The sequence below is a fragment of the Poecilia reticulata genome, chromosome 8 (genome assembly GCF_904066995.2).
Source record: "Poecilia reticulata chromosome 8, P_reticulata-male-v2, whole genome shotgun sequence".
In the NCBI taxonomy this organism is placed as follows: Eukaryota; Metazoa; Chordata; class Actinopteri; order Cyprinodontiformes; family Poeciliidae; genus Poecilia; species Poecilia reticulata.
Genome location: NC_088837.1, coordinates 17671709 through 17960066, shown reverse-complemented (window position 1 = coordinate 17960066; position 288358 = coordinate 17671709). Strand labels below are relative to the sequence as shown.

The 288358-nt window shown below is 40.0% G+C and overlaps 10 protein-coding genes and 4 long non-coding RNA genes across 36 annotated transcripts; 7 read left to right on the top strand and 7 right to left on the bottom strand.

The window, feature by feature from the left end:
• Positions 1-19658: 19658 nt before the first annotated feature.
• On the top strand, positions 19659-38139 carry s1pr2 (sphingosine-1-phosphate receptor 2). Of its 3 annotated transcripts, none has more exons than XM_008416012.3 (2): positions 19659-20304; positions 35053-38139. In XM_008416012.3, the coding sequence occupies exon 2, from the start codon at positions 35179-35181 to the stop codon at positions 36292-36294; it is 1116 nt and encodes a 371-aa protein (XP_008414234.2). In that variant the 5' UTR covers positions 19659-20304; positions 35053-35178; the 3' UTR covers positions 36295-38139. The 3 variants fall into 3 exon arrangements, with proteins under 3 accessions (XP_008414234.2, XP_008414237.2, XP_008414235.2); XM_008416015.3 differs by lacking the exon at positions 19659-20304 and adding an exon at positions 26998-27944; XM_008416013.3 differs by lacking the exon at positions 19659-20304 and adding an exon at positions 32569-34680.
• LOC103468733 (uncharacterized) lies at positions 38138-43310 on the bottom strand. Its single transcript, XR_534247.3, has 3 exons — positions 43018-43310; positions 39981-40134; positions 38138-38236 (listed from the first exon to the last, which is right to left on the bottom strand). It is a non-coding gene; the product is annotated as an uncharacterized LOC103468733 (long non-coding RNA).
• dnmt1 (DNA (cytosine-5-)-methyltransferase 1) lies at positions 42669-54112 on the top strand. 2 transcript variants are annotated; one of them, XM_008416016.3, is made up of 35 exons: positions 42669-42914; positions 43322-43358; positions 43578-43685; positions 44578-44818; positions 44904-44976; positions 45071-45152; positions 45235-45275; positions 45364-45418; positions 45522-45605; positions 45692-45801; positions 45881-45999; positions 46082-46174; positions 46248-46399; positions 46479-46666; positions 46819-46833; positions 47407-47587; positions 47688-47785; positions 47896-48043; positions 48605-48720; positions 48797-48998; positions 49075-49208; positions 49365-49544; positions 50505-50729; positions 50817-51009; positions 51114-51204; positions 51303-51437; positions 51691-51973; positions 52059-52200; positions 52296-52462; positions 52551-52728; positions 52807-53002; positions 53085-53248; positions 53443-53559; positions 53683-53779; positions 53855-54112. In XM_008416016.3, the coding sequence occupies exons 1-35, from the start codon at positions 42868-42870 to the stop codon at positions 53887-53889; spliced, it is 4527 nt and encodes a 1508-aa protein (XP_008414238.2). In that variant the 5' UTR covers positions 42669-42867; the 3' UTR covers positions 53890-54112. The 2 variants fall into 2 exon arrangements, with proteins under 2 accessions (XP_008414238.2, XP_008414239.2); XM_008416017.3 differs by lacking the exon at positions 46819-46833.
• Positions 54113-55409: 1297 nt separating this feature from the next.
• On the bottom strand, positions 55410-57987 carry eif3g (eukaryotic translation initiation factor 3, subunit G). The gene is made up of 10 exons (XM_008416018.3): positions 57873-57987; positions 57741-57787; positions 57120-57208; positions 56911-56970; positions 56719-56823; positions 56244-56439; positions 56043-56153; positions 55823-55959; positions 55582-55688; positions 55410-55506 (listed from the first exon to the last, which is right to left on the bottom strand). The coding sequence occupies exons 1-10, from the start codon at positions 57893-57895 to the stop codon at positions 55491-55493; spliced, it is 891 nt and encodes a 296-aa protein (XP_008414240.1). The 5' UTR covers positions 57896-57987; the 3' UTR covers positions 55410-55490.
• A 604-nt stretch (positions 57988-58591) lies between these two features.
• Positions 58592-59880, bottom strand: p2ry11 (purinergic receptor P2Y11). The gene is made up of 2 exons (XM_081610123.1): positions 59749-59880; positions 58592-59670 (listed from the first exon to the last, which is right to left on the bottom strand). Exon 2 carries the CDS (start codon positions 59658-59660, stop codon positions 58737-58739), a length of 924 nt encoding a protein of 307 aa, XP_081466249.1. The 5' UTR covers positions 59661-59670; positions 59749-59880; the 3' UTR covers positions 58592-58736.
• A 970-nt stretch (positions 59881-60850) lies between these two features.
• On the bottom strand, positions 60851-64438 carry ppan (peter pan homolog). Its single transcript, XM_081610122.1, has 12 exons — positions 64207-64438; positions 63796-63966; positions 63604-63705; positions 63466-63516; positions 63106-63276; positions 62848-62924; positions 62528-62635; positions 62302-62425; positions 62141-62219; positions 61819-61948; positions 61576-61733; positions 60851-61490 (listed from the first exon to the last, which is right to left on the bottom strand). The coding sequence occupies exons 1-12, from the start codon at positions 64219-64221 to the stop codon at positions 61078-61080; spliced, it is 1599 nt and encodes a 532-aa protein (XP_081466248.1). The 5' UTR covers positions 64222-64438; the 3' UTR covers positions 60851-61077.
• Positions 64439-65241: 803 nt separating this feature from the next.
• On the top strand, positions 65242-71284 carry angptl6 (angiopoietin-like 6). The gene is made up of 7 exons (XM_008416019.2): positions 65242-65598; positions 66774-67222; positions 67317-67454; positions 67545-67749; positions 69484-69677; positions 69874-70144; positions 70230-71284. The coding sequence occupies exons 2-7, from the start codon at positions 66800-66802 to the stop codon at positions 70412-70414; spliced, it is 1416 nt and encodes a 471-aa protein (XP_008414241.1). The 5' UTR covers positions 65242-65598; positions 66774-66799; the 3' UTR covers positions 70415-71284.
• Positions 71285-71416: 132 nt separating this feature from the next.
• On the top strand, positions 71417-76043 carry LOC103468738 (hemicentin-1). Its single transcript, XM_081610116.1, has 10 exons — positions 71417-71707; positions 72535-72810; positions 72908-73213; positions 73337-73636; positions 73733-73984; positions 74105-74467; positions 74551-74784; positions 74877-75101; positions 75191-75454; positions 75574-76043. Exons 1-10 carry the CDS (start codon positions 71623-71625, stop codon positions 75732-75734), a joined length of 2466 nt encoding a protein of 821 aa, XP_081466242.1. The 5' UTR covers positions 71417-71622; the 3' UTR covers positions 75735-76043.
• Positions 76044-76183: 140 nt separating this feature from the next.
• On the top strand, positions 76184-96925 carry trip10a (thyroid hormone receptor interactor 10a). Of its 4 annotated transcripts, XM_081610117.1 has the most exons (16): positions 76184-76603; positions 80660-80775; positions 81316-81372; positions 81617-81764; positions 83422-83484; positions 85037-85141; positions 85247-85375; positions 85907-86053; positions 86154-86339; positions 91482-91649; positions 91913-91936; positions 92557-92666; positions 92912-93044; positions 93180-93268; positions 93366-93499; positions 95525-96925. In XM_081610117.1, exons 1-16 carry the CDS (start codon positions 76580-76582, stop codon positions 95674-95676), a joined length of 1785 nt encoding a protein of 594 aa, XP_081466243.1. In that variant the 5' UTR covers positions 76184-76579; the 3' UTR covers positions 95677-96925. The 4 variants fall into 4 exon arrangements, with proteins under 4 accessions (XP_081466243.1, XP_081466246.1, XP_081466244.1 ...); XM_081610120.1 differs by lacking the exon at positions 91482-91649; XM_081610118.1 differs by lacking the exon at positions 91913-91936.
• A 1568-nt stretch (positions 96926-98493) lies between these two features.
• On the bottom strand, positions 98494-104210 carry LOC145552586 (uncharacterized). The gene is made up of 4 exons (XR_014088687.1): positions 102407-104210; positions 101583-101887; positions 100673-100744; positions 98494-98594 (listed from the first exon to the last, which is right to left on the bottom strand). It is a non-coding gene; the product is annotated as an uncharacterized LOC145552586 (long non-coding RNA).
• Positions 104211-130425: 26215 nt separating this feature from the next.
• Positions 130426-268729, top strand: LOC103468740 (uncharacterized). Of its 9 annotated transcripts, none has more exons than XR_014088682.1 (13): positions 130426-131340; positions 153438-153533; positions 218678-218802; positions 230208-230288; positions 231279-231448; positions 233881-233920; positions 244648-244779; positions 248874-248973; positions 249273-249325; positions 251232-251380; positions 256830-256944; positions 268203-268375; positions 268643-268729. It is a non-coding gene; the product is annotated as an uncharacterized LOC103468740 (long non-coding RNA). The 9 variants fall into 9 exon arrangements; XR_014088684.1 differs by having other exon boundaries at positions 230205-230288; positions 268266-268375; XR_014088679.1 differs by having other exon boundaries at positions 230205-230288.
• LOC145552584 (uncharacterized) lies at positions 141159-141943 on the top strand. Of its 2 annotated transcripts, XR_014088678.1 has the most exons (3): positions 141162-141371; positions 141448-141786; positions 141854-141943. It is a non-coding gene; the product is annotated as an uncharacterized LOC145552584 (long non-coding RNA). The 2 variants fall into 2 exon arrangements; XR_014088677.1 differs by having other exon boundaries at positions 141159-141786.
• Positions 161595-207593, bottom strand: olfm2a (olfactomedin 2a). 3 transcript variants are annotated; one of them, XM_081610115.1, is made up of 6 exons: positions 207061-207593; positions 173086-173235; positions 168093-168248; positions 165303-165522; positions 164269-164375; positions 161595-162590 (listed from the first exon to the last, which is right to left on the bottom strand). In XM_081610115.1, the coding sequence occupies exons 1-6, from the start codon at positions 207115-207117 to the stop codon at positions 161916-161918; spliced, it is 1365 nt and encodes a 454-aa protein (XP_081466241.1). In that variant the 5' UTR covers positions 207118-207593; the 3' UTR covers positions 161595-161915. The 3 variants fall into 3 exon arrangements, with proteins under 3 accessions (XP_081466241.1, XP_081466239.1, XP_081466240.1); XM_081610113.1 differs by lacking the exon at positions 207061-207593 and adding an exon at positions 183127-183604; XM_081610114.1 differs by lacking the exon at positions 207061-207593 and adding an exon at positions 175650-175707.
• Positions 227439-280577, bottom strand: col5a3a (collagen, type V, alpha 3a). 6 transcript variants are annotated; one of them, XM_081610108.1, is made up of 67 exons: positions 280286-280577; positions 269154-269318; positions 268609-268822; positions 268182-268344; positions 262829-262951; positions 260007-260402; positions 259153-259275; positions 258942-259055; positions 258794-258847; positions 258642-258683; positions 257518-257580; positions 255903-255977; positions 255656-255739; positions 255453-255509; positions 255136-255189; positions 254961-255014; positions 254776-254829; positions 254207-254260; positions 253924-253977; positions 253366-253410; positions 251221-251274; positions 251078-251122; positions 250818-250871; positions 249250-249294; positions 248872-248925; positions 248196-248240; positions 247838-247891; positions 247237-247281; positions 247064-247117; positions 246855-246962; positions 245617-245670; positions 245221-245274; positions 245070-245114; positions 244840-244893; positions 244510-244554; positions 244362-244415; positions 244182-244235; positions 243929-243982; positions 243714-243821; positions 243334-243423; positions 243067-243120; positions 242769-242876; positions 242399-242506; positions 242240-242293; positions 242023-242076; positions 241842-241949; positions 241699-241752; positions 238275-238328; positions 236896-236949; positions 236763-236816; positions 236537-236644; positions 236389-236442; positions 236247-236300; positions 235036-235089; positions 234885-234938; positions 234676-234783; positions 234530-234583; positions 234349-234402; positions 234154-234261; positions 234020-234073; positions 233702-233737; positions 233200-233253; positions 232801-233101; positions 232580-232692; positions 232422-232490; positions 231313-231546; positions 227439-231082 (listed from the first exon to the last, which is right to left on the bottom strand). In XM_081610108.1, exons 1-67 carry the CDS (start codon positions 280359-280361, stop codon positions 230936-230938), a joined length of 5592 nt encoding a protein of 1863 aa, XP_081466234.1. In that variant the 5' UTR covers positions 280362-280577; the 3' UTR covers positions 227439-230935. The 6 variants fall into 6 exon arrangements, with proteins under 6 accessions (XP_081466234.1, XP_081466236.1, XP_081466232.1 ...); XM_081610110.1 differs by lacking the exon at positions 280286-280577 and adding an exon at positions 272444-273076; XM_081610106.1 differs by lacking the exon at positions 280286-280577 and adding an exon at positions 269787-269951.
• Between the last annotated feature and the right edge of the window lie 7781 nt (positions 280578-288358).

The window sequence follows — 288358 nt, the reverse complement described above, 5'->3', positions numbered from 1 at the left end:
AGTGGAGAGTCTCCCTGTTGTCCCACTGAGTCATGAATGGAGGTCTTTCCAAGAAAAGCCTGCCCCTTCCAGGCCCCCTATTTTTGCGAGGGAACTGATCAGAAAACAACCAGAAACCCCAGGTGGCGGAGGGAGGATTTGTTTACGGATTGGATCAGGGACACAGCAAGCTTCTCTCAACCTGTCAGGATAGGAGAAAACTTTTCTTTTTTTTTTTTTTTTTTTACAGATTCTAAGGAGAAAAATGCTGACCAGGTCACACGTTTTTGCACAGACATCAGATTTTTTACCCTCTTCTTTGTTCCAGCTAGGGATGACGGGAAGCGATATAGTCTGACATCAGATTCCAGATCCCCTTTTTCCTCTCTCTCTAACTGCATTATCTGATCCTGATGGTCTGCAGGAGAGGGTCATTAATCTGCAACATCAACCATATGGAAACGGTTAGGGAACTGGAGCATGAAAACAACTTTAAAAAAAAATCATCCACCTCCTACAAGTTATTTAGGATAAACACAAAATTCTATAAAATTCTGGTAAAAAATAATAAATATTTCTTTTTTCTTTTTTTTTTTTTAAACTCTCAGCAGCATGTTGTTGCTGTTTTCTCAGCAAAACAAATTTTGAGTTTATTCTACATGCAGAGGCTGTGTAAATGATGTAATGCAGTCTGGGAGAGATAAAGAGGAAATATTTATCAGCTGTACAGCAGTGACACTCCCACGACATTTAATTGACTTGAGATGCTCTTAACCTTCTGCGTGATATTATCTTCTGAAAACAAAAGCTCACAATGTTAGACAATTCCTCGGGGAGACAGAAAAGCATGTGAGGATGATATATATTTTTTTCTTTTCTTTTTGTTGGGGGATTTAACTGCAAAAACAGAAGCAGAAAATTTGCCAAACAATCAAGATCTCTGGCTCCTCCTAGAGACCGAACCTGCAACGTGTTCTCATAATACATTTCAACATGCAAATCACCAGTTCAGTCAATGTCCCTTCTACAATGCGTGAAACGTTTACTAAAAGGAAGATAAACAACATACAACAGCCTATCATCGTTAAATTTCCGTAGTTTTTAGCTGCTTTACTTCATTACAAAAGGTGGAGAAAAAACCCCCCATCATAATTCGCCACTAGATGGCACAATAGTGCTAAATTGTAACAACTTGAAAACAATCTTAAGCCATCAAACAATGTGCTCTGTGCCTTGCAAAAACCTGCGGGTTTTGGTTAAGATGTAGCAGGGAGCCTTTGCAAATCTCAAAGACTCATCTCTTCAGTGTTTACAGGATCCCAGCAGTAGCAAACCACAGCTACAGCATCTGCTAACTGTGGTTTCACCTGAGCTCCAAATTAATCAACATTGTTCAGGTGTAATGAGTTAAAACTGCGACACAAATCCCAGTTTTAATGAACTGCATTGCTACTGGTGCCGACTAAGAGGGGTTTTAGTAATGCAAGTAAATGTAGAAATGTATTTTTACATTTATTTACGAGAATAAATGTAAAAAAATAAAGGTGCGTATAGGTACCTCGTGCATATATTCAGCAGGAAACAGAATTCAGCATTGGTTATTTTTTTATACAGACACGTCTCAAAAGAAGGTTCCGCAATTTTTTCTTGATTTTAACTAAAATTAAAATGCACTTTACTCCCTTTATAAAATTTGTGTTGACATAAAGAAGGTATCGCTTGAAATTTGTCTCTGCTCTGCTATTCAGTTTAAACTGAGCGCGTTACGTTGTTAAACCCAGCTCAGATTAAATGTTGGGCTCATATTTCTATCAAAAGCTTTTAATGGGAGGGTTTGTGATTTCAGTAAAATAAATGTTTGAATTTCAGAAATTTCTTTCGAGGAAATTGGTTTTCCTTTTTGCATGCCGATGGATTGCGGAGGATCGACATAGTTTTATTTCCTATCTTGCCTCATTTTGTGGTGACCGGCTGCGCCCCTGCCAGCTGTGTAGCTGCTACATAGATTATTGGTTGCATTGTGGTGGGACAGACCACAAAACTGACAATTTCTTAGGCCTTTGAAATGGTAACAAGGTAATCCAGTGTTTGCTGGAACTTTAAACATACAGATTGGCTGTCTTTCTGTGGTTTAATTTTAACCTATTTGCTTTGGACTGTCTCCAGCGTGTGCTGCAGATGGACGCTTTCTCACAGGGCTCTTCAGTCTGAAACTTTTTCCCTCTCTCTCTCTCTCCTTTTTGGATTTTGTTCCCGGGCTCACTTGTGGCCTCTGTGGATCCCCCAAAGGGTAAAAATGTTTTATCGTCTGACTTTGTGGCTCTTTGTCTGACCTGGCAAACTCAAATGATTCTTAGCTGGTATCTTTCTGGATGTCAGGAAAAAACTTGTACTTACTATATAATATTTTTTTAACTTGCGTTATCTTCAGGGGAGTTTTGGTGATTCAGATGCACCAGATGATTAAAATCTGAGACTTTTGAAAATGTTCATCTTAGACTTTACCCTCTCTCACTTAGTGAGAGAGGGTAAAGTCTCTCTCACTACCCTCTCTCACTAAGTGAGAGAGGGTACCTTTACCCTCTCTCACTTAGTGAGAGAGGGTAAAGTCTCTCTCAGTAAGTGAGAGAGACTTTACCCTCTCACTTAAAGTCTCTCTAAGTCTAAGTCTCTCACTTAAAGTCTCTCTAAGTCTCTTAGAACATTATTTTGATGTTCTAAATTAAACTTTAGAATATCAAAATAAAGTAAATGGCAGATTATTTAAAATGAAACATTTACCCAAAGCAAATGGAGGCTACATACAAACGTGAAATGTTTATATTTACATGCGACTGGGAAGTCGCTCTGTCCCGACCAGAGGGTAACCCTCTCTCACTTAGTGAGAGAGGGTTACCCTCTCTCGGTAAAGAACATGAGAGGAAAAAAAGTTAAGCCTTGAGAGTTTTCTATAGATGTAGAACAAACTGAACTGAGAAAGATTGCAGAATTGTAACAGGTTTCTGATATGAGATACCCAAAAGCCCAACCCAAGGATACTAACAATGAAACCTAATAGTATTTACCCCCATTTCCCATTTGCACAGAGAACAGCTGCAGAAGATTTTGTTATTCTGTTTGTGAGCACGCCCTCCTTTCAAAGATACCAAGATGCCTCTTTAAACCCCACCCAGGTTCCTCTTGCAGCATTTTGTTTGAATCCCTGCTGATCAATGCAAAGGGAGGATGGATCAGTGATTACCCTGTGAAAGGGAAAGCATCCCCAGGTTCTTTTTGTGGGCTCTGTAGGAGCTTGAAAGGGGCCTGTGACCTCGCCTCCCTTCCCCCGTCAAAGGCCTCTTGGGCACCATTAACACCATGAGAGAGGCACTGACTTCCAAGGTCTGCTGGAGAGTACAGCATCCCAACATCTGGAAGGCATTATGTTGTTGCTGCCCTCGGGTGAAACTCAGGGACACGGTGACGGGGGACTGCGTGTGCATGTATCCGTGTGTGTGCTGACAAAGCAGCGTCAGAATTACTTAATTGCGTTGTTGTGTGAGATTATGAAACCACGACCTCTTAAGAAACTCTCAAATGATGGTGGCATCACAAACTGTAAATAAACTGATGCAAGACAAAGACATATACTGTACTCTGTTTGAGTGTGTTGGAGGAATGTACACAGTCCTGTATGGGTCTTTGTTCGTGCAATTTGTTGAACGTTGGCTATTTTGCAGGGCGGCAGGATGTGGAAGTTCTTGGCAACGGAGCAGCTCCATCTGAACCTGGTCTGAAACAAGATGGCTTTGTGTGTATGATCACCATCCTGCCCCTCCCTTCCTTCCCCCTCACTGTACCTTTAAGGTTGGAGGCGCTGCTTTCAAGGTGCACCCCCTCTTTACCCTCGCAGCGGTTCAGGTCATGCTGCGTACAGTGGTAGTTAGGGTAACCCGACCCTCATGTGCACCGAATGCAGCGTTTTCTCTAACAAGGACTGTTTCAACATCAGCTTAGAGAAAGCAACACACAGGCTAGCTGTTGGGGTCCGGAATGAGACGCCGCAAGGTTGCTGGGAGACGCTCTTGTACTAAAATTCTTCATCGTGACGCAATGAGAAATATTAAGCCCGATAGGCAGTGGTATTGCTCTCAGTTCAACCACAACGTGATGTTAACAGTGCTTATACATTATTTTCTGATCATCTGACTGAACATTTTAAAGCTCAATGAAAAGTGAAATAAATGGAAACGGACAGGTTTTCTTCTGAATTTCTGACAAAACAAAACGGTAACACTTTAGTTGAAGGGTGTAAGACTGACCTGAGACTGTCATAACACCTGCCACGAATATGAAGGAGTCTTCATGAATGCTTATGTCGTGAAGTGTCATTTGGGAAATAATGACACTTTTAATACAAAGTTGACACTTTCAGTTTATTTTTAATGGAGGATTTATTGGAACTTTCCATTAAAAGTGTCATTATTTCTGAATAATGCAAAGTTGACACTTTCAATGAACTTTTAATGCAACTTTTAGTGCACCTTTCCATTCAAAGTGTCATTATTTACCGAATGACACTTCATGACAACAGCCGTAAACATTTATGAAGAGCCATTAATGTTCATGGCATGTTTTATGTCATGTTTATGACAGTCTCATGTAAGTCTTCTGTACACCCCTTCAAATAAAGTTACCAAAAAACTTCCACTGGTATGATATGCATTTGTATTTGCCTTCTTTTAAAAACAAAAAAAAAAAACTTCTGGGGAAAATCCAGTTTGAGAAATTTGTGAATAGAGCACAGTCTCATTACGGACACAATGTTTTTGTTAAGACCTGATGGATATATAGAAAACATTAGTGAACAATCAGCTTTAAGAAGACCAAAGAACACAAAAAGGTCTGGGACTTCAGTTCTGGAGACGCTTAAAGCAGAGTGAGGTTATAAAACAACAACACTGAATCTTTCACTGAGCTTTGTTCAATCTATCATTTGAAAATAGATTATGACACCACTGCAAATGTACCGAGACAGAGTACCAATCAGACGAGCTGCTGAAAGGTTGTCCTAAAAAACAAGACGTTGGGGAGTTGAATACAAATACATGTATGAAACGCAATGCAGATGTTCTAAAAAAAAAAACAATCCATTACAATCAAATCTTGATTTTTCTGGACCCTCACCTTTACCCCATTTCTTTAAATGTAGACTTGACTTTTGTCCTAAACATGAACATATGTCATGAGCCTCAGGCTCACAGCAGATGAAGGCCGTGGACAACCTTCTCCCTTTCTCCTTTACCCTCTTCTACCCCCACGTCAACCTGTCATCTACTCCCCTGCCCATGCTTTGCATCCCAGTCCCCCTCCACCCTTCTCCTCTCTTGCCATCAGTTGGTTGTTGTTGAGCAGGCATTTCACAGACACTCCCACCGAGACCAGTGACCTCAGCAGCGGGCAGGAAGTCAAAAGGGTTCAAGTTCCCCCTTTGAGAGTAATCCCACACATTTCTGTGCATTTGATTCAGGAGAGGGGATCTTTGTGGGGGTGTGGAGTCCCGGCATGAGACAGTTTCTCACTATCAGAGCATGCCACATCATCTCTGTCATCGCAGGGCAAATAGACTTTGTCGTAAGCGCTCCTAGAGCAGGAGAACAATCTGAAAGACGAGCTAAATCCAGGTGTCCGTATTTCCTGTGAGACAACAAGGCTGCAATGTGGCACTGGAACAATGAGAAGGAAAAGACCGAAATTAGAAAAGAAAGGAGAGGAAAGGAAGTAGATTTTAACAAATGGCATTGTGTATGTTTGACTGTTAATGGTCGACAATTTGGCTTGACATTAACAGTCAAATGCAGCTCTGTCTCCTTATCAAACGTCCTTATGCGATGGAATAATCATTCATTTGAAATACCAGGGAAAACTGGTGGGCGTTTTTTTTTTTCCCCTGAAATGGGTCGATGACCTCGACTGTTTGTCAGTCTCTTCCTGCTGATACTTTGTTGCAATGAATGTCATCAGTGGGAATGTAAACCAACACAGACATGAGTCCTTGCTAGACACACCCACCTGCACTAATCGGGGGAGAACCACATGGTTTTTCTTTGCGGTTATGTTGTAAGATTTAAGTGTGTTTTACTAAGATGGTCAAAAACAAGAAATGTTGCATAACAACATTTGAACAGACACAAACAAGCAAAAAAAAAACAAAAAAAACTGTCCCCTATGATCATTTGGGAGAAACAATGGATTTGTTCTTGTCATTTTCTTTGTTAATGTTGCCGTATTGAGCCGCTTCCATTACATCCCTTTCAGCTGTGTGGCATTTGAGTACATATTTCATGCAGATCAATGGGAGCTCATTGAATATCTACCGAGGCTGTGTCATGCCGGTTCACATGTTCCCAGATTAAATCAAACAAACACAGCTGTGTGTGTGTGTTTTTTTTTTTTTGCAATACATTGTGTATCCAAAAGAAAAGTCACCACCTGGATTTAAGGAATCAAGTAGTCTGAAGTCTCTTAAGGCAATTTTCCACTGCAAGTGTCGTATTTATTGGACAATTACTGCATGGATGATTGTTGTTGATTATTGGCAACAAGTTAGCTAACACTAAGCGATGCAAGCAGTGATTTAAGCAACCTTGTCGGAGGGCAAAGTTGCTTGAAGGTCAATAATTTGAACCTTCTGTTTCTGAAATGCTTAAACAGCTTTAAGACGTAAATTCTTTTTGGCCTTATTCCCCCCCAAGATACAAGTTCAAACAAAACAGCTTTCTGTGTCTTCCCTAATCATTTCCAGAGTATTCAGGGGGAAAAAGTCTTTACTTATGGTTTCCCAATGATAGTTCTGGGAGTATTTGGCATGTTTCTATTTGTTTCTGTGTTTCGACATGCCTGGTTTAATTTGATACGTCATTAAGAGGATTCAGTAGAACGTGATCAACGTGTGCTTATGTGATTTTCTCTTTTGACTCAGATGTGTTGGAGCAGGAGAGATTGCCCCAAGAAATGGGATTTCAAAACACTGAAAATAAAAATTTTCCATACATCCATAAAAGATGTGGGAATGAACAAAAGATTTGACATTGATTGGCAACCCCGATAACGTACGTCAAAGCCTTTCATTAAATTACATTGAGCTGGAAAATTATTTACTTCCTTATTTAATTTTATTGGGATTTTATCTATGAGATCAATGCAGATTTGTGCAAATTGTTTCAAATTGAAAAAATGTGCCATATGTGTCAAGCCTTATTTAAGCGTTTGTGCTAGCAAGTTATAAGTTCATACATTTGATTGATCAATTGGAACAATGATTCAGAACCAACATTAAAACTGGTTTTGGGAAATCAGGCTAACATTTATCTCAACATTATTAAAGCTTTATGTATAATGTTTAAAAATGAAAAATGTGTCAGGAATGAGAAATTCCAATTCCGATAAGAAGAGAGGCCCATTATCGTGTCAGAGTTACAACAAAGGCACGCTGGCGGCTTCAGAAAACATGGCCTCGTACTAAATTTGGAGCCAGAATTTATACTTTTGAGCCTATCTAAATAAAAATTAATTAAAACTTCATGACTCAGTTCTGGATTGTAACAAACTAGTTTAGGTGTATATTGTATAACTATTCCAGACTGAAGAATGAATGATTCAAATTAATTAAAGGGCCATAATTGATATGCGATTATCATCCTTGATGAGTGTGTAAACGCCATATTTACACTTCTGGATTCACAAGAGTTTCAGCCACTCAACATATTGTGCAGCAATGTCTGTTCTGTATTAATCAGTGAGATAACTGTACACACTGCTGTAGGTAAATTCAACAGTTCAACTTCTACAATGTTGAAATATTGGTTGATTCAACATTCCCAATGTGAGGAAGACTGTCCAAGCTGACAAAGGAGCAAAAGGCATCATCTGATATGAGCAAGTACTAATGTCCACTGCACAGCCCATTTCTGTATGAGTGAATGTACTCTGTATGGATATTCACATGCTAGAGCTTTTGAGACTGTACCATTAAAACGTTATCTCTTTCAAAGATAAATTTTATTTCACCAGACTTCATTCGGTGTGATTTAGAGCTTACTAACGACCAGTATGTCGTCTGTGGTGAATGTTTGTTACATCACGAATAGGACAATCAGACAGTGAAATACAGACCAGACATTACTGTAAGTTATTATTCCCTCTTCCCAAACAGTTAAGCGGCGTAATTAAAGGGGAGGATGATGCAACGAGATGCTCCTCATCTAACTTTGTATTTACATGTGTTGCTGGAGTCAAAAACTGCACTGATTTAAATTCCCTAAGCACATAATACGGAAGGTTTTTGAAAATCAGTTTCTTTATTTTGCATCTTATAGAGGAGAATACGACCAAATCTCAGTTTAAAGTTATTGCTGCATGTTTTGAGAACTAAAGTTTTCTGGAAATAGGGTTTTTGTTTCACATCCTGTGCGTAACTCCTACTCATAACCTCTTTTCTGGAGCCAGTAGGGGTAAAGTTGCAACAGGTTTGTTGCTGCTTTGTGCTGACGGAGCGGAACAGCGCTCTAGTTCCATGGAGACGCTTTGCAACTCTAGGCTTGCAAAACACAAAGAGGTAAACCAGAAATCCCACAAAAAATACATACTTTTAGTCAAACCGTGCAGAAGCTCACAAGACCGGGCAAAAAAAATCTGATTTAGGGTTTTGCTTCGTATGTGCCTGAAGGAGTGTAAAATAACTGCAAAATGGGCATCAGCTCTGCTTGGTTCATCACGGATCTTCGCCCACGGGAACATTGACGGGTTTGTACCCAGATGTGTGGGAAGGACACAGAGCTGAACAGTCATATCCAGTGTCTGTGAATTCTTTCGGGCTCTTTGGACACAGTCCAGTCTCGTCAATAAATCTGCCACACACTTTCAGACACTTGCCGTCAGTGAACCCGTTACTGATTTTGCATGCACTAGCTACGTGCTTCTCCAGCCTTATAAAGGTTTAATTGCTACGATAAAGAGTAACAACACAAGGAAGTGTTAGCTTGTATTTTTTTTGTGTGTTTTGTCTTGTTTTATCCAAGGCTTATCATAGGGGAACAGGAACCTAGCGATAAAGTCATGCAATTTAAACAGCACCACATGTCCACAAGGCCCGCTGTCGCTGGGTCACGTCACAGTCAGCCCACTCTGCTTTCTTTGTGCAGTCAATGTGGAACCTCTATGTGTCTTAAGGGCCTTTTTTTCTTCTCTGGATCGGACTCGATGCCAATATTCATACTTTGGTGAAGCAGAGCATTCAGATAAAGACAACAGTGAGACTGGGAGGACATTCAGTGATAAACTTTGAAGCCTCACAATGAGAACATTCAGGCTCTGCAGACAGGGATGGGCCGCACCCACTCAGCACCCAGCAGATAGCCGTGGTGACCTGACCTTCAAGCTTCTGTCATGCAGTGAAAATATAATTATGCCATTAATAACGCACGCCGGTCTTATTCGACACGCACAGTTTGACTGGGCAAGAAACGTTTGCCTATATCGGCACGACAATCGCAGAGTTTAGGGATCTATAGACTGAGAGAAAGAGGAGGAGTGATAGAGAAACCATGTGAGTGTGCAGAGATAAGTGCAGGTCACTGGAGTCCGCTTGCCCGAGGGTCAAGAAGGTCAGCTCTGATGTAGGAACGTGGAACGCCGTGAACTGTTGCTGTGTGGGAAAACTCAGAGAGAGGAAAGGGGGGGAGAGGAATATTTTCAGGTCTGTTTGGGATAATTGAAGTGCGTCCTTCAGCTGGAGTGTGAGTCAACAGAACCCTGGTCATATGGAGAGCAGAAGAGGGGAAGGAGAACGAGGAGATTTGGTCCTCGAGCAGGTCTGGTTCCCATTAGACCAGAGGCCTGGGGTCGGTTTGTTTGTACAGGCAGAAGGTCCCAGAGGAAAGTGCAGGCAGCTTGATGTTGCTCCTCCCCGACTGGGCCGTCATTGAGGGGAAAATCAGCTGCAGCGCTTCACTCGTTTGGCCCTCTGTCTTAGTCTGCTTTCTGCCTTTCCCCACCCTTCTGGAACAAAGTCCAACAGGGTCCTCCAAACTGTTTACGGATGTTCTCTGTTTATGTCCTCGTCATGAGAGCAGAGCAAGAGTTCCTGTAATACCCTTTGGCCATGATGGCACTCATCCCAACCATACAATGGGTATGTTACTCACATGTCAGCCTAACGCTCTGGATTAATCATCCTCACCTGCATGTGACGGGCGTGCAGCGACAGGCCTGTGGCACTCTCCCGGGTTAGGCTGCAGCACCGAGCTCCCATCTGTTTTTTGGGGCCAAACACAGGCCGATCAATAAAATCTTTTTCACCCCGATTGTAAAATAAAGGTTGCATAACAGGGCTGTGTTGTGTCATGGAACATTTTCCCAGCCTGCGTTCTGCAGCTCTGTCCTCCTCCGTTATATGTGTTATTACTGCAACATGAGCCTGCAGGAGGTTTTGGTTATGTGCTTCATTGTTTGCCTCAGCGCTGCAACTATAAGAGGAAAAACTGTGGGTTTTTTTACCGTAGCACCAGCGTTGTGAAGTGAGGGGCAATAAAGTCTCCCAACAACAACATGGCCTCATGGAGGCACACGAACAGATAAAAGAGGCAGGAAGACCGATTGAAGGAGCTCGACTTTGACACCAATGTGGTGCGGCAGACGGGGGCTGTAAAGACCTGAGCGCACCACGAGTGACTCAGAAGGAAACAGAGACCCTGTGGAGGTTGCGGTAAAATGGTGAGGAAGTTCTCATCTGCTAAATTTGGCTGCATTAAAGCAGTCAGAAGAAGGTGGGCGGAGCTCTTAGAGGTCGTAGAGGAAAGGGAAAAGGATGATGTTTCTCCCTTGGAGCTCCGCAGGGAACGGTCTGGCAGTGGGTTTGTGATTTATGGAGGGGAGAACTGTACAGCAGAAGTTTTTTTTTTTTTTTGGTATTCGGGGTTGATCAACGGAGTGGAGGTGCAGCGCAGAACTGATCCAAATCTAGACTATGAGCTGTGCTTCATTATGGTTATCACAATCACTAACCTCAGCAGGAGTCAAGCAAAAGAGCTCACTAACTGTTAGTCATTTCCTTTCACAAATTGGACTGAATTATGAGTCTGTCTGATAGTTTTTTAATTAGATTGTCAAAGTAAAAGCTTGACTGAGAGTAACTTTGTTTCTACAAACCAAAAACACAGAGGTATTTTAAGAAACATCTATGTTTTTTTTTAGTTAAGTGCTTTAACTAGTTGAATTCTTAACATCACAAAATGTGGTTCATCTTATCTCAACAGTGTGAAAAGAAAGAGTCTTGGTTTTTCTAAATACACTCATGGGCTCCATTTGTATTTCCAAACTTGAGTTTTCGTTTGCCGTTTATCTTGCGTGTGTAGGCTTTTATTTACATTTAAAGTTAGCAATAAACTGTGAGCCTGCTGCTTCGCTGGCATGAGAGAAAATGTCTAATCCAGTCTGTTTTAGATTACTCAGATTACTGCCAGTTACAAAGGGATTCGTGTGAACTGTTAATTAAAGCCACAGTTTTGTTTTCTTATCCGGCGGCGATTTTCGTCAGTTTTCATGGAGCGTGTCTCTGTGGCCACTGCAGCGTTGCCAAATTCAACATTTTATGAGCGAATACATGCATGTTTGACTTTACATGTCCCATCATTCTCTCTAGAGGGGAGTGAACGCATTCGGTCTGTCACAAAGACGCTTTCCTTATCATATGTGCCTTTAGGTCAGATAGCAGTGCAGCAAGTTGTTTTTCCACTCTGCACACTTGGAAAACTCTAATGGTATGACTCACAAATCAGCAAGCAGAACCAGACCTGCTGGCAAGCAGCAGCATGAGCTCAGAGTCATCACTTTGTGAAAGTCTTGCTCACAGACGCGTCAGATCTGCTGATGCTAGACCGCCTTTAAATGTGTTTGGGGAGAAGTCAGTTTAAGGGCGTCATGCTCACGTCTCCCTGGCTCATTATGGACTTGATCTGGGAAAAAGTGACGGCACTTGTCAATGGGGCGGGTATTGTTTAGCATTGAAGTAAGGCCCTCTATTGTACGTGGGATGGATTGCCAGTACATGTGCAAAACTGTGGCATCTGGATCTGTTACTTATCCTCTAGCGTTGCTTGAAACCACTTTTAGTGCTAAAGAAGATATGCACGTGCAATTTAGTGCTTTTTCTGTGGTTTCTGATGACATTTCTTTAACTAAAGTCTTTACTACACCTGTTGTTTTGCTTGCACAAAGCTGTATCAGTGTCACCAGTGTCCTTTGGTCACAATGTGCTTTTTCTTCTTCATCCTTTCTATTACTCAAAGTATAAAGAAAGTTACCATTCTGTCGAAACAGACTATCTTTTCTTCATAACTTCAAATGCTGTCGAAAGTTGGAACCCAGTGCAACAATTCATGATGTCAACACTACACCAGAAATTCAACCCACAAATGCCAGCTCATCTGCGAGGCTCTCGTTAGTAGCAAGGTGCTTTTATTCGAAGTAAAACGATTTGAAACCAAGCCAGGTTTGCTTCTGAATTGGTGTTTGACAAGCCCTGTATTAAGCTTACCGACAGTGACATAAACATGTTGCTTTATTACATAAAATACAACAGAGTTCTGAGATGATTCATAGAAAACAAGAAGAGGAGGCTTGTGCAAACAGTCACATGCATTGGATTAGTCAAAAAAGCTGTGAAGAAATCACAACTTTGTGTTGTTGTTGTTGAAAGCGCCAACATTGTTCTAAATCATTTGTACTTAGAATATGAAATGTACCACTTTTACTAATACTTATTTTTGAGCTACTATGTCTGACTGCTGTTTGCATACAAATAGAGGATGTTCCTTTCACTTATCACTGTCATCTTACATTTAAATTTGTAGGCCAAATGTCAGGAAATGCACTGCACACTGGCTGCAGCAGAGTGTGAAGCAGAAATAAGAAACCAAAGCGGAAGGTAAGGCAAACATGGGACAAAGTATCATCTGCAGCGCAGTAAGCAACATCGTCCTTGCAAGGATGTCCGCTTGGATTACAGTGAAACAAACAGCTGAAAGAAGATATTTGCATAGACTGTATGAAAAGACTTTTCAAAACTTTTGACATTAAGTAAGACAGGAGTGACTGCATCATGTTGCCAGGTTGCGTTGCTGCAGAAGGGTCTGGTGCGCATCACAAAACCGACTGCATCATGAGCATAAAAAAACAAAAAAACATTATATTGAAGCAATGTTTCAAGACAGAAAGCAAGAAGTTAAAATGTGGGCATAAATGGACCATAATCTTGATAATACCACAAAATAGGTAACAAAGTGGGGTGTGGACTTTGTCAGTGATTTGGAGGGGTCATCACAGAGCCTTAATCACAAAAACTTGTAGGCAAACCTGAAAATTTGGCCAGATTTCCTGCAAACTATAGAGAGAACCTTGTAGAGAGATAAGAATAACATTTTTAAAAATTACGTATATTTTTACCAGACACTATGTAAGCTTCAGAATTAGAAAAAAAATCTAATGTCTTTCCTCTCTATTTTGGTATTTCACAATCATTCATTTAGTAAAGAACCATTTAGTCTCATTTGATGTCAGAACTTGGGCAAGAACGTGGTTTTTAGACGGTGTATACAAATATCTAGTTTCAACTGTAGGTGGGTGGTGTCAGCTCTGTGAAGTGGAATTTTGTCAGCCTGACCTCAGTGGAGTAAAGGCATGAGCAACTGGAGGTGCTCCAGCTGCAGCCAGTAATAAACAATTGGGGAGGAGAGTGAAATAGTGAACTGAAGAATGTGTGCTGATCAAAGCATTGTTTTCTGGCTAGCATGTGGAAGTTTGACCACAAGGGAGGCAACACTTTGCAGCCAATAATCGTAGAAAGGGGCGCAAGTCTCTCTCGCTTTGGTTTTTGCACGGCTGTCACAATGAAAGATTACTGCAAGAACGTGCCACATCTCCACCTTTTTGATTTTTGATTTACGAATGCACAGCTATTATGTTCATTTAAAAAAAAAGTTGATGAGTCACTTTCTCAAAGAAGTCTGTCTGGGATGCTGGGACAAAGGCAGTCCCTCCCACAGAGGGGAAGTCTGGTCTCCCGCCCTGTGATTTTTCTGTCCAGGTCTGGCTCATGTTCGCTGTGTGCATGTTTACGTCTGTGTCAGCGTTTAACGACAGCAGGGCTTCAGGCTGTGTCAGGAGAGTGTGACATCTACACCCCTGCTTGCCCTCCTGCCATCTTTCCTCACATCCTTTGTGCTTCTGTTTATTGTACATTTTACAGCTTCGGCAGCGCCGCGCTGTGATTGTTCACTTTCAACCACAGGCAGAGAGTTTACGTTGAGAAACAGCTGGATGGAAATAGCAGCCGGACCCTGGTCCGTCTTATCTCATGACGCCCCGACACCCAGCCCCCTTCACAACACTGACCACTATCCAGCTTCCCGTTGGGAAGTTGAAGATTACCTACTCAGGGAGAGAAATGCGCACATTTTGTCACGTTCCTTCAAACAAATATTTAGCAATCTGCCTCGAGCAAAAAACACTCAGCAAGTATCTTGCATAGCCAAGCCTTTTTGTCTCAGCTGCACACCAACCACATTCCTCAGGCAAAAATCTCAATAGGTGCATGCTTGACCTGTTTACCAAAAGCTTGTCTTACACTCTATTGATCAACTTGACTTCCTGCAGTCCTCTGCTTACAGACATCAGTCTAGTTTTCATTTCCTCTATTGCCTCCCACTCTCCGTGTTTGACTGGAGATCTGCAGAAATCTTATGCATGGACAAACACACACACACACACACACACAAAAAGACAGGTCTGTTCTTTGTTTTGACGTGCACGAGGTCTTTGAAACATCTGTGAGCACGCATTGTATCATATCTGAGCGAGCATGTAGGGTTCTTTGAAATCCCACCTTAACCACAGGGTCAAAGAAGAAACAACATCTTACGTGACAACTGCACATGTGCGATAACATTGTGTTTAAGCAAAACGATACTTTAGAATCTGGACTTGTCACTAACAAAGAACAAGCGGGGGGGAATCTATGAAGCATTTATATTATAATTTATGTGGAGGTCACGTATACAGTTCTGCTGAGGGTTCATTTTCACCTCAGTGATGTGAGATGACAGTTGGACCACAGACCAAAACGGGTTTGCATCACTTCGGGGCTTTTGCATCATATCTGCTTCTACGTTGTGGACATAGACGTAAAGTAGATGAAAGTATTCTTGTTAAAAAGACCTGAATTTGCGCTTATTTTTCAAGGGTACTTTAGTAAAACGGTGCAAACACAGTGTTAATCTGCAGGAAGCCACAGACGTCACCACCTTAACCCCCACTGCAGTCGTACGGGCCTCACGCTTTGCTATCCACTAAAATGCTTTTCTTGAGTGGAGCAGGAGAGCGGGAAACAACAGGCACCCAGTACTAATGTTTAAAGACGGAGGTCAAACAGACATTTGCAGAAGCGGGACCAAACTCTCCACGCTTTTCTGTGCAAATAAGTTCATCTTATGTTCAAGTTAGATCCCCCTTGCAAATGGGTGCAACTGTGAAATGTTGCCATACCAGAGAGGCAAGTTGTTAAAATGGTTTCCTTAAAAATATAGATTTAACATGTGCCTTGTTGAATATATTAACACATACATATTGACAGTTTTTATTTTTAGATTATTTACAGAATCACAGCTCAACTGTGTCTCTGTTTTCAGTGGGAACAGATAAAATGACCGGAACCCACACGATTATTCAGATGTGAGCGCCACACAACAAACAGATCAAGTTCTTATGCGTAAGAAGGTAGATTAAAAAGTATTAAGAAGACCGGGGAGTTTTTCGTTGGGCGGGGGGTTGAAGTCAATTTGTGGGGTGGGTGGACGGATTTCTTCTAAAGCTGTGAGAAGCACAGACATGCGGCTTAAGCTAGGCGTTTAGAGCACAGAGGAAGATAAGCCGGCCCGACTCCAGGCAGCTCTCGGGAGAATCTCCCCTCGTCTCCGTCTTCACTACTTTCTTTCAGTCTAACTTATTTCAGCAAGGCAAAATTGCACCTGGATGTGTTTTTATTAAACTATCCTGTCAAGAAACAATAAAGTATCGAAAACAACATGCCATCGTGACACGTTTCCTTCTTTGTATTTAGCAGATCTTGGTCACACAGTCCTGACTCAACTCTAATGCACATGATCTTCAAAAAACTTGAAGTGCCAAAAATATAGATCTTCTTTTTCGTGTGGCCATCTGGGCAAAGAAAGAGAATTCTGGAAGTGTGTTATGCATTTTGTTTTCATCTGGAAGAGAAAGTGCGGGTAGATGTTTCCACAACGCTTCACTCTCCGTGCGTATTGTCTGTTTGTAGCCGAAACAGCTCCGTGTGGATCAGTGGACGCACAGGCACACAAACGTATCAGTCATTTATGGGTACAGCTAAAAACAAACATTAGGTGCACACAGTGTGACATATAGGAGCCTAAAGGATTTATTTTTATTCCATAATTAACACACTTGTATATGTGCTTCTGCTTTATGTGGTGTAGATAAAATGGTAAACAAGAGATGGAAAGTCCCAACCTCACACGACTCAGAGCATGAGAACGGTTTGAATGTGCTGTTAATGACTTCCCCAGTGTAATCCTGGGTCTTAAAGGAGGAACGCTCAGAAGCTTCTCAGACCACTTTGCCGTTTTCGAGACTGTTGCTCTTTGAACACAGTCCTGCAGAGAGACGCGTGCTTCCAACGTCAAAGTACGACTGCAGCATAAAACCTGCTTAATGCCACGTTTTTGGTCGAGTTCAAACATAGGTCGGTAGACCACAATTCAGATGAAGGATCAAAATACGTAATACTGTTCTTCCTTTTCCTTGCAGATTCAAACGAGTGGCTTTGCATACAGGAACAAAACTATTTGTTCTTTTGTGAGAGATGAGGCTTGTTAACATCCATGTCAGCGTTTACTGTAATTAAACCTGCTTACCAGAAGACCTGCAGCTGATTAATGATTACAGTTTCCTGTTTCTATTTGCAAAGACACCAAGATACAGTTCTAGAAGAGAGTTAATTAGGCAACCATTTTCCCCTTTCGCCTTCATAACCTCATTTAACAGCTCCACTATATTGTCTAAACACTTAACTAAAATGCAACATCAGCGTCAGCTCAGCAGGCAAGACTCATAAAAGCAGTACCATCCCACAGTGTACAGGGCCACATGTCGGCTAGCATGTGAAGTAATGCTCATCAGGGATGAAGGGGTGGCTACAGGAGGTTGCTAATAACAGCTGCCAGATGTGCAGAGTCCCCCGAGTCCCGCGCACATTCTCACAGACAATGGAATGTTTGTGAGGAGCCCCAACAGGAAGTGAGGTCATGCCTCTTGACCCCTCCCCTGAAAGCCCAGAGAGAGCCGTAGCAGTGGGGCAGTTTTAGCTGAGCAAGCCCCTGAAAATGTGCCATAGTTAACCCATGGACAGTGAGCATGGCAGTTCATAAAAGTTTCCTGCAATTAGATCACAGGGCCTGCTTTCTTTCTGTAGAAAGAGCAACTGCTTAGAAAATGACTGCGGGGCTGGCTATAAGAACGGATGGCCAAAGTAATTAAAACTGTTTGTTAATTACAGGCAAATGTAACAACTTATGTACAAACTGTTTCTATTAGTGAGATCCTCCAACCACACACCAGGTGCCAGCTGCAGGTGAGCTGTGTGACGGATTAAGTAAAAATGTACTTTTCTTTCAAATTCACCGTGACACCACATGGCCCAACGTTACTCACAGTGGAAACCAAGATGTATAAACCAAAGGATTTTGAAGAAGTGCCATCTGCTTCCTGTCCCGTTTGTGGTCAATTCCAGAGTATGTGAAAGTCACCAGCTGTCACGCAAACCTTTCATTTTACAATTTCATTTTCGCTATTTGGAAGTATTTATAACTTGGGAATTTGGGTAATTTCCTCATTCCTGATTTGGGAAATTTCACAAATCTTAACGTGGCACAAAGTGATCCCTGATGAAAACCTGAATCTCTTGCACAGAAGTCAGGAGGGATGTTTTTGCGAGCTCAGCGATGCATGAGAACATTAAGAAGCCCCTTCCTTTCACAGACGCATGACATCAGTGCCACTAGGGATGACTTTCAGGATAATGACTGAAGACATTATTGCCCTCCACAGAGGAGGCTGGATAGTTGCTCATTCTCTGCGGGCAGCACCTGCAGTCTCAGACACAGCCCCGGTGACTAACGTGCTCTGACTTACCTTCACCTCACCCCTTTTACACATGAACTCATAAAATGGGTTAGAAATTCAATGCAAATTAGAGTTGGAAAACATTTCATCACCGAACAACATGGAATTATATTCATATCACTGCCGTGGCATTTCTGCCAAAAGAAGCCGTGCCAATGAGTTGTAATGTCTAATCTTCACGGGCGTTACAACAAGCACCGGCTCGAGCCAAATTACTACCATCTGCATAGACGTAACAGCAATATAATCTTGATAAGAACATTTTAGTTTTTTAAGGTTGTGTCAAAAAAAACAACACATAATAATAATTTGATCACCAATCTTCCACTTTTAATCCAAAATTGCTCCTTTTTATATAGATTAAGCTATAGCTGTTGTAAAAAATAGTTAAATTAAACCATTTACAATTAGTTTCTAAGTGTTTATGTGTGATAAGAGAAAAAAAAGACATTTGTGAACATACTGCTGTAGTGACAGTAGGGATGTCAAACACATTTACATTTTGGGCCATATCAAGATCATAAATATCCTCAAATGGCTGGTTGTGGGAGAATGTGTTGATAAAACCCATTAACAAAATTATAAAATATGAATGAATAGCTATTTCTGCCTTCAGTACTTCTTAAAGTTAAATCATATTGAACCACAATGATGTAATTTGGCAGCATACAAATAATAAACGGATTCAATTTGATTAAAACAGAACAATGTTTACGCAAAGAAATGTTATTTGAAAGGGTTCATTTAGGTATCTTGTTAGACTTTAGGGCCACATAAAAAGTTATGGCAGACCAGATTTGGCCCCCGGGCCTTGAATTTGACACATGTGGTTTACGGATAAAGTTGCTATTAATCATATTTAAATGAATGAATAAATAAATATATAAATAAATAAATAAATAAAAGAAGAAACAAAAATTCAACAGGTTTCCGCTAAACTGGACTATGGGTAAACATGGGTTTGATCTAACTTTCAACTTCAGAGGTAAATGATACAAGAATGGTTTCTGTAATTGATGGGCGTTCTTTTTTTTTCTTTTACCGTCAGACTTCTCTTTTAGGAAGTTTCTAATACAGCAGAGATCAAATTAACGGGACAACATGCGTCAATTGCATTTCAGTTTATCCTGGGTCACCGCAAATATCATCAGGAAGTACTTTACAAGAGCAACAGGTCTGATACATTTTAATGAACATATATGTGAAACAGACAGTAAAATTATTTTTCTTTTTTTAATCTCAGTTACATCTAGTATCAGCACAGCGGAGACAACTGTTTAATATCAAAACTTTTTTTTTCTTTCTTTCTGCAGTACAGCACCAGCAGTTGTACTTGTGCCACAGTTTGAGAAGAAGAAAAAAAGAAGTGAGGAGGTGGAACATCTGGATTTCATTCAGTACGCTACAAAGTGGTAAAAGAAAAAAAAATCCCCCAGAAATAGGTTTATTTTCCACATTTATTCCTTTCCACCAAAACTGCGCCGTTATTTTCTCAAACAGTGAATCGCGGCTTATGACGTTTCCACACACCCCACACCGTCTCTCTACCGTGTGGGTGTGTGTTGGTGTGCGAGAGCGCAGTCTATTGTGTGTGTGCCTCCCAGAAGCTCCTCAGCCCCGTAGAGCTGTTGTTCCCAGCGAGCAGCAGGACAGTCAGACGGACTGCTGGATTAGGAAGGACAAAAGAGAAAGTGTGATTATTTTTATTTTTTTCTATTTTCCCTCTTCTCGGTCTCTGTCTGAGTTATGAGTCTGGCTCGCATCAGTTCCCGTTTTTTTTAAGGAATCATCGCGCTGTCGGCTGAACTTTGCTTCTGTGGTACAACACAGACCGGTATGGATTTAGTTACCACAGACTAGACAGGACATGCTGTCTAGTCGTCCACTAAAGTTTTGATTGTCACCGTTGGTCCCCGACACCCAGAGCGGAGGAACACAGCGCAGCGTTTTCAGTTTTTAGATTGTTTCTTTTATTTATTTATTTTTGTACTTTTTTTTTTTTTTGGAACACGTGTGGGGACATTTGGACGCAGTTTTTCCCCCCCTGTTGCTCCATACTCTCTTTCTCATGGGGTAAGTTGTGCGCTCTTCTAAAATATATATGTTTTTTTGTGACAGCATGTGCTGGAGCACGCGAACAATAGGTTCCGCGCTTCCCTGTAAGTATCCTGCGTGATACACCGAATCGATTCTTGGGACTTTGCGCGTTTCACAGAAACGTTTCATGTTCAGAACCCCATCCTCCGTGTACTCTCCCCTGATTTGCAATGTTTCTGTGAGTCAAAACGCGCGCAACGATCAACCGAACATCTGAGTTTACGACGAACTCTAGAAATGTTCCAGTGACGAACTCAATGACAGCATGATCGCCCACAACAAGCGGCACCTCTGCACGCTTCAGCTCCAAACGCTGCTGTGGATCCCACGTGACAGCTGTGCTTGTTAAACGTTCTGCTTTTTCAGTGAAAACACGTTGCGGTGATAAAAGTCCACGCACAGGTCCATCCTATGCCCGCTGCATCATTTGCCGTGGAGTTGTTTAGGGGCCTCGCAGACTCACAGCTCCTTGGAGCCGTTGCGCAGCCTGCTGCGCCCCCCTCCCCCCCCCCCCCCGCCCTCCACCCTCTGACCCTGCGGTCCGATGCTGTCCAGGCTTGTTCATCCGTCACTCTAAAGAGAGCATTGTATTGAAAGGATGTATTAATAAGACAAAAGCCCCCATTATCCCCGTGTATAGGAGTTAATCTCGTGGGGCTTGAGCTGCAGCTCAGAGACTCTTGCAAGCAGTGACTTAACAGGGCACAATTTGTCAGCAGGAATTAACGTTGCACAAGTTCTTTATGCACACATTTCGTCATGTAAAGTTGACCTTTTTGGTCAAGTTTAAGTCTTCCTTTAAAGATCGTTGTGCCGATGAAGGATGCATGGGTGTCAGCGCTCCAGAAGGCGTCCTGGGAGATTCCTCAAGTCACGGTGTGATAAGATGATAAGGCAGAGGAACTGGTGTTTATTGTCCTGATAAAAAGCCCACATCCTTCAGCCTCTAGCCTGTGCTCGACCTGGTTCACACAGCACCGTGTGGAGCTCATTAACAAGCTCCCTGAATCTGCCTGGGCTTGTGAGTGCACTGTCTAAACTCTCAGCTGCAGCAATGGGACACAAAAACAAAAAAAAAACAAGATGCAAGACGTCCTGAAAAGCTTGTTTAATTCAAGCAAGCATCAGTGTGATAACATCAGTAATAAGGGGAGAAGAGGAAGCTCCTTCAGCAGAGTTTGGATAAGATTGTTGAAAGGGCTGTCGGCAGACTGAATGATGCTGCAGCTGGATGAGGGCTGCTGTCTTTGTTTCGGGCATGCATGACCACCAATGGACCGTGATCGGCTGGAGACAGGGCAGGTGCACACGGCCACATGTCCGTCGATATTGCGTTCATGCGATCACATGGCTCACTGGGCCAGCAAAGCACCCGCTCAACCCACCGAACCAGACTGCGGTCGGGTTTTTCAACACTCGCCCCTGGTCCCTCTCTGGAGGGTGCTGTGAAAAGCTTCAAGACTTTGACCACAACTTCTCACCTCATGGCAGCCTGCTGATGACGTGAAGCACTCAAATTGGGCTCTGCAGAGCTGGGTTATTGACTCACGTCAGCAGGTCATCACCTCAGAGTTCAGGATCTACGTGCTGTTGGCCCAGCTCACTCTGCTCCATGGCTCTGTGTTCCTCTAGAAGATGACTGCTGAAATTTGAGCTCTCTCAGGGGGGGGGACTGCTAAGGGGTAGCGTGAGAAATTAAGACAAATAGATGAGTTGAATCAATAAATAGATGTATGAGTGCAGGCACGGATAAATAAATTAATGGTATTTGAGTGGTGGGAACTTAGAATTGTGGGATTTTTTTTTTTTTTTTTTATTGAACCAGTTCACAAGGGGGTTGAAGGCGGGATGGATTTTGGGTGGGTGGTGTCCATCCCTGAAGGACGCTCACATTTCAGCCCGGGCCTGGGAGCGGTCCATTTATAGGAAGCAACGAGAAAGCTTTTCCTCTGGGAGCTTGACTTTTCTTTTGTTGTCTTCTGTCACCACTTTATAGAGTCGGCTCATATGAGCCTTGACTATGAAAGACGACTGCATGGAGCCACGTGCCAGAGCTGACCTGTTTTTTAACCTGATTGAATAAAACCAGTGTCGAGCCACTGCAAGAATACTCAGCTTTTAGACAGAACAGAAACCACAGAAAACACCAGCAGTCCATGCACATGTTTATAGCTAATCTGAGAGGTTTGTGCGGTGATATTAATAGGGGATTTGGACGGCCATTTGGGTTCTCTGTGTTAAGAGTTCTAACTGGTTCTCCCTTCAGAAGAAAAACACTTTCCTCGGGTGTGGCAAAAAAAAAAAAAAAAAAAACAACAAAAAAAAAAAACGCCTTCTGTTCGCAAGTTACTGAAGTGCAAGTCACAACACACAGCTGACAGCATGTAGCCTTCTGACTCACAGCAAGCAGCGAGGAGTGCCCCCAATCAGGGCTATAAATATGGCGGTCTTTGATTTTTTCTTTTTCCTCATTTCATAAACAGAACTGAAAGGAGGGGGTGCTCAGTCTTCCTTGGAGGTAGAATAATACAGATGAACACTCACTTGCCACATCTGTCTTTCCTTTTTAAAACAAACTTTCTTGGATGTAAAGGTTGAACTGATTATTACATAAACAGTTACATAAACTGATATTTGGTGTGGGGGGGAATGACCTTTGAAGGTATTCTTTTTCCAGTAAAGGAACTCGTTAGTGTAAAAGTGTCCTGTTACATTCCTTTCCCACTTAAAGCACTTGGATAAACCATAAGACCCCCCATGGCCAGCCACTGATGCTTGCAGCAGCTTGCCAGGATTTCCTAACGCTTTCTTGCATGTGGATAACACTTCCCTCCTCCTCACATTTCAGACTTGGATCAAGCCTCGGTCCCAAAAAAAGCTGCCAGTTGGACGAAAGGACAGAAACAGGCTGATCTGAGTAGCAGTTCTCCTTGTGGGACGTTGCTCAAGAGTTAGATGCACACAAGAACATTATACCTCCAGCAGGGACAATGACAAGTAGACTCAAAAGCAGGGTTTCTGGTTTGTGATGTGGCTTTGGGTGGGATCAGCAGCACTTTGCAACCACTGTTTGGGTTGTGCTGTGATTTATGACTTAGATGGGAACAACTCATCTACTCTGGCAGCAGGCTTAATCAGTGTGGTCATGTCGTGGTTTCTTGACTTTTTTTTTTGGACATTCTCGAAGTTCACTCTTAAGTGATGCTTTGCTGACCAGGTGCGCATTAAGATGATGTTGTTCTTTCTGACATCGTTGGTTCGCCGTTGGACGTCTTTGTTGTGCAGTCAGCTTGTTTGTACAGCTGCAAAACTCAACAGGATTACTCCAAAACCCCACCCTCCAGAGACCCCGAAATATGTTGGAAACAGTCTTCTAGGATGTTCAGTCTTTCTCCACTGCTAGTCAGTCTGCTAAATCCGTCTGTTTTATCTGGAACTTAAGATTTTGCGTTCTCTCATCCCCCGTAAGCTCCTCTGGTCTTTAAATTTCCTAATAACTGACAGACCTCAAAATTGCGCTAAAGTAATGACATGTTTTTTTTGGGGTTATAGCTGTTATGAGGAACGCCTTGGGTCTTTGGAAGGAGATTTACCAACAGCCACCCACAAGGAGGGTCAAAACAGAGGCCAGACAGTTCTCTTAGAAAAGAACAGCTTCAGTGGAAGTGCAGCCAGTTTGTGTAACTGACAATGGCTCAACCGCTTCCACTTTAGATGAGCCGTGTCAGGCAGTTTAGAGTAAGGGGATTGCCTTTAACTTCCTTGGAAATGCTCCACCATCGTTCCATCATATATATTAAGCAAGTTCAAGGTTGCGAGAGGCTCTGTGTAGAAATTAATCTGGGGCCCACCTTGAACCACCATTGACCTCCTGTTGTTATTGTCAATGCTTGATTTTTTTTTGTGTGCATTTTTGCCTTCTTGCATTGCTGTATTTTCATTTTCCCTCAAAAGGGTCAAGTAGCCATAGGAAAAGAGGCTATGACTTATTTATAGATCTAAAGTTTGGATGAAAAGTTTGCTCAGCTCAGACACAAGCGGCAGAAATTGTGATCTTGAGCTTTCAATTCTGACTGTCAACAAAACTGTCAAACTATGGAGGTTTTCCTTTACATGTGACAGAGGTTTGCACCGCAGACCTTCTCTGCTCAGCCCACACATGTAATGAACGGATCCAGCCTTGTTTTAAACCTACACAGATGCAGAACATTTATGTGCGTGACTAAGGTGCACGGTTCAATTTTCCGTTGTGCAACTTTAAAAGCACACTCCAAGCTATCAGTTAAGTGTGCTGTTTGGGAACATTAATGTTTCCCAAAGCTTTCGCCACAGCGACGATGGAGACAAAGAGATCAGCAGAACCAAAGCTCAATGTTAGCATTTTCTAACGGCGGCTATGTAGCTGACTTCACACTGATTTTAATTATTCACTTGAAACCACCGAAGGTTTCAAGCGATCAGATCGCACTGAGAAATCAGCAGAGGCAGACATGCAGCTGTATGTCGGCATTCTGCTGAGAGGAGTCCAAGTTTGCAAACTGTGTTGTTCTTGCATAAAAACAACTCCAAAGGGATTTACGTGTATTTTGAATTTTAAAAAAAGAAATTCCAAACAACGGCATTAACCATTTTTCTGTGATTTTATTAATTGACCAAATCAAGCAAAACATTTAATTTCCCCCCTCTTTAAATACTGAAATATATTGATAAAATCAAATTATTGCTACAAAATGTAAATGTTCCTTATGCACTCTTGAGTAGAGTAAACAATTATGTAAATATGTTTGTTTTTCTTTATTGAAACGCACTGGAAACTACCCAAATTGTGATATAAAACCAAAGTGCAGCTGTTTTGCTGACAAGAAGGAACCTAAGTTCCACATATTTTGTTTGTAAAAGCCAGTCCTTTTCCCTGGTTACAAAAAATCCCTCAACAAGCCAAAAGTTAAGTAACAAAATAATACTTGCAAAAACTTTATGCACTTGATTCTTATTTTTTGGTTATATTCCGTATAACTAATCTTTACGGAACCAGTTTTCTTTTGTTAGGTAAATGAATTCCCTTCTTTAGGGAAAACAGAAAACAACCCCTAAAGTTCTGGGTAACAACTGTAGAGTGTGTGGACATTACAATGTTCCCTCTCCAGGCAACTGTGTTTTTTTCCCACTAAAACAGGATTTTGTTTAATGGATCTGTGTTTGCCAAAGGAGTCTAAAAATGTGTTTCCTATAACAGCCAATGAAAAGGAAAGACCGAGGGCTCCATCAAGTACTGTTGGCCCTGAGGAAAATGCATTCAGGGATACACTGTGATTTCTTGTGCTAGTCTTTGTGTATTTTTTGTAATTTTCCATCAGACTGCACTCCAATATTATTTAGGATGTTTTTTTTTTATTATTATTATTATTCCTGGGTTGTCTACAGGCCTGTTAATCAGTGCAAAATCTGTTTAATGAACAACCGTAAGGACTTGCAAAATACACACTCTTCAACGTATGATGTCATCGCTCGCAATGCAACAAATAATCAGGCCTCTCACAGCTTTCCCAACAAAACAAGAGAACTTGAGAAAGGGTGGAGCTCAAGGTCGATCTACAGAGTAGAAAATGAGCAAAGAGCCAAAACAAAAGACGCCCAAGGAACTTGAAAACCTTTCATTAGGAGAGATCCAAATATAAAGAGTATAACACTGAAAGGTGTGAGAGGTTCAGGGTGCGTGAAGCTCAGATCAAGCACAATTCATGCCGTTGAGCTTCATGTACATCTGACCTACTGTCTTTCTCTGCAACTGATCTGCCCAAAAAGGAACTGTGCAAAGTGGATGTGAACTGATCTTTTGCACATCTGACACACTCGAGTCCCAACATTTAGAGTGTGGTTAACACTAGCCCCCTTTCAAGCACGCAACCCTAACTAACTCGCATCAGCACTTCTTATATGAGGTCGACCTTTGTGCCAGACGCAAACAAAAATTGTGAGTAGCTAACTAACGCATGCAGTGAAAACCCCCAGGACAGCTAAACACCTGAGATCACATCCTGTCTGTAAAGGAAATGCACAAGTGAACAACAGTATCACCGTTTTTCTGAACATGCACATGCACTTTTGAGTTGGGTTGGAAAACATTGTTTCATGAAGCAAAGCTCCTAAACTGAGAACTGACGGCCCAGTGTGAGCTGTAATGAAGATTTCTATAAAACGGCTTTAAGAACATGCCTCTTTCAAATGTGCTCTAAATAAATCTGTCTTAATGTGCGTTTAATCACTTCTCTGTGGCCCCTGTCTTTTGATCTCTGAGGCAAGTTTAAAATTTACGCAGCAAAGAGGGGGTGTTGGGCTAGAGATGATGTGGCTTTGGAAATCAGGGTTCAGCGTCAAGTAGAAATATGCAAATTAGAGCAATTTAAGAACATGAATGATTTGGAGAGCAGCCTAAAGTTGACAGAAATGGTCTAAGGGTGACTGTACTAATTCCCCATCTGGGAAGAGTGAACAGACTAGAAAAGGGGGGGAGTTTATGGTTCCTGAGGCTACATTGTGCCCTTCTATACACAGCTCTTTGTTTTTACATCCTCTCTCTGTCGCAAGTTGCAATAAATAAAGCATTGCCAATCAAGAGAGATAGCATTGCCCATAGAGCAAAAGAAAAAAAAAATAAACAAGTAACTCTGAAAGAGAGAATTAAAAAAAAAAGCAATAATATATTTATATATAGATGTTTTTACTTCAGACTGACAGATTGGATGCCTCACAAGAGCGGTTGTGCTCAAACTGTCAAGAGTTTGACGAGCGAAAGGGTAATCCCTAATTATATGATGAAACCCCACGTATTGGGGACACACACTGCCCCGATGTCTTGTAGATTATATGCAGCGTTTGTGAAGCTTGAACGTACATGGGAGAGGACAAAGAGAGAGGAAGGCATGGCGTGTGTGGCTAAAATTAAACATTTGACACAAACAAAAGGTAAAATGCACAACAGGGAACAGTTGAAATTTCGCACAAAAAGAGGAAGAGCTTCACTCTTGTCCAAAAATCTCTGATGCAGCTATGATTTGATACAGTTTTGAATTTCATACTTCTCTATTTAAAAATAGGGATGTGTTTTAGGCCTGGACCTGTCTGGTGAGGGGCAGTCTCTTCTTTGTTGTGTGTGTGCGTGTGTGTCGTGAATTAGCTGCTCTCTGAATTGAGGTTCCTCTCTAAAGACAAAATGGTGAGATGTTGCAAAACCCCATCTCATATTTTACACCTTTGAACACACACAGCCTCCTCCTATAGATTACTCTTCTCCTTCACTTTTGGCTCGTCTCTTGTGACCTTTAAAAAAAAAATTACTTCCTACCCTTTTATCCTCTTGCTTCTGTTGCATACACGCAGTGCACAGGAAATCACTGCTAAAATGTGTGAGACTCCCTGACTCTGTCTTTCCAGATTTTGCTGTCTCGACTTCTGAAGTAGAGCGGTAAGCGCTGAGAAGGTGTCCAGATGAGTGGAGCAGAGGTCACACTCAGAGCTCTGCTGCTGACAAAAGCTTTCAACCCTTCTTTTGATGACATCTAGAGATACAAACATGTTGCGATAGCTTTGAGGACTTGAATGCATTTCTTCTGCGGGTGAGGTGACATTTACTCTGTACTCTAGTGAGAACTTCTGCTTGACTTTAACGCAACAACAGAGGCGCACGATGATCATTTATGTTTTGCTACAGCTGTACTGCAGTCTTAACACCAAAACAGAGAAACGTGTAGATTCTGACTCTACTGTTTGATTTTGCTTTTGCTGATTTTATTCCCCCCAGAGATGTGTGGCGCCAGAGTCATTTGAAGGGCCAGAATAAAGTTCACTCGTGTCACGGCAGTCGCGACCCAAATCCACCTCCTCCCAACAGCAGTTGGAGGCAGGCTGGAAAAATGAATAAATTCTGGTGAACAATCAATAGTTTGACTGTGCTTATGTGAAACAGTTATCGCACACAGATGGAGGCTTGGGGTCCAGTGATTGATAACACAGCAGAGAGTTGCTGCGGGCATCGCATGTGGCCACTGTGTTTTCTGGTGGCACATTATGACTCCATAGTTCAGCTCGATAAAAAACCAAAAGCCAGCCTCGGGGGGCAAAAGGGGGGTCATTTGAGTGCCGCACAGGAGGGCCAACTTCTCTGAGGTGGAGATGGGAACGCAAACATCATCATGACACAGTTTATGAATCATGAAGTGGGGGCAGAGACAAATCACGCACGCATGTACCACTTAAGGAACTTCTTTTGAAACGTTGTGGGAGTTGTGGTGAAACTTTGTGGTGGAAGTAGCTGTGTTTTCTTCTCATCTGTGTGTGTGTGTGTGCGTGCGTGTGTGTGTGTGTGTGTGTGTGTGTGAGAGAGAGAGGGATAGACATGTCAACACTTGGCTGGGGGAACTTTGTGACTACTGTACATGTTACATGGAATTTTCCTTTCGGGAGACTTTTTCTGCCTCACTCTGTGTGCCCTGATATTTAAATATAAGTCAGGTGTTTGCATATTTGTATAAAATAAAAAAATTTTTACTGCCTTTCTCAGGTTGGCAGAATTTCTGTATTATAGATGCCAGAATAATGTGATTTTGTTGTATTACTTTTCAAATTTATGAATTTACATACGTTAAGACTATGACGTTTTTAAACAAAAAACAAAAAAAACGAGAAAGCCGTTTTTAAAATCTTCTGGGAAGTTAATTTGCAACATTTAACTTAAATTAAATCACACCTGCTTTCTTATATGTCATCATGGAAAAACTTTACGGAAATTCAACACAGCAGTAAAAAAACGGCATATTTCTTCTACTCTGCTTGGTGCTTAATTAATTATTTGACGCATAAAAGAGCCTCGGTCATTTATTTAAGCAATTTTGGGTGCTTTCAAACATAACATTCGGTCCGCTTTAAACGAACCAGAGTTCATTTCCCCCAATTAATCCGGACCTTTTGTGCATTTGAGATCACAATTAAGCAAACTCTGGTGCGGACCAAACAACTGGACCAGCGGTTTGGTTTTGGTCCGGTCTCTGCATCATTCAGGAAAAGAGACTGGTCCTCCTGTTTTAAAAATGTTTTGGTGTAAAAACCTTTTTAAATGTTTTTCACTGTGGGCCTTGCTGTTGGCTCAAGCTGGTGATACAGTGTCAGCATCCACAGTGAAACGAGTCCTTTAAGCTGAATGGCCACTCGGAGAGGAAGAGGCCGTTAGTCCAAAGGCGTCAGAAAAAGATTGGAGTTCACAAATTCACATAGGGTAAAAGATGTTTATCTTTGGGACGCGGCGTCCTTTTGTGTGATAGCTTAAATTAAACTGTTTGGGTATGATGGTCAGCAATACATTTGGAGTAAAAAGAGAGATGTGTGTAATCCTGAGTACTTTTATCTCAATTCTAAAGTAAAGTGGCAGCAATATTTTGCATAGACGCTTTTACAAAAACAAACAAAAAAACAGTTGAATCATTTAGGGGCTTTTAGCAAATGTGATCTGACCACATTTGGTCAGATCACCAATGTGATTCCCTTTAATGTCTGACAATGTCATTGTCAGACATTAAAGGGAAAATGTTTTGTGTCTATATGCAAATACCTGGATTAAATTGTACATACTTGGTTTAATTCTTGGCTGTAATTTATTAAACCATGTCAAAGAAACACTAAAAGGCTAAAGGGTCAATAGAGGAATGTAGTAAATGAAAAAAAGTGAAGGAATTAGAAAGATGTAGGTCACAGTTCTTTTACAGATAAGATGTACCTTTCTATTAAAAACTGTGATACTGAGAAGGGAAAAACCGATCGCAGTAGTTGTAGTAGAAGTAGTACGGTTCTCTGTGACCATTGTGGATTATTTAATTTCTGTTTATAAAAAATGGCTTTCAGCCTGATGTCCCCTTAGCAAAGGAAGTCATTAAACCAGTGAAGATAAATAGGCTCCAACCGTAATTAATATCCTTTTATAATAATCCTAGCATAAAAAAAACATTCCTTTTAAAGTCTAAACACACATCCTTTAGAGTAGCACCAGAAGCTGGATTGGTTGTGTTTGTTATTACTACAGTGGCTTGTGTGAAGGAGGATGAAGGGCAGATGGGAGAAGATACGTTACGTTTACGTTTCAGACCACAAACTGCTGAACTGCCACACAGGCGTTTGTGACTCATCTGACTAAACAGCCTGTGAAAACATTTGAATGCAAACAAGATAAGATGCAAATACAAACTGTCTAAATTTCAGCTTTTTTGTGTCTTATCTAAGACGGTTGCTGCAGATCGTGAGGTGGAAATGCCGTCTCAAAGGCGGGGAGCCTCGTTGATCCAAGAGCTTTTACACCAGGAGAAAGTGGAGTGAGGTTGAAGTGCGGAGCCACGGCTCGCAGGCGATGTAATGACGCGGTGTTGCTTCGTGTTTTAGAGAGGCGGCAGTCTGCTAATTGGGGCTTATCGGGTGTTTCTGGGAAAGCACCAGAGGGCTTTTGTGCGGTCTTCAGTTCCATGTTGATGGAGGGAGGCCTGTCTCCTGATAGGATTATCAGGTAGCAAGAGTCATCTTTCAAGCGCAAACCTTTTGCTTCATCTTTAGCATGGTTCTTTTTTTATTTTTTTTTTTAATTTCTGCACAAAATCCAGCCAAGTGCAGCTGTGATATGTGGTGTTGAAATGTGGGCAGAGCTGCGACAACACAAACCATTCGGTGGCATGAGTTCATGGGAATGTGCACACAAGCGCCTTTTGAATCTTTTTTTACATGTGAAATGTAGTCTTGACTTTATGTTTTTGTGTTTTTGAAAAGGATATCCTGTCTCTTCTTTGGCTTCCTTTTACTTCTGTCACTTGATATGTATCTTTGCTCTCAGGTTGTTTCTTTTTATCACCTCCTAGAAAACGTCTGTGGGCCTTGCTGTTAAATTCAGGGAGGATGTTGAATTTTGTCACCCAACTATGTCTTCAGCTGTATTTACAATGCCAGCGATGCTCTGCTTTTTACATAAATAATGTTGGACTTAAAATTCCTGTACCATTATAAACTTGTACTTCCTTCCTTTTTGAACTTTGCATCTCTAAAGTGTAACACTAGTACTGCAATATGCAGCTTAATTATACAGACTGCTAAGTAAAACGTATTTATTTTGTCACTTACATATTTTAGGATCACCAAATTGAATTCTGATAGCGTCCAAGGATTCTGTGGGTAAATATTTATTTGCATATTTATAATATGAGAGGTGGAAAAAGGCAACGCAAACAAACAAACCTGACCCTGTGTGAATAAGTAACCCCCTCTGGCACCTCATGTTTAATCATGAATAAACTGTCATGAAGCACAAAAGTCCAGTTTCAATTAGTCACACCCAGGGCTGATTGCTGCTTGACCTTTTGACTTAAAGGATCACTTAAATAAAACCTGTCTGGTGACATGGAGTAGGATAAAATATCTTTAAAAAGTATCATTTGCAAATGGAGAAAATGTGGAGCCTTCCTAAAAGTTGTCGGCCTGTCAACATCAAAAAGCCAACCCATGTGGAAGTTCTCAAAGCCCTGAGTTAAGCTAAATATTTATGATTCAACAATAAAGAAGAGACTTGGCAAAAATGTTATCTGTGAGAGTTATGAAGCAAACAAAACTAACATGTCTCGCATTTCTTAACACACATCTTGGTCATCTCCAGGACTTTCTGGAAGATGTTCTGTCGACTGAAGAAAAGAAAAGACTGGAAGGTGTGCTTCCCATTATATCAAGCAGAAACCGATAAAAGAACATCAGACCAAGAGTTAAGCATGATGGTGGTGGTGCGATAATCTGGGGACTACTTTGCTGATTTAACTGGATCAATGAATACTGCTCACTTTCAGAAAAATCCTGAAGGAGAATGTCTGGCTATGTTCTTAGGCCCAAACACACTTTGGTTTTGCTGCAGATCAGAGATTCAAGGCAGACGATTAAGTCGCCCTCTGAATGGCAAAAAAAAAAAACACACAAAATGACTATATTTTGTAATCTCATTGGCATGATCTTAAACCTTTCGTTTGTGCTTGAAGACTGTTAAGTTTGCTTAAGACAATGCTGCAAGAAGCGGGGGCCAAAGTTCTTCATTTCTAAGACTTATTGGCAATAACTGCAAACATCAGATGACAGTTTCTGCTGCCAAGGCTGGCACACCCAGTTATTAGGAGAAGGGGACAGTAATTTCTCTCACACATTCTCAAAGTGTTCAGATAGCTATTTTTTCTATGATTAAATTAAATCACAATTTGAAAACTGCTTGTTTTACTTTCTCAGCTAATCTTTGTATGCTACTGAAATGTATCTGAAAAGCTGAAAGTGTGGGGACAAAAAAGCAAAAGCGTCATCACGACTAAAAAAACAACAACTCTTGTCTTACTTAGACTGCTTCGCTGAACCACTGAAGCTAATTTTCTTTAAGTTCTTTCTGTTCTCTGCTTGTCAGGAACAGCATGACGGGATTTTTGACAAGTTTTGTCTGGATGTGTGACGCCGGGTGTCTGGGTCGAACGTGGGGCACAATTTTAACAAAGGCTTATGGGAAGGAGTGGGGCGTGGATGGGGGTTGGTTTACATTGCAGGGAGTCTGTAGAGCGGCTGACCAATCACCAAGGGAAATCCTCCAAATGGCACATGGCAGGTAGAAGGGCTGGGCCAAATACAAAACAGTGCTGCAAGCAAACCAGCCTGTCAGGTTTCCCCACACGCAGCCAAATCCCTTATTGACAGAAGGCAAAGACTCCTCGGTGACAAGAGGACCTTGAGTTGTCCACATGCAGCAGAAGGAGAGACACAGCATGTCCTGCAAAAGCCAGACCGAGATGAAACAAAGAAAACCCTGTGGCTTTCTTAGCAGACAGAGATCTGTGGAGATGCAGCATGAATAAAATCATTATCCTCCAATAATGCAACCTAATGTAATTACCCTGCTGCAGTAGGCACATGTGCCTAAGCTCAAGTCTCGCATTTATGTCTATAAATGGAACTAAAAAGGATGAGGAGAAGACAGGCCTCCTGAGATGGCAGTTCGATAACAGAGTGCTCGACCGCGAATATATTCCTGTTATGATACAGTGTCAGCAGCCAAATGCATGTGTGCTCCTCCGTTATGAAGACAGAAGGCCGCCGCCGTCCACGCTGAAGGCGCCTATTGTTCGTTGTTCTTTCTTGAGGAAGCACTGTTCTAGTTCTAGCTGGCAGCCAGAAGCAGCTGTTTGCTTAACCTACCTGTACGCAGGGGAATATTTCACCTCAGTAATATCAAGGTGTCACTATTGACTTTGTGTGGGGAGGAATATTTTTCTTCTTTTGTACAAGTTTGCACTGAGTTGGTTTTTCTCTGCGAGTGTTTACGTCACAGCGGCGACTCAGATTCTTGCCTTTGTGTCCAGATGCCGTTCCACATGCCTGATCCCCATCTGCCTTTGTCCCCGTTCTGTCTTTATTTCCCACCCTTCCAGGTTCTGACTCTAAGCCCAGCAGAAGAGTGAGGCGGTCCAGGCTTAGTTTCCATCCATTTATTTAGAAAAAAAAAAAAATAGCTGCAGCCGTCCAGGAGAACAAATGCAGGCGGTGGAAGGAATCATCAGTCTTGAATTACCCTGGGAGCTGGTCTGTAGAGGGATCGTGTTACTTTTGACAGGTTTAAGACACCGGCTTCACCTCTAATTAGATTTCCAGAGCCTCCAACTCCTCTTTGTGCTCAGTCGTGAAGCGTCCATCTGTTTAATTTTTTTTATTTTTTACATTTGCAAAGAGGCTGCCCCCTATAAACGACTAATGGAAAACCATGAAAGTGGCTGGAGAGGTCTTTTTGTCTTCAGCAGCATAATTCAACTCAAATTAAGTTGAATTGACTACATAGGTGCTTCATTTGGCAAAAAATGTAACATGGCATAATAGTGCCCAGAGCAAAATTTTTTCTTTTTTTTTTTATTTTGCACCAGTAATATGCAAAAGTGGAAGTAATACTGCAAAACACATTCAAGTCTTAACAAGCATTTTCTGTGCAAGTTGGAGAAGCCCCCGCTTCTTCCTGGCAGGTATCTGTTTGATTTGCTGCTGGCTTTTTTCAGCTGACTGAAGGTGGATGGGGAGGTGGGCGGTTGGGCAGGTCAGGGCGAGGAGTGCGAGCTGATCCACATGCTATGCTGAAGCTTCAAGAGGTAGCTCGCTAGAGTGGAATGGCTCACTCCGCACAACAATGCGGTGTGTTGACAGCTGAGTGCTCGGACAGGGTTAGAGGAATGTCCCCTTCAGACTGAGAGAGCGGCCCTTTGTGTCAACGCTCACAGAGGATTCTTTCTTTCACCTGGAGAATGACGTCTGCCTGTGCAGGTTCGCCGTTAAAAGTCAAAGTAAATGACTTATTCCGCTGGTGAAGATTTGAATTTTCCTTGGGAGTATATTGCTGTGACTTTACGCAAAGTGTGAGCAGTTTCCGTGTGCAACGTGCTCTTCGTTTGTCTTTTTTGATTGGCTGGGAAGATAAAATGCAAACTTCTTTTATTGTAGACCTCGCCGTTGTTTGCTAGAAAATGTTTGACTTTGGTCTTAGTCTTTCAACGCTTATTTTTCACAGTTCAAAATAATCTACACGTTACCTGGATGCTATTACATTAAACTTTAACTTTCTGTTTGCTTACTCTGTGTTTGTTTTCATTTCCATTGACACTAACTTTTGCATTCTCTCTTTCTGTTTATCTACAGGTGACCCACATACTGCTCCTGAGACGTGACTGTAGGACAAGCAGCCCCTCCCACAGCTGTTTTACTGTCCTTTCCAAAAAGGCAGTAATTGATTCCCTTGAGGCTCTGCTCAACTCCACAGTTTGAATGAATCTTTGCTGCAAAGCCACTGGGCTCTGCCACCGTGCCACCAAGATGAGCATATACGATCGGTACTATGAAAAGGATCTGATCATATACTACTATGCCTGTGCTAAGAACGAGACAGTGGAGAACACAACAAAACTCTATAAAGATAAAAAACAGCTCAGTGAACTTAATCTTGTCCTCGTGATCCTCTGCATCATCATCATCCTCGAGAATCTTTTGGTCTTACTTTCTGTGTTCCGCAACAAAAAGTTCCACTCAGCCATGTTCTTCTTCATCGGCAACCTGGCGTTCTCTGACTTGCTGGCTGGCTCTGCCTACATAACCAATATATTCCTGTCAGGGCCAATGACCTTAGAACTCACCCCTGTGCAGTGGTTCATCAGAGAAGGCACAGCCTTTATCGCCCTGGCTGCTTCTGTCTTCAGCTTGCTGGCGATAGCTATAGAGCGCTTTATTGCGATCACCAAAGTCAAAGTGTACGGCTCCACCAAAACATGTCGCATGTTTCTGTTGATAGGAGCTTGCTGGGTCACCTCAATTCTGCTCGGAGGGCTTCCCATCTTGGGATGGAACTGCATCAACAACTTCCCTGAGTGCTCAGTCGTGCTGCCGCTCTACTCCAAGAGATACATACTATTTGTTGTCTCCATTTTTACCCTCATACTGCTCTCCATTGTCATCCTTTATGTGAAGATCTATTTGATCGTTCGCTCCAGCCAACAGGAAGCAACTAACTCCCAAGCATATTCGCTTTTGAAAACAGTCACAATTGTGCTGGGTGTCTTCATCATGTGCTGGCTGCCAGTTTTTACCTTGCTGCTGCTGGATTCGTTCTGCAACATCCATGACTGCCCTGTGCTCCGCAAACCAGAAATGTTTTTTGGCTTTGCCACTCTGAACTCTGCGCTTAACCCAATGATCTACGTGCTGCGCAGCAAAGACATGAGGAGGGAGTTCCTGCGCGTGCTGTGCTGCTGGGGTGTGCTGCAGAGCGGCCGGCCAACGGAACGCTGCCTGGTCCAGCTGAAGAGCTCCAGCTCTCTGGAACATTGCACCAACAAATTTGAACAACAGACCACACCCATCATGCAAACATGTACCACCTGTGTCTGACTTGAGGGCTTTGTGTGTGCACGAAACAAAGGGACGCAATGATGAGGTGGACAGATGTTAGCAGAGAAGCCAGCATGTGCTGGGACTGGACCTCTGGACCGGTTGGGATCCAGCTGTCTGTTGGGAAACATTACATGACGCAGAGTGCTTTTCACATAAAACTGTGTGAACTTGTTCAATGCTCAGCTGTGAAACTGGTGTTAAAACATTTATTAGAGGCAACCAATTTAACATATGAAAAAAAAAAAGTTGAGAAATGTGAAAAAAAGCTTTGTAGCTAGGTACATTTATCAGTGGATATGGAGCAAACCATTTTTATAATTTTTTTTGTTTGTTTTTTTGTCTTTGAACTTGCAAATGTGTATCAAAAACCAAAATCAGGATGCGTAACATCCTCATTAGATTGAGCTGTGTCAATGCAAAGCTTGCAAAAGTTGTACTTTTGTCTGTTACCTTGCAGATGGACATGTGTAACCTTCGACTGCATCACTCTTCTTTGTAGAGAGACAGGTAGAAATTCACCACACCTTTCTATAAAAGAGGAAGAAATTTGCAACAATGAGCACTCCACGTAACCCAGACCACACTGAGTGATTTTTCAGCAAAAACAACTAAATATTCCCTATATAACCTTGCTTAACCAAATTGAATAACCACAACAAAAGTACATAATCTGCTTTATTTAGTGCATGATGAAAATGTAAGGCATTTGTAAGTGTAATGTTGTTATTATATACTCCAGCTTCCACCACTAACACCTCTTCTCCCATGTCCCCTCTCAAACTGTGTCTCTCTTGCTTTTTGTAGATGTCTTCTAAATCCTAATTGTTTCCACTGAGGAAGGCCAAACCAGAAAGCACATCAGGTTATTTGGCGCTGATGAATTTCACTCGTTAACGGCTCTCAGACTGATTTTTCCCTGACAGTGTTGTGGCCATATAGCAGCCGTGTGCCAATTTCTGCTTGTGCCTTCCTCTGAGAGAGAGAAAAAAGGCTGAATGTATGAATGAAGTGTCGGAGCACGCGCCCTCCGTTCTAGACAGTATTATAGATCAGGATTTTGAAATGCCAAGTCACTGATGAGCAGAGAGTGGGATGAACAGGGTAGATCACCCTCACTGTGAACTCTTCTTGCACCAAGAACAAGAAATTAATTGTGAACGTCCCGGTTTATCTTGCTAGCCATAACGCTTTGCGCTACTAAAAGCGTAAACAACCACTCGTCTTTCCAGAGACCCCACCCGACCCCTCACCGCCTCTGTACGATGGGAGAAGATCCGGTTTCAAAACGCACAGGAGGGATCTGCCCTCCTGGGAGAAATGCTTCTTCATTCTCTGACATAAAACATGCAACTTCCTCCAGATCTAGGAAGTCCTGTTTTCAACTGTTCTTTTCCTGTTGTTCAGGGTTACACTAACCTTCCTGTAGACAGAAATTGAAAACTTTTCCTCTCCGTTAGTATTTTTTTTTAAGAGTAACATTTGCATTTAGACAGCCAAGTAGAAATGGTGAAAAGCACTTTGGCAGCTTCAGTGATGTTTAAATTCGCCCTTTTTTTTTTACCCCTTTTGGATGGAACAGTGTTTTAATCTGTATGATTTTCAGTGTATGTCGATGTTTTTGTATGACAAATATTATAAATAGCAATGTGTAATTATGTTGTATCTTTGTACAGTGTGTATGATTTTCTGTGTGGTATGAAATGTCTTGTGTGCAATAGCTTTGTGTGTTCTGTAGCACGCTGCCTGTGTTAAATTGGTACAATCCTAAACACTAATGGAGGTACTTAAACCTTTTGTTAAATGCATTCCAGTTTTATAAAATAAATGACATACCGAAACAAATTCTGTGTGCTCGAGTTTCATTTCAGGCTGTGAAGAAATTCAGAGGCAGCTGGGGCCTCTCTGCAGGCCCAGAGATGTTCTGTTGTTGTGCCTAGATCTGCAAAGTATTTAAAATGCAGCATTAAATCCAAACATGCTCTGACAAGGTCAGAGGAGCACTAGCTTCAACTTGAAAGCCGGGAATCGTGCGTGCAAATGCTGCGTGGGCATTAATCACGGCTTTCTTACCTAATAAAATTATTCAGTAGCTTAAAGGCTAAAGCAAGACTGGGCAATGATGGGAAACTGGGCAGAGAGCAGGGATGATGAAGTGGGGTGTGGCGAAGAAAGCTGTCTGTTTTTGAGATAGTTTGTCTTGAGAGAAGCACAGCATAAAGTCCCCTGGAGGCTTTTTTTGGGGGCGTGGGGGAAGTATTGGGGTGAAGGGAGAGACTGACTTATAGTGGCCTTGGGAGAGTTGGGCCTGTTTCCCGTCAGACATCCAGAATTCCTGGGTGGGAACATTGGCTGAATCAATCCCAGGAGGCTGTGCTACTGGGCCGCCTGCCAAGTCTTAGTGCCTTAACAGATATTAAACCAGATTTGGAAACCTGTAGGTGAGGTTTTAATAGAAAATGTTGAAATCCTCCCTTCACATAAAACCTCTGTTAGTTATTTCTGTGCTTACTGTTCTGTGGGGTTATTTAGGAGATGATCTCACAAGACAAAATGGCACCAAGTGTAAGATTTCCCCGTTTGTGTCCAGCAATAAAAACACACTGTACACTTCCTCCTTAAACATTTTCCATTCAATCGCATGAAGACAGGATATCTGTGTTCATATTTAAAGTGTTCTTGTTCATCTGACGCCAGAATGGCTTTCTTTGGATAGTGGCTGCATGATGCCATCTTGTGGCAAAACAAGAAAATAGTTGACATCCAAGTCCAGATAAATTTAGAAAAAACACATTTAAGTATCTCAAAAGCCTGTTTGAGGAAAATGTGTTAAAACACATTTAATACTTGGAGGCATCGAGGTTGCAGCATCATACTTTAAGGCACCGTTTATTTCCATTAAACAGACAAGGGGTTATGAACAGTTTCAAGTACCAATCAGTGAAGGACAGTAAAAAGCTGATGATAACAGAAATGGCAACAAATGGTAAGTTGCCTGCATTTGCATAGCATTTTTTTTTTTTTTTGCAAGTTCACTGACTTCAAGCTGTATGAATAACTGTAGTTATTCACACCCTTATGGCGGTAAGCCACACTGTAGCCACCGCTGCCCAGAAGCTTGTCTGCCAGTGGGGTCCCAGCAGGGCACAACACAAGGGGCAAACAAACTGGGGGGTTGAATTGGAAACCTACTGGTTACAGAACGAATCCCTACCCTATGAATGACAGTCAATAACTCAATAAAGACCTTAAAAGAAGAATATTACACTTCTATGACGGCTCAACCAGAGAAAAGGCCCAAATCATATAACGATCTGTTAGCTGATCTGAAGAGGGTTATAATTCAAAACCTCAAAACCTTTTTAGGTTTTGAAAGTGACTGCAAGGACAAAGTTTAGAATCATTAACATTTATATATACACACCATTTGATTACTTATGTCACACCCAGAAGATTCCAGTTTGTTTTTGATTGAGTTGTAGAGGTTACATGATAGATTTATATATTCAATATCAAAAGTTTTAATGTTACTTATATTATCAGGGAACTTTTTTTTTAATTCAGACTGTATGACAAATAGCTAACATAATCTGGGTAGGGTCTGAATCATACATTACAGTAAAACTGTAAGCTGATCAGACGTTGCTGTTTTCCTGCACAAAACATCTCAGCTATTCAGCACTGACCTGATAAATGAAGGTCTGAAGTTGTCTCTATCTGGAAGAGAAGGAGTTCAGGTGTGATGTCTCAGAAAAGAGGGCAGTTTGGGTTTCCCATCCCGGCAAATATTGCTGGAGTTCAATCTCAGAAGAGTGAAACTTCAATGGGGAGATGAGTGAACTGAAGTGAAAGATATGAAAACCTTTTATTAGACCAGAACCACAGTTGAAAATCTAAATGACTCAAATAAATGTCCTTAGAATTCTTTAAAACTTTCTTGAACCTGATAGAAAATCAGCCATTACTTACTGGGTAGTGGCTGATTTTTCTCTGTGTAAACAGCATTTGGTACTGCAAGGTTTGGAGTGCAGATGGGGGAGTGGAGAAAGGAATTTCAGAATCTGACGTATTTAGAAACTGGACCCAATGAATGAACCAATACGCCCCTCTCCATGCAACCCAGTGATTCTTGAGAATAGGAACAAAATGGATTTAAATTTTCCCTTTTTTATTATTATTATTATTTCTCAACCTTGTGTATGCAAATATGACAAATAATGTTTTGGAAGTGTAAAGATGCTAAGGTGCAGGCTCCCAGTTGCAATTTCTTTTTTTTTTAATTACATTTTTAATCGACCTGACCTAGAACGTTGTCATCACCATCTGACAAAAATAAATATAAAATTATTTTTAAATGACCACATTAGTGATATTTTACTCAGTTTTACAGACAAATGCTTCTCAAGAAACAAAAGAAATATTTAAAACAAAAACCAACATAAAGTCCATCTGATGGAGTTGACAGTGCATGACGATGTTGACACAGAACTGAAGGTGGTGACAAACTAATGAGTAAAAAGAAATACTTGATACGTGTAATGATGCAATTTATGTAAAATACATTAAAATGAATTAATTGCACATTTAAGTGAGATTTGTCAACAATTTCACTGAAAGAGTCACAAAAACTCTGATGAAGTTGACATCTTGCCAAACTACCTCAATTTATATGATGTTATTCTGAAGGAAGACATAGTGTAGCTCATCAGGTTCATGAAATATTTACTGTATACTAGAATAAAGTTTTTATTTCACAAAATTTCATCAAAGTTTTGTAAATTGTCAGTTATGGTGTTGACACATCATGGATGTGACGAGCAACTTAGGAATAAAACAAAAGAAAAAAAAACTAAAGAATAACATAAGCTAACCAGAGATAACTAGCCCTCTTAGCAAAGGAAGAGAAAGGAAGTGGTCATGGGGTCCTCAGAAGTTCTGGTGCCCCCCAATATTGCCTGATTTTATTTTATTTTTTTTACATTCGTTTTATGTCTGACGGTGTTGACAAAAACTTGGGACAAATTTCAATGGAGTTGGAAAATCTATAAAAATTATTTTTAATTCGATTTATTGATACTTTTATAATTATTTATATGAATACTTGTACCTAATTGTCATAATATACTATCTTAGTATTCCTTTAATTGTTTTAAACTATTATAATGTATTGAGTTCTGCTCCGGGACAAGAAATTTTACAGACACCATCCACCTACTACAACGTTTAAAATAAAAAAATATTCTGCAAACACCAGGGAAATATGTATTGTTGTACATCTTTGTTTTTTTTTTTGTTTCGTTTTGTTTTTTCGTTTTAACCTAAAGCATTTCAAAATATTTTTGCCAAAGTGAAATATGGAGTTAGAAATGCGTTTGATATTTCAATTACAATAAAGGAGGGCTACAAAATAAACTAACTTTTGAATACTAAGTGTGTTACAAAAGTTCAAATCGCAAATGCCGAGATGGATATTTCTGTTATTGCCCATTAGTAAACAATATTCTTTTCACTTCCGCCTGACAGCGGACTTCAACAAGTGTGAAACATCAGGGGGAAACCGTGGCTTTTTGTTTATTTATAAACATGTATAATTTGGGCAATATTTAGCCTCCTAATATTACCTGTTCTACTTATGAGTTGTAAATTCGACACATAAAATGCGTTTGTGAGCCCAACTCAATTGTTCAATAGAATTTGTATATTTTATATATAGGGTATTTTACCCATAAGTCTTTGTAATGGTAGCGTTTGCAGTGCCGGGGTTTCCGTTACTGCTGTATCGCTCGCAACTGAGCCGACTGGATGTGCCAGCTCATTACTGGCACAGTCAGTAATGATAATAACTACCATCCGAAAAACTTTTACTGGCCATTTTATATTAACTTTGTATATCGTGTACATACAATGACATACTAGAAAGATATAATGATTCCAAACTATTTATGCTGAGATTCAATTCAAAAATAAGCCACAATTATCCAATCACACTGAAAAATAGACAGTGTTAAGACAGTTCTGCGACAAATCCGCAAACGGACAAGAGTCAAGCTCAACCAGCCAGTGAAAGCAGCTTTTCGTACCACTCCTGTCTTCACATCCTCTTACAATCTGCGATTTTCTATAAAATGTGTAAACACTTACTTTATTTAAAAAAACAAACAACATTTTCTAACATTTTTATATCAACCAAGTTAAAATTATAGTATTGAGGAAAAAAATAATCAATAAAGGATTAGGATTGTGTTTCCATGTATGAATTACATATTAAAAGTTATTTTCCAGGGTAAGAAGAAGTGAAGCTATTTGGAAAACGGAAGAGTCGGCTCTTGCTGGCGTTCTAAGCCAAAAGATTCGGCTCCCGGAAAGGACACGCAAATCCCAACGCTACATTCCGCGCGAAAACACGGCCTGCGCGCCCGAACTGCATAGCATCCACGTTAGGAAGCGTCCACAGACTGGAGGGTCACTGTGGATCCGTGCTGTGGTTAATGACAGCGGGCTCAACCTGGTGTTTAACAGTTTTTAAAGCAATTTTATCGTGCTTGTCTTTCGGCTTTTAAGTAGCATTTTACGATGCCATCCAAAACGTCCTTGTCTTTGCCCGACGACGTGAGAAAGAGGTATGGTAATATATATATAAAAAATGCTAATATTGTGATAGGTACATAGCAACCTATGTTATTTTAGGAGTTACAACAGCAGGCCTGGAAATTTGCCACTTACCCCGTTGCTTATGACTGCTGAATTTCACAGCTTTGCTTGCAGTAGCATGTGCAGCTAGCATTAGCTTGTTGCCAATTGTCAAATTCAGCTGGTAGTTTTTCTTTCTGATGTTAGCTTGCTAGCATGGTTAGCCTCACAATGGATGGGTTCGTGTGCGTGATTTGGCGCCACTCAGGAAGTTTTCTTATTTATGTTATTCCTCCTTTCCCTCTGTTAACGTGATTTCAATATTAGGCTACATAAGTGAGCGTGCTATTCCTTTGGGATAACTGTAACGTTATCTTGTCATGTCTTCTCGGTATAGGCTGCAGATGCTGGATGAAGATGGATCTCTAGAGGAGGCAAGTAAAGTTTGTAATCAGTAATACTGTATGGCTGCTTCGTGCGACCCATGCTGTAACAGTTACTCCCTCTGCTTCATTAGAATTGAATAAAATTAAGTTTGGTTTCAGATTTCTTTTTAACACGACATAACTAAGGGAATGTAATTGTGTCATGTAAGTTTGTGTTTTATTTTTTTTTAACCCAAAATGGTCATTACTGTGAACCTGTTATTTCAGGATCAGGTGAAAGAGAAGCTAAGGTTGGTGCAGGACTTCCTGCATGATGACGCTCAGGACCAGCTGACCAATCTGGAGGAGAAAATGAAGAATTCAGAAATCTCAAAGGTCAGGGATTCTACGTATTCATTTCTGTTCTTGCCTAGCTACATGACATGAATACATATCACTACATTGAAAAGTACATTTGTTTTAATGATCCAGTTGCAAAAATGAAAACTTGTGTTGTTTTTTTTCTGTTAACTTTGGCAATGGTATCTTAGAGTGTTTCTGTTGACACCGGATTAATTCCTGCATCTCATAAAGTCCCACAGAAGCCTTGAAATCACCCACTTATTAGGTCAGGTGTGTGCTTTATTAGCAGACTTCAGCTCATTTGTGTTGTTTGGATGCATTCTCCAGACAGCTTTATCAGCTGAGGGAAGCGTGCAGAGGTTTAAGGTTGCTGAGTGCATCCCTGTGTTTGAGGTGATTTTGATAAGACAGCCTGTATCACCTGCTGAAGGTGACATTGCTCGCCCAAATCATCACAAACTGTGGAAGCTTCACATTGAACCTGAAACATCGTGAATCCAGTTCTTCATCATTGTTCAGTCCTCTTTTGGCTACAGTTAATCTTGTTGCCTGTGCACCTTTTTCCTTCCACAAAACTTTCCATGAATGTGTTTAGGAATAGCTCTGAGAGAACTTGTTTAAGGATGAGCTTCTGTGGCCGGTTTGACCGTCTGCTGGACAACTGTCAAGTCAGCCGTTTTCTTCATGATTAGCCTTAACCTAACATTTCCATATTAAGAATATCTTCTTTAGTCGGATTTGTAATACTTTGGTTTGCCTAGTCAGATTTATAGGTTTTAATCGACTGTAACGTCATAATCATATTAACTAATCCTAAAAAAGTCACTGTGTATTTGACACATTTAAATTCATTTCCTCATGATTTTCTCATTCATGGAGATGCTCCTATAATCTGCCGTCTAACTGTAACTTTTTTTTTCCTCAGGAGCTTTACATCTCTAAAGTTAAGGTCTTGCTGGGCAAAGAGCTTCGTCTTGAAAACGGCTCGCATGAGGACGGCATGGAGCAGAATGGAAAGGCGAATGGGTTTGCTAATGGCTCCCATAAAGATAAAGAGGACGAAGATGTAAATATGGTGACAGAACGAGAAGAAACAGAAACCAAGTCACCAGCTGCTCTCAAAGGGAAAGGTGGACGCAGGAGCAAGGCACACTCTGAAACTAAAAGTTAGTTTAACACTTACTCCATCAAATTCTGATTTAAAAAAAAATGTTTTGAGACTTTTTTAAAATTTCCTAAACTATTTCGTAGAATCACCGACCAGTACCAGAGTCACCAGAAACAGTGGCAAACAGCCAACCATCTTGTCAATGTTCTCCAAAGTGTACGTATCGGCTTCATGTGTTCTGAAAAGACAAAGGAGAGTCAAATTATTTCTCTCAGGAAGTGGCTGACATTTAAATGGATTTGCATTACAGTCAGAAACGCAAATCCGAGGACTTGAACGGAGAAGCTGTCAACGGAATAAATGAAGCGCAGAAAGAAGACGACACTGAAGAGGTGATGATTTTATTGATCAGCCGATCTGATCAGGATTGGACTTTCAGTGTTTGTTAAAAATCTATTTTGCACTTTGTTGCAGACTCAGGAGGAGAAACGCCTCAAGGCGGATTCAGATGAAAAGTAAGTTCTTACCTACCCAAAAGATTTATTTATTTTTTTACTCCTGGAGTGAATTTATTACTTCCAACTTTTGCCTTGTGTTCTGCAGACTTGCTCCAGAGGAGTCAAAATCCAAGATTACTAAACCAGGACCTGCTGCAAAGGTACTGAGATGCTTCTTTTAAACATTGATGCTGTGGTTTGTAACAACATAAACAGCTTCAGCGTTTTTTTTTTTGGCTTATTTATTTATTTTTTTCTCTCCAGACGCCGCCTCCTAAATGCCCTGACTGTAGGCAGTATCTGGATGATCCGGATCTGAAGATGTTTCAAGGGGATCCTGATAACGCGGTGAGAGCCTCGTGTTTTCAGACGATCAGAGCCCGTCAGGGCGGCGTTTAATTCCAAACCTGACCATTTTTAACCTCCACCTTCAGCTTGAAGAGCCAGAGATGTTAACTCATGAGAGTTTGTCGCTGTTTGAGGCTAATGAGGACGGATTTGAGAGCTACGACCATCTGCCACAGCACAGGATCACAAACTTCAGGTATTGGATCCGGTCTGGATCCAAGTTGCCTGGTGCTCTGTGATGGTGCTCGTCTAAGTGGTGTGTTGTTTCTTTGCAGTGTGTATGACAAGCGTGGCCATCTTTGCCCGTTTGACTCTGGGCTGATTGAGAAGAACGTGGAGCTTTACTTCAGCTGCTATGTGAAACCGATCTATGACGACAGCCCGGGCTTAACCAGTACGACGGTTTCCTTCAAGACATAAACCTTTTGTTGGTTGCTTGTAACTCTACAGCACATGCTGTGTTTTCTTCGACTCAGGCGGTGTTTTTGCCAGAAAGCTTGGACCCATCAATGCCTGGTGGATAACTGGTTTCGATGGAGGAGAAAAGGCTTTGATTGGATTCACAACATGTAAGTTCTCCTCTTCTTACCAAACGCCTAACACCATTTAAGCGACTCGCTGACATCATCTTTGTTTGTGCAGCTTTTGCCGATTACATCCTGATGGAGCCCAGCGACGAGTACGCTCCCATTTTCGCACTGATGCAGGAGAAAATCTACATGAGCAAGATTGTTGTGGAATTCCTCCAGAAGAACCCAGACGCCACCTACGAAGATCTTCTCAACAAGATTGAGGTGAGCTCTTGCGTGAAAATTTGAGCACTTTGAAGTTTGTTTGTTTTTTGTGCTGATCGCCTCTGTCCGTTTCCTGCAGACCACCGTCCCTCCAGCAGGACTGAGCTTCAACTGCTTCACTGAAGACACCTTGCTGCGCCATGCCCAGTTCGTGGTGGAGCAGGTGGAGAGTTACGATGAGGCCGGCGACTCAGACGAGCAGCCAATCATTGTTACTCCCTGCATGAGAGATCTGATCAAACTGGCAGGAGTCACCCTGGGAAAGAGGTAAAGATCTGTGACCAGGAGCCGACAACGAAAGCTCCTATAAACAAGCTGTTGTTTTTTTTTTTTTTTTTTTTTTTACTACTTTTGTACTTGTGTATTTATACTCCTCGTCTCCCAGATGTCTAATATTCCTTTAACATTTCCTAATGCAGCATGCAGCTGTACTGGTAGGTAGGCTTTACTGTGATTGCATTTAGCTTGTATGTGGCTGTGTTCATGTGAAACATTCCAAAGCTTGATGCTCAAACATCCATACCATAATTCATGCTAACATTTTGTTTTTAACCACGGTTTTGCTTTACATACCTAATTATTTTCCTAGTTTAAATCTAGCATTTTTTTATCAGTAGGTGTGTGAATTGCTGCCAGTGAAATGTACACTTGGTTTCAGGCCGTAGCAGCAGGCTTGTAAAGCAGTCTAGTTTGTGCTACATTAATGTGTTCACTTTTGGTTTGAGTGAACACATTAATGTAGCAATGTAAAGTGGTAGATCCTAAAAAAAAAATAATTTGTCTCTAGAAGAGGAAAACTCTTTACAATCAAGAGTTCTCCACATTCAACACTTTCACTTCAAAATGCTTATTTCCATCTAGAGTGTGTGTTTTTATTTCTTTGCTTTTTGCGTTGCATGGCCTGACGCTGGGGTTTAACGGCCAGAAGCATCATAACGTCATCACTCCACATGTGATGAGGTGAAACCAAAACAACAGCTTTAAATTAAATAACCTTCCGTTGACAGGAGAGCTGCCAGAAGACAGACCATCCGCCACCCAACTAAGATAGAGAAGGACAGCAAGGGACCAACTAAGGCCACCACAACCAAGATGGTCTACCAGATTTTCGACGCCTTCTTCGCTGATCAAATAGAGCAGAATGATAAGGAGGGAGGAGTCAAACGGCAGCGCTGTGGAGTCTGTGAAGTGAGTTGGAGAAGGCCAACTGGTTTACGCCAAGCTATGGTGATCCTTCTCTCCACTTCTACATGAATAAAACATTTGATTTTGCCACCCGTCTTTCTAGGTGTGCCAGTCTCCTGACTGTGGCAAGTGCACAGCCTGCAAGGACATGATCAAATTTGGAGGAAGTGGCAAAAGCAAGCAAGCTTGTAAGCAGAGAAGGTGAGGATGTTAAAGCAGCAAAACACAAATTTATTTTATTTATTTATTTTGGTTTTCATCTCATTTGCTCTTTCTGTTTAATGCTAAACTTTGTCATTCTTTTCCCTTAGATGTCCAAACCTTGCTGTAAAGGAGGCTGAGGATGATGAGAATATTGAGGAGGAAGATGTTCCAGCAGAGAAGACCAAAAAGGTTCTTCAAACCAAGAAAAAGAGACAGACCCAGTCCAAACTTGCATGGGTTGGTGAGCTTGTTGAGGTAGGATTTAATTTTGTGACAAGAGGGTTGGATTTTCTGCCAAACACAATCTGCATAATGACAAAAAAAAAAAAAAAACGATTCACTGCTTGAGATTTTGGGAGTTTTGATGATTTCAATCAGAAAACAAAATGCTGTGATACCTGCGTTCTGCCAGCAGGTGGCAGTAGCATTAACATCAACATGCATGGCAACCAGCAGTTGTAGGCTGAAGTTTGTCGAAAAGCATGTTTCCGTTAACACGATTTACAGTTTCCTGTCAACATCTGTAGCCTGACTTTGAGGTTTCGTGGAAATAGTCACTATGAAGTGAGGCAGGTTTGTTAAAACTCAAATCAATTTCATGATTCTTGTGCTTTCTACAACAGAAAGTCAGGTTAGTTATTTGCAAAACATACATCTTGTTTTTTTTTATAATCATAAGATATCCAGTGTGGAAGTGTTTTAAAAAAAAAAAAAGTTTTATTTATTTATTTTACAGTTTTCCTTACAAAATTCCTCACGTTTTTGTCAAATAGGAGTGGTGGTGTGGGCATGGGTTTTAACTCTGATTCTCTTCAGACTGAGGGGAAGAGGCAGTACTACAAGAAGGTCTCCTTGAACGATGAAGTGCTGGAAGTGGGAGACTGCGTCTCAGTTTCATCCGAAGATCCGTCCACTCCTCTGTATCTGGCAAGGTATGACATCTCTTTATGTCCTCTAACGTCATCAAGAGTCTGACCTGGTTATACCTAATGACATATTCCTCTTCAGGATCACGTCATTGTGGGAGGACAATAATGGGAAGATGTTTCACGCCCACTGGTTCCTCCGTGGGATCCACACAGTCCTGGGAGAGTCCTCTGATCCACTGGAGCTGGTTATCGTCGATGAATGCGAAGACATGCTGCTCAATTATGTACAAGGAAAAGTGAACGTCATGTACAAAGCTCCATCAAACAACTGGTTCATGGAGGTCAGTTTTTAGTCTTGATGCACTATGTATTGCATTTTGTCCTGAACTGCTTATTTAGAGGGTCCGTTTATTTCAGGGTGGGGTGGATGTTGACCTGAAGGTGATTGACGACGATGGGAAGAGTTTCTTCTATCAGTTCTGGTATGACACAGAGTTTGCTCGGTTTGAGACTCCTCCTAAGACTGAACAATCGGAAGACTGCAAGTTCAGGTACATGGGTTTTTAAACTTTATAACCTGTTCAGTAGGATTAATAAAAAGGCATGTAAAAGAATTTGTTTGGCATTGAATAACGCCAAGGATTACTGCTTTATTTTTCTAGCTTTTTATGATGTTGTTTCATTAACTTGGTTACGTTTTCATTTAGGTTCTGTGGCAGCTGCACCCGTACTAAAGAGCGTGATGAGCAGGAAGTGCCTCGAGCGTTTGAACCCCTGGAGAACGAAGACAGTGACAACAAGGCTCTGTATGCGTTGGCCTGCTTCAAGGGAGAACAGTTCAAGGTTGGAGACAGCGTCTACATGCCTCCTGAAGCCTTCAGTTTTAGGTAACAAAAAAAAGGTTCTTGTTTAAACAGTAGAAATGATTGAATTTCAGTAGCTCTAATGGGTAGTTATAACAGGGCTGCTGGAGATGAACTTGATTTATATTTGGAAGTCCAGTGACTGAGAACAGAGATGCAAACAAACTGTTGGAAGCCAACCAATCACTGATCTTTTTTGACTTTTATGGAAAAAGCTACAGTAAATTATGCAAAAGGAACCAACACTTTCTGTGCTCCTCCTAGTTTCTGATGTGACCTTACAAGCAATTCAGTCAGGCAGTTTGGTTCATTGTTGTGTACTTTATAGAATAAAAACAAGATGTCATTCAAGCAACCTGCAAGTTATGAAATGGTCTCAGGTTTGACTTGAGTGGTAGACTGACTGATCTAATATTTGACATGTGGGTCATGGTTCATACAAACTGTTTTGTGTGGAGCACCTTTTATGCAGTAAAGTGCGAGAAAGTGATTTGTGGAATTTAAAGACATGCAAATCGCTCCAAAGAATAGTGAACAAAGCAAAAATGCTTGATGTAAAATAAGTAATGAACAGAGAGAGAATAATAGAATGTCGCATCATAAAACAGAGGAAACCCCAACAAGGTTTCTTGTATGCTTGTTGGTCTTTAGCTGTAAGGAGTTTAGTTTAGTGCTGATCTCTAACTTTACCTTCTTAAGCCAAAAACATTCGTTTTCTGCATAAAGGGAACTCTGTCCCATCCACTAACTCGGTCATAAGAAGTGTCTGTGGTCATGTCTTTAAACAGAATAAGAATTTTTTTAATATGAAGTAATCTAAATTAATGAATAGACGAGACCTGAGCACGCAGCCTTGAGGAACCCCGTATCAGTTCTATATCTAGATCTATTTGGTTTCTAGGTGATCTACAAAACAACTGAATGTCTTAGTTTAAGACTGTTGCCATCATGTGACTAATTACCTTTTTCTGTTTTTTTTTTCAGTGTGAAACCAGCCAGCCCGGTGAAGCGCTCCCACAGAAAAGAGGATGTGGATGAAGATCTGTATCCAGAGTACTACAGGAAGTCTTCAGACTACATTAAGGGGTCAAACCTGGATGCCCCAGAGCCTTTCCGTGTTGGCCGCGTCAAGGAGATTTTCTGTCATCGCCGCAGCAACGGGAAATCGGACACCTCAGAGGTCAAGCTGAGACTCTACAAGTTCTACAGGTACACGTTTCATTCATTTTCAGGATCTGTAAGGGGATTTTTGTGTAAAGGAGTGAAGAATTAACAGAGATCTGTGTAAATTATCAGGCCAGAGAACACACACAGAGGTGTCAAAGCCAGTTACCATACAGACATCAATCAGCTCTACTGGAGTGATGAGGAAGTGACAGTTAGCATGTCTGAGGTTCTCGGACGCTGTCAAGTAGAGTACGCAGAAGACCTGAATGAATCTGTCCAAGATTACTCCAGCGGTGGACCGGACCGCTTCTACTTCCTGGAGGTACGGCTGTTGCCTCTTCTGTTTTTCTGCTATCGATTCTAATTTGCCTGAACTAAGCATCTCTTCAAGTGTAGCATATGTCTGATATTTGTTCTGTCTTACAGGCTTACAACGCTAAATCCAAGAGTTTTGAAGATCCTCCTAACCATGCCCGCTCTTGTGTTCATAAAGGGAAAGGGAAGGGCAAAGGAAAAGGTTGGTTTTTGAAAAAAATAAATAAATAAAGGTTCTACATGCATATCTTGATGTTCTTGAATTTGTTGCTGACAGATATTTCACTTTACGCTTATCAGGTAAAGGCAAAGGAAAAGCATCACAAGAACCACAAGAGTCTCGCACGGAACCACAGACACTTAAAGTACCAAAATATCGCACTCTCGATGTTTTCTCTGGCTGTGGTGGACTTTCTGAAGGCTTCCACCAGGCTGGTAGGTTCACATTGCATTTCAGTTACCAGAGTATTTCACACAAATGTGTTGCCCAGAATTTCCTCTTGCTGCTGGGTGTCTGCATATTCTTAAAAGGTTTTAAATTCATGTTTCTAAAATTAAGGCCTTAAAACGTTTTGAGTTAATTTTAAGGAATGTAAGTCGGCCTTAAATATGCTGATCACAGCTCTGAAATGTTGTAGCAATACTAGTCAAACTCGTGAAACCTCCAGATTCCCCGTGTTTCCTTCAGGTTTCTCCGAGACCCTCTGGGCTATTGAGATGTGGGAGCCTGCTGCACAGGCGTTCAGACTCAACAATCCTGGCACCACGGTGTTCACAGAGGACTGTAATGTCCTCCTGAAGCTGGTCATGTCTGGAGAAAAGACCAACTCCCTTGGCCAAAAGCTGCCTCAGAAGGGAGATGTAGAAATGTTGTGCGGCGGACCTCCTTGCCAAGGTTTCAGTGGAATGAACCGCTTCAATTCTCGCACTTATTCCAAGTTCAAAAACTCACTCGTGGTCTCCTATCTGAGGTGAGTGTTTTGTTGACTAGCCATGAATAATATTACATGGAAGACGATCCGGTTTGGATTGCTGATTGAATGGCTCCTCGTGCAGTTACTGCGACTACTACCGACCGAAGTTCTTCCTGCTGGAAAACGTGAGGAACTTTGTATCCTTCAAGAACTCCATGGTCCTGAAGCTGACTCTGCGCTGTCTGGTGCGAATGGGCTACCAGTGCACCTTTGGAGTCCTTCAGGTGGGTAGCACCGTGCAGATCGCTCCATTTCTGTTGTGGATGTGTGAAACTGTCCTGTTGAGGCTAAACCAGTTCTGTTTTCTCCTGCCCGTCAGGCCGGTCAGTACGGCGTTGCTCAGACCCGCCGCAGGGCAATCATCCTGGCTGCTGCTCCGGGAGAGAAGCTTCCTCGCTACCCTGAACCTCTGCACGTGTTTGCTCCCAGAGCGTGCTCGCTTACCGTGGCGGTCGATGAGAAGAAATACGTCAGCAACGTGACGCGGTAAAAAAAAAATACAAAGAAGTTTGACCTCTGCAGGTCTGCAGATCTCTGTAAGGCTTGTGGATCTAACTGTTCTGTTGTCCATCAGAGGGAACGGTGGCATCTACAGGACCATCACAGTCAGGGACACCATGTCTGACCTGCCCGAGATTCGCAACGGTGCCGCTGCTTTGGAGATTTCCTACAACGGAGAACCTCAGTCCTGGTTCCAGAGGCAGATCAGAGGCTCGCAGTATCAGCCCATTCTCAGAGACCATATCTGCAAGGTCAGCTATATTTTAGTTTTCACATGACCTCATCACAAATTACTGCTGTTCATGTTAAATAATCGTTTCTGTTTTCAGGACATGAGTGCTCTGGTTGAGGCCAGGATGCGTCACATCCCTCTGGCTCCGGGCTCCGACTGGAGAGATCTGCCCAACATTGAAGTTCGGTTAAAAGACGGCACCACGACGAAGAAGCTACGCTACACGCATCACGACAAGAAGAACGGACGCAGCAGCACCGGTGCTCTCAGAGGCGTCTGCACCTGTGCAGGAGGTGTGCAAGGTTCATTTACTTGATTTCTAATAGAAATGATGACGCGTGCGTCTCCAGCTGATAAAATGTCTGGTTATTTTAGGGAAAACGTGCGACTCTGCCGACAGGCAGTTCAACACGCTGATCCCCTGGTGTCTGCCCCACACTGGGAACCGCCACAATCACTGGGCCGGGCTGTACGGCAGACTGGAGTGGGACGGCTTCTTCAGCACCACCGTTACCAATCCTGAACCCATGGGGAAGCAGGTACGTCTGGAGAAGAGTTTCATGGCTAATCCCCAAAAGCAATGATCCAATACCTTCCATCTAACCTGAAAGGTTTTCAGGTTAGATGGAAGTTCATTGGATGGCTCATGAGTAAGATGTGGATGCTTCTATTTCATAATAGACCTAATTCCTTTTTCTTTCCTTGTGATTTTAACCTAAACCTGTAACTACAGGGTCGGGTTCTGCATCCAGAGCAGCACAGAGTTGTCAGTGTGAGGGAGTGCGCTCGCTCTCAGGGCTTCCCCGACACATACCGCTTCTTTGGAAACATCTTGGACAAACACAGACAGGTACTTAACAGAAGCATCTCCCCCAAAAAAATTTACATTAGGAGATGAAATTATCAAGGGTCTAAAATAATAAACTTAAGTTCTTGAGCAGCATGATCAGAAATGATGCGTTTTCTCTCCCAGGTTGGAAACGCTGTCCCTCCCCCGCTCTCCAGAGCCATAGGCCTGGAGATTAAGAAATGCGTCTCAGACAGGATGAAGGAGGAACAAGCTACAGCAGGTGGGTCATTTGGTTTCTGTCTGCTTCATTTCTCCAAACCTGCATTTACCATTTAAACTTTTTTTTTTTTTTCAGACGTCAAACAGGAGAAGATGGATGTCTCTGACTAACTTCTCCGTTTCCATGTTTTAAAGGTTTTAATGCTGATGTTGGAATACTTTTTAAAGTAATTTTGACTTCCAGCTGTCACCAAGTGGCCACTATGTACTATGTAGTAATCATTCCATATTGAGTCTTAATTGTTTTTATTCATGTTGTTAAATGTTAAATGTGGAATAAATTGTATGTAGATTTTATATGTAATATTTCAAATAAAGTTCTTCTGAAATTGTATGTGATTGAATGGAGCATTGCATTAATACCAGTAGTGGGGATGCAGCTTTGTTCAGACTTGTTATCCTGTATTTGCACCAAATAGTAAAAATAAATTTGGTATTTACATCTGCATCTACTCCTTACATATTTCAACATAATTACATTTAATGAATAAGCGGATTATAAATTTCTGTTTGCGAGTTTGCTCCAGCTTCTGAGCATATTTCTGTCTTTTAAAAATCAGAAAACCTCGGGTAGTTTGCCACTTCATTTCTTGGTTTCGTAATAGATTAAGCTGTGCTGCAAGGTTTTCACCCAAATTAACTATTTCATGTATGCTTGGGTTTTCTACCATCTTTCACACACATCCAGCTCAGCAATTGGCAATAGCTGGAACAAATTTAACAAGGTACACAAAAGCTGAGATGATTTCAGTAAATCTAGAAATTCTTAGTGTATGGCTTCACTACATACTGATTTTTCAAAATTTTGGTGATAATGACTTATAGCCTGAAATCTAAAACCCCAGTATGGGAAGATGCTAAGTCGGCTTTTAGGTAGAGGGGAAACAAGAAGGGCTTTAAATGAATTCACAAAACATGGAAAATGCCACAAGATTTGACACCACCCAAATAATCTGGAAACTTCAAACTGAACCTCACTGTTCAATCTAACTTCCAAATTACTTTTGTCTTCCGTCTGTTTTCTCCTCTTAACAGAGTGTGGGCCATATTTTGGATGTCTGTCTAGCAGCTCTTGAGCATCTCTAACCACAGCCCACACCTTGATAACCTCCAGTCTCTACAGTGGGTTTACCATCCCATCAAACTGATTATCTTGCTTAGTTGTGCACATTCTTGCTCAATTTGTCTGAATACTACATTCTTAAATACCCAGAGATTAATGGCTTACACTCCCTATGTTAGTGACAGAACACTGTAGAAGTTAGTCTTCACCATGATCAGGCTGGTCATAATTTTCTGAACAGAAATTTAGGTTAAGAACCACAATCAAAAATAAACTTAAGATCTTCTAAACATTAGGCAATTTATTAAGTTTATCCTTTTATAATTACTGAAATAATCTAATTCCAAGTTATTTTATGAATGTTTATAGCCGCTCCTGTGTAACAGCTCACCTCTCGGGGAAGGTTTTATGCAGAATTTTAAGAAAAAAGAAGAATCCCCTTTCAATTTTAAGAAACTATTAAAGTATAAACAGCTAAGTTTAGGTGTATGGTTGATTTAAGTAAAACTAAACTTTATATCATAGTCTCTGCCAAAGCATATACAACAATCAGGTAGTAACAATCAGGTAGTGACAATTTATCTTTATTTAGATTATAGTCACATTTTACAGTGACAAAATCAGGCATGTTGAAAGTCTAGTGAATCCCTCAGTTGTTTGAAGGTCTGTAAAGAGAGAAAAAAAAAGTTAATAAGAAAGCATATTTTTAACTTAATATACAAAATTAAGTGTAAACTCACTTGGCCCATTCAACATTGAGAATAAGATGATCATATCCAAATCCTGACACGCCTGCGATGGCTCTGGCTGCATCCTCCCGCCGGTGGAAACTGATGAAAGCAAATCCCTGCAGGAAAGACGACATTAGATCAGAAAACCGGTGCTTGTCATTTCTGATCATAGTCTATAAAAGTCCCAATGCACAATGACGACGAACGGTAATCGACACAGCAGAGACAGAAAAACAGGGCGAGTGCCAACCTTGGACTGTCCGGTATTCTTGTCTTTCGCCAGATAAATTCTTGAGATGGAGCCAAATGGTCTGAAAAGCTCCTGCAGGTCGGTCTCACGGGTGTCCTCGGACAGGTTGGTCACGCGGATCGTGGCGTTGTCATCAGCTGTAAGGGTCGATCAGGTTAATATTTTGATGCTGTTCAAGAACTGAAAAGCAGAAAGTCCTTGCGCCTTCACTGATGCTCACCCCTGCGGTTAGGCTGCATGGACTCTCCTCTCCGCGTTCCTCCATCCCTCAGACTCGGGGGAACGTATTTTCCAGTCTTGGCTTGCGCCGGCTGCACAGGTTCTGGTTCAGCTGGTAAGACACAAGAGCAAGCCGTTTTAATTCACAACCACTTTTAAATAATAATGATAATCTGAGTATTAAATAGTGAACAAATGGTACCAGAGCCAGGAGACTTCTCTTTGTCTCCAGTAGAAAGACCCAGCTGCTCAGCCAGCTCCTTCTGCATGGGACCCAGGGTGTCCTTGTACGGACAGCGGGTTGTCCAGTGGTCGCCTTTACAAATACGACAGGACACAATCTTCTGTCCCTTAAGTTTGTTCATGGGATCTTCTTCCTGATCTTGAGCATTTAAGTCCTGCAAAAATGAGAGAAATTAGCAACTCGCGGCCAAGTTACTGATTCTGCACAAAGCATGTTAGAGATTATTACTCCATTTTTCTTGCTAATTTAATTAGCAAGGTGAGAATGTTTGTAGAATTGTTTTCAAAGTCAAATGAAGGCAAGCTCAGATTACTAAAACATTTCATCTAATCCACTGTAAAGTGTTCTCTCATCTTTTTATGGATGCCTCAAGTTATTTTTCATTACTAAGCTGTGAAAAACACTGGGTTCAATAAGTGCAACGGATCCTCACATCTTTGCTGGATATAAAGGTCATAAAGACGTCGTCGCTGACTGTAGTGGTAGCAACATTAGGACCTGGTGCATCGCGCTCGGAGTTCCCAAATTTCTTCCAGTTCTGCAATAAAAAAAGTGAAAAAATATTACATCATTTGGGACTTTGACTGTTGATCAGTCACTAGGTAAATACACCTTCAATACAAACCTTCCTTCTGGCAACAGCTTTGGATGCTTTCCGTGTCTCGATCTTGAAGGTCCGCACAATCTAGATTAAAAACAAAAAACAAAAAAAGAAAACATACTAAATATAATTTTATCAATAAGAGTACTACTGTAACAAAGCAATACATATAAAATCATGGATGCATTGCATGTTTTCACTTTAAGTCTGCCATAATGTGATCAAATAATTACCTTGGATTTTTTCCCGTCCTCATCTATTTTATATTCAGTGACAGTTTTTATGTTTCCTTTAATGGTTTCCTTTGGAGATGGCAGAGTGCCTGTTGAAAAAGAAAAGATTCTTCAATAGTTATCTTCAACCCAAACCTTTAAAAATCCCTATGAATAAGACATGAGTGACATGTCGGACAATCACTAAAAAAAAGAAAATAATCACCAGTTTAAATTATTCGTGGTCAAACTGGGAAAAGGAAAGCTGAACTTCTCCATCTGTTGTCATGTCTCCTATTTTAGCTTTGTCCAGATATCAAAACGAATGTACTGACAAATGAGTCTTGTAAAAGTAGCCTTCCTTGACAGCCTTTTAACATGCTGGAAAACACTGCCTGGGTCCCTATCATCATGTCCGCTTTCTAACTATCTGGTAACAATTGATCCATTTTGGATAGTCATAAATAAGTCACTTTAAAGCTATTTATCCCGATCAGTCAGTGGTTACATTTTAACTTGCTTTTAATGCCCTACAACCACGTGGAAGTGGAAGCCGCCTAGCCGGGCCTCACTCTCCTCCCGCGGACTGCGAACTACCGGTGCTGTGCTAGCGTTAGCTCCACAAGCTAAAATACTCCTTACCTTCATCTCCTTCCTCCTCGACCTGGTCGGCCCAGCTGGGCTTGGAGCTAGAAGACAGAGTTGGAAATGCAGCTTTATATTCGTAAAATACTGTAAATGCAGTCAGAAACAATTAAAACTAGTGAGACTTACTCGTCGTATTCAATCGACGGCATCCTCTCCGTTAGCCTAGCTTCAAGAGGATGGCCGCGAAGTTACAGCACACACTTCCCGCATTGAAACTTCGCAATAAAGGTCTAACGTGACGCCAATTCTTTCAAAATAAAAGTTTATGGACAAAATGTTGTTCCCTGTACTAATAAGTAAAAGACAATGCAAACAAGCATCGTATCTGTACTATGGATGTAGAAGGCTGATAATTTGGGCTTCTTTGGCAGACACATGTAGCTTTAGAGGTTAACTATGAACTCCTTTGTAAGAAATTCTCCTGATTCAGTGCAGCAAATCTACAATATAATGGTTGGGGAAAATAAAATAATTAAGATGTTGTATTTTAACACCATGTTTTATTTAACCAGGTAAAACCCCATTGACATTTAAATCTCATTTTCAAGAGGGACGTGGGCAGAAATCTGAATTTAACCTACAAGTTCTCATTAAGTGTTTTCTTGATTTTGCAGATTTTTTCATTAAATCTTTGAAAAACATGCTTGATCAAAGTTAACTTAATATTTACCAAGGGGAACAATAATTTTTTCACAAAGAGAATTTGGTTTGAAACATGTTTTTTGTCTTTTAATAACTGAAATAATAATTTGGAAACTGCAAATTATTATTTGCAGTTTCCAAATAAAAGTGAAAACACATTTTATCCCATTTGTATGAATTACATGTAATAAAATGAGGAAAACTTTGAAAAACAGGAAAATCTTTATTACAAACAGATGTGATTAAATGTATTTAGCACAGAGCTGCTACATTCATAAACATATCTTTACATTTTGCAAAGATACATGCAGCAAAGTTATGTTTAGTCTGAAACCAGGGCCTACTTCCTCATCCCATTGCATTGTCTTCCGAGCTCTTTCCACAGCATGCTACTCTAATACTGTCAAACACAGCCATGTAGAGTATCGGATGGATACACATGTTCAGCGTTGCCAGTCCCTTGGACACTTGGTACATTTTGTACACCGAACAGTTTATGTCATTGGGTTTATAAACCCTCAAGTACAGATGATAGACTTGGTAGACATGATAGGGCACAAAGGAAACAGCATAGAGGACAATCACTGATAAGACCAACAAGGCAACTTTGCGCTTTTCAAGTGTCGTTATGTTGACATTTTTCCACACAACCCGAAACACCACACAGTAAGAAGTAAAAGTTACTATGAAAGGAACCAGGCAGCCAAACACAGCAAGGAACACCCTGTAGATGAAGTCAGACGTCTCGTCAGACATTTGGTGACAGAAAGCCACACATAACGTGTTGTTATCGTAACTGTGTTTACAAAGAGATGCAAACTTCAGCATAGGGCTGGAGATGACTCCAACTACAATCCATAAGATGACACTGATGACTTTGACATGAAAAGGTTCCACGTACGAGCGGGCGAAGAACGGGCACGCGATGCCCACGCAGCGGTTCACGCTTATTGTCATGATGAAGAAGATGCTCACATACAAGTTGCAGGTGAAAAGGAACCTCTCGATTTTACACACCGCCTCGCCGAACACCCAGTGTTTCCCCAGTGCGTAGTAGACAATCAGCAGAGGCAGGGTGAGGATGTAGAGCAGGTCGCTGACGGCCAGGTTGCAGGACAGGACAACACCGGAGTGCCAGTTGCGTTTTTCTCTGACGAGCAGCAGCCACAAGGCAAACGTGTTTCCCGCCAAGGCCACGACAAACTCGACCCCGTACATGGCAGGGAGCAGGCCGATCTGGAACTTCTCACATTCAGAGAAGTTGACTGCCATCCTGTTTTCTCTAAAAAAGTACAAACGGAGTAAGACATTTAAGTCTATACAGATTTCAATCAAGAAGTAAAAAATAACTTCAGCTTACCAAAAAGGCAGACATGCAAACTTCCTATAGCTGTAATTCAATATTTTGTTGATGAAAAGGCGCAAGGCAGGAATTGCTCCTCAATCATCCTCTGCTGATAAGTGAGTGATGAACAGCTCAGAATAACACAAGAGTCACTTCCTTATGCTCCGGCTTGCATTGTGCAAGATGCAGAAGGAAAACTGAGTTGTGACGACACCAGCGCCATCCATTTGCCAATATTGCGATACAAAAGCCTAGTTAAAGTCAGAACTTTGTTGTGTAGAAAGTGACTTTACACTAAAAACTAAAAATGAAGACATGGCCGATTGCAAATCTGCAGATTTTGAGTGGGAATGCACAAGAAGATGGAATAAAAATACTTATTTAAATGACAAAATAATTGAAATGCACATTTAATAAATCAAAAATGACCACAGCATTGAATATAAAGATTTCCAGAACATCTGAGCACACAAGCGGATATTCAGTTCTCAGAATGCCATCTGTACCGATCATAAAAAAGGATGTAAACTCACTTCAACGCTCGTTAGGGAAGTAGTTTGAAAATTATTTTTAGAGTGTGGTTTGCCCACACATACAGACGGCAGCAAAGTGTGATGTGCAAGGGTCATTTTCATCAGTTTAGATAACGTTTAGATCTGAAAGTGTTAGAACATTTTCAACAGCATTTACAAATGATTGTCAGAACGTTCTGGCTTCATGGTTTAGTGTTCTTTAGTCGTAACATACATCTTAATCTAGATTTTAGTTTTTCTTTGCAGAGCAGTTCTTTGCTTTTATTCACAATTTTGTACTCTAATTTAGCTTCAATAGATTACTTTACTTTCAGAGAAATTTACAAAATGGCATCAGATTGATAACACTAAATATTTAACCGTCATTTTCCCATCCATATACTTTACATTCACTTTTAATTGTGTTGAAAGCTTAATTCTGTTCTTCAAATTTGATTCTCAACTGTGAGTCCTAATGTTGGGTTACAGCGAGAAGCTAAACAAATGTTCCCAGTAACATCTAAACCAAAAACACTATTTTATGTTAGAATACTTAACATTAATGAAATGAACAAGTCAATGAAAGGACAAGAACTTCAGAGCTGTAAATTTTATCACATTTTTTTTTATTTTTGTTCTGAAGTCGACAACTATAAAACAATAAAGAACATTTCTGTAGTTTTTTTTTTTTTTTACAATTCGTTCATTTGAAACTGTCCAACAACATTTCCTCAGACTGAAGCAGTAAGAGCAAATACATTCACTGCCTTCTGCTGCCTTTGGAAGGTACTACATCCGAAGTCCAAATGAAGGGGGGAAAAAAAAGCAAAGTTCAGCGCTTTCCTTTTGTCCGTGTGAAGCCTTGCTTTCCACCTGCACCTTTTTTCTTGAGGCCAGGCTTACCTTTGTGACCTTTTGTCTGAAATGTTTTGCCCTTGTTTTTCTTTCCATCAAAGTTTTTGCGTGGAAATTTTGTTTCCCTCTCTCCAGATTTCTTAGAGCCAAATGATTTTCCTGGAGGCCGCTTTTTGTTCCCAAATGTTTTCTCCTCATCTTTAGATTTCTTCCATCCTTTTCCGTGAGGAGCTTTTCCTGTTCTGTCTCTGTGCTGCCCCATTGCACCTTTTCTTTTTGGTGATTTAGAATCTGGTTGTTTTGAAGATTTACCAGGCGACAGTTTTCTCTTCTTGGCGCGGTCGTGAGATTTCTCTGGACGCCGCCTCTTCTTGGCCCCCGGAAACATGCCTGCATTGTCGAGAAATACGTTGTAAGGATTTAAAGCAACAGTAGTGCAACAAACGGTGCACGGCTGTTTGACTTGAGTACTCGCCTTCATCTGGTTCTTGCCCCACAGCCTGTCTGTAGTACTCCACATCATCATCGGATTCAACAGCAGCTGGCCGATCGTCCTGCATCCCTGGATCTTCCACCTCACTGTCCTCCTCGGCTTCAGCTCGTTTCTTCTTTATGCCTTCCAGACTCTTTTTCCTTACAAGATGAAAATATTTTACAGACTTCAAGCATTAGCGATAAAGAGAAATAAAATTGCTCAATAATTTTAGGTTCAAATTACTTGTTCTCTTCTTGTTTCTCTTTCTTTGTTGCCACATTTTGCTCCTGTGTTTTCCTGCGTTCCTCCTTTTCCTTCATCTTTGCCTCCTTCCTCTTCAGGATCTCCTGTATTTCTTCCTCTGTCTTGGAAACTGGTACAAAAATAAAAAAACCCAGACTGAGAAACGGTTTTGTGCCAAATGTGCCTGAAGCTAATAAAGAGCTCAGGATGAATCAGTAAGCGTTTACTAGTAGAGATAAATCATAGAATTCATAATGCTATTGTCATCATGTTCATCTGGACATTTGCAGCAGAAACAAGCTGGGAGAAACCATTCACTCACTCATGGAGTGGTAAAGGATGTTCCCGTCTCCCATCCCTTCCTGGATCTTCACCAGCTGCAGCGTCATTCGAGGACCGATCTAAAAGGAGCAAAATGAAACAGGTTCAGCTGACCCACACGGAGCAGAGGGGTTTGACGTATTCCAGTCGCTTCGTACGCACTTCGGTCAAACGGACAGCGCTCTGCTGGGACGGCATGTTGCCTCTTCCGGAGTACATCTGCGGCAGCTCCGTTATGTTGTGCTCGCCGTCCTGCTCGGCTTCACTTTCAGACAAGTTTGCTCCCCTGAATAGTTGTTAAAGAAGGAGTCCAGGTAAATTTTCACTTTTGTAAAATGGAAGCAATCTGCTTTTTTCAATGCGGCGAGAAGAAAACAGAGAATCTTACTTCACCAGCAGCTCAGTGATATCCTCAAACTTGCTCATATTGGGGAACTTTTCTTGCATTAGCTTCTTTATTCCTCGGCTCATCCCCACAGGGACGACCTTCAAGCTACTGCAGGACAACAACAAAAAAACTCTTAATTTGTGACTGAAAAAAAACCCAAATCAATAAATAACAGAACTCTGTCTCAAAGTGTGAAGGCGCATCAGTGCGTTTACTTTGGACATACATCATGACAGTGTCAAGTCGTAATCTGTCATCATCTGAGCCCATCACTTCAAAACACTGATATTAGATCAATACCTTTACAGATCATTACTTACTAGTGTCGAAATTGAATTTCCTGGGATGCAGGGTCAAAACTGAACAGTACACACCTCTTGATGGTGTTGAGGTTTACCTAAGAGAGAGAAAAAAAAAGTTATACCCAAGGCTTAAACTTGTATTGTGCTGAAAACCCATTTCACAACAACAAATCAGAAAGCGTTTACTTTTGAGATCTTCACAGACACTCAGAAGACTATACTGTCATCACGTCGTTCTCAATGTAAAGTGGATGATTTTTGTCTTACTAAACGCACCTTTTGGACGTTTATGGAGGGGAACATGTTCTGGAACATGGTGGCCATGAGTTTCACGTGCATGCCATCCACTCCAAAGTTGCTGAGGATGAGAAGTGGATGGTGGGTGAACTGCTGCTCATGCATCCTGTGCTTCTTCAAAGATGAAACCACGTCTTTGATAAGGGAATACTGGAAAGGGAAAAATAAAATATAATAGTACTGAATAAATGTTGATTTATAATTAAAAGGGGGTCATCAAATGGCTTTGGTAGCTTGGGTTCGTCAGTGCGTTTACTTGAAAAACATCACTTTACAATCAAGTTTCTGTGCGTCATCATGTGAACCCGGAAAATTTGACTTGGATGTTACAAAACTTACCTTGAGGACCTTAAAATAAAGCATGGGGCCTTTGGGAAGTCGAGCGAGTCTCTGGAAGGAGAAAGAAAATTAAACTGATGGTGACACAGTCTTGACTGAAAAAACTGTATGTAGGTCCTGATCAGATTCAGGTCTCACCATGTTGATGCTGTCCGAAGTTTTGCCAAAGATAACGAAGTGGGTCACCCCCAGGGGTCCTGCTACAGACACAAAATCCTTAAGGAGATTTTTTTTCCGTACCTGAATTTTAAAAAGAAGACAAAGGCACAAACATGATGAGTGGATGAATGGGTTGTTAAAGCTTAAACTGGCTTTCAGAGGAAGACAGACCTTCAGAGAGACTGCGGTGTAAGGTTGCATGACTGTCCTCATGTCCTGGACGAGCTGACCCACGTTTTTTCCAACCTGACCCCGATGAAAAACGAAGGAGTGGGGCACAGACCTGTAGGCATCCTCGGCCACGTGGACGGCTTGGGCTCGGGATTTCTTCTGGTTTTTAGTCTAATGAAAAAGGAAACATGAACAGAGCTCATTACTGCGGTTAAATATCTAAGACGCACGTTTCTTACACAACGCGAATTATGAACGTGATGCAAATTTACAACCCAACACACATACATAAATGTCTCTCCACCAGAGCTGGATATCATAAAACAAGCCCTTTTACCAAAGACAAGTCAATACGCACCCCTATGTAAATGGTTATTAGCCATTAGCTCCCATGCTATGTCTGGCACTTACCTTTGATTTCCCCATGATTTAACTTGAAGCCGACTAAATGGTTTCACCACAAAAACTCGAAAAATGTTACTAAAGTATATATAAGCCAACCATACCGATTACATAAACTGCCTCAGCTAAATATTTAAAACCACTAAAGTTGAAATAATCAGCCTTAAAGTGGACTACGTTCTTTCCACATGGTGTTCTCGCTATGTGCAGCACACTAATATGTCCGTGCTTCTCGCTCGTTCAGGCTTGCTAGTTCCGAGCTATATATTATAGTTTGACCACAAGAGGGCAGAAGAAAAGAACACAATGAAAGGTAGAAATCTTTTTGACCACTAGAGGAAAGAAGACGTGCGAATCGTAAGGTCAAACTCATGTAGTTATTGTATTACAGAAAACAGAAATAAATACATGAGTTCAATGAGTAAATAAGAAAATTGAATTATCTATAAATGCATCTTAATATATTTTAAGCAGAGAAAAACTCTTGTGTGCTTTAAAATTGCTGAACAAATAAACATCAACACTTGTGAAACCACATGCTTTACATCTCTGACTATCAGAAACAGATACACACGAATAAGATGCATTTTTGGGAGTTGTCCTTACTAACATTCATAACTGCTCTCATATGTGGAGGAACCAAAATAGGTCTATGTCAAACGTTACTTTACAACAGCCCATGCAATAACAAAGTCATTCACAAGTTACATTATGTGAAATAGAGCAAGCCCTAAAAACCAGATTCTCTCCTCACAGTTTGGACAGAGGCAATGCATGTGTGATTTGTGTCTTGTTTTGATTATTCTTGCCCATTTCCTGCAATAGCAAGAAAGGTACAAACATATGATTTAAGGTTTAAAATGTAAGTATTATTCACAGAAACAAAAACTCTAATTTGAACACAAAGATTAAAAAAATGCCTAACTGAATGTTTATTTTTTTTATGAAACTAGTCTTCATTGAAGATGGGCTTCATCTGTAAAGTGAGTTGTGGGAATAACTTGAAGCTACAGCTTCAGCACAATGCCTTAGTGCTCTTGTCTGTCGTAATAGTGAGCTCATGGCAGGCAGGATCACAGATGATGGCAGAGGGAGGAGACATTCAGATTCCTGCTCTGAGTACAAAGCTGAGCCTGCAGGAAGGCGGTGGCACTGGGATACTTTGTAATTACCTATCTCTTTCTTCAGAGATCCTGACACAGAAGGAACTCAGCCGACCAAGAGCAAATGTGGCTTCTGAGAAACCTGACTGCTGATTTGATCCAAACCTATACGCTTTCAGATTTGATTTCATCCATTCTAAGTGTGCAACTTTTAAACTTTTAAAAGTTTTTTGACAATACTTTGGGCTACTGCTGCTGCTGCAGAAAAGGACATTTGTTGTACATTTCATTTGCAAAGGTAAGTTATTAAAACGTCCAACCTTGTCCAGAAGAATGTTTAAACCTTGCATATATATATTTTTTTATCTCTAATTAAGGTTAAACAGAGCAAAAGAGCAACAGTTGTCACAACATCAAATAAAACATTGCTATGGATATTTTTTATTGAGACGCTTGTGCAATTCAAAATCATGTATTAGTGGTTTCCTTTTCGCTTTGCTCATGGTGTTGTCAGGTTATCTGCGCTGTTGATCCAGAGATGGATGGATGTTGGTTTTGTCTGGTTTGTGTTGGCTGTCATCCTCTTTGTTGTTGTTATGCCGATTTTCAGGAAGGTGAGGAATGCAAGAACAAATGGTATGTCAGGGAAGCCTCTAATTCTGCAGCATAACATGTAAAAGACAAAACCAGAGCTCGATAATTCAGACCAGGTTTATTTCTAGTCAAATTGCCCTTATCAAAATACACCCCTGATGGGACACCAAAGAGAATTACATTTAGTGCCCATCAGTCACCACAGCTTGATCAATATTGCCTTTATAACATCAGTGTTTAAATATTTCTGCCTGTTTAATGTAACCATTATCGCCCTATACAGATTTAAAGTTTTACTGCCCATGCTACTATTTACATTCTTTACATTCATGTTTTGTGTTACTTTAACAGATTCGTTTTACATCACATATAAACTGATTGGTGCTTAAGATGAAATATAAAAGTGTAAACATATTCAAAGGACATTTTCTTAAGTTTATATACTGCCTTAACAGAGAATGACAATAAACTAACATAACACAACTTGATCTCCATCTTGTCCTCTCAGAAGTTGATGTCAGGTGACCTCTGGGAAAGTCAAACATTTTTCCTAATGTAGACATAAATCCTTTATTTACTTCTCTGGTTTGGGTGATTGCATTAAGGGGAAAGGAAGAACCTTAATCCTTATAACAACAAAACAGTAAACTCTGAAAAAACACACACTACATCCATTTATAATAAACATTTTTAAAATGAAGGATCACAGTTTTTGTTTTCTTTAAAACAAAAACTTTTGAAGACCTTTTGTTGGTTTGCAAACGGTTATTTTGCCTTGCATGTCCTCAAAAAACTTATCACCTTATGCACACTGTCAAAGATGGCCGGTTCTTTGTATGGGATATATTCTCATCATCAGTCTTCCTCTTTCACCATCAGGTTGTCCTCAAATATTCGACTGATTAATGGATAGGACACTGGCAACGTCTCTCACCCTTTTCTTCATCCTTTGCGTGACTACTCATAAAGCTGGAGCGTCCTCGGGTCTGAAAGCAGGCCGTTGCTCCTACACCTTCATTGTTCCACAGCAAAAGATCACAGGAGCTCTGTGTTTGAACACGCACTCTTCAATGCCCAACCAATCAGAGGTATCAGCTCTGCAGCTGGCGCTCAGACGACAGCAGGAGCAACTGGGGAAGCTCCAGAGTCAAATGGAGCATGAAGGGTCTCTTGTCGCAGAGGTGAGAGCCTTGCGCAAAGAGAGCAGCGGCATGAATTCCCGTATTGCCCAACTTTACGCCCAGCTGCTGCGTGAAGTCACCCATAAGAAGGACCAGGCTTTGGAGCACCAAAGGTTGGAGAGCCTCCTCCTGAATGCGACGACACATGTGAGCCGAGAGTGGCGTAGAAAGCAACATCTTACAATTGGTTGAGATACCGAGCTCATCTTCATGTTTTTCTGCTTGTGGCGGGGAACTACAGGCTTTGCAGGTGTCCAGTAGCTACAGGGAACTGGAGAAGAAATATGGAGCACTCACCTCCATGATGAGCTCCCAAAACCAGGTTATCACCAAACTGGAGAAACAGTGCCAGTGCAGGGACTCCAGCCAGCCTTCGGTGGTAAGAAGCATGCTGGGTTTTTTATATTTAACATTTAACTGTCTGAAGGTCAGCAAATAAGCAGGCGTTATTTTGTGTTGGTCTGGACAGGCGATGACTGAACCCCCCAAAAATCGTAGTAATGATCACCGCAACTACAGCGTCAAGGCCACCATCCTGACCAATGACGTTCAGAGGGACCAGAGTGCTCCTTTACACCAACTACAAGCAGAAACAGTCGGAGATCAGCCCTTCTCTACTATCAGTCCTCCTACTGAACTGCCTCTCGTTGGCTTCCCTCTCACTAAATCCCCAGGTACAACAAAGTAGAGCATCTGATTGAACTCCAAACTTTGTGCATAAACAGGTCTTCTGTCAGAGTTGTTTATTTTCTCAGATAAGAAGCAGAAGCTGAGGGAGTCAGTGACCTGCTGATGGAGGTCTTATCTTCTTGGGAAAACCTAAACAGTGTCAAACACACCAAGCGCGTGTCAGAGCACGGCCTCTATAATGAAGACACATTTGTACCGCAGTATTTGCTGGTGCTTTATATTACACATCTGGCGGACAATGGTACAAACTATTTCAAGATTGAGCATAGAGCAAGCGACCACGGCTCTTTTTTTCTCCCTAAGTGTGACGAAAGAGGGGGTTTTTTGTTGCTACATTTAGCTTGTGTGAAAATGCTCTTCATGGTAGCGCTTTAGTATTTCACTGTGTGGGAGTTGTTCTTCTGTGTATGCATTTTGTCCATGCAGATTCCTATGTTCACCTTATCAAATTCCCCACGTCCAAGAAGATAAGTGGGAGCTGCACAGTGTTTCGCTCTACCAACCCCAAGCTTGGATTTTAGTCCACAGCTCAGAAATCAGCACAACTAAAGCACAATTATATGCAACTAAAACGTCTGCAAATTATTAAATAAATATTTAGAGATATACCATTGTCAATTGAAAGAAAAAAAGATATGTTCATTTTTATTTTATGAACAAAAGTGTGGTTTTAGTGCAGTTTTTAACTTTCCCTGACTTCCACAGGGATCTAGTAAAAAGATCAGCAAACCGGTTCAAATCCTGATGGTATGAGTTTAGGTAGGTCAGGCTTATTTTTCTCTCCTCTTGTAATCATACATACATTCTAACCAGACAAAATGAGAAGAAAGATGGAGGATGCTAATACTGGTTAGTCCTTGTCATACATTTCCAAGTGACTGGTTCTTTCTGTGGTTGTGTTTTCCCATCCCCTTTTCTCCAGTTTCTAAGGTTCTCCTACCTGAAGTTTTCCCTCAGTGCTAATTATTTGTGTGATTTTTAGCTAGCGTTTTCTTCCTGGCAATTTGCTCTAGTGTCACACACATTGTAATTTTCTGTAAAAGCTTGTTTAAATTCACTATGGAAAAAAGTGCCAAAACTGGCACCCTGCTTGTTATAAAGAAATGTGTTAATATAAAAAAAAAACATACTTAAGACAAGTACAAATTGTGATATAAAAAGTAAAAGTGAAAATATGACCATATAAACAAAAAATGACAGAGCTGTAGCAGTCGAGGGTGTGAACAACACCCCAGTGAAAAGTGTTCACCCAAAACAAATATTCAAAATGAAACCTAGTGCAACCAGTTCACTAATTAGTAAGGAAAAATAACATGTGTGTAATTTAATTTCAGGGTCAAAATAGTTATCTTGTAAATCTCTCATAGGCTTGTTAGAAAAGAAGTTTAAAACAAGGTTAGTTCATATAATAAACATTTGAAGTTTACCTAATCTGATGGACAAGGAGAGCAATAATCAGAGAAGCAGTAAATATGCCAGTATTAACTTTAAATTTGGCTCTAAACATTTAATGTAGAGGGACTGCACTCATCTGAACAATTCAGATTTGCACTTGTATACAATTCAGAAAACCATGTGCTATTTTCCCTTTATATCACAATCACACCACTTTCTGTTGGCCAGTCACACGACATCTCAATAAAACACATGATGAACTATTGTGCAAGGTATTGTAACAGTATAACATTGGTTGCATACAGTACATCTCTTTTGTTTAGGGCCATGGCGGGACTGCCAGCATGTTCTGGATTCAGGCGAGACCACCAGTGGGATTTACCTGATTCATCTTCAGAGTCCCAACCGACTCTTTCAGGCCTGGTGTGAGCAGAGTCAGGCTCAGGGTGGGTGGACTGTCATCCAGAGGAGACAGGATGGGTCAGTCAACTTCTTCAGGTCTTGGGAGCAGTATAAGGTAACGCCAAACAACTTTGAACCACATAGATAGATAGATAAAACAGAGACAGACAGTCAGACAGACAGACCGATTGATTGACAGACAGATGTATTAGAAGTAAGTCATTCAGGAGGTGTATTAGATTACTTACTTAAGTAAAAGTTCTAGAAATTGAGCCTAATTTTTATAATTTTTTTGCATTGCATTGTTACAGCAAGGCTTTGGAAACCTAAATGGTGAGTACTGGCTTGGCCTGGAACACCTCTACTGGCTGACCCAGCAGGCCAAGTACAAACTCCGGGTGGTCTTAGAAGACTGGCAGGCCCGGCAGGTGTCTGCTGAATATGACAGCTTCCACCTGGAACCGGAGAACGACTGGTACCGCCTGCGCTTGGGACAATACCACGGCAATGCAGGGGACTCCCTGTCATGGCACAACAACAAGGCCTTCACCACACTGGACCGTGACAAGGACAGCTATCCAGGTCTGTCGCCATCTTGTCTTTGCCCAGCAGTTTTCTGAAATGATTTGACTTTTTGTGTCAATAACTGTGTTTCGTGCATCATCAGGTAACTGCGCTCATTACCAGAAAGGAGGCTGGTGGTATCACATGTGCGCGCACTCCAATCTGAATGGCGTGTGGTATCGGGGTGGACATTATCGAAGCCGCTACCAAGATGGGGTCTACTGGGCTGAGTTCCATGGAGGGTCCTACTCCCTGAAGAAAGTTTCCATGATGATCAAACCCACCTAGCTGCATTACTGCAGGAAATCACAAGGGATAGCACTGACAAGGATAAAGAAGATGAAGAGAAAGTTAAACATTATGAATCAAATGCATAGTTACAGAAATGTTTTAACACAAATGCCTTAGCTGACATAAATCGTTGAGTTACGAATGATGACTAAGTCATTGGTGTGACGCAGATGTTTCCTTCTCTCTCTGCTCAGATATATCTGACTCAAGTAATTGAAAGCGGCTGTAGTCAAAGCAAAAACACTTTTCCCCACATTGCTGCTTGTGGACTTAGACAGTTTTCTCTGACGCCCTGATCCCTCCATGCTTGTTTGACATTTTTGGTGTTATCGCCTCAGCTCTACACAGAGGTTTGGTTGGTTCATTGATGCAGCTACAGAATGTGGTTAGAATATTTTTAGATCTTTTTACACATTAGATCACTCTTCCTCTGTCTCTTTTTAAAACTGCTGCTTCTCTCTTGGTCAGTCTTAATAATTGCATTGTGTCCTACATGCCCTTCTCTCTGTAGTCATCACTGGTTTTATTGTTACATGGAGACAGATTGTTGATTTCATGCCGCGTCACCAGATTTCTTATTTCTGTTGGCTACCATTAGTGGTCAGTGATTCACTCCAGTTTTATCAATGAGATTCTGTGTGATGTTATCCAGTATGTACCAACTTAGTCATTGGATTAGCATTTAGACAACAGATATGGAAACCTTAAAGCAAATAAAGATTTACATCTTGGCAATAGCATTAGTCTCTTAAAGTAACCTATTGAAGCTTTGACTGGCCAGCTTGTTCAGCCACTTTCAAGAGAAGGCAGTATTGATCAAAACCTATGTTGTACTAGTTTCTTAAAAATAAACACAATAAAAAAATGCTTTGATGTCCACTCAAAGGTTGAGAACTCTGCAAACGTATTTTACAAATTACATTTACACCTTTTCTATGGAATTTTGTGACCTCATTTTTCACAGTTTCATCAAACAAAACATCACTAGAAGCTGAACTAAAGGGCGGAGAGAGAAAAAGAACGGTTGCACCAGCCTTTCCTGTTTCCTGTGCAAGAGGGCGGATTATTTACCCGGTAGTGTGCTTTCTTTTTCCTATAGTAGCTGTTCAACTGTCGGCACGTGCTGAGGCCAGTTTTCGGCCGGGATTTATCTCATCCAGCTACAAAATTTTTTGGATCCTCCCTAAACACTTTTCATCTCCTTCATGAGCTCCCATCCACCTGTGAGTCAGTCCGGCATGCTGCCTCTCGTGATGTTGGGCCTCCTCCTGCTCTCATTGTTACCTTGTGGTGAGTGGAAACAGTGCATTGAGGCTGTGTGATTGCTTCATACTATTTTAAAGTTTGTTTATTACTATTTTAGGGATAAGGATGTGATGTCGAAGTAGATTTTTTTGTTTTGTTTTCGTTATTATTATAATTTTTTGTTTCAGTTACTCTTTGAGGCAACTGGCTACTATGTAGAAATGGAAAATTCTGTTAAAGACAATTAAGCTTAAAGAAATAATTTCTTACAACTTTGGTATTAGACAACTGATGGTTGTGAGAATTAAGGTTTACAAAGTGAATGTATTTCACTTCTCTGTTCTATAGGAGTGAAATAATGTGATTCTAGTGGGAGGGGTAGGTGTTGAAACACTCACATATCACCTAAAGCTAAACATATGTCTTGGGCTTTCTGCAGAAATTGGGTGTGGTGATAAAGTATATTTTACTTTGACTGCACAAGAACATTTATTTACAGTTTATAGCTCCATAAATACATGTTGTACTCACATGAGACTGCTTTTTGAATGCTTGAGCTTTCCTAGATAAAAAAGAAAAGATCAATTAATTCGCCTTTCCTGTGTCAACTGAACGTAAGGAGGTATTTCCTATATTCTGACGGTTAAGGTCACACAAAGGTGAATTAGACAGTCAATCACGTGTTTATTGTAGCCTGCAAAATAAATTTGAGAATTATTTATTTTGTCTGTCTGTATCGTTAAACCAAAATGAATATCAGAATTTGCACCATTTCTGTCAACTTCAGAAAAGGTGGCAGAAAAGGTGCAGCATAACCAGTACCACTAGAGGGCAGCAAATACTACCTCATATAATTATTTCCGTATCAACAGGGGCTGACCTCACCTGCTCCCCGACGACCATCCTGACCTTGGATGCTCCTGTGATCATAGAAAATGGAACACAACTTCATGCAAGCTGCAACACCACAGAAGAAGATTTTGAGGAGTTGAGCCTATGCCTTGGAAAAACATGCTGTGAAAATACGCAAAAGGATGGTGTTGTCTCCTGTGTTGCAATAGTGTCAGACTTGGAAATGAGGGCAGAGTGCAAAATGAAGCTAAACGAAACCTATGAATGCAGTGAAGGCCGTGAAATCACAGTATACAGTAAGTTTCTTTTCAATTAGAGACAAAAGCCTTGCAGAGAAACGTCTACTATGAACACTAACATAATTTTATTATTATCATCATTATTATTTTTTAGAGAACCCAAAGGTTATGCTCTCTATGAGAAATGGAAATGAATTGGAGGCAGACTACGAACTGCACTGTGACGTCTTTGATGTTGCCCCTGCTCAAAAGATCTCTGTCACGTGGTACCGAAATAATAAAACCTTTAAGTCCTTTATGGATTGGATTGAAGAGTCACAAACATTTTCTTACTTACTGGGCGTCAACATCAGCCAGGAAGAGAAATTTGCTGAGTTTAGATGTGAAGTTCAACTGAAATTTGAGGAACTAAAATTACAACATCCTGTCATTTCTACAACACATAATCTCTCAGCACGCTGTGAGTAAAAATGTTGCCTGACAATAATATTATATTTTTAACATGATTGGCTCCAAAGAGCAGTTATTAGAATTTCAACCAACATAAATTTTCACTTGGCATTTTTTTTTTTTTTTTTTTTAGATGCTCCTGAGCTCAGGACAAATTCTTCTACCAAGACCATCACTATGGCAATGGGTGGCAATGCAACCTTGCTCTGTGACATAGAGGGGAACCCGCCTCCTGTGTATCAGTGGACCGTTGATGAACAGCCTATGCTGGAAACCACAAACAGGCTTGACATTACCCAGGTCAACAGAAGTTCAATTTACAGATGCACAGCTACCAATATTCTGGGAAACACAATTATGCACATTGTTGTTGACATGGAAGAAAATGACACAACTGACCCTCCAGCCATTCCAACCCCCGAGACGCCTGAAAGTATGCTTTCATACTAATACTTCTATGTAATCTTAACATGTCTTATTGTGCACCAAATCAAAGTTATGATTCAAAATTTTTGCTTTTCAATGACAGATTGCGGCTTAACTGTGACGCCCGCCGAAGTTTATGTGAAATATGGAGATTCGGCTTTGATTAATTGCAGCACAACCATCAAAGACGCTGCTCTAATGAGCTGGGAGTTTGCAGTTGGCGAGACTTCTGGTACACCTCCTCGTGTCACCTGGATGATCGAGAAACTAGAAGATTTCACCGTGGAACCTTTCTGCTTTGTCACTCTGGAATCTAATGAACAATGCAAAATGAAACCGAACATCACTCTTTATAGTGAGTACTCAACCACGAATTCTGCTTTCAACTGTTATAACCTGGAAATTATTTCATTCGGTGGTGGAAATATTATAAAATGTGTTGTTTTATTTATTCATTTATTTATTTTTGTTATAGAGCTTCCAGATTCTGTGGCGGTCTCTGCAGCGGGTAATGGTCCGATGAAAGAAGGCAAAGAGCATCAGCTGCAGTGCCACATTTACAGTGTGGCCCCTGCAAAAAAGCTCTTGGTGAAGTGGTATAAAGACGATGAAACTGTCCTCACCGATGACCTAAAAAGCTCTGGCGTGACGCCACTCCCAGAATGCCTTAACGACTCCACCGTGAGACTGTGCAATGTATCATCTATCTATACCTTCACTGTCAAGAAAAGTGACAATGGATCACTTTTCAGATGCGAGGCAGAGTTTCAGTTTGGTCCTGCGGGGCCACTGGTGCCCCCCTCCATGGCCTCAGAACCTTACACTGCCATTGTACACTGTAGGTTCTTCACCGCGTTATATTTAGTGTTTCTATACCTACCAATGTCATGTTTAAATAACTGAATCCTATATTTTCTGCAGATAAGCCGACCATCAAAAATTGCCCTAGTTATGCTGGTGTGGAAAATAGCTTCCACCTGAATGATTTGCCATGTGAAACTGATGGGAACCCTCCACCTGCTATTGAGTGGCATTACAATGGTACACTGATTGATTCATTCAAGCTCCTTACCAGGGCTGAATCTGGGATCTACACAGCTACAGTGCATAACTCAATGGGACAGGTTAACACTGATGTCCACATCACAGTTGAATGTAGGTCTACAACATTGAACTTTTACATTTTATTACGATAAAGCCAAAAAAAAGTTGATCATTCTGAATAATATTTTGATGTTTCTTCACAGATGCTCCTAGATTTTTCTGTCAGATGCTGTATGAGGTTGAAGTAAAAGACATGCTGAAACCTTTGTGTTATCCGGAGGGTTTGCCTCTCCCTAACATAATTTGGCTTAAAAACGGAAAAGAGCACTTTTCACAGCGCTGGGAAAAACACGAGAGTGGAAACTATTCAGTAAAAGCATCCAACAAACACGGAACAGCTGAGCACACGTTTTATCTGGACATTTTATGTAAGTCAAAACTTTACAGCTGCCCACTGTGGCTGCAAACAACTTCAACATGATTTCAGAAGTCTAATATTTTTCTCTCCATTCAATAGACCCCCCAGAGTTCACACAGCCAGATACAACCACGGGAGTTGTTGTAGACGGAAATGTGTCTTTAGTTTGGGAAGCTGACGGGAACCCCAAGCCCGAGATCCAATGTAACGACTCGTTAGCAGAGAATGTTCGGGCGTCCACTGTGGGGCGCCAGAGGATCATTACCATCACAGGAGCCACGTCTACTAATGCAGGCCGTTACATCTGTGTTGCCACGAATAAAGTTGGGAAAGTGACAAGAGCAACCACTCTGGTGTTACAAGGTATTATTCTGTGCAGGACATTTTTTTTTTTTAATATTGCTAATGTCACAAAGGATGAAAAAAATATACAAAGAGTCACAAGCTATTGTTTCAGCTGTTTTGTTTTTCTTCTTTTGCAGATAAATCCACTGACCACTTCCAGTACTGGTGGGTTTTACTACTAGTCCTGCCAGCCGTTGTAGTTTTGGTACTTGTTTTTATACTAAGGGGCCGCAAAAAACATGGACGATATAATTTCCCATTGCAAGCCAGATACACTGTAGAGAATGGGACAACATAAGCGAATGGTGAAAGCTTGAGTTGAAGACAATTAAGCAGCCTGTAAATAAACGTTAATACTGTTAAAAACAATGATGTGTTAAGAAATGTATGCCTGACAGATATGTTCGCCAAGAAATTGATCTCACAACAACGTCCTTCTTATGTTATTCTGTTGTATTTCAGCTTTTAAATAGACTTTTAACTCTTTCATTTCACTGCATTTGTATTTTTTTTTCTGTCATAGTTGGTTCTTGAATGTGTTAAAATATGAGACTTTTATCAGAGTACACCTTTCAAAATACTGGATTAAAAAAAATTGAGTAATTTATGCTACTTGTTTTAACTTGAAACACTGTATCTCTTTCTGAACTGTTCTTCCTGACTTTAACTACTGGCTATTAAAAAGAAACTTTCAACTTGCTGATATCTGCTGGGAGAAGAGGCTGAAGGAAATAGAAATGTAACACTATCCGAGCCCTCAGGATGTAACGCAGTTTCCAGGCCCGGCGGGTTTTGTGAGTGTGCTGGCCCTTTAAGGCAGCGCGCTAACTCTGGGATTTGGGAGTGACGCGGATACGCGAGCTACTTTGTCCTTCTGTTTCCTTCGCTATGAAAAATATTTGGACTTATTAGAACAACGGCTACCAGCGAAAGTTGATTGGTTTAATTATGAAGCCGATTTACACGTTTTGTTAAGAAAACGTGTAAATCAGTGGATCGCCCTGGTGTTTACTTGGTGACTGATCAAGTCGGGATTGTGTTTGTTTGCGGGCCGTCCGTCCTCCGAGCTGCTGCTGCTGCGGCGGCGGCTGGGATAACTTTGGAAGAAGTTCTTTGTATTCAGGAAACAGTTTGGCAAAGAACATGGACTGGGGCACAGAACTTTGGGTGAGTCCACCGTGAGAAGAAGTCTAGCCAGGGTGACTGTAATGCACTGTTGTTCTTCACGCTGACGAAGTTGCAGAGGAACAAAGTTTGGCAAATCGGTTTAACTTTTTTTTTTTTTTTTTTTTTTCAAAACGAAGCACTTATGAGCGCTGCCCTTTTTGTTGTTGTTTTTTTTTTGTATTTGCAGCTTTTCAATAAATACACTTAATTTACATTAGACTTTAGTCATGTAAGTGATGGGACATATGATGTCGTGTTCACGGTTCAGGCAAAAAGTATGGAGATTGATTTCCTGCAGTGTCAAAACTCAATTTGTTCTGCATGCGGGTACTTCAGCTGTATGAGGGTTGTGTCTTTTCTTCTCTGTTTACATTTTGTCACACTTGGCTTCCATAGAGATGAAATCGTCTGCTGCGATGCGACTTGGCAACAATGGCTCATCACTGATAAGGCGCATCTACCTGAGTGGCATGTTTGCTGGCTCCACAAAGCGCTGATTTCTGTGTTCTGAACGCACATAGAAGGGCCCTGTGCAAGATTAAAACCAAATCGAGGCAGCACAGCCTTGTCGTGGACGATAAGCTATTTTCTTGGAAGCAGAAGTGAAAGGATTGGCACTGTCCTGGACCTTAACAAAACGAGCTTTGCCACTTGTATATTCTCAGAGAACCTAATGTGTAAAGTGGAGCATTGCAAAGAGGAGGGAAAGGAGGTTTTGGCCTCATTACTCTCTCCCCCTGGGTATGTTCTCCATCTCTTTTTTTTCATCCTATGCAATGGTGCAACAGCCTAATTAGTTTTGCCCTACTTTAAAAAATTAAAATAAAAAATCAGGGAAGCTCCTTTTACATTGCACAAAGTTTCTGCAGGAGCTTTTAGAATGAATTCTGCACATAATAGTTAAAGGTGCAGTTTAATATTCCATGGGCCTGTGGGAAAAAATATTTAACCTCTGATCATTTTTGTGTGTTTTGGGTCCAACCTGGCCCGCCAGGTCATTCACATTCCTGTTTGCATAATTGGTTTTGTTAATGTTTGGCTGCAGAGTCAAAGCGCAGGGCCTGTTCAGCTCTTTGGCATCTGTTCTCCTGATTGTTGTTAATCCGGTGGCTATTTTAAGATGCTGGTTGGTGCAGTGCAAGACCACAAGTTCTGGGGCTTTAGTTGTGATGGTGAGTTCAGCTCCCGTCGATCAGGTCTAGTAGGCCCAATGTCCCTAATTTTCTGCAGGAATGAATGGTTCAGGACTGAAACACTTGTGGAACTTTTTATAGGAAAGCGCCACATCCTGGGTGGCTCCTTCCAGCATTGAATGACTTCAAAGGAAGTTGGATACTTTCTTTGGGTTCAGATATGGAGGCGTTTGAGCACCTGTTGCTAACTGTTGTAGCTTTCTTATTATAAAAAAAAATATATATGTTAAAAGGACTGTGTGAAGTTGCTTTGTAGAACTGCTTCTGATTTATGAAAATCATCTGAGCTCTAACCGCCTAAATGAAGACCTTTTAAAGCTAGTTTTGACTGTGGCTTTAGGGTGATGATAAAAGGCAATAAATAGTCTAACCAGTGCTGCGGCTTCACAGGACACCGATTTATATACACATCATTTTCAACGTTTTAAAATTGCTTGCATTTCTAAATATAGCCATAGTATTTTGAATGAAGTGGGTATAATTAAATATTCCTTTTTAAGATGGGGGTAGATCCAATTTCTTCCAGTGTCTTTTAGCTTTTTTTTTTTTTTTAGAAAAATGGTGCAACCACAGTTGCTGCATCTCTCCCTGTTGTATTAGAGAATGTCCAGGACTTTACTTGTAGATCAAACTAGGGCTACTTTCATTGTTTGGAGTCCTTTGAAATGTTTTGGAAATGCTGTTTACTCTCCTGGGGCCAAAGAAGGGGGTGGAAAACATCCAGTAAAACTGCTGTTTTCTTCCTTAATGTGAAAAGTGTGCAAGAAACAAAGCCTTCCTTTGTCGTACCCTGAGATAAACGGCGTTAGAATATCTGTTAAAACTTACATTTGCAGATATGTTTGTGGGATTACAAAGTGCCAAATCATTTAGTGGGACAAAAAGAATGCTGATTGGAGCTTCTCAATCACAGGCATTAGGATAGGAGGTTTTATCTTGATGTTCAAGTGCCCATCTATCTACCTGAGATCGCATGAATGTGATAATTCTTGCACCTTTTCTTTGTATTACGAAGCTGTTTTTTTTGTGTGTGTGAAACTGCAAAAAAAAAAAAAAATAAATGCATAAACACAACAGTGTTTAATATCTGGAGCCTACTACACACATTCAATCTGCTGAGGCAGTTTCAAACCTTCCTCTTCGTTTCTAGTTTGCAATGCTGTAGTACAAACTGAAAACCAATCCAAAAACCGAATATGCAAATAATACACGAAGTCATGCAAAATGCTTGTGGCAGCAGCTTCCCATAGCACACAACTTTTTATCTGCACTTTCATGTTGTGGTGAAATGAAAGGATATGAACTCTTGGGAATATTACGCATATTTATCCACCTAAGTATCAAATTACAATACCATAAAACAGATTAAATGTACCCAAGCAGCTTATTTAAAAAAATAAAGACAATTTCTACCTTTTCTTCCCCACCATGAGAATATTTATTTGTAAATGTCAGAAAACATGAGTATATGTCTAGCTTTATTCGATAATTTGACAGGGAAATTAGGGCCACACACCTGTTCAATGTGACTCGATTCTCATCATATCCCTCAGATAAGACAATGGAGTTGGGAGTAACATTATTTGAACATGTTCTTGTTGCCTGTTGAGTTGCACTTCACTGAAATACTCTCACACAGGTCATTCCAGCTGTTGCTTTATATGCACAAAGGAAATATTTATGGGAAACGGTTGTATTTCCTAATACAAAAGAAACTAAAAGCTTCTGAAGTTTATCCAAAACCAAAAATCTCATCAATGGGAAAGGTTTTGGTTTCACTTATTTCTGTGTGGAAAGCAAGTTATCTTGGTTTTATTTTAATTCTCACAGATCATTGGCGCTTATATCTAGGTTCACCATTACTTAGATAGTCATCAGTGCAGAATTTTATGTGCATGCCTTATGGAGCAAAGTTCAAATTTGGTTTAAACATATAAACACTGTAAGAAAAAGCAGAAATGGAAATGAAAGAATCAAATTACTTCTACAAAAAGTTTCATTATAAAATGACGACTCATGTCTTTCGTTTTATTAATCCATTTCACTGCTTTATTATTAGCTGTAGAATCCTGCAACTATTTTGTGTTTGCTAATGATAATCATCAGCAACAATTTTTAACTTTGTAACAATCATATGGTATGAAGGTTCATTTAAGGTGAGTACTAAAATGAAAAAAAAAAAAAGTTAAGTTTTGAAAAATAGTTTTATCAATTAAAGACTTTGCAAGAACACAGGAATGCCTTTTTTGTTGGTATTTTAGAGCTTTAATTGCTCAGCAGATTGCAGCCCTCCTTAACTCTGTCCTACGATTAGCTCCGCTGTGTGTCATTTGAGCTCCATCTCTTTTCTTTGACTTGAAGGGCTTAAGAGGTGCTGAGAAACAAGGCTCGACACGTAAGGAATCCCTTTTTCACAGACTCCAAGTTCAACCTAAATGTCAGCTGCAGGGTTAGTCAAAGACTCTGGGAACTCTTTTTTTGTTTTATGTGCATAGTGTGGGAAGACTACAATTTCTCAACACTTCCAGACTTGTCTCAGCTTGAAGGTGTCAGAGCATCACTTTCCAAAAGACAGAGAAGAGATGGAGGTAGGGATTAAAAAAAAAAAATCAATTAAATTCTTCCATTTCGTATGATGGAGGAATTGAATTTCTTCTGTAAATGGCAAAAAAGCAAACAAAATCATTTCTTGGTGTAATGTTTGGAGACCATAACCGACGCGCGTTGGGTTTAGTTTATTGCCTCCCGGTCTAGATTCTTGTAGGTGCTCTAAATCTCGGAGAAACATCACAGCTGTGGCATGGAGGTCAACTCAACTTCGAGGCTTTCTTGTCCTTATTTGTCTTCCTGCTCCTTCCCTTAGGATCAGTATGACATCATAGAGAAGCACACGCAGTCCGGCCTGGAGCTGGTGGAGAAGTATGTGAAGTTTGTGAAGGAGCGGACCGAGATCGAGCAAAGCTATGCCAAACAACTGAGGTAGGCCTTTTGGACCAGCTCGCATTCTTGTGTTCAGCTCAAAGCATCTTGTGTTTGTGTTTGAATGTTTGCATGTTGGAAGGTTGTTTATGAAATGCTCATTGGTCTTATGACTGCTCTGGGACAGATTCTAGTTTGTCTCTGAAACACTAGCCCAATTCTCCAGCTGCTGCATGCTTTCTGCCTCCCGTCTCTCTCTCTCTCTCTCTCTCTCTCCTTATCCTATGCGCTTTCTCAGCCAGTTGTTTCCCCGCACACACAAGCCCACATCTGTTGTAGTGCTGAGCTCTGCTGGAGAGGGGAGGAAGTGGGAGCAGACTGGCACATGATACAGTGGATGTGGTCAAACAGAGAGTGAAAGGGGGAAGAGCGAGAATTGAAATTTGTTCATAATCTCTAGTTTTTATTACAGTTGTGTTAAATCCACTCCAAAAAAAAAAGAAAAAACTGCAATTGTTGCATAAGAGTTTCTTCTTTCATTGGATGCTTCCCATTGAGTTTGTTGAATAATTAGGTTTCACTTTATATCCACATCCACAGGAATCTTTCAAAGAAATATAACCAAAAACGAAGCAACAAAGACGAGCCAGACTGCAGGTGAGCAGCTGCTTTTGCTTCAAAGTCTTTATTCTTTCTGAGGAGTCCTTCTGTTGCTACAGTTACTCATGAGGTTGTTTTGAGCTGACGCTGGTGACATTTTAAATTCCCTGAGAAGGAAACAGGAATAAGGAAGTCACAAGCTCCTTATCATAACTTGGCTTGCTGCAGAATTTTTGTGTAATTATCACCTTATCAGCGACCCTCATCTCTCCACCCTTTCCTTTCTCCTACTAAATGACAGGCTGTCCAGCTACCAGTCTTTTGTGGACATCCTGAATGAGATGAACGACTATGCGGGGCAGAGGGAGCTAATTGCTGAGAACATGATCATGAGCATTTGCATTGATCTCACCAAGTACCTGCAGGAACTCAAGCAGGAGCGAAAGACGGTGAGCTTGATGTGCAGCAAAAAGTATCCAATGATTTTTAGCCACTTAAGACATGCAGTGGATATAAAAAGACTTGCACGGCAGTTTTTGTAAGGTGAAAGACTGCGACAAAGTATAATCTCAAAGTGTCATCTTACAGTAGCGTGATGTTTATTGTGTACAATTCAGCTGAACAAACGGATATATTTGAAAGAAAAAAATCTGATGTAATTATAATTTAAGTATTCACTCTTGGGTTTAATTCCCAGCCCGGGTGTTCTAGCATTAAATTAGCATTTTTTTCAACTGTGCATCTGGGTTTTTTTTCTTCTTCTTTTTGGCTACTCCTGTGTCTTCCCAGTATCCGAAAAGATGCTTCTTTGGTTCATTTGCGTCTATTGATTGCACCTTGGATTAAATTAATATTTTCCTTCATATCGGATTGTTTACTTTGAATGAAAAGGCTTATGTCTGCAACTCTGCTTCTCAGTCCAGACACAGAGAATGCAGATAATTGTTGTCACATGTAAAACACAACCAGTGCTAAGCAGAGGCTCCTGCAGCTCCTTCAGCATTACTGTCAGGTTTCCATTGTGCCTTTCTATTAACTCTGGTAAATGTTTTAGTTAAATAATAGTAGGTCCATAATTTCTCCAATTATCAGTGGCTATACTGCCCTAATATTTATAGGGCTAACGCTGTGATTTGGTTTTGGTATCCTTCTACTGACTGATACCTTTTAAATCCCTAAAGTTTTTGCTAAATGTATCAAATGCCTTGAAAGTTCTAGTAGGGCAGCTGAACTTTATTCTGTGGCGATCAGTTTCTCCATAATGAATTGCTGCTGAGAGCTCAATACACTTGTCTTTTCAAAAGAAACTTCATTAAGGTACTAAGGGTGTACATACTTATACAACCAGGCAACTGCAGATTTTTGCTTTTTGTGTTTGTTTTCCAATTGTGTTTTATTAACTGCTATCAAAGTTAGAGAACGTTTTTAAATAATTTATTGATTTCTATTTTCTTCTTAAAACCAGTGGATGTTTGTTGCAGTCGTAAGTAACTGAATTGAGTATTCACCTGCACACGCACACACACACACACGCACACCGTCTCCTACAGCCCAGCTTTTTTACCTTAGCCGTAATTTTTGTATGCGCGACTTTCATTTCGTACAGTTTTGCAAGTTGTCGCATAGCTTTAATCAGATACACAAGTTAAACAGGGCTGTTTACTATACACTAGCATACGGGTGTGTGCCTGCATCACCATATTAAGAAATGGTTTGAGAAAATGCCAAATGTTTTTTTTTTTTTTTTTTTTTTGAGTCTTGTACAGGAGTAGCAGGAGGAAGAAATAGAAAAAGTAGATGTCTGGAGATTTCATTGCTGCAGCAGGAAAGACGTTTAAGTGTCTCTTAAGGGAGATCTGGTCTGCTCTGTGCCGCGGTGTTTCGTTTCTCAGTGAGAAACATGCTGTCTTTGTCTTGTCGTACTGCAAAGTACAGCCACATGCAGACACTCACTGAAGACGCCTCCAACAGACACACTGGCATTTGTTTTCCTGTCTGTTTTGCTGCGTGGCTCTTTGAGGTCATTATTTATTCTGTGCTCTCCTCCACATTTCTCTCCCTCCTCTCTCTGTCTCTCTTTCTCTCTATTTTTATAAATGTCTGCAGTATTTATTGGAGGCCAAGAAGGCCCAGCAGAGTTTGGAGAGCACCTACAAGCAGCTCGACAGCGTAAGTCTAGTTTTACTATTGAAAAATCTTCTTAAACGCGTCTTGATGGACTCGAGGTTGAATAGAAACACAATCAGGCGAGTGGCTGCCAAAGCAGTTGAGTTAGGCAGGTGAGTTTTGTTTATAGTCAAAATAGATGGAACAAAGTTGGAAGCAATCTTATTCTAAAATCCTTTTACCCGCGTAATCAAGCCTAACCCTATGAATTAGTCACCGTCTCTGGTAATCAGTCTTTTAGTTTGAATAAAACGATTCACTCATAGAGGAGCGGGTGAAATCTCAGTAAAAATTTTTTAACGTTAAATCACCGGTGACACAGTTTTTGTCACCCGTGCTGTAGCTCCTCTTTTCAATCCCGTTTTGCCAGTCGGACAGCCAGCTCTTGGTTTTCTATTATAACATTTTACAATATTGGAGCAAATAAAGAGAGGAATGTTTGGCCATTCCTCCTTGCACAGTCTCTAAATCATTCAGTTCTGGGACTTGCTCTTCCCCTCACCATGCCAAACAGATTTGGCAAACTTTTCTAGAAAGAGCTTGTGGCCACGCATTGTCAGCTTTCTAGCAAAGGCCATCAGGTTTTAATTTTAAAATCTTTTGGTATTTCTAAGAGTTTGTCCTGGACACTAACAAGGTTTTCACTAAATTATCAGTGGTGTATATTTACATGCAATATATTAGTTAATTATTTAAATACTGTGCATTCAAGCTTGCTATTGCTGTAATATATTGGGTGATGTTTGTTGTTTTAATGTAGCACAAAAAGTTTTGGAAGGAGTAAGAAACTACACATAAGTTGTTCCTTAGCCAAAATGGTGGATGTCGGCTAGATGAAATTGTCTTTATTATTTCTTTATTGTGCTTCACCACACAATCATATTTTGGACAATTTAATGCTCATAAACAGTTTGGGGACGACGTATTCCTGTTTTAACATGACTCTACAGGACACAGAGGAAGACCTATAAAGATCCAAATCAGTGAGTTTGGCGAGGAAGAATTGGCTGGCCCAGTCGCGATCTGAAATCGACAGAAAATCTGTTTGGGCGAATTTGAGTGGAGACTGTGAGCCAGCTGTCCTTGTCTGACCTCACAAATTTGTTTGTAAAGAATGGACAAAAATTCCCTAAACTAAATCAAACTGAAAACCTTCTCAGAAGATTTTAGAATAAACATTCACCTCATGAATTAAGAATAGGATGCTGCTGAAGCATATAAATATGTGAAGGTGGATGAGAACATGTTAACATGCCAGTATATTTGAGCTGTAGATTATTTTATTATCAAAAGCAATCCTCAAAAACCACTTATGGTCTGCATTGCTGCAATTGAGGAATAATAGCTGGTGAATTACTGACAGTATCCAGTTGGCTCCAAATTCAACCCATTTCATTCTAATACACTGATCAAAGAATTGAATTTAGGTCCAATTAACTGCAATCTAAATAGATCCTAATTATGAAACGGCACAATACAGTTACTTCAGACAAACGGGGTAGATGTGATCACACCTCAGTAGAGAAAGCAAAATGTTTGTTTTTCTCCCCTCCAGAGTAAAAAGCGCTTTGAGAGAGAATGGAGAGAAGCAGAGCGCACAGCACAGTATGCAGAGAAAACGGATCAAGACATCAACGCCACAAAAGCTGATGTTGAAAAAGTAAGAACTACTGTAGAATACACACTGGAGAAAAAAAAAAAAAACACTTAGCATGATTCAAGTTGCACTTTTCAACCTCCTGTCTGCTTCTTCTGTGGTTTTTAGGCTAAGCAGCAGGCGCATATGAGAGCACGCGTAGCTGAGGACTGCAAGAATGACTACGCTGCTCAGCTTCAAAAGTACAACAAAGAGCAGAGCCAGTTCTATTTCAATGACATGCCACTTATTTTCAATGTAAGTGAACCTGCTGCAGCTTGCAAACATGCCACCGGCATAACAATGATGTGATGAGAATTGATTTGGTATTCAGATCTTAGAAAATATGCAACTTAATTACACTTGGCAGCAGACAATTGCATCAAACCGTACTGCTAACTTTGGAGTGCTATGTTGAACATTTTACATTTTTATCCGAGTCCTGCAAAATACACGGTCTGAACTCAAAAAATAAATGCAATGAGGAAAAAAACAAACAAAAAGCGTGTTTTCATCATCTGTGGTCCCAAAAACAAGTCTTATTTGTATGGAAGCCTATGAGAAAGGTGGTTCATCTGTCATTGATTTGTCATTTTAAAAAGATTTCCAAAGATTTCAATCACTATTTGTTAAGTTATTTGATGGAATTCAAGATTCCTTCAAGACTGGGAGCATCACACATCTCAACTTTAGGCCTTAAAATAGGAGTGACGACATTGTGCACCAGCACACACATCTTTCTTCATTTCAAGTGATGACTGTTTACTTCAACCGTCTTGTTCTTTCTAGAAATTGCAGGATTTGGATGAGAGGCGAATACGAAAGTTGGGACACGGCTACATCTTGTTCTCAGACACAGAAAAGAATGTGATGCCCATCATTGGCAAGTGCTTGGAAGGGATTACTAAAGCTGGCACTAATGTCAATGAGAAAAATGTGAGTTGGTTTCAGACGCCGAGACATTTAATTCTCCAGAGCAGAGCCATGCAATAGTTATATCTTTGGAAAGTATTATTAACAACCGTGCTTATTGCAGGACACCATGGTTATAATAGAGCAGAATAAGTCTGGATTTGAGCGTCCTGGAGACGTAGAGTTTGAAGACTACAGCCAGGGTATTAACCGAGCCTCCTCTGACAGCAGCCTCGGTACGCCTAAAGGCCCAATGGACCTTCTGGGGAAGAACAAGAGTAAAAACTTTTGGCTTTTCAAGAGGAGCAAGGTAGGACGTTTTCTCGTTGCAGTCCGACATCGATATGAACTGACTTTGACAGTTATTTGAATGAGTTTTCTATTCCCCTCAGTCGGTGATTTTAAAAATTGATCTTTTACGGATACCCAAGTCGATGATAAATTCCTCTCCTAAAGTGATTGATTTGATGGCTTGTCTCGTCAGTGAAACTTTGTTTTTCTGTGAAATAAATATGCCTGAGAAGAATTTAAAGTTTTACAAAGATGTCAAAAAAAAATTTTGGTAAACTTTCACAGATACAAAGTTGATAAGCTGCCATGCTTCAAGTTCCCACGGAATCACTGAATTTGTAGGAACACGGATGAATGCATAGTTGTAGTGCTTTGTTTTTATACCTCAAACTGATGGTTTACATTACAAATTCAACTTTTTCACAACAATGTTTTGCTCAACAATGTTAAATCTTATTTAATAAGAACTAGTATGACATTTGCACAGATGCTCTGCTATATTTTAGATCAATTTAAATCTTCTCTTTGTTGATATCTGCTTTAGATTTGTTGTACTTTTCTAAATTTGTGAGTTTGTTCTTGTGGATGTCGAAGGGTTTGAGACCACTTGTCTGGTTTTCTTCTGTTTTCTGACATTTACCAGAAAAAACCACCAGTCAGTCTCTTGTTTTCTCATTTACTCACCACACATTATGTGTGCTGCATATAGTTCCTTCGTTCCCTGCAGGATTTATAGGATTTATATATGTTGTAGTTTGCTGCTCCAGATTTGTTCTCGGCTTTGGTTTACCGTTTTCTGTGTTGTGGATTTATGCTCTGGCTTCTGGATTGACTGCTGTGTCAGCAGTCTGTGTTTGTGTGAGTTAATGAAACCTCTTTGCCTCAGTTGCCTACTAGTGTTTAGACAGCTTAGTGTTGTGTTTGGGTTATTAAAGCGGATTCCTTCTCATTGAGCACTGTAAGAGCTTCTTAGAACTTTTCACATTTATATTAAGACTTCAAACTATATTGCTGTTTTCTTTTGGAAGACCAACAGAAACTATTTCATAATTGTGAAGTTGAAGGAAAATGACAAATAAATTTTCCTTTTTTTTTTTTTTCAAAGTCCAGTGTACATATTTATTTATTGAGCTGCTTTTTATCCAGTAAAAAATAAATACATAAGTGGCAACCATCAATTAATTGGGTTTTTATGTGAAACTCTTATTGGCTTGTTAGAGATAAGTGAACAAACAAACTGCTTCATGGAGATCATGAAACATACCAGGGAGCTGATGAATGAAGTTTTAGAGAAAATTAAAGCAGATCTAGGTTAGAAAATGATATCTGAAATTTGAACAGAACACTGTTTCTGTCCAAATTTTATTTACATAGCAGCACTTTCCACTGGCTATTAACCATAAAGTGCTTTACAATTAAAGGAAGCATAAAAACACAGATTTAAAAGAAGAAGAAAGCCATCAGAGACTTCCCCTTCAGTTTGCCACAAGCCAAATTATTAGAGGATGGAAAATATCATACACTATTGCCATAATGAAACATGGTAGTAATAGCATCATGCTGGGGGGATGCTATTCTTTAGCAGACAGGGAAATTGGTCGGTGTTAAATTGGACGATGGAAGAAGTTAATATGGGATAATCACTAAAGTGCTAGAGCCTGCAAAAGACTTACGACTATGGAACGAGGTTCTGAAAGCATATTCTTCTATCGGAATGGCCCAGTCAAAGTCCTGCTCTAAACGCAACTGAGAATTTGTGATAAGACTTCAAAATTGATGTTCACAGAAATTCTCTGGATCTGCAAATGCATCTCCACAATACCTGTTGCTGCAATTACAGTGGAAATATGTCACAAGAAGTCTGAACACACACACACAGTTCATGTATTTTTTGCTTCCACTTCACAAATGTAATGCATTATTCTGGTTTATCATAGAAACCCTAATAAATTACCTAATAGTTTGAGGTGTATAAATACTTTTGCTAGGCCCTGTTTTTTACATGGATATGCAGAAGTAATTAATCATTTCAGTCACTGTAGTTCACTTCTGTCACAATGAAAAGGATTTATAATGAAGCGTAACGCGAATTTTTAGTAACGCTTTAGAGGTTTAACAGGCAGAAAAACAGCAGCTGCACTACTTCCCTCTCACCTTCCCCTTTTTTTCTACAGAAACCAAGTTTGAAAGACATGGTTGAGGGGGGAAAAGGTGAATGTTTAGTCTGTTATCTTCTAATGCTCATGTCTTTCTGGAGATGTACATGTGAGAGCTTGCAATGTGAGATTCGCAGTGTAACGCTTAGCGTTAAGGGCAGTGAAATCCTCTTTTCTATACTTAAACAGGTTAGTTTGTGCCTGAGTCGTTACTGTTTCATTTGTTTGAGGTATAAAATTACAGATTTCATACTTTAGACTCTGTAGCTACTCAAATTTTCTGAGTTTTACCTGCACTTTTTTTTAGATGGTAAATGTAATTGCTCATTGTCTTTGCAAGTAGAAGCCCTTTCAACAGATCCACAAACATTAATGTCACAGGCACTTGGTGTTTCACAGAAAAACAAATAGTTTTTTCAGGTTTCAACTCTTGGGTCAGAGAGTCCATTAGGAACAATAATTAACCAGGTTAAAATGTTAATGTTACTATTTTAGGATAATAGTTGCTTGGCAGAACCAGGAAATCCTCCAAATAGCTTTTGTGGTGAACCTGTAGTTATGGCAACACACAAAAAAACACACCAACAATGTGAATACTTTCCTTATTCTAAAGCCCAGTATATTAATGCATGAGCCTCTTTTGTCTCATTTTATATACACTCCAGCACTTCTAGACAAGACCTTTTGCATGACCCTGTCCCTGGCTGCGAGTGAATAAACCTTGACCCTCCAAATACACACAGACACGTACACGTATCTCTGCATCCTGGCTTTCAGTAGGTCAACTTGCAGTCAGCATTTTGCTGTGCTTGTGGTTTCATGAACACGGGACCCAAACTACATTGAATTTTCCTCCGCGGGCCTCCACAAACACACTGCCTCTATTATTCTGCCCAGGACCTGGCACTATGTGCATCACAACAAATTCTTTGTGCCAACATAAGAACGACGCCAAGTTAAGATGGAGAAACTCAAATTGACAAACATTTATGTTGGTCCGTTGGTATCTATTTGGAGCATAGGGTACTTTACACAGCTGTGAAACTATAAGCAACTTTAATATCCCCACACTGGTGCTATGGTTGGCCGACTGCTAACCAGCTAATGGTCCCCTCCTCCAGTCCCAACACTAAATGATCCCTTCCTCCTTCCCTGCAGTGTTCTGCTTGTTCAGCACCTCTTCTTCTCTCTGCATGTCTTAGTGGCTGTGCTCAGCTGTGCACTCTTCCTGTTCTGTGTACGTGTGCGACGCAGAGCTCTGTGTCATCAGTCATGCTCTCCTAATTAGACCTTAGAAGTGTGAATAGAAAACTGGGTGTACTGGTTCAAGTAGCCCGTGGTTTATGTCTGGCCCTTAAGCAGTCCTATTAACTACGTTCCTGTTGTTAGAGCCCCATAACTCTAAGAAATGTAGCCCCAAAGTAGCAGACATTCACATAATAACAGTCCTGTACTTTGGGATCTCTGTGTTTACACACGGGATCTTGTTGCAGGGCAGTTTAAGCCCGTCTGCATTGAAGACTGCTGTGTAATTTAGCTAATGGACCCCACCCCACCACCTTTCAGCATAGATGTAGATGTTTGTAGTTCACTCCCGCCATGTTGTCAATTTACCCTCGCTCTAATAAAGGCCATTTGCCCTGCCTCAAAAATCTATATCCACTGTTGGTAATTAAGCCAGCTATTTATAACGACTGCACTGGTTTACAAGCTGGTTTTATTTATGTAGGTCAGCTTCTGGAGTCTGCAGCACGTGTACATTTTTTTTTTCCCCTCACATTGAATCCTGATGGTTAACTGTTTGCTTTTACAGTATTGATGATCGATACACGACAAAAGGTACAGCCTTGTAAACTCTGAGCAGTCTGCTACGAAAATAAACAAGTGTAAGCTGTTCAATCACGAAAAGGCAATTAAAATGCTGTGAAGAGTTGGGTGGAAGGCTGCAAAAGAAGGGAGCTGCTAATTTTGAAATCTGAAGCAATACAGATGTTTAGTCTTGGTGGCCTGCCCTATGATCCTCACTGAGTCTTACGCTGCCCTTCAACTTTTACCTGAGTTTTGTTGCAAGTGTTGGGCTGCTGTAGCACCAGTGTGGAGGCGATGGCTGGTTTCTTACTGTGATGTTTTTGTGCTTCTGGTCATTCCATGCAAGTTCACGCAGCTCTCCAAATACATACTTACTGCTAGAAAACCTAAGTGGTCTTAGATTCAAATGGTATCAAAAAAGTTTTTAGTTTCATCCCCATTTTTCGATTGGTTTTAGTAAAAGACAAATTTGCAGAATTTGGGTGTTTTTTTCTTAGTTTTTTTTACAGCTATTTATTTCTGTTGTTCAAGAAAATAGTAGAAAAAAATAGGAAACGTATACCGATTTGCAAATTTTAAGTTTGCTTACAGGTACAAAATAGAAACAGGAAGGAACAAATTTTTGCATTTAGGAACAAAATGGTGCATACAAATTTGGAAAAGGGATTTTAGTAACCAGGAGCTCAGAGTGGCTTTTGATTACTGCAGAGCGAGTTGGACAAACATGGCCAAACTCTTAAAGATTAGCATAAAAAAAGAGTCCATCAGGATCTCATTAATTAGTTAATTAATTAATAAACTTCCAACCTTTACAGATCCAGTCAACCTTTGTCTATAAGTTTCCATAAGTTACATGATTGTTTATTCTGCTAAAATGATTGTGAATTGGCATGGAATGTCCTTATTTGATTTGAGCCAAAGATGTATCTTTGTGCTTTCATGCTGTTTAGGCTGGTTGCTGGGTTTGTGTTTTCCTTCAGGCATTGTGGTGCGCTTTAACGTGTTGACGGTGTCTTTTTCTTTCCTTTGTCACCATGTTTTGTTTTTTTTTTTGTTTGTTTTTTGTTTTTGTCCTCTCTGTCCCCCCCCATATCTCTGTTATCCTCATCCTCCCCTCCCCCCCTTTTTTAAACCATCTTATGCCTGCACACCTCATTTTCGGGTGCTGGTGCGTTTGGTCTTACCCAACACCCCAGCTCTCCTCCACCTCCACACTCACTCCTTTCTCCACACCCCCTGCCCCTTCACCTCTTAACGGAGCCCCTTCCCCCAAGTTTGGCCGGGACCCCCTGTCGTACTGTTTGAAGGAGATCAATAAGACAGTCAAACCCAGAATCTCTTCCTTCCGGACACTCAGGAGATCGGTGAGTGACAAGAGGAGATGATTCGGGTGCAAGGCCACCAACACTTCTAGTGACACAGACACTATTCTCTGCTGTTTGCCTCTCCAAAACCTTCTCCATCATTATCAAAGTTAAGGCATGCATCCTAAAGCATACTCTTTGTATATCGATTAACATATTTGTGACATAATGCAGCCATCTTTTGAGGTTACCTAAGCAGGTAAACAGTTAAAGTTACTGTAAGGTTTTTACTGGATATGTACTGTTTCTCTTTCTCCCCTCAGAAATTTACCCCAGACAGGATCATGGTAGGGTAACGATGTCATCAAAAAAAAAAAAATGGTGTGGGGGTCTAAGTTTTTTAACTCATAACAAATTGGACACTTTTTCTTTACAACACCTCTTGTGTAAATTTGATGTTATTCCTCAACAACAAGAACAAAAAAAAATCATCTAATGTATTTGCACTTATTGATGACCTTTGGTGTTGTATTGAAAAGGTGGCCATCTGGTGGAGGAAAAGTGACACTTGTTTTAGTTCAGGATGAAACTTGTCAATCAAGAATCCAGTTTACAATTTTACTTTTGTGTCTCACCTCTTTCAATCAAAGTTATTTATATATATATATATATATATATATATATATATATATATATATATGTATAGCTTTTTTGGGGGTCTAAAAACCACATAATTGTTGCTAGTTTGTAATTGTTGGTAAATGGGAATTGACTTTGTGTTCGGCTCTCTAATGAGCTAATTTGTCTAAGAGATCTAAATAAGCGATCTAAACTTTGAGCTGGTTGCAAAGGGCGTTCTTTCTCACCTGTCTGGTTCTGTAGTCACGGTGATGGCACGTTTACGAAGGTAACAAATATGAGTCCGAGTTTAGCGCTAACCCACCCTTCCTGTGACGACTTCTTGCAGCCTACTGTGACGGAGGACTTCGGCCATCTCCCCCCGGAGCAGCGCAGGAAGAGGTTACAGCAGAAATTAGAGGAAATTTCTAAAGAGCTGCAGAAGGAAGCAGATCAGAGGTGTGTGTGTGTGTGTGTGTGTGTGTGCATGCACTTGACGGCTTCCTGCCCATTCGTAGCAATCCCTATTAGAACTTCTCTGCTGGAAGAATAGATACAATATTCATGCAGTGTAAACAAGCCTGTCTGAGCGTGAGTGAATTGTTTACCCACCCCTGAGCTGTGGGGGATCAAAATTCCACCGAAAGTCACTTTGCTTCTTCTCCCCCCTTGTTCCTGTCTTCTTCCTTGTTTTCCTTTTGCAGCGAAGCGCTCGGAAAGATGAAAGATGTTTATGAGAAAAATCCTCAAATGGGAGATCCAGCTAGTCTCGCAACCCAGATCAGTCAGACGTCTCAGAATATAGAGAGGCTCAGAGGAGAGCTGAACAAGTACGAGGTAATTATCCGCTCTGTTCTTTATTCATAAGACGAGGGCCTCGTTTCATTATAATTTAGGACCCTGGGTTATGTCACAGTGTGCCAGTCATGCAGATAAAGCTGACAACATTAAACGCGTTTCTGTTATTGTCAGACTTGGCTTTCTGAAGCAGGTGTTCGGGGGGACACACTACGATACAGAGCTCACTCATTTAACAATAATGGAGCTCATGAAGTTCTTAGGTGGGTTGATTTTCTTCCTTTTTGGAGATGCATTTAAAGCAAAGTGTATTTATTCTCTTTGTTTCTAAAAAGACGGGTTTCCTTTTTTGCTTTCCAGTCCTGATGGCGCACATTCAGATGAAAGCACTCCCGACCCCTCTCAAGCTATTTATGCCGAGTTTGATGACGACTTTGAGGATGAAGAGCCAGTGGCGCCCATTGGGAAATGCACAGCGATGTATAACTTCCCGGGTATGTTTTTTTTTATTTTTTTATTTAATCTAAAATATGTTATTTTTACATAGTTTCTGAGTCAATTCTGTTTGGTATGATTAATTTTTATTTTTTTACTTCAATTTGTTTTTTGTTTTTTTGTAATTTCAAATACTGTATAAAACGATTGAACAAATTAACAAATTAAAGTTCCAGATATTTCCTTTGCCCTTCAAAATATTAGACTGGGGTAAAATGTGCTCATTTTTGAAACTTGACAGAATAGCTTGCTGGAATATTGGCCCAATCCTAAAAGGACTGGTGTAACTGAGTCAGGATTTTAGGCCACTTTGTCACCTTTTTAGCTCTACCCACAAACAATCTGTGGGAATGAGATCACCACTCCAAAACATTGACTCTGTTTTGTCTTAAACCTAAAGTAAACCCACATTTTTCACGTAAAGTTCTTCTCTTTTTCATGCCTTATATTTTGTTGAATGCACCAGTCAACAAAAGACAAAAGGATGCTGACACTTCCATATTTGCTTTCCCCTTTTCTTCCAGGTGTAGCAGTGATGATACTGACATTCACCTCTGTGTAGGGCTTGTTTCGCTGTGGATACTGACACTCCTTTATCAGATACAGCGCAGCATCTTTTGCTTGTGATGAGCACATTTTGCTCCAAAACATTATTCATCTCTGAGACACATAATTAGTTTTCTACCTGTATGATGTGACTGGTCATTCCCCTGACGTTTTATCTTGCATGTATGCTGTTAAACAGATGGATGCGAATGAATTTGAATGATTTTCTGCTAAGGTTGAATTGGAGAATTGTGGAGATTCACAGCTGTTTCCCTGATATCTCATCTTATTTCTTTGGATTTTGTTTGTGATGTCACACAAGAAAGCTGTGTGTTTGACATTTTGAATAAATTATTTATATTGAAATGTGTATATAGCAACACAACTATAGAGTCGGCTCAGAATAACCTAAGCCATGCTTACTTTAAGCTTTTTCCAAAAAGGGCCGTTTTAAGTTTAGTGTTAAAAGTAGCAGGGTTTCTGCCCTATGGACAAAAACTAGGAATTGGTTCCACAGCAGATGAACCCAGTAACTAAAAGCTCTAGGAACCCCCACCAGAACTACAGTGTTAAAATAAAGGGCTCTGTTGGGAAGATGCAATCCGATTTGTGATATATTATGGATATAATATAAGAAGAAGGGGGAAAAAAAAGAGAACTCTAGCAACAGCATTTTGAATAAGTGGAAGTATTTTATTACAATAGTCAAGTAACAACTGCATGGACTAGTTTTTTTGTTTTTTTTAAATGTTGGCAGTGTTGTAGAAGTGACAGAAGGAAGTCCAACAAACCTGTTTAACGTGATTTAAAAAACAACAGCAACAAAAAAACAATTTCATTTATTCTATGCTGTCTGATTCTTTGGCTAATTGGAAGCATATATATGTAGACATATAGATATATCCATATATGAGAATCGGTCCAATCACTGACCCTTGTGGTACCTGAGTAACCGTGGTGTGTGAAGATGTCTCATTGACATTAACAAACTGAAATCTGTTAGACAAAGATGATCTAAATATGATTCAAAACAGACTTTTCCATTGATCCGCACATGTTCAACCTGCTGTAAGTGAATACTGTTATCGATAGTATTAAATGTGGCTCTGAGATCTAAAAGAACAAGTACATATATATATATATATATATATATATATATATATACATAAATGGATGGATATATATCCTATCAGAGGAGCATTAGTGACTTCCACTGGAGCTGTAATGAGATCTGAAACCTGACTTGCTTTTCAAACAGGGCATCACTGTGTAAATGTTCACACAGTTGATTCATCCATAAACGTCTGATTTTGAAGAAAGTAGTGGGTGGAAAAAATATCACAATGCAACAAATTATTGGTTTGATTTTATATTAGCTGGAGAGTGAGTGGAGGAAAAAAAAAAACTATACAGCGTACGTAAATGTCTGATTTGATACAGCCACTATCGCATTACAAAGTCGATGTTTTGCGTTTCAGGTGCCAGTGAAGGGACCATTTCGATGCAGGAAGGGGAAGTGCTGGCTGTAGTGGAAGAGGACAAAGGAGACGGCTGGACCCGCGTCCGAAGACACAATGGAGATGAAGGCTACATCCCTACATCTTATGTCACCATCACATTAAACAAATGAGCGAGAAAGAGACATTCAGGTTACCGTTTTAACGTCATTTCCGCCACATGTTGGAACAATCATGATGAAGCCATGTCAGAAGTGGGTGAGACCATCCAAAAGTGCTTTGATATTTTTTTTTTTTTTTTTTTTTACAAGAGAGGCACCACATCTGATTACTATGATTATTTTACTTTATCCTTGGCATACTGTAAATTCGCAGTAGAGTTCTCACTCACATTTTGGAGCAGATAGTTCTTATTAACACCTGTGTTGCTTAGGAGAATGTTTTTTTTTTGTTTGTTTTTTCTGTTGGTTTTGTTTTTTGTTTTTTTTGTTTTTTGTGAAAAACTGAGCTGTTACCTTTGCCAACCCCTCATGCTGCAGAGTCCATATTATGTATTACCTCTTTCATTTTTCATTTGCCTCAAGAGTGTCAGTTTTGATTTGAAATGCCACTTGAGTGTGCCCACTCGAGATTTTGGTGCAAGAATGTTCCACCTTTAACTTTACAACAATTAGTCCTCTGTTACAGTGAAACATACACACACACACACACACACAAAAATAAAAAGCTATATACAAACTGTTAAATGTTCAGACAATCACATCCATATCATCATGTAATTCCAGACATTTATCAGTAGCAAAGAAAATACAGCAGATGTCATTTTCTTACAACAGCTGATAGAAACCTGCTGCTGTTTTATTTTTATTAGATATTGTACTAGAGATAATTTATTACAAGCGTGTATGAATAAAAATGTTTATATTTGGAGAAAAAAAAAAACAAGCTCTTTGTATTTAGGATGTTCGGATGTTGCTTTTTTTCCTCCTTGCACAAAGTGTGGGACGGACTGTAGCCACAAAAGGGAGGAAATATTGCACACACTAAATATGTTACATTGAAAATATTGTATTTATATAATATATATATTTTAGCAATCACAACACCACTATTGTCTTATTAGCATTTTTAACTATTCAAATAAAGGTTGTTTTATTGTAAGAGAAAACGGCAAGTTTTGAAGTTTGTTGCTTATGATGTTACATAAAGGTTCACAAGAATTTTTTTTCCCCTGTAGTGCAGATTACTACCTTTCTGCTTAATACTTATTTGTCTTTGGTGCCTTTCTGGTTAAAGCATTGTGTACATACCTTTTGAGCTAATTTGTCCTTTTTACGATACTTAATAATTGTAAAGCACATTTCAACAGTAGAAGTCATTATGTTCACTTTAAACTTGAAAAATAAACTAGTGAAACATGTACCAACAGTGTAAAGTATGTTACTTACAGCGGCTTGCGAAGCAACTCATGCTCCTTTTAACATTTTCCAAGTATTATCATGTTTTCCTATAATTCCAATTCTAAGTTTCCTGTTGCCCTTCATCTGGTTTCATCCTTCACATTTGACCAGCTGCTCTGTCTGTGCTGTAGAAGGTTTCACTAGGGGGCGTGGCGATTTGAGGTTTTTAGTGTTATTACAAACTGAAAAGTTTCATTATGATCTCTTTTTTTATGTACTCTTTTTTTTTTCACGTTTGCTTGGGACAAACATGTGGAGGGAATCTCTTGTGGCTTTCTTTCCATTTTTCCATAAAAAAAAACAAAACAGGAATGCTCATCTAACAGTCTCCAGGAGTCTTCACTAGTTCTTCAGTTGTTGTCCTGTCAGTTAGTTTATGATGGCCATGTCTTTGTGGCTTTGCAGTTGTGCCTCACCCTTAACGTCTGCATATAATAATTTGAATAGTGTGATATCTTCACATTGTTTGAGATATTTACATTTGCAATCTGGCCCTCCTATAAACTTCATCTCTGACCTGTCTTGTCTGTTCCTTGGTCTGTGATGCTGCTTGTTCATGACAAACTATCGAAGCCTTCATCAAACATCTGGGTTTAGATTGAATTAAGTTGCAGACTGGTTTATCCTATTTACCAATTAGTTGACTTCTTAAGCAATTTATTGCACTAAGCTGCATCTAACTGTAGTAAATTAAAAAGATTTGAATGTATTCCACACTTCAAATTTGTGTTTTTACAAGCATCCACTACTTGTAATTGTCTAACAAAAACCCCAAATAAGATATAAAAACATGTTTGGCTGAAATGTGGCAAAATGTGAGAAACTTCAAGCATCTTATTGCTTTTTTTTTTTTTAACCCGAAAAAATACTACAAAAAATGTATTGTGCAATTCAACCTACTTGAGTTATAGGTTTAGAGGTTTTTCATGCATATATTCCAAAAATACACATAGGAAAAGTGTTTGTGTCTTTTTTTGTTTGCGTGTATGTGTGTGTGTTATTGTCTCTTCTTATAGCTCACATCAAAATCCGAGCACAATGTAATAAATGTCAATTCCAGGATATTACCACTTAGAAGTGAGTAGGCATGCAAGGTTCTAGAGTTTACCAGTAGGTGGCAATGTTGCATAATTTCTTTGGTCTTTTTTCCTCCCTTCCTCTCCACATAATTGCGTTTTAATATAGTTCCTTGCATTTGCATTTGCGATTAAATTACACTAGCTTTGGAGCCATACTGTTTATTGTGACTAATTAAATAACCCAACATTTGCAAGCTTGCCACTCTATTATTACCTGATTCACAGAAAAAGGATGACAACATTCACAAACGTGAATATTAACATTTTAATGAAGTATTCCGGTATATTTTCAGACAGAACAGAGCATATTGATGAGATCCACTGAGCAAAGGCAGAATCCAGCAGTGACATTTTGTGACGGTGAATAACTGGCCACATGACTGAGGAATCAGATCAAAATTTGTATGCAAAGCCTTAACCCTTTAGATGCATTAAAGGTCAGCTTTCCCCTAAGCCGATATCTTGCACTTGCCTGCAGCTGGGAGGCAATGCTGCATCCTGCCACCTCTGCTCACCCTTGTGGGGGTATTAATGAGGAACTTCACAATGATCCTGCAGAGATTAAAGAAAGAGCAATTTTAGTGCCGGATGTGGCTTCATATTTTATGCATATTGCACTTCTGGCAAAGAAAGCCCAAATGAGCTACAAAAACTGCCTTTTTTTTTGGTTTTAGGTGGTGAATAGGCTTTGGTGCGCCCGTCATTAATTTTTGAAGTTTTATTATTTAAAAACATCACACAGACGGCCAAATTAGCATGAATTGAGGAAGACCGTCACAGAAACGGTAAGCTAAAACAAGACATTTTTCAGATAATACGAATATGTTTCACAAGACAGTGAGTGAATAAAGTAAAATAGATTTCTTAAATGTTCGTGTGAGTTGTATGAGTTGATCTTGAATTTTTTTTCTTTAGGATTGTATGAATTGTAATAAATGTGACATTTGACTCAGCAGGTTTGGCTGCTTTGTCTGACTCCATGGCTTTAAGGAAAAAAAATGCTTATTTGCTTTTCTCACAAAGACTCCATGAATAAACAATAAATGGTCCTCACATTCCACCTAATTTAAACTTTTTAATGCTAGATAAACTAATGAGCTGCAATTTGATAGTCATTAGCAATGCTTTTAGTCCAGTTTAATGTTATGCTAATAAGGTAAGGTAATTTTATTTATATAGCACATTTTCAGCAACAAGGCAATTCAAAGTGCTTCACACTTTGAATTGAATTCACATTTTATCACTTAATACAGTGATAAAAGCTACTATAAACATTCTGCAGGCAGAACTTTGCCAACTCTACCTCTCTGAGACACTAAGTACCAGAACACTTTTATTGAGGTGGGTGATGTTACAAAGCAAGCAATTATTTCTCAGACTACTGCGCCACAGGTGATTGAAGAGCTTAGAAATCAATCTTCAAGCTATTGCTGCAGAAAGAAAGGCTGTGAATGAAGCCTTTAGGTGTTTGTGCCCCAGCGGAGTCTGAAGGAGAATTAACTGTACCTATCCATACAGAAAAATAACTGTTCCAAATATTATTATAAACCATAAAGCATATTTAATGTGGGGTGGGAAGAAAAGTGAGCTCTCAGCTGCACCATTAATGAGTTCACCTTTGTTTATCCTTATTTCATTAAATGTCTTGTTTCATGCTGTCGCTGCCTTATTCAATTCCCATTTGGTGCAAAATGTCAGAGCCGTGGATTGCATCTTTGGTTCTGAATGTACAATGCTTACACCGATCAGTTCAGTTGGATCATTCACACAAAACAGAGACTTTTATTAAAACATAGTTTAATGTTTATGAAAGTTTAATTCTGTTTTTAAAATACATAAAAACAGCATGTCCATTGTTTCTTGGCTGCCTCCACAAAGGGGTGAAAACGCCACTACATACACCAGTCAAATGTAAATTATATTGTTTGACATCAGTTACATATTGCATTACGGAAAACACTGATCGCTGCTTCACGTTGTTTCCTTCCTTTTTTTCATTTAAAAAATTTTTTTTACGTTTCAACCAAAACTCAGCAGTTAGATTTTTTTTTTATTTAGACATAGGACATTATTTGGGCTGGGGTGGCAGTGTTCTGTTAGCATAAATTATTTAATATTTAAGGCAAGACTACTTAAAGTCCTTTAAGTGAAAGGTTTTGCATTCTAGTACACAATTTAAAAGACACAAAATCGCAACAAGCGATAATCTGTTTGTAATGATCTTGTTTTTTGGATGGTGTCATTGAAAAGCCATAGATTGGCAGTACCCTCAGGGTTTTACTGAAAGCTATGCAGATATTAAAAGGTAAAAGATGCCATGAGTTTCATGTTGTTAAAGGATTTATAGTGAAACCTACTTTACCCTGTAGCAACAAGGAACAAAACACATTTTTCTAGTACAACATAGAAGAAAAAAACAAAACAGAAAAAACAATATGCTAGATGTTAACTTTAACCCTGTTCCTCTAGGAAAGACTAGCTCTTATTCCACTGGGAATCCATGGTATATAAACACATCCATCATGTCTCACTGGATCTTTAAGCTCTGCTTGCTTTCAAATTAGATGTCACAATGTTTTCCTGCTTTGATTGCTAAATGTTGTTTGACAAGCACGGTGATGATGCAATACCTTTTTTCCCCCAGTCTTTTCATTTCAGACCGCACATTCTCCAAGGAGTGGCTGACCCAGCGGTGACATGACCTGTCATTCACATACAAACACCCGAATGAAAGAAGAAGAAAAAAAACAAAAAACTGATGCGTCATTCTGCTGCTTCCTTCTTCTACCATTTCTACAGGAAAGCTTTTTATTCTGTTAAAATTATTGTTCTGTTAACAAGAGAGACTATCATCACAGAAACAAGGCGATATAGTATATTAAAATTGTATGCAATTGCTAATTTTGTCCACAAGTCTTTGAATATTCACCTGCAATACACATATTTTTCTCAAAATATTATTTCATTTCTGGAACTTCACTGAAACCACCAATCGAGAAAAATGCACTAGTTTCTAAACAGAAAATAGCTTTATTTCTGACTGATCATATTTTATTCATCTAAGTTATGATCTTACACAGCTCTCTGTAAAGACATCTCAGCAACTTTAATTATTCCACAGAGGGAGGAAGCAAGCGTAGACTTTATTCACTAATACCAAGAATACAATTAGGATAATCAGAAAACCTCATAAAGTCTTTTGTGGTAACAACATAGAATAAGATATTAGAGTTTAATAGCCCAGTTTTGTTCATTGAATGTCAAAATGTTGCACCTTTGTGAAGTACCCATTACTTAGTTCAAATAATTAATTTGCAGAAGCCTCGTTTACCTGTGTGGCACAGATTTCTGCCATCTTATAAATCTAGGCAATCGTGTTAAACTGCCATTAAATTATAGACAAGTGAGTCTTCAGATTCAAGAAGCTACATCAACTTGTGTGAATTACTCCTTTTAAATCAATGGGGTATTGTTTTGTAAAATCAACTTTTTTTGAGCTTAACATCACTTTATAATGTTATTCCCTCATCAAAACCATACCTGGAGTGTTGCTTTGATTCGTCCTTGCATGTTTGATAAATCCTTCACTCTCCCTTCGGCAACCATTGAGCTGTGAAAATCGACCGGGTGGATCAAGCGTTGCCTTCAGGGCGCAGTTTCCAATCTTCCGAGGCCCCGCCTCACAGTGGACCCCGACTCAGCTCCTTCAGACTAGTGGCAGCAATTAGCAAGCACCTGGTGGAACTGCACATCTGCTGAGCTCATTATACAGGCTACTTTTCAGTGGAACGCTGGTAAAAATGTTTGGAAAAGGATTAATAGAGGAGCGACGTTGTGATGACTTCCTGAAGGTGGAATTTCAGAAAGAGAGAGAATCACTTTCAAAATGTTAAATTACCAAGTAAAATTTCTTTTAAGTCACATTTGATACATCATATATTTGATACATATCATGATTCACATTTTTATAACAACGTAAGGTAACATAGTTACTTGTTTGGGTTATAAAATGGAACAATGTGCCTGGATACATAATACTGCTCCCTTAATCACAGAGCATAAAAAAAAAAGGTTTCAACATTTTACATAACTGCACAATGGACGGCAGGTTTTTAGTTGAATTGAAGGAAAAAATGTTTGCAGACTTTAAATGCAAATAGGATTCAATAACTGACAGAGGCAATTTGACTAATGAGATATCTGAATATACAACTTATACTATCAGGGATTTATAGCTGTGTTTACCCCGAAACAGATACGAAAAAGCGAATAAAAATACATTTGTGTCACTGTGCAGTTTCCCCCTAAACATTTGACCAATTAGATGACTATTTTTGACCGTAGTTTGGAATTCACAGGCTTACCCAATTGGCCGGGTCCTTGGTGTCTCAGTAAGAAATAAAGAGGCAGGATTTGTATTCAGCTTCAGGGGAAGTTCTGTCTGGGAAACTCAATTGAGGGCAACAGATGCTAATGAGCTCTTTTCAGCAGGAGAAAATGCAGGCTGCCAAAATGTGTCCCCCCCCCCACTGTATTCTAGAAAGTTTGGACCAGGATGAGGTTCACATGAGAGCATGGGGGATGCATCCACTAAGAGACGCTCAGCATTTCTGCATCAACCAGATCTCCACCCAGTGGGCTCAGTACAAATAATATTTTTCCATCTTTGTTTTACGTTTGTTCTTTTTTAACCTTTCCTGCTTGTCACACACTGTGCTTAAAGTGCAAATACAGAAACACAATGTTGGTGTGTTGCTTGTTGAATATAAATAACAGTTTTTTTTGTTTCATTGCCCCTCCCATCAGGCAAACCAAGAACCCGCATGGAGTGAAAACCAAACACAAAGAGGCTGCTCTGTAAAGCACAAAAACAAACACTGCAGAAGATGCAAATAGGTAAAGCAGGAACAGTTTGAAAAAAACAAACAAAAAACTTATATACAGTTCTTCAAATGAGAAATGTCAAGAAGGCCTTCCAAATACCGGGACTTATCATATAAATAGGAAAGGGAAAAAGTGCAATTAAAAGTTGCTCCAGGAGGTCAGAATGAAGTGACGGATTGAGTCAGTCAAAGTTTGCATCTCAACCACAAAGTCCTGAGGCACTTTGTACTGTTGCCAAACAGTTTGTCTCATAGATTTATTTCTGAAAAGAATAATGGGAAATGACTTTAACTTGCCAGACAAATAATGTTACTGTAATGAGAAAATATTGCGAAAACATTCCGCCCTTTCTGGCCTGCGCATTGTGTTGAAATAGAGCATAGTTGCACTTTTATAATTAGAAACCTAAAGCTAGCTGACTGAACTACACAATTCCATGTAATTTTACATAATGCAGACACAGTTACACCAAAAAGGCCGTCCTTTTATTAAAACGGCCGTTGTTCTAGTCGCTCTGGGCTTTTGTGTCTTTGAATTTTGTACAAATTAATCCTCATTTTACTTTTTTTATGTGAAGCCCGCTCCTTTGACTGTTATGGTTGGGTTTACTTCACTATTTATAATATTAAATTGGTGTTCGAGTATGTTTTTTTATTTTCATTTTTTGCGTGTGTGACCTTTAAGCTCAGTTTATTCTGTGTGTCTTCAGTTCAATTCATCTTCCTCCCACCCAAACTGGCCTCACATTATTTAAATACTCATCTTTCTTTCTATTTTGTCAGCAGCATTTCCCTCTCCATCAGTCTTATGCACAGACAGACAGACAGTATGAACGTCTGTCATGACAATGTCCCACACAGTAATGGGAAGCCTGCTGACCTGACAGCTGTCCACCAGATAGTTATTGGCATCTCCACTAGGAAGGTAAGGGCCAGAAGGTTGTTACTAAAATAAAATCTGTTCACAGTCTACTGTATCCAAGCATAATAATGGAAAGTTAAGTGGAAGGAAAAAGTATGGTTGAAGAGGGTGCACATAAAAAAAAATCTGTGTAGCCATATTTTTGAGAGGAAGCATGCAAAGGGAGAATACTACAGTATATCTGAACCCACGACTTTTAGATTGTACTACAGTTCAGAATGTATGTAACTGACCTGAAGTTTGTCTGTATGACTGGAATGAATTAACTTTATTTTTGTAAAGTGTATTGAGATAACATGTTGTGAATTGGCTTTATACAAATAAATCTAATTGAATTATGCTGTTCTTCGCATCCTGTTGTTCCAATGATGTATCTGTGTTTCACATCTTTGTATCAGTTCTCAATATCAAAAAGGTTGTAAAATAATACCAACTCTAAAAGACATTTAAAATAGCTGTCTTTTTTTATGTAAATGGATCCTGGGAGGAATAGTTGATCCAGCATGCTTCTGATGCTGATGGGGATCTCAATAAACATGAATGTAAACATAAATATAAAATATTATCTATGGGACATCACTTCACTCAAAGAATTTCCTTAGTTTAGCTGGTAACAATGAAAATCAAAATTGAATGTGTGTGGTCTCAACTGGTACTATATTAAAAATGTTTTCAGGAAACCCAGTTTGCTGCAACTTATTAAAACCTTTCCTAAATGTTTGGGACAAGTGAGTTGGTTGAGTTGAGTTCAGTGAGCATAGACTTCGACAAAGAAGAAAGTTTTGTGGCTGCAAAAACCTCCAATTTCACATTTGGCATCTGTGACAGAATGTTGGGTGAATGTGTATATTTACATCTTGGAAGACTCAAGAGCAATGCAAGAGGTTCTACAGATGTGTGTTGTCTAAATTATCTTGGAGTATTATTAGATTGCAAGAAGGTCAAGTCAAACTCATTCTTAAAAGGGTAACTAGGATGAGACTTTCTGGTTAGAGAATAAAAGTACCGGGCAGACTGACCTGCCCGGTCATGCTCTAAAGAGTTCACAAAATGAAACAAGAAGACCAAGCGAAGCTTCCAAACTTCACTTGGTCTCCTAAATTCTGAAATATGTCCAGAATGTACAGGGGGGAAAAAATCCACTTTTCTTAAAAGGTATAAAATTTAAAGCAGAAAGTTAAATGTCTAGAGGCAATTATTTTTACAATTAGGAACAGTTTTAGATTCAACATTTCACTATATATATATATATATATATATATATATATATATATATATGATTTAACTGCTGCCTTTGATACTGTAGACCACAATATTTTAATATCGCGATTACACCACATTGTTGGTATTGATGGCACTGTTCTTAAATGGTTCCAGTCTTACCTAGAGGAGAGAACATTTTCAGTGAAAATTAGTGACTCTGAATCATCTGCTGTTTCAATGACTTATGGTGTCCCGCAGGGCTCAATTCTGGGCCCTCTGCTTTTCTCACTTTATTTACTGCCTCTGGGTTCTATCCTTAGGAAACATGGGATTTCTTTTCATTGTTATGCTGATGATTGTCAGATTTATTTGCCCATGAAGCAGAAGGATGTCCACTCTATCAAACATCTCCTGGCATGTCTTGGTGATATTAAATCTTGGTTGGCCTTGAACTTTTTAAATTGTAATGAAAACAAAACAGAGGTGATTGTGTTTGGACCCAGTGGCTCCTGTGAGTCCTCCTCTGTTGACCTTGGACCTTTGGAGGTATATTTTAAACATGTTATTACGGACCTTGGTTTTAAGGTGGACAGTGATTTTAAATTGGACAGCCAAATCAGAGCCGTGGTTAAGTCCAGCTTTTATCATTTAAGGCGATTGGCATCAGTGAAATCTTTTCTTTCCAGGCAACATTTTGAAACAGTGATCCACGCTTTTATCTCGACTCGACTGGATTACTGTAACGCACTTTATCTGGGAGTCAGTCAGTCGTTGCTCTCACGTCTGCAGCTGGTTCAGAATGCAGCTGCTAGACTTTTGACAGGAACTCGGAAGAGGGAGCATGTGACCCCTGTCCTGGCCTCACTTCACTGGCTGCCTGTATATTTTAGGATTCATTTTAAAATTCTTTTGTTTGTTTTTAAATCACTGCATAATCTTGCCCCGGCTTACCTCTCTGAGCTTCTTCACCCCTACGTACCTTATCGGTCTCTCAGGTCAGCAGATCAGCTGCTCTTGGAGGTACCAAGATCCAGGAGGAAGCTTAGAGGGGGCAGGGCTTTCTCTGTCATAGGTCCTAAGTTATGGAATGACTTGCCTTTGCAGGTCAGAGAGGCCCCTTCACTGTCCACTTTTAAAGTTCGTCTTAAAACCCATTTATTTTACTTGGCTTTTAACTCCTGCGGGATCTAGTTTTAGAGTGTATGTTTTTGTTTTTAAACTGTAAGAGTTTTTATTTATTTTTTTTTTATTATGCTGTGTTTTAATGTACAGCACTTTGTATCAGCTGTGGTTGTTTTAAAGTGCTTTATAAATAAAGTTGGTATGGTATGGTATGGTATATATATATATATATATATATATATATTTTTTTTTTTTTTTTTTTTTTTTTTTTTTTTTTTAAATATTGTCAATTTAGAAATAATTCTGAAGACTTTCCATTTGTTTTCATTCTCATTGTTTTTTACATTATTGGATGTCTCAGCACATGTGGTGTTACTTCATTGTCAAAGAGAAAAGAGAAAAGAAACAACATCAGTGTAAACAAAATGCTAATTTTTTTGTTCACATAGTTGCATTTAGTTTGATATATTTTTGATCTGGCAGCTGGAAAGTAGATGTGTAAAGAACAGCAGCAATGCCAAAAGGTTTGTAAAGAACAGGTAAATTAGTGTGATTTTGTGCAGTGTGTAGTCTCCCACATTACTCTGCTTCCTGCAACCGAGGATATATGGGCCTCTTTAAATAGCAATGATTAATTGTTGGTTTTAATTGGAAGGCTGTTGGGACAGTACTGCGCTCTCTCTTCCTTCACTTGGTCGTTTAGGGGAGTGCAGATGTCAAAAGGACACCTGGCGCTTTCTTATTCAGTGCCTCTGCTTGCTGTATCGGCGTGACAGAAGCTTCTTCCTCTTCTGCCTCGTCTCCCTGCAAGTGTCAATGACACAGGACATTTTGTCTTACTGGCACAAGCCTCTCTTTCCAAAACTTATCTTTTCTTTCCATTTCTCTCTTTTGCTGCTCTTTCTGCTCAGTTGCGTCATCTCTTATTTCTTCTGTAGTTTGAATAATTAGCACCGTATTTATTCTGTCATTGTTCCTTGCCTGGTTTTGCATCAGTATGGACATTTTCTGTATTGCATTCTTGATCTGAAATTGCAATAACAACAACACTGCCATTTTCTTACATAATTAACAGAGCAAGAACATAATAAATAAATTATCTTGTGTCACTTTTGTTGTTTTTTAAATAAATAAAATAAAATCGCTCTTGGAATACCTTCCAAGAGTAAAGATTTCCTATATTTTGCCAGGGATTGTCTGTCTTCATAGTGCACGTAGAGATCGTTGTATCTGAGGAAATTCCTGAGCAAAAAGTCTTTACTTCTTTCTCCAAATTTACATATGCTGGATATTTTTTCAGTGCAAAAACTGAATTTAAAGCTCCAGCAAATCAGAATAATTAGTTGTTCTGTGCAACTTGGACCAAAAACTAACAGAAACTTAAATCATGTTTAATTTTAAATTTATTAAGAGTTTAGTTGTAATGTCTATTGAAGCAGCTTATGCTCCCGTGCGAGTGTGTTTGGCTTTGTAAAACACTGAATACAAGGTAGGCTATATCCTGCACAGCTTCCGATGATATTTATTATTAGCATTAGCTAAATGTGACTTTTAAATGTATACTTCAACATTAAAAAAATCCCTTCTTTCTCTGCTTATGTAGTATTCTAGTGTGCAATGTGTTTTCTTTCCAAACCATAAATTATTTGTCTGAGTTGATTTGTAGAATAAAAACATAAAATTGATTTTTGCACATTGACTCAAAGGATTTCAGGGAGACAAGTATGGTTGATGTCAATTATATTTCTACAAGTATAGAAAATGCAGCTTTGTCTTTCCTGACAGCTCACCTGGTGACAAAAGGAAGTTTTATCATTTAAATTAGGAGACCAGGCTTTTATTACTTTGTACCATATTTGTTTTTCTTCCTTTGTGGCTGCTGTCAAATTCTAATGTATTCAAATGGACAAATATGGGTTTCTTTGAATATAAATGTTTGCAGATACATACTATGGATGATATTACACAAAAGTAATTTATTATTCAGCAACAAATGCTTGTCATAAAGTTACTGCATCAAGCAGAGGGGTGGGTTTTGTTTCCCTTGAATTTGCTTTGATGGTGTCATTGTGAAAAATAATATCTTTCTAGTCCTAAATAATGCTAAAAATGATACCGTAAATGTATAAACTATTGGCTACTGAATTTAAAATCTTTGGGTCATGATCTTGTGTTCTTTGAGTTGGTTTTGGGTTTTGTTACTTTCTGTCTATTTGTTTGATTAGGTCAGCCATGTTTCTCATCTTTAGTTATTCCTTGTTTCTCTGGTTTAATTATGTTCCTGAGGCCTTTGGTGTTTACTCTCCTCCCTCGCCCCCTGTGCCACTTTCTCTCTCTCCCTCACACCTGCAATTAATGAGCCAATCAGTGCAAATCCATTGTTCTTCATTCACTCTGCCAGTACTTAAACACTTCCTCACACTCCTTGCTGGTTCCTCCTGTTTATTTCTTCGACTTCCTCGCTCATGACTCCTCAAGAAAACTCCTGGCTTTTTCTTATGGTTTATTTTTGTTCTACTCTGGCTCCTTGTGCTCCCATGGATTTTTGTAAATTTTTGTTCTTATTTTGTCATTCAACACATTCGAGATGACCCGTGCTCCCGGCTCCTGTCTGCCTTTTGAGTCCCCACCAAACACCTCATTACACTTTTTGGTTTAAATTATCATACAAAGCAATTGATCTACTTGTTAACATACTTCTGAAGATAAATGCACATTTAATTCTCACTAACAAAGATGATCACAAAGTGCTTTAAACTATCTCTTTTGCTTTCACTGTGCAACTTACTTCTGAGGTGAGGGGATAACATTGCTTGGCCTTTCTTACTATCTGCAGCCTCCTTGGGTATGCACAGTGGCCCCTGGTGATTGATGATTGGGCAAGGGCAGAGGAAATCTATCCCCGGGTTACAATGCTGCTCTGGTGATGGATAGCCCCTTAGAGGTCTTGGCGGGACTGATGGGTCATAGGCCTGAGTGAGCCCAAAGCTATGAGGGGGAGTGAGGAGAAATATCAGGGAGGGAGTAATACAGAGACCAGAAATATGATTTAAGAAACAGCTATGTGTGTCATGACCTGTGTGTTTTGGTCTTTTGGTGTATAGTACCATATATTTTTACTACTCATTACTACATGTGATTAACATAAAGCTTGCATTTGATCTTTTTGCATTAATATTGATATAAAATCCATATTTTTTTTCCTGACATAAATCCGAAAGCAGAGATTTTTTCTCTGGCTGAAATCACTGTAAGATAAATGCAGCCCTTGACCAAAGCTGTGTACATTTTAGCTTTTATATTAAGGACTGCCACTATCTGCAGATGAAGTTTGAGGTGAAATGGCCACACATAAGACTAAATTATTTTTCCCAACAAAGAAACGTAGATATTGTCTCTTAGATGACATGTTTGTATTTCTCTTCAGGCAATCCTAAGACTACGTTATATAATGTCAGTGTTTTTATTAGTTTGTGACAGCTCGGAAGCCACCAGGACCTGAGATAATCTTGTACTGAAGATAAAGGTTTCGTGCTGCCTTGTGGGACATATACTATATCATCCTGCTGCAGAGAATTAACTGAAAATCAATCACAATGAATAAAGGGTAGCATGTACAAACTGACAGACAAATTAAACATGCTATATTTTTTAATATCGCATTAGATACAGAAGATTTTTTTTTAACAATAGATTGTCTGACAGGTTGTAGAAACACATACCTTGACGAGTAGCTGTGAGCTGAATCATAAAAAGAAAATATATTATCTTCTCTGGCCTTATGTGATCATTTAATATCCTCGCCTTGCAGCTAACATGGTAATAAACCTCTCTACAAATTTTGTAAAGCCTGTTTCCTCTCTAGTCTTTTGAAGGATACATTATTGTGTCTCTGAATAACAGCATAGCTGGCTGACCTCCATGTATCCATTAAAAGGTGAGTACTGTGGTCTCCTTTATGACCAGCCATTTTTTTCTTTAATGCAAATGAGAAGATTTCCGCATCACAAACAGCCCCTACTATAAAAAAACAAAACAAAACCAATAAAATAAAAAAAAAATAACACTCATTCTTCTTTCGGTCTGCACCACTAGTTTGCTCTGAAGCAATATAGCACTGAGGTGGGCCATATTAGTGATAAATTGTCATGGATTAGATGTCGGCACTGAAGCAAATTCACTCCCACTGAGGTTATGGTAAATTTGTTCATGTCACAAATGGTCAGACAAATTAGTGCACGCCCTGTGCTCGGGAGAACTTCATGTTTTGGTATCGGAAGAAAATTTAACGGACATAATGATTGATGAAGCCACAAGCCAAAGAGAACATGGACAAGTTAAAACAACTTAACACTGTCCATTTTTCAGGGTTTGAGTGTCAAACCCTGAAAAATTACTTGATATTCTGCAACTTGAAAGGGCCCTTTACATGAGGTACAATTTAATTTAACCTTCACAATAGGAATAAAAAAAAAATTATAAATCTGCTGTTTGGTACAAAATTTCCTGATGGAAAGCGTTTTTTAAGCATGACTCTCCAGACAGAGTATTGATACGCAAACACACTTTCAATCACTGCTTTTGGATTTCCTAACTCATTGACTTCCTGGTTTCGATGTTTGCAAATTTTACAGTACAACACAGTTCATTTTTTCTAGTCTTGACATCTTTCTATGAGATACGAAAGCTATTTCACCATTGTCGAGTCTCACTCTAGTTGGTTAATCTCTGGTTGGGTTTTAACCAAGTTTGGAGCATCTCCATTTTAGCCTGTTCTTCACTATTGTGGCTGTAAACAAAGGCAGGATCCTGGCGCTGCCAATGGCTACAGTCCTCTACCCAGAGAGGCTCTCTGACGGCAGACAGCATGTACGCCGGTTCACCGATGTTGTTGTTGTTAGGAGTTTGCAAGGTCTGGCCTTCATTCATGCAGTCACGTAAATCTGCAAATCTGCAAATCTGCAAATCTGCAAATCTGCTGTCAATCAAATCGTTTGTGTGCAATACACGACTTGGAATGGCTTGTACTCCTGAAGTGGTTCAGAAAAATTGGGAAAAACCATCTGCTAATGAAGGCGGTCTGGGGCAGAATTGGCTACCGTGGAGAAGCGGCTTAACAGGACACTGCTGAAGTGAAGGAAGATAAGAACATTTACATCAATCACTGCTTAGATTACAGCAAATAATTTTCTCTTTGGCTTTTTTTTTTTTCTGAAACTGGGGAGCTGGCAGACAGCTGGCAAGCTCCATTAATCATACTATGAGGATTTGAATTTGTGTGTCTGGCAAATTTTGTGAAGACTTCCGATTTTCCAAAGGGCTGAGTGAGCTCCCATGCGAATAGCAATTAAACATAAGTCTCTTGTGGAGACGTCAGATCACACTCTAAACCGGTGAGTCTAAATCGTGTCTCATTTTTACAACCTCTGGCTCAGACTGTAGGTGTCTCTTGGGGAAGCCTTTGTCTTTTTTTCCCCCCCTTTTGTAAAATCTTTCAGATTTTATATTTATGCATTATCCTCAAAGTGGGTGTGAAGGGATTTATAAGCACTCTGCATCTGACAACCTCACATTTGTATTTTCACACAGGCGTCAGGACTGTGCCGCTTCAACAAGCAACGGCTGAAACTGATAACCAGCTTTTCTGTCAGCTTGTATTATAAATGTCTGGTTAAAGCTCCAGACCGACTGCTCTTCCATTATAAAGCTCTTAGGTGTGCATAAAGAAATATAGGGGTCATCAACCATTAACATTTCCTTTTTTTTCTTAGTTCAATTTTTCTCATAGATTTTGGATTTACAACATCTCCAGATTCTCTTGTTTATGCTCTGTTTGGATAAATCACAAATGTGTCACCGAAAATATTTTCGAAAACATAGCTTACTGTCATGATGGAAAAGTATGGTGCACTCTGACTTGATTTAAGTCTGAGTGCTGTAAAGGACAGAGCAGCATGTGTCAAGGATGGCTACTGGTTTGCCTGGCAGGAAACCAGGCATGCAATAAGGGCTTTGGAAGAAGCAAGCGGGACAAAATGGCTCTCTTCTGATGGACAACCGCCCAGGACTAAATTATTCCAGTCGGCGAGGGTTTGAAGTAAAAATCACAACACTTGTTCGAAGCAAAATGAGGTTCGAGGTCTCTTCTGTCTGAGGACACAGAGCAATTGTAAAACACCCACTGCTTGGAAAGTGGGATGCTGAAAAAGCCTGAAAATCTATCGGTAAAGGGCAGGAGTGCAAACTCTGTAAGATGCTTCCACTCGGGCCCTAAGACCTTTGTCAGCTTTCTCTTGTCATAATGTGAGATGGAGGCAGTCAGCGGCTACTTAGTTCCCTTGGATGGGCAGGGGATTTATTACACACTTGCCCTCTCCAGGAGGCCTGCTTGATGCCTCTGATGCAGCGCGCACGCTGCACTCATTTGGCTTCGGACCAGAAAAGGTACTGCAGTGGCAGGGATGTTTCACTGAGGTGGCGGGTAATTGATATATGACTTCAGCCATCTTAGGGGTGAGCAGAGGAAAAGAGAAAAGCAATTTGTGTCTCAGCTTGGGTCCTCCTCGACAGCTTCAGAAAGCTCTCCAATTTTGCTTCTAGTCTACCCAGTGCTTTTGTCTGAGGATAAATGGCTAGCTGAGAATTTCCTTTGATTGCATAAACTAAAATCCACACACACTTGTAATGGGCGGCAGTTTTGACCTCTTCGAAAGGTTTGAGTAAGAGGTTTTTTTTCCTTACATAGATAGGACATTCAGTGTACGCTGGAGGAGGAAATGGTGGTGTCATTTTTCTTCGTGTATGTGCTGATAATTGATTGAAGAGCTGTTTGAACTGACAGCAGAAAGTAGGGGAATAATTTACTACCTTTATAGGTTTTAGAAATTCTGCTCAAACCTCCCCACAGACTCTTTAATATAACTATTTACTTACCTCAGTGTTTCAGGTGCTAAAGCCCTATAGAAACAGAATGTACAACTTACATCCATAGTCAAGAAATAGGTTAGGAATAGCAGTAAGAACATTGCTGCATTTAATTCTGAAGGAAATATTGCTTTTTGAATGACACTATCTGAATTTTTCTTTCCTGCTTCATATCAAAGTGATGGCAAATGTATTAGATACAATCTTAAAGCTGCATCTGTAAATATATAGAAAAGTATCTTGCTTTTAATATCTAAGAACAACAAATTCACTCTATACAGTCTCCAACATGAAACGAACCAGAAATGATTGTTAAAGTATTTTAAATGAATATTTATTAAATATTAATATTCATATCCAATTCTCCATTATGTGGGGCCTTATGATGATTTTGGTTTGGTGTGTTGTCCTGTAATGAACTGGTGACCTGTCCATGTTGTCCAGGATGTACCCTCCTTCTTGCCCAACGACCGTTGGAGATGGACAGTGGTTCCCTTGTGACCCTGCAAGGTCAAACGGTGGACGGATAGAGGACGGATAGGTGGATGGACGGACAGATAGATTGTTTAGTAAATTTTTGTGTAAGGTGTTCTGCAGCTTTGTACTTTCGAGTAGCTGCCTTTGGATTTCACCAGGATGTTGTTCAAATTCTGAAATGTTGGTTCAAAAATAACTCAGTTTTTCATATGAGTAAGTTTGCGTATTGTCCATCTCTGTGGCGTAGGTTTTGTGATTAACCAACATTTTTTTCCTAAGTAAATCTCATCCCCCTCCCACCATCCCAGCTAAAAACTCATCAGGAGTAGACAGACTATGGGTAAACTGGGTGGGATGCTGATTATAATCATAGTTGGAAGTATAAACATTTCTATTTTCTCTGTACTGCACCAACCATAAGTTAATATTTCCACCATGTCAGTTGGTTAATCATAAGCACTTAGTGTTGACGAAACACTGTCTGTGTTTATCTACTACATTCACATTTCGGTTATTGCAGAGAAAATTAAATACGCCTGTCAGTTTGTGTTTCCATCGAAGTCCATCATGTTGCGACAGTGTAAAACATTTATTTTCCATGAAACATTTACACACAGACACACACACACACGCACACATACACACATACTTCTTCGGTTTCTGTCTGCGCGTTGCGTAAAGCATGTATCATTTACCCGTTGCTGTATATTCCACTATAGTCAAAAATAAATAACTAAACGAGAATTGAAAATTAAAAGAACACCGAACACACCTAAACTTGAGCAGTACATATATTTTAGTGAAATGTGTTAGAGTTTTATATAATATATTTTATATAATGATATACTTGATGTAAGTGTAGGGCTCCTGCCTTAATGGTCCTTCTGAAATCCTGTGGACCATTGTAGCACATCTGAAAAGCCTCTTGACATTAATTAAACAACCCTCTGTTGAAAGTTACTCCTACTTCTGTCATGAATTAAACCATAAACTCAAATTAAATTTCTTCTTTTCATCTGTTCAGTTTCCTCTTACTTTTTTAGGCTGGTGCGGCGAGCGGCACACTCTTCTTCGACATCATTCATAATACATAAGCCAGATCATATAAGCTGGTGATCAAAATTCTTATTTTTTATGCTCTCTCCCTTCCAGGTCTATTTTTATTTCATTATTTTCATCTTCCTATCTAAATGGACACACACACACGCATGCACATTCACACATGGACGAACTCACAGTGATCTGGCCTCAGAAGACTTTGCTTTGAGTTGCATCATTTCCAGGAGACATACTCCGAGGTTCACCTTAGAACTTTTATTCACCTTGAAATTTATGTTACTGAAACACACACACAGACAGACACACACACATTGTCATCTTAAAATATGTTTGACTTCCTTTTAGAAAAGCTTTGTTTTTTAATGGAAGTGACCTTTGATTTTCTTGTCATAACACTAATTCCTGTTAAATGGGAACTAGGAGTCTATCTCAAGCAAAGGATTCTTTTTAAAAACTTGGAGGTATTTTTCTGAGCTACAGATTATGCATGGAGGTCTAGAAATAGCTCTACAAAAATAAAAGAGACTCTGTAATTTACTCTGGAGTCTTTTAATACTAAAATGACTTCTGACTCATGTTACATTATGCAGACTTTAAATCAGTTTGCAACTTAGGAGGACAAGATAATCCAAGCCACTTTTGCGAGGTATTTACTTATCTCGCAAATCTGTTGACTTTGATTTATTTTGAGCTGAAACACTCATTAAAAAAAGGAAGAACCTAATTTGAGGAACAGAAATGTAACTTTCACAACAGAAAGCTGGAATAGAAAGCAGATGTTTTATCAGTTTTGACCTGATCAGTTTATTTCTCTGTGTATTTTACTGTTCATTCATTTTTGCTTTTGTTATTTTATGCTCGTGTTCTGTGAATTGCACATTTGACTTTAATGTTCTCAGATTATTGCCAAGCATTTTTCTTTTTGGTTTCTAGATCCTTTAAGGTCTATTAATTTGTCTCCTTCATCAGCTTCCCTGCTTTCTCCTCACCACAGCTATGCCACATTTGCTCTGATTAGTTCATGTGGTTCTTTTGCTACTTTCCTCTCGTGCCACAGTATTTAACCTCCTGATTTTTGGCTCCATGCTGGATTCTTCTGCTTTGTCCTGGTTACCCTGTGTTTTACTGTTCAGGCAGAACCTAAGCTTCAGGCTATAAAGCATCGTGGTGTTCATCTCTGTGGTGTTTTCACATTAGTTGCATTTCCCTAGATATATATTTTACACTTACTTTTTAACAGCTATTGTTATTAACTCAATTTAATGTTTTTGGTGGTTATTTGCATGTGTGTTTTTTTTACTTCTGAATAAGCACATTTAATTGGGCGAAAACCAATTTGACTCTCTAAATTGAAGATTTGGATATGTTTTTCTCTTTCTCTTTAAAAATAATTTCTTTCTGTGCACAATGTGGACATTTGTTGATTTACTTTAGCTGTTGTTTGCACTGCAATCGGGTATCAGGAGCCTCCAAAGGTGATGCTGTCAAAATTGCCCACTCACATTCAAACTGCCTTAACCTGTTTTCTTTTATTGCTGTACATGGGGGCTGTTAAACAGAGTTATCCTTCATTTAACCACACTGCCCAGGAGCTACAGGAGTCATAAAGGACCAAGCAGACAAAAAGGCATTGAAGGACCAAGGGATCTCTTTAAGATTAGGAAAAGCGTGTATCTGTGTGCATGTGCGAGCCATACAGTGATGTGGATAATAACTCCTTTTATTCGCCAGTGGCCCTGAATGTCTGAGAAGCCACTGCAAATCCTCCTTTTTTGCAGACAAAGCAAAACGCCACCGGGAGAGAAATGAGTTTTATTCTAAAGCGTCGTCTCATTCAACAGATTACATCCCTCTCCATCTTAGGTGACTGCACACAGCCTGGGATTCTGGTGGCACTGACAATATGTGGTGGCTGCCTACTAAATTTAAAGCCAAACTGGTAGTGCAGCACTGATGCTTTGGGAATTTATTCCGACACTGTGTTGCCTGAACCAAAGTGGTTCCATATAAAATCCATATTTTTATTCAGTCAACCCCTAAACTGTGAAATAAGAACAACTATGCTCCAAAACAATCCATTATTTCTAAAGCACTTAATCCCCCTTATTTTTACTTCATGTTCTTCTCTGGATGCATATTGCTTGAAGCTAGAACTAATTGAGATATTTAAATGTCTTTTTTCATAACACCAGTAATTAATTGATTTTTATAAATGTACAGTCTTGTACTCCCAGCAGTTAAGAAATGGTTACAAAAGGTACAAAAGCTTAAACATACATTTCCTGAAGCTTCTTAAAAAAAGTTTTTATTAGCAAACATTGGCGGGGTCTTCTGAATGACAACATTAAGAACGATGTGAAGATTTGTGAATGACTGGTGTGAAACAGTTGTTGCTTTTGTCCATCTTCCCTTAAAAGAAAAACACTTTCTCTCACATACAGACCAGTAGTTGTTTTTTTTGTGTGCGTGTAAATGGTTTTCTTTAGAGGGATGCTGACTCTATATAGCATTTTCCGTTTATTTATATGTGGACTTCCAAAAACACACCTATGTCTGCAAAAATGACATCTTGTAATGTGTTTTTTTTTACCACATGCTGTGCAACAGGTAAACACAAGAGCTGTTTACATTCTGAAAAGATCTCAGATATTTTTTTAGCCCACAATATGATCATGACTAGCACTGTTGTTTTGATAGTTGTGCTGATAAGTCACAGCAACTTCTTTCCCCAACAAGAATTGCTGTTACTACCACAATACAGGAGAAGTGGGAATGTGTTGTTCTATGCCGTTTCAATTTTGATCAACATCCAAATAATAGATATTATTTGGATACTAATAATAACTAACTAATAATAAATATTATTTATTATCATAAATAATAATAAATAATAAAAAATAGTTTATAAGAAGTTTATAAAACTTCTTTGCTCCTTATATAGTAAAATGACGGGCAGTATCCAATTTGCCGTGGGCATTTGCAGTTCTGCACACAGATGTTCTGTGGGACTGAGATCAAAGCTTTGTAACTAATTTGATGGTGGGAATTGTCCATTTGGAAGATCCATTTGCATCAAAGCTTTGTCAAGATGTTGCTTCTATAGAGCAACAAGTTTCTAGGGACAAAACTTTAATTTCAGTTAAATAATTACGTAGATTTGAATTCATCAAAAATTTTAACACAACTAGTTGCATTATTGTTCCTGGAACCTTTGCATTTGGACGTTTGCACGTTTCTGATACGTGCATGTAAACCTGACACATAGCTGAGCGATGGACGCTGTCGCTTCTCTAAGACATCCCCAACGCTAATGTCAACGTCCACAGTCCATAGTTCTGAAGAAGTATTTTTTTTCAAAGCAGCTATATAAATGATCAGGGGCTCCTGAAGCATTTGAAAGCTGAATGAGTATAATTCAGCTTTAGCACCAATCCAATAGCACCAACTATCCGATAGTGCTAATCAACTATCGGATTAGCGCCAATCTGATAGTTGAATAGCCTAAATGACAAAGTAAAAACAAAAATATATTTATTGTTGGGCTCATTTGTACCCAAACAAAAGTACAAGGGGTTTCTGAATAGTAGATGTTATTTATTTTGTTGATAGATTTTGATTAAAATGCGATTAATTGAGAATCATTAATTTCAGACACTCCAATTAACTTGATTAATAGTTTTAATTCGGTCCCACCTCTAGTTTTTCTCTCATGATGCTACCAACATGCCTCCAAGACATTTACTTTCTAGACCTTAGTAGAACTTATCTCAAACTCATTGTTCCTGTGGGCCACTTGTAAACTCCAATTGGACTTTTTTATGTTGCTTTTGGAGTAGAGCAGACTAGTCTGGGTTTATTAGGCAGGGATTTTGTACAATAATAGCACTGCTGCCAATGTGCCAGGTGTAATGTCTTCTTCCTCTCTAAGTGTCTGTTGAGTTCATATCTGTACAGGACTGATCTCTATCTTACCCGCTCATCCAGCTTCATCACAATTTATTTTTTTTGTTCTGAGGATGATGCACTAATTTTGCAGGAAAGCACTTCCATCTTTAGGACACAGAAGATCTCTGCTTCCTGCGTGTATGATGGCAGGACATTGCTATGGTTTTCATAATTACACTTAATTCTTTGAGCAGATGAACACAAACAGCTATATAATCTTGGCTGCTTCCTCTAGATTCGTTCACGGCATCACCCTGCTATTCACCTTTTCTAAGGAGCTGAAATTTACTTAGTAGAACTTATTTCAAACTCATTTATTTCAAGTACTCATTAAGAAGCAGGAGAAAAAACTTATAAAACGCATAGAGGAGATAAACAAGCTATAAAAATCCTTTCTATAAGACAACGTCTTTTTCTGGACCAGTACAAAACCTTTTGGGACTTTCTAATGAGGGTGATTTTGGCAAGCATTCCTCGGGTTTAATTACGCTACGTACATGAATCAGGAAAGCAGCTAGCTCTCACTATGTAATAGTTTTTATTAGATAGTCTTTGCTGGTTCTCGCCATGTTTCTTTTCTCCCTTTTCCAATTCACTTGGACCCTTGCACACCTTCTTTCTATTAACAGCATCTGACATGTACATCTGGTATCTGCTATGTGCAGGAAGTGGCGGGAATTACATCTTCGCAATGTTCTTTTTGTTGTCTGCAGCCTTAACGGCATGACTCATTCTGTGGACAAATATGCATCCTGCTGAACAAACCTCCCCACATCAGAGTTTTGCCAGCTTCAGGGAGCCTAAATCCTTTATTTTTATTTCATTTTTTTATCAAGTGTTCACCAGTTATTTGCTCACAATGTGCCAAATAAAAGGATGAAAGTTGTTTTGTTTTTTTTAAAGCTTTGAACCACTGCAACGGCTCTTGCATGAAACACAGGTGATTTGTCCATTTTTGGTGTGACCGCTTGCTTTGTGCAGCCCTTTCTGTTAATCAGTGTCTGTCATTCCATCAGGGATCTCTCAGCTCGCACAGTTCAGTTGAAGCTTTGATTAAATTGCAGCATTAAGTCTTTAGTCATTTATTTTTACTCACGTTTGAAATAAAAGCGCTTCTGAGTTCAAACAAATGCTGTTTGAGATGCTGCAGCATTTTTCCATGAAGTCTTGTATTACAAGGATTTTCTTTTCATCTGTCACCCTTTTCTGTTTCTGGTGCTGTGCTGTGCTGGGGAATGATTGAATGCCTCTCTTGCTTTAACACAAACAGCTGAAAAACACCTGAACAACTGCACCTCAGACTGAGATAAATGACTATAATCTATGAGTGATTGGACTCGTGGCTGCTTTTCTCTACGCTGTCTCGCCTCCCCTCCCCACCCACCATCTCCTTTTCTTTCTCATTGCCTACTTCTACGCCAAATTGAAATTCAAATGAGCCACAGTGTGCTGAAGCAAACTGTATTAGTCTGCCATATCATGTTGTCGTCACTTCTAAAACAAACAGTGAGATAAAATAATAAAAAAACAAAAAACTTTACATTCACATTAGTTCATATGTTTCCTGTTTAAACATTTATATGTGTAATTTTCTTTATTAGATTCATACTCCCTGTTGAAATCACAGCTAAATCCAATAACAAATGGCTACAATGATTGTTTGGCAACCTTAAACCTTCTGTAATGACAGATTCAGAGGTCTGGATTTGTTTAGTAACATCATATTACAAACATCTTTTTTACTCGTCCAGTCTGACTTAACTGTCAAAATAAAGAAAGTTTCTATATAGTAGCTTTTATTTTTATTTCATCATTTTGCTTCTGTTCCTCTCTGTTGATCTGCTCTCCCTGTCATCTGTGTGTGTGTGTGCATGTTTCTAAATTCTTACTCACTAAGCCTTATTTGAATAAAAAGGTAGGCTAAAACCTGAAAAGAGGCCATATTAATCACAGGAGTCTAAAATTAGAAATGTGAGACTCCGTTGGCACACTTAAAATGGAATATTCAATTGTTTTGCGAGCGGTGTGGTGAAGTGCAGCTTTTATTGCTGTCTGGTAAACACACACTAAATAAATTACAATTGAAAAGTAATGAGCAGGGCCCATAACATGAGGATCTGTTCATGTTGGCTTTAATTGCATCCAGATGTGACTGTAAAGTTATGAAAACCACTAGTTTAAAGATAAATTTTTTTTGCAATTTATTGTTATGATTATGAAATTAAAAGGTATTTCTCATTATAATTGTTTCTTTTTTTTTACACTTTCTCCTTTTCAGCTGTGTTGCAGCTTGTAGCTTAGTGCCATTTTGTTATATTAATTTCCAAGACCAAAACAGGGAAATATGAGTGTGGATGAAAAAAAAAGTGTGAACAGGGCAGCTGAGAACACAGCTGAAAGTTGCTGAAGAGTGATGTTATTTTTTGGAATAACTGCATTATATAAGGTCCACCCAAGATGAACGTAGTGACTGCAAAGTCTCCAGCTCAAATTTGAATTTAAAACTTGAAGACTTATATGTTGTTTGATTCAGTAAGGTGGAAAAGTCTGAGAGTCGTATCAAAGTATTACTCCGAGGGCATCATCTGTAAAGTTTATCCAATTCTACATTTCTCCAAGGAAAAAACCAGTGAGCAGGGTGCAAATATGTTGGTCACAAAACTGTTGTTATTCACTGTCGTTTTACTTACTGATTGAGTAAATTGATTGCAAGGAAAACAGTTATTTGCTACCAATTTTTGTAATACATACATACATACATACATACATACATACATACATACATACATACATACATACATACATACATACATACATACATACATACATACATACATACATACATGCATACATACATACATACATACATACATTGGGTAAACTACTTAAGTACAGAGTAACTGATCACAACACCTGATTTATTATTCAAAATGTATCCTCAGACAGCCACAAGTATAACAGTTAGGTGAACATTCTAGTATTTTAGTCAGTGTTTTTTAAACAAACTAAAAATAAAAAAACAGAGCAAAATTTCCTCATTTGATATATTAAATGAGCCAAAGAGCCTATCTCTACAGCTAAAAGTGCAGCACTAGAATATTTAATTCATTGTCAAAGTAAAATTGTGAAGGTTAAAAAAATCCATCACTGAGTATTAGCATAAGACATTTATTTAGTATAATTTCTTAGGTACCCCGTTGGCCCCCATCTAGAACCGCCCCTGGGCTGCACGTCTGTGTCTGGTGCATTAATAATACATTAAATGACCACTGAACACTGAATTCATAAAATATATCAGCATTTCAAAATAAAGCATACAGAAAGCATTAACAAACCTTTTAAAGTAGGAAATATTGATGTCTATTTGTAGGATTTGTTCTTTAAATGACCATTAGTATTATTTTGGCTGATATAATTAACAAGCAAATAACCAAACCAATTTTTCCAACTAAAAGCACAATAAAACACTTAATCAATAATAAAATGTTCTACCATATCAGCCTCAGGAGATGATTGAGGGATGAAGAGATGCTGATTTCTGGTTCTAACGCGTCTACAGTTCATTTCCTGATCCTGTCTATCACACTGCGCCACGATGGACACATTTTTTAAATTGTCTTTATTCATCCTCTCAAACATTATTCCCACTCACGTATGTATCTTTACGAGAGGTTTTGCTTCTAAGGACGGTGCAGTATCGGGTCAAGGACGTTTTAAAAAGACCCGGGTTGATAGCACCTTACCGCGGCTGCATAGTGTCCGTTTCTAGGCAACCGTGACAACAGCGTCGGTCCGTAGCCTTCTCGGGTCCTTTAGCTCCTGACACCAGTGTTTTATTTTGGTCATTGTTGTTGCACTTAATGTTGATATGTGTGTGATAGGCGTGTCTATCGGACATTAATAGAAATACGGGACGAATCGCGTCCCGTATCGGTTCAATACCGGACGTAACATTTACCACCTAAATATGGGACGATTTTACGGGACGGGCGGCAACCCTAGATGGTGACGATGTAAGTACATAATGTGTTGTGTGTTTTGTGTTTTTGTTCTGGAAAACACAAGCTAACGGCGTTTGCTTGTGCCATTTAGCCCAAGCTAACACTGTAGCTAAATGAGGTCTCTTCTTGTCCTTGTAGTAAGCTGGAAGTGATTGAGAAGATGCAGTGTGCTTGTGAAAACATATCAAACACCTGGATATATTGTCCCTTTTATTGATCTATTTTACATGTGGAGAGAAGTGCTAACCTCGTAAATTAAAAATTGCATTTGTGGAACAAAAAAAACAAACAAACAAAAAACAAAACAACAACAACAACAAAAAACCCCACAACGTTTTTGTGCTGAATTATTGTGTTTTGGGTCTGCTTCAGGGCGAAAGATGTATGGTGCCACCATGCCTGTAGCCTTTTTTACTTGTCTGAGGATCTAATGAAAACACTAAGTTGGGAGGTTTTGGCTAGCAGCAGCGTATTTGCATTAAAAGTGATGTAGTCCTAAAATAGCGCACTCTTTAATGAGCTCAAAACAGGCAGAACTGATCGGGTGAAAAAATGTAATGAACATGTTTTGTATAGCCCACAGACCTATCCTACAGCTTGTTCATGGAAGCATAATAGCATAGCTATGTTGATATACACTCTATACATTAAGTAATAAAGATAAATAATAAATGGCAAATATAGCCAAGTATTTTTAAAAATCAAAATCATGTAATTTTTTACGTATTCTTTGAAACATTGTTCAAAGAATACACATAAGAGACATTTATAAATATATAAATTCTCATTTACAAGTTTTCATCTGATTTTCTTTCTGTAACTACGTACACCAAGGTGTTGTACTCTGCACACTTTCTTCATAAGGTTGAATTAAGTGGAAATAAAGGGATAACTGAGTATGTTTTGCTCCTGATGAGAGCCTCAGTCTGGAGTTACAGTAGAAGCAACTTGGACTGCTTAATGTCTAGGCAGTTTTTGTATTTGCTGAACCGGAGCAGAGAAGCCATATTCCCAAAAGTAAGGAATGCAAGCAGCTCAAGCAGCAAGGGAAGAATCCTCATTCATCACAGTGCTGCACCAGAGGTAAAACTGAGAGTTTTTGCCTTTGCAAATTTCAGCATGTTGACTCTTTTGGTTGCTAGGCAACACAACCATTTTCATGTTTATTCAGACAAGGTCACGCATTCGGTCATTGTCCTTTTTCGTTTCTCAGGATTATAGCAACTCATAAATTCTTTCATAAGTTCAGTTTACCACAACCAGCATATATGGAAACAAACCTTCCCTGTCTTCTTCTGTAGTGTGACAAATGGGTGTGATTGACCTCATCACAATTTACTGAAAGGAGTGCAATATTTGTCTCGGCCATTTTTTACCAGACCAGGCTAGTGACCATTTGTACATTTTAGCAGAAAAGAACAGTTGCTTTATAGTGTTAATATGGAAAATCTTAGATGGCTGATGTTTAATTCTGATGTTGTCAGTTGTTTTTGATTACGTGTAGAAGAGAAGGGGTGATTAAAAGGCTTTATGAGCTGGAACCTTTAGAGAGATGTCCTCCATCTGTAATAAAGATCAGGATGCAGGATGACCCAGGCTCTCGCTCCATCGGGATGCAGCATTCCGGTTCACACTGAAGCCTCTGCATCCTATAGTTATATTCTTAAACCTGTGGTGCATAGGACGCTGTTTACATCGGCCCTTTTAACCACACAAAGGGAAGTGCTATGGTTTGCACGCACTGTCTGTTTGGAGCTCGAGTTAAACGGACATGAATGGAGTTTTAGCTTCAGCTGTAGCAGGACTTTAATTATACACTCCTCTAGCACATCAGTTTATAGCTGTCAGCCTTGTTTTATGCATGGATGTGCACATGCCAGACCTGTGCACAGAAAACATTGCTCTGTGTTCCTTGCACGGCTTCCTGTTGCAGAACTGTCAGCTGCTGTCAGGTTCTGTGTCTTAGTGAGACTGACGGTTGGAAAGAGCTGCTGTGGAACCTGCTGTGGAAGTGGATGAGCATTCTGTAGCTGGCTGAACCGGCTTCCTTCTTTTAGACGGCAAAGGGCTGTGAGATTTTCTCCAGTTATTCTGCCTCTGTGCCCCCCATGTGCCTTCACAGGCTTTCTTCCTGTTGAACATAAAAAGACCACCAATTCTTTCTCTGCTTTCTGTTTTGGCCCCCATTTTTTTCAGACTGTCAGACAGGGAGGCACGAGTTCAAACACAAGCTGTGACCCAACGGGGGTTGCTGCTTTGCTGACAACACTGGAGAACAAATAAGGCTGTCACACGTAGGGTTTGCAAAGCAGGGATGAAACAGCTTGAAGAAACTATGTATATAGCATAACATAAGGAATAGAGCAGGTAGCATGATCAGATGGGAGGAAGGAAATTTGATGGGAAAAGCCTGCACAGCCTGGTTGTTTCCACGTAGGTGAGTTGTTGCTTTTGGAGTTTTGTAATAAAGCTCCAGAGATTTGCTTCGCAGTGGCAATATTAGAGTTGCATGACTGCCTCAGTTTGTCTTCATCTCTCACTTTCCCCTTCTTTCATCTGACAGAAGCCTAGAAACACTACTCAATAAAATCACACTCATTTACTGTGCTATATACTTTGAAGGAGGAAATACAAGTGAAAACATATTTTTTTTATCTTATTGGTGTTTCTGGGCATGTTTTCTTTGTGATATTTCACGTACGTCTCTGAAGCATTCTGCTTGTTTTTTTTCACCTTGACTGGTTTTGGTAGTAAATGTCACTGCAGTGTTTTATGGGAAAGTGTCTGTTGAAGACAGAGGTAATAAGACAGAGGTCAGTTGTAACATTATTCATGAATATAACAAATTGTACAATTTTCCCACCAGAAGCTGAGTAAAATAAAAATGAATGTGCAGGAATTTTAAATAAATGCACATTTGGCTCTTGGGGTTAGATAATGACCTAATTTCTTGTCTTTTTATCCCTTTGAATACTCTTAATCATTTCATCAGCCTCCCTTCTCTTGCTCAGCTGCTCGTTAGAACCTCTTCTTTCACCTCTCATATTTATCTCTACATTTCCATTGCAGATGAATTCTCTGCTGCAACAAAGGCCGTGTTTACACTTTGCTCACAGCATCTGTTTTCTTTATTGCAACTTAATTTTGAGCCACCCACTTTCGAGAACAGCTCATTTGCACTGCCTGACAAAATCCCGCAATCTGTCCATTTTCACACGCTCCAATTTAGTTTTTGCAATGTGATTTATGATTCGGCTAATGCTGTTCTTAATAAAATTCCCCTTTTGCTGGGATGACAGATGTTGCTAGGATATTTACCCGTGAATTTTAATTTACTCCCGCGCATGTAACTAGCAGTAAACGTATTACTTTTCTTTTTGATCTTTTTAGGAAACACTATGGAAAAAGGGGTTCATGTATAAATTAATCAAGTCTAAGAAAGTGAATGAAATCAAATCGAAATAGTTCCAGTTAATTCTTCATTTGAAACATGTTTCATTTTTTTTTTTATCCTGTAGATAATTAAAATCCTGACAGAGTCTCCTGACTTGTTTTGTCCGATGGCTTTAGCAGAGACTGCTTTGGCTTAGTCTTAGCTGACAGTAAATCGAAATCCTTAAACGCGAAGGCCATATGGCATCAATATCTGCTGGCAAGATCTGCACCTCCAGTGTTTAATTTAGTCAGCACTTCTGTAAAGGAAAATTTGGAGTCGTTTTACAACTGCTTTACACCCCCAGCTGCTAAACTTTTTGTATTAATTGAGTCGTGACTCGAGAAGGTAAGCTCATCTAAAGATCATTAGAGGAACCGACCTGTGAACAAAGTGATTTCCGAATAAACCACATAAGTGGATCGTGATTTCATGGCAGCAACAAGCATTATTTAGCATTTATGATAACTCACATTTCTGTTTGCTCAGAGGAATTTTTGGCTAATGTCTTGTTTCATTCAACCACATTGGAGGGTTTTCACGTTTCTGATACGTGCATGTAAACCTGACACATAGCTGAGCGATGGACGCTGTCGCTTCTCTAAGACATCCCCAACGCTAATGTCAACGTCCACAGTCCATAGTTCTGAAGAAGTATTTTTTTCAAAGCAGCTATATAAATGATCAGGGGCTCCTGAAACATTTGAAAGCTGAATGAGTATAATTCAGCTTTAGCACCAATCCAATAGCACCAACTATCCGATAGTGCTAATCAACTATCGGATTAGCGCCAATCTGATAGTTGAATAACCTAAATGACAAAGTAAAAACAAAATATATTATTGTTGGGCTCATTTGTACCCAAACAAAAGTACAAGGGGTTTCTGAATAGTAGATGTTATTTATTTTGTTGATAGATTTTGATTAAAATGCGATTAATTGAGAATCATTAATTTCAGACACTCCAATTAACTTGATTAATAGTTTTAATTCGGTCCCACCTCTAGTTTTTCTCTCATGATGCTACCAACATGCCTCCAAGACATTTACTTTCTAGACCTTAGTAGAACTTATCTCAAACTCATTGTTCCTGTGGGCCACTTGTAAACTCCAATTGGACTTTTTTATGTTGCTTTTGGAGTAGAGCAGACTAGTCTGGGTTTATTAGGCAGGGATTTTGTACAATAATAGCACTGCTGCCAATGTGCCAGGTGTAATGTCTTCTTCCTCTCTAAGTGTCTGTTGAGTTCATATCTGTACAGGACTGATCTCTATCTTACCCGCTCATCCAGCTTCATCACAATTTATTTTTTTTGTTCTGAGGATGATGCACTAATTTTGCAGGAAAGCACTTCCATCTTTAGGACACAGAAGATCTCTGCTTCCTGCGTGTATGATGGCAGGACATTGCTATGGTTTTCATAATTACACTTAATTCTTTGAGCAGATGAACACAAACAGCTATATAATCTTGGCTGCTTCCTCTAGATTCGTTCACGGCATCACCCAGCTATTCACCTTTTTCTAAGGAGCTGAAATTTACTTAGTAGAACTTATTTCAAACTCATTTATTTCAAGTACTCATTAAGAAGCAGGAGAAAAAACTTATAAAACGCATAGAGGAGATAAACAAGCTATAAAAATCCTTTCTATAAGACAACGTCTTTTTCTGGACCAGTACAAAACCTTTTGGGACTTTCTAATGAGGGTGATTTTGGCAAGCATTCCTCGGGTTTAATTACGCTACGTACATGAATCAGGAAAGCAGCTAGCTCTCACTATGTAATAGTTTTTATTAGATAGTCTTTGCTGGTTCTCGCCATGTTTCTTTTCTCCCTTTTCCAATTCACTTGGACCCTTGCACACCTTCTTTCTATTAACAGCATCTGACATGTACATCTGGTATCTGCTATGTGCAGGAAGTGGCGGGAATTACATCTTCGCAATGTTCTTTTTGTTGTCTGCAGCCTTAACGGCATGACTCATTCTGTGGACAAATATGCATCCTGCTGAACAAACCTCCCCACATCAGAGTTTTGCCAGCTTCAGGGAGCCTAAATCCTTTATTTTTATTTCATTTTTTTATCAAGTGTTCACCAGTTATTTGCTCACAATGTGCCAAATAAAAGGATGAAAGTTGTTTTGTTTTTTTTAAAGCTTTGAACCACTGCAACGGCTCTTGCATGAAACACAGGTGATTTGTCCATTTTTGGTGTGACCGCTTGCTTTGTGCAGCCCTTTCTGTTAATCAGTGTCTGTCATTCCATCAGGGATCTCTCAGCTCGCACAGTTCAGTTGAAGCTTTGATTAAATTGCAGCATTAAGTCTTTAGTCATTTATTTTTTACTCACGTTTGAAATAAAAGCGCTTCTGAGTTCAAACAAATGCTGTTTGAGATGCTGCAGCATTTTTCCATGAAGTCTTGTATTACAAGGATTTTCTTTTCATCTGTCACCCTTTTCTGTTTCTGGTGCTGTGCTGTGCTGGGGAATGATTGAATGCCTCTCTTGCTTTAACACAAACAGCTGAAAAACACCTGAACAACTGCACCTCAGACTGAGATAAATGACTATAATCTATGAGTGATTGGACTCGTGGCTGCTTTTCTCTACGCTGTCTCGCCTCCCCTCCCCACCCACCATCTCCTTTTCTTTTCTCATTGCCTACTTCTACGCCAAATTGAAATTCAAATGAGCCACAGTGTGCTGAAGCAAACTGTATTAGTCTGCCATATCATGTTGTCGTCACTTCTAAAACAAACAGTGAGATAAAATAAAAAAAAAAAAACAACTTTACATTCACATTAGTTTCATATGTTTCCTGTTTAAACATTTATATGTGTAATTTTCTTTATTAGATTCATACTCCCTGTTGAAATCACAGCTAAATCCAATAACAAATGGCTACAATGATTGTTTGGCAACCTTAAACCTTCTGTAATGACAGATTCAGAGGTCTGGATTTGTTTAGTAACATCATATTACAAACATCTTTTTTACTCGTCCAGTCTGACTTAACTGTCAAAATAAAGAAAGTTTCTATATAGTAGCTTTTATTTTTATTTCATCATTTTGCTTCTGTTCCTCTCTGTTGATCTGCTCTCCCTGTCATCTGTGTGTGTGTGTGCATGTTTCTAAATTCTTACTCACTAAGCCTTATTTGAATAAAAAGGTAGGCTAAAACCTGAAAAGAGGCCATATTAATCACAGGAGTCTAAAATTAGAAATGTGAGACTCCGTTGGCACACTTAAAATGGAATATTCAATTGTTTTGCGAGCGGTGTGGTGAAGTGCAGCTTTTATTGCTGTCTGGTAAACACACACTAAATAAATTACAATTGAAAAGTAATGAGCAGGGCCCATAACATGAGGATCTGTTCATGTTGGCTTTAATTGCATCCAGATGTGACTGTAAAGTTATGAAAACCACTAGTTTAAAGATAATTTTTTTTTTGCAATTTATTGTTATGATTATGAAATTAAAAGGTATTTCTCATTATAATTGTTTCTTTTTTTTTTTTACACTTTCTCCTTTTCAGCTGTGTTGCAGCTTGTAGCTTAGTAGCATTTTGTTATATTAATTTCCAAGACCAAAACAGGGAAATATGAGTGTGGATGAAAAAAAAGTGTGAACAGGGCAGCTGAGAACACAGCTGAAAGTTGCTGAAGAGTGATGTTATTTTTTGGAATAACTGCATTATATAAGGTCCACCCAAGATGAACGTAGTGACTGCAAAGTCTCCAGCTCAAATTTGAATTTAAAACTTGAAGACTTATATGTTGTTTGATTCAGTAAGGTGGAAAAGTCTGAGAGTCGTATCAAAGTATTACTCCGAGGGCATCATCTGTAAAGTTTATCCAATTCTACATTTCTCCAAGGAAAAAACCAGTGAGCAGGGTGCAAATATGTTGGTCACAAAACTGTTGTTATTCACTGTCGTTTTACTTACTGATTGAGTAAATTGATTGCAAGGAAAACAGTTATTTGCTACCAATTTTTGTAATACATACATACATACATACATACATACATACATACATACATACATACATACATACATACATACATACATACATACATACATACATACATACATACATGCATGCATACATACATACATACATACATACATTGGGTAAACTACTTAAGTACAGAGTAACTGATCACAACACCTGATTTATTATTCAAAATGTATCCTCAGACAGCCACAAGTATAACAGTTAGGTGAACATTCTAGTATTTTAGTCAGTGTTTTTTAAACAAACTAAAAATAAAAAAACAGAGCAAAATTTCCTCATTTGATATATTAAATGAGCCAAAGAGCCACATCTGTCTCCAGAGATCCAGGTTGAAGATCCCTGGCAGATGGAAAGTGTGATCCTATCTCTACAGCTAAAAGTGCAGCACTAGAATATTTAATTCATTGTCAAAGTAAAATTGTGAAGGTTAAAAAAATCCATCACTGAGTATTAGCATAAGACATTTATTTAGTATAATTTCTTAGGTACCCCGTTGGCCCCCATCTAGAACCGCCCCTGGGCTGCACGTCTGTGTCTGGTGCATTAATAATACATTAAATGACCACTGAACACTGAATTCATAAAATATATCAGCATTTCAAAATAAAGCATACAGAAAGCATTAACAAACCTTTTAAAGTAGGAAATATTGATGTCTATTTGTAGGATTTGTTCTTTAAATGACCATTAGTATTATTTTGGCTGATATAATTAACAAGCAAATAACCAAACCAATTTTTCCAACTAAAAGCACAATAAAACACTTAATCAATAATAAAATGTTCTACCATATCAGCCTCAGGAGATGATTGAGGGATGAAGAGATGCTGATTTCTGGTTCTAACGCGTCTACAGTTCATTTCCTGATCCTGTCTATCACACTGCGCCACGATGGACACATTTTTTTAAATTGTCTTTATTCATCCTCTCAAACATTATTCCCACTCACGTATGTATCTTTACGAGAGGTTTTGCTTCTAAGGACGGTGCAGTATCGGGTCAAGGACGTTTTAAAAAGACCCGGGTTGATAGCACCTTTCCGCGGCTGCATAGTGTCCGTTTCTAGGCAACCGTGACAACAGCGTCGGTCCGTAGCCTTCTCGGGTCCTTTAGCTCCTGACACCAGTGTTTTATTTTGGTCATTGTTGTTGCACTTAATGTTGATATGTGTGTGATAGGCGTGTCTATCGGACATTAATAGAAATACGGGACGAATCGCGTCCCGTATCGGTTCAATACCGGACGTAACATTTACCACCTAAATATGGGACGATTTTACGGGACGGGCGGCAACCCTAGATGGTGACGATGTAAGTACATAATGTGTTGTGTGTTTTGTGTTTTTGTTCTGGAAAACACAAGCTAACGGCGTTTGCTTGTGCCATTTAGCCCAAGCTAACACTGTAGCTAAATGAGGTCTCTTCTTGTCCTTGTAGTAAGCTGGAAGTGATTGAGAAGATGCAGTGTGTGTCATGTTTTGTTCCAGTTGACGAACCCACATGAAAGAACACAATCAGGAGAACACGTTTCAAAACAATAATCTGTTTATTGTACAGGGGAAGGGAAATGGAGTGAATGTGGGACAGGACTCGGGAAGGGAACCACCAGATCAGCCATTTGAGCAGAGGGAATGACTCGTAGGAGCAGACCGCGATCTGGAAGCGGACGGGAGATCCTGGGGTCCGCGGGAGGACGGCCAGGTAGGTGGCTGTGTGGAAGGCGAGCTGACGGTCGACAATAGCCCAGTGGTGAGCGCTCCGTGGAGTCACAGCTTCATCCGGCGTGAGCCGTGCGACACCGGGGAATCTAAGGAGGACGAAGGACCAGGAGGGGAGTGTTCGGGGGCTGGCTCCACTTAGTAATTCCAAGGGCGTCGTGGAGATGTCCGCGGAAAACTTGCAGGCGTTCGCTTTAACTCCACACAGGGAAACGCTGGAAAACCTCGGGACACAAACCTGACAAGGAGAACAAACATAAGTAGAGTAACTTCAGGAGCTAACTCGAGGACCTCTCGCTGGAACGTAACGTTACCATGTAACACAAACACTCAGGCGCCGAAGTGTCAGCTCGCCGCTGTTAAGTAGCCACAGAATCAGTCTGCTAATGCACCGCAGGTGTGTCTCCAGTCTGCTCCAGGGGCTCTGCTCACCGGTGGCATCTGGTGGGGAATTGAGGAAGCGGCAAAACTTCCCCAAAACAAAGAAAAACAACCAAAACAAAAACAAAACAGAATCCAGCCTGACAGTACCCCCCCCTCAACGGACGCCACCTGGCGGCCGAGAGGAGGTGGATGGCTGAGAGGCGACATAATCCCTAATAACGGAAGGGTCAAGGATGAAGGAACGGGGAACCCAAGAGCGTTCCTCCGGACCGTAACCCTCCCAGTCGACGAGGTACTGAACTCCACGACCTCGCCGACGGGAGTCAACAATCCGGCGCACGGTGTATGCCGGGTGGCCATCAATGATACGGGCGGGAGGAGGGGGTTCGGCCGGAGGGCTCAAGGGACTGAATCGGACAGGCTTGATTTGAGAGACATGGAAGGTGGGATGGATGCGCAGGGAAGCGGGTAGACGGAGACGGACAGCGGTGGGACTGATGACGGTCAGGATCTCAAACGGACCGATAAACCTGGGAGAGAGCTTCTTAGAGAGGGACTTCAGAGGTATGTCCCTCGTGGACAGCCATACCTTCTGGCCCACAGCATAAGCAGGTGCAGGGGTCCTTCTGCGGTCGGCCAGACGTTTATTTTGTGCGGCTGTATTGTTGAGTGCAGTGATAGTGTCTTTCCAGATCTTATTGCAACGGCGAATGTGGTGTTGAACAGAAGTTACCGCAGTCTTGTCTTCGTCCGCGGCTAGCAGAGGCGGCTGGTAGCCCAGGGAAACCTCAAACGGGGATAAACCAGTAGCCGCGGACACATGACTGTTGTGGGCGTACTCCACCCAAGGGAGGTACTGGGCCCAATCTTCGGGGTTGGCAGAGGAGATACAACGAAGGGTAGCCTCCATTTCTTGATTCATCCTCTCCGTTTGTCCATTGGTCTGTGGGTGATAACCAGAGGAGAGAACAGGTCTTGCCCCTAGGGCGGCACAGAACTGTTTCCAAACCTGAGAGATGAATTGTGGGCCACGGTCCGAAAGGATTTCCTGGGGTACGCCGTGCAGCTTGAACACATGCTTAAAAAGTATGAGGGCTGTTTGAGCGGAGGTGGGTAGCTTGCGGAGAGGGATGAGGTGGCAGGCTTTAGAAAAACGGTCTATGATGGTGCAAATGGTGGTCATACCCTTAGAGGGTGGTAGTCCTGTGACAAAGTCGATAGCGACATGTGACCATGGTCGTCTAGGGACAGGCAGGGGTTGTAGTAAGCCGGAGGGTGGTTGATGGGAAGATTTATTTCGAGAACAGATGGGGCAGGCCAGAACGAACTCTTTGACGTCCTTATGAACGGACCCCCACCAAAATCTTCGGTTGACCAACCCAATAGTGCGGCTTACCCCTGGGTGTCCAGAAAATCTGGACGCGTGGATCCATTGTAGGAAGCGGGCTCTAACGGACGTGGGAACATATATCCTACCGGGGGACAGGTCTCTGGGGTGGCTCGTGCCGTTGGGCTTGACAAATGACATCCTCAATCTCCCAAGTGAGGACCCCGACCGTGCAGCTAGGGGGTAGCAGAGGTGCCGGTTCCTCCTCAGAGTCGTCAGGGGTGTAGAGTCTGGAGAGAGCGTCTGGCTTAACATTCTTAGAACCTGGGCGGTAGGAGATGGAAAGGTTAAACCGGGAGAAAAACACTGACCAGCGGGACTGACGAGGGTTATTTTGTTTGGCTGACTGAAGATAAGCGAGGTTTTTGTGGTCGGTCCAGACCACAACGGGGTGTTCTGCTCCCTCCAGCCAGTGGCGCCATTCCTCCAGAGCTAGCTTTATAGCTAGCAGCTCTCGATCTCCCACGTCATAATTTCGTTCTGCGGGTGACAATCTGCGAGAGAAGAAGGCACATGGGTGAGACTTATCATCGCTGGGGGAGACCTGGGACAGGACGGCCCCCACTCCGGAGTCAGAGGCGTCGACTTCTAATATGAATTGTCTGGTGGGATCAGGCTGGATGAGGATAGGTGCGTTGGCAAACAGTGATTTTAACAGAGTGAAAGCCCCTTCGGCTTCAGGCGTCCAAGAAAATGTTGTCTTGGAGGAGGTTAGTGCTGTTAATGGGGCGGCCGTCTGACTGTAGTTACGTATAAAACGGCGGTAAAAATTGGCAAACCCTAGGAACCGCTGTAACTGCTTCCGAGTCTCCGGCCTGGGCCACTCCAACACCGCTTTTATTTTGTCCTCCGACGGCCTTATCTGTCCACCCTCGAGGACATATCCGAGGAAGGTCACTGATGGCTGATGGAACTCGCATTTCTCTGCCTTGACGTAGAGTCGGTTCTCCAGAAGACGCTGGAGGACCTGGCGGACGTGCAGTTTATGTTCTCTTAGGGAGCTGGAATAAATCAAAATGTCATCCAAGTAGACAAAAACAAAGTCATTTATGAAATCTCTTAGAACATCGTTTACCAGGGCTTGGAAAAAGGCAGGTGCGTTCGAGAGGCCAAAGGGCATGACCAAATACTCAAAATGCCCCATGGGCGTCTTAAAGGCGGTTTTCCATTCATCTCCTTTTCTAATGCGAAGAAGGTGGTAGGCATTCCTAAGGTCTAGTTTGGAAAACACAGTAGTACCCTGAACCGGTTCGAAGGCTGATGAGAGAAGTGGAAGAGGATATTTATTTTTTATGGTGATTTGATTCAAACCTCTGTAATCTATGCATGGTCGTAAGGAACCGTCTTTCTTTCCAACAAAGAAAAATCCAGCACCAAGGGGCGAGGTAGATGAACGAATTATGCCTGCCGCTAGTGAATCGTTAATGTACTTTTCCATGACTTGTCGTTCGGGACGCGAGATATTATAAAGACGGCTGTTGGGCAAAGGTGCCCCGGGCAGGAGGTCGATAGCACAGTCATAGGGACGGTGAGGTGGCAGCGATAAGGCCTTATCCTTACTGAACACTGGGGCAAGATCATGGTACTCGACGGGGACAGCGGAGAGATCAGGGGGTTCACTTTCAGGGTTCTCGCGAGATGTGGTGCTTGAGGGAACTGCTGAATACAGACATTTAGCATGGCAGTTGGGAGACCAAGATTCGACATGTGCCTTGACCCAATTTATGTGTGGGTTGTGGGCAACTAACCAGTTATGGCCCAGCACAATGGGTGAACTGGTAGCACAAAAGACAAAGAGTGAGATGTCTTCTGAGTGGTTACCGGAGATGATGAGGCGGACAGGCTCGGTCTTGTGTGTGATCGGTGGTAAGGATTCCCCATTGAGAGCGGCGACTCGGAGAGGAACCGGAAGAGGATCTGTCTGAATGTTCATCTGTTTAACAAGGGAAGCGTCGATTAGATTTTGCTCACAACCAGAATCTATGAGAGCGGATAGGGGAAGGGAGAGATGATCCTTTATTATGGTAGCTGGGAGAAGTAGACGAGCTTGAGTGGTGTTTGTCGGGTCCGGCAGTCTCCTCGTCATTACTGACGGACCTGGGGGTTTAAACGGACAGGGCAATTAGCAATGAAGTGTCCTGACTCACCACAATAGAGGCACAGGCGCGAGTTCAACCGCTTTCGTCTCTCCTCCGGGGTCAGGCGAGTGTGTCCCAGCTGCATGGGTTCCGGTTCAGGAACTGATGGTAATGCTGAGGCAGTTGACGGACCCTGAGGGTGAAAGCTGCGGCGAGTTCTTTCCCTCACTCTTGATCTTATACGGTTGTCTAATTTTATGGTTAAACCGATAAAATCCTCTAAAGACTCGGGTTCGTCGAGAGTAGCCAATTCGTCTTTTATTTGGTCGTTTAACGCGTGAAAAAATGCGCTCTTAAGCGCGGCTGCGTCCCAACCGGAAGCGGCAGCCTTGATTCTGAAATCAATAGCAAATTCAGAAACAGTTCTTTGACCCTGTTTGAGGGTCCATAACTCACGGGAAACTGAGGTCTTGTCGGTGTCTCTGCAAAAAACCTGCTTGAAATCTTTCAAAAATTCAGGAAACGTACATCCAAAGTTAGTGGGGGAAGGAAAATTGGCTTCTGCCCACTCCAGGGCTCGTCCGGTCAACAAGGACAGCATGTACGCTATCTTGGCGTCGTCATGGCGGAAACTTTGAGGTGAATGATTAAATATAATTCCGCATTGTAAAATGAACCCTTTACATTTCTTCACCTCCCCGGAGAATTTATCGGGTGCTGGGGGACGTACCTCGGAAAATGCGGAGGCGGTGGATGAACTCTGAACCTCCAGAGACGGGGGCGGCATACTTGGACCCTGTGGAGCTGGAGCTTGGAGAAAGTTTGAAAGATCAGTTAAGCGGCGATTTGTTTCAGCTTGTTGGGAGCCCAGCTCACGCAGAGCGGTGTGATGCGATTGTATGAGTTCTTGTTGTTCTGACAACGCTCTCCTGATAGCGTCTACTGGTGTTAACTGTGGGCCTGAGTGTTCTGTCATGTTTTGTTCCAGTTGACGAACCCACATGAAAGAACACAATCAGGAGAACACGTTTCAAAACAATAATCTGTTTATTGTACAGGGGAAGGGAAATGGAGTGAATGTGGGACAGGACTCGGGAAGGGAACCACCAGATCAGCCATTTGAGCAGAGGGAATGACTCGTAGGAGCAGACCGCGATCTGGAAGCGGACGGGAGATCCTGGGGTCCGCGGGAGGACGGCCAGGTAGGTGGCTGTGTGGAAGGCGAGCTGACGGTCGACAATAGCCCAGTGGTGAGCGCTCCGTGGAGTCACAGCTTCATCCGGCGTGAGCCGTGCGACACCGGGGAATCTAAGGAGGACGAAGGACCAGGAGGGGAGTGTTCGGGGGCTGGCTCCACTTAGTAATTCCAAGGGCGTCGTGGAGATGTCCGCGGAAAACTTGCAGGCGTTCGCTTTAACTCCACACAGGGAAACGCTGGAAAACCTCGGGACACAAACCTGACAAGGAGAACAAACATAAGTAGAGTAACTTCAGGAGCTAACTCGAGGACCTCTCGCTGGAACGTAACGTTACCATGTAACACAAACACTCAGGCGCCGAAGTGTCAGCTCGCCGCTGTTAAGTAGCCACAGAATCAGTCTGCTAATGCACCGCAGGTGTGTCTCCAGTCTGCTCCAGGGGCTCTGCTCACCGGTGGCATCTGGTGGGGAATTGAGGAAGCGGCAAAACTTCCCCAAAACAAAGAAAAACAACCAAAACAAAAACAAAACAGAATCCAGCCTGACAGTGTGCTTGTGAAAACATATCAAACACCTGGATATTACTGACATTGTCCCTTTTATTTATCTATTTTACATGTGGAGAGAAGTGCTAACCTCATACATTAAAAATTGCATTTGTGGAACCAAAAACAAAACAACAAAAAAACCCAAAAACGTTTTTGTGCTGAATTATTGTGTTTTGGGTCTGCTTCAGGGCGAAAGATGTATGGTGCCACCATGCCTGTAGCCTTTTTTACTTGTCTGAGGATCTAATGAAAACACTAAGTTGGGAGGTTTTGGCTAGCAGCAGCGTATTTGCATTAAAAGTGATGTAGTCCTAAAATAGCGCACTCTTTAATGAGCTCAAAACAGGCAGAACTGATCGGGTGAAAAAATGTAATGAACATGTTTTGTATAGCCCACAGACCTATCCTACAGCTTGTTCATGGAAGCATAATAGCATAGCTATGTTGATATACACTCTATACATTAAGTAATAAAGATAAATAATAAATGGCAAATATAGCCAAGTATTTTTAAAAATCAAAATCATGTAATTTTTTACGTATTCTTTGAAACATTGTTCAAAGAATACACATAAGAGACATTTATAAATATATAAATTCTCATTTACAAGTTTTCATCTGATTTTCTTTCTGTAACTACGTACACCAAGGTGTTGTACTCTGCACACTTTCTTCATAAGGTTGAATTAAGTGGAAATAAAGGGATAACTGAGTATGTTTTGCTCCTGATGAGAGCCTCAGTCTGGAGTTACAGTAGAAGCAACTTGGACTGCTTAATGTCTAGGCAGTTTTTGTATTTGCTGAACCGGAGCAGAGAAGCCATATTCCCAAAAGTAAGGAATGCAAGCAGCTCAAGCAGCAAGGGAAGAATCCTCATTCATCACAGTGCTGCACCAGAGGTAAAACTGAGAGTTTTTGCCTTTGCAAATTTCAGCATGTTGACTCTTTTGGTTGCTAGGCAACACAACCATTTTCATGTTTATTCAGACAAGGTCACGCATTCGGTCATTGTCCTTTTTCGTTTCTCAGGATTATAGCAACTCATAAATTCTTTCATAAGTTCAGTTTACCACAACCAGCATATATGGAAACAAACCTTCCCTGTCTTCTTCTGTAGTGTGACAAAATGGGTGTGATTGACCTCATCACAATTTACTGAAAGGAGTGCAATATTTGTCTCGGCCATTTTTTACCAAGACCAAGGCTAGTGACCATTTGTACATTTTAGCCAGAAAAGAACAGTTGCTTTATAGTGTTAATATGGAAAATCTTAGATGGCTGATGTTTAATTCTGATGTTGTCAGTTGTTTTTGATTACGTGTAGAAGAGAAAGGGGTGATTAAAAGGCTTTATGAAGCTGGAACCTTTAGAGAGATGTCCTCCATCTGTAATAAAGATCAGGATGCAGGATGACCCCAGGCTCTCGCTCCATCGGGATGCAGCATTCCGGTTCACACTGAAGCCTCTGCATCCTATAGTTATATTCTTAAACCTGTGGTGCATAGGACGCTGTTTACATCGGCCCTTTTAACCAACACAAAGGGAAGTGCTATGGTTTGCACGCACTGTCTGTTTGGAGCTCGAGTTAAACGGACATGAATGGAGTTTTAGCTTCAGCTGTAGCAGGACTTTAATTATACACTCCTCTAGCACATCAGTTTATAGCTGTCAGCCTTGTTTTATGCATGGATGTGCACATGCCAGACCTGTGCACAGAAAACATATGCTCTGTGTTCCTTTGCACGGCTTCCTGTTGCAGAAACTGTCAGCTGCTGTCAGGTTCTGTGTCTTAGTGAGACTGACGGTTGGAAAAGAGCTGCTGTGGAACCTGCTGTGGAAGTGGATGAGCATTCTGCAGCTGGCTGAACCGGCTTCCTTCTTTTAGACGGCAAAGGGCTGTGAGATTTTCTCCAGTTATTCTGCCTCTGTGCCCCCCATGTGCCTTCACAGGCTTTCTTCCTGTTGAACATAAAAAAGACCACCAATTCTTTCTCTGCTTTCTGTTTTGGCCCCCTTTTTTTTCAGACTGTCAGACAGGGAGGCACGAGTTCAAACACAAAGCTGTGACCCACACGGGGGTTGCTGCTTTGCTGACAACACTGGAGAACAAATAAGACTGTCACACGTAGGGTTTGCAAAGCAGGGATGAAACAGCTTGAAGAAAACTATGTATATAGCATAACATAAGGAATAGAGCAGGTAGCATGATCAGATGGGAGGAAGGAAATTTGATGGGAAAAGCCTGCACAGCCTGGTTGTTTCCACGTAGGTGAGTTGTTGCTTTTGGAGTTTTGTAATAAAGCTCCAGAGATTTGCTTCGCAGTGGCAATATTAGAGTTGCATGACTGCCTCAGTTTGTCTTCATCTCTCACTTTCCCCTTCTTTCATCTGACAGAAGCCTAGAAACACTACTCAATAAAATCACACTCATTTACTGTGCTATATACTTTGAAGGAGGAAATACAAGTGAAAACATATTTTTTTTATCTTATTGGTGTTTCTGGGCATGTTTTCTTTGTGATATTTCACGTACGTCTCTGAAGCATTCTGCTTGTTTTTTTTCACCTTGACTGGTTTTGGTAGTAAATGTCACTGCAGTGTTTTATGGGAAAGTGTCTGTTGAAGACAGAGGTAATAAGACAGAGGTCAGTTGTAACATTATTCATGAATATAACAAATTGTACAATTTTCCCACCAGAAGCTGAGTAAAATAAAAATGAATGTGCAGGAATTTTAAATAAATGCACATTTGGCTCTTGGGGTTAGATAATGACCTAATTTCTTGTCTTTTTATCCCTTTGAATACTCTTAATCATTTCATCAGCCTCCCTTCTCTTGCTCAGCTGCTCGTTAGAACCTCTTCTTTCACCTCTCATATTTATCTCTACATTTCCATTGCAGATGAATTCTCTGCTGCAACAAAGGCCGTGTTTACACTTTGCTCACAGCATCTGTTTTCTTTATTGCAACTTTAATTTTGAGCCACCCACTTTCGAGAACAGCTCATTTGCACTGCCTGACAAAATCCCGCAATCTGTCCATTTTCACACGCTCCAATTTAGTTTTTGCACTGTGATTTATGATTCGGCTAATGCTGTTCTTAATAAAATTCCCCCTTTTGCTGGGATGACAGATGTTGCTAGGATATTTACCCGGTGAATTTTAATTTACTCCCGCGCATGTAACTCGCAGTAAACGTATTACTTTTCTTTTTGATCTTTTTAGGAAACACTAATGGAAAAAGGGGTTCATGTATAAATTAATCAAGTCTAAGAAAGTGAAATGAAATCAAATCGAAATAGTTCCAGTTAATTCTTCATTTGAAACATGTTTTCATTTTTTTTTTTTATCCTGTAGATAATTAAAATCCTGACAGAGTCTCCTGACTTGTTTTGTCCGATGGCTTTAGCAGAGACTGCTTTGGCTTAGTCTTAGCTGACAGTAAATCGAAATCCTTAAACGCGAAGGCCATATGGCATCAATATCTGCTGGCAAGATCTGCACCTCCAGTGTTTAATTTAGTCAGCACTTCTGTAAAGGAAAATTTGGAGTCGTTTTACAACTGCTTTACACCCCCAGCTGCTAAACTTTTTGTATTAATTGAGTCGTGACTCGAGAAGGTAAGCTCATCTAAAGAATCATTAGAGGAACCGAACCTGTGAACAAAGTGATTTCCGAATAAACCACATAAGTGGATCGTGTTTTCATGGCAGCAACAAGCATTATTTAGCATTTATGATAAACTCACATTTCTGTTTGCTCAGAGGAATTTTTGGCTAATGTCTTGTTTTCATTCAACCACATTGGAGGGTTTTTGTCAGGCTGGATTCTGTTTTGTTTTTGTTTTGGTTGTTTTTCTTTGTTTTGGGGAAGTTTTGCCGCTTCCTCAATTCCCCACCAGATGCCACCGGTGAGCAGAGCCCCTGGAGCAGACTGGAGACACACCTGCGGTGCATTAGCAGACTGATTCTGTGGCTACTTAACAGCGGCGAGCTGACACTTCGGCGCCTGAGTGTTTGTGTTACATGGTAACGTTACGTTCCAGCGAGAGGTCCTCGAGTTAGCTCCTGAAGTTACTCTACTTATGTTTGTTCTCCTTGTCAGGTTTGTGTCCCGAGGTTTTCCAGCGTTTCCCTGTGTGGAGTTAAAGCGAACGCCTGCAAGTTTTCCGCGGACATCTCCACGACGCCCTTGGAATTACTAAGTGGAGCCAGCCCCCGAACACTCCCCTCCTGGTCCTTCGTCCTCCTTAGATTCCCCGGTGTCGCACGGCTCACGCCGGATGAAGCTGTGACTCCACGGAGCGCTCACCACTGGGCTATTGTCGACCGTCAGCTCGCCTTCCACACAGCCACCTACCTGGCCGTCCTTCCGCGGACCCCAGGATCTCCCGTCCGCTTCCAGATCGCGGTCTGCTCCTACGAGTCATTCCCTCTGCTCAAAGTAAGCTCCCGCCATTTTCCACCGCACCTCGATTTGACCTCGCCTCACCTCTCCCTCTCACCAACAGTGGCTGATCTGGTGGTTCCCTTCCCGAGTCCTGTCCCACATTCACTCCATTTCCCCTCCCCTGTACAATAAACAGATTATTGTTTTGAAACGTGTTCTCCTGATTGTGTTCTTTCATGTGGGTTCGTCAACTGGAACAAAACATGACAGAACACTCAGGCCAACAGTTAACCCCAGTAGACGCTATCAGGAGAGCGTTGTCAGAACAACAAGAACTCATACAATCGCATCACACCGCTCTGCGTGAGCTGGGCTCCCAACAAGCTGAAACAAATCGCCGCTTAACTGATCTTTCAAACTTTCTCCAAGCTCCAGCTCCACAGGGTCCAAGTATGCCGCCCCCGTCTCTGGAGGTTCAGAGTTCATCCACCGCCTCCGCATTTTCCGAGGTACGTCCCCCAGCACCCGATAAATTCTCCGGGGAGGTGAAGAAATGTAAAGGGTTCATTTTACAATGCGGAATTATATTTAATCATTCACCTCAAAGTTTCCGCCATGACGACGCCAAGATAGCGTACATGCTGTCCTTGTTGACCGGACGAGCCCTGGAGTGGGCAGAAGCCAATTTTCCTTCCCCCACTAACTTTGGATGTACGTTTCCTGAATTTTTGAAAGATTTCAAGCAGGTTTTTTGCAGAGACACCGACAAGACCTCAGTTTCCCGTGAGTTATGGACCCTCAAACAGGGTCAAAGAACTGTTTCTGAATTTGCTATTGATTTCAGAATCAAGGCTGCCGCTTCCGGTTGGGACGCAGCCGCGCTTAAGAGCGCATTTTTTCACGCGTTAAACGACCAAATAAAAGACGAATTGGCTACTCTCGACGAACCCGAGTCTTTAGAGGATTTTATCGGTTTAACCATAAAATTAGACAACCGTATAAGATCAAGAGTGAGGGAAAGAACTCGCCGCAGCTTTCACCCTCAGGGTCCGTCAACTGCCTCAGCATTACCATCAGTTCCTGAACCGGAACCCATGCAGCTGGGACACACTCGCCTGACCCCGGAGGAGAGACGAAAGCGGTTGAACTCGCGCCTGTGCCTCTATTGTGGTGAGTCAGGACACTTCATTGCTAATTGCCCTGTCCGTTTAAACCCCCAGGTCCGTCAGTAATGACGAGGAGACTGCCGGACCCGACAAACACCACTCAAGCTCGTCTACTTCTCCCAGCTACCATAATAAAGGATCATCTCTCCCTTCCCCTATCCGCTCTCATAGATTCTGGTTGTGAGCAAAATCTAATCGACGCTTCCCTTGTTAAACAGATGAACATTCAGACAGATCCTCTTCCGGTTCCTCTCCGAGTCGCCGCTCTCAATGGGGAATCCTTACCACCGATCACACACAAGACCGAGCCTGTCCGCCTCATCATCTCCGGTAACCACTCAGAAGACATCTCACTCTTTGTCTTTTGTGCTACCAGTTCACCCATTGTGCTGGGCCATAACTGGTTAGTTGCCCACAACCCACACATAAATTGGGTCAAGGCACATGTCGAATCTTGGTCTCCCAACTGCCATGCTAAATGTCTGTATTCAGCAGTTCCCTCAAGCACCACATCTCGCGAGAACCCTGAAAGTGAACCCCCTGATCTCTCCGCTGTCCCCGTCGAGTACCATGATCTTGCCCCAGTGTTCAGTAGGGATAAGGCCTTATCGCTGCCACCTCACCGTCCCTATCACTGTGCTATCGACCTCCTGCCCGGGCACCTTTGCCCAACAGCCGTCTTTATAATATCTCGCGTCCCGAACGACAAGTCATGGAAAAGTACATTAACGATTCACTAGCGGCAGGCATAATTCGTTCATCTACCTCGCCCCTTGGTGCTGGATTTTTCTTTGTTGGAAAGAAAGACGGTTCCTTACGACCATGCATAGATTACAGAGGTTTGAATCAAATCACCATAAAAAATAAATATCCTCTTCCACTTCTCTCATCAGCCTTCGAACCGGTTCAGGGTACTACTGTGTTTTCCAAACTAGACCTTAGGAATGCCTACCACCTTCTTCGCATTAGAAAAGGAGATGAATGGAAAACCGCCTTTAAGACGCCCATGGGGCATTTTGAGTATTTGGTCATGCCCTTTGGCCTCTCGAACGCACCTGCCTTTTTCCAAGCCCTGGTAAACGATGTTCTAAGAGATTTCATAAATGACTTTGTTTTTGTCTACTTGGATGACATTTTGATTTATTCCAGCTCCCTAAGAGAACATAAACTGCACGTCCGCCAGGTCCTCCAGCGTCTTCTGGAGAACCGACTCTACGTCAAGGCAGAGAAATGCGAGTTCCATCAGCCATCAGTGACCTTCCTCGGATATGTCCTCGAGGGTGGACAGATAAGGCCGTCGGAGGACAAAATAAAAGCGGTGTTGGAGTGGCCCAGGCCGGAGACTCGGAAGCAGTTACAGCGGTTCCTAGGGTTTGCCAATTTTTACCGCCGTTTTATACGTAACTACAGTCAGACGGCCGCCCCATTAACAGCACTAACCTCCTCCAAGACAACATTTTCTTGGACGCCTGAAGCCGAAGGGGCTTTCACTCTGTTAAAATCACTGTTTGCCAACGCACCTATCCTCATCCAGCCTGATCCCACCAGACAATTCATATTAGAAGTCGACGCCTCTGACTCCGGAGTGGGGGCCGTCCTGTCCCAGGTCTCCCCCAGCGATGATAAGTCTCACCCATGTGCCTTCTTCTCTCGCAGATTGTCACCCGCAGAACGAAATTATGACGTGGGAGATCGAGAGCTGCTAGCTATAAAGCTAGCTCTGGAGGAATGGCGCCACTGGCTGGAGGGAGCAGAACACCCCGTTGTGGTCTGGACCGACCACAAAAACCTCGCTTATCTTCAGTCAGCCAAACAAAATAACCCTCGTCAGTCCCGCTGGTCAGTGTTTTTCTCCCGGTTTAACCTTTCCATCTCCTACCGCCCAGGTTCTAAGAATGTTAAGCCAGACGCTCTCTCCAGACTCTACACCCCTGACGACTCTGAGGAGGAACCGGCACCTCTGCTACCCCTAGCTGCACGGTCGGGGTCCTCACTTGGGAGATTGAGGATGTCATTTGTCAAGCCCAACGGCACGAGCCACCCCCAGAGACCTGTCCCCCCGGTAGGATATATGTTCCCACGTCCGTTAGAGCCCGCTTCCTACAATGGATCCACGCGTCCAGATTTTCTGGACACCCAGGGGTAAGCCGCACTATTGGGTTGGTCAACCGAAGATTTTGGTGGGGGTCCGTTCATAAGGACGTCAAAGAGTTCGTTCTGGCCTGCCCCATCTGTTCTCGAAATAAATCTTCCCATCAACCACCCTCCGGCTTACTACAACCCCTGCCTGTCCCTAGACGACCATGGTCACATGTCGCTATCGACTTTGTCACAGGACTACCACCCTCTAAGGGTATGACCACCATTTGCACCATCATAGACCGTTTTTCTAAAGCCTGCCACCTCATCCCTCTCCGCAAGCTACCCACCTCCGCTCAAACAGCCCTCATACTTTTTAAGCATGTGTTCAAGCTGCACGGCGTACCCCAGGAAATCCTTTCGGACCGTGGCCCACAATTCATCTCTCAGGTTTGGAAACAGTTCTGTGCCGCCCTAGGGGCAAGACCTGTTCTCTCCTCTGGTTATCACCCACAGACCAATGGACAAACGGAGAGGATGAATCAAGAAATGGAGGCTACCCTTCGTTGTATCTCCTCTGCCAACCCCGAAGATTGGGCCCAGTACCTCCCTTGGGTGGAGTACGCCCACAACAGTCATGTGTCCGCGGCTACTGGTTTATCCCCGTTTGAGGTTTCCCTGGGCTACCAGCCGCCTCTGCTAGCCGCGGACGAAGACAAGACTGCGGTAACTTCTGTTCAACACCACATTCGCCGTTGCAATAAGATCTGGAAAGACACTATCACTGCACTCAACAATACAGCCGCACAAAATAAACGTCTGGCCGACCGCAGAAGGACCCCTGCACCTGCTTATGCTGTGGGCCAGAAGGTATGGCTGTCCACGAGGGACATACCTCTGAAGTCCCTCTCTAAGAAGCTCTCTCCCAGGTTTATCGGTCCGTTTGAGATCCTGACCGTCATCAGTCCCACCGCTGTCCGTCTCCGTCTACCCGCTTCCCTGCGCATCCATCCCACCTTCCATGTCTCTCAAATCAAGCCTGTCCGATTCAGTCCCTTGAGCCCTCCGGCCGAACCCCCTCCTCCCGCCCGTATCATTGATGGCCACCCGGCATACACCGTGCGCCGGATTGTTGACTCCCGTCGGCGAGGTCGTGGAGTTCAGTACCTCGTCGACTGGGAGGGTTACGGTCCGGAGGAACGCTCTTGGGTTCCCCGTTCCTTCATCCTTGACCCTTCCGTTATTAGGGATTATGTCGCCTCTCAGCCATCCACCTCCTCTCGGCCGCCAGGTGGCGTCCGTTGAGGGGGGGGTACTGTCAGGCTGGATTCTGTTTTGTTTTTGTTTTGGTTGTTTTTCTTTGTTTTGGGGAAGTTTTGCCGCTTCCTCAATTCCCCACCAGATGCCACCGGTGAGCAGAGCCCCTGGAGCAGACTGGAGACACACCTGCGGTGCATTAGCAGACTGATTCTGTGGCTACTTAACAGCGGCGAGCTGACACTTCGGCGCCTGAGTGTTTGTGTTACATGGTAACGTTACGTTCCAGCGAGAGGTCCTCGAGTTAGCTCCTGAAGTTACTCTACTTATGTTTGTTCTCCTTGTCAGGTTTGTGTCCCGAGGTTTTCCAGCGTTTCCCTGTGTGGAGTTAAAGCGAACGCCTGCAAGTTTTCCGCGGACATCTCCACGACGCCCTTGGAATTACTAAGTGGAGCCAGCCCCCGAACACTCCCCTCCTGGTCCTTCGTCCTCCTTAGATTCCCCGGTGTCGCACGGCTCACGCCGGATGAAGCTGTGACTCCACGGAGCGCTCACCACTGGGCTATTGTCGACCGTCAGCTCGCCTTCCACACAGCCACCTACCTGGCCGTCCTTCCGCGGACCCCAGGATCTCCCGTCCGCTTCCAGATCGCGGTCTGCTCCTACGAGTCATTCCCTCTGCTCAAAGTAAGCTCCCGCCATTTTCCACCGCACCTCGATTTGACCTCGCCTCACCTCTCCCTCTCACCAACAGTGGCTGATCTGGTGGTTCCCTTCCCGAGTCCTGTCCCACATTCACTCCATTTCCCCTCCCCTGTACAATAAACAGATTATTGTTTTGAAACGTGTTCTCCTGATTGTGTTCTTTCATGTGGGTTCGTCAACTGGAACAAAACATGACAGTTTTTAGTGTTGAATGGTCTGTTTAAGGTCACGCCACAGAACTCAAAGTCATTCCCATTTTCAACACTCTGGGCTGTCATTTTCTGCTTGTTTGTTTATTGTTTGCAATGACTTTAGGTGATGTTTTTGAAGAACGCTTTACCAAATTTGAATTTCGAGCTTTTTGAGCAACTAATATGGCCGTCAACGGGGGATTACTGTCTTCAAACGACTTAGAGCAGAGAATTTTTTTTTACCGACAGTTGAACATCTTTAAATCTTCATCCGCAGCTTTGATTCTCATGTTGTTTACTCTGTCATTTCACCAATATCTCCCCCCCTGCGTCGGAAGGCGGCTTGGTGTCTCTATGATGGGGTTCTCCTTTGCACTCGTGGCTGTGTTTGATCTTCTGTGTGGCCTGTATGTATACCGCTCCTCGTCTTATGTGAAAGTCAAGAACAGACTGATATGAATAATTGAAGAGCCGCAGAGATACTGATTCTTCCCTTGTACTGAATCCGACGTCCCAGTAGCGATAGCCGGTTTGTCTGAGCGCCACAGCTTTACTGATTCTGTTATATGCTTTCTCTCATCTTCCTTGCCTAGAGATCAACTTCGGCTTAAATCACGCCACACAATGGCTCTGACAGAAAATTAAGATTTTCTGCATTGCTGCAGCAGCCCGTATAGTTTTCAACCCTGATCTCACTTATCTCTCACCACTGTCTACTCTCTCTTTTTTTTTTTTTTCTCCTCTCATTTGCCAACCTTACTACTGCTTTCTTTCATCTGCTGGGGATTTGAAAAAGGTCAAAAGGAGCCTCCTGGTAATATGACATGTCTTGATTGCGGTTTGGACATCTGTGTCCTTAAGGAAATTGAATTGACCAGCGGTTGTGTGTCTCGATGCAGTCAGCTTGCTAAACTCTGTCACCTCCCTCTTATCAGCCGAGCCCCAGACTCAGTCCGACCATGCTGCCAGGTCAGTTTGTCTCCGTCTTCATGTCCCAGTCTGGACAGGAATGTTACGGACATAAAGACATTTTAAACGGATGCCTCAGAGAACCAGAACGAAGCATTAGAGTTCAACGTTTTTGCATACAGACTTGGGCTATGTTTCCACCGTGGTTTCTCACTGTTGTTCACTTGATTACACTTGACTCCTCTTCTCCGCCTTTCAAAGCCACTTCTATCCCACTCTCCACTCATCTTTTCACACACCTGACTGTTGGTCTGTTCATCTCCTGCTTCTGCTCTCTTATTGTCTCCTTATCCAACTCTCTCTGTCTACTTCCTCCAACTTGCCCGTGGCTCATTTTCTCCACTGCCCCGCTCCTCATTTTTTTCCCTCCATTTCTCTTCCATGCTCGATTGTAAACATAAAACTCATAATTGCTCCCTGTGGCCCTTCGATTTCCAAGTAATTGCTATGATGATGCTAGCTGGTTTACTAATGTCCCCTGTTTTTGAGTCTGTGCCCAAGGTTATTTTGGATCCAAAACAAAAGGAAACAAATAAATAAACAAGTGAGGTGCTCTCGCTCGTCTCTCCAGAGGACACTTTTGTTTCGACGGTTCTCCTCTTTGCTTATTTAATTGGTAGGGAAAAAACCCCCAGACATTTTTCCTTTCATTTTGAAGAAAAGTGTTTTGATGGAAGCGTTTCTGCGAGTGTCAACAAACTACAAACTACAGCAGCAGCCTGTCTTTTTTCATTTTCTTTAGCAGTGCGTCCCTGCTCTGAGACCTCCTTTCCTCTTGAGTGTGCGTCAGTGTCCTCTCACATACAGCGAGCTGCGCATAAACCACACAACGCGGACCCGCCTGCCGCTATCAGGAAATTTAGTGCTGTGACAGAGCTCTGCTCCTCTGAGACTGCAGCACCGGGCTGCTGTGTGACATCACCTGTTGCCTTCACTGCGAAACTCAATCATAACGTCTCGGTGTGAAGCTTCAGACACATTGCGACAGCGAGGCAGAGGGGTGATATAAAGATCCTGGCTCCCCTGCGCGCCGGCACTGCTGTGGTGATGGATGACCCTGTGACTGCAGAGCGGGGTGGCCTGCCACAGGGGAGCCGGTGTCATCGTGCACCCCACCCACTCCACCCAGCCCCCCCCCCTCCCCCCCACCCCCACCTCCGTCTCCCTTGCTGTGATGAATTCAAAATTGATAAAGACCTATTAATATGCACAGACAGAGGGAAAAATCTATTGACTACCTCAGCAGCTCCTGCTGCTTGTTTTGGGGAAAATTAATTTAATAACTGGATGTGTGAGGTGCCCTGATCACAGCACTTGCTCCAATTTGCATGTTAATGCAGCACAGTGTGCACAGCTTGCAATGTTTATGGACTGGTGGGGCTGAGGTGTCTGTTTTTTTTAATTATCTCAGGAAGAGTCGGGGCGAGTCCCTTTTCCTCTCCCTCAATCTTGTTGCTGAGCCTGGAAATATCAGAGTTTACTTTTGGAAAATGTCATAAACCCCCCCCCCCCCCAAAAAACTTGTTTGAAAGATTTTTTCTGCATGTTGAAATGAAATAAACGCAATAAGGGCCAACGTTTATTGATTTGTTTTTCAAACATTTTCATTGTGAGCCTCTTGTGCTTTTTTTTTTTTTCTTCCATAAATGAATAGCTAAACACTTATTACTGTCAAGCTCTCTATACTTTAAGATATGTGTGAGGTATGAGGTAAGCGTTCTGCGAAAGTGTTAGCATGATGAAGATGAATGCGACGCTTAAAGTTGAATATATGTTCTGAAGGCATGAATAATGGAGCAGGTAGCATTCTAGGCATGCTCTCCTCAACTTGGAGCAAAATTCACTCACGTTGTAGGAAGGAAGAAAGAAGCAGATTCAACAAAGAGGGAAAACAAACAATTGTCTGGACTTCGAAAGGTTTCTGAGTCACAGCCGAAGCAATATGAAATCCAGTGAGGAGGGCATTAAGAAGAAGGTTAGAAAAATGTGAGGCCTATTATTAGATCTCTACCGCTGCAGCATCGGCATGTCGTCACAAACAAACAAAAAAATATATATCTCTGCTTGCGTTTTGAGTGTAATGATAGAAATACACAAAATAGAGGTAATATATTTTTTTTATTGGATAAAAGTAAATGTATAATAATACTTCTTCTACAGTTGATGTAGAGGCTTTAATATTTCCTCCATATAAATAAGAACTCAAACAACAAAACACACCTGCAGCAGGTATAAAGTAGATTCTCGGCGTGTAAAGTTTGCATGTTCGGCAGCTAAACCTCGAGCAACGTGTTTGGCTCGCTCGCCCAAATTTTCCTTTTTTCAAAATCACTGTTGGCCAATAAAACTCCTAATTAAGCAATTAAAAGAATTATCTTCCGCATGACTTTGGAGAATGAAACAGAAACTTCATCAGTTTTAGAGTTGTAATCAGCTTCCGTCCCATAAAAAGCCTCAGTCGTAACCGCCAGTCCACAAGTGATGTGTATTTTTAGTTATGTTTATTGTCTTTGTAAATACTTGGACTCAGCATTTTTATTTTAATTAGTAAGAAGTGGATATTGGTTAATTTTAGAAAGGATATTTCAAAATAAATATAAAAATGTAAATATCTTCTTTTTAAGCACAGTTTAAAACTCTATGGAAAGGTCAAATCCAGATGAAATGAACTTTAATTCAACTCAATTAAGTTAATTTATGTTGCGCCAACTGGGAAGTTTGGAAACGTATAAAAGTAACAGAAGGGTTGATGTAGGAGTAATTTCTTTGTTAATGAAAAGTAAAAAGTTAATAGCAGGAAGGGATGAACGTTTAGTTGTTCCTCTCAGCCAGTGGCCCCCTGCAGGATACCCATTGGAAAACATTGTTTACATGAAATCTTACTACTGAGACAACCCTAATAAATAACACAAATAGATATTGATGACCACATCAACCATTCAGCAACTTTTTTAGCGACTTTGAAATCAGGAAACGAGAAAAAGCTGAAGAATGTTGCATACGACAACTATTAACAAAATTCAAGCACAGATACTATTAGTTTAAGTCCCTGTGGGTTCTGGTGGGGAGAACCTTTGCTCCTAATCACTCTTTCCGATTTCCATGTCATGCAACACATGAATAAAGCCAATTAATTGCCTCCCCAGTCATTCGCCCAACGAGACTCTGAATTGTAGAACAGAGTGACTTTTTTTTCAACTGACCTGAAGGTCATTCTCTCTTATCTAACAAAGAAAACCTAAAAATTTGCTTCAACTAATGCATATGTAGATACGTATCCCTTTTAGAGCAGCACAGGATTTGCAGCTCTAAACACGTGCACAATATATAGCAGGCTATATACATTATAGAAATGCTTTTTTGAATGCATACATCAGAACTTGGTGGAGTTGGATTTTTGTCATCATGTGAGAAGAATTCTCCCATTCCTATAAATAGATCCTTTGGAGTTGTCTTTTTTTTTTCTTTTAAAGGCTTCTTATTTCTTTTTGTACAGACATGACAGGAAGTTTTGTCATAGAAAACTCAAACAAAGGCATCTTTAAGCAAAGGCTCTGTCTATCTGCTTTATCTTTTTTGATTTTCTCCAGCAAACGACAGTGCCGTGTCTTTAAATGCCCCACAACACAGAAATCCCTTCATTTGACACTTGCATTGCGCCGGCATCGCAGTTTCTCTGTCATTCTGTTTTTCTTCTTTCAGCAAATCACTTCTCTTGCTGTTATTCTCCTACGTATGATTCTAAGATTGAAATTCAGTGCATTTTATCTATGTATTTCATTGTTGCTCTTGATTTAACTGGCATTTTTAGAGGGAGAACTTTTTAATAAATGCATCTATCAAGCTCTGATGAATCGATATACTTGCCTTCATCTCATGAAAACAGACCTTCTAAACAACTTTAAAACATGATTAATAGTTTTAGTTTTTTTTCCTTAGACATTTCAATGTTTCAGTCTGCTTATTTACAAAAACTTTGTCACGCAAGAGCTGTTTATTTGAAGCATTACAATAAACTGAAGTCATATTCCAAGTTTGGTGTGGTTTCCACTAGTTAAGCAGCATAAGCAGTGTTTCATCCTTGAAAATGTCAAAAAATTATCAAATGATTCGTGGTCTGTAACAACGTATTCATTTGTAACAGATCATGATGTGTACTTTGCCAGGATCAACGTCAGAAGAATTTGATACGCTCAGGGCACAACACCGTCAGAGCTCAGATTCTAAAAGGAGTAAAAATATATCATTTAATCATAAAGTTCTGCTGAAGCTGGAAACTAAACAGCAGTGAGTCACAACAAGCACAACACGAAGATCGCGTGGGGAATGGCAAGAGACAAATTTGTTAAGTCGGATCAAATTTTTGAGACATTTTTAATATGGAATCAGGCAACACTGCAGGGATCATTAAACATATTGTAGAAAAAAAGCCGATGTATATTTGTTGGTGTTGGTAGACCAACAAAAATGGAAATTAAGAAGAATAGATACAGCAAAACCTTAACTGAAGCAAAAATCTAAAGGTGCTGAAGAGTCCAAAAGACACAAGAGTGACTGAATAGAAAATGTAGAAACTACAGAATGACTGGTCGACACAAAACACAAACAAGATGTACAAGATAGAAAGTTCAGATGGAGGATGATTAAAGCTCCAGGAACCATAGACTATCTTCACAAGCTAGGTAACATAATGAGACTTGAGTAAATAACAAATGACTTATTTGTCTTTTGAGAGCAATTAGTGTTCTCAATTTAAATATTTACCCTGTATGATTTTTCTTCTGGCAGTGGTAAATGGAAAATAAAGTTTAAAATGCACACATGCAAACATGTTCTTAATAATGGCACCTCAGTTAAAGCAGAGTAAAGCAACAGCATCAAAAATATATCTCTGTTTGAGGACATCCATTCAACGAGTGGAAAAATCCCATATTTTAAACATTTTCTTGAATAAACTCACCAGGTAAATAAACTCACCAATTATTGGTACCTCAAAGAATCCCTCTAAAATTAAGCTGAAAATTTGTTTTGCGTTTTTGTCATGAAGTTCTTTCCCTGGCTTTGACATGATGCAGAGTAGCATCACTCTTGGGCACTCTTTAAATAGGAAACAGACAGAGACATGCCATAGAAGTACATCAGATTTCTGTTGATCTTTATGAATCAGGAAATAGGTACAAGAAAAACATTTATTTGGCTAAACTTGCTCATATCTAAAGACGAAGCAATAATGAAAATGTAATCCATTGTCGTGGAGTGGGAGTGCAGAGAAGGGCAGTCTCATGAGTCTGATGATTTATTTAACAGAAGGTGACAAATCTTATTGAACATGTTTCAGGACACCAAGAGGAAATCAAACCAATTAGGAACACAAGAGGAAACCACAGAGTCCTGACCTAGCAAGACAATGACAGACTCTGGCAAGAAACGAAAGGTAAGGAAAAATTTCAGTATCTTGTAGAACTGCAGCAAGAAACTTTGAACACCAGGCACGTGCGGAGGGGGCGTTGGGGGTGCTTGAGCACCTGCCCTTTTTGCTCCTTGCCCCCAAGTGCCCTTTTGGTCAATTTTTTATTTTTATTTTTTTTGGTATTTTTTCCTAAGCCCTCTTCTGACACATAAAAACATGTACTAAAATTCTTTGCTTTTTTGTTTCTACCGGCCATGAAACAATGGCCGGTATTTATACACAGTATGGCAAGATTTAATTCGATAACCTGGGGAAAAGAAAAAACTAGGGCTTACCCTCCGGTCACCTTGTTACCTTTGACCTTTTGCCCGTGACGCAAGACGCCATTGCCTCTCGCCCAGTGAGATAAGGTGGCTAACTGCGGAGCTCAACGTAGCGAACGTTCCAGATTACAGAACAATTTTTGGTGAATTATTAAAAAAAAAACGTTTTTGGTGAATGAAGTGGAGTAGACTTGCTACTTGTCAGATGACGGAAAACGTTGAAGTATCGTTTCTGCTTCAGCACGGAGTTGCGGTTTAAGCAGAAAGGTAATGAAATACAACAGACACTGACAGGCCTCTGCGTCTACCTTTCTCTGAAGAACTACTGAGCGGGAGGAGACAGCCAGGTGAGGAAAAACTGTTCTTATCTATCGATTCACTATTTTTATCATACAGACATTAGGATGTTGTTGTTGTGCCATTAGCTAGCTGCTAGCTAACGACTTTGCTAGCGAAGCTAGTTAACTGAAAAGCTTCTTCCCTGTGTACGAGGCACATCGCCCATCCAAAACTTATCATCTCCATAATGGAGATATGTCCGATCTTCTAATTTCCTTTGCTGCATAATGTACATTGCATTTATTCTAGCTTTAGGTAAACATGTCCTGAAAGAGAATAGGACTTAAATAATAGTCCAACCAGGATATTCATTTAGAATTAAAAATAGCTCACCCTGAATTACCATGATAGATATAATGTATGTAATAAAAGTGTCATTAATGAAGGGGAAAACACTCAACCCAGACTAAGTTTAGGGTCTGGTTCGCAAAGTATGAAGTTCAATTTGTTTCCCAATTATTCAATGAAAAAAAAAAACTAACCTCAGTTAAGTAAAATAAAATGAAATTGTAATCAAAAGTTTTGAAATTGTAATGATTTCTTTTAAAAAAAGTTGTTTAAAAGACTTTTTTTAATTAAATAACTAATTTTTACCAAACAAACATTGATTTGCACACATCAGAAATCTTGTTTTGATTTTAGGCCCTGCTCAAGACGTCATATGAGAATCACAAGCAAAACTTTGAGTCACAAACAAAAACTTAGAATAGCAAGAAAAGATTTCTGACAAGCGCAAATAAGTTTGTTTTGAAAAAAAGAAAGTTAACTTCATGAGTCAAAAATGTGTGATTTAAATGTTTTTTTGTTTTTTTTTTTAAGCAAAACTCAGTAGGCTTTTCTCATGGTGACATGCATTAACAATTCAATTTTTGCTTTTGTTTTTTTCGTTTTTCTGCAGTTCCACGTTAAAGTTTGATGCAGCTCTGCTTTCCTGAATGGACCATCTTTATTTCCACTGCAAGTGTAGCAAACGGGCAGCTCTTTGTTTTATAGATTACAGTCCAGTAAAAGGTTGCATTGTGCCCTTGTTTATATTTTTAATAGTGTAATTCTGTAAAGACAAAATATGTCTGGTGGTCCAGCTCTGATTTACATATCTTGCTAAATTGCGGGTTTGAATATTGCAATACTTTCCTATAACAAAGTAGACATGCAGAAAGAAATTACTAATAAAATATCTTACATAGGCATAGTGTTGTGCTCTATATGGTGATGCTCATCAGCTTTGATTGTATATGCCACATTTTTGTAATTTATCATTGTTTATTAAACTCTGAAAGCTGAGTAGCTTTGTTAATATTCTGTCCCAGAATGCGGTTAGATGTGCCCTTTTTTGTTGTTGAGCACCTGCCCCTTTAGTGGTCTCTGCATGGCCCTGTTGAACACCAATGCAATTATAAAGTCTCCATCACAAATATGCAATTTTTGGATTTTGCTACTCATGGGTAATCCTTGTGCATATTTACAAGCAAGTGTTTTTCTTGCCAGATCTTGCTGTAAGGCTGATTAAACCGAAGGATGATCCAATGTTTTCCTAAGCTTACTACCAAACCTGTGTTAGGAAACCGTTTTTGGTCAGTTTGAGTCATCTTTATATAGTTTGCTCCTTTTAAGAAATTAGCACTTTATGTTAATGTGGCTTGAAGTCTGAGTTGCAGTCATTCAGATTCACTGCTGTCAGTAGACTCCGGTCATCATAGACTCAGCAGACTCTGATTTAGAGGAATTACTCTTGGCAGTAAAGCGTTTTATTGATTGTGTGCAGGTCCCTCCGGACATTGTGCTCACAAAGGAATTGCTAAATGTACTTGACCTTAAACTTGAGGATCTTTGAGTGGGAGGTGGAATAGAAGGTAATTTCATGTCCTTTAAATTTATATGTAAGTAACCCGGAGGTTTGAAGTTGATGATTAATCAGACATCACACCCTGAATAGTAAAGTATCTATTCCTGAGCATCTACTCGCATAGATTTCTGAAATACTAGATGAGTAGAAGTGATGATCTCAAATCAAACGGTAATGTTAATGACATGCTGACATTCTGAGTCAAACCTTTTCTATTGCAAAGTAACCAAGTCAGAATAAGACGGGATCCTAGAACATTAACATATGTCCTCAATGCTATGAACGAAGATAACCAGAGTAAAGACAAAAAGCAGTTTTCAAATTGTGCTATTTATTTATCAATGAGGAAAAGTCACATTCAAGCCCGATTGCTGCCACACTAGTCGAATCAAAACTTGACTCAAAATTACTGAAAAAGCTCCTAAAACCAATAAATTGTCCTCTGATCTAATAAAATGCAAAATAAGTAGAGAAATGGTAATTGACATCTATCAGTTTAAAATCCTTTTCTAAGATGTTGGCACTCCAGTGAACCACAGTAAGAGTCATTATCCACAAAAGGAGAAAACGAAGAACAGGAGTGAAAATTTCCAGGAGTGAACAGCCTTCAAAAAGTTGACCAAGTGTGCATCCATGACTCGTCTCAGAACATCTAAAGAAATATCAGCCCCATCTCTGTCAGTAGAGTTCTGTTCATGATTCAACAGCAAGACAGAGACTGGGCAAAAATGGCAAATGGGATTTTTTTTTTTTGGTGTTGTGACTTTCATCATATCTATTTCAATACTAACTCTGCATTTTAGGGCGTATTTACACCTGACACATTTGGTTTAAAAGGACCAGAGTTCGCTTCCTCTGACGTTTTATGCAATTGTGAATACACTGAAGCGAATCCTGGTGTTGACCAAGCAACTAGACCAAGACTCACTTATTGAAGTGGTTTCAATGCACTTCCAAATTAACTCTGATGCAATTTGCTTCTGCTTTGAATACAGACTGAACTTGATCAAAACCAGCTACAGAAAAATGTCTTTTTGGACTTCTCAAGCCACTGTTACTGGCCATCATGGTAAAAACAAGCTCGTCTGTGTTGCTAAGGCTACTACAGCACGTAATGATTGCACCGTAATCGTAAAAACAAAAAGTACAATGTAAATGCAAACTTCACCAAAAGAAGAAAATAAAGTCAGTTTTTGATTCCAACCAAACAAGTGGCCCAAAGGACTTTCATGGTGAAAAAGAAATATACAATATCAACAGTATACCTCATATTACAATGCTGTAATATGAGAGAGCGAGGTTTGATTAAAGTGGCACAGATGACCACTTGTTTCTGCAGGTGGATTTACTATGATGTTTGTACGTGTGTTTCTGGAAACCTTTTTACTGCAGCCACATTACCTCTGTTCCCTGATCCCTTCACTTGACCAGCATTATACTGCAATTAAAGAAACAGACGATGGATCCAAGAAAGCACTCAGTTTAAAGCTTCCTGGTAAATCATTACTGCATCAGTGAAGTGTGCAATTTCTGGTCACGAGGGTTACAAAATGGCATCTCCCATCACTGCAGCCAAGAGTAGGTCTATTGTCCAGCTCTGAGCAGTAAAGAGATTACAGATGAATGAGCTGAATAATGTTTCAGAAAATAATTAAGCTGGCAATTGATAAGCAAGGTTTCCAGAAAAGCTGAGTTAATTTGCCTTCTGTCTTGCAAACATGTCATTCTATATATGCATCCTTCACAGCGCTTCTGAGTTTAAACATGAATATCAATTATCTGAGAGAAAAAAAGGTAAGCTTTGTTTAATCATGAGGAAGCGATTCTTCAAAGCCTTGCTCGCAGGGTTGTGTCACCTCAAGAGGCAGGAAGTTGAAGAAAAGCTGCTTTATTTTGAATCTGAAAGAGGCAAAGTACAATGCAAATAAGTGCTGGGAGGGCACAATTAACGAGGAAGGTGATGCAAAAAAAAAAAGGTGCAGAGAAGAAAAACTAAAAAATAGCAGATATGAAATCAGAGCAGGATTTGTGCCCCAGCCCCGACCTGAGGCCTTTGTGCATGTCGTTTGGATGGATGGATGGTTGGAATCCAAGACAATGGATATTTTTTAGTCAAAAATGAGATTCTTAAATTAATTTTCTCTGATTTATGCAGCAGTCAGCATCCAAAAGTACCACATGAAGGACTGCAGCTGTGCTGACATGTCCCTCACAATAAACTTCCTCACGAGGACGGCTCCAGGATTAAAATGCGGACTGGGTTTACTTCTTAGTGCTCAAGATTTGATCTACATCTCTACTACTCTTACATGCAACCTATGAACCCCATTAAAGCAGTTCTATTGCTGCCACCTGCACTCAATCAGTTGTTTTGAACTTATAATGCATGTGCATGGCCACTTTGAGTAAATCAAGCTGACAAAGACACTCTGCAGTCACTTGTTTCTTTTGGGATTCTGCTTTGCATTAATGAGGTCTGCTAAGGCTGAGGAATGTATGAAGGACTTATTGCCTTTGCAGTCCCCTAAACGGTGCAACATCAAAATAACATGCAAATATGACATAGAAGTTGTTGTTAGGCCATTGGGCAACATTTTTTCCAAGATGCACACTGTTGACAAAGGAAATTTGAGGATAAAATGAGCTACTGAGTGATCTGCAGAATCTCTTGAGGCCTTCTTCTTCAAGCCATTAGCTTATGTGCAGTGGAAGTCAACATTGGGATTGCAGCTTATTATCCATATGTAGACAAATGTTAAGAGTGATAGGTGCTGAGAGAAGACGGCCAGTCAGAAAGTTCAAAATCCAGTGGCGAATAATGGCTGAGAAATTCAAGTTCAGTAATTTCCTGATCAAATCATATTAGCTCAAATCGAGCTAATATCCACAAAGGGTAGCCTCGCCTGTTTTTTTTCCTTTCTTTTGTTGTTATTTAATCCAGAGGGTGCAGCGTGGTTAAAAAAATATGTGTATAGCACAACCTGTGCTCATTGTGTTGTGTGCACAGACTAGTGGGAGTGCTGCTGAGCCTGTTTCTCAAAGCACTTGGTGATGACTGGTGTCACCACCACTAATAGGAGCCTTTTTTTAGCAGTGGGATAGTTGTAAATTATTCAGGAAGTGAGGGGCTCTAATAGGGATTGTGTAAGAATCTGGTTTAAGATCTTAGGCATCAGAAATGTGATCTGAGAGTATGCTTTTGGCTCCAGATTCAATGTATAAGAATGCCTGTGGGTAAGAAAAAAAGTCTAGCTGAAAGCTGAGGATGGGTGAAAACAGCACAGTAGAGTTCGGGGTTAAACGTGTTTTGTTTTTCTAATGTAATTTTCTATCTGTTGAGCCTGCTGTTAAATTTGAGGGTTGAGTGGACGCAATGTATGTAATATATGTAATTTACTTACTGCATGTGTTTGCTTCAGAAGCTTTAAATTCTGAAAAAAATTGATTGGAAATGTTTGTATCTTCTGCTCATATTTTCATATTTGTAACAATCTTAACGATTTTTACGCATTCTTTTTATTACCTGAGTTTGCACAAAACTTTATATTGTGTTGCCTGGTTATATAATTTTGAACAAATAAAATCAAATGCCATGTTCAGTTACTCAGTACTTGAGTAATCTTTGATCCAAATATGTTTTTATTCTTACTCCTCAATGGAGGGAAAAAATGAATGAAAATATTGAATGCAATTCTTAATTGAGTACAGCCTTTGGCCCCTCTACCCACCTCTGCTAATAAAGACAGAATGAACGCAAAGGCAAGTGAACAGAACAAGAAAAGGATTCGTCTAGTTAAAACGAGGAATAAGACCAGAATCAGAGCCTAAACCAAATGCACAAAAGCCAGAACTCAGGAAAGAACTGAGAAGCTCAGCACAAAGGAACGATACGTTTTCTTTGATTAATAACTTGAATAACTTGAACATTGATTAATATAATGATTGATGCATCATTCAAGAATTATGATTAATCTTGCGGATTTTGATGATGGCATGTCATTTTTGTTGCTTGATGTCTTGTAATTGGTTATTGTGTGATGTGTTTACCGTGTAAAGCTATTTGAAATGCCTTTTTATGAAGTATGTCAAACAAATAAACTTGACTTAATTATATTCTTACACATCAAAAACAAGATTTTCAAATAAATGTAGTTAATTTTTTTCTGCTCCTCAATTTAAGTTTGAAAGTTTGTTGGCTCTGTCACTGGACTACACTGGGTTATTACACACACATAGAGAACTATGGGGTGGTTGTTGATGCAAATCAGATTAAATTGGTTGAAAAAAATCACTCAAGTTTTTCCCTAAGAATTTGTGCCCTAAAAGCTAAATTCAACCAAACATTTTCATCTTAATTATTTGTTTGCTGATGGTGCTTTATCCCTCCGCATTGTCATACCTTAAATGTCACCCACTAAGGTGTATGAAGTCCTAACTTCTCCTCAGTAAAACCCTTATTGAAAGAAAGGTCAACCAGGATGAATAGGATCACCATGGTTACAAAGGATGAGAAAAGCGGGACCTCCTATGACATTTACGTCTTTTTGGTCCACCGTGGCCACTGCATCCTCACAGGCTTGAAACATGAAAGTAATAAAAAGACAGCGAAGTGGGCCAGCTGCCTGCCCTCTTCTATTTACAGCAGGGAGTACCAATGTTTCCTCTTACTGGATTTCCCATGATAAATAATAAAGAATATGCAATGAAAGGTCTGCAGTTTAGACTTTTAATGCCAACAGTGTCTCACTGCGTGCCTTGTGTTTGAGCATTTCCCTGCAAATGGCTCTAGGGAAGAAAAAAAAACAAAACAACTATGCGCCTAACAAGATTAAAGCAGATTGGAGCTTGACAAGAAACACTAACTGTGATGTGTCATTTCTCAGCTCAGCTGTAAACACCTTTTACATTTTGCCTCTCAACTCCCGGTGTTCTTCTCAGCCCATCGCACCGCCACCTGCACCTTTTACCAGATGTTCAGCTTTCACTTTGAGTTCACCTTGGTGAAATGAGATGTAAGTGGTGGCTGTTGCTGTTAAATTTAACCACATTTGTGTCAGTGGAACAGCACTTTTACTGCCCACAATTCCCGAAAGGCTTTGCCACGGCTTTTTCAAATAAATTGTTATCTCTACGGTTTATGCTTATCTAGAGATAATCTTATCGTTCGGATGCTGTAACCTTATTGTTATGTGAATTAGCATCAAACATAAAAATTAACATAGCTGCTGTTCAAGTGGAAACCATATTTTAGTCTCATTACTTTTAGTCCTTCCACTAAATGTCCTACTTCCTTCTTTGTGACCTTGCTACCTTGTCTCCTTCCTACCCTTTTTTCTTGGTCTCTCGCCATCCTTCTTTTCTTCCTTCCCAGTATATATCTGTTAACTTTTTTTTAAATAAGTTATTAGTTAATAACCAATAAACTATTACGTATCCCCTCAGTCCTCACAAAATTTTAGCTGAATGAATTTGCTAGTAAGCTGTTGTGTAATTTTTTGATTTCTTAGTTTGCTCATTTTGATCTTTAAAGTATACAGTCCTGCTTTAACACAAAGCAATAATAAAAATTCCACGTCATTAATGTTAAAGTGGATGTTTATTTGTCATCACAGATAAAAAGAACCATGCTTACTCATCACATAAAGAAAAACAGAAAGGCGCTCAGTCTTTAGGTCTTTACGAACCTTTTGTTGGACATTTTTTTGGAGAATGTGAATAATAGCACTCTATGAAGATCGAAATTCTTAAAAAAAACACCCAAGCCTGTACCCACAGATTAAAACCTCGACCCCCCCCCCAAAACCCCTTTCTTCAGACAGTACCCATCTCTACCCTGCTCCTTTGTCCTTTTAGAACAATGATCACAGCATTTTTTGAGTGGGTCTTTTCTTTGAGCCCTCAGTCTCCAGATGTCTTAATGACCTGGAAAAGTGTGACGTTATAGAGGACCTGGTGTCCATTGTTCCAGGTGTACAGGACCCTCTCTCTGGGGTTATAGTCCATCATGGAGATGTGGGAGTACTGATTGTGGAAGGGGATATCTGTGTACTCATAACTTGATGTGTTGGTATAGTAGGCAAAGTAGATCTTGGCACCGGCGAGGTGAGAGTTTGTGACGTAGAGTGTGCCACAGATCATAAAAGACTCTCCAGCACTGCGCTTTGGGAAGCCCGTGTCCCAGGTTTGAAGAATCTCCAGACTCTGGGGCTCCAGGCGGCTGATGACAATGTTCCCAGCATTGTTAATGGTGGTGTAAACAGCCCAGAGACCGTTCTCATCCGCCATGAGGTCAATATCAGAGGAGCCACCCCAGGAGTATGGGAAGGTGTTGTTATAGCCGGCTCCGCTGAGGCTGCGCTGCACCAGCACGCTTCGAGACCGGAAGTGGTATTTGATGATGATGTTGCTCTGGTACTTGTTGTAGTACAGCGAGCCGTTATAGACCACGTGGCCAGTGCCGGCCCACGGATGCGGCAGCAGGTGCTGAACAAAGTTTTGCCCCTTCATGAAATCGCTCATTGTGCGGTATTCTAGGACGCGCCGCCCCTTGAAGTATCCATCCATGGACCACACCTGTCCAAAACAAAGAGCAAACCAAATGGAAAACAATGAACAAAAAGATCCCACTCTGAGGAGCTACTCAGTAAAGACACCCAAATGTAAATATCTAAGGGTTATCAGAGATTATTGGTATGTTTTACCTGATACGCCTATCTGCAGGAACTCTCTTATGTTTCATTAGAGCTTGAGGCAATGCCTCAGGCAAAGTAAGAATGAGTGTGCGCTGTGGATCTGCTTGTATGAGTGTAAGTGTATTTCTCCATGCAGTTGTGCATACAGAAATGTGTGTGTTCAAAGCTATTGATCTTGCCTGCATGCGGGGGGAGATGTTGCCTGTGCTTTGCAGGGAACCACTGTTGGCGCTCTCTGCCCTTTCCAGTCCACATTTACAGAAAATCAATGCATTTAGCAACTCTATTTTTTGCCTGAGCAGCCTCACGGATCTCTCCACTGTCATTGTGCTTCTGTGGTTGAATCCCCCTTTTCATTCCCTCAATAAGGAGCAACAATCAAGTATATGATAGATTTAATTAAGCTATTACTGGATTAAATATTTTTTTAATTATTCATCTTGTCCCTGATGGAACTAAGACACCTCTGGAAAGACGGAGCTGTGTTCTGGTTGTCTTTGATTCTCTCTGGTCCTATTCTCCGTCTTTCTTATGTGCAGAATAACCACATTTGCTCTGCAGTAAAAGAGAGAGGAATGGGAAGTAGCTGAGTTCGAGTGGTACATCAGATGAATTATGGAGCAGAGTTTATTATAAACCATTAAGCTTGGTTTCTTCTATGTTTACTGAATGTGTCCCTCGAGCTGAGCAGCAGAAAGAGGCTGAGCTAGGCTAAAACTCTGGCACATTCTAACTACTTCTACACTTTTTGTTTATTTGGCTGCCTAACAACATTTTTGCATAAGAGTAAAATTATTCCTGTGAATGTTGACGCTTTTAATACACCAGACTGACTCATAGACATAGAGGGGTAACATCATCTCAGCAAATTAGGAGATTAAACACAAAGATAATCAACACATTCCATGTTGAAAATTGCCCTTTTCTGAAAGCATAACCTATTTATCCTGTTATGATTTATTACAGTTAGCAGAAAGGCCAATATAGTCTTCCCTATTAAATTTGATCAGCTTCTGTTCCCTGCTAAAAATAGCTAATAATCCACTGTTCCTGCTTCCATTTATTTTCTTTCTACCTTTTGCCTTGCTACGTACATACCAGCTTTCCTAGTCGCACATACCAACATGACATCTCAAATTTAAAACGCCATGACTTTTGGCTTAATTTCCCAGCAGCCCTCTGAAAACGAGCTATGTGATTTTAGAAAACTTTATCCCAAACAGATTTTGTGTTTGTTCTTTTGATTAATAAGCTGCAGTTTGAAATGAATGCGGAGGTTGGGGGGTGGGGGGAGGAGGAAAAATAGATGCAATTCATCAGTGGCTCAGCTTTGAATTCTCAATTCTCTTTGTGTCTGTTGTATTGTGGCATTCGTGAGAAGTGCAACTTGGACAAAACAATCAATCACTCACTGACAAACAATGACAGCGCCGCTGTGATGGATACTCTTTTATACTGAGCAGCTGAAAGAGCTCAGATGACTCTGTTTATCCTCCGGGTTTGAGTATATCATCATGTGTTTCTAGAGCCTCAAACTGGAGAGGATCTGAGAGACTCACTCTGTTGTCTGAGCTGGGTATCATGGTGTCTGTCATCCAGGAGCCGAATCTTGATCCAGATGCACGCACTGTGATCGGATTGCTGACACCGGTGAGCTTTCCACAACCTATGAGTCCAAAAAAAGTAAAGGAAGTAAAAGCACAATCGTTTATGAACTAAGACAGAGCACAGCAGCTCAAGAAAACGTAATACTAAAGAAAGTGGCAAATAACAAAACATTGTTCATTTTTAGTAATCAACGACTAATTTAGTAAATGTCTTTATCCGTAAAATGATCAAGTTAATTTGTTACATAAAAACACAATTATTCAGTTAGTCTCTTAAGAAAAGTGTTTCCTCTCCTTAGGTTGATTATTGGAGAGCCACATGAACTAAAGGAAACTGTTGGGAGCATGAAAAATGTATATCACCTCAAGACTTGAACCACTACTTTTAGAAATATTGCTTTCACACCTATGGAAGCTAAGAGCATCTATTAAAATATCAATATTTTTCAGTGGCTTGTTATAACTAAAAAAAATATCTAAAGTAGAAGAAGAAAACAGGTTTCTTTTCAGCATGTAAAGTGGTAATGTTTAAAATTTTAGAGATTTTGTCTCTTATTCAGTTTAATTCTTCAGTTTCTCTGTGCTTCGTTGCTCCTGCAGAGCTGCCTGCAGCCGATGGAGCAGAATTCAAGTACCACTCGTAAACTCCATAACTCATACAAAATTGGGTTCAACAGAGTAATATTGTGTTATTACCTGGATTTGTTACTCTTGCCTTGCCGGCAAACTCTCAACCGTTCCCAGTAGTTATTTTACGGTGAATAAATTGCTGGTAAAAATGATTAATAGTCAAATTGCATGCTGGTATTATGAGGAAACAACACTGCAATTTTTATGTAAGCAAATTGGAGAGAAAGCCCAGCACTTTTCTGAAAACGTAGCTTTCTTTTTCAGTATCTGATTTTATTTTGAAATGCACTTAATTAGAATTATGTGGCAAATTCTCTCCCCCTTACCCCCCATCTCACAACAAGCATGTTTCATACCTAGTTTCTGCATGCAAGAGTGTAGTCTGGTCTCCAGTAGCAGGACTCTCTGCCTCAGCTCCTCATAGTCGTAGGCTCCCATCTCCTCCTGGATGGCCATAAGCACCAGGGAAAGGTTTCTCACCTCCTCTCGGAGACGCAGGATCATCTTAGCATCTGCCTTGTACTGTTCCAACACTGGCAGCAGGGGGAGCAGTTGGTTTACCTTGTCTTTTACCTCCTAAAAAAAAAAAAAAAGACATGACCGGGGAAGATGCGAAAGAAAAAACAACAGGAACTTGAGAATATACAGGGGAATTTCTCATTATTGGGAAACTTTGATGCATCTTTTTAAATGAGGGAATGAAGTAGATGGAGCCTCATCAACAATCAAAGAGGAAACATTTGACAATTCAGCAGCCTCATCAGACTTCCACAGATGAAATGAGATATTGGAGAAGTTGAAGTTGCTTTACTGATTTTTGGTTCACAATGACTTTGTTCACTTAAGATGGAATTAGTATTTTACCCACAAAATGGTTAGTAGTAGTAGTGGTAAGTAGAGCTAGAATGTACTTTATCATGGTTAAGTTAGGTTTAAAATTATATTCAAGAACTTAAAGTATAATAGGAAATAAGATGGGAATCTTTAGAAACATAATTTAATGTTATAGAAAAATATCTTTTGGCAATAGAACAGAAATTGCTTTTTTTTAACTCAGCAGTTTTAAGATTGTCTCTTGTTTTTATTGTTCACTTTTCTGGTTGATGTTTTTTCACTCCCCGTTATCTCTGCTGTTGTAAGGCCTCTGTTTGTGTTCCAATATGTAAAAATTTGATTATGTGGACGGTCTTCCCTGATTGATGGATTCAGAAGATGTAGGATATGGATTACTGGCCTAAGCAGAGATGGCACATAAGAAGATGCTGCTGCAGACTCTCTGTCATTCATCCTCTGCTCATCCCAACCAGCTTCAACTTTGCTTCTGCTGTACCTTATCAACACTACAAGTTTGTAGAGCTGAATTGCCTTTATTTTTTTATCCCACTGTTCTCCTTTTTCTCTTTAGTTAGGGAGGTACGTTTTTATCATTTGGTTTATTTATTTTGAATAGTTAAGCTTGGCTAATATTCAGATTGTTTCTTTTTGTTTATTGTTTTAGACACAAAGTTCACTCAGACGCTACAGCTAACTCTACTTTCCGTGTTAAAATCTCATGTAAATTAAGGTCTTGTCAAGAAATAAACTACGTATTGTGGCTGCTTGAGGTCTGATGAGGATGAATCATCTTTATGTTATGGTGTGGTTATTCCTAGCCAGGTCATAACACCTTACTTAGACAACGTCTTATTAGATTAATATGTATTGCAGACAGTTTTCGATTCCATTTTGCTCTTTTCTAATTGAACCCTTCACTTAGTCTCCCAACATTCCTCTAAAAACTCCCTAAATCCCCTTTTATGTAAATTGTCTGGCCGAACGTCTCTTTGAAGAGGATTTTTAATGATTGTTAACAGTTGAATCATTGTGGTTTAGATACAAATGTATAAATTGGAAGGTTGTTGTTTTTACTGTGTTAAAAATTGTTTTACTCGTATTTATTTGCAGCTTACCTCAGTCTAGGAGAACGCACCGCTAGTGCTATAATGGGGTTTGTAATTTTAGAAAAAGAAACAACTTGTCCTTAGGCAGGGGAGCAGGAAGCAGCAGGAGAGTCAGGCTGAATTCACACAAGGTGTATGGCTCAAGAGGGAAAAAGGTCTATCAATAAAGTGTGGCCACCACAGGAGGGGCTGTTTCCTCCTTGTTAGAGTTTATCGTAAATCTGGTGATGGAGCAGCTCTCAGCCTCATGGCGCCACATCATAAATCTAATTTTCACTTTTTCAAGCTGAGAAAATTCACTCTCGTTAATCTCCCACGCTCTGCCATTGGCAACTTTAAACTGCGCACATTTATCAGCCAACCCACTTTGGTCAAAGCCCGTCAATTTTTATGTTTTTTCTGTCTTAAGAATGAAAACATTAGTTTTGCATTCATACAAACGCTTTGGATTTCTTTCCTATCTCAGTAGCAATCTCAAGCTTTACTGATGAACAGATTAATTTCATAAGCATCTTCATTTTCTTTGTTGGAATGGCTTTCAGAAAGCACACTGAAAGCTAAACAAAGCCATTCATGCTTGCCTCTGTGCTGAGGCATCAACCCAGCGGCAAAATGCACTTAGTGTTTATCAGAGCATCTTTTAATCAAACAATTTTATGGCCCATCTAATATCTGTAAGAGTGTGGGAAATATGGATAATTCTGCTGGGCAAGACGGCCTGCTGACAGAAAAATAAAAAGGCCTGCTGATAATGGCAGTTAACTTATCTTGGAGCAAGATATGGTGGAGACAAATGTGAATATATCTGCCTCAGATGCCAGAAAGTTAACTATACGGAGGAGTAAGAGAGGTTGAGCTCAAAAATAGTGGAAGAGATGTTCAGTGAGTCAGACAGGAAAAAAAAAAACTCCCCTAGTGGTTCACAGATTTAATCATCCTGAAGCATGTGAAGCTCATGATGCACAGTAGATTAGCCTACCTTAGCCCATGAACCAATAACTCATTTAACGCACTGTAATGGAATTACCACTTCCAATGTTTATATGCCAGTCCACCAGAAGTCACATAAAATTTTATTGTCTGTGAAGAGCTTCAAAGATTGCATTGGATCTCTCAATGTTTATCAAGCAATTTCATATCAAGTACATTCACATGAAATATAGCAAATGCAACTCTCGGCACGGAATGTGACAAAAAGCCAATTACCTGAAAGCCCTTTGGATTGAGGCTTCGGGGATTTTCAGAGGCCACCTTCAGCTTTCCATCGACGACTTTCATTAGACCCTCGGTGTTCTTCACATACTGGAGATCCCGGAAGGTTCTCAGATCTAGCACCTCCATTGATTGGCTAATATTCTGAACCTGCGCAGCAAACACAATCATTTATGGAGTTGGTAATGTGGGCTTAAAATTTTATCATGAAATATTATGGCATTTATTGGAATAGTGATACAAGTGACAGTAAAAAGTATTTAAAAATGCAGTTGTGTTCTTTTAGCAATAGATTACAGTGATAAATAATACATTATAGATAAAAATCCTGTCACACAAAAAATAAAAGTCATCCATTGCCAAATGTGCTACTCCTACACACAAGTCACTTTAGGTATTCTAACTGTACTGCTAAATGGCACACAAAAACCATACGTCACACCAATGATCAACTAACAACCAATACGATTGTTTAAAATGGTGAAGCATGTTGGGAGGAAATTAATAATTAATCACCTATTCATGAGGATGATGCATTACTGCTTATATTTTACCAGAATGTTTTACCATTGTTGTGGTCAGATGACTTCAACAGCAGTAAAAATGATACATTACGGTTACTCTTAGACTTGCGTGACCAAGATAAAGTATGGTTATATGAGTTCTATTGATTACAGTAAGTTTCAGTTGCTTTTTATTTTGTAAGGCTTAAGTGCAGCTTATTAAACAAAACCTGGCAAACACTGCATATTCAAAAATTGCCAGTAACTCCTCTTAATACATGCAAAAGATACCTAACAGGACAACTTATTATCAGCATTAAAATAGCATCAGACGGATTTGATCATCCATAACTCCAATAATGAATGCACAGCAAGTTATGGTTGTTAATTGGCTTAGAAATTTATCACGCAGTTCTTAAGGTCTAGATGCAATGTTTTTCCTGCCTTAAAAGGACTGAAGCACAATAAAAAATGTAAGTTATGTTAGTGTTGAAACAGTTAAAATTAAAGAGTTAGTATTTTAAGCGTATTCATGCCGAGCCATTAAAACGGATTTTATAAATTCTGCTCAGTTGATTTTGTACAAGTTAATGGTTACATCCCAATTATAACTGAAAGCACCTTACACTGAAGTAAACACCGCTAAGTAGGCATGTATTGACTCTAAGTTCTCAGAGGATTCGGTTTTGCACTAGGTTAATTTTTTTTTTTTGCAAAGTACTGAGCTTATTCATACTTTGACAGCCCACTCTGCTGCTGCATAACCAGCCTACTGCTTCACGCACACCCCCTCATCTCCTGTACATTGCACAAAGCGGGCCAGAAATCATCCAAACACCACCAAATGTTGCAGGGTTGACGTGCCTATAGGAGACTATCGTGTGCATATGTCCAGCAGCCCACTTGAACAGACGCACGCCCACGCAGACGGCCAGCAGCAAAAAATCTAAACGAATTTCAGAAAAACAAAACAGACCCGACATTCAAAGGTCGCAGTTTGGCATGAAAGTCTGTTTTGCACCACACTGCCTCGCCTGCCTGATCCATGACAGCCTATTCGATTACTTCATGTCCAGCCCACGGTTTCCCGCACCGTGTTGCTCCCACGTGCATCGTGAACTGGCTGAGGAGTATTTGGTCATACGTTATTTCCCACAGCAATTAAACTTTTTTTTTTTTTTTTCTCCAACGTGGTACATAGATCCAATAATAATAAGAATTGTTCCAGCAGCCTAGAGTCTAAGCAAATTCTTTGTCAACGTCCTGCTGTAGCATTCGGGACTCCTTTATCCTCGCTCATAAAAAGACGATCCTCATCGTCAGTGTCCCAGATTTACAGTCGCAGGTGTGTCTGCTTCATGCCCAGCGTGATGACTCATTCTGCATCAGCTTGTTTGTGTGTATGTCTAACCACAGCCTCATATTTCATCTGATTTAATCTCAATTCAGCCAGCCAGACAGTGAGGTCAAAAGGGGATGAGATGTTCAAAGATTTGCGGTGAGTATTGCCTCGCCGCCATCCTTCAGGGTCAGGCTCTTTATCTGGCTTTACTGAGAGCTGAATAAAGATTTTCAACAAGCCTACTTTACATTCTTTGAACAGAGGGCAGTTTTGACATTGCTAACATACCCTTGACTCTCCAAGTCAGGAAAAGCTTTTTGTGGATCTGAACTCAAACAATTCCCACTCATGCGCTGGGTTCAAATGAGGGTGTCTTGGGGGACGCTGCTCTGTTGGGACCGCACATTTGCGCAGACTCACACAGAGCCTTTTAATTTGCAGCTTTCATTTGGGTGAAGCTGAAATAGTGCTGACCCTAGGTGTCCTCATTAAGTCCGCTTCAGGCAGCAGCGAGCAGGGAAAGCATACAGACCCACACAGTAATAATAACACCCACATTTTATAACAAAATCCAATACAGTGATAAATAATACATTATAGAGCATATCATATCCTATTTATAGCTGTGAGATTTTTTTTTTTTTTTTTTGCTGAAGCTTATTTTAAGTGGTTTATGGTGCCGTATTCAGAGGGGAGACACTGCAGTAATTTTACATCTTGAGTAAGTTTAAACTTATTAATATAAAAAATAACATTCCATACACTCATGGAATGGGTAAAAAACAAAGGCAGAATATGCACCGTCATGTTCAAAAAGTTAGAATATTATTAAAAGGTTCATAAATAATTAAAAATAGCAGTATTTGAATAATATCTTCTATGACAATTGTGCGATCCATCATCACTTTTGTTCCTTTTTAAAGGAACGCTGTGTATTTTTCTGAATCAACGCTGCTATATGCCCCTGACTCCCAGGAAAAAAAAATATTTTCTAATCAACATTTTTTAAATCCCACAGTCTTTGTAAGGTAATAAAAGGTTTTATGCACTTACTTGGTCTCTTCCCAAAAAATGTGTTAAAACTGATAAATGCCATTTTTATGAATTAGAAAAAGGTACATACAAAAGTCCCACCCCTTCACATGTGGTATCATTGAAAAGCCCTAAATGTCCTCTCCAGATACCAAAAGGAATTAATTCAGTAGAATGCAGGGGGTGGGAGATAGTCAACTTTAGAAATGTCCTCTATAGAGGACAAAAATGAACTACTGGTAGCCGGGAGGATATTCCTCAGCTTTTCTCAACCAGGTTTACAGAAATGCACGTTTTCCTGAGACTTTCACAAGCTGCAATGAGATGACAATGGTTTCTCTAGTCAGTCTGTTTCTGTGCTATGATATGCTTTTTCTGTTCGAATATGTTGCTTGTGAAGTGTGTTAGCGAGTGGATTTTGTCTCTGTAAACATGTGCTTTCAACATCAGCACACAGAGACTGTCAGAGGGGAAGAGGCAAACTTCAATGAGGATGAATGCATTATGTGAACGCACGCGCCTCATTGATCCATCAGGGAGCCTTGGGAACCTTTTCAGCATCTCCGTTTACCTCCGTCTTTTCTCACAGGACGATATCAATGTCACTGGCAGCCCCTCAGCTCCTCCTCCACTTCTCTGCTCTCTTTCTAGTTGTAAGTAACCTGTGGAGTCTCTCTTTTACAGGCGCACCTGTTGTAATTGTCCAAAGTACCTGCACTCAGCGACCGGCAGAGTGAATCACGTCTTACCAATCCATTTAAATGTATTTGGCATCTCAGGTTTCTATTATTTAACTTCTAAAGAATGAAAAGACGTAGGTGTACAGCCTCCAGGTCTAGAGACTCAACAGTTCATGGCTGGATCTGTCAGCTAGTGAATGAGTGGATTCCTAACAGGCTGCAATATTTGCATACTCTGTCGTGTAGGTCAGCATGCATATATTAAACCACACAGGCCTGCATAAATATATACACCAATACTTCCAGCAAAATTTGTCTTGCTGACTGATTTGTAAAGGGCTATTTTTAAATTGTGTCAAAATTAATTAATGTTTATGAAAACAGAAATGCATACAAATTAGGATCTTTGTTCCACATTGTATGTAAATATTCTGACATGCAATTTCTTTCAAAAGTATTCACTCTGAACTTCTTCCCAGTCTGTGGCATTATTACTACATGCTTTAAGGTATTTGAATTTTATCTGACAAATCAATATAAAGTAGCAAAGGCTTGTGTAGGAAAATATTTGGTTTTCATTTTGTTTCACTACAAAAATGTAAAACATACATTCATCGCCCTTTATACTGACATCTGTCAATAAAACCTAGTATAACCATCTGCCTTCAGAAATGACCTGTTGAGCAAATAAAGTCTACATGTGTTTAATTCTGTCCTAAAATATTTACAGCTGTTCTGTGAAGGAACATTTATGAACAATCAACATCACAAAGACCAAGACACCTGGTTGACAGACAGGAAGCTCTGGAGACTTCAAAAGCAGATTTAAATAAAACACTATCTCAAGCTTTGAAGTCCTCAAAACACCATTCTACACATCATTCTAAAATGGAAAGAGTATGTCACAACCGCAAACCTTTCGAACAAAACAAGACTGTGCGTGTACAGTATTTCTAAGAATATAAAGAACTATATATCATTTTCTTTTCGCTTCACAATAATGTTTCTTTAAGTAGGTTTTCAGCATAAAACTCTAAGAAACTCTAAAACAGATTTGTGGTGAGAAAATGCGACAAAATTCAAGAGATGTTAAGGTTTTTGTAAGACACTTCATATCAGGACTTACCTATGCAATTACATATAATGATCCTAAGTCTGAGGTTGTAATTTAAAGAATAAAACAGTTAAAAAAGGGTATGAGAACTTTAGGAAGGCAATTCACATATTCCAGGGAAGTTATTAATTTGTCTTTCACTTGGAAAAGTTCTCAAATAATGGCTAATAATGCACGGTGAAGGAGGTGGCACAATCCAGCAGCCTGCATGTGACAGACGGCGTCAGACATTAAGCGCAGAGTGTCAGTTTGTGTTTGTGTGTCTGTGTGGGCAACAGTTGGGTCTTGGAGTGAGTGTGTTATTGACAGCTGTCACCTTCTCCATGAGCTGGCGGAGCTGCCTGCTGCGTGGGTCGCGGTTACACATGTTCTGGGCTGGTGCGACCACGGTGCAGATACACTTCCCATCTGCGTCCTGTGCTGAGCTGTAGATCTGCCAGCCTTCCTCTGGGCTGGGGTAAAGAGCCTGCAGAAACACACACATAAATTTGAGACCAAGCAGGGGTGAGGGGGAAATTGCTTCTGTTGTTTTTTCCTTTCTTTCTTTCTTTCTTTTTTTTAAATCTATGCTGGCAGACATTTCAAAATGTATAAGGGTAGGCAAGATGATTTAATTCTGCCAGCATTATTCAAAAGAAATATGAAGTGTGCCCCCCTTATAAAATATTTCCAAGGCAATACGTTTATTCATTACTTGAAAGTCTTGTAGAAATCTTATGGGGGAAAAAAAAGAATACCTTTGATATGCTTCATTTCAAGATTAGCTGTGCTCAATCTGTCACCATCTAAGCTGGGAGGTTCTATATTGCCAGATGTATTTTGTTCTTTGTAAAATCGATAAAACAAACAATTTTTCCAAACACAAAATGAGTGAATAGCTATCGACTCTTTCTAAATACTTAAATTCACTTGGTACCAAATGTTAGTTTTTATCAAAAAGCAACAGAGAAGAAGCGAATAAAGAAATTGACAGAGGTGCTGCTCACAGCACTGAAACACCAGTGGAGAGCACTGGGGCCTGGACGAGTTGTAAAGAAGATAAGAGAGAAAGGAAAAAAAAAAGAGATTTGTGTGTAGATCAAGATAAGCCAAGCAGATTGACAGAAGATGTACAAAGGGATAAGAAAAACTGAAAAATATGGCAAGACGGAAACACAGGAATAAGAAATAAGGATTAGGCCGGGCTGTTAAAGACTGAGCATCTAATAGGTTTGGACAGAGAAGGGAAATGGAGCTGTTCAGGATCAATAATGCAGCCCCTTACCAGGGGAGGAGGCTTGAGACTAAAAGGATGGATGTCTCTTTCAAACTAATCCAATCAAAAGTAGTGCATTGCGGTCACAAGCACACCAGCACATGCATTCAAGCTCGGCTCTGCCAATTGTTCATTCACAGTAAATTCCGACTCCATGACATGAAGTCAGCACATAGCTAAATATAATAACAGAGAGAACAATGCGTTTTTTTGTTTTTTTTTGTAGCGAAATTAAAAACCCATCCAAATAAGTGAAACTAAAAGCCATTCTGTGGTTGTAGGCCACTCACATTTTCTGTCTTCAAGCAGGATTGGCCTACGCCGCGGTTTCTTTAGGTCGGGCAGGTTCAGATTAAAATGTCTTGGAGAACGGTGGTGTGTGTGATTGGAGTTTAAAGTACCAACCACCCTGGAAGCAAATGTGCTGACTGACACATTGTGTCATTCCTACTAATCCCTTGACACCCCACCTTCTCTGCCCGCCTTCTTCCTTCTTCGCTCTCGAAGAACAAGCTGATCTTAAATTTAACAAGCTCTAAAGTGAGCCGTGGTTGCAGATATCCGAGTTACCTTGATCCTCTCCAAACCGTGTAGCGATGGCATTTTGCTTGTACGTCTTTTCATTCTTTATTACCTTCAGAATGCCCGGTGCATACTAAGTAGACTTATGACATTTCCAGATGACTGTTTCTAGTTTTAATTAATCAGGGGTAACTTTCCATTCACACAGCATTACAAATATATGCTGGTAATATTTCAGAGTGAATGTCTAATTCCATGAGGAAAAACTCATTGTGAGACTCTTGGACCATAGGCTTAAATAAACCAATGCAATATTTCGCTATTGATGCAGATTTGCGTGTAATCAGACCGACAATGAGTTGTACAGGTTTCTTTTCCCCAATCAGTTCCAAATTTTCTTATTTCCTCTTCTTTGTTGTAAACAATGGGATGCCGCATGTAGAGGAAAACGGAGGCCTACAGCAGCCAGAGCTGAAGGGGGTAGCCAAGACAAAAGAGACTGAATCTCACCCAATTTATTTCCTCTGGGTCTGATAGTCTATTTCATTCAGCTATTGTCAGGGGGATGGGATACAGTGTTTTCTATTGTACCTGATTCCCTCTCCACATCATACTCAATCTGTCAGATATCTGGAAACATAAACATTTGTTTCACTATATTCCGTGGGTCTGGAAAACAAATTAAACCCGAGCATAAGCTATGAAGTGGTGGCCATGTTTAAGCCCTCCTTACTCTTCGAGTTATTTGTGTAAGAGGTTACACTTCTTGATCATTTTAAGAAATTGTTAAAATATTGTTACTTAATACTCCTGATGATCATTGCCATAAGACCTTCTAGAAGATCCATTTGATATTGGTGTGAAAAAATAACCTGTAAACCATAAAACAAATACAAATAAAATAGATATTACCATGTGAGATGGCAAGCCGCACAGGGTAAGATCCACACCTCATCATAAGTTACTTTTCACTTTAGTTTGTTTTGTAAGTTTAAGTATTCTTTATATTTTCTTCCACCTTCCATTGTTTATATGGAGTGCACACGTATTAACAATGCAATTCAATTATGTTGTATTAATATTGTTTTCTTTGTTTGAGTTACCTGGGTGTTTGGCTCCCCTCCCTGGCGGACAAAAGGTGTGGCAAAGGGCTGAGGTTCCTGAAGTACTGCTGATGACCTCATTGGACTGAACCACCTGTGTCATGCTGGGGGGGGTGTTTTTTGGGTTTATTTCATTGTTTGTGCTAGTTGTCAGGTGGCAGCCATTTTGTTTTCCCCTATTGTGTCCACATGGTTTAGCTAAATCCCCTTTTTATCCCCTTATGTCTCATTTCAGTTAGGTCAGTTTGTTGTTTTGTCAGTTATGTCTTGAGTCTAGTAATTTATGTTGACCTCTTTTATTGGCATGCCTGTTTAATTGTTATGTTAACTTTTTGTTCATACTTTTGGGTAAATAAAAACCCACCTTTTTTGAATTCAACACCTGTGTTCTGCACTTTGTACTGTCTGGTCCCTGACACCATGCAATAAATGGTTCAGAACTTACCCTTTTTTAGGTTTGATCACAAAAATAATAGTTTATTAAGGTGACTGAGGTTTAGAATTTGGTAATATGGTAAAATCGCAGGTCAAAGCAGTAACTTTGGGTTGTATTTTGAAAATGAAACTTATTGAATGATGGGGTTAAGATTCAAATATGTGTCAAAAATCAAATGAACTCAATGAGCACATGGGAACATTTTTGAAACTTTTGATTTAAAACTTATTTCTGTAACAAATCCTGTTAGTATCTGTGTACAAATACACAGACAGCAGATATACCCCTTTATCAATTTACACGCATTCCTGATTGGAGAGTAACACATAGAGATGGAATTGCAGCTACATTAACAATCAAAACCCAGAAGCATTTGTTAGTAAATTCCTTCAGTTGTAATATGTTCCATTGCAGATCTGCAGTGTGCCATTAATGGCTGCTAGACTGCTGTTCATGTGCTGCTGATTGTGAGGTGCAGTGAGCACAATGGCCTCTCATTATAGGCTGTATCCTGCAGTGTTAACAGGTGGAGACTAACCATACTCAAATTGCAGAAACCACAAAGGCAACTCATTCTGTCCACATGTGCAGTCATTAAGCAAACAATCCTATGTCCATGCATGTAAAGGCCACCTCTTCAAATATCCAGTTTCACTTCAAAAGAGCCCGGATGGATGCAGAGGTGTGCGCCACATTTTAATTTCTTTAAATCCCAGAGGGAGGAGAAGTTTGTGTCGAAATGGCTTTGCTTTTAAAAATTGCACAGCATAAATGGTTTGTAGTACTAATATCAACAGGAGGGATTTCAGTTTAAATTGTGATACTCTGCTTGCCAACATATTTCTGCCCTTCTTACTTAAGGGAGATTTCACTGTAACTCATCTTTCCCCCCCCTCATCATTAATATTTCATAAATGCTGGGCTGAAATTAAGAGCCTATTTGAATCACTTCCAATTTCATTACCACCCACCTATCCATTCTGCTCCAACTTTCTCATTCTGATTGCGGTTAGAAAGCAGGATGGAAGAGGTAATTCTAAAATGCAAATGTCCCTATATGCTTTGTGCCTTTTTGAAAGTAGATCACTATATGAAATCTTATAAGCAGGAGATTTCTCAGGGTACAAATGAACTTGATTTTCAACACTCGCTTTGCATTTATGTAAATTTGATTAAGTTCTCTCTTTGCAACAATGAATGGCTCATTGGCGTTTGTTCATTTAGGAGATTCATGCTCCCTACAGCCAGCAACATACCTCATTAATGTTGCAAAAGTGCATTTCCGATATCCACTGGCATTAGAAATATTTTCAGGATATGCAGAGTGAACTGGCGTGAAAATAATGTTGCGAACCAAATGTTGACTACAATGATGCCATTTAACCTGCTGTTATGTTGTAAATAGTTTGGTGGATAATCTCCTCATCAAAGACAAAGACAATTTCAGCAGAGAATTGTCATCTAGTTCATTGTCCCAGAAATTCAACCACTACCTCTGAGAGATAGTAAAGAATCTCTCACAGGTACAGGCAGTCTATCTTAGAGAGACTGTGTGACAGCGACAAAGGAATGAAAACAAAAATTCAAAAACCATACGTGAAAAATAAATTAAAACGGCTCCTAAAATTTATGGCTTAGGATTCCCTTTTTGGACTTCAAATTAGACACGCTCTGGGATGAAGTCTTATCATCCACTGCTGGCAAACCTCAAGCTCCCAAGAGAAAACCCGAGTAAAGCAGGAGATACTGATATAGTCAGAAAAGGAGGAACCGGCAGGGAGGACAAAAAAAAAGAGATCATATTTCGCCCAGCTTTATTTAAACGTAGCCAAGTTAAGATGCTGAGTGACAATTTAAGGTGAATTTCAGCTGACTTAAGGTTAAAATGATATCGAGCATTTCTCCCTTGTTTTTCTTATGATCCAGAAAGAAGGATCTAATTTCACATTGTCATTTGCTTTTGGTGACAATCTAGTTTTAGAAGAAAACATTGAGAGATTCAGTTCCCACGTTACTTCCTAACCTGAGAAATAATTCCAGACAGAAACTTAAAAATCCCTATTTTGTTGCGGACTACAAAAGTTCAGAAAGATTATCCAATTAGACATTCAGGCCGCTGGTATCGCTGTCGACTTGCAATATAGACTTCCTCTGGCGTTTCATTAGACCGACCCAGGAGCTAGCTGCTGCAAAGCCAGAGTTAAATGAGATCATAAATCTGCAGATCCTTACTTTATGAGCATGACGGCAAGTCTATTATAACTTTCATGAGCACTAGGCTGAAGGGGCAAATGTTAGAAACAAGTTTTGAGATATGAGAGAGAGCTGACCGTGACACCGAATGCATCACATCTGAAGAATTGCTGCACCAGAGGAGGGACATTGTTAGGAAAAGGGCATTGGGTGAGATGTTCAGCATGGAGAGGGACCAGAATAATGAGAATGCAAGAGGAATCAAAGAGACACTCTGAAGGCTAGGATACTCAGAATTACTAACTGAAGTGTGTAATCTCACTCCTCCTTTCATTTCCATCTTTCATTGCCAACTTTTTTTTTTATCCACGCTCTGCAGCTTTTATGTCTTTTACTCTTTACAAATTTCAGAAGCATTAACTTCTCCCAGCACTTGTTGGCAACAAAGCTGACTCATCTGTCTTTGCCACACAGAGCTCAATTGCGTCTGTGCTGCAGCCAAACAATCACATCTCATTTTTCTAATTTGCAGCTCACTGCTGAATTGACTACATATAAATAAACATGAAAATACACAGCCCCACTTGAAGCAAACAATACGTCAGTCTTCAATGCACCAGCCAGCTGCAGGCCTTTAAAATAAAACTCAATGAAGTCTCTCTTCGGAGTCCCTAGTCTCCTCTGCTTCCAAGGAAAACCGATTACCACAATCAGCGCAGCGTGGTTGCCAGTCAATAATATGACTCATAAACTCATCGTGCCCCCGCCCGCCTTACATTTACACCCACTCCATCAATCCTGCGACTGCCATCGCTCTGAACGGCGTCCTGCTTTCTTCCCATCTGCTGCATCTGACTTGTTCCAGTTCAGATCACACCTGAAAGGCAGCAGCGCTGGGCATCAAGTCCACCAAGTGTTTTGTTTTCCTAAGTTGGCAGCAGAGTTGGAGAGGTAGGAGAAAATGACACCTGCAACTGCGCCACAATTTCCAAAGAGTAGTAGCAGCTTCACTGTGTTTCAAAGTGCGACGCCAGCATGCCAGGTGTCCCGGTGAAAAGCGTTTGGCATCTGCTGTGGCGTTGCACGGGAACAAGACAGCTTTATCACATCTTCTGCTGAACTGGAAGACAGAGGCGAGTGTTTGTGTGATAAAACACAGCATAAACTGTGAAATTACAGTCACTGCTGTAAATATGGATTACAGGATTGCGTAAACTGATTAATAAATGGCTGCTCAATGGAGCAATAATCTTCATAGCTAATTTTAGAATGTTTTAATGATGATTTTTAAATAATAGCATAATGTTGCCTATAACCTAGTTGTTTCCATATAGTTAACATAGCCAACGTATTTAAAACGCTATCATACACATTGGATTTAACCAATGTTCTGTCTCTGAAACCTGCTTCGCAATAAGTAGACATAAAAAAAAAAAAAACATCTGTCAGAACCTGGATTAAAAAAAATACATGGCTAAAAGCATAAGCGTAAAAGTAATATACACAAATAAAACCCTGCAACCAGTGTTTAATCTTTAATCCATAGCCAAGGATCACTCTTAACTATCTGCTTGATGAGATTGCTCGGTGGGTGTGATAAAGTTTACAGCTTTAACACCCAGACAGACACCGTCTGACTGACCCCAATCAGATTCAGAGTCCTGGCTCTTTGTAAACTGCCATTATTGGTTGCCTTCTCCCAGTTCATGGGGAGAATACTTAAGACAACCTTGTGTCTCAAAGAGTTTTTACCCTGGATAGAAACAAACAAAGACGTACTGCTCCGCTGTCTGTCGCTGCAGTGCTCTGGGGATCCAACCACGGCACAACGGTGATTTATTCATCACTGCGATGCACACACATTCCTGAAGTTATTTCAAAACAAACTATAATTGAGTGGTAAACACAGTCGTTCTTCTCTGCTGAATATGTTTTAGAGTATCAGTCGCTTGCTTTTTGATCCTTAATGATGCAAAACTTTAACCTACATTTCTTAAGCTGGGTGTCTGAGATCAAACAAAAATATATTTCTCTTCATTTGAGTCAGTCATTCAATACCTGTAGCAACATTTAAGCCCAAAACAGGGAAACAGGGTATAGGGATAAGGTGAAAAGGGAGATGGATGATGGAGGGTGGAGTAGCAAAAACCTGAAGCACTAAGTATAAATACGCTGCTTGGGAAATTAGAGGTGTGATTTTGGGCATGACCCTACAACTGATTCTAAGTTAACATATAAACTTCATTTGATGATTAATTTAATATGGTATTCTGAAAAAGTATTTACCCACTGACACTCTGTTCTTACTTTTTTTTGTCAGACTTTTTCCAGATCATTGGATTAATTTACGTATCAAACCAAGGTAATATGAGTAAATGTAAGAAAATATGTTTAAAGGTTTCATTTATAGAGAGAAAAGCTAGACAAATTAACCCGGTGAACTGTAAAACGTAATTGCCCCTTAAACTGTTTTGAGTCACCGACCGCAGATGATAAGTTCAACCAAACATTCGCAATCACTGGCAAGGAGTCTATTTAAAGATCTAATTAATTTCTGAACTTTGACTTGGGCCTTCATTTTGTGCTAGTTTCTTTTTTATTCAGTGATTCAAAGGTGTACTTGGGTCAAGTTGGGTCATTAGCTTCCTGCATATCCCAACATATCCTGATTGAGGATTTTCTAGTGGAGAGCAGACTTCACGGATCCATCAGTTACAACAGGTTATTCACACTCTGAAGCAGAAAATTGGCCCAAGGTCATCATACTACAACCACCATAATTGTGGTGGTGTGAGTGTGGATAATCACATATAGGCGAGTATTAATTCAAATAGTCTTTCTCTTAATGAATGAAACTTTGTTTTGGTTATCTTTATGCTATCTTTGAAGAGAAAAGCAGAATCTGAGGGTTTACACGATCCAAGAGTGAATCTGGGCATCCAGACATTGGCTGTTCTCAGTGCCGTTGCAGAAAGGCAAATAAATAATCAGTCAGCTGTGTTCGTGAATCAGCTAGTTAAAACACAGGCACGGCAAACAAGTGAAGCAGACTTTGAAAATGGCTCTTAGCAGGAACAGTGCAGAAAGACGCGAGCATGTTTGTGCCAGGGCGGGGAGCAGCCATGCAACAGCCACTGGCATGCCACGAAGAGAGCGTCACAAGAAAGCAGCCCGATTATCTTTGATTGTAGCTCTAAACATTTTGTGATTCATCCTGCTTCTTAGATCATCCCAGCCAAACGTCTCATTAATAGTGATGGAAATTTGAAACGAGGCTTTAAATTAATGTTTCATACACTGCCATTGTGTATAAGGGGAGAATCTTCCTGTCGCAAAGCCAACACATTTTCAGTCACAGCAATATTTTCCAATGCAATTGCATCAAACTCTTTTCTTGGGTTATTGAAATTTTTAACTGCACAGGAGCAATTTTATTCTATCGGTTGTGTCGTGGATATTCTCCAAAGCAAAAATATGCATTGGTGATGATGTATGATAATTAATTTTGTTATGTCTTTTGAAATGCAAATGGTAAGGCCTCTGAGCCTTGGTTGCAAAGCCTACATTATTTGCATTCTATATGGAAAATTGTGCATAGAAAACAGCCTCAAATGGTTGTTTGACTATAAAGATGCTGCAGGGAAAGGTGTGGGCTTAGCAGGATTGTGGAAGATGTTTTTCAGTTTTTTGTTGTTTTTTTGCTAAAAACCCCCCAAATATCTGAGGTATGTCTACAACTAAGAACAAACATGTCTGAGATTAACTTTTGTTTTCCAAAGATAGAAGGGAGATGTCAGATTTTTGGGGACGAAAACATTCCACCTCATATTTCACGGCTGAATAAAAAGATATAAAAGTAGCAGATGGGTGTTTGGATAAAAAACAAAAAAAATCTCATCAAACAGACGGACTTTCACCCTTGAGACACAAATGCCTCATCACAGAAAGATAGATTATATATCTGAACACACACACACACACACACACACACGCGCACTCCTACAAATGTGCACAATTGCCTGCATAGACATATATCCAGATGGTCATACACCTCTTGGGATGTTCAATTTTTGTCATTTCAACGGATCTGGGCATTTGCCTAATGGCTAAGATGCCATAAAAACTCACTCAGCATAGAGGAAAATGCATTCATTAACACCAGATGAGCCCTGGAATATTGTAGTCCTTAATTAGCAAAATTAGACATTTGGATATAAAATCTGTGAGTAGAATCCTGAGATAAGATCAAATTTGTAAAAGTTCCTAAATTATTTATAGGTCACAGATGCATTTTTAAAAAAAGAGACAAAGTAGAAAGTGAGGGAATGCAGCACATTCAAATCTGTAAAATTGTCTCTAGTCTTTGCCACCCAACCCTTGAATATGAGCACCCTCTTTCCCACCCTGGAGCTGACTGACACACAGGATCAGCCTGAACATCAGTCAGGAGAGCTCTCCACCTCCCATCAGCCCCACATAGCCATATGATTTACCACATGGTTGCATTCTAAATCACTCACCAAGTACAAGCCGAATTCAACCTCATGATATTTGTATATATTTGAAACGTTGCTCTAGCATTTTACGCCTAACTGCATCCTGTCTTACCTTTTAAATGACAAACCTCTTTGAGTCAGATTCTTGATCTAAGCTCAATCTGGAAAGTTCACCTCTAAAACCCTTCTTTAATTTCCTTCTGTTGAACATGCAAGTCAATAGCCTCTTTTTAACTTCTTTTTTTCCTGTTTGTTGTGCCACTCATTTATTTGTACCACCTTCTCAATGTCTTGCTTGGATTTCTCAGTGCATGCATATGCAGCTGCATGAAGGAATTTAAATCGTACTCACACTAACAATCCTTTCTGAAGTGCCCCCTCTGGAGACGGTTGTCCCATTGAGTCCCACAAGAGAAGGCAGAGTCTGAGACATCCAGTTGGTCACCATGGCCATAGTGCTGAGCACCGCTCCGATCTTGAGCATGGGAACAGTCATTTTTTCCGTCCTGTGGGGCCCGGCACAAACAGCCTGACAGCCAGCCCTGCCCTGCCCTAGCCTAGACCTCAGATCCAGTCAACCCACCCCCCCTCCACCTCTGCTGCAAACAGCTTGGGGGACGGTAACAAGCCAGTCAGCCTCTGCCCAGGTTAAACGGCAGCAAATCCCTCAGAATAAGTTAAGCACTACTATCTCATTTACACACACATCCCGGCTCATTGAAACGGATGAGGCAGACACCGGTCAGAGAAGAGCAGTTCACGTCCAACACCATCACATTCAGAGCCTTTCCTCTCAGAGTGTCTGCCTCAGCTTTCCCTCCCACTTTCTCTCTCTCTCTCCACCCTCTCTCTTCTTCAAGATGCAGAGCTGCGCATTGGCTGCCTCTCCATCTCATCCCCTCCCAATCAGCCTCTGCTCTGCTTTTGCATGCGTGTATCCAGTCTTTCCCTTCCCTCTCTTTTTCTCTGACATTTGGCTGTTGTTTTATGACTCACGTCTTGGCGTGCATGCATGTGTGTGTATGTGCATGCTTGCATATGTGTGTCTGTAGATTGGAGAGAGACTGATTTCAGAGCGCTGATCTGTTCTCTATGCTATGTGACATGTGGGCGCCCAGGGCATCTAAGTGCCATCCTTTTCACAGTAGACTGTCCTGCAGTCTAATTACCCCGTCTGTGCAGAATGAAGGATACAGCATGATAGATATGAAAGTTGAACAGCTGGTTTGGCATGGTATTAAAAATGGGAGAGATCCAGGTGCTTCTGCCTACTGCTGCCTGTGACAGCTCATCTGTCTTTTGTGCTTCATGACAGTCTAGACGAGCCTGCAGTCGGTACAGTCACTGCCTGAACCATAATCATAATCCATCCATTCACTTTACGCCCTTGCTCCTCTATGTCATGAGGAAATTACACAGCCTTATTCACTCGCAAGTCAGTATTTTCACAGTATGAAAGCGCACTTGAAAAATATTGAATTTTTTTTTTATCAATGAAAAGGAATCAGATTGAAGTGTAAAAATCTACCATAAATCAAAACTTATGCATAGGGTTCAGAATGATATATAAACTCTGTTTGACTTCCAAACAAACCAGCATGACTTTGTTAAAACCAGTTTTTCAGTTCTTGTGTTTGACTATATAGGTACAGTTCAAGCACATTATAAATTATGTGACTACTTTGTATGTGGTAAAGGTCACTTCTGAGACTGACACTTAAAAGTTCTTTTTGGCTTATATCAGGAAAGAAATCAGATTTGTTGTGAAGTTCACAGTGAGAGGAAATTTGAAATAAGAAGACAAATGGGAAACGTGTGTTTCAGATATCTTGAGGTTTTCCTAACTAAGATCTTTGGACAGGAATCTTTCCCCTGGCTGTGTCATTTTATGCTACCTAGACATTCGCACATAATGATGACAAAATGCTAAGACAAAAGCAGCAGGTCAGCTTGTTCTCTTGCTTCCTGCAGGGTCTGCTGACTTATTCACTTTGTCAGTCATGGGTGGGCAGAGAGCGTTGTGGAGTGACTGATATGGGTTCCTCTGAGCAGAGAAACCTTTTGGTGCTCAAAGTGGAAACTTCAGCTCACTTTCTTTCTCCCGCCGAATGCTTTTCTATTTTTGCTTCAACACTGCCCCCCAGTGGTTGGCAACAGTATTGCAAATAAAAACTCCACATTTGAGATGACTACTGCCTTTAGTTGAGCGGGAAATTATCTTTTTCAAGAAACAGATCTCTCACTTTACAAAAATACTGCAGAAAAGCTTGAAGGGGGACAATTTAGAGATGGTAAAAAAATTCTAATAGAACTTCAAGTGAGAACAGAAGAGTTATAATTGTGATGAAAATCACAGCAAAATATCAAATTCATGCCAATTTGCACAAATTCCCAGTGAGTTGTTACTGTAACTGCAAAGTTATTGCATTGTTTATGGGATTTGTTGAATTAAACCCGTTTTCTGTATACACTGAGGTACAATCTCGTGAAAATTTTCCCACTTGCGTATGTCTTACAGACTTTGTATTTTGTCATCTTATATAGTTTTCCAGACCATCAGGCAAAATTTCATATCTAGGACAAGTCTTTTCAATTGAAGATTGTATTTATTAAGGGAAGAAACAGCATGGCCAATGACAGATACCTAATTAGACTTAGGTATAAATTTAAATCTAATCCTTGTTAAATCTGGAATTATATGTCACTAATTGTACCCCAGTCTGATTGATACTTAAACAGCATCAAAAATGAGCTTAAGTAGAACCTGTCTGACAGCAAGAGGTAGCCTAAAATATGTTAAAAAGCAGCACACCATGTTGTGGTCTAAATAAACTTAAAAAGGCAAGAAATATGTGTATGTGCATCCCCTTTTGTCAGGCATAAAACTTATACAGCATTTCAGAAAAGGCCATTTCAGTGTAGGTCAAATATAGTGGAGTGGTGTGATAGTCTTGGGATGGTTTGCTGCTTCGGAACATAACAATGGAAAAATTAGTTCTGTTGTTTCCCAGAAAATGCAGAAGGAAAAATATTCAGCAACCAGTTTGGGATCTAAAGCTCAGCTAAGGTTAAAGAGTCAATGTACCCGGAACAGCGTTGTTCCTGTCAATTCTCACAAAAGTCTTGAAGATCCAGCTCTTCAGAGAGCGTCTCCCACTGGAGCCCACTGCCACCTCCTCTGCACTTCTGTCAATACCAGCATGCTGGTTAATCTCTAGGAACGCAACAAGAAAATGTTGCTAGGTTTCAAGAAAAAGACAATAGGACAATAACTTCTTCATATAGGTTAGACTATGAGGAGTAAAGACTGGATTTAATCAGGTCATCTAGGTCTAAGAATGAAATGTATGTAATTATCTGAAACATTTAAGTTTGATAAAAAAAAAGAAAAAAAAAAGAAGCAAAAACAGAATAAAAAAAATTACAACCTTGCATAGAGTGTTTTGGTTTACAAGTCTTGACTTCAGTTATTTTTCTTAACCCAGCATATAAAAAGAATGAAGTAATAGTCTTTTAATTTCACTGGGTGGCAGCAAAGATTTACATATGGATGAAAACATCCTTAAACATCGAATCTGGGTTTTGACAAACTTGGTCGGCTTTGACCATAGAAACTCAGTCTGGTTGCTGCTCATTATCGATCAGAGACCTTCAACACTGTCTAGACTTGTGCTTATATTAATTGATTTACACCAGGTGCATAGAATAATGAAATGTATCTTTATAGTTACCATTTAGTAGAACCCTAAACAGCAATCTGTTCTTTATATAAAAAAGCAAAGTACTGAAATGAATTATTCATCAGTTGTCAGACAATTTGCTGTTTGACGTTAACAGAACAGCTTTCCCAATTTCTTAGTAAAATGTTAGTACTGACATTTTCATAGTCAGAATAAACCAAATTGCATGATTATTCAGACTTTAAAACAGATAAATCATATTTGAACATTTCTAGTATTTAGAAAAAAAGGGACAAACGGGAAAAGAAAATAAACTATTCGTTATAAGCGATGTGAGCTTTCACAAGTACTACTTTATTGTCATTTTAAAGTTGATGACTTTTTTTCCTGTCTAGGGCTGCTGGCCTCTTTAAAATTCCCTTCACATAGTGTAGGTCAGATGTCATCTCCTTCAGACTGATAGTATGATGAGGACAATCTGTCATAACTCAAGGAATTCAAGGCTCTGCCCATCGACTGATTAATCACTGAGTCTGCTGGCAGAACACACCATCATTAGATACCAGTCATAGAAGGAGCTAGCCATTTAACCTGAATTCAGTTAATACGTTTTGATTAATCTTCCCAGCCAATCCATTTTTCAGCCTCGCTTTAATAATTGGCCATCTAAATTTTCTCTGCTACACTGCATTTTCTATGAGCTCAAATTTTTTCTCTTTTGCTTTGTTTTCCTCAATTATTATTATTATTATTATTATTATTATTATTATTATTATTATTATTATTATTATTATTATTATTATTTCTTTTTTTTTTAAATTACTTTTCCTTCCTGCCTGCATAGATCATTTTTGACACGGTTCCTGTAGCAATGACAATAAAATCACCAGCATTTTGCATCCTTTCTATTAACATCTTTGTTGATCATTTTGCTCATATTCTTCTATACATTATTTCACTTTGTAGCTTTGTGCTTATACAGGAATTTGCATCACACATAATTTTACATACATCTTTATATTTCCGTGTAATGCAGCTGTTTAGTGCTTCGACGTTCTGCAAGCAAGCATCGTTGTGTTTTACTATACATACATCTAAAAATGTCTGATTTGCTCATTGCCTGCGGTGTGCTCTGCAAAGGACATTTTTAATCAGTTCAAATGGTGAAAATGCCCACCAACCATAGAAAAGGCAGCATTTGTGCACACCCATGGATGGCAGTAGAGCACTGCAGAGCCCTGAGGCCACAGGAACAAGCTCTGGGTGAGAAAGCAATACTCGGTAGCAGAAAATACCAAGCACTCACCACATTGTCACTGGGCACAAAGGCACAACCGTCTACAAATTTAAAGCTATAATAAAGTAGCACATTACACCTCTGCTAATAACAGAAGTTAGCCTGATGCAGATTTTTATTACAATAGAGGAAGCAGCGCCATAAAAACACGAGGAGTGTGTCGGCGCTGGAAGAAGCCGCAGTCGTCGTCTTGTGTTTTTCTGAGTCATGATTAATTAATTAGCTGATGGACAAGGAGGCCCACGGCCTTCTAAATGTATTAAGATCAAAACCGTCCTAAACAAAGTGTGACCTCATTTCCATGGCAACTATTTAAATGGCATAAATAAACTGCGTTCTCAGGTTCAGATCAGAAGACACAATGGCGCTTTGAGCATGAAGTGTTGAATCTATTAATGGCTCCCTTGGGCCTTAAGCTGAAGAAACTCATTTGAACCCTCATAGTGCACAGCCAGTGAGGCCACAGAAGGACTATAACGTAATCAATGGATGCATGAATAATGAAGGGAGAACACATCCCTGCTAGATTATTCAGCTGTGTGCAATTACCACGAATGAAGTATGTCTTTCACACTCGGAGCCCAGAGGTGACTGACAGTATTTGACACATGACATTGTGAATGAGGCTCGCAGATTAAATGTTAGAATTTCTTTATGTAAGGTTAAATACTGTCAAATATTCCGAACGTTTCTGTGGCAGAAAAAGTCATTGGGATTAAAAAAAAAAAGAAGTGATGTTTATGTGTCTGAGTTTGTGTGTGTGTGTGTAGCATCAATACTTGGAAATCATTGCTCTCTCTCCCTCCACTGAGCTGTGAAATGTCTACAGCAGTCTCTAATGGTGGCTACCACAGTGTTGTGTGAGTGACCTGAGTTGGACCGAGCTATGCATGTCATGGCGCCTTGATCAATATGGAAAAACAACAAAAAAAGGAACTGGAATACTAGAAACAAACAGTGCTTATCTGCTGTTAGTGTTTCACATGTAAAACTTGTTCCTTCCTGTTGGAAGGGGCTGTAAAAGAATCAATGCTTAAGAATGCATCAGCTATAACGACTGCAGCACATTGTATCCTGGACACAATAAGACACATTCACAGCATGCCATAAACGTCCAGATCCAACTCTTTTGTTCTCTCGTAAAATGTTCAAATGCAGTTTGCGGTTCATATTTATTTGCATAAAGACTAACAACAAGTTTTATTATGAATAAATAACATTTTCCTCCAGTGATCCTTTGTGCCTAAAAATAATGTCTTTGCAGCAGTCTCATGGCAAATGACATTTTATATTAAAAAGGCTAAAACTGCAAAACATTCACATTCATTGAATGTATTTACCCAACAGAACAGATATGAAAAGTCAGTTGAGTCCATAGAAAAGCATATTGAGTATATTCACTGTAACTCGCATTCATACAAAAACTGATTGCTCTTGATTGCTCCCTGGATTACAATCTCATCACTCCATGGCAACTTATACAGTATTATTTGTGGAATATTTTGTATGACACACTGCACATGTTTCAGTCTCGAATAGCTCAATCAGACATCAAGCAAGGCACCACATCACGCCTAAGGCTCGCCATAGAAAAAAAACACAAAAAAAAAAACAACCCGATCAAAGCAGTACAAAAGTTCTGCATGCACCAATCAGCTGCCATGCATTCTGCAGCACAGCACGGCTTCACATTCTGCTCCCTTTTCGTGCCAGAAGCGCCAGCTAAATACAACTCGCTGCAGCTCCTCTTGAGACATGTATGCATGGCTCAATTGCCATCACAATGGGAGATAAAGGCATGCGGAGATGTATTTGGCTCCACACATAATTACCATAATCTCTCTCTGTCTTCATGATGACCTGAAAAAGTCACCAATTTGCGTACACAAAAAATAAGCCGGTGCCACTTTGTGACCTTTTGTTCCCGCCCAGCTAATCAAACGTTCTCCTTATTACACAGGCAAAGCTATTTATGTAAATGTAACAATTACTGACAGGGAAGAAAAAAAAAGTAGGTAAAGCTCCAGGTCAGATTTATAATTTCTTTAAAATGCTGAATTTTAGGGTGCCGGTCAGAGTGAGTTCATTTTCATCCATATCCTTCCCTCGTTATTTACTGTTTTGACAACATCATTAATAATCACTGGGGCTTCAGTCTCAGAAAACACACAAAGTTGAGGCGAAAAGCTGCACTTTACGACGCATAAAGCTGGGAACAGTTTTACAGAAACGTCAGTTAAAAAAAAAAAAGAAAGTTCTGTACTGTTATTTTCATGCCTGATAATTGCTGTTCAAAAACTGCTTTGGTTCAGTCTGTAACACTGCATCTGGATTGTTGTTAGGATTGTTGATACATGATGGGGAAAGAAAAAAAAGTCACTGTTGACTGTCACAGTCTGATCACGGCGGCAGGTCACACAAGAAAAAACAAGTCAAAAAATAACACTATTTACAAGTGACGATTCTGAAGGAGACTACGATGTTCATGAGAGGCAGAGAGTCAGACAGCGAGGGCATCTAAAAAAAGCATGAACGTTGTATTTGAAACTCCCCGAGGTGATGAGTTTACATCTTGTCTGTTTTCTGCCATGTCTGCAACAGCAATACTAACAGGAGCGGAGAGGAGTGGCGAGATCCTGCCAATTACAGTCTGCTGCACAAAGGGTTTGCAGCATAATGCTATTTGCTGCAAATGGTCAGGGGAAAACAATGACAAGAAGCCATCAGCTACAAGCCGAACATTAGTAATGAGGGGACAGAACCAGCCTGCAGTGTCCAGCCTCGCCGCCGTGGCTTTACACTGTAACCTCCATTTGCATCCTCTGTCTGCAGGTCATTAATGCTCAGAGAAGCAGGAACATTTAATTAGGGAGACATTATTAGTGCAACACAAGCACAGTGTGCAGTGTAAACAAATCCCAAAACAACCCCTAACTGAATATTATATTTACAACCAAATGGAGTTTTGGGCAAATTTGTTAACAGAAACTTTTAGATAGACAAACGAGCATGTCAGTATGTGCTTTTCTCGGGTCTTGCAACATTTGCGAAAAGGGAAGGTTATTTGGAACAAATCAACAGCCTCGTATTACCGTGTCTTTCTCTACATCCTCCCCACGAGCTGCTGATTTAAGCGTCGTAATCTGCCAAGTCTGTGTCAGAAATGAGGAGCAACTGATCCATTCAGTCATTATGAAGGCAAACAGAGAGAAAAGTATTAACAAACTGGAGCAAATTGGTATAGAGAGGGGAAATGAGAGGTTTCATATGAATGTTGGCTGGTGTGGAATCAGCCAAGTGTGAGATGAGAAGTGTTCTGATTGAGAAAGTGGTAGTGGGAGGCTGTCATGGTAAAGAGTGGACCTAGTCCTGCTTCACATTAATGGGAGTTATGCTGGATAACGAAAAGGAATTTGTTACGGATTAATGTACCATTAAGCAGGTGCAAAGTATCAAATTGTAAAATGTAAACATACTTTTCTGCAATAATCTTTATTCAGTTTTCCAATAAACATGCAAACAGATTGCTCTGTTTATTTTATTTTATTTTTTTAAATGTGGCAACGACAACACGCCTGCCCTGCACACTCAACACTACACATTCCCACAGTGCTTAATGATGATGTTTGGGACTGCATGGATCTGAATATCAGAGTCACAATATCAGAAAGGTCATTCCTCATATTAATATTCCATTAAGTACAGAGAATGATGAAGGATGTTGTACCTTTCACAGACACTCATATTAAAGTGCTTAATTTCAGGTTTTCACACAGCTGCCGTTTCCTCTGGGAACATATTGCCAGCTATTGCTCTGCCTTTCATAAAACAGTTCAACAATCCATATGAAAACATTCAACCTGTTTTGTGTGGAAAATAATTGTAATAGAAAATACCTCATACCACTGGAGATAAGCACTTTTTCCAGCTCCTCTGCAGGAAAAAGTGGATATGGATGAAGGATGAATGGATAAAATACCCTGCAATAATGAGCAAACGGGAAACTTTCTGAAACCCACAATCTTTTTAACAACAGGCGCAAGATGCAGTTCCAAACAACTGTGTTGAAATAATAAGGAAATGCTGTGGATCTCGAAGTGTAAACATTTTATTGGTCTCTGTTTGGCAATAAAAAAAAATTCCCAAAGAATCTAGCTGTATGTATATATATACACACAAATCAGTTTTGTTTTGAAATGAATCCTAAACTACACTTTTAATGGTCTTGGTGTGGGATGTTTTTGATGAGATCAGGACAAATTTATTGATGGCAAGAGATATTAATCTATTCTATAGCGTACCGAGGAGAAAAATGTGCCTGACAAGTAAGAGGTGCTCTTTTCTAAAGGATCCCGCAACAACTTATTGCAGAGCTGCTCCTCTTGTTGAGAAGAGCAGGAATTGAAAACAGGGAAGGAGAGGGCCATTTGCCAAAGGCAATAAGGCTTAAGGAGAGCAAGTAATCCTGAATACCTACTCATCACTTTGCCCATAGTGTAGCTGAAACACGTCGGTCTGATACTCAAAAATACCACAGTGTTTGATCTCATAGGAGAGTTAAAAAAAATAAAAAAAGAAGCACAGTCTTCAACCTGTTCACCTTCTTATGCAACATGGCGTATACACATAAATATCTCATTCTTCATCCTCAAACACACAAACACAATAAGCAAGTGAAGATTCAAGTCATCATAGCAGCAGGCTTTTATCAGAGCATTAGTCGCCCCCCCACCTTTCCTCCGCCTCCTTCTCTTCTGACAAAGATGCCACTCTAGATCATTTCCCTCTCACGTCGCGTCTGTCAACACTAGTCCTTTATTCCTGCTGCTTCCAGTGTCTCTGTCGGCCGAGCGACAGGATGCACATGCCACTGTTTTGTCATGGCTGTATTGATTAAGCGATGTAGAGCTAATTAAAGACAATCTGCAAGGAGTGTCGCTGCCAGTGAGCGGAACAAAATCAGTGACGGAGTGATGGGCCTCTAATTATTATTCTCCTTCTGGTTTGGATAGGGCAGATAATTTCCCTGCAGGCACAGATGTGAAGCTCTTTCTTAGTGTTTCTCCCCTTTTATGCCTTCCTGCTATCTCCAGTTTTAATTTCCACAAACTCTACACCACCTCTTCCTCTGTCTCTCTCCCACGCACTCCCGGATATGCTGTCATCTTCAGCCACTCCAATAACCACTAATTTGAACCCAGTTCATATCCTCTCACTTTATCCTGTCACTGCCCACCTACACTGAACACCACAGAAAGGATCGCTCATAGCATCTGTCAGCACAGCGTCTGCTGCGTCCTGGAATGTGCTGTTGACGTGTGACTAAATAAGTTTAGCATAAAGTGTTCCCATTTCCACATCTTAGTGATACATTTAAACTCTTTTTAACGTTCAAAGCTGTGTTTGATCCCGGACATAGAGCAGAATTAACATTTTTTAGCTGTAAAATGATGCAACCCTGCACACATAATTTCATTTGCTTCTCATTTAAAATTTAAATAATGAGTTCCGCCGTAGTTACATTTGAACTAAGCACTATCATTTCAAAATGCGATGTTCACTCCAGTGGTATACTTGTGAAATGTAGACATTGAGGAATCCCAACAGGGCAGAATTGGGTAAAATGGTGTCATGAAAGCAGGAGTTGCCGCCACTGGAACGTCTTGTTATCGCCCTGTCCTGCATGTAGTGTCTCTATCAAAGGACCTCTCTACCTTGCTAACCATGGTGCTGCAGAGAGCTGCTCTGCCAGCCTGCTTGATATGCAGCAGTGTCTGATGGCTGCTGGGCTCCCACGCCTCCCTGACTGGAGCTTTTAAGCTTTGGTGGAGTCAGTGAGAGCCTCCCTCATCAATAGGCCTACTGAGTGGCTAAGACAGCGCCACGTGGAAAAACACCATCGATTAAACGGCTACTCTTGCTTTTTGCGTCTGTTTCTAGTACTGTACCGCCTTGCTCTCTTCTTTTATTACCCAGAACCAGAGTCTGGCAATTGGGTCTCATTTTGACATGGGAGGAAGGACTGTCACACTCACATTGTCAGGGATCTGGGATGTCTGTGTGTATGGTTGGGTTTCTCTGTGAGGTTTCTCAAATCTCCATGGGCACCATGGGAGGGTGGAGTCCAGCAGATGTGCAAACCAGTTAGTCATCAATTCATCAACTGGAGTATATTGGGAACTAGCTACCAGTCTTTTGACCTTTGTCAAAAGACTGGTAGCCTCCCCATGCCCCCCCCCCCCCCTGTGTATTCCTTGCGCATTTTTCTGAACCTTCTTGTGAAACCTTTAGTTCATTATCCTTTGTTCTCTTTTCGAAGAAACCCTCCAGCTGGATGTTCATGAGCTCCTGAATCTCCTTTGTCAACACGCCCAGAGTGGCTTCTCCTGCTGAATAAAGCTCTGAACAACCTTTCCGTGAATCATCAGATTACCATCCAACAAACTTTCATCAAGACCATTAGCCTCTGGATCATTGTTTCCACGGCTGGCAGCCTCAAAGTTCCTGTTATTCACCTCCTCCGCGTACGCTGTACGCCCTGTGTGTCCACCTTTGACCCGATTCCAAGTAACACCTGCGCCCTCCTTCTCCAACAACGGCAACCCACCACTCGGATCATTCACCTCAGATTTCATTTGCGTCCCCCTGGCAATTCATTCTCTACCAAAACATTTCCTTAATCACATTCTCCCCTCAACTCCCTCTCTCTCCTTCAGTGAACCTGATGTCCCGTGTCCTCAAGATCAAGATCACATTCATAGTCATTGTTTTTAAAATAAACCTTTTAAATATTATAATTTTCCTGAAAGCATTTGTGCATATGGGTCAGACATCTCAATGATGATATGACGTGCATATGGAAACAAATGATGGACAATGATGGAAGGAACTGAGTTTATAGGGTGAAATGAGAGTTCATCTTTCACTGTGTTGTCATTTTTATTATGTGCCAGAGTGATGGCCAAAAGTTTGCATACACTTGTCAGAAATGGTAGAACTTTTATTTCAGCTTTCTGACCTACAGTAGCTTTTATAAGCATAGTTGATAAATTCTCAATAAGGTTGATGTTGTGACCATTCTAGAAGTTGGGTATTGGCTTGTTTTATCCACTACACCCGTGTTGTCAGACCCAAACTTTATCCCTGAGTCGAAAGCAAACTGGCTGTCCAAGAACAACCTGGAAAACCAAAACTAAAGCCTGACAATATCTGGGAACTGTTGGAACACCAGAGTCACTGTCAAGGTAAAGGCAATTTAATATCAAAATGGATCCGATGGATTTCTGACCTAAATAAAAATAAGTCCCATTTCCAAGATAAACAATTTCAAATACGACTGAAATGTACAACTCTCCACACGGATATGTAAACATTTGGCTGATATTGTACATCATTTAACTCATTAAGTTCTTGCATAACCTCTCGCTGAGCCTTTCATAAAACCTAATCCTATCAGATTTATGGAAACATTTGGAACCTTTCCAAAGGACGTGACATGCTATTCGGGAAGGCGAATGAGACAGAGGAAGCTCCATTGATGTCTGGTGTTAGCAGAGCCATATCGCACCTTAACGTGTTTCATCTGATAAAGGTGGAGAGACATGAAGAGCGTCGTTCGTGCAGCAGCTTGCCCAATGTGCTCAGTCTCATGAAAGCTTTTGTATCAGAGCAGGAAGAGGAGCTCTAGGCGTAACAGCCATATTTATATTCCAATCTTCTACACAGAAACCCACATCGCCAGACTCATAAAAGATTCATCAAGCGGGGGAAAGCAAGGTCGTACAGAAAACTGGTCCGGAGGTGTCTACCGCAATGCAAAAAAAAAAAAAACTCTCACACACGCGCACATGCACAAATGTATACTAGGTTTGTCTACCGGTTGTAGCAAATTGTGTAACATGGGTTGTTGACAGCATGACTGGTCAGAGTCTGGTCAGCAGAAGATCAAGCATGTCTGCACTAATTTCCCTCTGTCACTCCCATCATATCTGTAACGGCCTCTGCTGTGCTTGTTAGAGTCGTTTCCATACATTGTTTGATTCTTTGTGTGCAGTGGATCCAATCGCTGACATGTTTGCGAACTATGGAGTACAGGAGACAAAGACAATGTGTGTGTAAGAGACAAAGCTTGTGTGTGTGTGTGTGTGTGTGGGGGGGTGTGCACGTGTGTGCGTGTACATTCTGGGTGTTGTCAGAGAAATGTCACTCTTGCTTAGAGTCACAGACATAAACCTCTGGGAGTCCTGTACCCTGCAGCACACGCTCACAGAAGGAGAATGAGAAAGTCGGGGAAAGAATGCGATACAGGGATGATATTCATTCCACCAGTCAAGCTGATTGCTCTATGCAACCTCTAACAGTAAGCATACAAATAATGTGCCATGCATTAAATAAGAAGTGAAGGGTTCAAAGAAATTGTGTGCATTCTAACTTTTATAAAACTTGCAAGAAACATATTAATGGTCAACATTTATTCCCCTCTGGATGTGGAAAAAATTATCACCAGTCCCAAAGTGGACAGCTGGCTTCTGCCAAGCTGTCATGTTAACAATGCTTGTAGAAAAGAAAAATCTCCAACAATCATGTTTTGTTCTCGGGCCCCAAAGACCTCAAAGACCTTTCTAATGGCGATTGCCAGCTGTCCTGGAGTCGGTGAGCTTGCTTCATGGGAACGCCACCAGCCATTTTAGGACAGTAGGCTGCTGGCTTTTCATCAAGACAGAAAACAGCAACAGAGGTCATTTGGAGCCCACAGACGCCTGCAGCACGAATATCGGCCAGTGTGTGATTTAGAATGAGTAAGTGGGCTTTTAAAGGATGAGCTAAAAAAGAACCAGATTCTGGGTAATTCTGAAAATTAGGATTCAAAAGAAATAAAAAACTTCTGAATTCCACAAGAATCCCCTGTTCATAGCAAATCCATCCATTAGGACAACTGTGATTGCTACACATAATAATTGCTGTCCACTATGGAGTTTAATATGTTTTTTTATTTATCTTTTTTTGATTTTATAATCTTTTACAAAAAGTTACAATCTCTTTGCTCCTATTTACATGTGTGTGGGGAGAGAGTTTCCTCCCTGCAGTCTCTATCAAACAAAGCAACAAAACAAACAATGTTGGATAAAGCCTCTAATTACTCCCTAATAAGTCCGGTTCTGAAAGTGGAGATTTTTGCACCTCCATCCATTGGCTTGAGAATCAGAGGAACTGAGTCTCATAAAAGATGGATGTACCAAATGTTTTAATGCTTTGGTTTGCCATTTGGCTCACCATCTTTAGTATCTTCAGACAGATAAAAGAGGTACAATTGTAAACTTCGATAACATTTTGTCTGCCCACTTTTCAGCCAAACACTACAGGAAATTTTGAGAGTGTCATATAAATCCTTTCAGAAAAAGACATTAACATTACTTTAGTGTATAGTCAAAAATACCCAATCCACTGACTCTGTGAGTGCCAGAAGAACAACCATCGTACCAGATCAATAGGTACTTATTCATTTGCACAATTCCTTGGGGAATAGATTTTGCAAAATGTCCCCAAAAGAAAACAATGAATATTGGCCCGTATAAAAAGTTCTGTGGCTGAAAACTCTGTTTCATGACTGAAAATCAGGTTACAGGCATCTGAAACCAAAATAGAGAGAAATTGTGAACTAGGTCAAAATGATCAACACCTGATCGCTTGAAAAAAATCTTTTTAAGCAATTTGAAAGAAGGTCACATTTGATTTGTCTACAAGGAATAGTCAGACATACCTACCTTCAGCAACACTGTCTAATTCATTTGTCTGCACCCCAAGAGGAGATGTACAGTCCCTCCAGCATGCTCATCCCAATTGGGATGTGACCCAAAACCATCCAAATGAAAGTGTCCAGTATACAAGCGAACCAGAGAGGCTCTAATCCGAGCTATCACTTCACTCCATAGTTACACTACACAGCAAAAAGAATTAGGTCATTGGAATTCAATGGTTTAAATTCCGAATCACTGAATTCATTGCATGACGAAAGCGATATAAAATCCAGCATCTAGTGATATTATAACCAAGTTTAAGAGACTGGGAATAACAGTAACTCATTTGCATCGTGGTGGGCCACAAACCACAGAGCAGGGTCAGCGCATGCTGATGCAAACACTTTCCAAAGTCTGCCAACTTTCTCCAGAATCAATATCTACAGACCTCCAAAGTTGACTTTCAGATTAGCCGAAGAAAAAGTGTGCAGAGAGATTCATAGAAAGGGTTTCCACAGCCAAGCAGCTATATCCAAGTCTTACATCACAAAGGGCAATGTAAAGTGGTGGAGTCAGGGGTGTAAAACATGTCCCTGTTGGACTCTAGTGCATGACTGCATTTTGGTTCATGGAGTAAAATTATGAAGTAGGTTGGATGAGGAGTTTAACAAATGTTCTACTTTAAATCAATTCAACACTTTATAAGTAAATAATGATTAAGTCTTGTACTCTTTTGAGTTAACAATGAGAAGAATGATATACTGTTTGCAATTTATATTATTAATTTCATGTATGTGGTAATGAGAGGGGGTCAGGTTTCTACAAAACGTTCTTGCTCCCTTTTCACTTGTGTAGAGTAAGTAAGAGAATGTTTCTAAATTGATCATGCTATTTTTTAAATCCAGTGAATTGATTGATTGATTGATTGATTGATTGATTGATTGATTGATTGATTGATTGATTGATTGATTGATTGATTGATTGATTGATTGATTGATTGATTGATTGATTGATTGATTGATTGATTGATTGATGTGAGACATGCTCTCTGGAATGAACAATTACGCTTCTCTATCTGGCAAACCAAGTTTGGTTGTGTGACTGCATTCTGCCGGGTGTAAAGTTTGGTGCATGGGGCAGGACATGGGCTTAACTACAAGGGACAATTTAGACAATTTGATGTTACTGACTTAGAGCTGAAAGCCTCTGACCTTCCTTCCAAAGTGACCAGGCACCAGATCTTAAAAGAAGGGCCATAAAAATGTGGATGAGTCAGTTCAGGGGTAAACAACTTGCCTCGTCTACACAGACTCCTGCCCACAATCAGGTGGGTAGACCGATGCTGTATTAAAATTTTTCTACTACAAATTAAATGTAATCAAAATGTGCGTGTCCAAAGGCAAAGGACCCTATAATGTTGGCAACACAGAGCCAAAGCAATAAAGCACTTCAATTTGCCACTAACATGCATCTTAAAAAGATTGCTGCCATCATGCTGAACTCAGTCCAGGATGAAAGATGAAAAAAATATGGCAGGAGTAAAGATGAAAAGGGGATTTGTATATTGATTTTCATCAAAATCCAAGCGGCTTGCAAGGATACGTAGTTCGTGCATGATCATACATGTCAACCTCTTGCTTCACAATTTCTGTAACTTTAACTTTGAAGCAAATTAAGAAAAAAAAAACTGTTTTCTTTTAGTTCTCAGATCACAGATGCGTCCCCGTTATGTGAGCCTCCTGCATGTTTAGAGGGTTATTTGTTCCTAAAAACACACACAAATATACAAGCACCTCTCCAGATGCAGCGGCGGGCAACATGAAAGCACATCAAACATTAAAGAGGGAGGGAGCGAACAGTGAACAGCACAAAGGCTCAGCAGTTCTCTCCGCTGCAGCCTCTTTCTTAAGCAGCCACTCTTCTATAAAACAAATCTTCACAACAGTGGCTCACTCACACAACGGGGTGTCATTATCGTGCATTTGTACAAGCCCCACTCTAATCTGCCATGACACTAGCACATACTATTCAATCTCTCCAAGCAGCAGAGAATCAAACATAATGCAACCTCATTATCTGCGGCTGATTGTGAAGCGGCACCTTTGTATATTGATGGGGAATGCATGAAGGTGGATGGAGGCATTGTGTCTCATCTCCCCCCGCCTCATCACTTACTCGCCCACATGTCGTAGAGCTGCAGGATTGTTACTAAATGAGACGTAACAGAATAAAGAGTATTTGAGCGTCTATGTGGAACTGTATTACAAGGACAGAGATGCACGAACTGTACAGTGAGATTTCATATGATAGATTTATATCTGTATAGGAAAACATTCTCTTTATTCATGCAGAAATAACTAATTCTGTGTTTACTTTATACAGAATGATCTTCTGCAAAGTGCTGACATTGTACGGCATGGCAAGGTGATTTTAGGAGTTGTGTGTTCGGCCCTCACAGACAGATTTACAGCCATGCTCATGCAGCTTTTCATTTGTCTAATTCTCTCAGTAGAGGTAAGCACGTTGATTGAAAGACCACACTCTGCTGAGTCTACTGTCTTATTGTTTTTTTTTTTGTTTGTTTTTGGTAAACATAGATTCACAGTATTAAACTACAAAGTCTCCTTCCTTAGCATCCAGGTAGGACTTTAACTATTTTTTCTATCCATTTGACTCACTGGCAATCACAACAGAAGGAGTAGAGTTTGGCATTGTAGTGTCAAAAATTCAAAAATGAGGGGGGTTTGGTTTCACTCATGTTTGAGGCAAGATTGCTATTTAAATTGGTAATAAGCTGGCACCAAGAGGAGACATTTCTTGGCCAAAGGGTCACAGCAGTGGAGGCTTTAAAGCTGTGTCAGCTGGACATTAATCTTTCCAGCTGTTTGTCCAGCAACATCAAATGTCTCCTCTAATCTTGTTTCTGAATGTGTAGCTTTACATCACTTATCGAGCTTGTAAAAGCACACGCACACTTTTGCTTCTGCAGTTGGAGCGCAGTGTTTTCGCCTCTCCTCATGAAAAGATTGTGACAGTGTGATTTATTCTTAAGGAATAAATTGCATGTTCTGAAAACAATATCGATCAATCTTTTCCAAACACCTCACAGTGAAAAGTCCAAGTTTATGGACAACAGTAGGTGTAAGAAACGTCCTTCGAAAAAGAAAATCAATTCAGTTATTTTCTAAGTTTGTGTTCAGCTGCATGTGGAGGCTAGAGCTTATCCCAGCTGCTGTCTAGCCCCTTGCCCAGGCCAAGTTACTCTTTTTAACTTGAGTTTACTCAAGTTAAAATTTAGAATAACTTCATCTGTGACTTTTGGACCAGGGATTAAAAAAAACCAAACATACAAAGAGAGCATTGAAACCTCATATGATGAATCTGTTGTCTTGAGACTGGATGAAAAAGCTTTTGTTCTCCACGGCGACAGTGCTAGTCTGTCGCATTGTTTGTTCTACAATTTGCTGTATATGATTTACAATAGAGTCGCATAGTGTAAACATAAACTCCTGCAGGTAAATATGCTAAATGTTTTATTTTATGTGCATCATGATTTTACAAATTTTAGTTTTCTGAGCTTCCAGAGCAGATATAAAATGATTCAGGATGGCTAAGTAAAAATTTTCAAACGGATTCAATTGAAAAATGTTGAAAGTAAAATTAGACATCCATCCTGGTTTATCAGGATGCATGATGAGACTCGTATAAAGTACAGAAGAGTTTTCTGTCAATCAATCAGACTTTCTCTCTTACAACACTTTATGTTTAAGCTGAAGAATACCAGAAGAGGTTCAGTTTTATCATCCTCAACCAAAGAAAGGTTGGGAGTATTTGAGATCAAACCTCTTAAACCAAATAGTAGAATCGGTCATTATTTTAGGGCTGCACAAGGATAGCAGCCACAATTTTTAAAAGTTACCACAAAGCCTTTGCTTTATGCAGCTAAAACAAAGCATGGAAATATTTTTGTAGTATTAATAGCTGTGTGAAATTATATTAGAAATTATCCAGTTTGAGAATGAAATGTCTAAAATTAATTAGGAGAAAATGTTTCTTAATCAGGAATCTTACGACATATTTTAAAGCAGGAATGAAGAGATTTTCTCTATTAAGAAAAAAAAGCATCTTACGTTCATATTTATTAGCAATCACACTGAGGTTTAATTGCTAATGATTTATTAAATAAAAAGAATCATGAGTAAACACGCCAAACACTGACACTAAATTAACTTACTACCACTTCTGAGAAGGGAGAATTTACTGATTAAAAATATTATCTAAGAAGATTAAAAATATAGCTGTTAATCTTTACACCTTTTTCTCGAAATTCAAAAAAGGTCAGGGAAATTTTAAGTTATGGCATCCAGCTGAAATTGTGGGGAAAAGTTTGTTTGAAGAAAAATGAAGAGGGATTTTAAGTCCTCCTCGACACTTCGGTTTGTCAGCTCCAGACTACCTCCTCAGGAAAATGTAATCTTGTTGCATTACCTCTCATCACGCTGTAGTTTGACCCTGTGGTTCTTCCCACCCTGCTCTTCTGATCAGCTCAGAGTGGTATATCTTCAGAACAGATGTTGTATGGGCCTGCAGACCATCCTGTGGCAGCACACTTAAATGTCCCAGGTTATTGCATCACTCCAAATCGGATGAAAACAAAATTCTTGAAAAAGTCACTGAGTGATGTTGAGCACATCAAGACGTGTGGGAAACTTTAGAAAAAACTAAGGTAACACAAAATTCAACGCCCCAAAAGCACTGCAACAGAAATCTGCCAAGGTGATCAGACTTGCTGCAAATCGATAGGGTTCTTATTGCTTCTGTCTTTCTATCTGTTTTTCTTGTCCCTCTAGTTTCAAGAAGCTCACCTAAACCAGAAACTTGAATCACAATACGCATTTTTCCCCACTTTGCTTAAACTCACTGACAAAGAGAGAAGAAATGTGGAAAAACTAGTTGATTATTCTGTCTAAAGTTGTTGAGCATCTGAGGTATCATTAAATGTTGAAAGCCTCGTCTCACTTCTCTTCTTTGCTAACTGATAATTCAGAAAGAAACATGTTTTAAATATTTCTGGATTTCTCAATTCTAAAACAATTTCATCTAAACAATGACCTATTTTGACAAGCATGAAATCAGCTTTTAATATTAAAAACATAGAAAGTCTAAAAAAAAAAACAATTTCTTGAAGACTCAGGGATTCAATCTGCTTGAAGTAAGAGATCGTCTTAACCATATTTGAAGTCATGATGAGCTCTTAAGAGTACAGCTGGGCATCAAGACATTGATGCAGATTAATTTTTAATGTGAAATGCATGTGAAGGGTTAGATTTGATATGTTCATGGTCACTACTACATTTGTGATTTGACTGTATTAAACCTTGAGACTCAGGACAAGAGCAGCCAACAAAACTCAGTGTTATTGTCTAACCCTTTCCTAAACCATGGTTGTTGGTCATTCCATTAAATTCCCAGTTTTCAAAAAGTGAATAAACTTTCTCTCTATCCTTAAGATAAATCTGCTCAAAAATCTCCACCTGTAGCTGTTGCCAACAGGGTGTGACAGGCTGAGTGCGACGTAAAGGCGACGAATGTATAAACTTCAGGCAAACTTTAGAGCAACTTTTGTAATTTCCTGAGGGATTTGTTACTTAATAACAGGAACCACATAGGTAACGCAAGAGACCAAAACACTGGGAAGCAGAGTCTGGAGCCTGGCAGAGAGAGTCTAAATCAAAATACTTTTATAGCTATCAGTTTGATATCTGAAACAACAACAAAAAAAAAGAAGTCCTGGTGTTTGATGTGAAAATATCTCCATTCTTTCACAAGTTCCTTCAAACAGCGCATTGTAAGTAAACTCAAACAATTATCGTCCCTTGTGCCATTGCATCCGGTTTGCATGGACTGATGAATAAAGAACACATAGCCAAAATCAAGCAGTTACCCTCTGTGTCACCAACGACCCAGGGCTTCATTGTTACTTAACAAAACATGCCTCATTAAAGGCCTCTACATAATTTCACGATAGCATTTGCTAAAACCGTGTCTTAAAAATGTATGCGGATATCACAGCTACTCTCACAGGCTGATTTACAAGTATTCATTAATTCTTTATGTTTGCATCCAGCCTTAGAAAGATGGATGGTGTCATATTTTCTTTCAGACCTTTCAATATTTAATGGCAAACACTTACAACAAATTGTCCCCTAAGGCCAGTTACTGCATGAATTCACAGAAGCTGTGGTTAAGATACTACTCAGTAGTACATCACCAGCCACATTGTTGGCGTTTAACGTTTGCTGGAGCACATCCGTGGTGGATTTGGATTTGGTTTGTGGATTAATTTACAGTTGGGCACCGGAGACCCTGAGTGATTTAATGTAACACGGATATAAGAGGCTGTGAGCGTGTCCTATGCCGTGTTTCAGTCAAGTTACAAAAAGCTCAGCAGATTTTTCTCCACAATAGAGCCTGGATTCGGTTGAGTAAAACAAACATCTTTTTAAAGGTCACCAACAATGTTTACCCATGTTGTAGCCGTGACCTCGAAGGCACGGATGTATGCAGTGACGTGACCTTTGCTATTTATACATGTTAGACATGAGTGAATTTCCTTTTAAGCGACACATTTGCACTAAGTAATCTCTTCGTATTTTATCAAATATCATGTGATGCTTTAACTGTGCAACCAAATTACCGGTGGCGCAATTATTGGTAATTTTAGCAGTTCTTTTTTAATAGACGCATAGTCATTTATGCTTTTTTTTTTTTGGTTTTCGGGTTTATGCTTTACTTTTAAAGTTGATCGGAGTTTTTAGAAACGTTTAATTTGATCTTAGACCTTCTGATTTCCTGGAGAATAAACATGATGTGGCACAGAGGCCCTGTTAATGTTTCCCTTAGGCAACCAGGTAGACAAGGACCATTATTCAGCAGGCACAGCGAACTAATGGTAGAGGCCAAAACATAATGCCATGCTTTATTTGCCTGACATAAGTTTAGTGATTTGTTTCTTGTTAGTCATCTACCAGTCTCGAAAATCAGTCTGAGGAAATGTATACAATTTGTAAAGTCTTAGTCTGTCCTTTGTGGATTTGCCTGTATGTGTGGCTCACTGGCTTGCAGCAAAGTCTAGTTTTACTTCTGCTTCATTTAGATTAGATTTTTGTAGGAGGGGCTGCACAGTGGCGCAGTTGGTAGAGCTGTTGCCTTGCAGCAAGAAGGTTCTGGGTTCAACTCCCAGCCCGAGTCTTTCTGCATGGAGTTTGCATGTTCTCCCTGTGCACGCGTGGGTTTTCTCCGGGTTCTCCGGTTTCCTCCCACAGTCCAAAAACATGACTGTCAGGTTAATTGGTCTGTCTAAATTATCCCTAGGTGTGAGTGCATGTGTGCATGGTTGTTTGTCCTGTGTGTCTCTGTGTTGCCCTGTGACAGACTGGCGACCTGTCCAGGGTGAACCCCACCTCTCGCCCGGTACGCCAGCTGGAGATGGGCACCAGCACCCCTCCCAACCCCACCAAGGGACAAGGGTGTACAGAAAATGGATGGATGGATGGATTTTTGTAGAGCACACTATTATACAAAGTGATATTTATGATGACGTCTATAGGCAAACTGGTCAGATTTGAGATCACATTGAAGTCTCTATGAGGTTCTTAAGATGCTATAATCTTCTTTCTGAGTGCCTCAGTTTGTTTGTTAAAATTAATTTCAAATATTCCAAATTCATTGTGACACTAGAATGTTTTAACTAAAACTATAGTGGACGTAGCCAGCAAATTTAAATGAGGCATTGGAGTATCTTTCAAAGGTGATCAAATGGTTCACCAAACTCCAAATCAACCTTCTTAAACAGTTTTCTCAAACCTTGGGGTCTTAAGAAAACCTATTTGGTTAATCAACGATGAACCCAGAACCTAAAAATATTTTGTCAAACAAATGGGTCAACGATCTCTCTCTCTCTGTATGTAGAGAAATATTTCACGAGAAGAGTTAGACGTGTCCTCTTTACTACTGGGGCTTTATGAATTACTGAAATCAGGCGCAAAATTTTAATGCAAAAGGATGTTTGTTAAACGCAATTATTACCCAACAACTGATTTGTTTTTCCTGATGTGAAAAATATTCACGAGGTAAGATTTGGTTTGTTCAATATTTTCTGATTATTCCCTTGCAATACAAAAAAGTACTTTTGTAAGGCTTTTGATGTATCTTTTCCCAGGGTTCCAATAAATTCGTCCACGTCTCCGTAAAACCACCAGTGTGTGAAAAGTCTACCAGGCTCATTAGCTGTGACAAATTGCTTTGTTCAGGGGCTTCAGGGGAACATCCCCAAAGAAAAATAAGTAATATATCTTGATGTGATTTTATTGCTCGTTAGAGGCCACTCGACATCTCCCTGACGTTTGTTTTCATATTATTTTTTTTTTTATTTTAATGTGGAAAGTGTCATAATACAGTGCGCTATGCTTTTCAAAGATGTTGCTGCAGAGTTTTTAAAGCCCCACGGCCGGTGCCCTTTACAACATATAGTGATACCGCCTCCGTAAAAGGAGGCGCTGTCTGTGGTGCTAAATAAAATCGGATTTTAACCAAAAGGCTCGACACGGCGCTCTCCATGGTGCTGGATGAATTACGGCACGGAGCTAAAAGTGCCAAATGGGTATTTAATTTAATTTTTTTTTTTTTTTTACTGCAATCTGTTAAATAACAGACGAGTTTCCGAGGCTTTCTTACACCTTATAATCCGCCATTAGTTATGCTCAACAGTGGGAATTTGCTGACCAGCTGAACTCTCTGCAAATCCAAATGCTCCTGCCCTGACTAAAAGCTTTTCTGGGTCAAATAATTTACCGTCCTTCACTTCAATTTACAACTGTCACATCAAAGCTCGTCAGCTTTCACCAAACGGACACGGCTTTTCCTGGAGTGTCATGCACAGGAGCACGCCACCCATGCAGAGACACATCACACGTCGCCGGGACCCGCTGCCGTTTCATTGGCGCTGGTCTGCCACTCCACGCTAATTACTCACGGTTTCTATTCACAGCTATAAATCCCACATGGTTGCCAGCTTCTTTCATCAATTAGCACAAGCAGTCGCAGTGATTCTCAGCGATGCCTCCTGGACGTCTCTGTCCGTGAGGTTCAGCAGGTAGACAGGACGATCTCGACAACAACAACAAGAACTAGTAGGTCACAGAAGCCACCAAACATCTAAAAGCATTTAGTTTATCTCATACATTATATATATATATATAAAAAGTTATTCTAATTTTCTGAACATACAAGGTGCCTTTAATGTCATATCTATCTATTTAGAGTGGTCTATTCCGCATGCTGTTTTTTTTGGGGGGGGGGGGTTAAAGTTCCTACCTACTTTCTTCCCAGTGAATGGCGATAATACCGAAGAACCTATTTTTTAACGCGATACAAAGCACCACGACTTCTACATGATGACAATTGTTATAAAACCTTCGCCTCCACTTTACGTTTTCTCAAAGAATGTACACGCAGTTGCCACTACAGCAACTTTTACGCGGTGCCTTTTCAACGCATGCAGGCGTCCTTACCTCGCCGGGCATGCCAGCTAACATCACAAGTAGAAACATGGCACTGAAGAGATGCATTGTCGGAGAAATGATAGCGTCCCAACGTACAGTAGTTCCGGCAGCTCTTCCCGTCTTTTGTCGTCCCTTATTGGGGCGGTTTCTCCAGACCCAACGGGTTTCCTTCAAAGCTGTGTCGGCTGTGCGCCACTAGCCTCATCACCAAGACGCCGAAGCAGCCCTCCGTGGCTTGGTAAAGCGATCTCAGGTCTACTGTGGAGCAAATAGGCGAAATAAAAAATAGGTCCTGTCTCTCAGAGTGTGGGGGGTGGAGGGGAGGGAACTCATTAAAATGGTGTAATCTGTGCAGAGACAGCCGTCCCCTCCGACCCGCAGAATAACTGCGACTGAGAAAGGAGAAGAGAGAAAAGGAGAGGAGAGGAGGGGAGAGTCGCAGAGGTTGGAAGGTGACTGCTGTGCTTTCAAGGTGCGGACGCTAGGAGCAGCACGTCTATGTGCCAAGAGCCGATTCAAACAAGTCCTGCTGTTTGATGCAGACGAGCTTTGTGGTGCACGCGCGCAACTGAAACAAGAGAGTTAGAGAAAAGAGAGAGAAGGAAAGAAACACAAATAGATAGATAGATAGATAGATAGATAGATAGATAGATAGATAGATAGATAGATAGATAGATAGATAGATAGATAGATAGATAGATAGATAGATAGATAGATAGATAGATAGATAGATAGATAGATAGATGGATGGATGATGGATGGATGGATGGATGGATGGATGGATGGATGGATGGATGGATGGATGGATGGATGGATGGATGGATGGATGGATGGATGGATGGATGGATGGATGGATGGATGGATGGATGGATGGATAGATAGATAGATAGATAGATAGATAGATAGATAGATAGATAGATAGATAGATAGATAGATAGATAGATAGATAGATAGATAGATAGATAGATAGATAGATAGATAGATAGATAGATAGATAGATAGATAGATGTTTTTGCTCCATAAAATGGTATACACCTCAAGAATGGATTATACCAATCGTGACTGCATCTCTCACATTTACATTAATACAATTAATTTAGCAAGGACTCATTTCCAAGTATAATATGCCAAGATAGATTCTCCACAACTTAAAACTACAAAGATTATCCTTGTGTTGATTTAGTGGAGAATAATAAATCTTTCTGGCCATCAGAATTGATTAAACAAAGAGCCGGCGCTCTGATAAGTAGCCTATTATGTGAGCAAGTTACATGAATATTTTACAGGTTGTTCCTGCGGCTTCTTGAGTATATAAAGCTATCACCACCTCTTTGGATTTCTTAAGGCAGGCATAATGAAGGGCAACGGATGCATAAGCACGCCACACTTTTCAGTTTTTGGGTTTTTTTTTTTGGTGAAATAAATTTAAAGCATCCAACCTTTCCCTTTAACTTCACGCTTATGCATTTGCAATCCGTCTGTGCTTCTGCAAGTCTTGGCAAGGATTCTCTTGCAAAAGAGATTTTTAAGCTCAGTGGGATTTTATTTTTAAATTGTTCCCGTTTGACTATTACATACAGTTTCAATGAACTTCCCAACTTGAAAGAGTTTGCATTTGTAGAACACTTTATATCAATGTAATAAATAACAGATTGTCCTAATTCCACAACTGTTTTCTGGCCGACGACTTAAGAGTGTTAAGCCGTTTAACGCTCAAAAACGTGAAATGGTCTTGAAAACCATTTAGAACGGTGATCCTTCCCCTCTCTTTCCGTGCTCTTGTCGCCCCGTGGCTGTGCACGCCCCCTTGTTTCCACCAGCTAGAAAACAAACAATGAGGATGTGAAGCGAGCAGATGAAGTGGAACAAGGAAGTAGTTATCTATGAAAATGGGAAAACACAATTAAAATGATTAATGCTCCCATATAATTATTAGATTAAAATTATTTTTACCAGCATTGTAGCGCTTCAGTGTTTCACCCAAATTGTTGCTTTTACTCATACAGTTAACAAGAGGTTAGTACAGAAGAAACCCACAGCTGCCAAGATGAGTAAAATTGATGATGAGTCACTGCAGGAGGCCAGAGTGCAAATGTATTTAACCATCATACTCAAGAAATACACTTTACTACAAGGCGTCTCTTCTCTGCTCCTCATTTATCTCTTTAATTTAATCATTTTCTTCTGCGTTGAATTTTTCATTGTTTTTTTTGTTGTCAATATTTATGTGTATTATTTGTATTTTTAACTGTTTTGATTTTTTTTTTTTTATGTGCGTTTTTCTGTTCTTTTGTTTTTGACCTCCGGAAAGCACTTTGCGTTACACCTGTTCGCATCAAAAACGATCAATGAATGACGTTTAATCGATTGATTGTGTTTCATCTCTTCTACCTTCTCTTGATTTTGATTCTGCGAAATGTTGGAAAAAGGGAGCATTGAGCAAGCTGGAGGAATAGTTCCAACACAAATGCAAACAAAGCTTGACCCATTTGTCAAAGGAGGAGCAATTTTCTCTTTTCATCCCTCCCTATAAGTGAGTCGGAGAAGGCCTGGAGAAAGGAGAAAATAGACCCCCAGGGCTAATGTGTTTTCTCCTAGGCATTTTCTCCGTTTCTGCCATCTCAAACTGCCTTGCAGTAAATTACATTGTATATGAAAGGACATACAATCTTAGCATCGAGAACTTTCCTTTGTGTTTTTATCTCCTTCCATGTTTAACTTTTCCTCTTTTAGTAAGCACTGACAAAATGGGTTTTATTGATTACTGATGATATAACACCTTCTGCTGGAGCTAATCAAAAATCATGCTTTTGATTAAATATTTTAAAGAGCACAGCAAACATGGTGGCATTTGGACTTAATCCAACAACTTGCCTGTTTTTTTGTGTTTATATTGGTTTGTGTGCATGTGTGAAGATTTTTTATTTATTTTTTGCTGGCTTCCCATTGAGACCAGCTTTGTGGAAATGTACAATGCATCTACTAAAACAGATCTGTGTGGTGGAAACTATTTGATCCACTATGGCTTGACCTGTTGTAAAAAAAAAATCCATATTTTTAGGATTTCACTCAAGAAAAAAAAACTAAACAGGAAGAAGAACAAAACATGGTCTGAATAAACTTTGTTTATCTAATGTTCTGGATGGATATTTCTTTTGAGTTATGTTTATAGGGGCGGAATCGTACAAGTACATCAGTAAAACTTAGAATCTAGATTTAACATACAGACAGACACAGTCAGCCTAATATGATTTTATGAAGTACATGAGTTGCTGTATTAAGTGAACAAATATTGCTAAGGTCATGGCTGTTATGGATCTTTGTAATGTAACCATTGATGTCAGTGTTGCAGAGTTATTACACAATAGAAGCAAAGGACCATATGCTGCCAGAGAGCAACCAGATTGCTGAGTCCATAGTACTTTGCCTGAAAGACATGTGGCTTATTGAGTTCAGTCTTTGGCTTGTAAAATGAAAAACAATTAGCATTGTTGCATTGTTGCATTGTTGCGCAAACCTTCAAACTTTGACCTTTTCCTCTACAAACAGCATTTTTTTGTGCTTTTTTATCATTTAGAAAAATTGAACCCATTTTTCAGCCGAAGCAAACATCTTCCTCAAATCTTGCTCTCTTAACAAAGATGTTTTCCTGACATTCCAAAGTGTTTTGTGACATTTAGTTTACATAAAACCACCTGCAGCTACATTAGACTCTCTTGTGATACAAATGGTAAATTACGAACAGCCCTTGGCGAGCCGCAGTCGCCCTGTGGGAACTCAGTGGGAAGAGCAATCATCTCACAATCTGAGAATCGTGGGTTTGATTCCAGCTTCCTCCTGTCACATGTCGACGTGGCCCTGGGCAAGGCTCCTAATCTCAAGTTGCATACAAATCTGCGTACCAGCGAATGAATGTGTGCGTTTGGATGAATGTGGCTCTTCTATAAAACACTTTGAGTGGTTGGCATAACTAGAAAAGCACAATCTAAATTCATTCCATTTACCCTTTAAAGGTTACCAAGTATTCAATTTGAATTATATATGATTAATCCTTCGGTTCACTGCTGAATGTCCTTCATGTCATTAGATCTCAATGTGAAGCCATCTTTATTCTGTGAAATGATGACGTCTTAAAATATATTTAATGTGCAAAGAAAGTCTGAGCAGACAAATGTTAGTTAAAAATGAGTAATATTTTCCTTCCTTAATCAACATCTATAATTCTTTGGTATGATAGAGATGATAGAGGAAGGACTCTGATTGCCTGACCTTTAAATCTCTTAAGCTTAAAGGTTGGATAATATGGCACAACTTCTACATTGCTAAAAAAAATCCTCTTCTGATTGGTCGGCTCTCCACATGAGTCCATTTTGTGAGAGAGTTTGTGTTCTGAGCTCTGGACAGATTTTGGAGCTCTGATTGCAATAACTTTTTAATATAACGGGTCATTCCAAGTTGTTTATTTTGAATTAAGTCTTGCTAAATTTCTCCCCTCTCCCCCCCCTGCTTCTAAGACATGTTAAGCTTCCTCAAATATAATGAGTAAAAGCTAGAAATGTTGACTTTGAGTCTCTACTGCTCTGTTCATATGTCTCATCTCAGACTAAGGTCTACAGGTCTTTAATCTCAAAATGATCAGAATGATCCTTCTTTGCAACCTGAGACTCGATCAGACACTTGATAGGGTTTCAAAAAGTTTTATGTGCGACATTAAAAGCTCCAATTTCATTTTGATCCTCAGGTAAAGGTGCTCTGCAGTTTACAAAGTACTCATTTACCTCTTTATTTGCTTCTGATTAGCATTTAATTAGGCTTGACTAGCTTTAGGGTGTTGCTGCAGTTAATTTGTTCGTTCATATTAGATGCGATATATCATGAGTAAACTTATTTCCCATTCTAATTCTCCTTTTCTTCCTCCAGTTTGAGACTCAGCGGGAGACTATTGTGATTGGAACAACATTGATTTTCTTGATGAGTGAAATTTGTTTGATTTTGATAACCAGAGAGAAATAATAACATTTCACCAGAATCATGAATGTTATGATTCAGGTCATTCCTTTGCAAACTAACACACTGGACTAAATCAAACGAGCTTAAACACTCCTCAAAATATTAATTTTTTGCTGGAGAAATCTAGCAAAAAATAAAATAAAATTGCGCGAACATTACAGCATGCAGCTCTTTTGTGCACTCTAAATAAATTGCTATTCCATTTATATCGGAAATTACTCAGCAGCCTCCTATGTTGACTCTTCACACAAACCAGCAGACCGCCTCAGCTCATCATTTTTCATCATGGAAAATTGTTTTCTGTTCCGGAGTACCTGTAGTTTAGATCTTCAAATAAACGATTAAGGCATTGTTGCTTTAAGCACTAATCATAGGATTCCATTCACTAAAATACACTGAATTCACTGAACATTTTTTTTTTTAGTCCAATCTGCATCAAAAAGCAACTTACCTAGTTGACTCAGATCTTTGAGAAAGAAAAAGAAGAACCCAATGTCTTTTCTGTTTGTGTCAGAAGACTCATGTTAACGGTGATGAAAATCAACCAGTCATTGGGTCAGAGAGTCAAGAGCTTTCTCTGCTGAGTATTGAAACACTCATGGTGCCAAGAAGGAAAGGCGTGAAAGATTCAGTGGCTAACAGAGGATGGAACTAAACATGGCTTTTCACACCTATTGTTCGAGGTAGCACCTTACAATCTGCAAAAGACCAAGGCAACAAAGACAAGGACAGCTCAAGTTCAGCCAACGTTTGCTCAAAGAAACTCTGCCAGGATCCGCGCCTCATTTTATTCCTGCAGACATCGTCTGTCACTTTCCAGAAGAATCCGACGGCGAGGCGTCGGTAAATGCAAAACATAAATCTTTCCCACAACAGACTTACAGAAACATAAACAAATGAAGGGTGAGGGGAATAAATAAAGGTTGCCAAATTAATCAGGACGGTCTGCCAAGAGGTCCATTATTTATTTATTTTTTTTACGGTGAAAGCACACAAACACATCTGCCCATCCCTCACTTGTTATTTTCTTCTCCCACTGGCAGGTCCCCCCTATGTCTCACTCCTTCATATTTTTCCCCCGGAATGACCAAAGCTGAGATGCTCCCTGGGTTTTACTCAGTAACGCTTGTAGTGCTTAACTGGTTGAAAAGATGATGCATAATGCGAGGGGGGTAAAAAAAAACACGAGGGAACTGAGGTCCACACTGCCTGCGGCAGCAGAAACCAGCAGCTATTTGTTGTTGACATTTTTCTCCACTGCTTTTTTCTGCTCCATTGAAACTGTGGCAGCTTCCTGTTTTTTCATGCATTCAGTTTATTTTTTTTCTCTCCCAATGAAGCCTGTCTTGGCTGCAAAGTTCCTGAGCATCACAAGATTTCACTCTCCGCTGCCACACTCTAGAGGGTGAGTGCAAATGGATGTGAGTGCGTGCCCATGTTGGTGTGTGCAGCATGTGCCCAGTGGAGCAGCAAGCTCTGGTGAGGAAGCAGAGCTTTGATGTAGGTCTATCTAAAAGGAGTACAGTCAGGTTGCTTCCATTAAGGAAATCAAGCACATGTTTTCTCCCTTTGTAAATAACCTGCAGCACCCAGCACACATCTTCCTTTCCATCACAGTCCGATAGGAGTCCTGATGCAATTTGGGAAACAAGTGCTGGGGAAGATGTGATCCTGAAATCTGAAATGAACTTGGAATGGAAAGGAACGGAGAATGTCTTATTAAACATCTTTTAGCTGTGAAGCCCTCTGTCCAGTTCTACAGGGCTTAAAAAAGAAGTAGACTCAAAAACTCGTCAGCATGATGACAGTCCTGTGCCTGCTTTTAAAGTAGCTGCAGCTGTCGCACCTTTTCCATGACAGTGTTCTTTGTTAACTCTCACCTCTTGCTGTATTTTACTTCCCAGCAGCCCTTTGAACTGACACCTCCAAGCAAACAAGCTGCATGTCTGGGGCTGATGTCTGCCAGACGGCGGGATCCATGCAACTGTTTTATAGTTGCAGCACCTAAAAGAAGCGAGGCGGAGATAAAAAGCTAGACACTGGTGGGATAAAAGAATGGTTTTACATAATTAAGCAGATAAAAGTGATTACAGCGGCTTATCCATAGAGCACGAACTGCGCATATTCAGCCTCATTATGAAGTCAAAGACTCCAAACTGTCGCTTATGACTTAATTACAGTTTCACCATGGAACAAATGCTAGAGCCATTAAGGCAATTCAGAACCTTTTCCTGATCACAGTCATCAGATGGAGTGCTTTCTTTCCTGTCTAATTTCTCCTTTATCTTTGTATTTTTTTTGTCTCATTTTGAATCATAAAATGCCCCTGACTTCTTAATGATCACACACCTCTTTATAATGTACCTCCGTTACCTCTGTTACCAGTGTTACAGAAAGACGAGGAGGGAGGAATGAAAAAAAAAAAAAGGAAAAAATTTCCAATAAACTAGCAGTATGTCCCCTTGGACTTGACGTGCTTTCACAAGTCTTTTGCAGGGCTTCTAGCTGTGTGGTTGTCAAAGGCTGAGCTTGTCCCCCAGGCTTCCACAAGCTCCACAGAGGTGGGCCAGCAGGCATCTGTGTGTGGACTCAGCAGTTCCTGGGAGTTCTTATTCTCTGTTCTCCTTCTGCATTATTGAATCAGTCGACCGCCTTGAGCCTGAACCTGGATACAGCTGAGAGCAACATGCAGATTTGATGAATCAATATTTCCTAGTGGAGCCGTTTGGGAGATGGGGACACTTGCATAAAAAAGGATCAGATAGAAACCAAGCTGTGGGTGTCTACTAGGTGTCTCATTTGCTTGTGTCTCAATAAAGGCGACGTTATAGATCTCGACACCTATGGACAAAGGTCCAAGCATGCTGCAGATTGCATATCATACCAGTCTATGCAGATAAAACACACACACATGTAGAAAGCAAACAAAGCACATGTACTGGTGCTCCTTCCCCTGAAGGCCTTCATTAGATAAAAGGAAAACAGCTCTTTCCAGAGCTGCAGCGCAATTATTCAGCGTAGTCAAGCATGTCTCTGTGTGACAAAGCAAATTGCTTTTTCAGTTTGCTGTTCCTGATACAGATAGAGCTTTCAAAATCTGAGGGGAAGCCTCGCGCCACTGCTCCCAGTGCTGCAAGAGATACCAACAGTTATTTTCCACCACTGTGTGCGCTTGTGTCTGCACGTCGGACGGCTCCATACGAAACCGGTGTGTGTGTTGTTGTGCAGAAGGAGGAAGATGCTTCGCTGCACCTAGTGATGTGTGGCAGCCTTTAAGAAATCATGGCTTGATTGATAGAGGTCTAGTGAGGAGTGGAGCGTTATGCTTTGAATAAGAGAGCCTTGTGTTTTGTACACCGTGAAGAGATTTTCAGTAAAAACAGGCTTTTAATGTGCCAATCCTTCATGCTTTGCAGCAGATAATCTAACCCCCACTAGAGCTGTTTGTTAATATTTGTTTATGTGTGCGTGTTTTTTTTTTTATTTCCACTATCAAAGAAATGTACTGCAGTTTTTTTTTTCAAATGAATCCATTAAAAATGTTAATTAAATCAGATTTTGCAGCTCTGTAAGTGTTTAGTCCTTGTTGTGAAGGTGATGGGTGAAGGGATTTATTTGAAAGTGGCCTGAGAAATACATGGCCACTCCCGCGGGACTGGCAGATGATTATCCCCCTCCTTCATGGTATGCTGAGTGAGAGAGCTGTTCTCGGCCACTGACTCCTTATTTATCTTATCCCTGCACCCTCCAGCGGGCTCCCAATCAATAACAGGGGACCTGGAGCAAGAGAGGGAGACACAGGACCAGTCATCTCGAATGAGGCGGGTGGGGGGAGAGAGGAAGTGCAAGGACAGAGCCAGAGTGTGGAAATTTATTTACGCTGCCTGCTGGTTCGTGGCCACACACAGGGAGACAAATGTTTATGGGAAGCTTCAGAAACCTCCTGGGTCACTATGAACTGTGTCAATTGATTTTGTAATGATTTTCATTTCTGTGCAACCCTGACTTTATTTGTTACAAGTAATTTTACTTTATGATCACGCAAGGGCGATGAAACATGTGCAGATGTTGTTGAGCTTTGTTTCTTGTTTGGCATCATTCAGTGTCACGGTACGCGGCAAGCAACTTGAGACTTTAACAATTTGCTTGAGTAAATCTTTTGTTATTCCTCAGATTTTAACTATTTCTGTCTATGCGAAGACAGTGCATTAGCTTCTATACTACATGGTTTTGCAACACACTCAATATAAAAAAACACTACATATCAAATATAAAAAGAAAAAAAAACATCTATTTTCTGGTTAGACCGTTTCCATAGAGACATGTTGTTGTCATGCCAACAAGGAGGCCAAAGTAAAACGTGAAAAAAACAAAGGATAGGGTGAGTGGATCAAACCAAAAATGCCCAAACTTTGCTGTGGATTGACGAGGTGACGGTTATGTGAGGAATCACTTGCTGCTCAGGCTGTGAGAGCTCATAGCTTAGGTTTTTCAGTTTAGCTCCAGGTGAAAGATAATCAGACAAAAAAATAATAAATCTTTTGGAGAAAAACGTTTGAAAAAACAACTAGAATTGGCAAGAAAATGGAGCTAAAACTCTCTATTGTGCCATTCCTGGTCTGTTTAAAAAGGTTGAGGAAGCCTGGCCGGACACTTAAAAAATAAATAAATAAAAAAAATCTCAATTTATGCCGTTTGGTGGTGTCCAGATGTGCTTGGAATATATGATCAAGTTCCACTGATGTAGTTTTATGCCTGCAGGCTGTGGAAGAGATTGAGGGATTGTGGAAGGCCAGATAAGAGAAAGTAAGTACATAGAGGAAAGCTGGGGAGGGGATGAAAGAGACAATGGAGAGCGATTCAAAAAGAGGGAAAAAAGCTTTGACATATACTGATAGAAGACTGGGATGTGCTAAAATGAGGCTAACAATATTAGCGAATGGATGAAAGCCAGAAAAAGAGAGAAACTGAACAGTATTGGGCTCAGTGGAACCCAGTGACCACTCCAATTATCGTCTATTTTCCTCCAAAACGGTTGGAGTTATTGTAAGTCTGTCCCTTGGGACCCAGACTGCTCCTCATTTTCTCCAAGATTCAATTCCACTCCATCTCCCTCTGTCTTTTACATATAAAACACTTTCTTCAATTATTCCTCCGACATTCATATCTGTATTATTTGACGCCTTTGCCTATTCAGAGTGACTGCTCATTTCGCCCCACTCCAGTGTGACTAGAATCAATCCCTGGCTCATTCCAAGATAGGCAGAAAGAATGAAGGTGAGTATTCGCGTGCGTGTTTGAGTAGCTGTGTGTTGAAGACGACTGAAGGCACAAACAAGGCTGGCACAAAAAATAAATAAATAAATAATGGCAGACCTGCGGTGAGAGGGCAAATTCCTTGTACAGCAGTATGCAAATGAGTGTTTGTGAGAGGGGGAAAAAGGTGCACTGGAGTGTGTGTTTGGTGTAATGAAGGTGTTTTCAGCTCATCTGTGCTCTTTTCTTCCCCTTGTTTAGGACAGCATGGCTTATTTGAGATCAAATGAGGCTACAATTACACGGTGCATGCCTTTCTCTTGTAATTGATTTGAAGCAAAAGTAGATTCCGTCACAGGATTAAACCACGGGGTTTATCTTCTAACGCTGCCTTCTCTCCTCTTCACCTCTTTTCCTTGCGTGGCGCGTCTTTAATAACTAAAGTGTTGCTTTGTTATGCGAATTCAGGCCACAGCTGCAACTCATTACTCTCCCTCTCCATAAATACCTGGCCCCTGCATCCATCCGCTCCTACATGCTCGCTGCGTAACCCAGCAGTCAGTGAGACATTCTCTGTGGTTTTTGTTTAGTTATTAGTTACAAATTACTTTGTTCCTCCTTTGCCAAGAATCACAAATTGAAAACCTCTTACCACCTGCTCCTGGTCTGCGCCGTGTCACCCAGTTCATATTCCAAGACTCCCATGCCACCTTTACCTTGCATAAAACATGTAGTCAAGCCATGCCAGACTTCTAAATAAAAATATTTGCTTTGCTTTCATGAAAGTATTACCAAAGCTTTTGCTGTCAACTCAAGTTTGAGGCAATGTTAGTGGCTAAAATGTTATTTTATGTCAAATGATATACATATACACAAAACTGACATAGAAAAATTTCTCTTTTTTTTTTTTCAAATAGCAAAAAGCAAATGCATAGCTTCCTTTGTGTTCAGCCCACCACGTTATATGTAAAGTTGTGGAGTAGAAGATGTAAAACACCTGAAATTTTATTGTTTATAAAATGTGGCAAAGTTTGCAGGGTGTGAATAAAACTGCAAAATACTGTAATAGGAAGATTCTTGGACCTTTAGGACTTTGAGGAGCTCACAAAAAGTAACTATGCCAGTGTTCAGTTCTGACTATTACTATTTACTATTAAGAAATAATAAAATGTCAGAGTAAGCAATGAGGTTAAATATAGAGAATCTTTGTTTTCTCTAATATGCTGAAATCACCTTAAAATATAAACAGAAAATTATTTAAATCAGCCTTTTATTAATTGCCTCTCTTGTTGTATCGCAATATCGTTATCCCTCTCTGAATGTTCCTGTGCTTCAATAGTGAATATCATTCTCTTTACAGGTACTTCTTCACCTCGACCTTGTGTTGCTCTCTGAGCCCTATGGATCCATTTCCACTTTACGTGGAATGGCTGTTTCCATATTCAGTGTGGCGCTCGCCCCAGTGGGAGTGGTGTGAGCTCACAGGTAAGAAGACATGCTGCACTCAGGCTGTCTGGGGAAAAGGCATGATTGGTATTCTCTCGACTGCAGCCACAGGGGGCCCAGATGAAGGGGATACGAAGTCCCTGTGTGTGTATGCGTGTCCGTGTGTGTGTGAAAATCTGCATGAGCTTGTGTTTACGTGTGTATGTTTTCATATCTGTGTGTGAAAACATACGGGAAGGACTGGCATTGGAGTCTGCTGGCTGACAGACAGTCTCTTGGTTAATGAGCAGCTGTCGACCATCACTATTCATGAGCCCTGTCACTCACCTCCTCTCAGAGCACAGACACCTGAAGCTCCACCACTCATTAGTGCTGCAGCATAGACACACACACACCTTTACATGCACCCTTTTCTCTATCCATGTTCATTCAACACGTGAGTACTTGCATGTAATGATGTTAAAAATATTGCGGATGAGCGGAGGCTGGATCTTTGATTGAATTGAAATAGAACTATCTTGTTTTGAGCGCGGCAGGTTTGTTCGGGTAGCGAAGTATTCAATCAGCATCCCTCAGCTCTTTCATCTGGTGCTGAAAAAGGCACACAGATGGAGCTTTAGCAGAAATGACTATTTGATGTGTTCTGGGGGAAATGGAGGAAGAACAGCAGGTATGCTTGAATACCTCACTTTATACTGCTGTGTGTTAAGCAGGTTTTGAATATGAAACAAACACCAGAGCGCCTCAAAATGTCATAACCTTGCTTCTCTTTCATTGTCCTAATACAAGTCTGCTGGATATTAAACAATTATTTATTCTCGTGCAAATTAATTCAGACCTCTTAAACTTTCATACAATAAGTTAGAAAAATATGGCTGCCTTAAAGATTGTTGGGTTCTTTTGGGCTGATCTCTCTTTTTTTCTCAATAAATTGGAAAAGAAATCTTAATTTTTGGAGACATGTTGTCTCAAACCGGCATCTTCAGTGGAGAGGATCACCATGGAAGAAAATGGTTCTCTGTCGGTCCAGTTCCAATAACATGCTGTGAAGAACAGTGTGTAGAAGCACAGCACCTGTTGCCACTTCGTGACGGTGGAGCTCAGCGCTGCCCTCTATCAGTGCAGCACGGTACTTTTTGTCTCACCTGTCCAACACCACGACACATTTATGGCTGATCTGAAAGCCTACATCTGTCACACATTCATTAAATATGTTAGACAGTCCAACATTTGTGTGTGTTGTACCTTTGTAATTAAACCTGCATATTGGGACCAACTGCCTGAATAAGTCAGTAAGTCAGGTGAGACACTTTTCTCATGGGTTTGAGCATGCAGTGTATACATTCAGTGATTTTCACCAAAAAAAAAAAAATTTAAATCATTTTGAAAACAAATGTATAGAACAACTGAAAAGCAGTTAGTAAGAAGCTAAAATAAATCTGTCAAAACCTGTAAAATGTCGTCATTTAAGATTTTACTGGTTTCCCCCTTTTTTCCTCCAAATATTACTACTAAAGATAAACAATTCTGTTTTAGTTTCATCAGCCAACAGGACATGTCTTCAAAAATTAAGGTAATCGTTCTTGAGTTAATTTGCAGAAAATTCCCTTCCTTAATTCTTGTTTACACTTGCAATGCATTTGTTTCAACAGATGGATGTGACCCCTTCGGCCACATGAAAATTGTACCAATTAAATTTTTTTTAAATAAAAGCTTAAATTATGTGACTGAGAACTTCTAGAACAGGCAGAAAACATATTGTTTTGCCTATCCTCTGTATTAATGTTAACACATTTACACCTCAGGCAAACCAGTTTGTCTATGCAGCTCACTTCTACTTGGGAGGATTTATGAAAACGTCCAGGTGCCCATGAAATGCTGTCACTTCCGATTCTCTGTGACAGAGTAAATACCATATCAATTTTATCACTAATACATGACAGTGTGCTTAGATCATTCAGAAAGAACAGGAGACAGAGGGAAAAAAACATATAAGGGTGAAAGGGGAGGGAGAATGATGGAAAAAGAGAACGACAGAGTGAGCAGTGGAGAGAATATGGGTATTTCAACGCATTCAGGAATACAGGCGGGAGTAGCCAGACTCATTGATGTGAATGGAAACGATTAGTTTCCCTCCCTTTTCAGCTGAAGTCTGAGCCAGTGTAATCCCAGAGCTGAATCACTCAGTCTCTGTCTTTTGCTTGCTCTCTTTCCCTCTCTGCCTTGTCTGATTTATGGGAAAAAATCATTTCTATTGAGTGATGGGGTCATGCTGCTACACCGCTTTCTCTCACTGGCGCTCTCACTCCCTAACAAATCACACCAAACCACACAGCTGAATACAGATCTGCTCCCTGCTTTCCTGATCTGGGCTGAGACTGTTCATGAAGAGATACCGTGGCTGGTTATCACAGACTCCCGTCATTCATAACAGTTTAACACTTGTGAATGAGTGCGACTCTGTTTGTATGTTTCTTGATTCTTCATGTTTCTTACCCCAGTGTAGTTTAAAAAAAAAGAAAAAAAAGAAGGCACCACCGATACATTTGACTGGCAGGAGAGTCTTTGCTCTTGTAATTGCTGCCAACCAAAATTACTTTGAATGGCAGTTGTAGTGTTTGTGGTGGTAACCGTGGAGGTGAATGCTAACAGCTGCAGCAGACAGCAAATTGCATCCTGGTGTTTGTAGGTGAAGGGGGCATTCACAACAAGCTGCATGTTTAAATCTGGCCTCTCCGTCTGCCAGATAATCATTTGACACTCCCAGACACACAAGGCCTTGGGCTTCCAAATCACTATGAGCTGCTTGTCCAAATGCCCAGGGTTTTCTTTTTTTGTTCCTCCCTCGCCTTCAGGCCATGTTTTTTTTTTTTAGTGCTTTATTAATGTTGGCTTTGTTGATAAGCGCTTCTGATGAGAGCAGCACCAGTGTAAATAATTCCCCCCCAACCTTTTTCTGAGAAAAAGGAGCAGTGGATGGGACCTGGCAGTAGCTTTGCTTGATGCACACTAATAAAAGAAAACTTCTGCTCAGCCTCAATTGCTCATGATTTCCCATCGCCACACAAACGCGTGTATCCAACATCCGACGTTTTTAGCTCACGTTAAAGAAGATTAAAGTTATTCATCACCTCTTGCACACTGCAAGATGTACGTATGTGAACAGCGTGCACGCTTATGCACACATCAGTGGTTTGGAAAATAATGTCTGTAGTTATCAAGCTGTGGCAGAACATTTGGAATTGGGTGGACATGTTGAGACCCAGGGAATGATGCTGTTCTCACTAAAATATGGCAATTCCTGCTGAGTGTCTCTAATTAATCTGAACATCTGCTTAATTTGTTTATATCTCATTGTGACTTTGTGACATGTGCAGCTTGGGTGAAGTCAGTGTCACAGAAACAGAAGAGCTGAGAAGCAAGATGAGAACAGAAAAAAGTAGGGGGGGGGGGGGGAAACAATATTTTTAACTACAGTACAAAGAGAGAGGGAGAGAGAAAGAGCTGGAGGGAGTGATGGAAAGAAGGGAGAAAAAAAGATGGAATGAGAGACAAAATCTTCCAATCATCTGTCAGTCCAGTACACAGCAACTATGGATCTTGCTGCCTCTGGGTTGCACTAATGTACTCCTGGGCCTGAAAGTAGCTCATCAGTGCCAACTATAGACTCACAGCTCTGTTCGAATCATTAATGGGACACTGAACAGCAGAGCAGAGCTTGTTGAACGCTTTGCTCAAACGTATGCCTCTCACTTCCAAACAATAAGAAAGGGCAGGTGACAGAATGTTGTGAGTGTGACACATAATGCTTCCACATCAGCATGTTAAGGTAAGCATGTGATAAAATAGATACAAGTGAAATGTTACTGCACACAAGACCTTCAATACTTATCCAGAATGCATTAAAAAAAAAAAGACAGCTTTACCGGGGTGAAGAGTTCGTGTTTGGTTGCATTTAATAAAACTAATTTGTGGTCAAATTAAATTAAATGTAATTGAAAAGTAACAGAAATCTATTCAAAACTTTGTCTCGGTGGTGAGAGTATGTCAGCATGGGGTGGGCAACTCCATTCCTCAAGAGCTGGTATTCTCTCCCTGTTTTAGATCCCCAGTCCAGATCCCCAGCTAAAATAATAGCTAAAAGACCTCCTCAGGAGGTAATCAACACAATGATCTCAATTTATAAAGTGAGGTAACATCTAAAATGTTGGCCACCCATAAGGCACACCGTGCTGCCAAAAGTATTTGTTCACCTTCCTAAATCATTGGATCAAAATGTTTCAATCACTTTTATAGCCACAACGGGATAAAATGCAGCACACACTCACACATATGCAGACTGCTTCTACAAACATTTCCGAACAAATAAATTCCCAAAAATGGTACACATGCAGTACAAGTTCAGTCTTGCTACTTAATATTACATAGGGAGCTGTTAGCGATATTTTGGTCATTTAGTGGAACAGAGTTCATATGTATGCTGATGTGAACAGAGAGCAGAGGTCGCCATCTTTCTACAGAGTGAAGCGAAAGACCTCCAAACTTAATGCGACTGTCAGATTAGCTCAAAAATAATGAGGCTAAGGAGATAAGTATTGAAGGTCTTGTATGCTTTCTAAAATGACAAATAATAGCCCTAACTATGTAGTCTGTTGTGACACATTTAGAGCATTTACACTTACTACTTAATATTTCTTGCCTCGAGAAGTACATCAGGCCTAAGTGGTTGCTAATAATGGAATCAAAATGAATCCTTTTATCATGTGACATGCTATGACTTTACTCATTGGCTGCAACCTAAAACAGACGAACACAAAATTAATTTCAATATAGGGTATTAAAGGGTTTTATATGCTTGAAGTGAAGGCAAAAGCCTGAAAAATAGTTACATGGTCATTATTTAAGGCTCACTTGACTTTTACTTTTCACAGTATTTCCACTGCAATCACAAGGGATTCAAGTTATGAGAGGTAACTTTTTATAAAAAAAAAAAAAAAAAAACGCTACAGTCCTTGATGTGTGATTAGTAATTAGTTTGTTATCACCGTTTGATTCAGAGCTGCTAATGAAACACTTATCAGTTATACTGCCCAATCTGATATTGAACTAATTTTTGTGTAATGATTTATTCATTAAACATTCCCCAGTCTGCTCTTTAGAAATGAATCATAGTCTCATTACACTTTCAGGGACAATTATTATTAGGAATGTGCTTGCCAATTCAGCATTTATCTTGTCATTTTTTTTCTCAATTGTTCCATAAAAATATTTTTTTATTCTATTAGGAACAACTTTAAAATAATTATTCTAATTTTAATTATCAGATAGGTCATTCTACTTTGACTTCTCAGACTTTTACAGTGAAAAAAATATGCAGTATAACAACGGCATCTAAATCAAATTTATGTCCAGAGTCCAGGCGTAGACTAAGCTCTCCCAAAACCTTTTATTTAGTTTTTCTGAGCAATTCAGAGTTAAGCTTGCTCGAGCTTGAAGTCACAGACAGATTTCCAAGCATTTTCCTTCAGGTTTTTGGTAGAGAGAATTTTCTGCTCTTATCAGCTATGACAAGTTTTCCAGATCTTACAGAAACAAAGCAACCTCATAATAACACAATAACACCAACACTATGTTTGAATGTTGGTACAAAATGTATTTTTCCAACATACTTTCAGGTCCAATGGACAATATGTTACCAAATGCATTATTACTGTGTGATTATAAAACTTAAAGCAGCACTTTCTGTATTTTATATCTTCTTCATATCTTAAAAGACAAAAAGGAATGAGTCTAAAGGATTACTCATTGACTGTACATAGTGCATCTTTTGCTCTGGATTGTGTTCTTGTGAGTACAGATGAGCTAAATAATGTGCTAAGACAGATTAACAACAACAAAACTTCGGGCCCTGGTGAGTTAGATTCTGATTTATATGAGCAACAGTTTAATCGATACTTGACTCTGGAAACATTTCAGATGTGTATGTAAGTTTATGTTCTGTGAAAATGTTAGACTCGATGTATTATGCAGCAGTAAGATTTGTATCTCAGTCTTGTGTTTGGTATGCATCGCTGTTTCTGCTTGGCCTTCTTTCCACAGTTGTAAATGGGAACATTGGTACATTTATCTTTACAAGGCCATATTAGGCGTCTTGCCTATTTATTCTTGTTTATTCTTGATCCCTAGGAGTTGTAATCTTCGGTCAAAGACAATTATTTATGTCCATGACATGTTCATTTCTCAAACATAAATTGCTTTTGGAGAAAGTGCCTTTCAAGTATTTCCACCTCAGCCTAAATTTTATCAATTGCACAGCATGGCTTGTATTAAATACAGGACTGAAGACTATTAGTGTACTAAATGTATGTGCAGTTACTGGAGGATGCTAGTGATTATAGTGCTTTGCTGTAAATTGACTTTTACTTTGGCATGTTTTATGATGGGGGTTCAACTTGTGTCTTTAATGTAGAAAAACACCTGACAGTAAGCTACAAAACAAGACAGTACGAAAGTAAGCTTTCATATTTTCATTAAGTACCAAGCCAATCAGAATCATTGCATTCATAGTACAACACAAACAAAGCAAAGCAATTCTGTTAGCTGGCTAGATGTAAAATAAATAAATAAAAAGGTTGTTTGTCTATATTGTGTAAAAGATTCTTATCTTTTCCACACATTTGTTAAAGCTGTCACTGTGTTGTGACAGTTTATTTTGAGGCAGATAATCTGTGAAAAGTTTGAGATTCTTTGTCTTCTCCTAGTAGTCCTACAGCAATCTTCAGGAATAAACCCGTCAGGCAGAAAACAACCAATCAGGGCCAGGAGGAGGGTCTTAGCTCTGTCAATCACTTATGCACATGCTGCTCATACCCTCCTCACAAAAGATCATTGCCATCATTGCTCAAGCTGGTTAGCATGGACACAGATTGTAGTAGATAAACAGTTTTCCTGTAATGGTAAGTTGTTTCTTTGTTGTCTCTCTTAGCACATTGAGCAGCACATGTGCAAGCATGATTGACAGCGGTAAGACCTTATGGTTACCCATGACACAAATCTTCCATTTTTCTCCATTTGTGGTTAAGAGCTATCAGTGATCTGTTAGAATCAAAAATGACATTTTGTAAGTATTTCAAGTCCAATGGAATACAAATAATTGTTCTTTTTTTATTGCTTTACATTTGGGCATAATGTGATGTTTTAGCCTACTTCATTATGTTGTTATTGAATGTCTTGATTTATGATTGCTGGATGTGGCTGGGCTGATGAAGCTGAGCCAAAGAAAAATTGGTCACCTATGGTTAGATGCTTGGATATTGCTTCCCTTAATAAATAAGACACATATTTTCAAAACTTCACTTAGTATTTCTTCATCATTGTCTGGTATTGAAATATGTTTGATCTGAAACTGATCTGAAAGGGGGGTAAATATTATTTTTTAAATAACTTTGAATAGAACCAACAACAGCAATAATAATAATGATGATAATAAATGAACTACTACAACACTTTCCCTTGTTTTAGGACAGATTGAGCAATGATTGATATCTTTATTCATCCAAAGTTTTCTGTCTTTATGTTGTGTATCTAGTAAGTGTTTGTCCAAAAAGCTTATTTACTCATATTAGAGCAATTTCACAACGCCCCTCAAAGCTTTTACGGAAATGAACCGTCAGATCAGATAGATGAAGGGCTCCTCTTTACTTCACAGGCTGCACGTGTTTGAAATGCAAAGCTTAATTGTAAATTCATTAGTTTTACAGCTCTCTGAAATCATTTTAGAACATATCACTGCCTAGATCTGGGCTGGGAATTTCCCACACAATATACACGTGTAAACTTTCGATTTGGGAAACTTTTGATCCGCAATGTCACAGGAGTGGTGGAGCGATATTTTTGAATAAGAAAAAAGGCCATTGCATTGTTGAAATACCATAGTGTCAATCATTCTGTGCTTCTGCTATTATTATTCAAAGGTGGTGGAAACAGATGACCTTTCCTGGCCAACAGCTTAGTCTAGTTAAATTCAATTTAGTCCAAGAGGGTGAAAACAAGAAAGGAAAACATGGTAACCTTTACTTTGACATTGATTCTAACCTTGAACAATGGACCTTAAAGGACATGAAAGCCTCGACTTGTGCCAGGATCTGGGGCAAGAGAGCAACGCCTGCGCTCGTGTGCATGTAAACATGCATGTGTTGTGCACTGGCAGGAGTCTGACAAAGCGTTTTTGTCGGCTTCAAATGAGGATCTCTAGTCTTAAAAGCTCTTTTCTATCTTCACTGGCAAGGCCACAGAAGAATTTCTTATCTTCAGTCATTTCATTACAGACATGGCTGTTTGTTCTCACCATTCATCTTCAAATGCGTCCCTTCCATCTGTCTTCTTACCGCCTTTCCTCTTGAGGACTGAAACAAAGCTAATTGAAATAAATGAACTGGGGAGCAAATCAGACTTCATTACATCGATTGTGTGGGGTTTCTGATTGCAGCTTGTTGAGTGAATGTTCCAGAGCTCATTGGTAATGAAGAACTACACTGTCGCAACAAATTGCAAGCAGTCAGATTCTGACTGACTGGATGTTTTTTTTGTTTTCTTTTTCCCCCCAAACTTGCTCTGTGGTTATTTGATTAAAAAAAAGAAAAGAGAAGAAAATCTTGTAGTCTTATTTGCACATCAACTTTTGAAAAATACATTTTATTGCAGGCAACAGGCTGTTGGATAGAAAGTCCAAGGAAGAACTGTACAGTTTATAAATTTAATACAATGAACACTATACACAAGAGGGGCAGTGCTTGACAGGGTGAGGAGGGGGAAAACAACTGTACTGCACAAACGCCATCAAACAAACATAACAGCAGGATGGAATAGTATAATTACACATACTGTTTAAGCACTCTACTGTTTGAGTCAGAGGAGGTAGTTAAGCACTGAGAAATTTCACTTGCTTGAGATAAAATTGGCTATAAAAATGTAAGTCACAGGCATACTGTATGTCATTCCTACATGATCTCACTGCTCCGTTTGCCAATCCAAAAAACAATATTTAATCCAGAATGTAGAAACAGAGTCTTTGGCTCTTAAATACTATATGGGCATATACTAGAGTTTGGAGATGTAAAAAAAAAATTTGACTTTGATCAGCCATTAAAATTTTTCCACATATACTGTAACATGTATCCTGTACAATTACAAAGGGGAAAAATATAAGAAAGAATGTAAAATGGAAAAGCTGAGCTAACCTTGTTCCACACTATCAAGCGAATACTCAACTGAGCATTTGATTCAATTTCAGGAGTCAGACTTCGTGAGTTAATACTTATTATCAATTACAGTGAGTCTGACAAAAAATGAGAAACAGATCAAATGTTTGGAAAAGATTTTCTCTGCATTTGATTATTTTAATCCTTAAGTTAAAACTATAGTTGGCAAACAATTCTCAAAGGATCAAAGGGATGTTATTGTAAATGGTATCAATAAGGAGAAGTATGTAAAAAAATGTATTAACTATAATATTGCACAGTGAAGGTTAAAAATGAGGAAATATGGGTTGTGTTTTAGATGAGACAAGATTTCTTACTCCTCCAAATAAATATGATTAAAGACATTATTCTTTAAAACAAATGAAAGAAAAATTATGATCAGATGAAAAGTATAACTTGTTGTCTTTAGATAAATCTGAGTATTTTGCCAGAGTGGTTTGTTTCTGCTAGGTAGTTGTAGGTCGTTGAGAAAGAAGAGATGTCATTTTTTGGCATCACAATGAATGATGCCAAAAATTCTCTGGCATCACTCACTGTGATGCCAAAAATTGCCTAAGTCCCATTTTTAAAAAAAATAGGACTTAGGCAATTATGCTATTAGGCTGACGGATTGTAATGGACAATTGTAACCCATTGTCCATTACAATTGTCCATTGTAACAGATAATGGGTTTCATCCATTGTCTGTAATCCCTTACAGAGTGGTGGGGAGTTGGTGCCTGAGGTGGGGTCCATCCTGGGCAGGTCGCCAGTAAATCGCAGGACACACAGGACAACCATGCACTGCATGCAAATCTAAGGACAACTTATAAAACCTTGAAAGTCTTGTTTTTGGACTGTGGGAGGAAGCTGGAGAATCCATGCTTCCAGTTTAGACTAGGGACAACATGCAAACTCCAAGCAGAAAAACTGGGTTTAAAACAGGTTTTAAAAGATCTTAAAGAAATGAAATACAGGTTTTAAACCCAGGACCTTCTTGCTGCAATGTAACTGTGCTTCCAACTGCACTAATATGCAGCTCAGCATATATCCAAATGGTAAAGAAAAGAATGACAGTCATATGGAGAAAATGAAGCTGTGGATGTTCTCACCAGAATGTATAGAAAACTTTTGAGCATAAACATGTGGGGTGTCCTAAAGAGTGCTGCATACAAGAGATATCCTCACATTCTTAACCTACTCCTGCATATTTTGGGCCTGTGGCAGGAAGCCAGAGTGCATGGAGGGAACCCACACACGCATGACAAGAATATGCAAACTCCATTCAGAAAGGCCAGCAGTTTTTCTACTGCAAGGCAACAGTGCAAGCAGTTTTTCCATCGCTTATACAACCAGGTGTACTTTTATATTTTTCCCCTTCAGATAGATTTGTTTTTAAAATTCATAGCACAGGATAAATGTTACATTAGAAGGAAGTAGTTCATTTATAACAGTCTCATTTCTGACATCAAAAAACCTGATATTTCAAGGCAAATGTCAAATCTTTGCGAGCCATTGTCTGTTACCTTCACAGTGACAATTAAAATGTGGTAGTTTCCAAATCAGATCATGTTTTTATGTTCTATACGTTTTAGTTTAGAGAGATTGTTGTTTAAATATACTAGGTTTTGCTCTGGAAATCCCTGGAATATCAAAAATTGCCTTACGAGTGGATATTCCCCATAAGAGCAATCAACCATGTTGCCCCGAACTGTTCAGTCTCTCTTCGCTGGCTGTGTGAAAACGACACAATCAGCCAGGAGATGTGCAAATAAAACGGAAATCCGTAGTCCCAGCCCTGTTTGAGTGTCTTGTGCTGCTGAAGGAACAATAACCTCTCATTCTCCAGTCCTATAATCGTGCCCACAGAGACGCACAAACATTGTTACACAAAAATAACAGAATTATCTGTAGCACCACAGAAGAGCAAATTGTGCCTGAACAGCAATGCTGTCTGTCCAAAATTCAGCATGTGAACAAGAGAAAAGAAAGAAAAAAAAACTGAGTTAGGCAATGACAATTAAACAGGTTATGTAAGCAAAAGATGCATACAATGTTTCTTGGTGTATAGCTTTCCAGTTTAGACTAGAGAACATTATGCTCGTACATGCTCTTAGTTTGTCTGTTAATGTATTTTCATCCTCAGTGATTATTTATCTCTGCTAAATGAATGTTGCTCTGATGCAAACAAAACTCTGATCAGCAGAAACACGACAGACTCGAAACCCCCATTAGGAAGGCTATGGAGGGAAGCAGTCCATAAAGGAAAACAGCCTTATTCGGTCAAGTAAGTGTTGGGTTCAATAGCTCACTGCACCTAATGAATACACAACAAGGTAATTCACTGAGCAAACTGCAGTTAAGGGGTAAAAAGGACAATTTATCATCTCTGCACATAGAAATTTAATTACAGTGCTGGTGTGGAATTAATATGCTCTGCTGATTCACAACTGCTTTGCAATTGTCATTATTGAGAAATGCAAACATGCAGATGAGTATTGCAATTCAGATTTATTCAGTCTTGGATTTTGCAAGAAGCTAGCAGGCAGGCAGATCATTTATCTGAAAAATCCAAACCAACTGTCCCATGGTGCAACATCCTTGTTGTTTATGACTGCTACTGCTTCTGTTTTGTGCAGCAGAGTAGTCCTTCTAAATCCAGAGAGTCATTTATAGCCCACAAGAAAAGATCTTAAAGAAATTAAATATTTTAAATGCAATAATTCCCTTTTGTCCTCACTGCTGCATTTTTTTTTCTTGCTATTTTTCTTACTGTTAGAAATTCACAAAAATATTACAAAAAATGCTGATGAGTCTTAAATAATAAACCAGTATACCACAACGAAAAACTTGACACCGTGTGGCCAGCTCAGTTTTTTGTTGTTGTTGAAATCATGCTGTGAAGGTCTTCTGTGTTTGTGGCTGTCGATGGGTTTAGCCGTTGAAGCAGACTTGTCCAACTTGGAATCCAAACTTCTGGCTGTTGCTGCCAAAGTCTGCTGGAGCAACATCTATAACAGGGAGCAGCTCTGCAGAGGGGGAGACGATCTCTAAAATAGTCCTTTCCTGGCCTTTGCGAGACTGGAGAAGAAAAATGGAAATTATTAGCATCTGCTTGGGTTAATTTCACTAACCAGCCCCACCCCCGCCCCCCTTTAGCTTGAATCACTAATTAGGTTAGGGATTTGATGGTTACAAATGTATTCAATCCAGCTGACAACAGCAACACTGTCGACATGCACATTACTCTAATTAATGCTAATTCCACTTTGTGCAGCCTGTCTTTTTCTCCGACACGTGCCAGCACTGACCTGGCATCCATCGTGCACTGCTGCAATGAAGGGGCTCTTGGCTTGTGTCAGCTCCTCGCCGTTGCTGCCCCGGAAGCGGAGAGCATGCTGGTAGGAGCGGGAGGCGCTGTCAAACCAGCCAGCTGAATTCTGACAGGTGTAGGTGAAGCTCTGCCTGGCTGTGGCACTTAGCAGCTTAAGGAAGGTCAGCTGAACTACATGCACGAGGTTCCCGTCGCTGTCAATGTAGGAAAACTGAATGGCACACAGACACGAGCATTAGTGTGCTAAACTGGAGGACAAATGAAAAGTATGCTCGATCCATTTTAATAATAAAGCAGTACAAACAAACACAAAACAGCTTTTCTCTCGGAAATTAGATCACAAAAACCTCCAAGCAGCTGTTCGTGAGAAGCCGTGAACGCTCGTCAATGGGGAACAGCTGCGTATTCGTCTCAATTATTCTCACAGCTTTAAATCAAACGCGGCCCAAATACAACTGTTTCTAAAATGACTTGAAATTGTCAGAAGTTTGATGAAAGTTAATTACATTAAAAAAAAGACTTTGCTTTTAAAGTCAGGTGAATGTTTATCACTGAGAAAATGAAAATAGTATGTTACTCTTAATTTAACATTTTGTAGCAATCACTGTTAACCAGCAATCTCTGTCCTTCATAATGAGGCTTCTTTGTACCATCGAATTTATTATGCATTGGGGTCTGGAACGCTTGCCAATTACAGATTAAGCTTTTTTTTTTTTTTATTGTAGTTCAAGCAATTCTTTCCAATATTAATATTGTGTACACTTACACTTGCATGAATAAATTCCTGATATAATGTGCTGCTTTACTCTTGGAACACTAACATATATATCAATATTAGTTTATATATTTACAAAACTAATTTTACCTAATCAAAGGCATCCATTTTAAATGAATCCCTTCTCAACGTAAAATGAAGAACTGTCAATGAGCGGAAAATTAGTCTTCATAGGCCTTCACAATCATTCTTATGCATAGATATCAATTAAAAAGCCTCAGTTGATAACACTGTTATTATTATTTTCTTTTTAAGATGCCACATTTTTCAAAATTGATTACTGATTGATTTTGTTTGTGTAGTTATTTTACCTGTTTTCCCCTCCTGTATTGGCTAAACCAACTTCCTGGTTTCTCCTTGTTCCAGGAGGATAATTTAACCTGGGTACAGAAAGGTTTATTAAAGTTTTAGGATTTTTTTTTAGTGCAACATCACAAAAGCCTGGCTTTGAAAGAGACCGGAGGCTCACCGTCTCAATCTTTTTGTCAGGATAGAGACAGGTCTCTCCAAAGGCTGTAAAGTTACAGAAGACCTTAATGGAGTCTCGGTGACAGCCCTGATTAGGATCTATCCAGTACTCCCCTACAATGGCAAATTTGGAGACAATCACAAACAAAAACAAAAAAGTTAAATTTTTGAAGAAACGCTATTCTTCACATTCGTGTCAGATAAGACCCTTTATATTCTAACCATCTTTGTAGTTCGATTGAACCATCATGAGCTCTTTGCAGGTCCTGGCAGGGCTTTCAAATGTCCCCAGAGGTTTTCTCATGAGCTCCACATCATTCTTCATGGAAGAGAGGGTAGCAAAGACCTCTTCCATTCCCTCTACATCTTCCAGAGGCTGATCTCCCTGGAAGAATTCCTCCGTTTTGAAATGCACATCCTCCCCCGTCAACGGGGCTGCTCCTCCCGCCTCGTCTGAGTGCCTTCGTCTTTTCCTCCTCCCTTCCTGAATTGGCAATGGTTGAACAAATGTTGCAGGGGGTCCCTGATGGTTGGAAAAATAGTTTGTAAAAAAAAGTGGTGAAAGAGAACGTAAAAGGATGAAATCAGCAAGCCATGGAGTGGATCATCCAAAATACTCACTGGGGGTCCTGGAGGACCAGCAGGCCCTCGATCTCCTCTGGGACCAACAAAACCCTGAAATAAAGACAACAAGAGACTGGGTCGACTCACTTCACCCCGGGACTTTCTCACACCTTTTGTCTAAATCCCGAATTTATTCGGGCAGATACTGTATGGCTGCTGCTTATAGGATTTTCCAGCTGTGTGCATCAGTACTCAGTGGTCAAAGCCGTGACACACTCACTGTCAGGATACGGGGTTTTTTTTTGTCAACAATATCACACACACCAGACCCAAATCTTATTAAAAAGCTCTAATAAAAATAAAATAAAATCAAAGCTGTACAGTATGTTTTTTTTGTTCCAAAGATATACCGTAAACACAGAAGTGTACAGTGATTAGGAAAAATAGGACATTTAGGCCAACAAATCTACTTTCTCCTTTGTCCCCCGGCATATGGTCCCAGCAGCTGCTTTCTGAGAAGAGGTGTGATCGCATAAATAAGACAGATTACAATACTTACCATCTCCCCCTTAGATCCCTTCTCACCAGCTGCACCCTGCGAGTTGAGATAACGAATAACTAATCATTAAAAACAAGCACAGTTAAGAAAAATTTAAACTGTAAAGTTTTGACATATTGAATTATTCCAGTACTGCAAAATATCAACCTGACAGCTATTCTTTTTTCTACTTTTTACAGATTGTCAGAAATGTATGCAACAAAGAACCAAATCTGAGAGGTAATGTGAGTGTCCTTTTTGTTAGTATGTTTAGAAGCAGAATAATTATACATTCAGTTATGAAGGAGAGCAAGAACTTGTTCAAGTTAAGCCACTCACAGACAGTCCGGGTAAACCCGGGGGGCCGATTGGACCAGATGACCCGACCGCGCCCTAGGAGTAAAAACAATAATCTTTATTTGTTGGGAACTGGGTTCCCCTGGAGCATCATACTGTGACCGGTTACCACTTACCCCATCTCCTTTGGACCCTGGCAAACCTTGACTTCCTGGCAGGCCCCTGTCACCTTTCTCACCAGCCTCTCCAGGAGGGCCGATTAAACCAATCAACCCTCCGTGGCCCTGCAAGCAGTGACGGACTTTATCATCAATATCCTCTGGGATCCGATTAGAGAACACAGCTCCAACCACTAATAACTATGCACTTACTTTCTCTCCTTTTCTTCCGGGGTCTCCTTTTAATCCCGGTAATCCTGGCGGACCCTAAAATTGAACGTAGAGGGTTGGCCGGTTGAAACTGTGCTGCAAATTCCGTACGGCTTTATTTAACAATGATCATCGCAATGGAAAAATCTTCTGTCTCATTTCATAACATGTTCATTCCTCTTACTATTGGTCCGGGCGGTCCGGTCTGTCCTGGTGGTCCATTTAAACCTTGTTCGCCCTTTAAAACGGCAACATGGGGGTGAATGTGAGCATGGTGAGATAGAAATAGTGCAGCAATATTTTTGGCTTCTGCGGTCCAGTCATACTAACCGCAGGACCTGGAATGCCTCGAAGGCCTTCTGGACCGGGTCTTCCTGGATGGCCTTGGGGTCCCACTGGCCCCGTCTTTCCCACTGGACCCAGAGTTCCTGTGGCTCCCTGGGGAGCAAAAGCACAGACAGAAACAACAGAAAGCGATGAAGAAAGATTATAAATGAGAAGTGGAGCTCATAGTCAGAGCTTCACATTGTGTTCCTTACTTTGACTCCTTTCATGCCTTGTTTTCCCTCTTTTCCTGCTGCACCAACATGACCCTGGCGGAGATAATGAATGTGGTTGGGACAGTATTAGCTATGAATAAGCACATAACATGGCTTACAGACATATATAGGCTCACTAAATTAATCTCACCCTCCGACCAGGTGGCCCAGGAGGGCCAGGCTCTCCAGAGGCTCCTGGTGGTCCCTGCATGAAACGGTAGAAATCAAAACAGAAACATCTACTATACGTAGCGACAGTTGAAGGGAAAACGTTCCAATATTTTCAGACTTTAGAAATCTACTCCCGAAGCTGGCCCTGACGGGAGGCAGCGTTTTACACGAAACTGCAGGTGGAGTTTTATGATGTGAGCTGAACATTTCCTGTTGTTTGAATATTTCCAGCATTCGTTTCAGTCATCTCGCACTTTAAACTCATCTACAGTTCATGTGTTTTGGTGGCGTTCTTGTAATCACAACTTTACAGTTTACCATTTACTCATCATGACATTTAGAGTTTTGCAAATGCTTACATCCAAATGCATTCATACAATTAGCTATAACTATTTTTATTACATTTCAGGTTCAGGCAGTAAACACTGGTTAAGACTGGTTGTTTTTAGGGATTTAAAGTGGTAATTGTTTAAGTGTTTTGCAGTGATGATGTTGAGACAATCACAATCTCTTCTGTTTGTTCACCATTAAACAACTCTTAGTTAGAAAGAAACGATGCATGCAGTCAGATGTATTTATAGATGTTAGTGCTTTTTTGTGATATGTGGCAGAGGCTTTAATAAAAAATGTATTAATGTCACAAACGCTCTCTGACTTTTTAGTGACTTTAATTCTGCTTCGTAGAGTAAACACTGTGAGATAATCACAAATTATGGCTGCAAAACAACCGATTGTAATCCCAGCTGCAGTTCTAACTCTGCTCTCAAAACAAGATAATACAAAAGTCTGTGTTGGAAGTAACTTTGTACTTTCCATAAAGTCTGAAGTGTCTTTACATGAGTTGAAAAGCGTAATTGTTGCTATGGAGAGTCAGAGAAAGAGAGAAAAAAAAAAGTTTTGCGTTTGAAAATCGTGGCTTTTATTTTAATGATGGGAGCCTCTCCCACACACTCAGTAGCACTCTAACACTAGGAGGGGTGGCCATCTCACTGTCAGCATGCATAATTTAAAGAATTGGCTCAGTTTTGGATCGTACAGTGGGAAAAAAGAAAAATAAAAAATCAGCCTGGGAAAGAAGAAATTAAGTTCCACGAGAAAAGTGTTCCAGGTTACATAGTTGAAATTTACCTCTAGACTTCTAAGAGGTTTAATAGAGGAACAATAAAAATATTCCTAAAAATTACTCCTTACCGTTTTTCCAATTTCCCCATTGTCCCCTTTAGGTCCCGGTGAACCATCAACCCCCTGAAAGACAAAAATACTAGAATTACATCAGCATCAATAATAGAATTCATAACATTATCAACAGAATAACTAAAACAATAACTCTTACATTGACTCCTGGTTCACCTGGTGGGCCAGAATCTCCAGGAAACCCAAGAGGACCCTAAGAGCAAAAAAAAAAAAAGTTGGATTGAAAACGTCTTGACTCACATTTTGGCTGGTTTTAACAGCTGTGAGGAAATGATGCATCCGCTCACCAGGTTGCCTTTAGGTCCGTCCTCTCCAGGGGTTCCTCTGGTTCCTGGAGGCCCTGCTGCACCGGAAGGACCAGCATCTCCCTTCTCACCAGCATTTCCCTTAACGCCCTGCAAAGAAAATCATTACAACGTTGAAAATAGTTTTGAAAAATCTAAATTGAATTAAAGTTTTAGCTTCTGAGCAATGAAACAAAAACAGAGAAAATAAAAGCAAAAAGTGACTCACTGGAGGGCCCGGCTCCCCAACCAGCCCTGGGTCGCCTGCTTCCCCATCCTCACCCTGACGGAGGAAGAGCATTTAACCACAAAACATAGGTTACAGTATGTAGAAAAAAAAAAGAACACAGGGGTTTGCTGACCTTCTCTCCAACAAGACCTGGTTGACCGACTCCTCCAGGCAAGCCAGGTGGGCCCTGCGTGTCATGAAAAAGGAAAGCTTGAACTAAAACAGGGGTGGGTTTTAAATATTCATTTGATTTCTGAAAATGTGATTCCGCTGTATTTTTTTTTTCTTTGCTTGTCAGCATCTTTGCTCTCACAATGCAGAAACTGGAACAGAAAGAAAAAAAAAAGACAACACGCAAAGAAAGTAAAGAAAGGCAGTTGCCGCTTTAGCATTTTCTGCGAATAATGTTTAAATCATAAAAGTTTCTAGTCACTTTCTATTCTTGATTTTTTTTTTTTTTTTAGTTTTTTTTTAGTTTTGTTTTTGCATGTACATGCATGACTGAGTGAAGTTTCTGTCAGGCAGAGGCAACCATGCAGAGCCACTGAACCCCTGCTGCCACCGGCTTTTCTTAAATCTATCTCTATCTCGTTCTTTCCTATCTTTTCTGTATCAATCTATTTATAGATGAACCATCTCTGGAGTGCCGCATGTCCATGTTCCTTGTGATAAAGCACTAGCGTGAGTCTCACAGCTCTCTGCAGCTGACTGCTGAATAATTGAGCAATATAAGAGACTGCAGAGGGACAGCCTTTACTAGAGGTAAATATAACTGCCTCTCCAGGATAATAGCCTAATGCCTCTTAATGATTCATGGAGGCGTGAATATAACTATCACAGAGATAACATTCTAATACTTTTTAATCATTAAACTTTCAAAGGCCGTGGAAAGCATGTCTAAAGACGTGCTCAGAAGAGATGAAAGGATGAAAATAAGCGCAACTGCATTGACATTATGATAATACAGCCTTTTGAACGAGGCCGTTGTTTGTCAGAACAGGATCTCAAAAACAATTTCCGTAAGGTTTCTAACACAAAAAAGTTTTAAAATACTGCGCCATCTTATAACATTTTTACACGGCAAATTAAAAAGGACAAGTTCATGTTTTCAAACCCCACAGAGTTGTGTTTTAAAACGAATGCAAAACCCAAATATGACAAATTATGCAAAAACATGCACATTCATGTATCATGAAACAGGCCAGCTTGAATATACAGTGATGTTGATTATGTTGATTATGTGATTGCATTACCTAATGAAACGGAGCTTTTTGTTGCATTTACTGATTCATCTAATTGAATACAAATTATCTACATATGCTCCACTTGGATGTTTTCATGGATGTTATAAAGGGGAAAAAAAAACATTTTACCAGCAAGGAAGAAAAAGCATGCTAATATGAACTAAAATAAACCTGAGAAGAACAATGTTCTTTTCAGTGCGTGTTGTTTCTGTGGAATCTAGCAAATGGCCTAAATTTAATGTAGATACGTTTTTCTTAGAAACGATACCTCAGCTCCAGAGGGCCCCTGAGGGCCTCTTGGGCCATGCTGTCCTGGAGGCCCCTGAAAAGAAAGAAAGGAAACATTTTCATGTAGATCACATAAAACATTCAGCGTTACAAAGTGAATGTGAGCTGGTGCCTCCTAAATTAAATAAGAGTTAGATGTCAGCCATCGCTAGATTGCTTATGCAATGGCCCTAGTATCTCTGATTATTATTGTACTGACATGATGAAGACGTCCAGACAGGTCATTACCCTCAAAATGACAAAAGCTCCGACTCTTTCCCATTTCGCCTCCCACTGCCTCTCTCTTATTCTCACTTATTAATAAGAAACCTCTCGCCCGCAATATGCTCGGGCATATTCTCTCAGCCAGGGAGAGCATGTGATTTGACTTGTCTGTGCAGCTTAAGAGAGCACCAAGCAATTAATCTTAACAGTCCTTGGCTTCGGTTTTAGTTGAGTTGATGTTGAGCTGTGCTCTGAATCACTCTCAAGTCTTAGAGGGAACCTTGTGTTGTAAAGACTCTGAAACAGAGAGACAGACAATCTGCCCAGGGAGAGACCGTGTGGGACTGAAGGAAACACATATCCTTCTGGCACAGAAACATTTCAGCGTTATGGGGAGAACTCTGTGATCCGCAACAGTGACACATGAATAAAACTTCCCCACTGAGTCCTCAGCATCTCCCCTCTCTCCCATCTCTCACTCTCTCTCTTGTTTTGGTTCCATTTTAATGCATTCCCTCCCTAATCTGACTGCGGAGAAGGCAAGCTATAGAGAATCTTGTTGAGCGTGTGTTCATGGCTGACAGCGTTGCAAGATGACTGTCACAAAGGAGGATGCTCATTAGACGGCCAAGGCTGAGGCTAATCTGATTAGCAGCTGTCACACTGTCTTCCTGCTCACAATGAGTGCCCCGCCTCTTCCTTCCACTCCAATGCTCCTTTCTGTCACTACTTTTCTCTTTTATGCTTTTCCTTTTGCACGCTGAGCCACCATGTTCACTCTTTGGCTCATCTTTTTTCCAAGTGAAGTGGTGGACCTTTGCTGTTGAAAAACACACTGATTCAAACTGTAAATGTAAAGCTAAAACTTTCAAGTAAACCATTACTATTCTGATATTTTTTACGGAATATAACCAGCGCTGAGATACGACAAATAAATTGTAAAAGACGCAAAACTAGTCAGAGAAAAACAGAGTTTTAATGACTATTGCTCTTAGTTAAGAATCATTTATTTGTTAACGGTCCTGTTGGGCAGTGATTGTGATAAATCCCTGCTCCAGTCTCTCCATTTGTCTCTGCGCACGATGGCGTCCTGGTTTAGATTACAGCAATTATTACCGGAAGCTGAGGCATAATTAGCATTATTAGTTACACCTATGTTTATTTCTGTAACAGAAAAATCTAATTATCTTCTCTCACAAAGGCGTTTTCCAAAGGAAAACACAAATTTAGATGGAACGCACCACATTACCAAAGCTATTGGACTGGAGAAGAAGCTCAAAGTATAAAAGCTTGAGGCAAAGAGTATACATTTCCTCCTAATTTCTGTGCAGTTGCCTCAGTTTACCGATCGAAATCTAAAGCCCAGTTAAACGCATCTTTAAATATGTCTGAAAAGTAGCTTGAAAATAATGAGACTTGGCAAAAACTCATTCCCACAGTTAGAAGCCACTTGGGATTGGAGGAAGCCGATGTTAATGACAGTCATCAGAGTTTGACACCCGGCAACACAAACAGCACAGCTGTTCCTAATTAACTTAATGGCCGTAACTAATCAAAGTTTAATAAGATTAGGTGGATTGGCCAGGTACTACATGTTGAAACTGGCTTCACAATTATAAAACCTTGTGCTGCATGTAAGGAGGAGTGTCATGATTTGCAACGTAGTTGGAGACAAATGAAACAAGATGACCTTGGATATTCAGGAAAACCCAAAAAGGGGTGAAGTAGAGTGACAAGAGGCAAACAAGAACATCAGGGATGACTGGTATGACTGCCAATGAAAAGAGAGAAGAACTGGTGAATATCTGAAAAGATACTAACATTAGACAACAGAAATCTGACAGAAAGCTAAGCAGCAAAACTTTATCCAAAGGTGATTCCTGGATATCTGGGAGGAAAGAAAATGTCTTGGAGTAAAAAAAAAAAAAAAAAAAATAGACAAAAAAATGTAAAACTGAGCAGGGGCAGTAGGACTAGAACAGGGGTCAGAAATCATCCAAAACAACTAAGTCAGTGGTGGGGGATCTAAAGGTGACAGTAGCCAACGAAGGGTCTCTGGGGAATAAAATGGAACTGATCAGGTCCAACAGAAAGACTCTGAGCAGCATAGATATGATGCAACCAAACCACAAACATAACCTAGCAAAATACTAAACTGACAGCTATAGAAACTCATCCCTTTGTGGCTTAGTGAGGTCATTTCTGGGTTCTTCAGGAAGGTGGTTTATGTTCATGCTGGAAGCCCCATATCCTGTGGGACAGTGTTTTTAAGAAACAAAGTAAACACATTTGTGCTTTGCCTGAATATAGCTTACTATTACTCTCGCCATGAGTCCTGACATCCCAGTATTACCAAAACTATTCCAAGCTCACTGGTGTGAAGCGAAGGGAAAACAAAGCTGAGTATTAGTATTTGAACACAGTGGAACCTCCGCATACAAATTTGATTCATTCAAGGAGGTAACGTTGTTTCTTGGAAATTTGCATGGGCACCAGTTCCCCCATTAGAAATAAACAAATGTAAATGAGTAACTCCAATCCCCTCCCTGGCCCACTAACAAATTTGTGCAACACTACATATAAAAATAAATATAACAAAGTAGAATCAGTAATCTTGTACGAGAGGTATAATAACAGTACTAAAAACAATGTATGGTGACACCTCAGAGAAACACATATTGAAAACAGAAAACAGTTTCGGTGGGACAGCCATAGGTTTGAGTTATGGCTAAAATGGTAAGAACACCTGACAGAAGGGGGATCATTTTTTTATGCCTTTATATGATGACACGTTATATGATTTTAAAAAAATCACAGCGCCTTTACCTGAGTATATGATATAAATTACATACATAAATTATAATCGCTTTTTTCACACGACACGATGGAAGACGCTGGAATGCAGACCTAGTTGTTGCAGAACAATCGCATCAGACAAATGCAACAGACAATTAATAAATGAGGACTAAGTTATTAGAGTTTAATGTTGATCGAGGATGAGGAACAGAATGAAAAGTAGGCAGCAAAGACGTGAAGAAAAATCTACAAACTCCCCAGAAAATATCTGGAACTGCTTGATATTTTTCACAAGACATCTTTAGTCATTGAAGCGTCAAATCAATTGTCAATGGTGTCACAGTGAAGGACTGTTGATTCCAGCTCAAGGCCATAGATTTTAGGTTATTGGCTGCTAAACTCACCATTGAACCAACATGCCCACTCTCTCCTTTCTCCCCTGAGGGTCCTGGCATTCCCTACAAGCAAGAAAGTGAGATAAATTTTAACTGTTAATTCACAACGGATGTGAAGCTTTAAGCTATCTGACTGAAATAATTATCTTTACCTGTAATCCGGAGGGGCCAGGCGGTCCTTTAAAGCCCCTAGATCCTTCATCCCCTTTTGGTCCATTCAGGCCCATTTGACCTCGAGGGCCTGGCTCACCATCTGTCCCCTGAAATAACCAGAAATGGTTAGCAAACCAGAAAAAAAAAAACACTCATTTATGATTTAGAAATGATTCATACAGATGGTCCTGGTTGGCCCACTGGTCCTTGAATGCCAACAGGTCCCGGAGGTCCCTGAAATTAAATTCAACCCACATTTACCATTTGCAGCACAGGGTGAGTTATCATTGAGATTCATGGTTAAGATGTCGAGAGGTGGAAATCTAGGCTTTATCAAAACATCAGCTTAGCATCCATAAAATTAAAGGTATTATTATTTCATGTAAATCTAACTTACAGATTCTCCTTTGTCTCCTTTGCTGCCCTTTTGGCCTGGTCCGCCAGTCTCGCCCTGCAGATTTAAATGTATAGAACAACTCATAAATAACTAAGTCAGAAAATCTGCTTGAACTATACAGTAGAGCTGCAGTCTAGACTTACTGTCTAATACAACTACCTTGTCTCCGTCCTCCCCTGGAGGTCCAGGAGGTCCTGCAACCCCTGGCAACCCTGCAGGTCCCGACTCCCCATCGCGCCCAGCAGGCCCAATGGTTCCCTTCTCTCCCTAATGAACAGATAGGAACACAGAACACATCTAGCAATTGCACAAGTGGTACCCATTGCTCTCATATCATAGAGTGACATTTTGATTAATGTGTCACACCATGCAGGAAAATCACTACCAAGATTGCGTTTGCATTTTGTCCCTCAAACTGTCTTCCCTCGCTTTTCTCATAATGACACTTTCAAAACATTTTTATACCTAGTGGTAGGAGGTGAGGGTGAACTGAGGAAAAAAAAAAAACAGCAATTTTCCCAGCTCTTACTGGCATGCCTTTCTCTCCACTTGGCCCAGCAGGGCCCACACCGCCTGCTCGTCCTGGTGGGCCAATTGCTCCAGCAGGCCCAGCGGGACCCCTCTCTCCAGCAGCACCCTGAAAATAAAACGAGCTGAGATGAGCTGAAGTGAGAATGTCACATGAATCACTGTTTTATTTAATGCAGTGGCCACGATCAATGGTCACCATAGGAACAGTCTGCTGTTTTATGAGTCTTACAGTTCTATATTACATCAACACAGGTCAGGAAATGGCATGAAAGGCAATTTCCTCAAATTAAACTTACAGTAAGCCCTGCAACACCAGGTAGACCCTCTCCACCTTTGAGACCAGCAGAGCCCTGCGAAAAAAAAATAAAAATTCATCATCACAATCAAGGAACGAGTACCTTGTACCATTCAATGAGTTAGTAATTACTTTAGCCTTTTATATATATATATATATATATATATATATTTCTCTAATACTCCACCTGTAATCCAAATCAAAGAGACACATTTCTGTTAAAAGTCAGATCAGGCGAAGACATGAGATGTTTGAATGTTTGTGTTACCATAGCACCGGGGGTCCCTCTGCTTCCTCTGAAGCCTTTCAGTCCAGGAGGGCCACTCTTTCCTGGGATTCCCGCTGGACCTGGATCTCCCTAATACCAACACACGACCACCCCTGGGGTTAGATACATGGCAAGTAGCCAGCAGACACAAGCTGTCAAAAAATCACACAAGTCATATTGAGAAAGTGTATCTGTCTTTCGTGATTCAAAATACGCTTAACGCTTCGAGCTTCCCTCTGTAAAATTATCACTTAATTAGAAGTCAGGATTAGACTGAGAGGATAAGATATTCAAACAGAGCTAAAGAGAGTCCTTGGGCTTTATCTAATCGTATTATTCATGATAGTAGGTGACCTGTCAATGTGATGAATAGCACTCACCTTGGCCCCCTCCTTTCCAGCAGTTCCTGGTAAACCATGCTCACCTGGTGGTCCTGGTGAACCTGGATGGCCTCTATCTCCAGCTGGCCCTGTCTCGCCAGACTTCCCCTGAAGATAAAACAAGCTATGTAACAGCTAATCAAAAACACCTTGTTTAAACAACAGCTTACTATAAAAGTCAACATCTGCAAAAGGCTATAGATAAATCTGCTTACCTGTGGCCCAACGACTCCTGGGGGGCCAGGAGGCCCAGTCTTGCCTTGAAAGCCCTGAAGAAAAACATTAAGTTTGTTAGTCTGAACTTCAGTTAAGTTTAATCAAAGTACTTTCCAGAGTTGAGGGCTTGTTTTATTAGAATCAATAGATCATGTTTAATCTCAGCAGAATCTACTCAGTGAATGCACTCTTAACATTTTTAATCCTCTCTTTGGGGCGTTTTTTTTTTTTTTAGATAGAAGCATGACTCACTGCTTCTCCTCTCTGACCTGGATGACCCGGTAATCCATCCTTTCCTGGTAGACCCTGAAAACAAAGATTTTTGTCTTTTTTACTAACCTAACTGAAATACCCTGGAATGGTTTAGGTGAAAAGTACACATAGAAAATGAGTAACAAATCAAATCACACGACAAACGCTTAACCCACTCACATTGGGTCCTTTAGGTCCCGTTTCTCCGTTTTGACCCTGTGGCCCTTGAGGACCCTAAAACAAGAACACAGTTTGTCAAACTCCCTTTCCAAAAATATCAGCCTACAGATTATTTGCAGTCAGTTTCATCCAATAAATAAATCTTCACCTGTTCTCCGGGAGATCCTGGAGGACCGTCTTGTCCAGCAGATCCCTTCCAGGAGGAAAAAGCAAAACATAAGACAGAAATTCAGTTTAACGTCATTCGCTTAAATATTTCTTTTTCTGTTTAACTCTCCTATGTGAGAACGTAGACTGAAGCACCCCCTGCCAGACAACATGTTTTCACTATGCCAGATGGCCTGTCATCTAGAAGTGAAAAGCAACAACCCGCTCCATCACGGTCGACGCATTCATCCATACTTTATGAGGCAGCCAGGTGTGTTTATGTATGTATAACTGCAAGTGCATGTCTGCGTTTGTATGCCACGAAGCTCACCTTTTCTCCAGGCTTTCCAGTCGGCCCCTTTGCTCCTCTTCCCCCCCGGGATCCCTTTGGAAAACAAGCATCTGTCTTATTAGTGCATGTATGTCTAGAGGTGGAAGATAAATATCTAATTATCTGAAAACCAAAAAGAGATCTGCTGGTTCAAGTCACTACCACAACGTGTAATTACCCTGTGGCACCTACTTAGACATAAACATTGTACGCATACTTAGCGTTCTTACATTAGGACCTCTTTGACCCCCAGAACCCGACTGACCGGCAGGACCCTGCATTGCAAAGGTCAACAGTTATTTATCACTTACATGATTATTTATCAGCAACATGGAGCTGCATGCGATGTGATATTGACTAAAATGCTGGGGTAATATTTACCCTTCTTCCTTTTTCTCCGAGGGATCCGGTCACACCAGGGAAGCCAAGTGATCCCTGAAGACACAAGTGGAAGTTAATCAGCCTTAGCGCTCCATTTATCATACGTCATCCCCAATGTCTCATTAACTTATAATTAACCACTGTATCAAATTAAAGCAAATCTAATCCATGAGCCCAACACAGCCTTAAATACATCATTCATCAACATGTAATGAATAGATGTCACTAATGAACTATAAATAAAATAGTCTTTCTGAATATGCCATTTATCATACTTTATTTTTAATAAGACAGGAAACAGACTAGCAAAGGCACATATCTATAGCAGCCTAAAGCTCTGATAGAGGGACTGAGAGTGCATTGACTGATGGTAATAGCTCCTTAATGTAAAATCACCTTAGGACCTTGTCGTCCGGGGTAACCGGGCAGACCAGGCACCCCAAGTTTACCCTGGAAAGAGAGAAAGACATGAGATAAACACGAGGAGTGAAAAAAAGGTTTGTTCAGCACTTTTCTCACAGCAAAGGACGACAAAAATGGCACTCTCCAATCTAAATATTTAGAAGGGGTGTCAGTAGAAGGAAATAATTTACAGATTTTTGCAGTGCCATAATCTCACAATGGACATTTGAAATAAAATTACTTATGGAATAAACATATTTCTGACAAAATCTCAAAACGACACCTTTTAACACCTCTAACCCTGAACCCACCAGATACGTTTTGGAATCCAATCTGATGGAAAATAGGGTCAGATGGCATACGCAGCAATTAGACCATGTTAAAGTCAACGAGGCGTAGCAGAGCGGTCACGATTCACTGCGTCTCTGACTGTCTGACCAAGAAGAACCGGAGGTGCATTTTGTTTGGAGCAGTGCAGCGATGGGAATGAGACAGGAAGTGAGCCACAGTGGCAAAGTAAAACATGTCCGCTTTGGGGAAAACATAAACTAAAATATTTTCCTCACAAAAAAAGTAAGACCTCAGAAGTACAGAAAAAAAATGAAAGAGTGAAACAGCAATCAGCTACAGCTTTCTGTTTACTGCTGGACCAGCTTCTGTTTACGCTGGTGGGATTTCTGGTATTTACTGTTGCACGAATACTGTATAGTGGCGCATTGATGGATTGTCAAGTAGGAGCCTTCAATGTAATGCCTACATGTCAGGCGGGAAATCAGAAAAAAATCATGATCCGATTTTTCTGAATAGACCATGAAAAATCGGACACCAGCTGTGTATCTTTGGCTTTACACTGCATGCGTCTCCACTCTGCACCAGTCTACTGTGACCTTCAGAAGTGCTCTGAGAAGCATATGTGGAAAATGTGAAAACCAGAAAATGACTGGTCACTAATGTGTGACAAACACTGGGCAAGGATGGAGAAATTCTTCAGCTGGTGTCTTTTGAAAGAGAGAGAAATTTGGATCTCATCAGCTTAGATGCGATAAGAACAATCAGAAAAAAAAACAAACTGAATAGTGCTATCAAGAGGAAGAATGTGAAAAGAAGATAATAATGGGGCCAGAATCGAGCCTTGTTGAACTCCACAGTTCAGGGTAGAGGTGTCCAAGGAGCAGTGCACAACAATCGGTCTAGCAGAAATGTAAAAAAAACAAACAACAAAAAACACATACCTTCTCCCCTGCTATGCCAGGCGTTCCCACATCTCCGACAGGTCCAGACTGGCCTTTTGGTCCTTCTGGTCCATCTTCTCCACGAGGACCAGGAGCACCATTATCCCCCTAAAGTCCAAATATGTGAGGAAGAATGAGGGATAATTCTTGTCTCTGCAAGTAGCTGCTGAAAAGTCGCAATGAGTGTTGCAATTAGATGGGATTCTCACCCTGTCTCCTTTAATACCCATGTCACCCTTTGCTCCTGGAAAGCCATCTTCTCCCTAACATTCATCAAGGAGAGGTGACAAGTAGTGACAGCGTTTACATCTCATCATTGCAATACAGTTTGAGAAGTCGGCCACAATTTACAGTCAAAAAAAAAATTATTGAATGTTCTCACTTTTTCTCCCTTACTCCCCTTCAGACCTCTAACCCCATCTGCTCCCTGGGGAAAACAACAAGGAATATAATTATAACAAGACAAGAATCACAATCAAATTCTGAAGAATATACATACTATCGACCTAATTTGGGATCTTGGTTTAATTTTTATTTGAATAATATACTCAGTCTAAGACATTTAATTATTAAGAATTAATCTGTTGATTTTCTCTTGATATGACAGTGTTGCTTTTTTTAATCTCAATGATCTCTTATATTTATCACAGCCATTCTACAGCAAAGTACAGCAAGCCCTAAAGACAGTTGAGCCAAACTGTTGTTTACAATTCACACAATCAAACAGTAAGAAGAAATTAATTTCATTTGCTCAAAATAGACTCGTGACATCTCAGCCCTGCTCGTTTCTCCTAAACATCCAGTGCTCTCCGCTCTGTTGATAGAAGTCCCTTGAGAACTGAGGAACTCTTCCTCCACCAGTCAGCTGTCACTTATTGACACTAACAGCTTGTCCATCAATGGCAGACATGTGGACAGAAGAAACAGCAGAGGGAGTAAACATATCAGTGAACATCAGAGATCATGGACAATTTATGCCTTACCTTGACTCCACGGCTGCCTGGGTAGCCAACAGGTCCCTGGGAGCCAGGTAAACCCTACATACAAAAAAAAAATCCCTTTTTTTTTTTAAATAAAAAATGAAATGGTGTTTTAATGTCACCATGTTCCATCTTTTAAGGTCAGAGAAATTGCAAATGTTTCTGAGTGCACAGCACTGCCTCTAATGGGCTAATACTTTAATAAAGATGATGACATTACTGGAAGAGAGTGGTCGGAATGACACGCCTCATTGTGACTGAATGCACCGTTACAGCAGACCGGAAAAAATGAATGATTTGGTCGCTTTAAAATCTCCCTACAGCACCACGGCAGATGAGCCTCAGACATGCAGTTACCCACTTGAACGCCTTTTTCTCCTGGGGGTCCCTCTCTTCCCGGGTGACCCTAAAGCAGAGAGATGGATTGTACATTGTATGATCACTGCTAGTGATGCATCATTTCATATCTCTTCATAACAGAATTTTGTGAATGCAACTAACAAATGAGAAGGTGTCACTGAAAGTAAGAAATCATTATGAAGTATCATTCTGTCACAAAGCTCTGCAGGAACAATGGAAAGGGCAATATGTGACGCTCATACAAATGTGTTTGACTGCAATGGAAAATTAATTCCTTGTTATGAGAAAAGCCTCCCTGCAAGAAGATCTGTAGTCGTTTCAAATGCCATGCTGCGCTGGATCAGCTTACAACATTTGCTACCTAGCATACAGTTCATGTATCTTATAGTGTTTGGCCATGTCGCAATATATAGAGCATACTAAATTGTGTAGCTCTACTAAAAATACGATAATAAAATTATTATTTGAAGGCAAATTGCAATCATATGACCTTGAGACTTGGGTTTCATGAATGCTTTGTGTTGTGCTTTGAGAAATAATTCACTGAAATTATCATTTACAAACTACTTTTTGCATTTACTTGGGTTAGTATGGGACAAAGAAATCTGTAAAGGGCCAGGCACTTTCTCACAGCTCTGCATGTACCTTCATATATGTGTTTACCAGTGCTTACTTACAGGAGGACCATCAACGCCTGGTAGGCCCTGGATCCCATCTTTACCCTGGGGACCCTGCAACAAACATGGGCAGTAAAGAATACTAAACCAGTTGAGATATACGTAAGGGACCAATTTACCACTGGGCAGGTTACATATCATACTTAGGAGAGTATTTTATTTCTTTTCCACTTCTTGCTTCAATAACATTGGCTTTCTTCAGTCTTAAATGTCTTTGTCTGTTTGCTGAGTATTGATTTTCTGTCTAGGTCCCTTTTTCTTCAGAATTCTAGCTAGAAGTGGTTGGTCATACTGTTCTGCTTCCCCTGGGTGTGGAATGACAGGGGTTGAGAGGTCATAGCTTTATTTCGTAAATCAACTTGGAGGCATGTAACCTACCTTTTCTCCTGGCAATCCAATAGGACCCTGAGGGCCAGGAAACCCCTGAAATCAAGCGAAGCAACAATCGGATTAGGTGATACCTGATTTCAAAATGTTTAGGAGTCAAAGTGCTGCTTAAATGTTCACTTTATGATTGTGTCTGGGTAGGATATCTGAGTAAACAATGGTGGTGAAAATGTTAATATATGAAAAGGTAAATAAGTTTCCAATTTGCTTAACTTGGATCATTAACTGGCATAAAGGACAAACAACCACTCAACTTCCAGAGAAAGTAACTGTTTTGTCAAAGCACACTTTAAAAAAAAAACAACTCTGGATGTAAGAAAGTATAAAATGTTATGAATTAGGTATTTCCATGCACTGTATAAGAAATAATTTTTTTTCCAACAACATTTGATAAGAAACATTTCCAGCATTACTTCATTTAGGATTGTTACAATTATTGCTATTTGCAAACAACCACATTTTTTATTCAGAAATATGTGCATACATTCCATTAATATCTGGTGGGATTGTCTTAAACAACATGACTTGCTTCAAATGTTTTCAGTATCTTTAATGTTTGGTCACTCCTCCTTACAGAGCAATCCGTTGCTGAGTCAGGTTTGCTCACACACTGCTTTTCAGCCCTGAACATAAATTTCCCTGAGAGCGAGATCAGGGCTTTTCCAAAACATTGACTTTATTGTCCTGAAACCAATTTTATAAAAAGGCAGATTGAAAGCTATTGTTCATTTTGAAGACACATTCCTGCCCAAACTTTTACATCCTGAAGTTAAAACATGGTAGAAACTGATTGCATTTGCAAACCGGAATATGACTTTTTAATGCTGTTTTTGCAGCTTATTCCACACTTAGTGGCCGTTCCAGCCCGGGTCATTGTAGGACTCATTACACTGTGGATAATGACTCTGTCATTAGTTTCAGCTTTGCTTTTGATCTGTAGTTGATAACGGCGTCTTACACTAAAGCATGCCAATCTCTGAGATGCAGAACATGTCTTTTGTGAGTAGTACGATAGCACCTATGGTGTTTGTACTTACATATGATTGCTTGAAAAGATAAACGTGACACTTTCAGGCTACTTGGAAATTGTACCAAGGATGAACCAGACTGCTGTTCTCTTCCTGATATCTTAGTTGATTTCTTTTGATTTTCGCATGCCGTCCCGCAAAGAAACAGTGTGTTTGAGTTGTTGATTTCAAATACATCCACAGGTACACATCCTAACTCAAATGTTGTAAATTACACTATGATGTATATGGCATCATCGTGAAGCTTTTCCCAAATAGTTTAAAGGCATACTGATAATGTAGGAAAACTTCAAAGTTTGAACAAAGTAATAAAATTAAATAATTCTGAAATTAATCAAATTAAAAAAGAAGCTCGTCCTTACTGACCTAAAACAGAAGATGTTTATTACAATCAAATAGTGAAAAAGATTTCCTGTGGCTTTTTATGCATTCTATGTAAACATCTGGTCTCAGCTGCATCTGTTACTAGTGCTGTGATATTTCAGAGGATTTATGAAATATGTAAACTGAATGAAAAGCCTTTGTTTGTACCTGAACTCCTGGATTTCCTTGTTGACCTGGGGGTCCTATTTCTCCAGGCGGACCCTAATAACAGATACCACAATGAGCATACTTTGTATGTAGATGTTCTTTTTTTATGTCCTGTATTAAATAAAAACATTTCTGTTTCATCAGGGAATTACACTTTGACATATGTTTTTGTACTTAACTGTTAAACAAATCTCTTGCATTGTTTCACATTTAACCACAAAGAACTGATACATATTCTGAAGCGAAGCAGAAAGACTGACCAGGTTGCCTTTTGATCCTTGGACTCCATCAATTCCACTAATCCCCTGATGAAATAGACACATTAAAATTTTTATTTTTAGATACTGCAGTTTCCAGAAATATTATTTACTATAAAATAATTAGTGGTTATGATTTCTCTTACCATTTGGCCAGGTTGGCCAGGTGGCCCCCTTGACCCAACAAGACCACGAGGACCCTGGAGAAAAAGCAGCAAATATTCAGAAGCTAACCTGGAGTCATGATCTGGCTTCACAAGAGTGGAATACTAAACCACAAATCAGGACTAAGGAGAGGGGCCAAATGTAAGGACAGCAAAACGTCGACTATGTATTTCTGTGACTGAACATGTCATTTTCGTATGTGCCTGCCATGAAGCCTGAACTCCCTGGTTTGTCCTTGTGTGATCTGTTTCTTTTGTGTGTGTGTGTGTGTGTGTGTGTGTGATCTGTTTCAGCCTCCCTCTTTGTAGGCTGGCCAAGCCACCTGTTCCAAAGCCACATCTGTGATCTCCTGGGAAGTGATTGATATGGAAATATAATCATTCAGGCCAGGATTTTGTCTTTTACCTTGCTGAAACTCTCTCTTTGCTTGCTCCATCTATCTCATCTCATTCACCACCGACCGCATTTCCGTCCTCTATTTGTCTCCCGCTGTTATTCTTTTTCCTATCACTCCCTGTCTCTCTTCAAAACAGACCATTCCTTCCCAATGTTTCTGTGGTTTATCAGACTCTCCCTTACATGGTACATGGCAGCTCTATTTCCTCAAGCACTGAGAGATCCATTTGGAGAGACAAAACCCTGCTGAGCTCTAACCCTACCTACTGAGAGAAAGATAGAAGCGAGTCGTAACCAATTAACCAGTTTTCACAGCAGATGCCCCAAACAATGGCTTCTACAAAAGTGGTGTGAACTTTTGGTCTGCTGGAAGGCTGTCAGTTTCCTGGATTGTTCACAGAAAACGGTGAGAATCTTGATGACAGACGCTAAATGTAAAACGGAGTGCAGGGCAAATCAAACGGATTTCTTTTGATAGTCACGGTCTCCACAGTGGAAAAGTGGGGAAGTTATTCGTATTTTTGTTTTAATCCTTGATATAGCGACCTATGAAATGATGACCGACACCACGGATAGATTTGTATAAGAGCCATCAAATGAACTGTTGTTATGAAAACCTGGTGACCAAAACATGCAACCTTTTGCTTCTGTGCTGGAGTAGTCACATTTTGGAGATTTGTTATCCTTTACCTTCCTACCATATATGATGAAAAAAAAAAAAGTTGTTGCAGAGTATTTTACAATAATTACTGTCTGCTATATGAGCAACTGTGGCTATGTCACATTTATTTTAAATATTTTATAACTTATCAATCAACACACATCTATCTTACTATAATATAAAGTTTTCTGACAAGTTCTCTTTCCAATTTTGAATAGTGTCTATGTATTAATGGAAAAAAGTTATTCAAACCAATCTGGTCATATGAATAGCAAATTGCACCCCTTGTTAAATCGAAAACCAACCGCAGCTTTTAAAAAGCTGGTTATGGTTAGGGAGGAGCTACTAGCATCACACAACAGAGTATATTGTTTGGGAGACAGAAAAACATCACTGGTTGCAGCAAACACGAGACCTACCAATACTGGTATAATGCCACGTTAGCCCTTTGGGTTTTACTCCCGGCTCTCTGGTGAGAATCCATCTGGTGGTGGAAATTCTTTCCTTATACGGCGAACCATAAAATAACGCTCCGAACCACACGAATGATCAGTGGAAACAAGGCATAAGAGCCATTATGCACAAATAGAAAAGTTTTAAATGGTGATGAATCTTCCTAGGAGTAGTTGGCCAACTAAATTTACTCCAAAAGACCACTAAAGAACCTGGATCACCATCACAAAGCACTTCGCTCCTGATTGGGTAAGGACGATGCTCATGCTTCAACAATAAGAAAGAGACTGGGCAAAAATTGCCCTAATAACCTAAAAAAAAAAAAACAAAGGCCTTGACACTTTTAGATTAAAGGTACTGACAAGTCAAACTGAACGACTTGTTGCAAATGAAGAAATCATAAATTTGGCTTCACACAGGAATAAGATCTTATTTTGTGCAGTTGGATTCAGCAGGTCTTTTTTGTGGTCTTTAAATTCCACAAAAAAGACCTGAAAAAATCTTAAAGAGAAAAAGCAGAGTATGTATCAAGAAGAGAACCAAAATCACGTGAGGGTCTGCTGTAGTGAGCTGTCCGCATGATCTGAGATAAAAAAAAATACATCTGAATACTCACTGGTTCACCTGGTTGACCTCTTGGTCCCACAGGTCCATCAGATCCCTAGAACAAAAGGGAAATAAAATGATTAAATCCAATGCAACTCTTCAGTTTAGCCTCTAGTTTGAGAACATTTATTTCCATGGAATCAGTTCATTAAAGAAATTTGCTGTGGGACAGAAAACGATCTTCAAGCAACGACGACCCGTCCTCTCAAAGCTACTCGGCCTTCATCACAGGTTAGCTCTGTGCTGCCTGAGCTGCTAGCTTTCATTTTTTAAAGCTTATATCAGAGATGCACCAGCCAGATTTTATGCGTTTTGTGAGCCTTTGTGCTGAATGAACTCCAGCCAACAAAGAAGAGTTAATAGAGCAAGAGTCTATGACTGTATTTAATCTAAGCCTGCTTAGATCTGGGATGATTTTCCCATCTAAATGGTTTATCAAATTGATTTATTGATCAGGAAAGGTTTTCCATTTTGATGTTGAGATTAAAAAAAACATCAAAATGAGATAAAGAATCATATTTTTTTATTGTTTGTGGCAAGTATATTATGAAAACTTTAGTGCACTCACCTTCTCTCCTGACTCTCCAACAGGCCCATAAGGACCAGGCCTTCCTCTGTCCCCCTACAAAATAGAAGCATTTATTATTATATTTTTTTTGCTCTAGCAGAAATAGCTCATTATGTTTCCTTTTAGTAAACATATGTTTCCTGTCATAAAAAAAATCATCATAATTACTAAATAAACATTCACCTTAGGATTTATAAAGTATTTATGCATGACATGTTAATGAGTTCATATTTAAAGACTAAATGAAAACAGCAACAATGTCAAAATAGCAAACAAAGCTCACCATGTGTCCCTTGTTTCCTGGGAGACCTGGCAGGCCGTCAAAACCCCTGTCACCCTGAGACGTAAAAAAAAAAAAAGAAACAAATGCTTTAAACCCTGGAAAACACAAACACATTCGGCAGTGTGTAAACATTAGCAGAATTGTCTTAACAGTCTCCCCTGGCAGATTCGTCTGCTTGGAGTGTGTGTCAAAGAAGGAGAGGGTGCTTTGAGACTAGCAGCAGGTCAGCTAAAACGCTGCTTTGACTGATAAAGACCTCGTTCAGCCAGAACCACCATCAAGGGAGGCTGATTTATTTACTAAGCTCTTCCTGCAGCTGTTATGTGTTGAGGTGCCTGGTTGTCAATAACACGTTATAGGCTCGGGGCTGGTCGATACCAAAAGGCTTACACTAGCCAACGGAGATTGCTGGCTACTGTTAAAATACCTCACTGCTTAAACGTGTGATGTTGCTGAATTCAAGGCTAATGAGGACCAATAAAATTAATTAACGTTGACATTATTAAGTGAGTTGATTGGGCATCGCACTTTAATAGCATCTGCTGCTATTGCGTTGTGGTATTATTTACCTTTTCACCTGTTTCACCAGGAGTTCCACGGCCTCCAACCACACCTGAACGTCCCTATAAGAAACTTAATCCAGTTAATGTAGGTTCTTTTTTTTTTTATCAGCACATTTTGCACTGTTTTGATCACAATATCCAGATAGGAAATATATCATCTGAGAGCACCTTCAGTACTCTAGATATCTTACCCTCTTGCCTGACTTTCCATTAATTCCAGGGGATCCAGGCAACCCACGGGGTCCCTATGTAAGAGATGCAGGGGATAAAGCAAATGGAAAAGAGTGAAAAAGGGGAGGCAAGAAGACAAAACAAAATTGATATTCTGAGAAAAACTGTATAATGGAAGTGTAGAGAAAACAGTACAGTGGGGCCGTTGTCTCCACGGTCTCCTTTGAGCCCGGATGGACCTGGAAGACCCTACAAAATGAAACATATGTTCCCATTCACAACAATCAAAAAATTAACCCCCTTTAAGAAAAAATGTGACTTATACACCTACAGGTTTTCAGACATAAAGATAAGCAATCAGTGAGCGTGTATTTTGTCGGGGTTAGAAATACAATGACAGATAGAAAAGAGTGTCTAGAGTTTGAAGGTGGAGAAAAAAAATCTTGCACCCTTAATGTTAGAAAATAGGCAAGGCATTGGGGTTTGGTTTAAATTTGATCTGAGTCACTTACCACTGGACCTGGTCGCCCTGTAAGACCCAGTGGACCTGGAGGCCCCTTGAGTGACAGCTGAAAGAAAAACATATTTATCTTTTATGTCACATTAAGCCAAAGAAAATACTTCAAATTTCATATGGAAAGAAACTATCAAAATTTAGCAAAAATGACAATGTGATTATCAGTGATCTTTTATTATGACACCAGTGAGGGGGAACCTTGGTTTGTTGCAGGATAGCTTGTGCCTGTGCCTCTTGGGGAGACACTACCGGCCCCTTCTGTGAATCCCCTCCAAAGTGGAACTGTTGGCAGTGAAAGGAGAAGTAAAGTCCCAATGCTGAATTCCCAAATGTAAATGAAGCTTAGTCACACAGCCCCCCCTTGTGGTCATGCCAATATAAAACATTAAGGGAAAAAAGATGTGTGTGTTTTCCCATGCATTTTGGTGTGCAACAAAGATCTTACTGGCAGCATCAGCAGGGTTCCTGGAGGACCCGGGATCCCATCAACCCCAGGAAGACCAGGGCGTCCCTGGGGACCCTAAAACAAGAGGACGGGAAAAGCGTCAGTGATTGTGCCTCCTGTTACGGGGAGCCAACTATCTTCTGAAAACAGAAAGTAATTATGCATGTGATACTATATAAGGGACAGACCTTCCTAATCTTGCGGATAGAATTTGGCAAATACTGCTCAGAGTTAGGTTAAATCTCCAGGAAATGAATGTAAGGACATGGCTGGAAACGAGCTCACTTTAACAGATGTTTCGTCCCATCTGCCAATGCAGATCTGAACAGCCTAGATTTCAGTGACTGCTCATTTGTATTCATGCACAGAAACTGGTGTGGGAGATAAGGAAATGATGTTGTGTGTCATGATAGTTATTTCTCTGAGGTTTTAAGTGGACAGGCCTGTGTTAGCTTCTTTTTCGAAAAAAAAAAATCCATGCAAGAATCTGCCCATTTGACCTCTGAAGTAATAGATTAGTGTAAGATGTGTATTTTGTCATATAACAAAATTGAGTAACGGAAAAAATATTTGTGATTATGGACTCATTCATTTTCAGCTACCTCTTTAACAATTTAGAAAAAGATATGCTTTGGATAATATGTCAAGTAAAAAATATATATTGGGGAGACAGCACACAAACCCCCTTTCTTCACTTGGGGAGGGCAGACTCTTTATCCAGGAGCTTTGGATACAAAATTGTTTTCTGTCATCCATTGAATTTTTGCAAACAGAACCTTGGAGTTACAGGTTCCCCAGTCGATGTTGGCTGCTACTCTTCTCCCGTGGGTTTGCCGATGTAAACAAGATCTAAGAAGACATCCCAACTTTCAAGCTAGCCTGTGTGAGACCCACATTGCTACTGCTAACCATTGCTTTTGTTTCCAGGACCTGAGCTGAAAAGGAGATTCTGGATGCAGCTGCTTTCACCACCAGTTTAGAGGAAACAAACCCCTGACCAAGCCCTACAGCCCATTCGAAAAAGAGCGGAGCCGGCCATGTTGTAAGTATCTTATACATGTATGTGGTGTTTTTGCATTAAACACTTAAGAACTGTTCAGAATGGAGTGCATGCTGTGGCTAACGCTACCACAGAGTTTGGACTGTTAGGACTTAATTTCAGGGAGTTTTTAAATTACCAACAGTCAAAATATCTTTTTATGGATATTTTCCTTCCTCTTCTTGCCACTAAGTTGCATAAAATAGCAATAAACGTTTCAAAAATGTCCCTGTTTTTAAGTTAACAGTAGCTTAGCTAAGTATGGTGACAATGAGCTCACACTGATAAGGGCCAGTATTCCTGAGTGTGATGAAGATGAACTGACCTTCAACCAAACTAAGTTCAGTTTATTCAGTTATCTTAAGTCACAATGATAAAACAGAAAATATGTAGTATTTGTATTCCAGTCACATAGATTTAATGTCAATAACTTGCTGTCCTAATTTATTCTAGTTACAGAATAAGACAGTCAAGTTAAGTTTATTAGTCCCTCCAGTAAAAGGTGAATCTCAAATCGCTGTAAACAACTGTGTCCTCCAATCTCTGATTTGTCACAGAACTGTGAGCCACACTCACCAGATCACCTGGATCTCCCCTGGGTCCTGGAGGGCCTGTTGGTCCAGCTGGCCCAGGAAGTCCCTGCAAACAGAACAGTATTTTGTACAGTTCATGGCTGTGTTGTAACATAAACTTTACTTGAACAATAAATGTTTTTGATTCTCCAAGTGCTTAAAAAAAAAGCTGTAAAATTCTCCTGCTCAGCTAGTTTACGATGTTGCACCGATTTCCTCATAATCTGTGCAAGTGCACCTCAATGAATTTAAGTTTAATGTTAATGTATTTCTGGAGTTCAATTTAAAAAGTGATGTATCATAAAGATTCATCACACAAATAGCTAAACATTTCAAGCATTTATTTCTAATAATTTTGTTTTTCAACTAACAAAAACCAGACAGCTATTTCTCAGAGCACTACAGTGTTGCATAAGACAAGTAAAATATATAGGTCTCATTGGCCACACCTCAACCACAGACAACAACAGAAACACCTTATCCGAGTTTGTTGCTCAGCTGTTTACAATTCCAGTAAAATCTTAAGTGAAATGTTGAATTTAATTTGTAAATTAAGGTCCCAGAGTCTAGAGGAAGAGTGGAGATACACAAAATACAAGAGGGTTGAGGTGCTCGGTGTGACATTTCCACAGTCTGTGATTATTTGTGGAGCCATGCACTCTGCAGGTGTTGGTCCACTATATTTCATTAAGCCCAATGTCAGCACAGCTGTCCAACAGAACATTTTAGAGCTCCTCTGTTGAAGTAGTTTGAAATAAATCCCTGTGTGCAAAAAGTATATATAATAAGTTAAAGATTTTATGAAATATTTGAACTTTTTAATTCAATTCAGCTTATTTCTATAGCAATAATTAACAACAAATTATTGTCTTGGAGGACATTTTAGTTCAATGTCACATACATTTCAACTGATCCCACGCATCCGGCTGTGATTTCAATGTAGTTTATTATTCAAATCAGTTTAAAAAGTGTTTAAAAAAAACCTCAACAGATTACATCGATTCATTGACTTGCTGTATTCCTTCCTCCTTAATGATATTTTTTTAATGCATTTTTATGTAAAACATATTTTGATTTGTCATTAAGTTATAATCACTTTGATGCAGTTGTTTAATGTCTGTGTCTTACCTCTGGGCCTGGTGGACCTGGGGGCCCTTCCACTGAGAAACCCTAGAAACAAACAAACTGCATGTAATGCAGATTCGGAAAATACAATATTCTTCACTTGCACACATAACTGGAACTGCTGTACTATTAAATTGAACCCTCTAGCAGCTTACCGGTTCAATAATAGCTGGTTCTCCTTTCTGGCCTTTCTCCGCTCTGAGTATAGCCTGTAGTGAAGAAACAATAGATACAAATTCCTACAAATGAATCAAAGGAAGCAAGAGAGAAACCAGAACTTTCCAATTTAAGCGCCAGATTTACCTCAACATCCAGTGTCTCAGCTCTTTCCCGCTCTGCAAAGTCAAAGTCATCTTCATATATTTCATATTCCTCATACTGTGTGTCGTTCAAAAAATCTTCGTATTCAAGAATATGCTGAAACATTAGAAACTTGTTAGTGAATGAGTTCATCAGCGTTTTTATTCTGACGTGAAGTCGCCCACTTTATTGCGTTTTGTGTGATTCGTCCTACCTCGTAATCAGTAATATTCGGAACCACAGTCACCGTAGAAACCGAGAGGTCTTCATGTAAATCTCCATAAACGTCATCTTCATACTCCACCACCAGAGGTGTGTTCACTGCTGGAATTTCCTGCTGGCCAGCACACAGTTTCAAATGAGTCATCATGAAGGCAAACCAGAGAGCACTGAGACCTCTCTGAGAGACGCAGTGGCTCCCTGCGAAGGCAAATCTTTAAAGAACAATGGATGTTAGGGAGAAAGGGTGATTTCATTAAAATGGGTTGGATAACTGAGACACAGGTGTGCAGTTAATTACAACACAGAAGTGTAATTAGCTGATCAGATTCATGTGACAACTGGTAGAGACTGACAGAAAACAGTGGGAACAGGATAACGTCACTTGACAAACTGGAAGTAACAAACATGGAGGAGTCATACAATTTTTTTTTTTTTTATTAGAGAGAGAAGTTAAAACCTGGTAGTATTATCACGAGTCATTGTGGCATGTTCTTAATTAGCCGCCATCCAAGCACAGAATTCATTTTGACTGAACTTTAAGATACGTAATTGCTGAGAAGAAATTTTAGATTTGCTTCTGTGTGTTTTCCAAAATTACAAATAGACATTCAGTAAAGAGGAAACACATTTTTTTTTTGTTGCTGTTGTTAATTAGGATGCAGTACCCGAATTTGCTGGATGAAGATTAGGTGATGAGTAGGACGGTGCTGGTTAGTTGTGATAAGCAACTCGAGTGATAAGAAGAGGAAGAGGTGTTCGCTACGGTTAGAAGGGCAGTGTCTGGTTAGAACCACAAATGGTTGGAGGGTATTAGAGTGGATAACATCTACTGATAGATTTGTCTACCTCCTTGATAAGCTTTGATACAGGCAGTGTACTAGGCGGCACCAAGGTGGGGCCCTCAGGGACGAAGTCGGGTTTATGCGTTGGCATCACCATGGTGGTTTGGTCAATGGGGAGAAGAGTTTCAAAGTCGCCCTCAGTTTGTGGTAGTTCTGTGGGCTGGAAAGGTTCCTGTGGCTGAAACTCAGCAGGCGTAGTTACTCTGTGAAAGTCTTCCTCTGGACCCTTCTCTTCATGCTTCCTCTTTCTGGACCCCTTCTTGCCCTTTCCCTTGCCTTTGCGTTTTCCTTTAGAGTTTTTGTCCCTCTTCTTTTTGTTTTTTTTGCCTCTCCTGTCCTTCTTAGAGCGCTTACTTGGTTCAGTTGGTTGGCCACTTTGCATCAACTCAAGATGGGAGCTCTATTACCAAATGTTGAAATGCAGAGCAGAAGCAAAAGTGGAAAATGGAAAAACAAAAGCAAATAGTACGGTAAATAAAAACACAACAGAGCTCTGTTCATTCCATCGTTTGTTGATGAAAAGCTTATGGAACAACTTATTAACCTGCAAACTTACTAAAACAACCAGAGAAACAAAAATAGAAAAACTCTCGTGGTAACTTTTGAAGAAGAGATTTAAAGGTCAGGTAGAAACAAGAAATCTGTTGATATAAAAACTATTAGTCATTCACTCCATAAATCTGACCTTTACAAAGAGTTGCAAAAAGAAAGCTATTGTTTAAAGGAAACCATAAGAAGTCCTGTTTGCATTTCCCCACAAGCCATACAGCTAACATGTGGAATGATGTGTTCTGGCTAAATGAGACTAAAATTTAACTTTTTGATCATCATGAAGAGCTATTTGCGGAAGAAAAGTTTGACTGCACATCACCATTCTCATTGTGGAACATGATAACGAGAACGAGAAACCTGAAGGTTTGTCTTCTTCCAGCAGGACGACGACACTAAACAATGGCGTGGTTTAGATCGAAGTATTGGAGTCATGTTTTGGAATGACACAATTAAAACCTAGTGCTAGATCTGAATAAAGACTTGCAAAATTTGATGTTCAGAGTTCTGAACTGACTGAGTTTGATCTACCTTCCAAAAGAGAGGGCCGAGTGCAGTGGAGGCACACACCCAAAAGACTTGAGTTATTATAGCAGCAAAAAGGAGTTGCTGCTGACTCAGTGCCTCTGAATACAAATGCACAACAAATCTTCAGATTTTATCTGTAAAGAAAAAAAAAAAAGCTTTTCATAGTTTTTCTTCCTCTGCCAATTTCTGCTCCACTTTAAGTTGGTCCGTCACATTACATTCAATGAAGCCCTCTGAAGCTCGTTTCTGTAGTGCGAAAAATATGTGCTAAAGTTTATATTTATCATCATCATATGCAGAGGGTTACTTTCAAATACTTTGTGTATGATCCAACAAATGTTAAAACTATCTTTGTTCCTGAAAAAGTGTGTCCCTTTACTGAGAGAGCTATGATGCATGTCACTTATCTGAACGGCCTCTGCCTGAAAATGCTGCGGAAGGCAAAACCTGTGAAATGTGACACGATTTAGATCCGCTGGTAAACATGGGCAGTGAGTGAGAGTGTGATGGGAAGTAGGTCAGTCTGGTGAGAGATGTTGACACGCTCTGGATTAAGAGCTTCTCATTCAGCTGTACGTCTATGAAAGGCAGCTGTGTGACTACCAAGATGGCCTCATCCTTCATTCCTTCATCGATGATCAGCCGCATTGTGCGCCATTCATTTATTTAATTATTTCTGTGTACAAAACATGAGCTGAATTAAAACTATGTGCTTCCTGGAACCCGTCCACATGCGCAGCTGCGTCCTTTCCCCGTACCTCTTTCATTTATCACCAGAAACCATATATAATCATTTTTATCCCTGATAGAATCTTTTTTTTTTTTTTACATGCCTTGAGGAAAGAATGAGCTGTTGAGTCATTTGCTTCTGGCATGCTGTACAGATGTGTGGTCGGATGTATGTTCTTTTTGGCTTTCCTTTCCTGTTTTTGTGTTTTAGTGTGAGAGTGTGAGCTGCCAAAAGTGCACCTGATATTAGAAATGCTTCCATGCTGGCTGTGTTTCAAAACAAGCCTCAACAGCTGGTGTATTCCCTCTTTATCTCAGTACAGTCTCTTTGCAGACACCCTTTGCAACACACAACTGTGTCTATTAGTAAGCTAATACTTTTTTGAATAGTTTTATGATATGCAGGAGTCACCAAACCCTTTTCAATAGCCAAGGGGACTTGGAGTCAGATGCAATAATCAGAAGCCTGCAGTGTCTCTTAGACCATATTATAAAAATCATGATCTCTAAGCATCCAGTAAAAGAAGTTGATAATACAGAAAATTCCAAATACAGTGCAAAATGTAAAAAAATAAATAAATAAAACTTTCATATTTCACTAATGGGTGTTACGAGATAAAAATTTAGTTCAAACAAAAATTTCTAGATTAATTTCACAGTTTACTGGAAAGAACTTGGATATTCTCTGATATGAAAAAGTTGTAAACTTGCAAAAAAAAAAAGTAGAATTTTCCATGAAAAAAAGCATATATTTGCAATAGACATTCTCTGACATTGTGAACGGAAAATCTCAAGACGTTTACTAAGATTTTAAAGTCAGACATTTGAAATACCAAAAGTAGCATAAAGTTTGAAGTGGTAATTTCATGAGACGCACATCTAGATATTTACCAAAGTGTAAGTGATACATTTGGGCTCTTTTCCTTGCAAATCTTGCAAATATGTGAAATTAATCTAGAGCTAAACTGTGTAAGCATAGCTTTTTCTGATTAGCATTGCTAGGTCTCTTGCAGTACTGACCTCCTGCTGGCCCACAGTTTGACTGTTGTATGGCAAAGCCAAGTCACAATCTGGTATGAAGTTCACGCAGTAGTTGCCAGCAGCCTGGGGGTCATCCACAACCATCAGCTGCTGAATATCTCCCTGAAATCAAGAAATAAAAAAATGTATGCTCTCTTTAAACAAGTTATAAAAAAAACTGCTACAAAGTGAAGAACCATTTTCAAAACACCTTAAGACTGGGCTGGTAATCATTTGACTAAATCAAAGTGTCAGATTGATAAAAGTGAAGCATGGACACAGACAATTGCTCACAGTGGTCCTATAACCCCAGGAGGGGGTTCTTTTTTGTGCAAGAAACAGTCAAAAAGCTTTCTCTCGCCTCCCCTGTCAGGACCTTTAATTTCCCATTGTGCCCTCCAGGCATAATGCCAGAGCATATTTACCAACATGGACAAAGACAGCACTGCTGCACCCTGCAGCTCTGAGCCCACAGGCTCCACTCGCTTTAGCATCCGCATACTCAACATCTCCCTATAAGATTACTGAATTCTTCGTGGCATTTAAAGGACTAGAAGAATTTTTTATTCATGCTGTGAAAGAACATTTGGTTACTTCTCAAGGAATAATTGATCAAGGACAATAGTAAAGTCAATGCTTCATACAGCAATGTTACAAGAAATACCGCAAAAAAAAAAGTATTTGCTCCGTTATGGATTTTATTGTTGTTGTTTTGTTGCACTTAAATGTTTCATATCATCACACAAATTAGAGCAAATATCCAAGAAAATTATCATGATTAAATACAAAATATAGTTTGTAATAATAGTTAAGCTATTCTAACTAACCGAAAAACTCAAATTCTATTCGTGTGAAATCATGATTTCACACGAATCATGATTTCCTTTGAATTTGATGTCAAATCCAGATTCAAGTTCAAACATCATAGCTGAGTGGCACCATAGTTTAAATGTTTCCCCGCTTTCATTCAGCTGATTGTAGCAAGGAAACACCTAAAACATGCGGGGCCGAGTGCCTTGGGGACCAGGGTTTGGAAACACTGACCTAAAGCACTGCAGGCCTCAGTTCAGCTCAGTGCTTATGACTCAACAGCAGAAAACAAACTGGGTAAAACTGGCATCCATGGAGTTTCATCTACTGTAAAATATCTTGACAATCTCCACAACATTCTGACACATATTTTGTGCTCTGTCTAACACGCCAAAACTGTAACTTTTTGCAAGTTGTTCGTCTCTCTACATCAGGCATTAAACTAACAAAGCATTTTACAATCAAGCCTCACACCAAAAGTCAATCGTGGAATTTGTAGAGTGATAAAATGTGGTTCCTTTTAATGGGACTCCATTAAGACCAACGCAATTTTTTTATTGAACCATAAAAAATTATGAATTCCAGTTGTTTAAACCAAGTGTGACAAAGATATCAGATTTAGGGCCTAATAACATTTTCACACATTATACTATGTTGGTTTGGATACCTTTTGTACTTTATAAAAAAAATAATAACTTGAAAACTGCAGTTTGTTATATGTTCTGACATTAATATTTTTTTTTATGACCTGAAAGATTTAAGTGTGAAAAGAAATTTAAAAAGAGGATAGAGATCAGGGATGAATACTTTTTCACAGCTCTGTGAAATCCAGATTTGTTTCTGAATTTAATTGTAAAATAATAATTGGGAAACTGTTAAAAAGTAAAAGTCAAAAGGTCACATTGATTGCTATTTGACAACAGTAAATTAATGAAAGGAGTCAGACCCTTTTTAAGCATAACTGTCAGGTGAAATGGAAAACTGGGACAGCTGGGCAGCAATGTGGGATGAATTATATTTGACTGAAACCTTGATATTGTTTTAATTAATGTCCCATTGTAATCTCTTTAACTTTATTTAACAGCCACAGGTCAAATACATCCAAAGTAATAACATCACAGCTTCACAACACCTGAAATAGCTCAAGACAACCTTTGTCAGCAAAATATGATCATGCATAGTCTTAACCGCAGAGCAAAAGGATAAACCCAGGATTGACTATTCAAACTGCATGTTGTGCTTTCAAAACATCAAACATAAAAGGAGTACTTATCCAATTATTCTTCCTGCTTTGGCCACAAGCCAGATCCAAGGAAATAAAAAGATTGCACTCAAAGGTGAGAAACAAAGAAGAAAGAAAAGCAAATGGGAGCTAATTCAAGTTAATCCAATCACAATTTGAAATCAAAGGACATTCTCATCTGCACTTTTCTTGTGCTTTTAACCCCTCTTGAAAAGCACAAGTTATAAAGCTAATGCGCACCATACTCTGTTTAGTACAAGGCACGAACATCTGAGGAGGAATTGCATACAGAAAATGAAAACACCTCATCTGAATTAGCATTCAATTTTTTTTTTTTTGGCAAACACTATGTTGTTTATTTTTATCCACTGCCTCCCTAAAAGCCTGCGATCATAATCACCCATATCAGAAGAAACTGAACTCTCAGTGAGGATGAGTAGCGAGTCCTTCTGACATGCCTTAAGCAGATCAGGAAACAGTCCCTTCCTGCACAATATGTGGATAAAATAGCAAGAGTTAAACTTTTATTTTTGCCTAAGTTGCAACAATTGCTACATCTAAAAGGTTGACAACCATTTTGAGTAAGTTTTTTTTTATGGTGCAAACACCCCATTTGCTACACAACGTTACGCACTGTATAGTTGTTTCAACATGCCCAGCACACGAGGCCAATAACTCCCTTATTGCTTGCACTGTCTGAGACAGAATGGATCAAAATTTCCTAACAATGCAATCCAGGTTTGGATCTTATCTTCACAGTACTGGAGGCATACAGCAGCCAAAACTAAAACGCAGCAGGGCCAAATTGATGTTTACTTGACTGCAACTCCAAGCAAAAATACTGAGTTTGCAACCGTTTGTAGGCAATCTGGAAGCAATAGGCGGCCACAGTCCCCGTGCTCCCACGCTAAGGTCCCATGATGGGAGAACTGGGCCAGAACATTGGCCACCTCCCCAGAACCAGGGCCTGGGAACAGAGGCCCAGAGGTCAGCCTGCTTAACTTCTCTCCCTGTGGTACCAGCCTCACCCAATATATAGAACTCTGCTGCTGAAATACAGCATACAAAAATTAAAAGAATGCACAATTTAATTTAAAATACACAAAAGAAAAGGCCAAAACAAAGAGACCAGTAAGAGGGTTCTTTAATTTAGAATTTGGTTCTTTTTATATATACATATTTGACCTCAGAAAGTTTATTGACTGATATAAAGGATGATTTGGATGAAACATAATACAGATTGACTGTAACGTATTAGTCATAACCACAAATCGGATGTGATCATCATCATGACTCTTTGCATAAGATGATAAATTAGGGCATCAGAGTGTTTTTGGACCAAAGTCAAAAATTAAGAGGCCTTGGTTGCTTTTGAAAAGGGAAATTTATGCTGCCCACAAGGAGACACATTTCTCAAGTGGGATTTAAAGTAATTACATAAACTGGAAAGCTACAGTCACTGTCTGCAAGGGAGGGGGACGGAGGTGAGAACAGCGTGGCGTGTGAAGGCAGCTGAGGTTAAATAAGGGCGCAAATGGAAAGATGTTAATTTGTGGGCAAAGTTACAAATGAAGTGTTGACAATGCATAGAAACACCAAAAGCTGCAAGTACATAAGAAGACAATATGCAAAAAAAGAAAGAAACTAATAAAAACATATCAAGCAAGGAAAAATCTGTTTGCAAATAAGTATTCTGATCTATAATTTTTTTCAAGAATTTTTATTGCTTTGTTGTCTTTGCAACTAAGAATTTAAAAAAAAACTCCCCCTCCACATTCACAAAACCTTTCAACAGGCACAGAATCTTATCTTATGCCTCTCTATCTTCCATTTTCTTCTGTACTCTATTAGGAGGGATCTGAGCCCTGAGGACATGGAAGGGGAAGGGGCTTGAGCTGATCTCAATTTCATGCTGTTGGTTAGAGATTTAGTTGGGCCTCATTGGGAATGACAATGGAGAAGGTTGAGTATTATCATGGGAAGCACAGAGAATGACTGACAGTAAAGGTTACAGCAGTGAAAACGGGAACTGGTGAGACTCTCAGAGTCTGATTTGATACTCCCCAAGTGAGCTTTGCTGCATATTAATACATATGTGGCCATTCATGTTAATGTAAAAAGCCTGCCTCTTTCATTTTGCAGAAATCCCTTAAATAGTAGAGATTGAGCTATTTATCGCAACAGTCTCTCTACCAAGATTCCTCATGTGCAAAGTCAGATCTTTAAATTAATGCTAGTATTATTTTTTGGCTTTGCAATGAAAATTAAACTGGACGAGTTACCATTCTCCTTCTCGAACACAATATTTTTTTTTTCTCACAGTCGTTCCTTTACAGTAGCAATTGACAAACAACTCACGACACCCACATTCTACAAAATTATCTTAACAAATTGTTTAAAGCCTCAATGTCTGAACTTGATTCAATTTTGTCATTTTTAATTTTTTATAAAACTTTTTAAAAAGCATGTGTTGATTCCTTTCCACTTCCAAATTATCCATTACCCTATGCAGATATATTGTTTTTTTGTTTTTGTATTTTTTTTAATTGTATTTTTTTTTTTTTTTAGAAATTATTTTATGTCATTTTATGGTTTTAATGTGACAAAATGTAAAAACAAATCCCAGAAGAAAGAAGTTACTGTGGATCATGTTCAATGGGATCTATGTGGCAGTACTAATAGAAGTTGCAAATCCCAATTTGCCATAATTAAACTGGGACCGTGTAGATATAAGAAAAAAATCAATTAAAATATTGTTTAAAAACTGGTGCAGTGGAACACGTAATCTAACAGTATCAATAACTAGTTTAAATCCCTGTTGTTTAAACTACTTGACACTTTTAAAACCACATATATTTGTAGCACTTCAGATAAGCTCCATTCCATCTGGTTGCTTTTTGAAACAACCCTGAGAGGTTTCCAAATGAAAGAATAAAATAGGTCATGCATGATCACCAGGAAGTCCCCTACTGAGCCTTGTCATCTAATACAGACTATATAACCTCAGAAGAATAAGCTTCCCACACACATGCAACACAAAGATAAAAGAGACGTAAAGTTTTAGACATTTTCTTTTGTTTAAACCACAACAAAAATTCACTCAGAACACAGAGCTGCTGCTGCATGGAGGGTCACAGCACACAATACAATCACATTGTTTATTCTTAGTATCTGCCAAACCAGATCTGATCTGAGATCTAAACATAATAGAAAAAAAAGCAATAGAGTAACCATGAGTCTGACCCTGAAATCAACTGTTTTCATCTGTTTTGTGGTTCACGCTCTTTCAAAATCTCGTACCTCGAAAACTTCTTCATCCAGCAGCCGTGTTCCAAAAACAACAACTCCCTCTGTGCTGACCACGGCATCGTCCCCCCGCTGCAGATCCAGAGTTTCCACCTTCTGGCAGTCCAAGTAAAGGGTCACAGTCTTGTCGAGAACGCTGTAGGCTATCCTGTGCCATCTGAAGCGGCAACCAGAAAGAATGAACACAGGTTAGTCTTAAAGGAGGAGTTTATTTGTTTGTATCCATAGAAGATGTCCAATTTATCCCAAGTCTTTAACATATATTGCAAAGCATTTAGACAAGACAATTTGACTATGAATCTCATGTTGAGTTTGGTTAAGAATAATAGAATTAACACATGAAATCAAACTAACAGCTTAGTTCTGTCAGATCACTTGGTGTCATATTTAACAGGAAGGATAAGGCCTTCATACTACCCACTTTCCATCTGCTGTGTTGATCTTCCTGAAAATAGGATACTGTTGTGGAGTGGGCTGCCCATGCTGGTCTTCGTACACAAAGACAGGGGACCGACCCACCTCGAGCCCCACCTGCTGCACCCCCCCGTCATCATACACTGAAAAAAGGAAGAACTGGGAGCCCTTTTTCGCTCTTACGGTAGCCATCAGGGAGAAATTCTCAGGAAAAGTGGAATCTGCAGGTGGAGGAGCAGAGAGGAGAGTTGTTAAGAAATGAAGAGCGGGGCGCAGCAGGGAAGCACGCATTTCATCACCTGCTGGCAAGGACCTGGATAAGCATAACGATGAAAAATATTAACCATGAAAAGACGGAGTGTAGAAGGGGGGAAAGTAGGTGAGGTCCTGTCACATATATTATGCTTCACAGAGTCAACATTCCCACTTATTTTGTACATCTTAATGTTTTCAGACATTAAAGGAAATGATTGAGAACCCCATGCCTGAAGAGGCTTAAGAGGATTTTCTCTATGTTGTCATATAGAAGGAAAAAAAAAGTCTAGATAGTACCATGGAATAGCTGTTTAGTGGGAGTGCTGAGCTGGATCTTTTTGATCTTGTAAGCCAGGTCCGTCTCCTCCGTGCCCCTCCTGCTAGTGCAGAAACCAGCCTCCAAGGAAACCCCCTCCATGTTCTCTGACAGCCCGAGAACTCGCAAAACATCAACAGGATCAGCTGTGAATGGAAACCAAGAGAAAATGAGCCATCTGTCCGTGGTAATAAAGGAGTCTGAGAAAATATGGAAATTCATAAATTCAGCCATTTCAAACAACTTAACACACTTTAATAAATGATGTCTTGCTTTCTGTTTGTCCCTCCGTCTAACATTGCATGAAAAAAAATGTACAAAACACTTTAAGACAGAATGAACATTTTGGCATACGGGAGAATGCTTTTATCTTGTCAGCTCAAAACTACAATTCTGCCTTTGCGACAACCCGCTTTTTTGTCTGGCTCAGCTAAATACTAGCCGTTACTTGTCCAATGAGCAGGACTTATTGTGGCTGGTAACTTGTTTTAATGCGTGGTGCCTCCCTGCTTCCTGTGAGTCAAAAAAAAAGATGAGGTCCCCTGCGATGTGGTGGCAGGTGGTCCGGCTTCTGTGGATGTTATTATAGCATAAGAGGTGGTATCCAGACTAACCTGTAATTCTGCGGTAGTACAGCTGACAGCTGACACCTGCACAGATCCCTCTGTGCCAGCCAACAATGACACATCTGGATTCCATTTAGAGCAGGGGTGTTCAAAGTCGATCCTCGAGGGCCGGCATCCTGCACGTTTTAGTTCTCTCCCTGGTGGTAGTAAAAACCTTTTCAGCTTGTCAATATTCCTCTTAGAGCTTCTAATGAGCCATCATTTGATCCAGGTGCGTTAAACCAGGGAGAGAACTAAAACATGCAGGATGCCGGCTCTCAAGGACCAACTTTGGGCACCCCTGATTTGGAGGAATCTAAACCAGTCATCCTCAGTTTTACATGCCACAAATAGAGGAAGGAGTTTTTTTTTTTTTTTTTTCATTTTGTATTTTTTGCAAGCCCAATAACATAACAATTGTTTAAATGCATTTTCTGAACCATAGATGATCAAATAATGTTCATTACAGTAACTTTATCCCCTGCAGATAAGGGCTTCCTTCAAGACGACAGCTTCCCTCCTTTCAATGAGCCTGTGTTTTATTTGCAATCTGGTGCTCATGTTATTAGATGTCTGCTGATAAAGTGCTGCCGTGAGCATTAGCCAGGATCAGAGCTTTGTGCGCAGCCAGTCTCCCACCAGCTGCTACAGAGCGTGGCTCAGCACTTTGCATTCCAAGCATCTGAAATGAGGATCCTAAACCCAAATTGCCTCCTGAAACTCTCGCTGCTCAGAGTTTGCCTTTTATTCTCCTCGTTAATTAAACATGTGGGGAGAGTTTACTATTGCCCAGACACCGCTTGGAGAAAAACACAGCATTACATTTTATGGCTTTATTTATTTGCAAAGCAGACTCTGGTTTTTTTTTTTTTCTTTTTTCCCAAACATTTTTAACAGCTCCATCGCCGTCAGCTACCTCACATAAGAGGTTGTTGGTGGACAAGACAATAAATTATAATTATGTTCAACAATAGAAAACATGATAATGATAATAATGAGTAATACACACCATTCAACTCAAATCATAGAAATAGCAGAAAATGGCAAAAACTAAAACATTTCTTTAGCTTGAACAGTAAAGACCTATTTGAAAAGCTTCAGTTGCAAAATAATCAATTCAAGTAACATCATCTTAGGCAAGCTTATATTTTATAAATGTCCACATCCTGCAATTTTGCACAAGACACCTGAGAAGCATCTTCTCCAGCAAACTTTTGCCGACAATTGAACCCAAAGTCCAGAGGCCTCAGTGTGATGCACAGCAGAATTTTTCTTCTTATATAATATGTTTCTGCAGGAAGTCAGCGTTTTGGTGGCACTGGGAAATTTATTGACAACGGATGAAATATTTTGTGTGGGCTACTGTTTGCAGTCATGCAGCAGAGCTGTGATGGCCCAAAAAAACCTGCCAGGACAGCAGAAAAAGAGACAGCTTGGACTTTGTCGTAGGCCTTTCACAGATTTCCTATAACTGTCACTTTCCAGAGGTAAAGTGCTAATTCAGCAGTGGCTAAATATTGCATGTACTTATATGCTGATACTTGAACTACTGAATGGACCGAGGATTTTTTTTTTTAAACTACCTTGATCTTTTTAATTGCAAGTATAAAGTGAATAATGCCTAGCAAACCAAGAGCAGCTGGTTTTATTTGAACTGTTAAAACACTAAGTTAAATACAAAACAAACCTGTAACATCAAATTGATCACTCTGGGCTTTAGAGTTTTCTGCTTTGCAATACAAAAAGCAAACGGTAAATAATTCAGCCAAAAAAGGTTAAAATGATGATTTCTCCATCGTATTCTTCATTTTTAGTAAGTCTTTTAGTAAGACTTAATTTAATGCTCTCTTATTTAACACACATTCTTTGGTTGTCATAGTCCGATGTTATTGTTACAAACAAAAATCTTATATTTTATTGGGACCAACAGAAAGTAGTGGAGGGGATTCCCAAAGCTTTCACAAATAAAAATCTAAATAGTGTATCATATTTAGCCAGTGTCAATGTTTTTCACCTTTCACCGCAGGTTGGATAGACAACATCTTCCACCATTAACTTTCCAGTCTGATCATAACTTCATTGCATTCGGGTCTGGTCTTAATTGGGTTTTTCTAAAACTATATGTTTTGATCAAAACCACAGAATTGTGGTTATGGCTGTATGGAAGCTAGGCCTCCACCCTAGCCTTATGATTTTTAAGAATCACAAGAAGTCCTTTGTTGTTCCTGTATTTTTCCATTCCTCTTCCTGTCAACTGCAGTACGATCGACTGAACATGACTCTGATGTGTTCAAAGTTTTGGATATTGTTTGGTGCTTGCATGCTGCGTGACCAGTGCTCCATGGTCTTCATGATTATGTTCTCAAACGTTTTCTTCACAGAGCATCTGTTTGCATAATCAGAATATCAGGTAAAGCTCTAGTTACTAATAATGTGGCTTCTGAAAGCAGTTGGTTCCACTAGATATCATTTTGGGGAATCAGAGTATAGGGGAATGAACACAAATCACTGACAAATCTTTTCCAGACTTATTATTGTAAAAACTTTTTTTCTGACGCTACATTACTCAAAATGTTCTACTTTACCTCATAAAATCAAAATAAATCACACAGAGGTTTGTGGCTGTAGCGTTACAAAATGTATTAGGATTTGATGAATATGGATACCGTCAAGGAGGTGTGGTTGATGGTGAGGAGATGATGCTGAGACCCAGGTAAGATGAAGAATATGATGATTTAATGGGAATAATGCTCAGAGCAGTCCAGGAAACAGGCAGCACGGCAGGCAGACAAGCGCACAGCTAATTGCCGGTAGCACTGAATAAAATGACTGACAACTGGAGCAGACGCCGACACAGGACTTAATCAGTACTACTGAGACGACGGACAGACTGACGCAGGACTAGACGTACGTTTGACAACAGACAGCAATAGACAAGGATCCAACGAAGAACACAGACAACAGGTAAGACTAAATACACATGGTGTAATCAAGGGAACGAGACACACCTGGGAGACAATCAAGGGGGAAGACGCAGAGACAGGACTCACAGGGAACAGGATCACACAGAAATACTCAAAAATAAACACACAGAAACACGGATCATGACAGATACGTTTGCAAGACCCTGGACTGCCCAATAATTTTCATCAAATTGTCATGAAAGCCTATTTTGATATTCAATCATCTGCATTGCTGTTAAAACACTTTAAATTTGCCATGTCCTCCATAATATCTGGTGGTTAATGTTCTTTTTCATTCTCAGAGTTGTTCCTCACTATGAGCATTTTGTCACTAAACTAAAAGTAAACTTTTCCTCTCCCCAAACATCAGAATCAAGTTCAAGTCCAAAACTTGATTTGGACTTGAACTTGATTTGGACAGTGAGGAAGAGAAGTCATATGGCGCAGATGTTTGGAACATTGCTCCCTTGTGATGATCCTAAACAGAAGCAATAAGGGGTTAATTAATTTACAAGAAGCTGGCTGCCAAACTATATCACCACCTGACAAAGTTACTTTAACCTTATCTATTTGGACTGTCCAACCAAGACATAAAGCTGTAAGTTTTGAATGTTACCATTTTCTCCAATTAAGTTTGAGGTTGACAAAAGATTGTTGACATCTAACACTCATATAAATGAATAAATGAATAATAAAAATCTGTATCTAAGTCACAAAGAGGCATCTGAAACAAGCAGCAGACACTGTGTGTTTCCAATAAGTGGTCAGGGTGACACCTGTAATTAGATTTGGGTGGAATCATAAGACTCCAACAGACCAATGTGCAAAAGAACTCATTGGTATGGGTGTGTGTGTGATGCTGAGAACCTGGACATAAAATATCCACCAACCTGTGGAGAAGTCAGTCTAAAAGCTGTTGATGCAATGTGAAAAGCTTACTGAAGAGCTTTACCCTTGTAAAATAAAAAAATGCCTATTCCACACAAGCATCAAGAAGAAAAGCCCAGAGAAATGAAAAGCTGCTTTTAGAAGTTTGGATACGTGCAGCCATCAGTGAAAGAATGTTATCGTTTCCATGCTTAAGATCCATTAAGTCAGTGGGAGTTATATAAATTCTAACAGCTTCTTTACCTTTCCTGCAGCACTGACTGTCTGAACAAGTTTCACTTGCATCTCATTATTCTTTGTTGCAATGTCCTTACCTCCCCTTTCAACTTATGTCAATTCGGAGAAAGTTGGGAAGGTTGAGCAAGGATAAAAAGAAAAGATCCAAATCTTCAAAAATTCTGGAATTCTGCTGATAAACAAGCTGTGCATGAAGCAACAGTGCTACATGACTTAAATTTCACAAACTCTCCATGGACCGGGGTGTTTTTCCAACTACAGCAAATGTCAAAGCACTTGAGAAAGGGCTAAACTATCCAGCCTGCTCATAAATGTTTTTGCAAAACAGAACAGTCAGATTTAACATGCAGCTAATTGAATGTTGCGAGGATGCAAAAAATGCACATGTAAAGCTGAAAGAAACTTGCAGATTCTTACTTTCTCTAAGCATGCTTTTTTTCCCATTGTACTTTTATCTGAGAGATAACCACAACTGCCAAGTAGCACTGACATACAAGCTTTATTAGACAGAGAATATTTGAGCGGTCTGCCTTACAGATTGCGTCCTGTTCCCAAGAACTGATAGTAAACACTCTTTATGTGTAGATGTTGTGGTCCATTCTCTCTCTGCCCTGTGGCGACACAACTCAGCACCATTTCAGTCATCAGTGGACATAATGTGTTCTCTGTGATTCTAAAGCAAATGTCTCCGAAGACATTCTTTATGACTCACACCACCTACACTCCAGACCCTGCCTGAAAACACCCCTCTCTCATGGAGACAGCACTACACTGTCAACAGTGATTGCATTTGCGAACTGGGGGAAATTTAACAAGAAATGAAGCCAAGAGGAAATCTGCGCACTTAAATATTCCCACCGTATCTTCGACCACACCCTGGAATGAGAGGAGGGAAAGAACTGACATTTACACTTTACATGACACGAGATGCCCAGATTAGATCAGCTGATGAAAAATACATGCTTGGATCAAGAAGAAATAAAAGTCTGCCCAGTGAAATGAAATTGTCTGTAAAAAAAAAAGTGCAGCAGAAATAAAGATAATTTATTTTAAAAAAAAAAATGGTCCAAGGGTGCCAAGCTCTAAGAGATGGTGATTAACAATGAAAAATTGATGAAAGATCCAGTGCAAGTGGTTGAATAAATCTAGACACATTTTCTCTCAGGCAATGGAAAGAGATAATTTAATTAGAACAGGATGTGACCCTTTGTCTGGGTCACATCTGTGTGCAGACAAGAACACTGCAAGTTAAGAGGAACTAATACATGTAACACAGATTAAAAAGTAAAACACACAAATAATCTTCACAAACTGAGCACATGATCTGCATTAACTGCTTATATCTAGCTTGATTAAGTCAGCTGCAGGGGGAAAACTAACACGGAGCATTTTGTCTTGTTAAAACTGCTTTTGAATCCCTGTTGCTTTATGTGTGGCACACACAGTAAATGTGAAATTTTTTTTTCAAAAGTATATTCTAAATATGAGAAATGTAGATTAAGGCATTTGTTTTGTATTATTATTCAAATGTAGCGACACACTGCAGTAGAAATATTAAATGTTCATCTGTATGATCATTATTATAGCGGCAGGGTCACAAATGGGTGCTGGTGCCTATCTCCAGCAGTCAACTTAAAGACCAATTGAGATTTAAAATCTCCTTTACATGGATGTCCTGGACAAAAACAGCACTAAAATTCATTAGACATAAGATTCTACAAATGATGAAACGTCAATGATCAACAAAATCTAAATAAAAAGAAAGGAGTTAATTAACACATGCAAATAATTCATCAATAAACATTTGCATTCAAATCTTTAACAATTTAAAAAGTCAAGCCTTTGCTTTAAGGTCACTCAGAGAAACAAGTTCATTCATAAATAAGGGGCAAAATACTTGAATGCCTACAATGACAGCCACAAAAAGCATGTGTGATAATCATACCCACTTATGAATGTGGGTCAGGGACTCTGTCATGTTTTTAGAGCTAATAGTTTCACATCCATATCAGTTATCCTTTTGGTGTTGAAGCAAGAAGATTTGACAGGAATCTGGTTACATGATTCCTTCCAGTTCACATCAGCACCACATTCTTGAATCTTCGCAGATTTCCATGATCTTGTTTTGTTCCTCCGCATGATGAGCTGACAGGCCAATAGCTACTTGGTCCACAGAGAAAACACCTGCCCCTCAAGGCCCTGAACCAAACAGCCGCCCCTCAGAAAAAACCCAGATTTAAACTTCTGGACTTATGACAACTTTCTTGAGCAATATGCGTGTCTTTTCTGCATGACTTCCTTGGCCTGTTTAATGTTAAAACTACATGACAATAGTTCATTTTACTCTAAAATGCTAAAAGGAATCACAATTTCTCACCAATGGGAAAAAAACACAAATTAACAAGTGATCAGACAGAATTTCATACCAACCAGAGTCATTAGTGATTTATCATTTCTTTGTAATGTCCTTTAACCCTTCCACAGAGCCAGACGTATTAAATATATTTTCAAAATATATTTCTTTTGGTCTATCTGAAATTCTTTCTTTTTTTTTTGTTGCTATTGTTGCTCCTGTTGTGAGTTGATCATAGGGCAACACTAAGACAGAGAGGACAAACAACCATGCAATTTAGGGCAATGCAGAGCATCTAATTAACCTAATATTAGCTGCTCAATATCAGTAAAACATGCCAATTGAAATAATAATGATGAATACACAATAGAGTCATGACTTGCACAAAATAAACAATAAGTATAAAGTATCAATGTCTGTATGCTTTAGATTCATAGCCAGCAAATACTCAAGATAAAAAGTTGTCAATGCATCTGCTCCAAAAAGAAAGAAAATTAATCATTTCTGTCATTTTAAATCCTTGGTTATTTCGACTCCATCATGTTTTATGGATAAAGTCGCTTCTGTTTTCAGCTTTACAACAACTTGCTGTTTTCAAATGACTTTACCACCATGTGGCCTGCTTACTTCTTAGAAACGTTTTTTGCTACATTAAACAACTTGCATCACCAAATTTATCACAGGTACAGAAATTCTCATTATATGGTATTTAAACATTTGGTATTAATTCCAATCCAAGCAGATCTTCACAAAATGTGTATCGCAGACGGGGAGGTTGTGATAATGACACATTTGCAATACAGTGTGCAGCCCTATCAAAAACACACACACACGCACACACACACACAGGGAGAAAACTACATGCAGGGGGAAAAACTGGTGGAAGTTAAGATCTCTCATGTTGTTTGTTGTTGTCACGTATTTGTTTGTGTAAATTTATTCATTCATTCATTCATTTAGAGTGTTATAGTGGAGAAGTGGGGAGCATAAGAAGAGCTTCGGACTTGACTGCTTTAAATCCTATTCCTGGTTATTTCCTGAGGAATGTGTTTCTGTTTGATCTATGAATCATTCCTAGATAAAAAAAGAAGCTCTTAAACTCATGGGATAAATTACACATAACTTAAAAAATTAAGCTGGACCTTTAGTTGCTCTTTCACAAGTAGACTGTCACAAGACACAACGTCCTCCCCTCTCCTTTTTTACTGAGTTAATTAGAAATATGAAGCAATCAATTTCATAAAAAGATGTTTTAGAACCAACAGCGTGATTTTCAAATAGCCATTTTCTGAACTCATCACAGTTTATTAGTCACAAATAAGCTAAAAAATGTCTGAAACTAAAAATGGTACAACAACGAAATATTCTGCTACCACCTTGTATTACTAATACACTGGTTGTTGGCTTGGCCATTTAGATAAACAATCAGCAGTTCTCACTGACTTCTGACTTGCAGGAACAAAGTCGGGTTTAATTCTAATCTTATATGCGAGTTGATCCGACGATTGAGGTAACGCTTTTTTTTTTTAATCAACGGCTTTTGTTCTCTTCTCATTAACGTTTCTGGAATACACCATCGCGATAAGGCAGAAAGACTAGACTGAACTGAGTGGAAAAGCAGCCAAAGAAAATGCCTGGCAAATACTAAATATGACTGAAAGATTATAAGAATGTCTGACTTGCTGGAAGAAAAATACAAACACACAGGTTCCAATCTTGTTTTCATAATTATAACCTCCACAGCAATGAGCACTGGGTTCATGAACTTGAATAAAAACACAGATGACATAAAGGGACACTGCAAAGAGGAGTGATCCTCTGATGTCTGCTCATTGCAATTCTACAGGAAGCATCTTCAACCAGTCCCACTGAAAGCTGCTTGGAGCTTTCAGTGATCAGAAGCTCACAGCCGTAGAACAGGGATAAGGACTTTCTGGAAGCCAGATGTGCGTGGAGTACTATAGATTGCAGTTCGGCGCCACAACGTGTTTAAGCATCACTTCTACATATTAAAGACTTGGGGGGGTTCCAAATAGTTTGGCTCATCAAAAAGTCTGTGAAGCAGTTTGATGTGAATCTTGCAGAATCAGCAACTAGGCGCAGAGTTCGTAATATCCGACACTTCTGATGTTTGATGTTTCCAGTAATGTTTCCAGTGCAATAAGATAGTCACACAGTGAGGCGCAAAAATCCCTGTGTTCTGCATTTGAACAGTGCCTAATTAAACTGACCTTAAAAATTGTTTTGAGTTGACATTAATTTGTTCTTTGATCAAAGGAAAAACTCTTGTTCTGTGCTTTTGGGAGTTTGATGCTTTACAAGCAAGAGGACAGGATCAAACAGGACACAGTGGGGGGTCTGCATGATGTATGTTTCCCCTTGTTAGCGAAGGACAAGACAGGGCAGAAGTCGTAGGAGGAAGAAAATATACACAAGGAGATAAGGCATGAAAAATTACAAACTCTCCACATACTTAGACTTTGAATGCAAAGGAAGCCTTACTCAAATGTGTGGAAGTAGACGAACATGCGAATGTAACTGAAGTGAATTGTGCATGTGCCAGAATGTCTCACTTCCTTTCTGTACATGAAACGCTCTCTCATGTCTCAAACACACAGAGACGGCATGTGTGAAAGCCTTCTTCTGCTGGAACATACACATGTTGATGTCTGACATTAAAAGACTCAGAGACGCAAACATATTATCAACTGCAAGCACAAAAGTAAGGCCACAATCTCAACACAGCCACATGTGCTGCGCTCTTTGAAATCGTCTCAGTCTCCGAGTGCACCAGACCCTCATTAGCTGTGGACACAGCAGCTACTGTGCCACTTGAATGTGATTAGGTCAGCTGGCACACTTCCTCGTTCCATCACTTCATTTCAGCCAGTGAACAAGAAACGCTTCCAGCTATAAAGTGTGTTGTCAGCCATGGGTGAAGATAAAACATGTTTAAGTGATAACCGTTCCTGCTGCTGAGACGTGTCACTCCATTAGGGGTCTCTGGACAGCAGCACCTGTAAAGGAAGTGGTCTGCACCTCTTAAAAGCAAACACCAACAGCCATAGGCCATAGACCATAAGAGTGGCAAACAGCAGTGAACCAAGTGGCATATATAGGCTAATACACAAACTATTGGATGTGTTTTTAAGTGCAGCATGACACAGTGATGGAGGAGCCCACAGCTTTGTTTTCTTGCAGGTGTACTGCAGAAAAATGAGTCCACTCTGCCTTTACATGCAATGGAACTAGATGTGCAGGGTATGATATAAGGTAGAGACATTAAATCTGTCAAGCATTTCCTTTGTCAGAATAATCAGGAATATGGCGGCTGAGACTGCTAATGCTAAACGCTTGAACATCAGACATTTGCAAGGAGGGGATACATTAAACAGATTCATGACAGGAATGTTAATCTACTCAGTTCCTTGCGGTGTTCAGACATTCAGCTCGTTCTCAGACCGACGTTAAAACCTTTTTCGCGGTAAACCGACGCCGGTCGCAGGCAAACTCAAAACATGACATCACAGCCTGCAGCCTGCAGCCCACTGAGACGCAGAATCCTGACCCGACGCGGAAAGGGGCTCATTCAAATTCAAGCATTATAAATTGTGTTGCATTAAAATGCAAATGTGGCAACACAAGCTCATTTAATCACAGTATGTTCGTTGACCCGAGAATTTTTAACGAAATTAGTTATTTGCGCTGTTCTAGGAAACTTTCGAGAGAAATTTGAGCCAATTTATTACCAACCGATATCAACTCTGCATAACAAGTTGCAGCCTACAACACGTTCGCACCAGCCTCGAATTATTAAAAGCAGCTTTGCATATCAGATAGAAAGTTAAACTTAAGAAACAAATTTTAAAAAATGCAAATTAGCCCACTCTGTTGGCCTAAAACCAAGTATTGCTTCAGGGCAAAGTGAGACAAAGACATGCCCGCAAATAGTGAAAGAAACTTGGATGAATTTTAGACAAGAACTGAAGGAACTTTCCATGTTTCTACGGCTCCATAATCTGATTTAGATCCCTGCTTATTGCACAGTAGTTAATTTGATACTTTACCAGTTTGAGCCGTTGTTAGGTGAAGTAGGATCAAAATAAATAGCGGTATTCTTCTGCGCGACCTGAAGTGGTCCATCCTTTAGAGCGAGGACCCCCGTCTGCCTCCGCGCCCAGAACTTTGTTGGCTGTTGCAGAACTTCTGTTTGTTATTAAAACCTACACGGCCATGTGTGGGGTAAAATGCACTCGGTATTTCCACTTCCTTTGATTGTTGGAGAAGATTTGTTGTGATGGATTCTCTTAGTTTCCCTGTGTGCCTCTCATTCAATCTCTCCCTCTCATCATCAATCCCACCCTCCGCTCTCCACCTCTTCCCTCCCACAGGACGCAGGGATGAGCGGTGCGCCGGCGGAAACCCCCGCTCATAAATCAGGCCTATTAGTTGAAGTAATTTGTTAGATCTCATATCTTTTGTCATTTCCACCAGAGGTGTTGAGCAGATTCATCTAAATAAATAAGGAAATTGTTGAAACATTTGTTTGTTTCAGCAATTCAGGTTAAAAAGTGTGGATTCGAAAGAAGCGTTTATTTTTAATCATTTTGAAATTAATAACAGATGGAAGAATGATGTCTTGGCAGTTGTCCAGCAAACGATTCCTGACGCACTAAGCAAATTCGGGAAGCCTCAAAAGTTCCTTGCCAAAAAAGCCGTGCTCTATTTCAAAGTTACATGTGCAAACCCTTATGAGTTTGTTCAATTTCAACATGTGCTTAACCTCAAACTGGCAACTAATCAAAAGTGTAAAATTCTCCGCTGGGTTTAGATTATGCCTCTACGAGTTTTTAGAGTTCTACATGTGTAGCAATTTAGAAAATGTAGTGGAAGAAAAAAGTGTGGTTGCAAAAGGTGGCGAGCAACAGGGATGACAGTACCTTAGACAATGTTACTTGATCTTATGGGTGAAGTTTCCACAATCAGTAATGATTTGATCACACATGCAAACCTGCTGACTTTGATTTCAATTTTTGAGTAAAACTTGGCACCTGTCCACCTGCTTTAATCATGGTGTCCTTGTGTTTGACTGGCTATAGCAAACTGGCCTTATTTAAATTACAAAGAGAATCTACGAGGTATTGTCCAGCAGAAGACGAGGCAACAGATCACAGAATGAGCTGAAGGCTGCCGGTAAAGCAGCCTGTGTTTCCTTAGATTAATGGAGTTTATGACATTGAGGCAACAATTCATGCAAAACAAACTCAGTGATTAGCGTATGCAACATACATAAAGATGCATTTGAATAGGTTGCCATTTCTCTAATAAAACCTCTTTCTTTTACTCCTGTAAAACGTTTTTCCTTTCTTTTTTTATTTGATAAACTGAATTTGAGGTTGTCAACCAATTTTACCTGTATGAATTTTGTGCCATTAAGAAATGACAGTAATCTAAGAATCATAATGAAGGCTATTATGTTTGGTTTGGTTTGGTTTGGTTTGGTTTGGTTTGGTTTGGTTTGGTTTGGTTTGGTGACTATTTAAAAGATTCGCATTTGACTTCATGTTATGTGACTGAAGTTACCTTTTAACTGAAGTAAACATTAGCGGTGCTAAAGATATCAGAAGGTGGAGAATGGAGCAAAGCTTTACAGGCTTATTTCAATACTGCAACACCCTAAGCAGGTTCAAGTGTTAAGCTAAAAAACATAGTTTATTTTCACCAGCAGTAGCTGGAGCCATACTTTCATCCCAGTCTCTTGTAGTGTTTATTTGCACGTTGGAGACTGAAAATGTGAAGCTGGAGGCTGAATGACTTGCAGGTCAAAGGTTAACTGACAGGACTGGACAACCGTTCAGACACAGACGCATCTGGCTGGAAAACATTGTTTAAATCTTTAACAGTGTATATGTTACGTTGTAAATATCTCGTATTTCTTCAAAACTACAATCTCAATAAAATCAAAAGATTAGCTGTCAAAAATGATTAGGGATTAGCTTGTATTGTATAAAGGTTTTGGTTTGATTTTTGTGTGTATGTTTGTGTTTTCTAGTTAATTTTAATATCATTTAGGTGCAATCCCAAACATGTCAATAGGTGGCAGTCAGAACAACAATTCAGGAATCTTTCACCAGTTATAATTGATTGGTTTTGCAAAGAGTAAAGGTTTAATTCTTAAATAGTTAGGATGCATGCTGACAATTGTGGAAAATCATGTATTTAAAACAGGCAACTTTGTTGTGATTTCATGCTTAAAGGCCAAATATTATTTTTTACAGCTGGACACCTAACATTGTTAAAAGTATAAAACAGAAATAAATTACAGTCAGTCTTTCTGTTGTTTTTTTCAAAACAGATAAGTAACATTACATTTCCCATCTTTTGACACTTTTGTCTCATGCCCTTTAAAACAGAAAGCCCTTCCTCAGATCCACAGTCATGTAGCTTCTGTAACAGCACCTGTCATTAAGAGTGGCAGTGGACCTTTCTAAAAAGAATATGTCAAATTAATGCATGGCTGCTTATTGTAGAAAAAGGACTTATGAGCAGAGCTGCTACAAAAATTATTTTCACAAATGTAAATGATGAAGGAAATGATTTTCTCCTCACCAACATAAAAAGGTATGATGGAAACACTTTTCACTCCAGGATTAAATAATAGAGAATCAGTGGAGGTCAGAACCAGGGCTAAAACTGTTTACCTGAATGATGCCAGGATTTGCATTCATTCATTACTGTAGTGAATAACAGACAGACTGTGCTCACATCTAAGCATTTTTAAACCCCAGTCTGGCTAGCTTTCCAAGCTTTGTCCTCAGACAACACTTCTCCACCTTATCATATAAACATCATCATATAAATTTTTACCTTACCATAAATTCAACTTGGAGACTTTGCTATTTAAATTCAAAGTTTGTGCTGTTGTACTTTGCGCTGAAACCCTCCAGATTCAGTATTGTCAATCTTTGCAACTTTTTTCCGTGTTCTCAGCTTTGTCTCTTCACCAGAGAATATCCCTTAATGCAAAACTGCAAATAAGATTGCTAATAACAAGTTTACAGTGGTGTAAAATGCCTAACATAGGGAAAATATTTAGGAACACTCAGGAAATCAAGGAGAATGGGCTTTGCTGGCTGGCCTGCAGTCCATATGTCTATTTCCTTCTGAAAATGTGTTTTGCATTATGATGAGGAGAAAAACAACATTAGCCACAGACTGCTAACCTGTTGAAATGATTGATTTTACAAACACAGACACATTTCCCTGGCAAATCTGCACCTCTCAGCAGTGATTTTTCAAATGATTTCAAAGAGAATCAACTGAAGAAAAGATCTCTCTCTATGTACATTTTCTTAACCGAGTACAGGGAAGATTAAAGATTTGGCCAATTCAAATCTGTATTGTAGGAAACAAAAATTACTTAATAAAAACATTGCAGAAAAAAAACAAAAATCAACTCCCAACCCACTTACGGTCTGTAAACGCCCGTGACATCTATTAAAATCTCTTTGAAAGCTTGAACTGACAGTAGAAAATTTGCAATATATGTGGACTGAATTAAACTTGCCAGCAATTTAATTGATTCTCAGACTGTTATATTCAGTGGAGACATGCTCAGAGATAAGGCATGTAAAAACCTCTGCTAATTGGAAAATGACCAAAGATAATGTTGCTGCAGTCCAGGCAACAGCAGGCTTTTTTTAAGGAAACTCCAGAGAGAGAGAAAATGAGCCAAACCTCATGGGAGAAGATTCACTAACCACATAAAAATTTAAAAAGCACATCCATCACAGTATGCCAGTATTCTTTCAAATTTGTTTTACCGCTTAAAGTAATTTAACATGAAATTTTCAAATCCACTTTCTAATGGTATAAAAATGTCAAACATTGAAAAGCTCTGGAATTTATGTTGACTCATAATTTTTTCCAGAAATATTTGGGTTTAGAAAAATATTTTCTAAACCCAAAAGTTGAAAATATGAAGCCATGTGATGATCCGATTGAAGACATCAGAAAATAATGGAAGTGAGAGATTAAAGGAGGTTTGACAAAAGTATCTAACTAAACAGGCTGGAGTTAATCTGTTGTGTAAACACCTCTGACCTCCTACAATGTCCCCACTCAGCTCTGGCTCAGCCAGACTGAGTCAGGATCACATTCCTGGCAGCTTTTAGCAGATAGTTACTAGGAGTCCAGTAGCTAATTTAAAGTCTTGGTGAGAAATATTTCTTGACCATGTGCTACATATCTTTATCCATCTACTAGATGGGTCTAACCTTTGCCACATACACCACACACACACACACACAAAAGAACCGCTAATGTCAGAAAAACAATCTTTTGTCAAATGAAAAATACTGCCCACCCCTAAAATGAGATGCCTGCTCAGGTTCTGTAAAAATACACAGTCTTGCGCTTACCATAATTATTACAATTGGAAATACCTCAGTCCAATTACCTCATATTTCATCATCCAGAGTTAATCAAGAGGTTCTGATTAATCCAAATAAATAGTAGAAGGTAAATAGATTCTATTTGTCAAGTTCATAAAAGCATGATCGCGCTGATGAAAAGACTGCCGGTACAATCCCAAATCATGTTGGCAATCATTTTATTCTCATAATCAAATCAGCAGAAACCAGTCGAGTGTATTTACTTTGTTCTCATTAACATACAGCAGGAAACGTTCGAACAGTAAATCACACCTCGGATGTGTTTTGGCACGTACTCGTGGATTATTGTTGGAGGAAAAAACTTCAAAGTTTGCAGAGAGTAAATCATTCCCCGTCTTTCAACAAGGAAAAAATACGATTCTTATTTAGTTCCGCATCATTTTTATTGTTTATTGTCTCGCTTTGATGGTGAGTAAATTAGGATTTCAGTAAAGAAGTTAGACATTTATCACACATGCAATAATGCAGCTTTAGACACTGAAATCATTACCCATTTTCTGTCTCCCTCCGGATAACACGCTGATGAACAAACGCACACTTTTCATATTGTTTAGCAACAGTTAGCATGGAAGTTGAAAGTGAAGTTGTCAGTTATCACCTTGCCCTTCAGGCCTTACTGTCAAGCCTCCTGCAGAGCAGCAGATGAGCAAAGATTAGAGACCCAGAGATGGGCTTCTATTTAGCTTGCTTTCAGTTTATCCACTGCTTGGAGGACATGCCTTAACAGGACAACAGAGCCCAATTCAGGAAAAAAAAAAGAATGTACAATTTAAAAGGGAAGATCCTACTGACGCTTTCATTCTGCCAATAAACTGATTAATGTGTCACACAAATATGTCAAAAGTTTACTTTTCCAGTGTAGACCTTTTGAAATTGGAATTCAACCAATCTTACGCACAAATTACTGTTACAAAAAATTCATTTATTCCTGTAATTCGAGATAGACCTCTTTGAATTTTGATATCTACAAAAGTCCCTTATGTTGATCAGATCAGTTCAATCAGTAAAACTACTTTGTTATTCATGAAGCAAGTCTAAGACTCCAGGTCAAAATCTGTGTGATTAAACTTTAGTTGCAAAATGTGAGACTATGAACTCCAGTGACTGCTGGTGACAGTAAGTACAGAAAAGGAACAAAAGTGTTCATATTAGCCTTAAATAAACCTACAAATCCATCCCAAATCCCCTTCTTTGTTTTATTTCATTTCATTTCATACATTTTGCTTTTGTTATTTGTATTGAAAAAGATATTTACACACAAACTTAAGTGACCAAAAAGGTGTGTCTTTATCAGCTTTTTATCCATTATCTTCACAAAAAATATATATATAACAACGTGCTTTCTTCAGTTTTCAAAAAACTGATATTTTTGGCAGTTTCTAACACAATTTTATAGGCGGGACTTCTGTTTTTTTTTTCCATCAGAAATTTAAATGTTTTCAGTTTGTCATCAAACAATTTCCACAAATTAACTTCCAGGATTGCCAGTCTGAATTGTGAGCGAGCAAAGGCAGCATGTCAGGCAGACTGATCCACTGGGACAGAGTCACTGTGTTTAACTAATCCAGCTTTAGTAAGTAAGTGAGTAATTAGTAATTACATTGGACAAATACTGCACTACACTTATACATTCTTTTAAGAGAAAAGAAGCTCTCTAAAAAAAAAGAACCTGGATGCAAAGTGAAGTCGTTGTTTTTACATTATGACTTCAACAATGTTTCCTAACCAGCTTTGGGAGGATTAAAAATCTAAAAAATGTCCCCTTATGGAATTAGATTAATGATAACTTACGATCAAAATGGATGATGGAGGATAGGCTTATAAACATACAAGGACCTTAACTTTATCCTGCTTAAGAAGATTAATAAAATAGACTAAATGAGCTAACGTGGGGTCATAAGTTTAACCTTTCCAATACACTGATTGAAATCTTAAAGTTCATTAGCAGCTCGTATTTCTAAACCTTGACGCTCATAAACTGACATTATTAAGTGCCACGCATGGTAATGTGAATCAAGAAAACGTTTATTTTAAATGCCTCTTGTTGAGTATGATCTATTCGTTGAAAGCATACAAGGACTTTCAAGACCACCAAGTGATTTAATCAGATTAGTTTTGCAACACGCTGCAGAGGCTGTACAAACAGCCCTGGAGAGAATCTGCTAGTATACATTCTTTGCCTTTTTCTTTTGATCAGAGAGCCAAACACTGTTGTGACTCTAATCCAGAAAAGAAATAAATTCAGTGGCTTTTGTAAATGAGTAGGAATATTCTGTGTTTCAGTACGGAGGGTTTGATTAAGCAGTCCATAACCTCGATCTGTTGTTTTTATCTTTTTTTTATTCTGGTCTTTTTCTCTCTCTCTTTTTTCAGCTGTTTAACAACCCATGAATGACAGCTGTTTTGGGTTTGCTTCTGTATTGACACTTTGAGGTCCTGAAGGACAAATTTGAATTTCTCTTCCGATAAACATATTGTAGAGCATTAATGCGTAGGTACAAATCATGTTTTTAAAAAAATGCCGCATTAGATATTAAATCGGTTCTTACTCTTAAGTTACTGCAGTGCCGCTGTGTGCATAAAGCTGCATCAGCTAGTGCTTGTCTTTCAGCAATGTCTTTCTGCCTCAGGAGCTAGAAACAGTTTTCCTTCTTCCTTCTCCCCTCTTTAAGAGGTCCTCCCATGCACTGACCCCCAGCTATTCTTTCTCTCAGTTTCTTTCCACCCCTCTATTCTCATGAAGTTTGCATTCCACACCTCATCTGCAGACTGCACACAAAGGAGCAGAAAGAACTGCTCCTGCACTGTGGCAAACATTCCTCTCTCTATTCCAGTCCCTTATCCTTTCAGTGGCATCACCCACTGTGTGTCTCTTTTCCTGGAAAACTGCATAGAGATTTCATTAGCGCGAAGGCTTAAGCAAGCGCACAGTTTATTTGTCGGTTGCAATGTTTATCCTCAACAACATCTCTAATAACATAACCCAATTTAAATGTTACCAAATACAATTAGCTGTGACCTAGTCAGCAAGAAAAGCAAAGTTTGAGAATCATCTGTTCATTTATGTCAATACTCAGAAAACAGGAAATTAATAATTAAACTATAAATCGAAAAAAAAAAAGAAAAAGCTTTTAGATGGTCAGAGGATTCATTACTGGAGAGTCTGAGACTCAAGTAAATTGGAAAAAAAACGGGTTGAGTTCAAGGCACTGCTGGAATACGTTTAGAAGTCTCAAAGCAAGTGTGAAAGGTTCTCTGAAAGTCTCGGAAAACTTCAGTGAGACAAATAATGTGTGTCAGAGAAAGTGGAGCAGAGGAAGTTTAGGGTAAGTTCAAAAAAGACTTTAAAAGCATGCGGCTTTATAAAACATGTACGGACATGCATCACTTCTCTTTGTTCTGTCTCATTCACAGTCTCAACGTCTGAAATTCCTCAGCAGTAGCTTGAAGGCTGATGGACACCAATTGATGTCCGGCAGAATTTCTTATCTCCATTCCCATCTGTCCTTTTTAACTAGAGGCACTTGAAAAAGCATGAGACGAATGCCCTGGATGTCGCTCCAGTGGAAAACACTGTTCTTGTATCTTATTTAGAGGGAGAAGCTTATGGAGAATCCTTAGCTTCCTGTACTGGATAGAACTCTTCATCTTACTTGTCAAGATAAGGCACTTTAGATAAAAGTTTAC

Excerpts from the sequence above, each read along its gene's own strand:
- s1pr2 (XM_008416012.3), top strand. The coding sequence starts at position 35,179 with ATGAATCTTTGCTGCAAAGCCACTGGGCTCTGCCACCGTGCCACCAAG.
- dnmt1 (XM_008416016.3), top strand. The coding sequence starts at position 42,868 with ATGCCATCCAAAACGTCCTTGTCTTTGCCCGACGACGTGAGAAAGAG. Across the intron at positions 51,438-51,690 it reads TGAAGGCTTCCACCAGGCTG|GTTTCTCCGAGACCCTCTGG; the intron begins GTAGGTTCACAT and ends TGTTTCCTTCAG. Across the intron at positions 52,729-52,806 it reads TCAGAGACCATATCTGCAAG|GACATGAGTGCTCTGGTTGA; the intron begins GTCAGCTATATT and ends TTCTGTTTTCAG.
- eif3g (XM_008416018.3), bottom strand. The coding sequence starts at position 57,895 with ATGCCGTCGATTGAATACGACGA. Across the intron at positions 57,788-57,872 it reads CCGTCGATTGAATACGACGA|CTCCAAGCCCAGCTGGGCCG; the intron begins GTAAGTCTCACT and ends TCTGTCTTCTAG. Across the intron at positions 56,440-56,718 it reads CCTTTATATCCAGCAAAGAT|GACTTAAATGCTCAAGATCA; the intron begins GTGAGGATCCGT and ends TCATTTTTGCAG.
- p2ry11 (XM_081610123.1), bottom strand. The coding sequence starts at position 59,660 with ATGGCAGTCAACTTCTCTGAATGTGAGAAGTTCCAGATCGGCCTGCTC.
- ppan (XM_081610122.1), bottom strand. Across the intron at positions 63,706-63,795 it reads ACACCGCAGTCTCTCTGAAG|GTACGGAAAAAAAATCTCCT; the intron begins GTCTGTCTTCCT and ends TTTAAAATTCAG. Across the intron at positions 62,636-62,847 it reads GAAATTCAATTTCGACACTA|TAGCTTGAAGGTCGTCCCTG; the intron begins GTAAGTAATGAT and ends GTTGTCCTGCAG.
- angptl6 (XM_008416019.2), top strand. The coding sequence starts at position 66,800 with ATGGATAGGACACTGGCAACGTCTCTCACCCTTTTCTTCATCCTTTGC. Across the intron at positions 67,223-67,316 it reads TCCTGAATGCGACGACACAT|GCTTTGCAGGTGTCCAGTAG; the intron begins GTGAGCCGAGAG and ends GGGGAACTACAG. Across the intron at positions 67,455-67,544 it reads ACTCCAGCCAGCCTTCGGTG|GCGATGACTGAACCCCCCAA; the intron begins GTAAGAAGCATG and ends TGGTCTGGACAG.
- LOC103468738 (XM_081610116.1), top strand. The coding sequence starts at position 71,623 with ATGAGCTCCCATCCACCTGTGAGTCAGTCCGGCATGCTGCCTCTCGTG. Across the intron at positions 73,214-73,336 it reads ACATAATCTCTCAGCACGCT|ATGCTCCTGAGCTCAGGACA; the intron begins GTGAGTAAAAAT and ends TTTTTTTTTTAG. Across the intron at positions 74,785-74,876 it reads TGTCCACATCACAGTTGAAT|ATGCTCCTAGATTTTTCTGT; the intron begins GTAGGTCTACAA and ends GTTTCTTCACAG.
- trip10a (XM_081610117.1), top strand. The coding sequence starts at position 76,580 with ATGGACTGGGGCACAGAACTTTGG. Across the intron at positions 83,485-85,036 it reads CCTACAAGCAGCTCGACAGC|AGTAAAAAGCGCTTTGAGAG; the intron begins GTAAGTCTAGTT and ends TCTCCCCTCCAG. Across the intron at positions 93,269-93,365 it reads GGAGCTCATGAAGTTCTTAG|TCCTGATGGCGCACATTCAG; the intron begins GTGGGTTGATTT and ends TTTGCTTTCCAG.
- olfm2a (XM_081610113.1), bottom strand. The coding sequence starts at position 183,270 with ATGACTGTTCCCATGCTCAAGATCGGAGCGGTGCTCAGCACTATGGCC. Across the intron at positions 168,249-173,085 it reads TCCGCCAGCTCATGGAGAAG|GTTCAGAATATTAGCCAATC; the intron begins GTGACAGCTGTC and ends TTTGCTGCGCAG. Across the intron at positions 165,523-168,092 it reads TCAATCCAAAGGGCTTTCAG|GAGGTAAAAGACAAGGTAAA; the intron begins GTAATTGGCTTT and ends TTTTTTTTTTAG.
- col5a3a (XM_081610106.1), bottom strand. The coding sequence starts at position 269,871 with ATGGAATCCAGATGTGTCATTGTTGGCTGGCACAGAGGGATCTGTGCA. Across the intron at positions 259,056-259,152 it reads CGAATATTACTGATTACGAG|CATATTCTTGAATACGAAGA; the intron begins GTAGGACGAATC and ends CTAATGTTTCAG. Across the intron at positions 236,443-236,536 it reads ACGGACCTAAAGGCAACCTG|GGTCCTCTTGGGTTTCCTGG; the intron begins GTGAGCGGATGC and ends TTTTGCTCTTAG.